General features: G+C 36.9%; 4 protein-coding genes across 7 annotated transcripts; 1 reads left to right on the top strand and 3 right to left on the bottom strand.

Annotated features, from left to right (window-relative positions):
- Positions 1-24,547: 24,547 nt before the first annotated feature.
- Positions 24,548-65,211, bottom strand: GK5 (glycerol kinase 5). Its single transcript, XM_087725436.1, has 16 exons — positions 64,920-65,211; positions 57,071-57,164; positions 56,456-56,531; positions 48,489-48,582; positions 46,518-46,649; positions 44,392-44,467; positions 43,177-43,238; positions 43,019-43,092; positions 42,578-42,638; positions 38,447-38,573; positions 37,579-37,683; positions 35,613-35,707; positions 34,697-34,800; positions 33,407-33,466; positions 30,114-30,247; positions 24,548-28,469 (listed from the first exon to the last, which is right to left on the bottom strand). The coding sequence occupies exons 1-16, from the start codon at positions 65,097-65,099 to the stop codon at positions 28,315-28,317; spliced, it is 1,629 nt and encodes a 542-aa protein (XP_087581562.1). The 5' UTR covers positions 65,100-65,211; the 3' UTR covers positions 24,548-28,314.
- A 9,717-nt stretch (positions 65,212-74,928) lies between these two features.
- XRN1 (5'-3' exoribonuclease 1) lies at positions 74,929-140,203 on the bottom strand. 3 transcript variants are annotated; one of them, XM_087725433.1, is made up of 43 exons: positions 140,015-140,203; positions 134,359-134,591; positions 131,315-131,412; positions 130,562-130,671; positions 130,367-130,477; positions 129,979-130,061; positions 129,737-129,824; positions 129,478-129,646; positions 128,177-128,244; positions 126,613-126,741; positions 124,798-124,867; positions 122,998-123,103; positions 122,760-122,849; positions 122,339-122,495; positions 118,542-118,661; positions 117,960-118,129; positions 117,476-117,596; positions 116,524-116,622; positions 114,763-114,866; positions 112,892-113,023; positions 112,195-112,357; positions 110,529-110,642; positions 106,380-106,478; positions 103,697-103,812; positions 93,415-93,561; positions 92,160-92,249; positions 91,420-91,555; positions 90,514-90,570; positions 89,907-90,039; positions 87,832-87,901; positions 87,252-87,477; positions 84,426-84,527; positions 83,007-83,105; positions 82,118-82,235; positions 81,612-81,673; positions 80,650-80,760; positions 79,092-79,211; positions 78,563-78,704; positions 77,923-78,101; positions 76,647-76,760; positions 76,416-76,551; positions 75,381-75,538; positions 74,929-75,296 (listed from the first exon to the last, which is right to left on the bottom strand). In XM_087725433.1, the coding sequence occupies exons 1-43, from the start codon at positions 140,087-140,089 to the stop codon at positions 74,994-74,996; spliced, it is 5,328 nt and encodes a 1,775-aa protein (XP_087581559.1). In that variant the 5' UTR covers positions 140,090-140,203; the 3' UTR covers positions 74,929-74,993. The 3 variants fall into 3 exon arrangements, with proteins under 3 accessions (XP_087581559.1, XP_087581561.1, XP_087581560.1); XM_087725435.1 differs by having other exon boundaries at positions 78,563-78,608; XM_087725434.1 differs by having other exon boundaries at positions 122,998-123,100.
- Positions 140,204-141,836: 1,633 nt separating this feature from the next.
- ATR (ATR checkpoint kinase) lies at positions 141,837-197,900 on the bottom strand. Its single transcript, XM_087725432.1, has 47 exons — positions 197,813-197,900; positions 196,334-196,425; positions 194,854-195,003; positions 193,662-194,536; positions 193,121-193,314; positions 190,967-191,155; positions 189,823-190,046; positions 189,076-189,228; positions 187,847-188,045; positions 186,388-186,644; positions 179,708-179,898; positions 179,524-179,624; positions 179,098-179,269; positions 178,302-178,472; positions 176,792-176,986; positions 176,179-176,364; positions 174,733-174,825; positions 173,620-173,750; positions 173,312-173,455; positions 172,755-172,848; positions 171,296-171,421; positions 170,367-170,573; positions 169,919-170,032; positions 169,125-169,240; positions 168,322-168,442; positions 168,050-168,187; positions 166,209-166,416; positions 165,443-165,621; positions 164,813-164,977; positions 163,663-163,754; positions 162,788-162,879; positions 161,401-161,578; positions 160,624-160,800; positions 159,414-159,573; positions 156,108-156,287; positions 155,715-155,857; positions 155,015-155,112; positions 154,206-154,438; positions 153,540-153,674; positions 152,025-152,225; positions 150,900-151,043; positions 149,853-150,003; positions 149,117-149,273; positions 148,307-148,460; positions 146,929-147,080; positions 144,873-144,978; positions 141,837-143,566 (listed from the first exon to the last, which is right to left on the bottom strand). The coding sequence occupies exons 1-47, from the start codon at positions 197,869-197,871 to the stop codon at positions 143,393-143,395; spliced, it is 7,971 nt and encodes a 2,656-aa protein (XP_087581558.1). The 5' UTR covers positions 197,872-197,900; the 3' UTR covers positions 141,837-143,392.
- A 472-nt stretch (positions 197,901-198,372) lies between these two features.
- PLS1 (plastin 1) lies at positions 198,373-248,536 on the top strand. 2 transcript variants are annotated; one of them, XM_087725430.1, is made up of 16 exons: positions 198,373-198,469; positions 217,022-217,113; positions 219,335-219,498; positions 221,566-221,695; positions 221,935-222,067; positions 223,001-223,082; positions 224,875-225,040; positions 225,153-225,295; positions 226,138-226,233; positions 227,203-227,398; positions 231,512-231,590; positions 235,045-235,159; positions 240,688-240,821; positions 242,702-242,825; positions 245,365-245,489; positions 247,968-248,536. In XM_087725430.1, exons 2-16 carry the CDS (start codon positions 217,044-217,046, stop codon positions 248,101-248,103), a joined length of 1,893 nt encoding a protein of 630 aa, XP_087581556.1. In that variant the 5' UTR covers positions 198,373-198,469; positions 217,022-217,043; the 3' UTR covers positions 248,104-248,536. The 2 variants fall into 2 exon arrangements, with proteins under 2 accessions (XP_087581556.1, XP_013910314.1); XM_014054839.2 differs by lacking the exon at positions 198,373-198,469 and adding an exon at positions 201,527-201,682.
- The last annotated feature ends 1,952 nt before the right edge of the window (positions 248,537-250,488 follow it).

The following is a 250,488-nucleotide window of genomic DNA, read 5'->3' as shown; positions in this document are numbered from 1 at the left end:
ACTAGCAAAGGTAAGCTGTACCTGATTATTCTCCTCTAAATAAAGAAGTAAAAACAAAATACCCAGACATATAAGACAACATTGATAAGATTTTCAGTTATTGATTTCCGGATCCTTTTTTTAAAAAAATTAAGAGACTTCTGAAGGAAAATTGTGCTTTAGCTGTTTTGGTTACATGTATCAATATTTTAATGTAATTAATGGTTGACTAATTAAGTGCTATGTCATTGTCAACTCCTACTGGTAGTGATTGCATAGATTTTTCTTCATGACCCTCTATCCCTAACCTTGTCTTCTAGAAGATCTATTCCAAGGGTGTATACGTCACTACAGGTCCATTGCTGCTGGTTGTCCCTTCCTTCCTTCCTTCCTTCCTTCCTTCTTTCCTTCCTTCCTTCCTTCCTTCCTTCCTCCCTCCCTCCCTCCCTCCCTCCCTCCCTCCCTCTCTCCCTCTCCTCCCCTGTTCTCTCGTTCTCTCCCTCTTCCCTTCTCTCTTACTTTCCATCTTTCCAGCATTACAGTCTTCATTCCATGATTTCCTAGTAAATTCAAACTGAAAGTTCAAAGTTACAAGATCTGCGATAGGTAATCAATTTTTGATTAGATCCCCCCCCCAAACAAGGTATTAAAATGATCCACATTTTTAAAAAGACTTTCTATTAAATAAGGTGTTTTTATGACAAAATGTACCTGCAATTTCCATTATCACAATAATAAATAAATCCCCATGTCTAAAGACAGTAATTTTGACTTCTTAATTAGAGTATGTGTGGGTAATTGTACAGTATCAAAAGCCAAAACTGTATCTACAGGTTGGGACATACTCTGGCGTGAAACTTTAAAGCAAATCCTAAATTGGTCCTGGTTTCAGAATGTTCCAGGAAGTACACACCCTTATGGTAACTTTTTCTTAGTATATTTAATTAACTTGCCCATGCCAGCGGCTACAATAATTGTCCTAACCTGCTTCTGCCTAGAGTGTTAGGTAGTGCTGAGAGGGGTAGTCAAATTAAAGGCAAATAATTGCCCATAAGCACACATTAATTAGAGCTAAGTCTTCTGACTCATTTCCTGAACATTTCATGCTTAGCAAATGTCTTTCCTTTCACTACAATAAAACAATATGATAGCTTTACAGTATTCGTAATTGCCAAACAAAGAAAAAAGAATTTCCAGAAGGAAATGCAAAGAGATTTTGTATTTATTATTTAGCAATATGTGTTTGACCACCATTTCCATTAAAAGAAAAGTACAACTGCACAAATATAAATATATCAGCAAAGATTACTATTTATAAATATAAACTTTAGGAATTATCAAAGTTCATACAGCTGCCATCTGCAGAAAGGATTTTATAGTAACTTCAGGCATAGTCGTGCATAAAATCCAGAAATGTCTTGCAGTTAAGTACATTTTTCCAAAAATATTTTGTTCAATGTGGCAACTAACATTTTGTTTGACATGACAATTAATAGATCATTAGTTTGTACTGACACAAACTCACAAGATGATTGGAAAAGGAGATTTGGCTAGTACCTTGCACTAGGAAATTCTGAGATGTACGTTCAGAAGTAATACATATCTACAGCATGAGTTCTACTTCATTGTTGGCTTTTTATTTCTTATGTCTTTGCAATTTAGGGGGCACCAATGGAGCTGCTATTCATTTTGACTGAGCTATTATTCCACCTACAAAATTCAGTCTTTCTAAAAAAAATAATATGACAAAAAGAATTTAGCTGCTATAAAGATGAATATAACTCCCATTTTTCCTAGAACTAAACAAATTTATCTCAGTTCTTATTTGAATGAAATAGATGCAAATCAATCATTTTATCCAAAATTATTTCATAAGCTTGGGTAGTTACACAAAACTGGCATGCACTCAGAGGGCTCAGTCTGATGGCACTAATCCCTTTCTATGAGCAAAAAACCTCACTTAGTCAACACATTGCTAACCGGCAGTTAGCCAGCTAAAAATAGCAGTATGTCATTTTTAATATGTTAGACAAGGAGTCTTTTCACTGTATTTGCAGCAGCCTTATCCTGACGGTACCCAGCAACCGAAGAGCTACAACTTTAACACAGATCACTAAGAATGGAAAATTTATATCACAAATAAAGTTTGTAGAAAAGGTAGTGGAGTTAAATGCATATTCAGACTTCATATTTCCATTCAATAATATATTTTATTTCCTTGAGAGAAAAATTATGCTAATTAAATGAAAGAAATATATGCTTAATATTTTATACCTTGGAGCGTATAGTTCATTCCAACTATTCATCTTCAGAATTAAGGATAATGAAAAAGCGAGTTAGAGCTTTATGCCTTTTACACCCAGGTTTCCATGATGGCTTCAAGGATCTCACAAAAAAATGAAGCCTAAATCTGCCCAAAACTGATTCAACAACAACAATGGACTGATCATTAAGTAAACACATCCAAGGCATGGACTGTTCTATTTCTGTTCCTGTACTTTTCCACTGCTTTTTACTAGGGTGGAATTTTACTCTACTTATCTCAAAGTCCCAAAAAAAAATGATGGTTATTTAAGAAATCATTTTTATCATTCTCATTAGCAGATCAAAAACCTCAAAAATGTCTTCTTAGGAATAATCAAATGGGAGCTTCCAACAAAGGAGCTGACTTATGTTTGATCATAGATATGGACTTTCTATAGGTAGTCCTTGTCTTACAACTAGTTACTTTATGACTATTCAAAAGTATGACAGCTTTGGGAAGGATGCTTTATGGACCATGAAGCACATTTGGTTGTCATTTTTTTATTTTTATTTTTTATAGACTTATATACCGCTTCATAGGGCTTTCAGCCCTCTCTAAGCGGTTTACAGAGTCAGCATATTGCCCCCACAGTCTGGGTCCTCATTTCACCCACCTCGGAAGGATGGAAGGCTGAGTCAACCTTGAGCCGGTGAGATTAGAACCGCTGAACTGCAGATAACAGTCAGCTGAAGTGGCCTGCAGTACTGCACCCTAACCACTGCGCCACCTTGGCTCATTATCATAAAATTTTGTGACACACACACACACACATACACACACAGGTCACGTGGTTGCAATCTGCATTTATGACAGTTACCAAGCAATCTGTAATCATGTGATTGCCACTTGTAATCTCTGCTGACTTCCCCAGAAAGTGAGTGGAGAAGAGAAGATGCCACCTGTTGTGGAGCTGAAATTCCCTCCTGGCAGCCTCTCTTTAAGATGGAAAGAGCTGCCTGCCAGGAGGGAATCTCAGCCAGGAGAGGATCTCAGTTCTGCATAAAGCTAATCACCACCACCACCCAGGCATTCCTTCAAGAGTGAAAGGTCTGCCTACTGGCAGAAGGGGAACTCCTCCATTCAGCTGCAAAAATTGAGCTCAGATCCTGAAGATTCCAGCTCTGTTACTGCATCCCTCTTCCAAACATGCAGGGAAGATGAATTCCTCTGGTGGGCTGCACAAATGAAACACATTTTTGGGATCCAAGGTTTCTTTCTGCAGCTTGTAACAGGAGTTTCCTTGCACACATTCAGGGGAGCTGAACTCCCATGGCAGACTGCAGAAATGAAGTTTGGATCCTGAAGTTCCTGGCTTTTTTCTATAACACATTACAAGAGATACCTTCTGCCCTCCTTCACTATGCAGCTCTTTTTCTCCATTGGCTTAAGGACCGCAATTGGGAGAGCTGGGATTGCAGTTGTTGAGCCAAGCAGTCACATGGATGCTCAAAAACAGATTCTGGTCCCAATTGTAGTCATAACTTGAATTCGATGGTCATAAATCAACAAATGAATATGTAGATGGGATTAAATGTACTATATGATTCAAACATTTTTAATTGTGTATTTTACTCATCCTTAGACTAGAGCACCTCACTTTTGCATATTTATTACTCTCACCAGAGTTATCTAGTTTGGCTTCACTCACAAATGCACTTCTGAGCCCTTCTCACTAATCTCAGCAGGAGTTGATTTCAAGTAAAAAAAATAATAGAATTAGATTCTTAGAAAATATCCTATTTTTATTGTATTTGAATTACAAGCAGTATGTAAAATGGAATGAGAAGTGGAATCATGTAATTAAGAAACACAATCAACTGCATGGTGTGCAAGAGCTTATGAAGTGTTGAAAATAATTTAGCTTTCTATTTATTTTGAAAATACCAATTTGGCTTCACCCTCATTTCCCCTGTAGTTTACTCTCTAAGATAATTTTTTGAGATGGAGAACACATGCAACAAACACTAACCTTTGACTGCTTTCTTCTGCCATGGTGTTTTGCATGAAAACAAGAGCAACCCCAGTTGTCTTTAAATTATTTTATTCCGCTCAACGGTTTAGTTTTACTTCTCAAGTCACAAGCAGCTGGATATTATTTTTCCTGAGAATATGCATGCTTTTCACTTCAGTCAAATGCCCTGTTCTGCACGCTTCATTTCACCTTTTAATAATATAGAAATAACTTGAAATATACAGAAATAAGATTTCTGCAAATGTATTTGTAACACCCATAGCTCATCACAATATGCTGGATCTTTTTACATAGCTTCAGTGCTACATTCTTGAAGTGATAACGTGTTTCTTACTGCTTCCTATGCTTAGGAGCTGGCCTTTGGAATCATTGCTATTTTCCATGTTGCCAAAATTTTAAAGAACGAGAAACATGTACACAGTTAAGTAGGAGAAATCTCACTTTCAAAATTGATTTTAAAAAAGCTGAAAGGAAAACAGTAGGACACTTTCTATTGGATTATTATTTATATGGAACATAAAAGTTCTATATAATTTATTACACAGAATAGATTATAATGCTTTGGTAACTAATCAATTCTGTGCAGTTAGCTTCTCAGTTTATGAAACTTATAATATTATATTCTAAGGTTTTCCAAATTGTAACTTTAAAAAAAACATTTAAATCTAAATTGTATTAGTTACAGTGTGCTAAATTTGCATGAAAATTATTGATAGCAAAATTAAATTTGAATTAAGGCATTAGACAAAGCTCACGCCAAGTATTCCATAAACACATACAGATAGAACTTACAGCAGTTCATTTAGTGACTGTTTGAATTTGCAACAGTGTCTTATGACCGTTTTTCCCACTTGTGACTGTCAGCATCCTCATGATCACGTGATCAAAATTCAGATGCTTGGCAACTGACTCATACAGTATATATGACAGTTGCATTGTCCTGGGGTCACGTGATCACATTCTGTGAAAAATCATGAAATGGGGCAAAACTCACTTAACTCACTTAGCAAATGTGTCACTGAACAAAAGAAATGTTGGGCTCAATTATAACTTGAGGACTACCTGTAAGCATTATAAAGAATATTTCAGTATTGTTTATAATGTCTAGGCTCAGAGTAAAATTCTAAAATTGTTGCAAACATAAATAGGAAATATTTTGTAAACACCCATTTCAATTATTCCAAATTTACAGACTTAAAAAAGGTAAACTTTTCCAGCAAGGTGTTCCTCCTACCAATAAAATAATACAAAATAAATGTAACCCAAAATTATAATTAAGGTTCTCAGAAACACAGCTTTCTGAGAATGTGTCAGCCTTTTGAGGTAGATGCTAGAAAACCAAAGTTATGAATGCTGATACTAGTTTTATTGTACGGTTATGGTGACAGAGACCTTCAAATATGAATGTACTTCGCCCCTCCTTCCTTCACTGCCTTTATCTTTCTGAGAAATGGGGAGTGTCAAGTCTGAGATCCTTTTTCAAATTATATTTCTGTCTAAGAGTTGACATTCTTTTCCTGAATTTTGCCTTAGTTGCTGCTCTACCTCCTAATTGTCAAAGTTATTTCTACTACCCACTAGAGAATCATATATGAGAATATAACTGCTTGGGATCTCAGGGAAACATAACAGGATCCTTCCCCCACCTCGCTTTTGCACCTCACGTTATCACAACTAGAATGATGCAAAAGAGTAAATACATGCAAAAAATTAGAGCATGAAAATGTAACCAATTTAGTATTGCATGTATGTAAAATGTACGTTAAATGTAGCATCTATAGGAATTATTTCCTCTTGAATCATAAAAGCAGCCAATAGTTCCATGTAAAGCTTTGTTTCAAATAGCTCATTTCTAAAGCTGTTTGTTAAAATCTAAAGTGGAGTATCAGAACATTGGCCACAGGTCACACTTCCTAATGATTTTGTAATAAATTCATATTTTAGCTGCGGTGCCTTTTGTAGTTTTGCTTTCTGCAGAGAATTGGGCAATTGTAAACAAAATGTTTGATTCATTTCCAAGTAAGAATTAAAAACAAGTTCTGCAATGAAGTTCAGAGATCTACTCTTAGCTACACTCCAGACTTTGTACTGGCTATTTTTTGTACTTCATAATAGCCAAATTCCTGAGTCAAAATCATTTGCAATACAACTTATGATGAAAGGTGATCTCTATTGTTCTTTTTAAAAGAAGAAAAAAGTGACGCATCCTATTGGGCCATATGTAATATTTTAAAGGTTCAGTATTCTTTATCTCATTGGATAACATTCTGACGTAAAACATCAATTAAAGGTGTTCCTATTTAACCTTCTATGCTTGCACCTAAAAGAAATCCTAAAGTTAAGAAACTCTCTTGAGGACCTGTTAACATAGCATTGCTTTTTTATGGGTGGGGGTGGGTGGGTGCAGCAAAGAGAACAAAAATAATAACCATAGTGTTTTTTGGGATTAAAAAAAATTAATAATGTAGCTTATTTCTTTGGAAACTTTTGATAGTCTCTGATCAATGGTAACCACACCCAGCCCTCCTTAGCTTCAGATAGAACTCTTAATATCTGCTGAGATTTAGCAGTTGTTCATGTATAAAACAAAAATCACTATAGAACAAAACTTATGTGATACATCAACACAAAATATTTATTTCATTATCCCTAAAACAAAGCATAATGCTTTTGGCTCAAATGTCAAGAGCAATGATATATTGCCGTCCATTCCATTTCTCTGAAGAAATTGGAGTTTGTTATCTAATTAGCTCTACACAATTTACAAAGACATATGGTTATGGATTTATTGTTACATGTTTTTAAAAGTTGAAAACATATTTTTTAAAAAGCTGTGGAAATGTGGAAATCATTTGATACCTTTCCTTTTTTAAATATTTGAATAGCCCTATAATTTCTTTAAATATTTGCACTATTTATCTTCCTTCAAAAACTTTAACAAAGGGCAGAGTAAAATACATATACTTAACTGTTAAGTCTGCAAACAGTGTGAGGATTAAACCAAACAAAAGGTAAATAAGTGATCCAATTAAAGTGGATAAGACTTTCGCTTTTTCTTTACAATCTGCTGTATAGACATGGGCCTAGACCAGAGTATTAGGAAGGCCATATACCTTCATGCCACAATGATAATGAATCTTTTGGAAAGTTCATTTGTCTATTAAGCTTTGCACCCTTATACGGTTTAATCACTTACCCATATTGCTTGTTTGCCTTATATTGGTATATCTTCCGTGAACAGTTATAAACAATTATAAACAGCTTTCAATTTCTCTGATATGAGATGCCTCTTTTCTTTAAACCTCTTTAAACACAATTAAAGAAGTAAAATGTGGAATAAGACTACATAAGGAACATTATGAAAATAATATATAAGGGCAAAATTTCAATGGGTGGTATATGTTTATTCAGATGAAGATGGGTTATATTCATCCTCATTAAATGCATGAGAAGCACAGTGATTGTGAGTAACACAGTGTTGCTTTGCTGTACTGTTGGCTGCTAGAAGATGACCTTCTGCCTTACTGCTAAAGATGCTCCAGCATCTACACATAGAATTTTCACTAGGAATAGAGTAGAATAGAATGCAATGCAATGCAATACAATAACACTTTATTGTCACTTTAAATGTGCACTAATCAGCATACATTATATGCAATACAAAATATTAAAAAGAAAAGAATCAAACAGTGTTTTCCATGTTATACCTAAAACTTACATTTCACTAAATTTTATCATGACCAGCTTGATTCACAGAAAAATCTTCATAGCCGGTCAACAAAAAAGACCAAATCCATGTGGCATGTTTGATTAAGGCATTACTAGGTTTAAAGACAGAATTTTCAAATGATTTGTCATCATATAAACTCAGACAAATTATAAACTCTGGAAAAACTACCATCGTGCACTGTCCATAGGCAATAAACACAACATACATATTACCTTAACTTAAAAATAGCAGTGCTCCCATTTATTATCAAAGCGGAACCTGATTTTTCAGAATTTAACACTAGTTCAGGCAATACATTCCTTTAGGCATATCTAAAAGAAATCACAGAATACAATCCAGCATAGCATATTTTAGTTATGGAATACAAAGCGAAAAAGATTGTTTTTTCTGTATTCCTCAATTTAGCAATATAGATATATAAAGTCCTGAAAAAAATAACTCTCAACTTTTACTTCATAAGAGCATGCCCTGTCAATCATTGAAGCTGGATTTATTATACTCATCCCTTCTCCAATTGCAGAATATGACATTTTGTGTTTAACTACACTGTACGAAGGAATTATAGAATATTTCCCCCTAGAAAGTTTAAAACATAAAATATGAATTCAATTTTTCTAATTTATATAATTATGATTCCAGAAATGAGACTTTCCTGTAGTATTTCATGAAAGATTAACTAAATAGCTATTGTCAATTTCTATTCCTCAGCAGAGCTACTAGCCTTCTTTCTTTATAAATTAAACAAGCATGAACAGTCTCATCTCAGTAACATAATTTACTGAAGAAACTTTATGCAGTTTCCTTGCTATCTTCCTTAAGCGCTGTGCTGTAGTGAACAAGACATAGGAATGGTGAGTTGTATTCTATTATATCCCGTTAATTACTGAATCCAGTGAAAAGCGTAGTTTTAATTTAAGCCTAGAAATGGTATAGAAAAACAAAACACAAGCATAACTCTTAAAACCTCACAAAGATAAGATTTAATTCCTTGTATTTAGAAAAAAAAAGGATGCTTTGATATCACGTTGCATTAATGCAGTATTTTTTTATGCGGTGTTCTAGGCTTTACAAAAGCAGAGAAAACACTGACATAATGGTGAAATATGGATTGAGAGAAATATTCCTATTACAAAAAGTGTAACTTCAAGAATAGCTCAGCTGAGACCAGATTTTTCCACATCTCTGTTATTTACATATAACACCTCTTTTTTCTATCACTTTCAGGATAGTCAGACATAAACAACTTTTTCATACACCCTCTTCTATTTGTTAAATATGACTATCTACCTTTTATTTGTAGCTATCTTAGATTTCAACACTAGTCATACAGGTTTTTGAGTAATGAATTGAAATAAACTGTCTGACAGATGTATAGATTTTCCACAGAACTGCTAAAATATGCAGATAGATCATTTTTCCTAATTAGCAGGATGACAGGAAGAATGATTGATGAGGCCATTTGAAATAGTAACCAATTTAAATATCACAGATTGTTTATGAGTTCTAAATCTCCAATTTCAGAAATTTCAAAGTACCAATTAGTTGTATAATCTGCCAGCTTTTATAAATCACTCAATACTTTCATCCTCATGCAATCTGACATCATTAGAAATATTTCACTAACATGAGGTTTTGTACTTAATCTACAAATGCAAAAAACGGTCACTTTACCTGCAAAATAATTTTCTAAAGCTTTAGGCACTAGTTGTTTTAAAATCTTCTGATGAGCATTGGCCTGTCTCTGGGCTAAGTGACATTCTTATTTGTTTCAATACTTCATTGTCATCATGGATTTCAAAAGCATCATTAAAACTGAACAGGTATTCAAATCTGCAAAAGAGAAAAAATAGTAGAGGATACTTCCTATAGAACTTGACTGCATTTTCTAAATTGTACATTAATACATGCCCACATACAATTATATTTCCTTGATTACTTCATAACTCAAAGATATTTAAAACATAACTAGGTACGGCTAAAGCTATATATGCATTTGTGCAATTGCCATCTCAGCAGGTTCAAGTGCTATTTTTCTAATTAAAACACATTTTTCATACCAGGCAATAGGAGTTGATAAGCTTTTCTACCTCATTAAACAAGTTTGAAATTGAATAAAAAGGAACTTGGTTAGGCCGGAACCTTTTCTTGAACTAAATCCAAGGGATTTAAATGTCAACAGCAAAATACATTTTCTCCTCCTTTCATCTTGATGATGAAAATAGCACTTAGCATAGCTCTTCAATGCTTTAAGAAAATCTGTTCTTGAAAAATATTTTTCGTAGCCACATTATTGGAAATACTATAACACTATACAACATTACAACATTTTCAGTATAATTTAAGGTCACCATGGTCCAATCTTCTTCTTCCATGCTGGCGTCTCCACCCAGCTGCTTCCGGACAGGTGTGAAAGTGCAGAGACCTTGGCTTCTAGTAAAGAATGAAAAACAATACATTCCACAATCCTACTCCTTCTATTCCCCCCTCTCATCGACTATACTAATGAAACAGCATAAGGAAATAAGAGAAAGTGTGGCAGGCCAAAATTCTAAAAGGAATATAAATGCAGGCCTGACACAGCTTATATGTTATATTAAAGGTGGAAAGAATTCTGAATCTGGTTTATTTTAAAACTCAAAAACCTGACACTTCAACAGGAGACTGTAAATTTTTTATGTTCACTGTATGATGCCAGGTGTTCGTTATTATTACCTTTAAAACTCTAAAGCCCTACCTGGCATAGGACATGCTCCAAGGACCTTCTTTTTAAGCTTGTCATCTTAAGGATGCCTTTTCTGTGATTGCCTCTATTCTCTGGAATGATCGATTCCCCTCCCCATATACCACAGTGTCAACTCTTCTCACCTTTAAAAAAACTATTAAGACCCGGCCCTTGCCCTGGGCCAGTTGAATGAGGCTCCCTTTGTTTCCTATGTGCTTGGTTGAAATTTTGCAGTTGTTTCTTGTACATTGTATTGTTATTTGGGTTTATTTCAGATATTGAATATTTGCCCAACTATATCCGCAGCAAAATTATTGGGGAGGCATTACCTACCAATGTCTTTATTTTAGGGAGTTTTCAACTATATGTTTAGAGCAGTGTTGGCGAACATTTTCGGCAGCAAGTACCAAAACAGGACTGTGCATGAAGGGGAGCGCCAGAAACCAGAAGAGCAGCTCCCTGGCACACACACATCGGAGTGCTGGAAATTGGAAGAGTACTTATCTGGCGCATGTGCATGCTGGTCACCTGGTCTTCCGATTTCTGGAATGCATGCGCGCATGAAGACAGCTGACCAGCGTGCCAGAAACGGGAAGAGCAATGGCTGGTGTGCCCAAAGAGATGTTTCTGCATCCCACTTCTGGCACACGTGCCATACGTTCGCCATCACGGGTTTAGAGAGATCCTTTGCTCACTTTGAAAGCACCCTTCCAAACTGTTTGCTTATTGATATGAATCTTTCTTAAATTAGGCAAACTCTTGCATTACAAAATTGTTTTAAGCAGTATGAACCATAGTGAAAACAAACCATATTGCATACACATTGACTTATCTTGAGTACCTGCATGTACTCTTCGTAGACATGTAAGACATGAAACCTGAAGACACAGTTTTGCCAGTGGGCTTGGGGACGCCAGGTTATATGGAGCCCGTCAAGTAGTTTGTTGAGAGCTGTTACTGGAGGGGGCCTTAGTAAATATTGGGTTTTGTATTTGCAGTTTTATCTCTGTAAACTCTGTAAGAATCACCATGAGTAAATTGGGTGGCCTTATAAAAAAATGAATAAAGAACTAAATAAATAAAATATAAGTTATTATTATAACTATGGCTCCTATGTAAATATATACAAATGAAATGTAAAATTCATATTAATCCTGTCCTTGTAGCGGAAATTACTATATTCAACGATCTACAGTCTCTATGCCTTCCCCCAAGGTTTTTGGCATTTTTTTAGCTGTGTTTATAGGAAGCCTTATCCATTTGATCTCCTTTGAAATAATGTTCATTATCGTCAACACATTGAGAGCAAACTCTCTAATATTCTTTTGATAGTAAGCCTACTGATAGTAAACAGTACTGATAAATAAATCAGCAACTCATTACAACTGTTTAAAATAGTTAAAATCCATGTAATATAATTATATAAACAAGCTTTCATAAAACTACTGTAAACACACTATTACTATAAATCACAAAGCTATTCAAAGGCCTGAAATGAAAGTCACAAGTGCAATTACATGAACTATCCAACTCTTTTTTCATGATGATACATTTAAAAACCACTTTATGATTAATACTTTATGATTAATATGCTTAGCTTTCAAGTGTGCAACGCAAAGGAAAAATGTGAATAAAATGAAAAATGAATTGTTCTTAAGTTTGTTACACAAATAGATATGCAACAAGCTATAATAACATATTTGGCATTTTATGCAATTATCAAGTCCTTCCAAAGAACCTAAGATACTGTTATTATCACTTATATTTTAATCATTTATTATCTTATCCACCATTTTAATATACAACTCAAGGGAATAAGCATACATAATACTCCTGCTTCCTATTTCCTACAATAACCCAATGAGATGTGTGGGCTGAGAGTGAATAGCCTGATGTCATTCAGCTGGCTTTCACACCTAAGGTGGGACTTGAACTAAGTCTCAAACTGTACTTTATACCAAACTGGCTTTAAAATGTTTCTTATTTCACTGGAAATGAGGCAAATGTAAGGAGAGCTGATATTTTGCTGTTGCTATTGTTAAAAATCAGAATCTCTGCTTACAAGGTATGTTTTTCTCGGTCAATGTCTAGGTTTGTGGCCTATATGGACAAGAAAATGTTCTTAGCACTTAAAACAGAATATTAGTTTTGACTCAAAAACAGTCTTGTGTTTAATTTGGCTTAATTTTTTGTCACTAAATTGGATTGTCTGTAACCAGAAAGCAGGTTTCTATCTTGAAGCCAAAAGCCAAATGTTTATGTTTGACCTAGTGTTTCGGAAACTGCATTCATTTTCCAGAACCATAATGCAAATTTTAAAATAAACCCATTTATTCACCAAAGATGGATTTTTTTTATGGGGAATGATACAGGGGAAGTTTTTAAAATTCAAAAAGAACTCAGCATTTTAAACAATACTGGTATTTTCATTTCTGATGTCACATATCACATTGATCTTCTGGAAGGCAAATATGATTCAGAAATGTTGATACTGTTTTAATATTATTTTCTTATATTAAAGGCTGTAGTTATGCAGAACATCTTATTTGAATTTAAATCAACTTTTTTTGTGAATAAGATTTTATTTAGACTGAGAAAGCTGTGTTTCCTCTTGAATCCGGAACAGATGCTATCCATAAGTTTTATGCCTTTGCTTTTGCTCTACTGCCATCTGCTGTAAAGATAAAGGATACTGATTGCAAGATAAATTCTTATAAAGAACTAGTTCAAAATACAGCTCAAAATTATCATGGCCCTTGTCCCAAAGGTGCTTTTTTCAAGAGGCAACTTGACTTTCTGGTTTTTCTTTGAAGACGTTTTGTTTCTCATCCAAGAAGCTTCAGCTCTGAGAAATGAGCTGAAGAAGCTTCTTGGATGAGAAGCGAAATGTCTTCAAATAAAAACTAGAAAGTCCAGTTGCCTCTTGAAAAAAAACATCTTTATGACAACCATGACCTGGATAACTGAGAATATCCATAGATAGCTTGATCTTTGTCCTTCCATTTAATTTCAAGGAAATTAACAAAATTTGCTGCGTGTCAAACCCAGGGCCTGTGGGCCACATCTGGCCTGCAATATGGTTAGTTGCAGGCCACACAGCCATCTTGGAAACTGCAAGGGGCCATCCTGTGTCATCTCAACCTGTCCCACCCATCCCGGCAGGCAGGCACACAGGAGGCAGAAAGTGCAGGGAGACTGGCCGTACTCATTGGCCTCACCCCGTCTGGCCTCTTGCCTTTGCGCCCAGTTTCACCTTGCTTCGGCCTGTGGCAGCAACAGCAGCAGCAGCCTTGAGGAGGAACTATGTGTGGTCGGGAGCCCCCTCAGAGAAGCCGGGCTGGGTAGGGTGCCAGGGGAGGTGGCAGGCAAAGCCTGCTTGCGCGTGACTGTTTCTGATGTCTGGAAGGTGAGCTGGCAGGGCATTAATGCTTACGTGCAGCTGGGAAGGGTGCCCAGGGTATTGAATGGGGCGTGGCGGGAGGGGCAGCTGAACTGCATTAACTGCAATGGGAAGGGGGAGTGAAAATAGGAAACTGCAATAGGCAGGCAGCAGTGGGTGAGCGCCAAAGCCTCATTCATCAGACAAGCCTCACCATTTTGGGGGGCGGTCGTGCAGGCAAGCAGCAAGGCCAGCACAACTTCTATAATTACAGGGGTCTGGGAGTGGCATGGCAGGCAAATGGAGGTGGCACGCGCTTGGGGGTAGCCGAACTGCCTATTAGGTGTGAGGCCAGAATGGTAATGGCAGGACTCCTCCAAGCTGTATACCACCTCCGTTCGCCTACCTGCGTAGTCCCCCCCAGGCACCTCAACCGCAATGCCAGAAGCCACACTGGCCTTGTTGTTCGCCTGCATGACCCCCCCCCCCCCACCGTATAGTGAGGCTCCTCTGATGGGTGAGGCTTTGGCGCTTGCTCTAGTCTCTTCCTCTGCTGGAGATCTCTGGATCCCCCCTTCCAGCCTTGTCTGGCCCAATGGTCAGGTCGAATTGGCCAGGCCAACATGGTCACATGACCACTCAGTCATGCCCACCTGGTCCTGAGGGCACTCATAATACTGATTATGATTAACCCTAACTCTTGCCGTTTGCCTGTGTGACCCCCCCTAACCCCCCTGTATTTTCAGAAGCTGTGCCAGCCCCTGAAGTAGGTGAATAGCAGTGATGCACAGCAAGCCAACTATCTGATCCTGCCTGCCTGTCAACAGGAGCTCAGAGGCGAGAGGCTGGGCAGGGAGAGGTCAATGAGCATGGCCATTTTCTATGCACTTTCTGCCTCCGGTGCGCCTGCCTGCCTGGATGGGGTGGGCCGGGCTAAGGCGATGCGAGCCGGCAATGTGGGCCGGCCCCTTGCAGTTTCAAGGACAGCCCCATGGGCTGGATCAGACCCGCAGGCCTTAAGTTTGAAACCCCTGAAATAAGACATACAGATATACATATTTCAAGGAGCGATTAGACACAAGCAAGCAATGAATATAGGATTCAACAACTTAGAAACATTTGATGAGATACCACATAAATGTTCTAATGTCTGTAATCTCCAAGTTCTTGAAAAGTCAGGAAATAAAAAAATATAATTCTGCATCACCATGATGTCCAGAACTGAACTGACAGGAAACAGACTGTCTATGAAATTCATCATGTACTGTACGTAAGTGAAAAATTGTCAAAAATGACTCATTTGATTTCAACAAAGGAAGTTACAACAGAGAACAGTTAAACAGAAACAGAATTAAAATAAGATTGATAAAAACAGAAATGGTTAAACATTATTCAAATATCTACCATTGTCAAATAAACGTTGAATTAAAGGCTCTGAGTAGGATTGTGCCCATGTGACCTCTCCTAACCCATGGACCTCTTTGTCCAACATGGTACATAGAGAAATTGAGAGGGATGACATGAAGAGATGCCTAGAGCGCTGCTGGCAGAAAACAAACTCAAGAGGACGTGGGCAAGACCTGCTATTAAAGCCTAACTCATGGTGATTCAAGTGGTGAAGCATAAGTACTTCTCCACACTGTGTCTGCAGTGATCAGCCAGCAATCCTTTTTATAGTGAGCTGTCTTCTCCTGGGTAAGGAAGCTAGAGATCCACCAGAAGAGGTGTGCTGAATGTTGATTTTCTAGAAGACAAAATTGCACAGCTTCATTCCCAGTTAGATGCTGTGGTTGATGGTTCAATGGAGGCACTTGTGGAGGTTCTTGCTGTTATCTGGGAATGGTTTGAGCTCTGAAGAAGGGCGAAGTCAGCTGGCCAGCACTTGCATGTGCACTGGAGCTGACAGGGCAATGCCTCACGTGCCCTAACAAATAGCTCCGTGTGCCACCTGTGGCACGCATGCCATAGGTTCGCCATCATGGGCATAGTGTGTAAACAAAGCCTCTATAAGGATCTAATTTGTCTCTTGCTGGAATAATTAAAATGGCAACTGAAAAGGGATGGAAAATTAGAAGATACATATTCACATCCAGATTGCACTTGTAGAAATATTTATGAATCAATATAAAATGTAGAGGAGTTTCCAAAATGTTTACTGTTCTGATAAAAATTGTTTCCATTGAAAGCATGCTAGTAGAGGATCCGAAAACTAATTGATCATTATTTCATTGGTAGATACTGTATATTCTTATCTGAAAAGGAAAGAGGTCAATATAAATCAATTCAAATGTTTGCTGATTTAAAAATATATCAAATTTCTCCCGATTTCAAGGTCTTACACAACTATGACATTTTATCTGTTTTTGTCTTCTTAATAAGATTCTGCAGTTAACAGATGCATAGGGGCCTCACAGAGCATACCTGGTTGGGTGGTAGTACTTGTGAGAAATATCTGGGCATCCTGATAATGACAAATTAAATAGGAGCCCGGAGTGTGTTGCAGCTGCCAAAAGAACTCAGACCGTCTTGAATTTTGCTGCAACAAAGTTGCAACAAAGATCACCAGAAAGTAAGGATTCTGCTCTATGCAGCTATTTTATTTATTTATTTATTTAAAACTTTTATATGCCGCCCAATCCCAAAGGACTCCGGGCGGCTTACAAACAAAATATAAAAAAACATAAAAACAATACAATTTAAAACAACAATCGTCCATCAAATTCATTCTAGTCGGGGCCGGACCTCAATAGTTAGGTCAACAGCCCCAGGCCCGCTGGAACAGCCAAGTTTTTACGGCTTTCCTGAAGGCCATCAGAGTGGGTATGGTCCGGATTTCCGGGGGGAGCTGGTTCCAAAGAGTCGGAGCAGCCACCGAGAAGGCTTTCCTCTGAGGGCCCGCCAGCTGACATTGTATGGCCGACGGCACCCGGAGGCCCAATCTATGGGATCTTACTGGTCGCTGGGAGGTATGCGTCAGCAGGCGGTCTCGAAGGTATCCTGGCCCTAAGCCATGTAGGGCTTTAAAGGTGATAACCAGCACCTTGAATTGAGTCCGGCAGCCAGTGCAGTTCATGGAGGATAGGTGTAACGTGGGTGTACCTCGGCGCACCCACTATCACCTGCGCGGCCGCATTCTGAATTAACTGCAGTCTCCAAACGCTTTTCAAGGGTAGCCCCATGTAGAGCGTGTTACAATAATCCAGTCTCGAGGTGACAAGGGCATGAGTAACCGTTAGAAGCGCATCCCGATCCAAATAGGGCAGCAATTGGTGCACTAGGTGAATTTGGGCAAAAGCCCCCCCTGGTCACAGCCGACAGATGATGTTCCAATTTCAGCTGTGAATGCAGGAGGACTCCCAAATTGCGGACCCTCTCTGAGGGTGTAAATTTTCTCCCCCCAGGGTTAAGGATGGACTGTCCAAACAGTCCTTCGGGGGCAACATCCAAAGCCACGCAGTCTTATCGGGATTGAGCACAAGTTTGTTCACCCCCATCCAGACCCTAACAGCCTCCAGACATCGGCACATCATGTCCACTGCTTCACTGAGCTGGCAAGGGGCATAAAGATATAATTGAGTATCATCAGCATATTGATGATACTTTACCCCGTGGTGTCGCATGATCTCACCCAGCGGCTTCATGTAGATGTTAAATAGGAGGGGGGACAGGACTGAACCCTGCGGCACGCCACACTTGAGGGGCCTAGGGGTCGACCTCTGCCCCCCGACCAACACTGACTGTGACCTGTCAGAGAGGTAAGAGGAGAACCACCATAATACAATGCCTCTCACTCCCACCTCCCCCAGATGTTGCAGAAGGATACCATGGTCGATGGTATCGAAAGCCGCTGAGAGGTCAAGAAGCACCAGGATAGAGGAATGTCCTCTATCCCTAGCCCACCATAGATCATCGGTCAGGGCAACCAAAGCAGTTTCCGTGCTATATCCGGGCCTGAAACCAGACTGACAGGAGTCTAGATAATCCGTTTCTTTCAAGGTCCGTCAGAGTTGAAGCGCCACCACCTTCTCAACAACCTTCCCTAAAAAAGGAAGGTTGGAGACGGGACGATAGTTTTTCAAAACAGCTGGGTCTAGGGAAGGCTTCTTGAGGAGGGGTCTCACCACTGCTTCCTTTAATGGTTGCGGGAAAAACCCCTCCTGCAAAGATGCATTGATAATCGTCTGGAGCCAGCCTCGTGTCACCTCTCTGCTGGTCGAAACCAGCCAGGAAGGGCACGGGTCTAATAAACAGGTGGAGGCATTCATTGCTCCCATGGCCTTGTTCACTTCCTCTGGGGCATCTCGGCTGGCATTGCCCAAATGGAGTCCAGGTCTGTCCGAATCTGAGTGATTTTATGCGACAGAAACTGAACAAACTCCTCAGCTCTACCTTGCAAGGGTTCCCCCACCTCCTCACCTTTCAGGAGGGAGTGGGTCACCCTAAATAGGGCGGCTGGTCAAGATTCCGCGGACGCAATAAGAGCGGAGAAATGCGCACATTTTGCCGCCTGTATCGCCACTAGATAAGTCTAATAAAGGCTCTTAGTGATTGATCAGACTCAGAGTTACTAGCCCTCCAACCTCGCTCTAGGCGTCTCTTTTGGCGCTTCATCTCCCGGAGTTCCTTGGTAAAGCAAGGTGCTTTCCTGGAGCCTCTGCCACGGAGAGGCCTCAAAGGCGCAATCTGATCCAATGCTCCAGCCACTGCACTATTCCAGGCAGCGACCAAAGACTCGGCCAGATTGCGGACAAGGGAGTCAGGTATCTCTCCAAGCTCCTTCTGAAACCCCTCAGGGTCCATCAGGCCCCTGGGGGGTAACCACTTAGTCGGCTCCGCCTCCCTGCAGTGGGGGGGGGGTAGTGTCCTGAAATCAAGCTTCAGCAAGGAGTGATCTGACCGTGACAAGGGCAAGGTCTCTATTCCCCTTAAATCAAGATCACGTCTCCGCTGCCCCAAGAGAAATACAAGGTGAAGCGTGTGTCCCGCCCTATGTGTCAGGTCCATGGTTGTCATGGAAGCCATGAACTCCTGTGCCCCATCAAAGCGTTCACCGAGAGACAGCAGATTAAAGTCCCCCAATACCATAAGTCTGGGGAACTTCACTGCCAACCTGGCTACTGCCTCTCGTAGCACAGGCAGGGATATCGTGACACAGCTGGGAGGCAGGTACGTCAACAGCAAGCCCAATTGAACCCTTAGGTCCAACTTCAAGAGGAGAGACTCAGACCCTGAGATGTGCCCAGAGGGTTTTCAGGTGCTCCATCGGCCGAGAGCTCAGCGAAGGGGTGGGGGTGTGGCCATTGTTATCCGAGAGTCTCTAGTACCTCGTAGGATCCCTGCTCCGGAGCTTGTCGGGTGTGAGTCCCTGCTGGTGAAGTTGGACCTCAAGGGTCAAGTGGGCCTGCTGCTAACGTACCTGCCTCCCAACAGTGTTGCAGCAGCCCTCCCCTCGCTCCTCGAGTTGGTAGCCGAGCTGGCAATTGAGTTCCCCAGGCTCATGGTTCTGGGGGATTTCAACTTGCCTTTGCTCGGTGAACACTCTGATGGAGTGCTGGAGTTCATGGCTTCCATGACAGCCATGGGCTTGACCCAAGTAATTCGGGGCCCAACCCACTCGGCGGGTCACATGCTCGACCTCGTATTTCTCTTGGAGCAGTGGACTTGTGATCTTGGTCTGAGGGGTAGTGAGATCGTACCCCTGTCGTGGTCAGACCACTACCTACTGAGGCTTGACTTTCGGAGACCAAACCCCCACTGTAGGGAGGAGGAACCGACCAGGTGGTTCCGCCCCAGGCGACTTATGGACCCTTTGGGGTTCCAGACAGAACTTGGGGTTATTCCTGATACTCTTGCCCGCAGTCCGGCGGAGACTCTGGTTGCTGCTTGGAACTCGGCAGCGACGGAGTCTATTAACCGGATTGTGCCTCTACGGCCGCTCCGAGGCAGTGGATCCAGGAGGGCCCCTTGGTTTACCGAGGAACTCCGGGAGATGAAGCGCCAGAAGAGACGCCTAGAGCACCAATGGAGATCCAGTAAATCCGAATCGAACCAGGCACTTTTAACATCCTGCATCAGAGAGTACATCCGGGCAATCAGGACGTCAAAAAGAACTTACATTGCCACTCTGATTGCTTCCGCTGAGTCGCGCCCAGCCACCCTGTTCAGGATAACTTTGATCCTTTGCAGGGCAGGGCTGAGGATTACGTCCAGTTCCTCGCGGATAAAGTTGCTCAGTTTCGGGCGGACCTGGACTCCAATTCTGCAGAACCAGCCGAGGCACCAAGGGATAATCTGGTAGATCATCGCTGGATTGATTTTCAAGCTGTTACCCCTGAGGACGTGGACAAGGCTATGAGAGCTGTAGGTGCCTCCACATGCGTACTGGACCCGTGCCCCTCCTGGCTGGTTGTTAACAGCAGGGAGGTGACACGGGGCTGGATCCAGGCGGTTGTTGCCGCCTCCCTCCGGGAGGGGGTCTTTCCCCCCACTTTAAAGGTGGCGGTGGTGAGACCCCTCCTGAAGAAACCATCTCTGGATCCAGCCGTTCTAAACAACTATCGTCCAGTCTCCAACCTCCCCTTTGTGGGGAAGGTTGTTGAGAAGGTGGTGGCCTTTCAGCTCCAGCGGTCCTTGGAGGAAGCCAGTTATCTTGATCCATTCCAGTCTGGCTTCAGGCCTGGCTACAGCACAGAAACCGCTTTGGTTGCATTGACCGATGATCTCTGGAGAGCCAGGGATGGAGGCCATACCTCCATCCTGGTACTCCTTGACCTCTCTGCGGCTTTCGATACCATCGACCATGGTATCCTTCTGCGACGACTGTGGGAGGTAGGGGTGGGAGGCACTGTTTTACGGTGGTTCTCCTCTTACCTCTCGGACAGGTCGCAGTCGGTGTTAGTTGGAGGGCAGAGATCGACCCCTAGGCCCCTAACATATGGGGTGCCGCAGGGTTCAGTCCTGTCCCCCCTACTTTTCAATATCTACATGAAACCGCTGGGCGAGATCATTCGACGGCACGGGATAAAATACCACCAGTATGCGGACGATACACAGTTGTATCTGTCCGCCCCGTGCCAACTCAATGAAGCGATGGACGTGATGAGCCAGGGCCTTCAGGCTGTTAGAGACTGGATGGGGGTTAACAAGCTTGTACTCAATCCAGATAAGACCGAGTGGCTGCTGTGCTTCCCTCCCAATAATTGGCAAGTGTTCCATCTCTCAGGCTGGGGGGTCAAATACTACGCCCCTCAGATAGGGTCCGCAACTTGGGAGTCCTCCTGGACTCACAGCTGACTTTTGAACACCATTTGTCAGCTGTGACCAGGGGGGCATTTGCCCAGGTTCGCCTGGTGCACCAGTTGCGTCCCTACCTGAACCGGGAGGCTCTCACAACAGTCACTCGTGCCCTTGTGACCTCTAGGCTGGAGTACTGCAATGTGCTCTACATGGGGCTGCCCTTGAAGAGCATTCGGCCACTTCAGCTGGTCCAGAATGCAGCCGCGCGAGCGATCGTGGGTGCACCTCGTTTCACCCACGTAACACCTATCCTCCACGAGCTGCACTGGCTACCTGTTGATCTCCGGGTGCGCTTCAAGGTGCTTGTTGTCACCTTCAAAGCCCTTCATGGTATTGGATCTGGGTACTTGAGAGACCGCCTACTGCCAATTACCTCCATTAGGCCAATAAGATCCCATAGATTAGGCCTCCTCCGAATCCCATCAGCCGGTCAATGTCGACTGGCAACTACACGGAGGAGAGCCTTCTCGGTGGCTGCTCCGACCCTATGGAACGAACTCCCCGTGGAGATTCGTACCCTCACCACCCTCCAGACCTTCCGCATAGCCCTGAAAACCTGGCTGTCCCGACAGGCCTGGGGCTAAAGAATTCAACCCCACCCGAATAGTATGACTGTTGCATTTTTTTAATGATGTATTGTCTTTATGTGTGTATCTTGTTTTGTTTTTCCCTCCCCCTGGATTGTGAGCCGCCCTGAGTCCCCTTAGGGAAAAGGGCGGCATATAAATAAAGTTAAATCCTAAATCCTACCCTACAATCTCTGGGGCAGGGATCCTGCGAGGAACTAACGACATTCGGACGATAACTGCTACTCCCCCACCCCTTCTCTGGTGTCGTGGTTGGTGAAACACCTGAAACCCATCTGGCCACATTTCTGAGAGGGGAACAACCCCCTCTTGGCCCAGCCAGGTTTCGGTTATACATGCCAGGTCTGCCTCCTCGTCCAGTATTAAATCTCGGATGAGGGGAGCTTTATTCACAACCGACCTGGCATTTAGCAACAACAACCTGAGACTGGGGCCCTGTACTCCTCTGACACCAGATCCTTGAGTTGAGCCTGAGGGTCCGGAACAAGCAATCATTGTAATGTAGCGAGTCCTTGTTCCCCGATAATGGCTAGCCCAACAGCTCCCACCATATCTGCCCCTCCCAGTCATGACTGGGATGCTCCGACTTCCCCCTATCCCCGTAGACCCCTCCCTCTCTCCCTCGGTCCCCCTTCTTCCCGGCAGGTCATATATTCCATTCACACCAGGCCAGGAGATGAGTCTGGGCCCCCTTCCACTTCTGCATTCAGCGGAGGGGACTCCAGGCCGCATCCCCAGTCCTACCATACTTACCGATCAAACACTCTCTTCAAACACACCCCACACTAATTACTCAAATACAATGCAATAAATTAAAATGGGACATTTTCTCTCAAACATTCATACTATTTTCTTATAGCAAATTTGCTACTCTTAAAAAAGCAACCAAATCTACAGAGGCTATGGCTGCAATCCAATCCATATATACATATACATATATAAGGGCAGAGGCTAGAAGAGCCCAGAAGAAGAAAGGTTAACTTGAAGAAGTCCCCCCGATCCAGCCTGTGCATGGAAATCTCAGTCCAGGAGAAAGCAAGAAAAGAGTTCACCTCTGCATGGGGTCCTGAGGATGCCGGCATTTATGTTTATTTTTTTCTCGTATTTTGCTTTGTTTTGCCATGGAAGAAAGCAGTAGGAAAGTACAGGATATTACAATTGGAAGCACTATAGTGGAACGTGGAACCATTGTAAGATTCAAAATCTTGTGTGGAAACACCCTTGGATACAAGTCATATATTATGGCTTCTTTCTTTTCAGAGATATTTCTTTTTGATGCAGGTACTTATCAATCTGTCAAATAGGTTATGTTTCTTTATATCATATAGAGTTAATCAAAATTTCAGGATTCGTGTTCACGAATGAAAGGACAGAGAGAACTGTGATGTTATGTACTTTGTTTATAATGTGCACATGAAATGAGATTTATTCTTTGCATTGGACTGTGCTAAAATATTGCAATAGCCCACTTATATGGCATTATAGAAACTATCTCAAAAAAGGCAGCTCAGATATGAAAGTCATGAGAGAAATGCATGTTAAAAAGATTGAGTATTTTCAAGATGGGGACTTCAACGTTCTTAATATAACCCAGGCTTGTTTTATAGATACCTCCTTGAAACATGTCATTTTTACTTCTTGGCTTTGCTAACTATATGGGACTTTGACAACAATAAACCTTAACATCAAGGAAAATATGAGAGGTTCAAAATATATTGGTGTGGCATTGGAAGCTAAGGAGAGTTGGGCCTGGTTACTATTTGGATGGGAGATTTCACAGAAATTCTACATCCATGAATGATCTAAGAAATTGAATATATTCCAGAAGAAAGCAATGTTAACCCCTTCTCTATTGCTGGAAATTATATATTGTATTTTTCGGAGTATAAGATGCACCTTTTTCCCTCAAAAGAGGCTGAAAATCTGGGTGTGTTTTATACACTAAATACAGCATTTTTTGCCTCCTGAACCCCCCCCCTTCACCAAAATGGCTGTGCATAGCCTTTAGGAGCCTTGTAGAGTGATCCTGGGGGCTAGGGAGGGCAGAAATGAGCAAAAAATTGGTTGTTTTTTGGTCAATTTCCTCCCCCCCCCTGTCCCCAGGAGCACTCTATAAGCCTCCTAAAGGCTATGCATGCCCATTTTTGCAAAAAAGGGGCCATTTTTGGGAGGTCTTCAAAACTTTGATGCGTCTTATACTCCAGTATGTCTTATACTCCGAAAAATACAGTAAGTGTATTCAATAGTCACCTGAAATTAAGTCTCAGCTTAAAGAAAATATTACTTTTTATTGCAATTACAGTTAAAAGTTTCATGGAGCAATTCTGTAACTCTTTATTTGTCCACCAAATTCAGTGGCATTGAATTCTTGAGCTGCACCCAAGTCAGAAGAAGACATAACAGTACCTTACTGATGAAATTGGAAACCAGGGGAATTCAGCTCAAAGCAATTAAGCAGAACAGATTTTTCTCCATTTACACCCAATTCCTTTCCGAGTTACCATTTTTACAGCACAGAACAAAGCTTGCAAGGATATAAAACTATTAATGCACAATGATTCGTCTTAAAGGTCATACTTAAATACAATAAGAGTCTGTTTTATTTATAGTTTCAAAATATTTTGAGACTGGAACGTATATTTACAAGTGAGTATTCAGTATATACATCTGAAGTAATAGATCACAGTATAAATTAAAGCAGCTTTGATTTAGCACTTTGTAACAGCTAGTTTCAATTTACAAAACATATATTATGAAAATATAAGCACAAAATACAGTTCTTAGGTATATAATATTGTACAGATTGCTTGAACAGAGTAGTGATTCAAATTAATCAGTATATTAATTCAGAACAATACAATGATCTTTATTACAGAATTAAAAATATATTAAATATATATTTTTAGAAACTGTTCTTTCAATTAAATAGCACGTGATGAATATTCTACCAGAGGACTTGCCTATTTGGGGTGGGTGGATGGAGGGATCTTTCCGGCTCTTGTGACCAGACATAGATCAGTCCTATAATTCACATACAGTAATCTAGTTACTATAATCAGTAATGTATAAAATGCAGATGAAATATAATTCACTATCCTAATTATGTTCTGGCTCAAGAAACAGAGGAAGCACTAACATGATTTTCAAAGAAAGCTCCCAGTTGCTCCTATTCCTTCTTCTGGCACTTAGGCCTTTGCTTTTATGATATACAGCACCATAAATCAGAATCTGCAATAAAATTTCTGCTTAGAAAAAATACATGCCAGTGATTTTCATACTTAATTGCTGTTGCATATTACTACTTGCAACAAAACTTTTGTGTAATTTTTTTTGAGACTTGTCTACAAATGTTTAACTCATTTTCTCCTTTGTGTTATTTTTCTGTGAGGTTTTGCTTTATCTCTGATGAATATATTGCGCCATCACAGAATAGGTTGTAGACCTTCCCAATACCGCAACCCTTTAATACAGTTCCTCATGTTGTGGTGACCCCCAACCATAAAATTGGTGTCTCAGTTTCTAAGATCATCGAAAATATGTGTTTTCCGATGGTCTTAGGCGACCCCTGAAAAAAGAGTCATTCGACCTCCAAAGGGGTCCCGACCCACAGGTTGAGAACCACTGTTGTAGATGAAGGACTCCCTTGTTGCAAAGGTTATATCTCTCTCTCTGACCAAAGATATATCACTACATAGCCAGTATACACATGGCTCAGAAAATTCTAAGACACAAAGATTAACTTCATTTCACTACTAAGTATTTTTGAATACCAAGATGAAGTTTACAAATTTTCAGGTAATCCTTGTTTTACAACCTTTTGTCTAATGATGGTTTGATGTTATGACCGCCTTGGCAGAAAAGTGATTTAAAACCCATCTTTGAAGTTACAACTGCTTGTGCCACCTTGTGGTCACATGACTGCAATTCAGGCACTTGGCAACTGGCTCTCATTTATCATGGTTGCGGCATCTGGCGGTCACACAATGGTGATTTATGATCTTCCTAGCCAACTTCCGACAACAGAATGAATTGGGAATCTGGATTCGCTTAATGACTGCATGATTTGCTTAATGACATGATTGGCTTAACAACCACAGTAAATGACCATATTAGGAACTGAAATTCTAGTCCCAATTATGGTCGTAAGTTGAAGACTATGTTTTCCAGTATTTCTAAAACTAGGAATCTCCCGAACTTCTACCAGTGAGTACTGAGCTGAATTGATTATAGATCCGAATTAGCATAAAATGTCTTCTTAAGTAAAAATAGAACGTAGCCCTAGACTTAATCTCAGCATCAGATATTTATAATGCACTGAAAATTACTTTGCATAGCATTTAAAACTGAAATCTACTAGTGACAAAATTTAGATGCTGCATAATTTCTAAGAAATAAAATTTGCAATTACTTTGCACAAATTTAACTGGGTTCCATTCAAATGTAAAAGTAATGTTGTGAAATTCATGCACTTTTCTTAAAATCTGATAAAAATTCAGGCTAGGCATACGACATTTTCAGCTAAGACAATTAACCAATCTAGATTGGGCCAAGAAGTGATAGTGATCTTTTTCACATAGACCAAACATGTATTCTGGTTCATAACAATGTGTGACCTTAACCACAGTAATCTAGAAATTACCACAGAAAGCAGTATGCTGACATGTACTATTTCCCAAATATTCTACCTTCAATATTTTATATGCTACATAATGACTGCTATAAAGTGTTTAAAAGTTCTGAAGTATCAGGTACTGAAGTGTTTAGATAAGCCCAAAGTGAGATCCACTTTGAGCTTATCTAATGAGTAAAAAACCCATCTCTTTATGACAGTTGCACTGGAATCATGTGAGAGATGCTTCTTTGATTTCTGTTTAAATTTAAAGTTAAGATTCTAAAATCTTAACTTTTAAAAGGTAGATATACCAAGATGTTTTCCTATATCTTAGATCAGAATATCAGGACTTCCAAAGGTTACTGGACAATGCTGACTATGCTGGCCCTATCAGCAAATCCTAAATTCTTCATATAGATAGAAGACAGCTGACCAATTTCCAATTAAGCAATTTGGAAACTTCACATTTCACCATTTTTAAAGCCATAAAAAATTAAGGTCATCATTGCAAGGGTGAGTCAATTCACATGCTAATTTACTGTCTGTATTCTATCGTTTGGAACATCATTTGGCAGGAAGCTGCTTTCGACATCATGTTTCACTTTTAGCTTACTAGTTTTCAGCATAAAGAAGAAATCTTAAAATGAACAAAACGCTTTTACTACTTTTCACTCTAGATAGTCAGCCTCCAATCCTAGAACCAATTTACCTATATGGATGCATCTGTGTCTCATTCGGGGATGGAGTGGGAGGAGATCATTCCAATAAATATATTTCTACCAAAAGGAGACAATTTACAGTAGAAAACAGAAGTATATGGTATGTTTGTATCTATGCAGAAATAATTTTTGTGATACAATCATAATCTAGATTTTCCACATGAAATCTGCTAGGGTAGTATCTGAACATTCCCGCATACTGATCTCATGAATAAAATCAAGTCTGTCCATTATAAATAAGCACCACTTAGAACATGACGCTCTGAAATTTAGTCTCTGGACCATGACTTGGGGTTCACTACTATTCCAGGAGACTTTTTGTATTGCTTGAATATTGTCTGAGAACAATAACTGCTTAGTATGATTAAGTCTTAAAGCAGAAATAAAGTTGTGAGTTACACTATATTACCAAAAGTAATCGCTCACTTGCCTTTACTTCCACATGAACTTATATTGGCTCCCAATAGATGTTCAGGTGCAATTCAAGTTTCCTGGTTATTGCCTTTAAAGCTTTAGATACCATAGAACCGAGCTACTTGCAGGACTACCTGCTCCCCTCAACTCTGCCTGCCCCATGTATTCCCATATGGACATGCCTCATGCTGCAGATCTCTGCTGACTGATGTCTAATGGATGTTGTTACAAATTCTCTACCCAATACTCATATTAATACAGAACAGATAAATGAAAATCAGTCTGTTAAAATCCAGACTAACTGTAATTAGCACAAAGAATAATGAAAAAAAGTCATTAATTTGGAGACGTCACGTTATAACTGATATGCATCTGTAGAATAATAAAAATGAATGAAGCATGGAATGGACTAAGGAAATATCTAACCACATTATGGGCACTAATGCAGTGTCAGTGACTCAACAATGAATCCAAAGGGGGGGGGGGATACTAATAGCAATTCAGTCGGGAAGACTTAATCACAGGTTAAATACTGTAAGTTCATGAGCGAATACTTTTGGCAATATAGTGTATATTGTCCAACATATAAATAATATTAATTACTGAGATGCCTGGCTATACCAAGACAGAGAACGACAGACGGCTTTTATCCAGTTACTCATGGCAGGTTCATACTCCTTTGGCTCTCTTTGTGGCTTAAAAACCATGTCAGTTTGCCTCAACGTCTTCAGATGTTCTTTGTCAGTCCAGTATCCTAAAAAGAAAGATACAAAATAGTCATTCTCATGTTGACCATAATTCCTGTATTAAAACATGTGTAGGGATATATATAAATCTAGTAAATCTAGTGCCCTTGTCACCTCAAGGCTGGATTATTGCAATGCGCTCTACATGGGGCTACCCTTGAAAAGCATTCGGAGACTACAGTTAGTCCAGAATGCAGCTGCACGAGCGATATTGGGTGTACCGAGGTACACCTACGTTACACCTGTCCTCCGCGAGTTGCACTGGCTACCAATTGGTCTCCGGATGCAATTCAAGATGTTGGTCATTACCTTTAAAGCCCTACATGGCTTAGGACCAGCGTATCTGCGAGACCGCCTACTGTCACATACCTCCCAACGGCCAATAAGATCCCACAGGGTGGGCCTCCTTTGGATGCCGTCAGCCAGTCAGTGCCGGCTGGCGGGCCCTTGGGGGAGAGCCTTCTCTGTGGCTGCTCTGACCATTTGGAACCAGCTACCCCCAGAGGTCCGGACCTTGCCCACTCTCATGGCCTTCAGGAAGGCTGTTAAAACCGGGCTGTTCCGGCAGGCCTGGGGCTTTTGACCTTATTGAAAGGCCCAGCCCCGACTAGAACGAATGTGTGTTGTGAATTTCAAATCATTTTTTATTTTCCTTTTTTTCTTTTTTTCCTTTTTCTTTTGCTTGTAATCCGCCCAGAGTCCTGCGGGATTGGGCGGCCTATAAATTTAATTAATTAATTAATTAATTAATTATAATAATTATAATTATAATTATAATAATAATAATAGAATTGAATTTATTGCATTTATATGCCGCCCTTTTCCCCGAAGGGGACTCATAATAATAGTAGTATGAAGAATATAAACATGATGTTTATAATAATAATAATAATAATAATAATAATAATAATAATAACAACAACAACAACAATAGCATGAAGAATATAACACGATGTTTAAATATTTGGAATACTTTTCATATTACAGAATTAACTTGCAGAATAAATCTATTAAGTAATAATCTACAGATTTTTCTGCAACATTATATATTCTGTGGTTGTTTCTCTGTAAGTGCCCCTTGTCCTGTGGATTTCCCAGAAATACACTAGGCTCCAACCCTCTTGTCTTCTAGAAGTTTGGAGAGCTACGTAACTCTTCCCACAATTGTAGAGGCAGGATGAGGTTGGAGACGAACATGGCACAGGGATGCATAGGAAAGTGTTGCCATAAGGTGCGATGGCATTTTTAATGGAGTTATAATTGATTTTTATTTTATGGTTTGGTGCTTTCTGTTGATTTAACACTGCCCTCCCCAGTGTTGCTGCTACGATACAGGCAGCTATGTAAATGTTTTTAAACAAACAAAGAAAGAAGCAAACAAATAGTTTAGTCAACAGTAAGAGAGACGTACTATTGTAGTTTTATGTTCTACCTTGGTTCAAATGATTGCAAATGATTTTTGAAAATTAGCAAAGCTGGCTGGAGAATTCTGGGAGTTCAAGTTCTCCAAGCTTAAAGTTGCCAAGGTCGGAGACCCCTGCTATACAACATACTCTTGGAAAAAAATCATTATTTGCCAATTTTGTACAATATGGAATAAATGACCATTTCTCTTGAAACAGATTCCCCCAGATATTCAGACTAAAGCATACCAATAGCAAGGCCTGCTAGAAAAGCTGCTCCAAGACAAGACATGTCTGTGCTGTCAGGCTTGTTTATTGATTTATTGATTAAATCCGAAGTCATCTGCATCACAAAACTATTTTTACTGACACCTCCATCAGCTCTATAAAGATGGGCGAGAGAAGAGAAAAAAACATAATATTCAAATTCAATAAAATATATATGATTTAAATTGTATGCTCAAAAAACAAAACATAAACACTGCAGTATCTGCAATCTCAGAATGGTATGCATAATGGCTATTCTACTATGATATAAGTAGCAAATGGAGTTGCTTGTTAGGTTTTTTAAAAAAATCAGAATAAAACTGAGTGTAATTATCAAGAGACTGAGATTTTCCATGTTTTGAAAATGTTTAGTTTTATATTTTATTTTCATCAGATGTATCTGAGGTACTGGAGAATCTGATTTGGAACCTTTAATAACTGGATAAGATCCAGTTATAATAAAATTCACGTTTGCTGAAAACTAAGTAGTTCAATTGATCAACATGGTTTTGTCAGGATAATATTCTTTCTGAAGGATCCTATTTCCAGCTTGACAGTGATAATAAAGTCAGCATTACTATTGGTTGGATTTATCAGCATATCAAAAGGCATCTGTCAATAGGTACAGCATTCTTGTACAGAACACTGCAAACATATAATGCTTCAATGTGTAACATGGCAACATGGCAATGCTTTGAAGAAGGTCTAGCTCAAACTAGATGAAAAAAGGAAAGCTAAGTGAAATGGAAGCAAAGGTGATGTATGTTGTAATATTTAGAAATGTTTAAACAAGTCATGAATATAATCCAATAGATACTATATTCTGATAAAATGTACCATTCTTAAGGTAACATTAACTACTTTCTATTTCATAGTTGTACCTACAAGAAGATTACCCAGCTAGTATCTTAGATTTTGAAAGAATAAATTGGAAAGCAGTGGTTTGACAAAAATACAAATACCATTAAGAGACTAACAATAGCTTTGTTAATAATTCTACAGGCTGGGGGAGGGGGTGTTGCTGGCGTTGCGATGGTATGTGAGATCTTGAAGCTCCAAGATCGCCGTCAATATCTCTGCCGCTGGACAATCCTTTTGGACCTAAACCGTCCTGTAGACACGGTGATAGAGAAGGGCACATCCTGCTGATCCCAGGGACATCGCAAAGTCCCTGGTGGATCCAGGAGAAGCCCTTTTTTCCAGCGACAGAGAAGCAGCCATTAAAGCTGTTGAAAGTTGGGACAGCTCCAGAATGGAAGGAAAGCTGGAGAGAAAGTGTTTCGAATTGGTGAGATAATTTTTATTATTAGATGAGAGAACACCCTAAAAGATTAAAAGTAAAGTTAAAATTGAAGACAGAAGAGGTCAAGCGGCGAGATGTTATTTTTCTTTAATCCTTTTATTGCTGGAATTTTTACAAAGGCTTCTTATTTTTTAAACTGGACTGTTTTTTTCTTTTCTTTTTCTAATACTTATTGTTTAAGACTTTCTTTCTTTTTCTTTTTTCAACGGCCTATTGTATTTTCTTTTTAAAAAAATCCCCCCTTAAGTTTGGAATATAAAGAGGGAAGCAAAAGTAGAGGAAAAGAAGTAACACTGCCACTTAGAGGCTTGGAAACATTTCTTTTCTTTTCTTTCTTTGTGCATTTGATAATCTTGTGCAAAGTAAGAGCTGGTGTTACATTTCAAGAAGCTTGTTTATTGAAAATGATAGTAGGATGAGCACAGATTGTTTATACAGGTGCTCCTCTGGGATACCATCAGTAGTTGGACTGGAGTGAAAAGAAAGCTTGGAATTGAAAGAAAGAAGATTGCAGTGAACTTGGAAAGAGAACTGTTTTGTTTGGAACTTAATAAAAGAGCCTTGGATTCTATATAGTGGCAGTGTTTACTAACTGGAGGAAAAGATCAATACAGATGATGTTGCAGCAGGAAAAAGAAAAGGAAGTGACATTGCAGATGATTATGCAAGAAATTCAAAAAATACAAGTAAGAACAGAGAACATTGAAAAGAGAACAGAGAATATTGAACAAAGAACAGGAAAAAATTGAAAATATCTACCAAACGATGATGAAATATGAGGACAGATTTCAAAAAATTGAAGAAAAAGATGAACAAAGAGATTAGAAAATTGGAGATATTGACAGCAGATTGAGAGTGGTTGAAAAAGACAAGAATGGAATATAGGAATAGGAGATCGATAGATCAGAATTTTACCTCAGATTCTAGAATATAGAAGAAGAAAAGGGAAAAAATTTGGCAGAAGTAATGATAGAAATTCTGGCAGAAGCATTGGTGATAATCAAAGGGAAGATGATAGAAGGAACAGATGAGGGGTTTCGAGTCTTTACAAGATATGCAGTGAAAAATAAGTTGCCAAGAGAAGATCATATAAGATTTACCAAGAAAGCAATTAGAACACAAACACTACAAATGGCAAGAGATAAAAGATTGTACTACTATTGGATGGATACAGGATGATGTAATGAAATGCTATAATAAAAATTAATTTAAATTTATTCAAATTTAGAATATTTTGCATAAAATGAAGTAATAATAGTTATAGTTAAATAAATGATTAACAATGATAAAAATGTATGTATGTATGTGTGTGTGTGTGTGTGTGTGTGTGTATGATTGATAATATGAGATTTTATATAAATTGTGAGTGAGGACTATGGAGAGGGTGCACAAAAGTTTTGTAACCAAAAATAAACAATTTATACAGAATATAATATAAAGATGTACTACTACTGGATGGATTTAGGATGACATAATGAAATGCCATAATATAAATTTCTTCAAAATTTAGAATAACTCACATAAAATGAAGTAATAAGTTACAGTCAAATAAATGTTTAACAATGATAATAATTGTATACATATATATGATTGATAATATGAGATTCTATATAAATTGTAAGTGAAGACTATGGTGAGGATGCATAAAAGCATTGTAACCAATCGACACACTGTATGTAACTGGAAGATGGTTTTATGTTTTATGTTTATCTGTGCTTGTTTGTTTAAAAATAAAAATAATTTTTTTTCAAAAAACAACAACAATTTTACAGGCTTTACATCTTTACAGGCTTTACAGGCTTTACATCTTTCGATTAGGCGCTTACAACAAGAGATGGTTCCAAAATAGAATTACACTGGCTGTAACTTAATCATTGGGCCCTAAAGTTCATGCACCAAACTTATTTAATATATAAATTCATATTAAATATTCATATTCATGTTGAATATTTTGGATACAATATAAACATACCGAATGGACATCGATGGAATGTTCACCTCTGTTGTAATGATATCGTGCAGCTGTTTGTTTCTTGAAAAAATAGATGGGGAAGTAGAAATTCAACGAAGTAGCAATATATTAAGTAACAATTATATTAGAAGCATAAAGTGTCAAAAGGAACAATAATCAATCAAAATTAGCTAGATATTTAAACACGTGTTTATAATGGAGTTAAAATTAGCTATAGTAAAATAAACTAAGAGCTCTAGATTTTTGAGCTATAGTTTTTTAAATAACATTTAGGGTTTTGTTTTTTCATCAGATTAAAGCAGTATACATCAGATACTCAATAAAACCCCAGAAAATAAATTATAAGCAGGAAAGATACTAAAGATCAAGGTTATACATCAAATTGTTTTGTATCATTTTAAAGGCAGAAAAATTAAATGAGAATTCCAATGATCTTAATATAGAAAGTGCTATTAGTACAAAAGTCTAAAACTAATAGCAATATATTCCTAGTCTATCCACAGTCATTTTATCAGATAACCATTGTTCCCAAATTAGAATATATGAATTCTGTTCTTCATCTTGGGCTTTTATGACAAAGGCAGAGGTGACAATTAAGATCAATATATTTAATTTAATGTAGCTTTCTCAATAATCAAAATATTAAAGCATTTTTGCATCTCCTAAGTGATCACACATTTTGTAATTGCCAACAAAAAGTAATATAAATAATATAAAGCCTATTTATAATATAGATTTTAGTTGCTGAAGTTGAATTTAAAATTAAATCAGCAAGGAACAAAGCAAAATAAATCCCATTATCTAATCTATTGTCTTAAATCTTGTAGAGAACCAAAAATGAAATACAAATGGAGAAGTGGATTTGAACAGGAGAAAATACAGGGTATTGCAAAGAAATGTGCATAGAAAGCAACTGTCAAAAAAGTCATTGGAGTGAACAAGGGTTTAAGCTTACATAGTTTGTATGTCCTGGGATATAATGATAGGGATTCATTTCCTACATGGATGTGCTTGTATTTTAAGGGAGTTGGGTTGCCCTCCCTTGACAGTGAACAGGTTTATTCCAAGAAGCAATCCAAAAGTATAGAGGTATTACAATGGAAATGTATACGCTGAACATTTATCTTGGTAATTTTCTGAAAAACTATGAATTCTGAACCAAACAGAAACTAAATGTGATTGGTTGTAATGACTGCTGATATGTAGCTAGTATAGCCTGTGTGCACAAATAGTACAAGGAGGGCATACTGAGAACAGGCCCGACCATGTTGAGGGGGCATGTCCACGTACCTGAAAGCGATGGATTCCAACACAGCTCGAACAAGATGCTTTTTGGTAGTAGTAGGTGTGATCCCCATAAAAGAAGTACATGCATAAGGATCATTCACAGGTATCTGAAATAAAACAGATTTTGAAATAAAATATATAGGCATATGTTATATAGACAATTGTTCAAGAAAGGACTGAAATATTAGGGAAAAGAATAACTTACAGGTAACAATAAGAGCAGCATAGTAAGAAGAAGAAAATTGAAAGAACAGTAAGCAGTCTATAAGCAATATATATATTGCTTTATTTATTTATCAGCACAAGATAGATAGATAGATAGATAGATAGATAGATAGATAGATAGATAGATAGATAGATAGATAGATAGATAGATAGATAGATAGATTCAGAATGTAATTTTATTTACCTTGAAAACATTGTAGAACATACTGGAAGTTGAATAAAATATATATAGCTAGCCCTTGATGTACAATCACAACTAAACCCAAAATCTCCATTGCTAAACAAGGCAGGTGTTTAGTGAATTCAGCCTTATTTGCTAACCTTTTTTGCCAGTTTTAAAGCAATTCTTAAATTAAACGTGGTTGTTAAGTGAATCTGGCTTTGCCCACTAACTTTGCTTGTTGGAAGCTGGCTGGGAAGTTTACAAATGGTGATCACATGATCACGGGACACTGCAACCGTCATAAATACATGCCAGTTGCCAAATGCCCAAGTTTTGATCACATGACTATGGGGATGCTGTAATAGCCGCAAGGGGACCAAAAGTTTTCATGTCACTTTTTTTAGCGCTATCATAACTTTGAACTAAGTCATTAGTGAATGGTTGTAAATCAAGGACTACCTGTAATTTAGAACAATCATACTTGAAAGAAAAACAGTCACTTAAGTAAATAAATCAAGCAGTATTTTTTACCTGCAAACCACTAAAAGATGGAACAAAACAAACGCCTCCCGAATTTACTAGGCTATGTGCCATTTGTGATGTCTCTTCGACATTGTCAAAAAGTTCTGTGTAAGCACACAAGATATGAATTAATATGTATCAACAACTCCCAAATTTCTACACAACATTATCAATGAATCCAAGAAAATATATATCTTATCTGCTCCTTTCATTATGATTACCTCAGCTACCTTTTCAGTACAGGTAGTCCTAGATTTAAAACCATTTAGTGACCATTCAAAGATAAGGGCACTGAAACATGTGATTTATGACTGTTTTTCACATTGATGAGCATTGCAGCATCCCCCATGGTCATGAGAGCACTTTGCAACTGGCATGTATTTATGACAGTTGCACTGTCCTGGAATCATATGATCATCATTTGTAACCCAGCCAGCTGGCTTCCAACAAGCAAAGTCAGTGGGGAAAGCTAGATTTACTTAATGACCACATGATTCACTTAACAATTGTAGTGATCTATTTAACAACTGTGGCAAAAAAGATAGCAAAAAGGGGCAAAATTCACTTAATAACTGCCTTGCTTAGCAATGGAAATTTTGGGCTCAATTGTGATTGTAAGATTGAGGACTACCTGTATTGGAAAATATTCTAGCTTTTCAAGTGTTGGGCACCTCTTTATGGCAAAGTAATCTAAATGGTCCTTTCTGTTTCTCAAAAAAGTGAGGGAAGTGCTGTTCCTTACTGTTGAGGGAGGAAAATGTTAGGAAGATGGAAGATGCTATTCCATCTTCTCACTATTGGCAGTGTTGGCAGGAGTAGTTGAATGGACAAATGGAAGTAAGGAAGAATAGCAGAAAAGTGTACTTCCTATGTTTGTGCCAGAGGAAATGGAATAATGAGTGTTTATACAGCTATGGCTTAACAAGTTATATTACATTTATATATAAGTATTGTGGGTGCACCAAGGTACACCCACGTTACACCTATCCTCCGCGAGCTGCACTGGCTACCTATTAGTCTCCGAATCCGCTTCAAGGTGCTGGTCGCTACCTATAAAGCCCTACATGGCATCGGACCTGGGTACCTGAGAGACCGCCTCCTGCCGATTACCTCTCTCAGACCAATTAAATCGCACAGGTTGGGTCTCCTCCAGATTCCATCTGCCAGCCAATGTCAGCTGGCGACTCCCTGGGGGAGAGCCTTCTCTGTTGCAGCTCCGGCCCTTTGGAACGAGCTCCCTGTTGAGATCCGTATCCTTACTACCCTCCCAGCCTTCCGCAAAGCCATCAAGTCCTGGCTGTTCCAGCAGGCTGGGGGGAGCTGAGAAGCATCTACCTCCACAGAAATTGTGAATGTTGGTTTTGTTTTTAATATGTTGTCTTTGTCTCGTTCCCCGCTTTCCCTTGTCTTTTGTGAGCCGCCCGGAGTCCTCTGGGAGTGGGCGGCATACAAGACAAATAAATAAATAAATAAATAAATAAGTAAAATACAGCTAGACATGAACTTCTTTCAATGCAGATTGTCTGATACTGTGGACAACATTATTCCTAAGCATGTAATCTGCCACTTGAAATGCAATATAGATGCAAATTCTGTATAAAATCTTGCAAATCTTTTTACTGCATGGTGATAAAGTACACATATTTTGGGGTCAGAGTGTTTCTAAATCTAAAACTATATTTCTTCTATAATACAGGTAATATTAGTAGCATTACTTTATTTTTCATGGTATGTCGTTTTAAAATATAAAATGCAAGCTTTTAAATACTGCATTCACATTTGCTTTACCTGGTGTTTCATTTGGCATTGGATCATAAATAAAGTAAAAAAGAACTGCTATAATTTACATCTTCAGAATTATTAAAAGGAAAAAAGACAATTTCCTCATCAATCCACATTAAAACATGTTGAGATGTGATATTTTTACTTTATCATTCATAGGCTTAAATAATTCAACTTCAATAATTAAACTCACCTAAGCTCTGAATCCACTTGATAGCATTTCCAGTATCAGAAGCATTGCCTTCAGTTAAGTAGGTGATCTCGCTCCCAATTTTCCAACCAACCAATGGATACAAGCCTTGAAATAACAAAACATAAGTTTTCAGGGATATGCCAAAATAGGCCTATTACATTAACAGAGAAGCTTTGGATTCATCAATAGAAGACATGTTAATAATGTTCACCAAATTCCCCTACAATCTCTGAAAATATAGCCAGAGAATTAAGACTCCCTATAAGGGATAGAAGAATAATTAAAGAATCCTTCCTTTCCCCTCTTTTGGATAAGTTGTAACTTTAAACAATTGCTAAGCAACTGGTCAAGAATTATCCGTAGGTTATATTAATAGGGAAATCAGTGATTTATCATAGAGCACAGCATTAAGCTACATTCAAATCTATTTTCATAGTTATATGTTCTTCCATTGTTTGAATAAATGAGGGGATACATTTACATGAAGTTTCCTAAACATAGAAGTCTTTTGAGAGACTTATTCATATCATATTTTTATAAAAATTTGATAATCTTTATACGCCAGGTTGAATTGGATCTTCTATATCCAGTCTTTCCCATAAGGAAGTCTTTCTTACTTTGGTGTTGATGTTGACTAAAATATATTTTTATTACTAATTGATAAATAATTAATATACTTAATTATATTAATTATTTTAATTCTAATAAAATGAACTTTTGTAAAATTAAAACAAATAAATTTAACATTAAATTGAAATTAACATTTAATTTATAAAGCATTGTATTTATACAATAATTATTTTTATTTCATGGTAAAAATTTGCTGTGTCCACAATTGTTCCTGCCAACCAGAAACATATAAACCTACCTTTCTTAGATAGATGAATGTTGTTTCCAGTATTAATATCCCAAAAGGTACCAGTCCCCATGGTGACTTTTATGTCGCCTATGTCAAAACAGCACTGTCCAAACATGGCTGCCTGCTGGTCTGCTACCTACAAATGAAAATCAGAGAGTGAGGTATCACCAGCTATTCTAGAAATTAAACATCTAAACATTGAGAAGTGCATCATAACTTTACTGTGTTGAAAAGCTTATGTGCCAAGCTTTAAAAAAATGAAAAGGAATAGAATGGAAAGAAAACATGTAATTTTCCATTTCATTAGTCAGATAAATAATATTAATAGGTGTTCTGTCTGCCTGCCTGCCTGCGCTTGTTTTAAAAAGTTTTATTTAAGGTAGCCTCAGAATCTGGTATCACTGTTGTGAGGAAAATAAATTCTTAGAGAAATAGGACTGTGACAGCAAAATAGAAACATAAAAGGAAACAAAGAAGGAATGTGCGTTAATCAAATAGACACACAGAAAGGTGGCCTTGGATGTCTAGCTAACAAAAAGCTTTATCAAAAAAAAATATGGCAATCTAGTGACATGTTTCTTTTTCTAAAACAATGATTCTTTCTTGAAGATAGTAACAATAGAAGCACAGGAAATAACTGAGAATTGTGAACACTGCAGCATGTCTTGATTATTTGCATTGGGTCCTGTATTTTGATTTCACACTGTAGAGCAGGGATCCTCAAACTTGACAACATTAAGACTTGTGGACTCAACTCCCAGAATTTTCCAGCCAGCATAGAATTCTGGGCAATTGAAGTCCATAAGTCTTAAAGTTGGCAAGTCTGAAGACCTCTGCTGTACAGTCATAAAGTGATAATGCTGGCAGAACTTCTTACAGTTGCTGGGTCTGGATTACACATATTTGTACTTCTGGTTTCCAATTTTCCTTACATTTTTAGTAAACCAGCTATGTTTTAGCTTCTCACAAAGTCCTTATCCTAGCAGTGCTTCTGGCGCACTGTGGGGCAATTGAAAGAATAATTAAATCCAGCTGGCTGCTGCACATAGGTAAGGCCATTGAGACAGGAGAGGAGAGAGACAAACAGCTTCTTCCAATCCATTGTATTATGGAACAAAGTTTATCACGCTCAGGGAACAAAGAGGCATTTTATTATTTGAGCTGTAATTCTAACAAAGATATTATTATTATTCGCAACAACAGAATTGTATCACAGCGGCCAGTTGTTTCGCCAGATTTGGCATTGATTACTAGTCGGGCCCCACCCAGGGGCCTAGGACATCATAGCGTATTTTCGTAATATGCATACAGATCCAAGCAGTGCGGCGTTTTGCATTTGACTGATGGTGATTTTGTCAATTTTTAACTGTTTTAAATGTAATTCCAGTGCTTTTGGAATAGCACACAGTGTGCCAATTACCACTGGAATTACCACTGCTGGTTTGTGCCATAATAGTTGAATTTCAATTTTTAAGTCCTGGTATTTCGCGATTTTTTCATATTTCTTCTCGTCGACCCTGCTATCACCTGGTATTGCAATGTCTATGATTGTAACCTTATTTTTCTCAACCAGTGTGATGTCTGGTGTATTATGAGCCAGTATTTTGTCCGTTTGTAGGCGAAAATCCCACAAGATCTTGATCATCTGATTTTCAGTGATTTTTTCAGGCTGATGTTCCCACCAGTTTGTTGCTGTTTTAATATTATAATTTTTGCACAAATTCCAATGGATCATTTGTGCTACTGAATTGTGCCGCAATTTATAATCAGTCTGCGCGATTTTTTTACAGCAGCTGAGTATGTGATCAACAGTTTCATCAGCTTCTTTGCAAAGTCTGCATTTGGCATCATCAGAGGATTTTTCGATTTTGGCCTTAATGGCATTTGTGCGGATAGCTTGTTCTTGCGCATCCAGGATTAGTGACTCTGTTTCTTTCTTTAATGTACCTGTTGTTAACCATAACCAAGTTTTTTCACTGTCCACTTTATCTTTTATTTTTTCCAGAAATTGGCCATGCAGTGCTTTGTTCTGCCAACTCTCCATTCTTGATTTTATCACATATTTTCTGTATTCTTGTTTTGTCTGTTGGGCCTTCAGTAGATTTTTGTTCTTTACTTCAATTAATAGATATTCTTGACTTTCTTTTAAATAATCAGCCAGTGCATGTTTTTCTTCTTCAACTGTTTGCTTCACTTGTAATAATCCTCTGCCACCTGATTTTCGGGGCAGGTATAGTCTATCAGTATCACCACGTGGATGTAAACTGTAGTGCATTGTCATTAGATTCCTGGTTTTTCGGTCCAAAATGTCCAAATCAGCTTGTGTCCAGTTAACTATACCAGCTGTGTCTTATAACTGGTATTGCCCAGGTATTTATGGCCTTGATTGTATTTCCACCATTCAATTTAGATTTCAAAATTTTCCTAACTCTGTTGGTGTACTCTCGCCTGACAATAGTTTTTACTTCTCCATGCTTGATGTTATCCAACTGCAGAATGCCGAAGTATTTGTAGGCTTCATTTTCGTAGCATTTAAATAGTTGGCCATTGGGCATTTCAATTCCCTCACATGCAGTGATTTTGCCCCTTTTTATGGATACAGTGGCACATTTTTCCATGCCAAACTGCATTGAAATATCGGTGCTGAATACTCGGACTGTGTTTGTCAATGATTGGATTTCTATTTCTGACTTTCCATAAAGTTTCGAATCATCCATATATAGTAAATGCGAAAATTTTTCAGCTTCTTTGGCATTATTATTACTATTACTATTATTGTTGTTGTTGTTATTGTTATTATTATACATTTCGTAAAATAAGTTATGTGTGGTAGGAAAAGATACCGAATGTATTTAGAAAAACATAATGACAGAGGCTTTAAAACTATACTCTTCTCTATTCATTTTAAAACAATTTAGGGACTAGGTAGTACATCAATAACAATGCTATTTATTTCTCTCTCTGCGCACAACTTAAGGAAGCTTTGATAAGAAAGCAGCAATTGTTCATTTATGTTACATTGTAGATCAAACAGGAAAAGGAAGAAATAATTGACAAAACCCTAATCTAGCATCACATAACTTATACTCATTTTTTTAATTTATAAAAGGTTTCAGTTGGTTCTCTTACCCATTTCCCTGACATACTAATTTGACAGACATGAAAAAAGTCAAAAATGGTTTAAGAAATATTTAGAGGTAGTTCAATTGACTCCACAATTTCAGTCGTAAGTCTTGATGATCCTAAAGCAAGTCATCAGTTGACCATACCTGATGTTACAACTTTTTAAAAGACAGTTGTTAAGCAATTATCATGGTTGTTAAACAAACCTATTGTTCGCTAGGGCAGTTTTTGACCAAAATCTGAAATAAATAAGTTTCTGGAAAAAAACATTGTAAATCACAGTCATGTGACCATACAAATGGACATAAATGTAGGCTTGTTGACAAATGTCCAAAATACAGTCACATGCCTGAAGTATATCTATGTATCTATGTATATTTCTCAGATTTCAGAACTTTGAAACTGTGTCCTAAATAGTTTTTTTGGACGTTCATAAGGTGAATGCTAATATGATGTGATGTCAGGATTAAGTTCTGGCTAGGTTCCAGTCCTAGAGCATAAACAAGGTATGCTAGATGTATTGAATATAATCATTATCAAATACAGGTTCTGAATTGTGGCCCTAAATAAGTCCTGCCCAAATAATATATGTGAATCATATTTACATTTATATTTAGGCTTCTAAGTTCAGGTTAAGAATATGAGTGTTTTATTAGTTTTGAAAGATTTCTAGATAAATGCTGAATCTTAAAACTTGGCTCTCAAAGCATCCAAGAAGTATAAATATTTAGAACATAATATTGTGCAATTTTAAGTTCTTTAAAAAGAACTTCTCATTAACAATTCACTGAAATAGAAGATTTCAAAACTGGAATGCTTAGTTTTTAAGACGGATTAAATAGCATGATCTTCAGAGTAAAATGAGATTTACAAATGTAAATGCAGCTATTGTGCAAATCCATTTGTGCATACTGATTCTTCCTCTACCTTTCTTCCAATCAGCTTATAATGAAATTTAAGAACTGAATTAATTCAATGTAAAAGGTTTTAAATAAGTTAATTTGAATCTATACTTACCAAAGCTGCTATTGCAATAGGCACTCCAAATATTTCAGGATCAACTGATCCAAAAATGTGACTTAAAATAAAGATAAATAAATAAAGTTAATGCTCCCAACTTATTCAATACATTTGCAGTAAATGAACTAACTAGAGAAAAATTATCATTTCTATTCTAAACAGAACTTTGATACCATTTCATATATATATTTCAACTATTTCATATTTATATTTCAACTAGACAACTCATGACCCATGGTTGTTTTTTTTTGCAAAAACAGGGGCATTTTTGCCTTGCCCCAGCCCTGCTGTAGCCTGCAGAGTGCTGCTGGTGGCTGTGGGAAGGCAAAAACGTTTTTTTCTTACTTACTTTTTCAAAAACTTGGTGTGTCTTATAGTCTGAAAAATATAGTAGTCTTCATTTGGAAAATGTAAAAATATATGTTAACTAAAACTTACCTAGTGTCCTCTATTGGAGGGAAAAGCGATATTGGAATGGAAAGCAACTTGCTAAAAAGGTTACTCCACTGCAGCTGAAATCACAAGCATATTAAAAAACAGTTTAAAAACAATTCAAAGACAAATCATAACAACATGGCAGAAGGAACTCATCATACCTTAAAAGGATCAAAAAACGCAGTGGTACTGGCATTTGAATAATCTGTAGCATACGCTGCACCTAGAATGTACAATCAGATATTGAAAATAAAACAAAAAGCAATTATAGTACAACATGGAAATTACAATTTGGTGATTCATCTCCTGAACAATGTATCAGTTACATAATTTATAATTATAAAACCATGATTGCCTCCTTCCAAGAAGTTATTTTAATTATCTTGCAATATCGAACAGAGCAGTTCATTTAAACTAATGTTCTATTAACGCTATTATCACCATTGCCTTTATTGGTGCGCTTGATCCTCTATACCCGGGATGGCGAAGCTATGGCATGCGTGCCACAGGTGGCACACGGAGCCATTTGTCAGGACACGCAAGGCATTCCCCTCAGCTGGCCAGTGCGCATGCGTGTGTTGGCCAGCTGAGTTCAGCCTTTTTAAAAGCCATTTTTCATCCTCCCCAGGCTCCAAAGGCTTTATAGGAGCCTGGGGAGGGCAAAAAGAGCCTCCCCCCCCCCCGAAGCCCTCCGGAGGCTTCAGGAGCTTCAGAAAACCGGCACTATGGGAAAACAGGAAGTTCGGGAACGGACTTCTGGTTTGCTTGGAGGGTCGGTTTAAGCCCTCTGGAGGCTTCAGGGACCTTCAGGAGGCTTCCTTGAAGCCTCTGGAGGACTAAAAAGCACCCTATGAGCAAATGGGATGCGTGCACCCTGACACCGAAGATGGCGACTGCCGACCACGCAGTCTGAGCAGGTGAGCCGACTCCGACTGAGTCGCTCCCTCCTTCCTGGGTCCTGCGATCCCTGTGCTGAACCTAGGTTCGCTTGCAGGTCCGCTATGAGGCACAGGGTCTGGAGCTCCCCCCTGCCTCCGAACCACGGCTCGGGAGCCTCTCAGTAGCGCTATCCGCTTACCGTTCACAGGCTGATTGCAGAGCACACAAGGAAGCTATGCTAGACAATTACTCTTAGCTGAAAGGAAAAAAAGGTAAAGTCTCATACCATGGACAGCCAGCTAAATTAGCTCCTTCTGGGCCGAAGACTGAGGTTAATCTGGGGAGTCAGAGAAGAAGCAGAGGGAGTGGCCTCAAGATCTACCTCAGTCTCCGGGCAGATGGGCCGTGACAACACCCAGATGTGACTGCTCCCACGCCCCACTTCGGAGACATGGGTGTATTACCTTTCCCTCCTCCAATTTAATCACTGTACCTACCTTTAGTGAGTTTATAAAGTAACCAAGTGTCAACTGTTCCAAAACAGCAATTGTCGTCTTTAGCAGCTTGTTCTACCTGCAAATGAACACACAGGTCACAATTCTCTTTGCAGGAAGACAAATGTAATCCATTCACATCAGTGCACTTATAATAGCTCTAGACAGCTAGTCTGATACTCAGTCAAGTCTAAGGGGTTGATAGTAGTATGCAAAACCCTAAACAATCCAGCAGATTGACTTAATTAGGCTAATTAATTAGTACATCAGCCTTCTAGGCGCTTATGATGTTTAAAGGAAATCCTTTTCTTTATGCCATAATGTGGAAAGTGCTGTTCAGAAGATGAATCAGATAGTTTATGAAATGTACAAGTCCATGCATCTTGGCTGATCCCAAAACTAATATTTTAGATGTCTTTCAAAAACACACTGCATGATATTGGGGAGGGAGAAGAGGGGGAGAGGGAGGAAAAAAACAGTCTGGACCCTTTGCTAGCTACTGACTAAAACTGCTAGATGAGAAGAACAGATTACCACTGTAAATTGTAAATTGGCTATTGACAATACAATAATGCAATAGCAGAGTTGGAAGGGATCTTGGAGGTCTTCTAGTCCAACCCCCTGCCAAGGCCAGGAAACCCTATACCATTTCAGACAAATGGCTATCCAACATCTTCTTAAAAACTTCCAGTTGGGGCATTCACAACTTTTGGAGGCAAGCTGTTGCACTGATTAATTGTTCTGTCAGGAAATTTCTCCTCAGTTCTAAGTTGCTTCTCTCCTTGATTAGTTTCCACCCACTGCTTCTTGTTCTACCCTCAGGTGCCTTGGAGAATAGTTTGACTCCCTCTTCTTTGTGGCAACCCCTGAGATATTGGAACACTGATATCATGTCTCCCCTAGTCCTTCTTTCTACTAAACTAGACATACCAGTTCCTGCAACCGTTCTTCATGTTTTAGTCTCCAGTCCCCTAATCATCTTTGCTGCTCTTCTCTGTACTCTTTCTAGAGTCTCCACATCTTTTCTACATCGTGGCGACCAAAACTGAATACAGTATTGCAAATGTGGCCTTACCAAGGCATTATAAAGTGGTATTAACACTTCACGTGATCTTGATTCTATCCCTCTGTTTATGTAGCCTAGAACTGTGTTGGCTTTTTTGGCAGCTGTTGTTCACTGCTGGCTCATATTTAAATGGTTGTCCACTAGGACTTCAAGATCCCTCTCAGAGTTACTACTATTGAGCAAGATACCACCTATATTGTACCTGTGCATTTCATTTTTCTTGCCTAAATGTAGAACCTTACTCTTTTCACCAATGAATTTCATTTTATTAGATAGTGCCCAATGTTCAAGTTTGTCAAGATCCTTCTGTATCTTAAGCCTGTCTTCTAGAGTGTTGGCTATTCCTGCCAGTTGGTATCATCTGCAAATTTGATGAGTTCCCCATTTATTCCCTCATCCAAATAATTGATGAAGATGTTGAAGAGTACTGGGCCTAAAACAGAGCCTTGGGGCACTCCACTGCATACTTCCCTCCATGTAGATGCAGTTCCATTGAAGACTACATGTTGAGTGCAGTTGGTCAGCCAGTTACGAATCCACCTGGTGGTGATACTCTTTAACCCACATTCTCCTACTTTATCTAGTAGTAGGTTATGGTCTATCTTATCAAATGCCTTACTGAAGTCCAAGCAAACTATATCGAGGCATTCCCCTGGTCCACTAATTTTGTCACTTTTGTCAAAAAATGCAATAAGATTAGTCTGGCATGATCTGTTTTTGACAAGCCCATGTTGGCTTTTGGCTATTATTTTGTTTACTTCTAGATGTTTGCTAATTCATTGCTTGATTATCTTTTCCAGACTTTTTCCTGGTATTGAGGTCAGGCTGATAGATCTATAGTTTCCTGGATCTATTTTTTTTCCTTTTCTGAAGATGGGAACTACATCAGTTTTTTTCCAGTCCTCTGGCAGTTCCCCGGTGCGCCAGAACAGGACACTGGAAAAGACTAGAATAGTTACTAAGTTCATCTTCAATTGGAAATTTGCTAAAACAAATAAATGAACACCAGTAACCTCGGAGCCAACAGGAAATCCCACACAAAGAATTTTAACATGAGGCTTACCTCAGATAAATGTTGTAATATCCAAACCAGTCTTAAAGAGACATGTTGTGTCGTAAAACTAAAAGAACGGGCTAGCAGAAGTTTATTAATCCGAGTGAAAAAGTGCAGCAAAGAAGAAAAACCATGGACTGCCTGTTTGAAAACAAGATTTGTAGGATGAACATTTGAGCTTCTGCCCAATTAGATTTAAATCAAGTTATATTTATTTAGGACAACACAGTAAATGAAATGTATATTTTGAATTGAATCCAGAATAAACAGTACATTCTGGAAAGTTTGCAAAATTGGCTGCAGTTTCACAGAAAATACATAGTTTTGGGGTTGTTCTGCATTTCAGCAAAGACAAAATCCAGAGGATCCCTTACCTTTCTTTGCACTGACTCATCCAGTTCCCCATCTTCCCAGTATTTTCCATTCCCTCATTCTATAGGAAATGTGTTGGCCCATATACCTGCCTCCCTACTACAGTGGTCTCAGCAGTTCAAAACACCATCTCTAATTGGCCTACCTGCTCCCAATTTTTGGATCTTTTCTTTGCAACCTTCTCTCAGCTGCCACAAAAATATATTGGATGTATATCTCGCATCAGTTGTTTCAGCAGTAAGAAGCAAGTTTTATTGGCATGTCCTATGAGCATGCCGATTGCTCAAATCAGCTGCACATTTTATACATTCTTAATATTCTTAGTAGCATATGCTTACAGCTTAGTGGACTGTGTTCAGATACAAAGGCAAAAAATGATTTATTTATGCCTTACTTCATTGCTTATATAGTGGTTATCTGGACCTGTATATAACATTTTCTGTCATGCCAGTCCAAAATAAGTTTTGTTGTTCAGAATTCCAGCAAGAAGCAAGTTGGACAGACAATTTTCTGGTGAGTAGGACTAGACCACAGTCTGACTGTTACCAGTCTTTGTGTACAGGGGATCAACAGAGAACACTGAAAAGCAAGAATGTATTTTACTTCTGACTGCTAAGAAGGAACTCCATTTTGAATACTGCTCATATTATAAACTTGCGACATACAGAAATCAGAGCAGAAAAAGGTTATACCCCAAGAATTTGCCAGGTATGCTATTTTTCCACATGAAAGTAATTTTTAACATGCCATTTTTAAATTAAAAAATAACTTTATTTCAGTGTTTCAAAACCAATCTGAGTATATAAGAAACAGTCCCAGAACTTTTTAAAGAGCAGAAGTAAAAATTCATCTGCATCCCCCTCACTAATACAGGCAGCCCTCGAGTTACGACCCCAATTGAGACCAACATTTCCATTATTAACCAAGAGAGTTGTTAAATAAGCTTTGTCCCATTTTATGACCTTTCATGCCACAGTCGTTAAATGAATCATTGCAGTTGTTAAATTGGAAGCAATGTTGTTATGGGAATATGGCTTTTCCATTGACTTTGTCAGATGGTTGCAAAAGGTAATCACATGACCCAGAGACACTGCAATAATCATAAATATATGCAGTTGCCAAGTGTCCTGAATTTTGATCACATGACCATGAGGATGCTGCAACAGTCCTGTCCCCTTTGGTGCCATTTAACTTCAAAAATAAATGGTTAAGTCAAAGACTACCTGTACCAACATTTTCATTCAGGGAATTTGTGGCTAAGCTTATTTTACCAAATCTGCATATTTCCAAATCTAATAATAAAGACCAAGATATATAACATGCTAGGAGATTCATGGCTAATTGCCTCTCCTAATCTTGTAGTTTACAAAATGCAGCTGTGGAAGAGAGGACTTACTTGCCATTTAGAAAAGGAGAAGTGAAAGAAAAAATCAAAGATTCTCACCTATGACATTGCTTCTTTCATAAAAATACAGGTAGGGCAGCTCTAACTTACTTCTCTCATCTGCAAATCATTAGACATCTCCTAACCCATTGGTTTAAATAAGTAACAACCAAATACCAGCCTTCCTTCAACCAACTTACTTTCAGCACAAAGAAGTATCTTACCTTCATTAAAAAAGATCTGTTCCAGGATTTAACAAGGTTAGCAGCTCTCACATCTTGCCAACTTATGAAATTATGAAAAGGTTTCCCTGTCTTTCTGGAAGAGCAAAAAGGGATAATTGACTTTCCAATTGTTTCACTAATGTTATCTTTTAGTTCAGTAACAGAGTTTGGATATTAGCTTTAAATAGATTACAGATAAAAAAAATGTAGCAACAGAATCAAAGAAATGTACAAGTAGATGGGATCACAAAAATCAACTAGTAGTTCAACCCTCTACAATATGCAAAAAAGTCCATAAACAAATAAACCATGTTCAAAAGGCAATTGTCTAGCTCTTCTTAGAAACTGCTGTGAATTGATCATTTGTGGTTATAAAGATCTTACAATCAGGAAATCTTTTTAAGTGAAATGTAGGTATTTGCAACTTGGGACGTTGTTCGTTTTTTGGGCATCAAAAAGTTTTCACTGACCAATGAGTTTCACACACCAGCAGATTACATTTTCTTCTTTAGACTATCTTGTGCTTCCCCTCCCCCTGTCAAATGGAGCAAGATTGTAGCTATTCATTGATGGCTGATAATTACCTCTGCAAATTAATATCATCACACTGTAATCATTGCAACTCATTATGTCCATAATGAAAAAACCAATTGGCCAAGAGACTTTAACACTAACTGGGTGTGGAGCCTTTTGGAACTGTTGAAAGGACTGTGTTGTAGACTGGAGATAGATGATGTTGTATCCCTCCTCCTCTGTTGAGAGAGGGCCATTTAATGTTGACATAGATTGCCTCTCTGACTCCTTTTTTAAACCTGTAGCCCTCTCTGTCCAAAATGTGGGCTTTTCTGTCTTCAGAAAAGTGGCATCTGTCTTTTAAATGCATATGGACTCCTGAACTTTGTCCTGATGAGAAGAAAAACCAGAAAGTCCAGTTATCTCTTGAAAAAGCACCTTTGGAACAACCATTACCTGGATGATTGAGAATCTCCACACACATCTAACTCGTACCAATTATTTCTTGTCCTCATATTTGTGACAATAGAAAACAGTTTCTGACAATCATCTCAATGGACTTCAATACTGATACCATCTCTACTTTCAATCTTCTGTTCTCCAGATACATCATGCCAAGTTTCATTGGCTTGTTGCTAAGACCTTGTTTCATCTCTTTTGCCTTCACCCAATCTGTTCTAGTCAATGTCCTTTTGGAAATGGTGCCCAGAATCTTTCACATAGTTCTAAGCTATGGTTTTCACAGTGCAGCTTTGAGAATGTTTCTTGTAATGCTGCCCAGAACTCTTTTAACATAAGTTTCACTGTTGTCTCATGTTCAGCTCACTGTCAATGACCAAACCCAAGTCCTTCCTCAGTGTAATGCTTCAAAGCCCTTTCTTGTATAATGCCCTGTATCTTCCATCTCTAAATACAGTACTTTACATTGTTCCCTGTTGAAGGATATTTTGTTCGTAGCCCAGTTTTCCAAACTGAGCAGTATAGATTGCAATATTGTTAGATCCTGGTTACCGGCTAGATTTCCTAATTGTGTTTCAACTGCAAACAGGATGAGCAAATTATCCATTTAAAATTGATGACTAATATTGGGCCAACACAGAGACCATTACTTGTCTCTCACTCATTATGGAGCTATAAATGCTGACTGGAGTGTGGTTAGCTAGTTAATTATGGACCCATTTTATTGCAGCACTATCCACTCATACCAGTATAGTTTTTTATCATGTCAAAGAAAAGAGATAAGATTTGTCTCACCTATTTTTGACAAAACTATGCTGACTTTCAGAAAGAAAGCATAGTCTTCATTTTGTCTACAAATGGCCTACTTTATTATCTACCCTTTAGCATATTACAGATATTGATGTTAGGCTCACTGTCAATTATTATGTTAACTTTATTTTTCTTTTCTTAATCCCGGATACTCTATTTACTCTTTCTCTATCCTGTAACACTTCCCACCCCGATCCTCGAAGATGACATAAGTTCAAGTCCTAATAATGCTTCAGTCAGATCCTTCAGTATTTTAAGTGTATTTCCTTAAAACGTGGGGACCTGAAGAGGTTCCAATTAGTTGAAATGCTGGATTTCAGGGAAGTGTTGGGCTTTAGTGACTATGCTCTAGTCTACACAACAGTTTTTCTGTTGTGACATGAAAGCCTAACTAGTAGATTCAAAGTAGCTATTTGGAGCCTTCTGTTGTTTGTTATTAATTTATGCTACTCAAATTATCATTTCCTTTGGAGAGAAAGAGTCAAAAACTGGAGTTCTCACACTTTCTCTTAATCGTGTTAGGATCTCTCAGTTTGAAGTAAGCCATAGCTTTACACCTTCGTTGATTTCCTCTTGCTACTGACATATATGAAGAAATCCTCCTTATTTCATTTTGCCTCACTGAATACCTTTAGCTTTCCACCTTTGCCTTCCTGACCTTACGCCTAATTTCTGAGCAAAACCATGGGAAGAATTCTTTGAATGTTAATCCTTTATTCCACTTTAAAAAAGCACTCTTCTTTAATCTCAAACTCCTTCGTGAGCTGCCTATTCAGTCACATGGGCTCCATTGCCATTATTTGAAATTAAGCCATACTTCTGTTTCCAAGAAAACTCAACTAGTGACAAAATCTTTGTCTTTTGTTTTGTTCCTATGCATTTTCTTTACTATTTCAATTATTAAAAATAGCATTTCTAAAATCCATACTTTGTATTTGACTTGTTTAAACCAAAATTTTTGCTAAGATCAACTCTAGCATATCATGGTCAGTTTTTAAAATCTATTCAATTAATGACTTCCTGTCAATAAGGACAAAATTTAAGGAACAAATTGCCTTGTGTTTGTCTAATCGTTTGAAAGATATAATTATCATCAACACAGAGCAAAATTAATCTGACATCTGGTGTCTGACAGAATTAACTTTCCCACATATGTCTAGGTAGTTTAATTCTTCACCAAAAAAGCTTCATTTATCTGAGGCTTGTTATCTGTTTCAACAAATCATCTATCTCTTCTATGACCTGTATCAAACTTCTAGCAAAAATCAATTCCCGCCCTTTATTCTAGCCTAGATACTTTTATCTTGTCCTGTTATCCTTTGCCTGGATTACTTAATTCCTGAAATGCAGCATTGTATTTCTTTCTGTCCTGCATTTCCTGTTTCTCTGAAGCAAGCTATATTCATATTTATCCCACGTATTCCTGTTAATCCTTACTTGCCCTTACATTTTGTTCAAAAAGAGACCTAGTAGTTAAGTACCAGGCTAGAAACCAGAAGACTCTGAGTTCTAGTCCTACCTTAGCCATGAAAACCAGCTAGGTGACTTTGGCCCGGTCACTCATTCTCAGTTCAACTCAACTCAATTCACAGTTGTAAGAAAATAGGAGAAAGGAGTACAAGGTGTGTTCGCCACCTTGAGTTCTTTATAAAAATAAAGAGATTTCTGAGGACCTCTGAAAAACAGTAGCAGATGCTCACCAGGCCAGAAATGGTAATGAATATAAGCAAGGAGTTGGACACCACCGGTCTACTATCAAGAAAATCAAGAAAGATACAGCAACACAGATGATTAGTGGACTGGAGGCTAAAACATATAAGGAATAGTTGCTGGAATTGGGTATGTCTTGTTTGATGAAACATGATAGCAGTGTTCCAATATCTAAGGGGCTGCCACAGACAAGAGGGAGTCAAGCTGTTCTCCAAAGCACACGAGAGCAGGACAAGAAGTAATGAGTGGAAACTAATCAAGGAGAAGCAACCTAGAACTAAGGAAAAATTTCCTGACACTTAGAACAATTAATCAATGGAAAAACTAGCCTCCAGAAGTTGTAAATGCTCCAACATTGGAAGTTTTTAAGAAGAATTTGAGATATATGATAATCATTTATCTGAAATGGTATATATTTTCTTGCCTAAGCTGGGGGTTGGACTAGAAGACCTCCAAAGTCCCTTCCAACTCTGTCATTCTAAGTACAAGTGGAATTCAACATCAGTGTTACCCTCCCCAGGAATGGTCAATCAACTAAGATCACACCAGGAGCAAGGCATAAATTCTCCAAGAGGTTTCAAAGAATCCCAGGAGGGTAAGATATAAGAAAGTAAAGATTATCTTGCATTGATGAATGCCAGTGTTCATCAAACCACCACCAAAAAAGAAGATTGCTGCCCATCTACTGTTTGTGAAAAAGCATGTGTATAAGCTAGAAAACTACTGGAAGAATGTTCTGTGGAAGAAACAGAACTTTTTGTCTTGAAGGAAAAGTGTTATATTTGGCATTCCAGTATAAGAAAAGTGTCCCATCTGGAAAAATGATGGTGGCAGAATCATGGTTTAGACCTGCTTCATTCCTCTGGATCAGGACGCTATGAAATCTGAATTGTGACAGAAAAAATCTACAGGAAAATGTCAGTGTGTCTGTGAATGAACTGAAAATCAAGAGAAAGAAGTCAAGCTGTAAGGCAACAATCCAAACACACAAGCCATACAACCAAAGAATAGTTAAAGCAGAAGAAATTTAATGTTCTGGAATGGCCAAATCAAAATCCCGAGCTTAGAAAAACATTGTGAAAGGAAAGGAAATGAACAATTTGTGCAAGGAAGCCCACCAATACTCTGAACTGAAGCTATTCTGTTAAGGAATGAACTAAAGTTTCTCCAAGCCAACATACAGGACTGATCAACATCTGTTGGAAAGGTTTACCTGTAGTTATTACTGCCTGAGAAGAAATTACTGAAAGCAAAAGTTCACATATTTTTGCCACAAATACAGACCTTTGATCATTTTCCTCAATGTACTAATGAACAATAGTGCTTTGGACTTATTTGACTTTTTTAAAATCTAGTTTTAGAAGTTGTATGGAGAATAGATCACATTGTAGATATGTATGCAGAAATATTAAATTCAAAAATTAAATTACCAACTTTTAAGGACCATTGTATATTTAAAAAGCAAATTTCAAAGCATAATTTTTCAATGTTATTAAAATAACTACAGGGAATTTTGTTTCAAAAGCAAAACTGCTCTTAAAATCTAGGCCCAGGGCAAGAAGACTGAAAACATAGACCAAATAATTCATGATACGTTGATTATTGGATTGTATCTGTTCACGTAACAAATTGGATATCATGCTTGAAAGTAAAAAGAAACCGTGTGTGTAAAAAAAAGCAATATTGTACAGCCAACAATTTTAACACAAGTTTCTCCCTAACTCAAGGTACAGGTAAGGCCTTTATTGTAGTTAGAGATTTCAGAAGTAGGTCTTTATGTTCTTTTCAGTAAATAAGTTTGAAAATTAATACAACTAGTCCACAGTTAATGACCACTTGTTTAGCAACTGTTTGAAGTTACAATGGTGTCGAACAAGCTTGCTTACAACAGGCACTCAAAGTTCTGGCTGTCCCAACATGCAATTTTTAGATTACATGATTGAAATCTGGGCACTTGGTAACTAGCTTGCATTTATGATGGATGCAGTGTCTCACGTGTTTGCCATTCGTAACTTCACCTGACCACTTCACCCATGCAAAGTAAATGGAGAAACTGCAGGGAAGCTTGCAAGTTGTCTCTGCCACTCAGCAGTAGTCACTGACAGCTCATTAGTTACCTGTGCACCTTTCCTCTACTCGTTGCTGCTACCCCTGGCCTCTCCATGCTCACATGATACCTCACTGATCACCTGCGTACCTTCCCCACCCAGTAGATCACTGTCATAATAGAGGTGAAATCTATTCAAAAACAGCCTTAATGTCATTGTCCTTATCTACAGGACATGAATTAAGCTTAGGCTGTTTATTAATTTTTTCTATTCTTTGTATCTTAACCAGGACAACTTGATACCTTAACTAAAGAATTCAAAACAATGAGAACTATTTCTATATAAGAACATTTTAGTAGAATAACTGGTTTTGCAATGTTGAGATTTATTGAGTGGAAGAGATTAAAAAACCACCTGCTTATATTCCTTTCTCCCTATTCAAAATGTTGAAACCACCAATAGTACTTTGCTGAAATTTTCAAAAAGAGATTGTTTTCTACCCACCCTATTTCTCAACTTACAATTTATTGTTGTAATTCATCCTAGGATATATATTATTTCTTTAATTTATTCACATATGGAAGAATTCTGACTGAATAGTTGAGATAATTACTGAACTAATTTTATTTATCAAATGCATAAAACAGTCCACAGAACAAACTGGACTTATAGCTGAAGAATTAAGGAAAGAAATGTCAATATTTATATTGTTCATAGAAATTTATTTCTGCAACTTGTACCACTACATACCATCTTAATTATACCTCTATCATTTTTTAATTTCATCAGAAAGTATTTTATATAAACACCATAATTATGATAAACAGATTCCCAATTATTTGACAGAATTCACATTAAGGTGTGTTCTTTCTGCTCTCTAAGCAGTTAATATATTAATTAGTTTAATGGAATTAATGGTAAGAATATTTTGGGCAGGCCAGACAGATTGATAACTGCCTTAGTCATGCACTGTTGTTGTAAGATTAATATTGAACATATATTGAAAAAGAACTATTTGAAAGAAACTGAAAAAGCCAGGATGCTGTTAATATTCAACAGTACCAAATTTTATCAATAGACAATACCAAACAATGTAGGAATATGAAAAAAGGTTGAAATAGTAATAGCTTATCATCCTACGTTGAAAACTTACAGGGATGACGGCTATAACTATGAATTAAGAGGTCTCTCATTCAAGGCATACAGACATCCACATTTTTTAATTATCAGGATTAGTGATAATTAGTGATAATAGTGACACCTCTAGCAGAAATTATGTTACATGTTTGGTCACTGCCTGCCCTCATTCCCCAATACGTATGTCTCCTACTTGAGAGAAAGATATCAGAGATCTTAACCAAAAATTAAAATACAGAGATATCACACAGATAGAGATTGTCCCCCAAGACGCTTTTTCAGGAGACAACTGGATGTTCTTGTTTTTTCTTTGAAGACGCTTTGCTTCTCAGCCAAGAAGCTTCTTCAGCTCTGACTCAAAGCCTTTGGGACAACTATGACCTGGATGACTGAGAATCTCTACACAGACAGAGACTACATTTCTCCATTTGTAAAAACATGGTTATGAAAATTGGAATATCAGAAAGGCTGAAGGACAAATTGATGCCTTTGAATACGGGTGCCAGTGAACTGTCATCTACTGAACAAATCATTCAATCATAGAATTGAATGCCCATTGGAAATATTATTATAAAAGGAACTTTTAAGTACTTGGGACACATGATGCAAAGGCAAGAGTCAGTTGAAAAATCCTTGATGATTGAAAAAAAATGAAGGCAACTGAAGAAAAGCCCAATAATATGGTAGCCAAAAATTATCATTGATAATACAAACTTGAGCTTACAAGAACTCAATAAAACACCTGCTGCCTGGCAATCCTACCAAACATTGTTCATTAGATCACAAAGGGTAAAAAGCAACTAAATAATTAAATAACACTTTTGATAGTTGGGTATTTTCAAACTAGAAGACTCCAAGGTTCCTCCCAACCTTGTTATTCCATGTTTTATATTATAGAATTGATAGAATTCAGCTACTATTTTTCTTATTTTCTCATGCAAAAGTTGTGGCCTAACTTTTAAAGTGGCATTTTAAAACTATTAATTAAAGAATTAACAAAGTGTTTCAGCTGTGTAGGAGTGATATCCTACATTTCATGCATAAACAATTTAACTAGCACCTACCCTGCAAAAAATCATTTATTGAACTTTGTTGAAAAATACAATTTATAATGATACATATATGGGTTTAAAACAAAGGCTAAATAAATTTCATTATTATTTTCAATATCATGAGTGTTAGTAAATAATGCCATAAAGTATTGCTCTAACAAGTGAACTTTATTTTTGAAAGCATCCATACATATCAACAAGCACAGAATGCGGTATTAGTTATAACCTTTATACATACTTGTTCCATGTAATGAAAGTTGCACGTTGTGTTGAAAGTCCAAGAGCAGAGATTTGATTCATTTTAATTCCTGCAACTAAAAGATATATTTATTTTAAAAGATTTGCATGGTTATCCATTCAGATGGGTCACAGAAATAAAACTACAAAACCCATAAAAAGCCTGTGCCTCCATCAACCATTTGTCTGAAAGCTCTACCACTCTATCCCAGTGTCTAGGTAAAGAGCCAGGTTTTGATGCTCTTAATTTAAACAAGAATGTGAATGGAAAATAGACTTTCCAAAGAAATGTAGCTCCCATATGTTGTAAGCTCTTTTTGAAGGCCTTATTTTTAATCTAGGTATTGTGATAGAATGTACACCTAGAAAACTAGTGGGTAGGAGTTTTGGCACTACAGAGCTTTCCCAAGGAGGAAGCAGTAATTTCTAATGGCTTAGAAGGTTATAGCTTTAGTTTCACAAGATTCGGTCCATTAGATAAAAGTAAATAAAGGATCAAATTTGATTGGATTATACTGTGTCATTTTTGAGCTTGAACCTGAACCTCATCATAAAATAAATTCAATATGGCAGTATTAAGTTTTGAAAGAAGAAATTAATATGCTTGCATGATTACCTTGAACTGCTTCTTTAATCACATTAATGAACTGGGTCCATAGAGTTTCAGGGTCTAATTCAACCCAACCGGGCTGAGGATGAAGAGCCTCTACCTATTAAGGGAAACACAAGTTTACCAAGATTGTAGATGTTAATGATCTTGATGAAGACTACAAAAAAGCATCTTCACATATTAAAAGAATTAAAGTTGTTTGGCTTATTTCTTACACACCCACATTCTTTTTTTAAAAAAATAGGCAAAGATAATTACAGAACAGCCATTAGAAATCAATGTATAGTTTGTACATATACTATCAAATATACTGTTGGAACCTTCAGCATATAGCATATGTCCACATTTTCTATTAAAGCTGACTGTTGCTTAGGAGAATAGAATGTGGATATTTCTTTGGTATTAAAAGTCACCATAAAACACAAACCGTTAACTGAATTTGGAATTTGAAAGCGTGTCTAATTTCAAAGACAAAAGTAAGTAATGCAAATCAATACTAATTCTTAAGGACTGATCATCAGAAAATAAATGCTACTAATAAACCTTCAAGTTCAAAACAATCCTTTGTCTTCAAAGAAACTGGTAGCAAAGTTCCAAACTCCGTCACAGTAGTATAAGAATTATAAAACAATAAGTATTATACAAAGTTAAATATATTTAAAATGATTGCAAAACTTTTTCTGATTCTTATATTAAATATTGTTTTTGTATACTCACTACTGCAACTCATAGATGAAATCTCATGCTTAATTACTAACCACCATTCAAATGCTGTATAGTATTTAATAAAAGCCATATTCCCTTAACAACAGTGCTACTAATATGCCAGGCACAAGTTGTGCTTACCACAAAAAGCTAATGCAGAGTCCTTCACTATAATTGAGTCAAAAAGCTTTGTTTCTAAGCAAGAGTTAGAGGTGTTAAGTGAATCATGCAGCCATTAAGTAGCTTCCCCCATTTACTTTGCTTGTTGGAAGCTGGCTGGGAAGGTTACATATGGTGATCTTATGACCTGGGAAAGGGCAATTGTCATAAATACATGCCAGCTGCCAAGTGGCTAAATTTTAATCATCTGACCCATGGGGATGTTGCGTGGTGTGAAAACCAGTCATGGATTTCACTTTTTCAGTGTCATTGTAACAGACAAATATTTGTAAATCAAGGACTATTTGTATAAAGACTCCATATTACTGTGAAACTTGGATATTTTATTATAGAGAGATTTCAGTGTAAGTTTCTGATCTAATTAACCCTGCCAATTTAATAATTTAAATTCCCAAGTACAGAAATGGTACATGCATTATGTTGGCATTTGGTATGTTCTGTCTGACCAGCGCATGTTGGAAATCCCCAGTGAAGGACATAGAAGCTGTACTTGCATAAGTCACTAAACCACACTTGCTGACCACATTTGTCTTTTAATATGTTATGGGACCAACCCAGTGGTGGGATTCAGCCAGTTTGCACCACTTCGGGAGAACCAGTTGTTAACTTTCTGAGCAGTTTGGTGAACTAATTGTTGGAAGAAATCATTCGGGCAGAGAACCGGTTGTTAAATTATTTGAATCCCACCACTGGACCAACCCATATATTGTCATGAGAATAAAGAAAACTGGGCAAGTTAACAATAGGTAAACATCCTCAAAAGCCACTGGAGTCTTCTTCTTTATGAAATGAATTAAATATAGCATTGCAGCTTAAGGAGTTACACTATTGGCATTTCTCGTTCACACATATGTTCAGATGTATGTATTTTAGATTTGATTTTCCTGTATGAGTTCAAGATTGCATAGCATTCCTTCCTCCAGTTTTTCCCCAGGACAAACACATTGTGAAGTGGGTTCAGCTCAGAGATTGTGATTGATCTAAAGTGGCTAAGGATGGCTTTGAACCTTGGCCTCCCATTTCTACTGCATGGAATACCTTAAGTACCCTACTAGACTTTAAATACTACAAATCTACTTGGTTCTTAAATTGTCATTTATTTCCTCATTAGTAAATTTCTACTTTATCGCATTTGGTATGAACGAAGAAAAGAATCTTTAGTAACTTTTAATTGCTTTTCTATGCAGTAGATTATTACTACAGCAAGAATGTGCAATCACAGTGTGGAATGTATTTCATTTTCTCTCTCCTTAAATAGGTAAATGAGAGTTGGCTGCAATTGTACACAAAATATATTATTTCAGCATGCTGGATGGCAGTGATGGCTAACCTTTTTCTAAAGGTGTGTCAAATTGTGTGTGTGTGTGTGTGTGTGCTATTGCACACGTGCGACCCCGCCCACCTGCGCATGCACGTGTGACCCACTGCCAAGGTTTTAAACTGACAAAGCTTCTGGTCAACAAGCCCAGGGATTTAACCACTTGACTAGTGTGCCCTATATTCTCAATACGCTTTAGTATCAAAATGAAACAGCAAATTTTCAACCTTTTTGAAGTAAGCAAGGTCAGCAAATAAACTTCAAGGAATTTAAGTGGAGCTATGTTTAGTTGATATAAATTATAATAAAATCTTGAAGCATGGTTGTATTTTCCCTTCCCTCACTCTTTTATCCTGACAAATTAGGGTGGAAGCAGTCTTAGCTTCTTTCACATACTTCCTGTTTCTTGGGCTAGAGGTATGCTTTTGTTGTATTATCTCCAAGGTCATTGTGGTAGTTGTGGTACAAATATTGTTGTTACATTGCTAGTACTTTGTGTCTCGATGTCTTTGTGAAGGCAATACTTAAACTGGCTCCTAGAGTTGTTAATAGATGTATAAATAGTATGAACATTTTGAATATATTTTCTGTGAACAAAACCTACTGAAGCTTGAATCAAAATCAGATTTTAAAGAGACAATATTAATTCATAAATAATTTAATTTCCGTGTCTTCATTCCATGATACAGAACTAAAGAGATGCATGTTGAAGACTGGAAATACAGGGAGGATTCCTTAAGTATTTTTATCATAATGTTGCTACATTAATGGGATTATACAGACTGGTTATTCTCCATTGCCTTTGCTTGTCAGATGGTTGCCAAAGAGGATCACATGACCCCCCCCAGACGCTGCAACCGTCATAGGCATGAGTCAGTTGCCAAGCATCTGAATTCTGATCATTGACAATGCGGATGCTGCAATGGTTGTAAGTGTGAAAAATGGTCATGTCACTTTTTTCAGTGCTGTTGTAATTGTGAATGATGAATTGTTGTAAGTTGAGCACTACCTGTACTTGGTCTGGGTAGCATAGCAGAGGCATAACTGAAAAAAGTAATTTGTGACTTTGATGCTTCTTTGGGAACAACTACAAAAATACAAGCAGCATACCTACTAAACATATTTTGAAAAATATTTCACAGAATCATTGAATTTATAGTGGGAAGAGATAATGAAGATGTATATTAGTTCAATTCACAACCCAAGGCAAGAATCCTCTACTCCAGCGTCCCTACAAAATTTATTTATTAAATTACTATGTGACCCATCTCACTAATACAGCGTCTCTAGGCAGCTTACAATGTTAAAAGGTGCTAAAACAAAAAACAATTAAAATAAAAGGTTAAAAGTTAAGAACCAAGATGATGGGCAGCCTGAGGGTGAGAATCTTCTCTATCCTATCAGTCAAATGTAACAAGTCCCGATTGACCAAGGTTTTGGGCTCTTCCAGAAGGCCAGGAATATGGGGGATGGATCTCATCTGTGATGAGAGTGTATGCCAAAGGGTGGGGGACACAGGAGTATGTATGCCAAAAGGTGGGGTCATTTCACTCAGTTTAAATATGATGGACAATAGGGAAAATATTGAAGGAAATATGCAAGAACTATTACTTGCAAAATAGTTGAATAGTAGAAACCAAGTAAAAACATGTTTAAGTCCAGAGAAACAAGTTAATATTTTGGAGTGGCTCAGGTAGATTCCTACCCAATTCACAGAGTATAAGGAAGGAAAAGAGAAATGGAACAATCAGATTTGCAAGGTTCCTTTATTTTAGCCAATATGGAAAAAAAATAGCTTGTCTTCTTGTGGCATTCATTTCCTGGTCTGGTCTATCCAGGTGGGCTGACAAAGACTTTTAGTATATTTATTTATTGAGGCATATATGTCATTCCAATCCAAACAGGATGCTGTTAAGTGACAGACAAATCTCACCTACACAAAGACAAATTGATTTCACTGAATAACTTTTATGATTAGAAATATATACCTAGTGCCAAAATGTAGTTTCTTGTAATTAAAACATATTTTCTTGAGTTGTTTTCTGGATCAGTTCTGCCTCATTTCCCATATAAGATCCTTTTGGATCCTGGAAGACAACTGTTATTACTACCTGAAGTCTTCACCAGGCTAAACATACTTGCAATTTTTTTTCTTTCTAGGCCTCTTATAACCGTGCTTTGGTTTTACCGGTAGGCCTCAGGTTACTACCACTCATTTAGCAAGTGTGAAGAAATTTGTGACAAAACTAAATGAGAAGAATGTATGACCAGTCAGTTTCAGCCATTTCAGCTTCCCTGCAATCATATGATGTTGATCTGGGTGTTTGGCTTGCAATTACAATGTCACAGCGAGTTGTGCTCACATGATCAGTTTCCGATATTCCCTATTGGTTTCCCGAAAGCAAAGTTAATAAAGGAACAGACAGGAAGCCAGAAGTTGCTATTACATAAAGTCCTCATTTAACAATGACAACCAGGATTACTGTTGCTAAGTGACACAGTTACACGATATTGCTAGTCATAAAGTGCAATATTGTGTGACTGTGTCACTTAGTAGTCCCAAATGCCATCATAACCTAAGATCTATATTTATATCCCACTACAAGCTACAATCTTAAGGGACTCTTGGCAGTTTAGGCTTAACTCTGGTCAGTTTGTCAATGCCATTTTTAAATTGCAGTCTTAATCACTGGAAACAATGAGTGCTAAATCTGATGCTAAATAGAAAGGAAAATGACTTTTTACATTACACATATGTTGAAGTAGCCTAGAATCGCCTTTGTTTTTTTTTACCATTGCATCACATTCCTGACTCATGTTCAGTTTGTGATCTACCACAATATCCAGATCCTTTTTGCATTTAGCATTGCCCAACATGATTTCTCCCCCTCCCATCCTGTATCTCTTCTTACTGAATCTAAGAAAAACCCCTTTTGCTCTGTAATTCTTCCTGTGAAATTTACCTTCCTGGTTTTTGCCTACTGTTTCAGCTTATAAAATCTTCCAGAATCTTCCTACTTTGCACCATTAGCTTTCATCCTTATGCTGTCTGCAAATTTTATTGCCATATTTTTAGCAGGTTAGTCTATTTATTTAAAAATATGTTGAATAACAGAAAAAGAATAACTAGAATTCAGGCCTGTCATATGCCACTCAACACTTCTTCCTTCCACCTTGATATGGGTATCCCCCCCCCCCCCAATTAAGCTTTATAAAAGGTAAAGGTTCCCCACGTACATATGTGCTAGTCGTTCCTAACTCTTTAAAGCTGAAAGCCAGCGCAGTCTGAAAACGTCAACATGGTCATGTGGCTGGGCATGACTAAATGCCGAAGCTGCATGGAACACGGTTACTTTCCCACCAAAGATAGTTCCTACCATGTTTTCCCGAAACTACAACATGTCCTGATAATAAGACCATGCCATATTTTTCGGGTGGGCAAAAATATACGCCCACCCCTGAAAATAAGCCCCCTGGACAACTCCCCCCCTCCAGCAAGGCAGAGCGCCACTTACCAACCTAGCAATATCGCTAAGGCACCAAGACACAGGAGCCGGGGGGGGGGGTGTAGGGGGGCAAGGGCACTCACATTGCTTGCCACCTTCGTGATACTGCTAGGTTGGTGAGTGGCGCTGTGCTCAGCTGGAGCAGGGGGTTGCCGGGTGGCTGCTCTCTATGGATGTAGGCTGGCTGCCGCAAGACTCTCTGTCCCACCAAAGTCTTCCAACAGCCAGGCCACAACCATAGAGCGTAGTATCAGAGCGGCCGCTGCCGGAAGACTCAGCAGTAGATCTCCAGAGTTTGGAAGCCAGATATGCTCAGAGCGCGGCGGCGGAGTCCTTGCCCTGCAGGGAGAGCTGGTCCAGGGCATAATGAGGCTGGGAGGCACGCGAGCTGGGGCAGAACAGGCGCTTGTACAAGCTCCCTTTCCAGTCAGGCAGAGCGCCACGTGACTTAGCGCCTTTGGGATATTACTGGGTCATGAGTGACACTCTGCCCGGCTAGAAAGGGGGGTTGAGCGTGGTCACCTCATGGCTGCTGTGCTGCGCTGCTGCGACAGCTCAACACAGCTGTTTGCCCCTGAGGCTGTGCCCAACTCTTCAGGCGCCCGCTTGGAAGAGTGCAGCCACCCGGCAACCCCAAACCAATAAGCCTCCCCCAATAATAAGGCCCAAGTAACATTTTTTGGGGGGCAAAAGAAAATAAGACCCTGTCTTATTTTCAGGGAAACACGGTATTTTTCTACTTGCATTTTTACATGCTTCCGAACTGCTAGGTTGGCAGAAGCTCGGACAAGTAACAGTTGCTCACTCCATTACATGGCACTATGGATTCGAACCACCGAACTTTCTGATCAACAAGCTCAGTGTCTTAGCCACCGCATTCCACTCAATAAGCTTTATATTTTTTCCAATAAGCTTTACATCCAGACACTGGTAGCATGATCAAGGCTGCATTTAGCATTTCATGGGAGATCTGTGCACTATCATTGCACTTTCAAACAAGCAACTCAAGGCAATGAATGCATTTAATATTCCTTCCTTTTATTTTTCCCAGAACCACCACCCTATGAGGTAAGTTATGCTGAGAGTGAGTGATTTGCCCTAGGTCACCCAGCTGGTTTTCGTGGCTAAAGCAAGACTTGAATTGGAAATGTTATTGCTTTCAAAAGTACTAACACCTACATTTTTATATTATTTATTTTCAACTTTGAAAAATGTTCAAACGTAGCATGGATAATATCTATTTATGAATAAAACAATTCCTATGTTGTGGTTTAGTTCAGGTTAAATACTGAAATTTTAAAATGGTATTTAAGCATTACATAGAGTAGGATATCTGTAAATGCTGCAATAAGAAATCAGCAGGATATCATACAGTCCATGTGTGCATCATGGACTCTGTTATTCAAACTCCTGCTGTATAAGCAGTACCACATAGCAAACCAAAGCAAAATCCAATTTCTATATCACCATTACAGGTCAATGTGCAACTTGTTTTTCTTTACTTATACTACTAAACACGAACAAAAAGACAAGCAAGTCATATATTTCAACGATGACATAAGTTACAATGCACATTGCAGAAAAACTGCAAAGCCCAATGTGATCACTAAGTCGGAGACTAGGGCAAAAAGAAAACAACGAAAACTCCAGTTCTTTCCTCATTCACAAAACAGTGGAAACAAACATACTGCCCAGAAGTAGTAAGACTGGGAAGAAACCAGCTTGGATTTCAAAAGGAAAATGTTTGTAACATATACACCAAGGAAAAACTTTAGTTTTAATTATATATAAAGTCAGCAAGTCCCACTGAATTTAAGCAACATACAATTTAGGAATAGGAGTCTCTGAGTTTGTTTTTAAGTAAACTATGAAGTTGGCACAACCATGATTTACTGAATCAATTCTGTTGAGCTTAATTATTTACTGAACACACGAGCTGAACATTTTGGATTAACATTTCTTTGGATGATTCATGATTCCGAGTGTCGTGCGCCCACAATTTTTGAATAAGGGAAACGCGTTGCACTCTTGCGTTGTAATCTTAGGAAAGAGCATAAAACAATCCGCAAAGAACTCGGTGAGTAAAACGGAGTTAAAGGAACCTCACTATGTCGGGCCTTCTTCCCGAGGCCCGCACAATTCTCACCTGTTTGCTACTGAAACCTTTGAGGACCGCCGCCTTGTCGTACACATGGCATCTTATCACCGTGCTGCCCACGTCTATCCCCAAGATATACTTCACCTCCGGGGCAAGAGCGCAGGCCGTGGCACCGTTGGTGGCGGAGGCATTGTTGGCCGCTGGTGTGCCGCTATCGATCAGTTTCATCGGCGCCTCGCCTCTCCAAGCCTAGGCAGGCAACTTTCCGCAGAATCTAACACAAGTCTTCTCGCAATGGCTCCGGCGGAAAGTGTCAACCGACCCTTTGGGGGCCCGCCAGTAACCGCCCGTACTTCAGGGGCGGGTTTTATGAGGCTAGAAAAAGGGGGCGGAGGCTGTTCGCAGAAAAGACTCGCGCGGGGAAGCCGGAGCCAACCAGGGAAGGGAAATAGGACGAGCGAACTGTGCTGAGTCGCTCCCTTTCGCGGAGCTCCCAGGCGGCTCCCTCGAATGCTTTATTCTAATTGAACTACAGAGGCGATTGCAATCTTTGTGTTTCCGTAGGGGTGTCTGGGGGAAATAACTGAGTGGGGCGAGGGCAAGAGCTGAAGGCGGCGAGCAATTTTCCACGAAGTTGCTTGTGGAGGCAATCATAGGTTCTCCAGAGGCCGCCTACGAGTTTAAAACACAAAAACTTGTTTGGGTTTTCTAGTATACTTTGCATTCTAGGAACTGAAGCCCAAAGCCAGGTGGTTTCTTTTTGTTTCTAGGATGATGCAACCGCACAAATACGTTATTACAATTAAAAGATAGGTGCTGCGATTTTAGCCTTGTTCGGTTTTTCCACTCTTTAAAGGTAAAGGTTCCCCTCGCACATATGGGCTAGTCATTCCCGACTCTAGGTAATTCTTAAGAGTTACTTAAGAGTCATTAAAAACAACGCTGCCTCTACTCGCAGATCTGCAGTGTAAAAGGAGTCAAAAGGAGGCGGAAACGGAAAACGAACCACTTTTCAAGGTTCCCGTCTTTCCCTGGGCGCTATTGGCACTATCGGGGGAGGGGTTGCCAGAAATGAAATGATAGGGGATTGTATCCATTTTTCTTACTGTAGGTGATTCTGGGAGTAGGACCGAGAAGAGAGGAGGGAGGGTGATCTCTTCAGCTGCTTTTTCCTTAGGTATCAGTATATAAAGGGTGGATGGGGAGATGGCACATAGGGCTCCTTTCTCCAATTCATAGTGAGAATGGAGAAATGCCTCCATCCTCATTTCTTCCCCTTCCCCTTTCTTCAAGTGAGGACAAGCCCTGAGGATGAACCGGGGTGGGAAATTCCCTCAGGACTTCCTTAAGGTGGCTGAACTTTTTGCCGGTTCTAACCTTAGATACTTGAGGACTAAGGCTGTTCCACACAACAGCTCTAAAATAACCAAAATTCTGCCCCAAGGAAGAAGCTGAGTTTGCACAAAGTCGTGGAAAAGGTTTTACTAGTTTGTGCATTGGGGATGACCAGGTTGTATACAGTAATCTTTGCATCAAATCTCAGGCAAATAGGGTCGTTCTTTTCAAATACCAGAAACTGAGAAAGCAACAAACTTCTCTCAGAAAATTTATTAGGAAAAATTAAAATGATGATGGACTAAAAGGGAAAAATAAGTTATTTAAGCTGAAAACAATTTAGGGAAGAGGGCAGTGTGTGGTTGAATCAAATGAGTTCTAGGCAGCTTTGGTTTCCTGAAGACTTTGATCCAGAGTGATTGGAATGAGACTGTTGATGTACTCCTTCCCAGGGAGGTTATGAACAGACCGTTCTGTTTATGGCAAGGGATTTGTCTTTGTTACTGATGGCCTTGGGGAGAAATAACCAAGTCTTGCCAGCCTAAGAGACAATGCCAGCCAATGTAATTGTTCAGTCATCTCTAAATTGGGAGAGGAAGATAAGAAAAGGCTTATTGGCACAAGTAGAAATAAATCACTGCTGATTTTTTATGTATTATTGAGGCAGAGATGAGAGGAAGTGGGGAGAAATTATGCTTAGTTAAATGTTTTAATGAAATACTGCATAAATTGCTTTACATGCCTGGAAATAAACATGTTTATCACTATTAGTAAACAGTGAAATCACAAGTTCTGTTGAATGTTGTATTATTTCTGATAATCTATAATAAACCATATTTATAGACCATTCAAAATGTTAAGAAGGAAACAAAAAGACCAGAACACATCCTCTCCAGTAACTAAGATTTAGATAAGCAGAAAAACAAGCAAAAAGTAATACCCTAATCAACTACTAAGGAGAAAACCATACCCCACAGGGCAGGACAATCTATACTATATAGAGGGAACAAACCCCACACTCATTAGTAGTGATACTAATTAGTTGGGTAAGGACTCTAAGAACTCTATAATCCTTTCTAGTTCTTCTTTCAAAATGTTTTCCTTGGAAGCGGTATGAAAATATTTTTTTCTCATGCTACTTTATTACCATAACTTTTATATTATTAGTCTAATTGATTAAATGTGACTGCTCTGACAAACAGGGTGAGAGGCAACAGGAATGTTCCAACACGTTCACAAGATTTAATGAATGACTATGAGGGCAGCTCCATTAATCCCTTTATTAAGAAACATTAAAGCATGTAGAATATCTCGTCTTGACCATACTTGACCAACTAATCGCATTACGTTGTAAATTACTTCCTCCACCCAAGCTTTAGTTGGCAACTTAAAATGCAAAACACTAAATAATTTTAAGGACGCACATCTGCAGGTAACGAAGGTTTAACTTGTGTTTAATCTACTTCTAATGCTACCTATTTCTTAATTTTAGAGTTAACAGAGTTTATAGATTAGTGGCATTTTCTCTCTCTCTCCCTTAGACTGGTAGCAGGCTTTTTTTCCAAGTGATAAAACTTCCTTTTTTATTCCTGGAGATCATACCGTATATACTCAAGTATAAGCCGAGTTTTTCAGCCCACTTTTTGGGCTGAAAAAAGCCGCCTCGGCTTATACTCGAGTCAGTGAAAAATTTGCCCAAAATGGAGGAGAAAAAGGGGCGGGGCCATGCCGCTGGGTGACGCTCGTGAATGGCCCGGCACCCCTGTGAGTTTCCCCTCCCTCTGTCAGTTTGCCACGCAGCGCGCACCGCACCATCCCCCCTCCTCACGTTCTAATGTAATGCAGGGCTGTCTTACGATTCCCCTTCCTCCCCCTCCTGCCGCTCTGCAACGATGTCCCACCTCCTCCTTGTTATGGCAAGCAGCCACATAGCGATGTCCCACCTCCTCTGGTACAGTGATCCAATGATAGGAATCACTGTGCCATGGCGGGACATCGCTCCCACGGCTGCATGTGTTTTAGCTTGGTTGCTGAATGAGCTAAGGTTTTTGTACTTTTAAAGCTATTGTTGATACCACATTGTTTTTATTGACCCTCTTTTCCACTTACAGAGCTAGTTTACTGTTTTTCTTTGAAATAAATATTCAAAAACATTATTGGTATCTATTTTTATTTTTGAAATTTACTGGTAGCTGCTGCATTTCCCACCCTAGGCTTATACTCGAGTCAATAACTTTTCCAGTTTTTTGTGGTAAAATTAGGTGCCTCGGCTTATATTTGGGTCGGCCTATACTCGAGTAGATACGGTATGTGCAGGGTAGATTATATGACACATTCTATTCTTTCAGCCTTCAATATTCTCTGGATTATATTTCTCAAACCAAAAATAGTTCAGCAGTATAGGTGTTATGCTTAATGGCAAAATAGCACAATGACTTATATACTGTTTTACAGCCCTCTATAAGTGGTTAACACTGTAATTCCATTGAATTTATTTTGATTGTATTCATTATTACTGTAAATATAGTCGACATATTGTATTCTTTTAATGCACTTTATATATTGTATATTTTCTGTAAGCCACCATGCTATTGAAACAGCATAGGATTGGTAATAAATATTGTCTAATCCAATTTAGGTTTACTAATCTACTTTTTTAAAATTAAAATTGTATTTTCAAAATCTACAATTGTCTATGCCCGTCTAAATTGCTATTACCTCCAGTCCTTCTTTTCATGTTCCTAGATGACTTAAAAACATTTACGTAAAATCATCTATAGCCCTTTATTCCCTCTCCAATAAGAAGCTTTCCTAATAGAACCAAACAACCTTATTAGTATTTGTATTTCTGCACAGAAGCCTAAATGTGATCAGCAGAAAGACTGTATGGTTACATGCAGGCTTCTTTGTCAGAGAAAGATTTTTCAGGATTTTCTATGGTAGCTTGTTATATGTCCTCCTTAGCCATGGTGGATAGATATATTAAGAATCTGGAAGAGAGGGACTTTCCAGGAGGAGAGATAATAATAAGGATAGGAAGATATTTTTTTCTGAAATGGGGAATAAGCTCTGCAAGTCTCCCTCCTTGACCTTAATTTTCCCTTTTGTGCCGACTGCTGAAGGGCTTGGCGGCATAAGGAAGCTTTACCAATGCCTTCTTGGAACAAGAGTTTTTGAAGTATAAGTCATTTGGAGAACGAGAACATGGACTCTATATTCCTCAGAAATCAACATTTTGCTCTGTAGGCATGATTGTGCTGTGCAAATCAGCAGGAAAATTTGACTAGGTTAACATTTGGAGTTAAAACCGAAATGGAATATTCTCCATATTTTAAACAGTTGCTGTAGGAGCTAGAGCTTTGAGCTATTTGTTAAAGGCTAGTTAATTGGCTGAAAGATTAGTCCTTCTAGCCAAACCAAATGATAAATGTTCTTAGCAGGAAGAAGTAAGCACTTTTAATGCTAGTTTTAAAGTTGATGCATTATTCTATTTGTAGAGGATTCAACAGATTATTAATAGATGAGTACCTACAGATATCTACAACTTGTAACTTGTATGTAACTGGAAAAATATTTTAATGTTTTATGGCACAACTAATTTAACCAAAAAACCCCACAGCTTTTAGACTTCCATAGTTTGGTTTTATATAGCCAGAGACAAAAACAGAATAAGTAAGTACCAGACCATCTTACCTGTCTCCTGAGAAAACTGTATGCAGGTCAAGAGCAATAGTTAGAATCAGATATGGAACAAACTATTGGTTCAAAATAGGTTAAGGAATACAACAAAGGTGTATATTGTTACCTTACATATTTAATTAATATGCAGAGTACATCATGTGAAATGCTGGGCTGGATGAATCACAAACTAGAATTAAGATTGTTGGGAGAAATATCAACCACCATGCAAATGGCAGAAAGTGAAGAGGAACTAAACAACTTTTTGATGAGGTGAAAGAGGAGAGTGCAAAAGTTGGCATGAAACTCAACATTAAAAAATCTAAGATCACAGCATCTGGTCTTACCTCTTCCTAGCAAATAGAAGGGGAAGAAATGGAAGCAGTGACAGATTTTATTTTATTGGGTTCCAAGATCACTGTAGACAGTGACTGCAGCCATGCAATCAAAAGGTGCTTGCTCCTTGGGAAGAAATCTATGGCAAACCTAGGCAGCATATTTAAAAGCAAAGACATTAATCTGCCAACAAAGGTGTATACAGTCAAAGCTATGGTTTTCCCAGTAGTAATGTATGGCTGTGAGAACTGGACCATAAGGAAGGCTGAGCACCGAACAATTGATGCTTTAGAACTGTGGTGCTAGAGAAGATTTTTGAGAGTCCCTTGGACTATAAATAGATCAAATCAGTCAATCCTAAACGAAATCAACCCTGACTGTTCTTTGGAAGATACTGAAGAGAGGACTCACTAGAAAATACCCTATGTCAGGGTTCCAAGTAATAGTAAATGTTGGGAAAGTTTGATGACAAAAGAAGGGGGCAGCAGAGGATGAGATGATTATTTAGTGTCATTGACACAATGAATATTAATTTGTGGAAACTCCAGGAGACCGTGGAGGACAGGGGAGCCCGATAAGCTGTGGTCCGTGACGTCACAAAGAGTCAGCCACAAGTTAGTGATTGAACATAAAAAAACAATTAAAGCATTTTCCAAATTAGTAAATGAATAAAAGTTTTTCTATGCAAAATCATTTAATGCTAAGAATCTTTTATATCTTCTTTGTACCATCAAAAGCAAGGTGATGCACTGAACAATTAGAAATGCAGTTGCAATACACATTTGAATCAACTGGTATATCTATATTTGGGTAACAGATTATTCATAGATAAATGTGAATACAGCTAATCAGATTTGACTCTTTTGGGACTGATTCAAACTTAATTTATTTGAAATTAAGATATAATAATTGTATTTTGACTAAGAATGTCATTTAAATTATACTTTTATTCTTCTTTATTTCATATTTACCCTGAATTCAGAGCTGGATTATAACTGCCTATATTAATTTTTATAGTTCAATTTTGATGATCCTAATGTCAGCATATGTAAAAAAAAAACAATACATGTTATCATTTGGCTACTAAAACCTCTTGCCAAATCATTACATTATTACATTTTAATACAAGTAGACAAAGCCAAGTCTTATATAAAATTATTGTATTAAATTTCTCCATGGTATTTCAACCATACATGTTAATCCTTCATTGTACATTGTAAATTTGCATTTTAAAATACCTTTGCACAGTATTTTATATGATATGATAGAATTCTGACATACACTCACTATACACAAAAATACACTTGATATTCATGCCAGTTTATCACGTCTCACTTGTTATGTAAACAAAGCATTTTCTAAAAAAGAAATTATAAAATCTGCACATTTTCCCTTTGAGATTTTAATAAAATACTGCTTTGTACAAGATTTGTGAAAAAATCCAGCATTTATAAAATACACTCTGAGAGGCCTTAAGCCAATTATTTATGTCTTACAACATAAAAAAAACCCCAGGGTACCTTATATGGAATACTGATCTGGCTGATTCATAAGAAAAATAAAAACGGAACAGATGTTGTGTACAGATATGAATGAAAACATTGAAAGTAAGTGGCAATTTGGATTAAAAAACAAATATAAATCTAATAGGAAAAATGCATATGTTTGCTGGTTCTAAGTCAACTTTTTCTTTAGTGGCTAATACACAATTTACAGTTTGACACAGGAAAAAAAAACATTCCAGGACCTAGAGAATGGATGTTTATATTCCTAAACATGTAAACAAAAAGAAATTTAGCCTTCAGTCACACTGGCAAAAAGTGGTTGTCATCCATGGAAATCTGTAACCAGACCATACCTATTACCAAAACCCAAATTAACAGATAGCATAATTTACTTAAACTGAGAAAAATAATAGGCTGTGGATTTAAAACAAATGCCAGCATTAAATAAGAATTCTCTGTTAACATAATTCAAGGCAAAGTATAAGTAAAGTACTGTTTGTTCAAATTGAAAGTGGCAAGTATGGCCACTTCCCATGCTGTGATGTAACAATGTACTAATTTTGCATGAAATTGTTAAATTTCATGTTAAAAAGATGTTTTTTTGTCTTGAATCAACATGGACTCGGCTTGGATGCTTGTATGTGGAGATAATATATTGACAGCATTATTTGGGTATTTTCCTAGAGTGAAATTACTCCAGCATGAAAAATGTGTTATTTGAAAGTGATCACACTAATTCATATAATGCTACTGCTGCTTCCAGTAAAAAAAAAACAACATTCTGAATGTTTCAAAAGTTAGTAATAAAACAGTATCCTGCCGATTCATGTTTTATTTCTCCCAAAAGACACTGAAGGTGAACAATGAAACAAAAATAAAAAGACTTGTGGTGTATCCAAGAATGAGTTAAGACTCTCAATTATTTCTTTTTAGGAAATCATATGAATTTTTATCCTATAAAAAAACAACTGTTCCAAATTTTAAATAGTTCATATTCATAAATAAGGATAGGTTCAAAGCTCATGTTGTATGCCACATCCAAGTGTGTGGGATTATTGAGCAACGTGCAGAGATAATTTTTGCGTTCAGGATAAAACCAGATCAATAAATGTCTACCTTATTTGCTGGAACATGGTGCCATTTAGTTAAAGACATTTAACTAAACCATTGACAACCATTCATGACTGTTTAAGATATGATGGCGCTGAATCAAGAGACTTACAACCTATGCCTGGGTGAAACGACCTTTCTTAGGTCTGCTTGAAAAGGTGCAAGGAGGAGTGGCAGTGACAGGAAAATGATGCTGAAGGCATGCAGTGATGCCGTGCTGAATGGCCGCTGCAATGATGTCAGCCATATTGTCAGGATTAATGGTGACAGTCCTGGGAGCAGGGGAACCCACATCAATATCGGGGGTGATGCTGCTATCCCCATCAGAATCTGATTCCCCCTGAAATCCAATCCCCTCCTCAGGGTCCAAAGGAGAAGATGGGGGGGGAGGCATCCCCATCAGTATCAGTGGAAAGGTCCTCCATAGGGTTGAAATTAATTGGAGGAGAGGCCCTGGGCAAAGGAATTTAAAGGAAAATTAGCAAGGAGATAGGGAGACACAGCTAATCGAAGGATTGACTGAGTCTATTTCTGGGGAGGAGCTTCGTGGGCATGGCCTTAATACTTGTAGACCCAGTCTATTGGATCCTGACGGTGTCATACCTATGCCTGGATGTCTCCACCTACTGGAGAATTACAGCTGTTGCAGCATCCCCATGGTTGCCTGATCAAATTTTGACTGCTTGGCAGCCTGCCTACATTTATGACCCCAGGGGCACTCCTCCCCACCCATGCCCTCATCTGTGCCTTTTGGAACCCTGACACCCTGTGCTCCACTGCCTCAGCTGACTTTCACTGTCTTCTTCCTCCCAGTGCTGAGGAGGTATGCCCAGCCTGGTTGGTGGACTCAGCTTCAGCCATGGAAAAATAAAACCCAAAGCAGACCTTTTGTAACCAGCTTCTGGGTGGGGATAAGCTTCCCGTTCCTAAAAGGGGAGAAAAACTCCTCAAAGTAACCCCTTGTAAAGAGCTTCCAGAATGGATGAACTTATTGTTCCAACCTTTCCCTCTTTGGGACCGCTTTTAGTTTTTTTATGATGGGAATATAAAGCTCAGCTTTGCTGAGAAGCTTTTTGCAAAGGGATTGCCTTGAACTCCTCTCCCCCCCAGCAGAAGTGCTGCCTAGCCAAGCAGCCAGATTAGGCATACCTTGTTGGCAGTGGGAGCAAGGAAATGGTGAAGGCCGGTGGGGGGGGGGGAGAAGAGGGGTTGCAGAGGACAGTGTGGCAGGGATCTCCTAGTGCAGGGTGGTAAGGTTAATTAGGACTGGGCTGAGCTTCTCATGGCGTGTCACACAGCCTCACAGTCATGCTGTTGTGGGGGTTGCTTGCTGCTCCACAAGGCAGAGTGCAGGGCAGTCAAAGGGCAGGGATTGGGTGTGAGATAGATAGGTGGGGGGAACTGGAGGCAGTCCCTTACCTTAGTGAGACTTTGGCTGGAAGGGACAAAGCCTGGGATGGTTTGGATTAGGGTGGGTACTCGCTTAATGATTCACAATTCTTAATTAATGACAGAACGAGGACTACTGGGATTGCAGTCATTAGGCAATGTAATCAATAACATCTTACTTTATGAGCACATCACTTAGTGACAGAAATTCTGGTCCTAATTGTCGTATGTTCAAGACTACCGGTACAATAATTTTAGGATATGTTTAAGTTCTTAAATTGCTTTGGTATAATTCCTAGATATAATTTTATGTAAAGTTGGCAGTGCCACAATAGTTAAAATCTATTCATGCTGTATCAATTAAAAGAATCTGAAATATAGAAATAAAATAATGGTTACATATAAATAGTTTGTAGAAGTTATGTCATCTTTAAAAATGAGACAAATCATCAGGAATAATTCTTTCAGACTCACTTCCAGTTTTAAAAAAGCAATTCTAGCGGTATCAATATTATTGCTACTCTCTTGTATTAATGTTTAAAAGCCATTTTTAAAAATATTTAGGCAAGACGGCTAGTGTAACCACTTAATTTAAAAGTTTCTGGATTTTATCAACTAAATAAAGTTTTTTAATGAGCATAATTAGTATTAAAATAATGTGACTGGCAGAAAAATACTAATTAAAAGCATAATTTGGATTAGAATTAAAATTTAAAATTGTATTTATTCGTATAATACAATAGAAAGGTAAGCATTCTGTGTACCATACTTATTCTGAAGATTTCGATGCACCAAAATTGACAGCCAATTTTCTGGGTTTTCGTTTGGTGGAAACATTTTGTGTTGACTTTTTATGAGATACCCTTGAATTTGGAGATGCCATTTTTTCTTGAAAAGATGCTGCAGACGGAACAGTTTGAGAGGGTCTTAAAGGATCTGAAGAAGTATCTGGAGAATTCAGTTTTGTGGTGTCAGATATTAACTGATCGTTTTTTAACTGTGCATCCTGAAGAGAAGCTTGGAACTCCTTAGACTCAAAATTTATTTTGTTTGCAGCTGTTTTTTTAGTTACCTAAAAACAAAACAATAACCTGAATTACTTTTTCAAAAACAGAGAATGTATTTATATATGCATTCTATCTGCTGTCAAACTTACCTGCAAAGGTATAAATTGGTTATGTGTACCAACTGGTATAGTTGCAGGATATGCATGTCCAGGATATGGACCAGTGTAATAAGATTTGTTGTGAACTGGCATTGGTGGTCCCCACTGAACTGAACCAAAGGCAGGAAATGATGAAGGAAATATATTAGCTGTGAAAAGAATTGAATACAGATATATTAAATAAAAACTATTTTTATTTAAACTGTTTTTAGTGGGTTGGTTTGCAACAATACCCACTAAATAAATTTGGTAACTTCAAGATCTAAACTGATGTTACTGCAGCAGAGCCCCTATAATCTCTTATATTTTACTTTGTAAATTAGAGAGCAAGAGGCACAATTCAAGGAACGTAATGAGTTTTTTAATATATTAATCAATTGATTACTTTTTATTATACAACTTGTCACCCTACAATTAACTTTTTGCAACTTTTACACCTATTTCATCAATATTTGCACTTGTTCATGTTAAAGAGAGTGCAAAATAACTGTTTTTCTATCTAGGCCTCCATTCAATTAAGTATAATCAGTTAAGGGCATGAGGAGAGCTACTGCTGCTTTTCTTTCAAGAGCCAAGGTGGCGCAGTGGTTATATGCAGCACTGCAGGCTACTGCTAGATCAGCAGGTCAGCGGTTCAAATCTCACCGGCTCAGGGTTGACTCAGCCTTCCATCCTTCCGAGGTGGGTAAAATGAGGACCCAGATTGTTGGGGGCAATATGCTGACTCTCTGTAAACCGCTTAGAGAGGCCTGAAAGGCCTATGAAGCGGTATATAAGTCTACTGCTATTGCTATTGCTATTGCTATTTTTTTCTCATGCCCCAGTCTTAAATAAAAAGAATAAATAAATTCTTGCCAGAGCACTTGCAAAAGACTAGGACTATGTGATACTTGGATCATATGAACCATATGGACAGCAAGTGTCTAGAGAAAAAAATAGATTTTATATTTAACTTTTTTGTATGGAAAAGATTTCACATCCCGAACCTTTCTGAAAAAAATAAAAGATAACATTTAGCAAATTTACCAGTCTGCTGTTGACTGAAAACTGGAGGGATAGCTCTAGGTGCCATAAGATTTCCCAGTGGCTGATAATTTGCAAATATTGGTGGGGGTGGCAATGGTTGCTGTGGTGGCAGGGGAAAATTCATCCCAACAGTGCTCTGTATGAAAAAGACAATGTTTTCAGCGTTAGAAAATAGAAGCATTATATGTTAAAAATTCAATGCAATGCAATAGTTTAAGAACATGGTCTCACCAACTGTTGTAAAGCAAAAATTGCTGCTTTCTCCTTGGCCTCATTTTGAGAATGGCACTGAGGTCCATGCACTAATAAGCCATTGGATAACTTCACCTGACAAACTGTCATTGTCTATAGAATAGAAGCATATAATGTGAATAAATACCTTTTTGCTTCACATCGCAAACAAAAATAGTAAAGCACTTATATTTTAGAACTGTGATAGGGTCCTAAAACTCTCCTAAACAGAAGCAGGATGCAATATACCATTAGATCTAGCAAAGAAGGCAGGTACCATCTGCTAGGGACTTACATTTTAGTGGATCCCAGGAGGCAAACCTTTTCTGTTGTGGTGCCGCCTTAGGGAAAATTCTCCCTTGCCCCATCCCACCCTCCAATCATGTTAGTTCCATCCCTATTAATGTTCTGGGAGTCCTTTAAGACCTGGTTATGTCACCAGGCCTTTTTTTGGTGTGTGGGGGTGTTTGTCCCAGAAATGAGATATGCTCCTATGGCTCCACTATTGTGGTTATTATAGTCATTCTCTCCATGACTTAAGATTTCTATAGTTTTAATATAATAATATTTTAATTTTTAACAATGATTTTTATATTTTTATAATGACTGCTTTTATATATTTGTTGTTTTATAACAGAATAACAGAGTTGGAAGGGATCTTGGAGGTCATCTAGTCCAGCTCCCTTCATGAGCAAAGCTTCATTTGCATTCCCTCCTACATAATCTAAATTTTATCTTGTAAGCCTTCTAAAGTCACTGACAGGGCAGCCATATATGCTTTTTAAAATAAATAAGTAAAATTTAAATTTGCCGTGGGGAAAATACTAGCAAATTATTTAAGTTCCTGCTTGTGCCTCCAAAACTGTTTACCATTATATCCACTGCTATTTGTTCATTAATGAAGTGATTTAGATCTTCCCTGATGGAAAAGAGTGAATGAATGAATGTTTTTATTTATGCTTTTTAATACTATGCCATGTTTTTATTGTAAACGGACCACTTAAGTGAGGTTGGGGGGAAGGTAAAAATGTAATAAGACAGACAGACAGAAAGACAAGTCCACTCCATCTATGACTAAGCACCACTGAAAACAATCTTGATATTAGAAGAAATTTTTTGTTGAGTATATATGACATTTACCAGAAGCCTACACAATCCAAATGCAATGGCAAATCCTTGATTTATGCAGGTAGAAAGAGGTTGCTAAAAGGCAGCATTTCCTTCAATTTTAAATAAGTAACAATTACTCAGCCAATTTATTTAATTCCAAGGTTACCTGTGGGGTTCTAAGGAATGAGAAATCTGGTTGCAACATTCCAACAAGGGAACAGATACGAGAAAGTTCAGACACAGCAGTAGATACTGTATTTGGTGTTCCAAGTGGAGGATGGCTTCCTTTTCCCATGGCTTGAATGTTCTGTGACCCTCCAATATTAGATTTATTCGTGAACTCCACTATCAATGAAACATAATATAAAAATGAATATATAACACCAATGTTTTGAATAAGTCAAAATATTGAGCTTTACTTCAATGTAACATATTCCACAATTGATCTGCTGCAAGCAGACACATCCTCCCTCTATTTTAGATGGCCCCTTCAAAAGGTACATAGGTAGCTAGGAAATATCTTTGAATAGACCAGCTTCTGCAGCAAGAGAATAACAGATCTTAGAGTATCAAATAGTCTGTACATAATAATGGTTCCGTGTTCTTTTGAAGGTGTATTTCTTTACCAATAAACCAGTAAAAACCAATTTCCCCATCCTCCCTACTCTTAATAGTATTTTTAGTATGTTAGAGAGTTTGTTGTAGGTAAAGAAGAAAATTATAATTTGAAGTGCTCATAATTAATTATAATTATTAATTTTATAATGTGCTACAACTATTCAATTTACTAAAATAAACAGACATACCTATCTTTTGGGGGTGTTTACATTGTGATGCAGTTTCAAAAGAGTCCTGTTTACAAGTGGAAGGTGAAATTTCATTAGTCTTTCCTTCTGGAGTAGCAGAAGCATCTATCTTCAAAATTTCTTTGAGCATCTGTGTTCCTTTCTTTAAAAAATGAAGTTAAATAGCAATATATTATAAGCATATATGTGTGTATATGTATGTGTATATGTATGTGTATATGTGTGTGTATATATATATATATATATATATATATATATATATATATATATATATATATATATATATATATATATATATATATATATAGAGAGAGAGAGAGAGAGAGAGAGAGAGAGAGAGAGAGAGAGAGAGAGAGAGAGAGAGACAGAGAGACAGAGAGAGAGAGACAGAGAGAGAGAGACAGAGAGACAGAGAGAGAGACAGAGAGAAATACGTTGAAATTTTAGCATACATTCTGCGTTTTAAATTAAAAAACAGAATTCCAAAGGAAATTCCCATTTGACAAGTAACACAATCCAATATACAAACCATGGCAAAAGATTGGGGAGATAAATGGTCTTCATTTGTTGACTCCTTGGAATCAGGTGATTGTTCCTTTTCTTTGAAAATTTTTAAAGATGCCAAAATATCTCCAAGTTCAGACCCATTCTAAGAAGTAAATAAAGATATAGTTAAAAGCATACAGTATGTAAAAATAATGAAATTTAAATATTACGTAGGTTTTTACTTAGTATATTCAAAACAGTTTGAGTGTGTTTTAAAAATAATTGCCAACTTTTTTTCTGCCATCTTATCTACTTATACAACTTTAGCATAGTTACCACCCCTCTGCTATTAGATTTATAGTGAAAAAGAAGAGAATAATTGGCTTATTCTGGACTCTGAGAAAATTCAGCCAATTTAAAACAGGATTTTTCTTCAAATTCAAAACTAAACACATTTTGATTTTGAGACATCTGTTGTTTGTACTATTCACTACAATTTTTGTCATATCTTTCAATAGAATTGTAAAGAAAGAGGCTGTACTCGAAAGAATGTACTATTATGCATTTGCAACAATGTTAAATGTTTTTATTAAACTGTTGTGGCCCGGCAGGAGCCGTTGGAGCTGCCGCCAGACTCCGACAGCGAGGGGTCTTATGAGTCGGCCTTGAAGGAGGTGGAGGACCCTGGACAGGGTGTCGACTCTGAGCAGGGCGAGGAGAGACTGGTTGGCCACCAGGTGGCGGCAGAGCATTGGATGAAAGGGAATGTTCAGGAAAACATTTGGGAGTTGTTTCAGGATGCATGCAGGCGAAGGGCTACTCAATGGAAAGAACGGAGTAACTACAGGAGGTGATTATGAGCAGCTGATGCTGATTAAGATCCTCTCCTGATTATAAAATGGACTGTTTGTGCCATGCCCTGGTTGCAGGAGTCAATGTTCTCGTTCATGATTCAGAGAAAACAACTTGGATAAGTGGTTTGCTGTGAGAAGCTTGTTTGCATTGTCTAGGTTTGTAGTAATTGCTGCCAGAGAGCTTATCTATTTGTTTATTTTGGGCTTGCAGCCAACAAAACATTCTTTTGTGCGTCTGTTTTGTCTTTCGTTCCTAGACGGAGAAGGGGGGGGTCAGAACAGTAAACCATACTAGGGACAATTTAACAACAATCCATTATAGAACTTCTAATATGCTGATCTTGTTCATTGTTTTAAACATGTAAGTGACCTAGTTTACTGTAGACACTATAAAAATCTCCCCTGAGCACATACTCAGCAAACCAGTTGTTACACTGGTTGAATCCCACCACTGGCTTTACATTATCAGCATAAATGTAATTCTATAAAGAAACACAGCCACAAACAAAATTAAATGCAGTATTTAAGTACTTTGGCAAGAGCAGGAATCTATAGTTCCAGATCTTGATTCACTTACATTCCCATCAGTTCCAGTTAATCATGGCCAATTGTGAAGGTAGTTTAGAATTGTTGTCCAATAACAAATGGAGAGTGGTGGAATTTTCCAGCTTTCCGTTATGGGTTAGTAACTATTTCTTTCCAGAGTACAATCAAATATATATTTCTATTTAGTCAACCATATCTTACCTTTGTAGTTATGCTGGGATCATGAACTACAGGTTTTTGTTCTCTTTGTGTACTTGAGCCTTCATTTCTCTTCAGAAGCTTTACATTACTCTTACTTACACCTGCAAAATTCTGCAATTTAATAGAATTTTTTTCATTAAATTGGTTCTTATATATGAACATATTGCAAAATAATTCCTCTAAAAACAACTACCAATATTTTAAAATGAAGCACAAGCTGTAGAATTCTATAATGACTCATCTACAAGTTATATGTAGGAGGAGGGTAAATGGTTCAAAAATGGTTTTCCAAATTGACTGCTTGAAGTAACTTTTAGGTATTCACATGCATACTGAAATGACATAGGAAGGTCTCAGAGTAGCCTCAGTGAGCTTTCAAGAGGACATTGCACTTCAAAACTTTAGCAGCAGGTTTAGAGGGATATTTCACTTGCTTCCTGCTCTCACATAAAAGGCCCCTTGTTTTGCGGTCTTACTATATAGTGTTTGGGATCCCTCTTCATATTTCTATAGGGTCCAGTAGTCAAATTGAAGACAAATGGTTCTTAACCTGTAACCTGGGGATTGGTCTTGGAGTAAATGACAAAGTAATTTCTAAATTATTTAAGAATAACTATAATTTCAAAAGTTACTGACATTCTCTTGCAAAGGTAATGGGTGTAATATTAAAATCCTGTGAAATTGTAATATTTTCATATTCCAATCATTTCATGAAAAAAAATCATTCAGGAGTCCTCCATGTGCCATTTTGGGGGACAGAAATTATGTTAGAGTGTGAATAAAGGAAAATACTGGAATAACTATTGTAAGCCATTTAAAAGCAATATTCATCAGAAATCTGCTTAATAAAATTCTGAACTGATTTCCATAAAAGACCTGTAAGAAAAGTAAAATAAATAAATAAATAAATAATAAAAGTACAACTATGAGTAGCCATATGCAAGCAGAAAGAGAACAATTACCAGTTTGTTTGATATTTTTTGTGTTTGACCTTCATTTCTTGGCTCTTTAGAATCTTCTTTGGCTGGAATTAAAACATTCAGTTTAATGCAATGAAACCAGTTTAATACAATGAAAAACCAAATTTCTATATGTGTCTACTAAAAAAAAATCCATTAATTGTAGTAGGATTTATTGTTAAGTAAAACAGTGAGCTTTCTTTACACAACTCAGTATATTTTTCCTCGCTTCCTTCATGGTTTATCTATTCAGATACTGTACTATTATAAAATAGATAGAATCAGGATATAAAACTGCAGTGGAAAACTTGTGTTTATGGGAGAATTTTGAAAATTTTTGAAAAATTAAGATCCACAGCCATGGTCTATGGACCTAAAATTCTTTTAGCACATGATTCAGTGATACTCATTGAAGTCAGCTGTTTTCAAAACAGGATTCTTATATTTAAAGTTAAATGTTAACAAAATATTTAAAGTAAATTAAAGAATTTGAACTCTACAGTACTTACATTTCCTAGATGAGTCCTGGGCTTTTTGCTGGCTTTTAAAGCTATTCTCGTTGAAACCTGGTTTGCAGGACCTATTACTGGCACCAAATTTTATATATGGAGGTAAAAAATCTTCAACCTAGAAAATCAAGTTTTGCAGGAGTAACATTTTACGTAGATCATTTACTTTAGAATACATAAAACATGAGAGGGTAATCTATGGTGTGTAGAGGAACACCCCCCCCCCAAATTTCCTAAATTCAGTGCAAAGCACACTGTCAAATTGGAGTCAGTTTCTAGCTGTTTGAAAGAAATAAAGACATTGAATAAATAAAGAAGTTTTCAAAAAGTTGAAAAATAAATATTTAGGAAATACATATTAGATGTATATGACAAGACTGTCAGAAATATTCAGTCTCTGAACTGTATTTTTTAGATGTGTACAAATTATCATGCAGTATATTTAATTTTACAGCCTAGCAAGTTGTTTAGAATTATCAACATAGATTAGAGTTTTCATGGCAAGTGAAATATTCAAGCTGGCCATAGAAAAGGCTGAAGAACATGATGCTATTGCTGCAAACTGAGACAGTCAAAAATACCAAAAAAACCTTAGTATTTGCTTCGTTGGTTATAGAAAGGCCTTTGATTTTGTTGTTCATATCAAGCTTTTAGACTGCTTATAAAAGTGAAAATCCCAGAACATCTCATTGTCCTCAGTGTAAAACCAATACACAGACTTGGAAGCCACTACCCAGATGGAATATGGTGAAACTGATTGGCTTCAATTTGGCAAATGAATGAGACAAAGGTACATGTAGACCTTGACCTTCCCTCAAAACATTTATCTGAATTTGATCATCAATGTGCAGTATGGGTACAAATGCCCCTTTTTTTGACATATACTAACCATTTCATCCTTATTTTGTATGGAAGGCTGAGACTTTCCAGGGTTCTGCAATGATTGCCAAATGTTGCAAAATTCATCATCTTTTTTATTGTGAGCTTGCTAGGAAAGAAAAATAAAACAAATAAAATGGAAACTCTGCCATGTTTCCATTATTACAAGAACTAGCCATGTTTTAAGTTTCACAAATATATCTTGGTTACTTCAGTGAATAAAGCAGCCATTCACATTTAAAATAATAGAAGAAGTGAACACATGTTATCTTTGCATGAACAGTTGCCCCATAATGGAGTATTACTATATTGTATTGCAGAGACAGTATTTCTAAATTCTACACCAAGGTTTTTTTTTTTACATTTTTACATTTCCCCCCCATTTCCAACACATAGTCATGTCCCATGGTTCGATCCACAATATCAATCCTCTCCTCTTTTATACAGAAACTCTCAGAAGCTTTCATGAATTTCTCATTTGTGCTTTTTCAACTCTGTTCAGTACCATATAGTACAATATCCCAATTGTTTTCCATCTCCCATTATTTCTAAAAGTAAACTGGTTCACAGTAGCTATTACTACCACTGTCACTATTTAATCCTAGACTTTTGAGAATGGGATCTTTTTAATTTAAAAAAAAAAATCAAAACTCTGCTCTGATTCTGAGCCGCCATGACATTATCAATTACTCAATGGGTAATAAATTGGAAATTTCCTAGTCTACCCTATTCCATTTTTACGAATATATAGCGACTCAATTGAGGTATATTTGAAGTAGACTCACTGAAATAAATGGAAGAAAAATTAAATTTGATCTATCCTCTTTTATCTTAGATTGTCAAAATGTCACTTACTACAGCAGTGCAGGGTGAACAAGAATCAAGCTATATTGTAGAATTGATTTTATGGGGATACCATAAAAACTGGGTTTAATTCAACTGATTAATAAATAAAATAAGATTACATTTTCATTGGAATATTATCAAAATGTAGGCAATTTTATGTATAACTCAGACCAATTCAGTACTTAAAAGTGTGCCTTGGGGAGATAGGCAACATTATATATTTGTTAAATAAAAATATTTACATAAAAACATTTCTTCACATGTGTTGTAAAGAAATGTGTTTATGTAAAATAGTTTGTGCTTTTCTTGAAATTGCAATTTGATACATTATGGAATATGTGTCCAATTTATTGTCTTTGCTTGGTATTATTTATTGTTTCATTTGCATTACTTTAGCTAAAGATTATATTATTTAAAAATTGATTTTTAATTAATTATGTATCTTAAGAGTATTGAAAAATACAAATGTACAAAATAATATATAATCTTTTTTCAATAAAAGCCAAGTTATAAACAAACCCTAAACCGACTTCCTACAGAATCCAAAACCATTTACTCTAAGGTAGCAGGTAAAACAACTTACTTTATATTTCTGATGGCTACTTGTATAGGTTACTTTCTGCTGAGAACTGGAATTGCCCTGCTTTTCTGCTTTGATACTATTATGCTGTCTTCCATTCAATTGCTGGATAATAAAGAAAAACATTACTTTCCAATTTTTCTATTTATTTAAAATATTATACACTCAGCTATTTTTTTCACACACAGTATTACAAATTATCAGGCCCACAATGTATACTCAACAATTTTAACAATAATTGTTATGGGACATTATCTATTTTCTTTCTTTAGATATTATGGAACAGAATCTCAAACAAATGTAAAAATCGACTTCTATGATATATACACAATAACTGAAGTGCTCAAGGCACATCTAAGAACTATCATTTCCTTCTTTGTGCATATACTAGACTTGCTGCAGTTATTATATCATCATCATCAACATCATCATCATTTTAGCCATTGTCTATCCATTGCTGGAGGAAGGCCTCTTCCATTTGTTTCCAACCAATATAGTCCTGAGCTTCGTTTTCCTAATTGGACCCGCAACACTTGCTGATGTCGTCAATCCATCTTGTTTTAGGTCTCTTTCATGGATGAATTTTATAAAGTGGGATCCATTCTATGAGTGCTTTGGTCCACCTGCCATCAGTTTTTCTTGCTATGTGACCAGCCCATTCTAATGCCAAGCATGTATCTTTCCATGGCACTTTGCGCCACTGGTAGTTTTTGTATCGATTGTGTGGTTAGTGTGTTAGAGCAGGTAGCACACACTAATCAAAAACATTTCAGGAATAGGGGGAGGTTATTCTTGAAAATTATGCTAGTTTGCTAAATGCCTGCCAACCACATTTAACACATTCAATGTATTGTATCATTTATTGTAACATCTTCCATTGAGATCTGTTGGCCAAGGTATATGTAGTGATCTACTACATCTAGTTCTACTCAAGATAGAATGTTTTTTCTTTCTTTGGTGAATTTATTAAACATCACCTGGCTCTTTTCCAGGTTTATTTTTAAGCCAAATGGTTCTCCTACTTTGTGCAGCTCTTGCATGTGTCTGTGTAGCTCTTCTGGGTCTTGTGAGAATAACATCATCTGCAAATCTTAAGTGATTTAAAAAGGCACCATTGATTTTTATTCCATCTTTTCCTCCATTTAGTTTGCGAAATACTTCATAAAAGTATTTTATACATGAAAGTATACATAAAAGTATTTTATAGCAGTATACTGCTATAAAAGAAAAACAGAAATCATTTCTTTGCAATATTTTTTTTGTTCTTTGATTTTTGCACTTTTCTTCTTTCTTCTTTACTTTTTTCATTCTAAATATTTGGCAGTCATAGTTTTTATTTTGTTTTCAAACATCTAATAAAGTTTATTAAAAATAATTATAATTTGCTACTTTTATCAAATATACAGTATTTTTTTGAGTGTGATGCACCCTTTTTCCTCAAAAAAGAGGCTGAAAATCAGGATGTGTCTTATACACCAAATACAGCATTTTTTGCCGCACGAAACCCCGTCCCTTTACCAAAATGGCCGTGAATACCCTTATGGAGATTTTCAGAGAGCTTCTGGGGGCTGGGGAGGGCAGAAATGAGTGAAAAACGGGCCGTTTTTTGCCCCCCCCAGCACCACTCTATAAACCTCCATAAAGCTATGCATGCAATTTTTTGACAAAAAATGGGCCGTTTTTTGCTCATTTTTGGCCCCCCAGGAGCACACTGCACCCCCCCCCCAAGGCTATTCATGCCTTTTTAAAAAAATAAACAGGTTCGTTTTCGTGAAAAACGGGCCGTTTTTGGGAGATTTGCAGAAACTTTTTTTTTCCTTTTGGAAAGCTCTTTAACTGATTGATGAGAATTACATTGATCAAGTGCTGTGCCAGCAGAAACACCTATTTACTGTATTTCTCTCTATCTCTATTTCTCTCCCTCTATCCCTCTACCTATCTACCTACACACACACACACACACATACTCTCCCTACCTACTGTATTTCTCTTATCTCTCTATTTCTTTCTCTATCCCTTTATCTACCTACCTACCTACCTATTCTCTCTCCATACCTTTCTACTGTATTTCTCTATTTCTCTCTCTATCCCTCTCCTTACCTACCTACCTACACTCTCTCTCTCCTTACCTACCTACTCTATTTCTTTTTCTATTTCTCTCTCTATCCCGCTACCTACCTAACTAATCTCTCCCTACCTATCTACTGTATTTCTCTCTCTCTATCCCTCTACCTACCAACCTACTTACCTACTCTCTTTCTCGCTCTCTCTATCTCTTTATCTACCTACCTAACTACTCTCTCTCTCTCTCCCTACCTACTGTATTTCTCTCTCTTTCTCTTCCTCTCTATCCCTCTATCTACCTACCCACTTTTTAAAAAAATTTGCCTCTTCAAAACCTTGGTGTGTCTTATTCTCCGAAAAATATGGTAAGTCTGATAAATCTGCACTAATTGATTATTCTTTTCCGTGTGTGTGCGTGCACACGTGCTCCTTTGGCTCAGGGTTGTTTGTTTTGTTACTGACTCCTGGCAACTGCCTGGCAAAGTCCCTGCAGCTTTCTTGGAAAAATTTCAGAAACACTTTGCCCTTGCCTGCTTCCAAGGTCTGAGACAGAGTAACTGGCACAAGCTGACCATGCCTAAGGTGAGACTAGAATTTATGACCTCTCAATGACTAGCCTGATGCCTTAACCACTACACCAAACAAGCTCTAATTATTATGACAATTATTAAGCTTTGTTTAAATTTGGCTATGCTTTTACTAGCATAAGAGAACAGCAATATCTTTATGTTTATGATAGAACTGGGTAATTGAATTCACACTTACTTGAGTTGGAACAAAGAGGGAACGAGGAGAATGATTGAGGCCTCCTAGATGTGCTTTTTGGGAACATACAGAAAAGGATTCAGATGAATATGAGTTGTAGGAACTCACAGCTGGCTGTGGCTTAACTATGGCTGTTAACTTCTGATTTCCTGTTTCAGTTCGATAGCCATAAGATATGTTAATTAAGGCACAAGCTGGCATGCGGTATCCTCTGGAAGGTGAACTCCTAATGAAAGAGAGGCAATGAAAGCAACTTTGTCATGGTCATTACTCATATAATTTCAAATTATATATTAAAAATATTTATAGAATATAATTTAATATTTTGGATGGAACATAAAATGAACGGCTAACATACTTTAGATCCAGTTTTATGAGGCTGAATGAATGGTTGGATGGAGGTGTTTTTGATCTCTATTTGTCATTAATAAAATGAAAGTTTAGAAATTTTGACAATAAAAGTAGATAAGAACACAATTACCAGAAAAAAACATTTGTGTCCCCTTCTTACACAATTATTTTATGTTTATGAGGTTCTATTGAAACATTTAAGAAAAACAAGCAATTGTTTGCAACAAACCTTATTGTTAAACCTCCATGAAATTCTTCATCAAACAGTACTTCATATAGTACATCAGCTTCTCTGCTGGCTAAAGAAAATATACATTGTAAGCAATAGCATCAAATGTGAAATTACTAAAGAAAAACATAATATTATCACTTATTACTACAATGACAACAATTTCTATATTAAAAAAACCCATTATATTTATCTCCAGAACTATTTATAAAGATCGGAATTATCAATAAAGAGTTTTCAATATTGTCCTCTTTACTGGCTTCCATTCTTGGTCAATATAGCTGACTACTTAGACTATCTTCACCTACATGCAGGGTGAATAAAAATCGATGATTTTAAAAAATATATTTTTTAAATTTAAATTGGATTTTAATTTTTTTTAATCAAATTTATTTTAATAAAATGTTTTTGGAGTAAAAATCTATCTAAAGATAATTTTCTATTTAAGATACATCAATAATTTAGTTTATTCAGCATGAAATGGATCTTAGTTATGTACCATAAGGATGACAGTTGCTCTTTAAAAATTATGATTTAAATTGAGTTGATTTAAATCAAGTCTTTTTACTAGTGATTTAAATCAACTTGATTTAAATCAAATCCACTTTGCCTACATGGTTCCCTAATGGTATGTATTATAAATTCCAGAATTGCCAACTATTATGACTAACAAGATGTTATAATCCAGAGGCAGAACTGATTCATTTTTATAATTTTTGTATTATTGACTTATGTGCGTCAATGAGCTTTAAAGTAGTTTCAGTCTTACTAGACAAACACCACCAGTCATAGTGTTTTTAAACTGAGAATATATACAAGACATGTTATGTGAGTTAACATTCTCATCCTTCCAAAACAAGAAAAAAAATGATCAAAGAAGGCATCTGATAATGTTTTTTCTAATATTTTATGCAAGTAACAAATTAATACAGCTAGAGCTTTCCCACATGTTTGACTCTACTGTGTATTTGGAAACAGGTGTCCAAATGTTCTTTAGTTACAAGTGCTACAAATGTACTATAGATTTGTTTCCTTGTAGACTAAAAATAATTACTCATTCAACTATGGTAGCCACTCCATTTCACAATAACCAAGGGGTGATGTGTGGTGTGGACATTTCTTTTAAAAAAAAAAAAAAAAGATTAATAGCATTGGCCACATAATATCAAAACAAAACCATTATGTCAATTGTTTGGATTCAAAAGTATACCAGTATGTATGAAATGTCATTTGTAAAACAGCTTTCCAATTCTCTCTTGTCCCCAAATTTGTATACTTTAAAAGGTCTAGAAGCCCTTTTAAATAGCTTGAACTATGGTGAAGGCAGAGGTAGGTTCCTACCAGTTCGCACCTATTCGGTAGAACCGGTTCGTCAAATCTACTGAACCGGTTAGAAGAGGTTCCACCAGTGGACCCAGAAAGCAGGCCACACCTACAGAAGAGGTTCCAAAATTTTTTGAAACCCACCACTTCACCCACCACTGGGTGAAGCAATAAAAGAGCAGAAGCCATTTGGTGTGGACAAAATTTTTATGCTCAACTGTAGCAGTGTAATTCAGGTGAATACTTGACTGTCTCCAAGAATACCAAGTGTAGAGAAGCCCCACTTATAAAATTTTGAATTCAGCTCATTAAATCCAACAAAAAGATGCACTTTTTAAACCTCAGTTATTTATTTATTTATTTATTTATTTATTTATTTATTTATTTATTTATTTGACTTATATACCGCTTCATAGGGCTTTCAGCCCTCTCTAAGCGCTTTACAATTTTTTTTAAGCAAATTGAGTCAGCAACTTGCCCCCACAGTCCGGGTCCTCATTTCACCCACCTCGGAAGGATGGAAAGCTGAGTCGACCTTGAGCCGGTGAGATTTGAACCGCTGAACTGCATATCACAGTCAGCTAAAGTGGCCTGCAGTACTGCACCCTAACCACTGCGCCACCTCGGCTCTCCAGTTAAACTGGATCTTTGATAAATATCCAGTTGATAGTAATCAGCATTTTTTAAAACATAGAAATCATTCACAAATCATAGGCAGGATTATCAAAAGCTAAAAAGAAATTCAGTCATACCTCCTTTAATTCCTATTATAGTACCACGAAGTCCAAGGGGAACAGAAAAGTTCTCTCTCACATTCACAACACGGTCAAACAATCGATATTCTGCATCTTGATCTGGTAAAATTCCATTTTGTTGTTCTAAAGGCTAATAAAATCAAAGATTTAAATTATAGCAAAAATATCTAATTATGAATATAATATAGAATAAAAGTAGTTCTATATGCCTCTTGGGGTATTAATTTTATGTGCAATTTTATTAAAATGAAAAGATTAAATAATCATGTAATGTCCTGTTCATTATATTGAGCTTATGATAAAGGGATGCTTTCTCAATAGAAAGCAATCGGACTACAAATCCAGCTAGCAGAAAATATACTGTTTCATCTACACAATCGAACCAGCACTTCCATTTTTTGCGTATCTTGTTCATCAGTTTTATAATATGTAAGATGGGAAAAAAAAGAGGAAGCTGGTATGAAACATAAAACCTTCCTTGAGTCAAGTTTAACTCTTGATGACTACATGATACATTCGTGTTTTTCTTTCTTGGCAACATGAAATTGGTTTTCTACTGCATTTAACAAAAACTCTTATGCAACTATAATTATATTAAACTTACTCTGTATAATAAGTGAGGTTTCACTGTCACACGCACTTTCTTATTACTTTTTCTTTGCTAAAAAAAGTAAAAATAATTGAGTGAAATCATTCATAAATTTTTATTGCTGTACAAAATTAAAAAGTCACATATTATAGTCCATATAAATTATAACACTGATTGTAAATCTATCTACAGTATATTCCTTAGCTTATTGTGTATTACTCAACCTAATTTTAAAACCATTCTGTAAGATAAGTCCAGACGTTATGTAACAGCTCTTGGGCTTATTATTGGTGCCTGCTGCTTGGAGGGTGGTTTGAGAAAAAACAATGTGCTATTCAGAGAAAAAGAGGATGTGAGAAAGACAACTTTAGTCTTTGGACACATCCACTGCTTGCTTATATTCTGACTTATCACACAGATCTTAATTGATAATCCATGAAAATAATATGACCTTGATGGAAAAAGTTTGTTCATTACTACTCCAAATATCGTATTGATAGACAATCACACTGCATAACCAATGTTATGGGTATTCTAAACTATTCTGTTGTTTAGAGTTCCCCAACAGCAAATATTTATCTGAGTATAAAGAAAAAATAAATCTAACAAGAGCAGGACAGAGAGGAACCTTATGAACAAAACCTTCAGTGTAACCCTAGCTGTATGTGACTTCATGAATTGTAAACTCAATAAATTTTATTTAAATCAAGGTGGGTGATACAGATTATATATAAACAAGTAAGTCATCAGATAAGATGGTAAGGTCTCTGCATGTTTTATTTTACTTTTAAAATTGATTTTTAAATTTTTATTGCTTTATAATCCAAAATTACACTCAAGAATTCTTAATGTACAACATGCTAATAGCAATTTAAATATATTGTGATAAGAATCAGATAATTTAGACAATATTTTATGTACCTTGCATTTGTCTATTTCTTCTTCAATCTTTTCAATGATAGCTGCATCCAGAATTTGCAAATCACAAGATGAACGTGAAAGTGCACTGACAGGATGAGACTTCACCCATGACATGATTTCTTGAACCTTCTCAGCCCTATGTTAAAAATTATTCCATATTAATAATTGTCAAGATGTAAAATCTAGCATAGTCAACATGTAAATATTATCAAATGGAAAATTATTATGTATTATTAAGATTTGTTTTTAATTTTAAAAAACCTATGTCCTAATGTAAGAAAAATAAATATAAGCATTGCCCCAAAGCTTCACAGTTACATCAAAGCTGTCAAAGCAAATTGGAAAATTATAATCCAATTAGTTTGGTGTATATAACTTTATTACTGTTATCCATGTGTTCTATGCCATATGCTAAATAAATAGGGAACAAGAAAAAAAACCTCTATAAAAGAAATGGGATTATTTTTATATCTCAACCCCTGGATCCTTGGATCAAGATTATATATTTTCAAAATAACAATTGTGTTTTTAAGAGACAATACCTAGCAAATAATATTTTGACTGCTTGATAGTAATTAGACAGCTGCAACCATGAAAGAATATGGCATGAAATTGTTCCTCCTTCAATCCAAGGACTCGTCTACTAAATTTGAACCAGCAATATTCATGGTGATTGTCTTTGCAAGGTCAGAAAAATTATCTATTTATTTACTAATCTACCAAAAATATGAACTACATACCCATTCTCCTCTTCACCAGGCCAAATGTCATCTTCATAAAATATATATTCTGAACTATTTTTGGCTAAGTAGGTAAAAAGTTCTGGTACCCTGTGAAATATATAAATATATTTGAGTAGATATTTCATATTTACACACATATCATAAAACCTCCACCAACATTTACTAGACTCCTGTTTGCAGGAAAAATAAGTTGCATATAATAATGAAATATATTATGCAGAGCTCCAGAGTTATATTCAAAAAGATGCTTTGCACTGAAACACTAATGTAACACAGATCTGTAATTTTTAAAAAACAGCTGAGGTGTTTTTTCCAGTACAATGCAAAAATAATCATGTAACTTTCATGGTATGAAAGATATGGATACAATTTTACTCAAATAATGGTAGTACGGTAACCAAGGAATAATCCACTATACACACATATGAAAGGATTTAAAATTAATTAAAAGTATTTCTTCACCCAGTTAATATACTACTAAAACTTTGATTCTTCTTATAACAAAATGTTGTATTGTAGGGCAAAACATTTGAACCAAAGTACCTCAAATGGGCTAACTTGCAGAATACATTCAAAATTCAGGGCCAAAAAATGAAAATTTGACCAATTTTATAAAATCTTCTATGATATAAAATAAACATAAACGTTTATGGCATAATATAAATTATCACAAAACATTCCCTGTGCTGATATTTGACTAGGATATACAGTTCTGTAGGGGCTATTTTCAAGGCAGGACATCTCTGAACATATCCCAGGTTTTTCAGTAAAGGCAGTTACATTAAAATGTTATCAGTGTTGAATGAATCTGATAAGGAAATGTCTCTGAAAATATGACCCAAGCGGTCACCATTTGTCTGGTACATTATTAAATACTGAAATGTACTATTATCAAAATTGGTGAAGTCTGGGAATTTTGTGTCAAAATTTACTTTTCTTTTTTCTTTTCTTTGGCTATTTGCTTATTTTTGTTTTAACTAGTCATTAACTGGCTGGAGTCTAAGTGACTAAGCAGTCATACAAACTGAAAAAAGAAATATAAATATAGAATAAACCACAAATAGCTAAACCCCAAAATCAAAGTCAGTATGATTAATAGGCCAGTTTGCTAGGGATAAATAATATTTAGATCACTAAATTGATGAAATAAAGAGAATGCTTCAATAGACAGTTATCTGGATCCAACAAAGCTCTGTACAATAATGCTATAAACAACATTATCAATCACTCAAGTCCACAATTTTAAGCTTACCTTTCTAAATATTCAGCTAAAAGCTGTTCCACTGCAGAAGAGTACATCCATTCACTTCCAACTTTTTTAGTGTAGCCAGGGACTTCTTCATTCCTCTTATTGAATTTCAGATTTAAACCTACATTTGCTTTATGGTCTCCACGTGGACTGCAAAATAGATGTTGAATGTTAACTCTATTGCAATTTATGAAAATTCTAATACTAATTTTGCTATATACTAATATTAATACTTAATATTCAGTATTTAAAAGTATTGGCTGAAAAAGAGCAAAGGATGAATATTAATACAATCTAAACTAAGCTTGAATGATTTCAAGCTTGCACTCAATCCTGACAAGACTGAGTGGCTATTGATGCTCCCTCCCAAGGATGGTCCAGCCATTCCATCTCTCAGCCTGGGGGACGAAATTATTCACCCCTCAGAGAGGGCCCACAATTTGGGAGTCCTCCTGGACCCACAGCTGACCTTAGAACATCATTTGTCGACTGTGACCAGGGGGGCCTTTGCCCAGGTTTGCCTGGTGCACCAATTGCGACCCTATTTGGACCGGGAGGCCCTTCGGATAGTCACTCACGCCCTCATCACCTCAAGACTGGATTACTGTAACGCGCTCTACATGGGGCTGCCTTTGAAGAGTGTTCGAAGACTTCAGTTAGTCCAGAATGCAGCCGCACGAGCGATTGTGGGTGCACCTCGTATACCCATGTTATACCTATCCTCCGCGAGCTGCACTGGCTTCCCATTGGTCTCCGAACACGCTTCAAAGTGCTAGTCGTTACTTTTAAAGCCCTAAATGGCATCGGACCTGGCTACCTGAGAGACTGCCTCCTGCCAATTACCTCCCTAAGACCGATTAGATCGCACAGACTAGGCCTTCTCCGGATCCCATCTGCCAGCCAATGTCGGCTGGCGACACCCCAGGGGAGGTCCTTCTCTGTTGCAGCTCCGGCCCTCTGGAATGAGCTCCCCGTTGAGATCTGGACCCTTACTACCCTTCCGGCCTTCCGCAAAGTGACTAAGACCTGGCTGTTCCGGCAGGCCTGGGGCTGTTGAGTTGTCCAGCCCCACTTCAGGTTTGTGACTGTTGTGCAATTTTAAACTGTTGTTTTATTTTTTTATATCCCCTCCCCCCTTTTACTGTAAGCTGCCCTGAGTCTCTTTTGAGAGTGAGCGGCATACAAAATTTAATAAATAATAATAATAAATAAATAATAATAATTTATTCAGCAAAATACATGCCCATAGTCACTCTTGATTATTTCCATGCAAGACTGCTGTAACGTGATCTACAGTATATTAGTTTATCTTTGGAGATTACCCAGAAATTACAACTAGTCCAGAATGTAATGGCACACACAGTTCTGGGTACTCTGTGGTTTGCCCTTCTCATACTGCTACTACCTGAGGTGCAATGACTCCTAGTTTCTTTCCTGGCATAATTCAAAGTGTTGGTGATCACCATAAAAGTCCTTAATAGTGCAAGGCCAGGTTATTTGTGGACCTCCTTTCCTTGAGGATATCTATCAGTCCTAACAGGTCAAATAAGGTAGGTGTGCTCCAGGTCCTCCTTAAATCCTATAATTTGGTAAAACCTAGGAGGCATACCTGTGAAGTTGCAGCTACCTGGCAGGACTGAAAGTATCAGAAACTCATGCTAAGGCAGTGGTTCTCAACCTTCCCAATGCCACGACCCTTTAATACAGTTCCTCATGTTGTGGTGACCCCCAACCATAAAATTATTTTCGTTGCTACTTCATAACTGTAATTTTGCTATTGTTATGAATCGTAATGTAAATATCTGATATGCTGGATGTATTTTCACTATTACAAATTGAACATAATTAAAGCATAGTGATTAATCACAAAAACAATATGTAATTATATATTGTGAAATCTTTATTTCTAATTACAAATAAATGAAATTTTGTCTTGAAGCATGATGTAGCATGGGTAACAGTCTTAATATAACAGTAAACTACATTGCTACATTTTGCGACAGTATGCACAATGCGAAATAGCAGAGCATTGTTTGGTGTATCCAACTCGTTGCACAGTTACACAAAATGTGGTGAAACTCACTTAATGACGCTCTTGCTTAGCAACCAAAATTTTGGGCTCAATTGTGGTCATAAGTTCTTTCTTTCTTTCTTTTTCTTTCTTTTTTTCTTTCATTTCTCTCTCCCACTTTCTTTCTCTTCTTTCTTTCTTTCTTTCTTTCTTTCTTTCTTTTTTCCTTCCTTCCTTCCTTCCTTCCTTCCTTCCTTCCTTCCTTCCTTCCTTCCTTCCTTCCTCTTTCTCTCTCTTTCTGCCTGTCTCTCTGTGTGTGGCTCTTTGTCTCTCTCTCTCTCTCCCTGTCTCTATCTGTCATTCTCTCTCTGTTTTCTGTCTGTCTGTCTCTCTGTATCACTGTCTCTCTCTCCTCCCTCCCTCCATCTCTGTCACTGTGTGTCCCTCTGTGTCTGTCTGTCTTTCTCCTTCTGTCTCTGTGTGTGTGTGTCTCTCTCTCTGTCACTCTGTGTATGTGTGTGTCTGTCTGTCTCTCACTCACTCACTTAATCACTCACTCTGTATGTCTCTCTCTGTCTGTCTCCCCCTCTCTGTCTCTCTCACTCTCTCTCTCACTCACTCATTCTCTCTCTCACTCACACACAGACACACATACTGTGGTCACCTTGTTGAGTGTTCCATTCACATTTGAAACACTCAACAACTGGCCTGCATTTATGATTTTTTGCAGCATTCTGCAGTCATAGGACCGAAATATATGGTTAAAAGTACCTGGCAGCAGCATTTTCCTCTGGGGGGGCTCTTCAGAACATCCCGAGACTGATGCCACCACATCTTCCCTCTTCAGGGACAGGTCCTCTTCAGAAGAACGAGGCCCCGCTGGTCCCACTTGCATTCTTCATCTTCCGGCCGTGGCCCCACACCACAGAAAACATAGGCGCGCGTATGCCCTGCGTAATTACAGCCTGGAGCAGGACCAAAGCCCCTCTCCCAACTGACCCTTCCTCCCTCGGAGGGCTTCGGAAGGAAGCTTCTGCAGAAGTCCGGACAAGTGAGAACAAGTTCCCATCGTTAACGAAGACTCCGAGGCTGTAATTGTGCGGGGGTGGGGTGGGTTGCGTGCGCCTGTGTTTTCCATGGCATGGAGGCTCGCCGAGGCCCAGCGCAGCCGGCGATGACTCTGGAGCCCATCTGGGAAGACGAGGAACGTGAGGGGGACCCTACCCCCTGCAGATGGGCTCCGGAGTCATCACCTGCCACCCAGAGCCTTGCCGCGGCTCCACACCATGGAAAACATAGGCGCACCCCCCCCCCATACAATTACAGCCTCAGAGACTTTATAATGGTGGAAACTTGTTCTCACTTACCCGGGCTTATTCAGAAGCTTCCCCCTGAAGCCCTCCGAGGGAGGAAGAGCCAATTGGGAGAGGGGCTTTGGTCGTGCTCGGGGCTGTAATTGTGCGGGGCGTGCGTGCACATATGTTTTCCACAGCGTGGGGCCAGGGCTGGAAGGCGAGGAAAGTGAAGGGAACCAGTGGGGCCTCGTCCTTCTGAAGAGGACCTGTCCTGAAGTGGGCAGATGTGATGGCATCAGTCTTGGGATGTTCTGTGGAGCCCCCCAGGGAAAAACACTGTGTGGAATGGCATTTTAACCAGGCGGCTGTCAGAGAGGAGAGGGCAGCGTACACCCATGTCTTAGGCGACCCCTGTGAAAGGGTCATTTGACCCCCAAAGGGGTTGCGACCCAAAGGTTGAGAACCGCTGTGCTAAGGCATTCAGTATCCTCTAGAGGTCTTGCATAGGTTGCTTCTGTAAGTGAGTGCTTTAATTCCTTACAGTTCCAAATGAAGCACTGTCTGTATATTCTCCACGATTGGTGGAGACAGCGGTCACATAGGGTTAACTCCGTCCAGTAACCAATAGGGCTGAGTCTACGGATTATAAAGCCTTCCCCTTTGCTGCTTTCCCCCAGTTTTAGACTCAGCCAGTTCTGGGCTGGACGTGTAGTTGGCTTCTCTGATTTAATTATTCCAAATTGTTAATTGGCTATTCTAAAAAAAAAATTCTTTCACCCTTTGCCATCCTTACATCTTGCAGGCAGAGAGAGACTTCCAATTGGATAGGGCGCGGTTCCGTGCTGCGGAGCCAGCCACGTGGCTTCAAACGCCACTTTTAAAGCGGCAGAGGCTTTTTTTCTCTTCAGCCTTGTCGGAAGTTCCATTCAGGCAGCGGAGAGGCTCTGACACTTCTACTTCGCTACAGACTGCCAGGAGAAGCCAGAAAGAGCCCCGGTGACAAGCCCAAGGGTGGTAACCCTGCAGCTTTGTCGGAAAATGCAGTGCAACAGCTGCTGAGCCTCAGGAGGATTGCTGGCTGTTTTCCCTCGCAGGGATACTTGCGGATGCCATTTTAAGCTAGCAGATAGTATGAGGCAGTTAATTTTGGCACAAAGAGATTGGACGCCATTTTGGGACAACGGTCGGTAACGGGGCTGCTTTATCAGCAATACCTTGAGAGTGGCTGTTTTCCCTGGTTATCATTATGGCTTCTAATTCTGGAGATGGGGCAGTGGACTCTATTCAGGTCTCTCAACCAGGTAGCCCTTTGGCTGGTCCTTCTTTGGTCCAGCTTTCAAGAAAAAGGGCGATAGCATCTGCGGCAGCTGAGGAACCCCCTTCAAAGCCTCCTAAGTCAGCCAAAAAAGGGGAGATGAAGCAATCCAAATCTGCATCACAAAATACCTCTTCCAACAAGTAGGCACACAGTGGCAGAGTCAGTCCTCATCCTTTCCAGGTGATTCCAGTCTCTCCTAACAGTCCTCCTCCTAACAAGCCTCCTCCGGGCTTCTCTTTCTGAGCCTGATTTTCCTTCCCAGATAGGAGATGGTACTGGAGGTAAATCAATAAATGGGGCAGGGCCTTCTCCGGTGGCAGATCAGGCTTCCTCTTCCATGGGTTTTTGGGGATTTGAGCCAACCCCGGCTATAACCCCTGATGTGGCTGCCATCATATCAACAGCAATTGAAAAGGGCATTGCTGCGGGCCTCAACATAAGAGATCTTCTAGTCACAGTTCTAAATCCAAATTTGAGGGCTCCAAATCTAAGAGCAAAGAGAAACATTCCTCTCAGAAGGCCCCTTCTGATCAATCCATGGTGGAGGACGAAGAAGAGCAACCTTACAGAGATTCAGATCTCTTGGAGGACGAAGATCTAGGCCCCAATCAACCAAACTTTGTGGGCTTGTTTAAACCTGCTCTTTTTCGATCTTTGCTGTTTAAAGCAAAGAAGATTGCTGGTTTCAAGCCTACCCCAGCTCCTAAAGCTGCTGCCACTGAAGATCCTCTCTTCCTGGAGCCCACTGTTGAAAAGGAGGTCATTCCTTCTCCTAGAATTTTTATGAATATAAATGGACCTTATAATGGACCTCTCCTAGCACTGGTCCTCTGCCTAATGCCCTTGATAAACGTCTATACAATGTGGGGCCTGCCCTAGTTAAGGTACTAGATCTTCCTTCTATAGATTTGCCAGTGGTAGCCCTGGCTTCCCCTAATGCAGCCACTAGTGCTCCAAAGATTCCCTCAAACTTGAGGATAAGCATTTGTCGAAAGTCACCAGACCTCAGCCTGGGCTATTAGGGCTTCCACTTCTTCCTCATTTTTTAGCAGATCTGCTCTCCTTTGGCTAAAACAACTTCAGAGCAGGATTCCAAATAGGAACACCAGGGCCCACAGGGATTTAAACAAACTAAAAGTAGCTCTTGAGTTTTCTGCTGATGCTGCGCTTAATGCAGCTCGCTTTGCCCCAAAAGCTATTGCTTCCACAGTCACCTCAAGGCAATTACTATCGCTAAAAAATTGGCAAGCCGATGCCAAACATAAGTGGCATCTGGCCTCATCTCCCTTCTCTGGGGGTAGTCTGTTTGGAGTATTAGTGGAGTCGAAGAACAAGTGTAAAGTCCTTCAATTGACCTTCCGCAAGGTGGACAGTAGAAATTCTTCTACTTTCTATAGACACCAGCCCTTTCGAGGGCAGGATGGGGGTTTCTCCAACTGCCGTTCACAGCGTCAGTCTAACTCTAGGCTGGGCTACAACCAACTGCAGGATAGGTCCAATAGGACCTTCCAACGATGTCCTCCTAGAAAATCCTTTAGAGGAGGCTTCAATCGATCCTACACATGTCAGAAGTGACTGTTTGGAGGATCTCCCAATAGGGGGCCAACTGGCTGTGTTTGCAGACTGATGGGAGGACATAATAACAGATGCTTAGGTCTTGCAGACCATTAGATGGGGTCTGATCCTGGAATTTCTCTTCATTCCCCCAAGGCATTTTGTCCCTTGCCCAGTGTCTCGCAACAGTGTCAAGAGACAGCGGGTGGAACAGGCCATCGGTCATCTTCTTCAGATCAGGGCCATTCAAGCTGTTCCCAAGGGTCAAGAACACTAGGGGTTTTATTCCTGGCTGTTCGTGGTTCCGAAGGCCTCGGGGGGATGGAGACTGATTCTAGATCTCAAAGTCTTGAACCGATTAATCATTTATTGACGGTTCAAGATGCACTCTCTGCAGTCCACCCTCTCCTCAGTGGACCTCACAGAAGTGTATCTTCATATTCCCATCTTCTGCTAACACAGACAGTTCCTTCTGTTCAAGTACAGGGGAAATCACCACCAGTACCAAGCCCTCCTCTTCGGGCTGTCATCAGCCCCAAGGGTATTTACAAAAGTGCTAGCAGTGGTGGTGGCCCACCTTCGCTCAAGGTTAGTCAGGATCCAGGTATATCTGAATGACATTCTCCTGCTATCCCCCTCCATCAGGCAGGGCCACAGAGACATTTGAACTACCATTCAAGTCCTTCAGGAGCTAGGATTCTCCATAAACCTAGCAAAAAGCTTTCTGACCGTAGACACTCGTATTCTTCATATGGGAGCTCTAATAGATTTTGTGCAGGGAAAAGTGTTCCTCTCAGCAGATCGATGGAACAGCCTACAGGAGCTGACCAAGACAATCCACCGCCGTTGCAAATCCCAACTTCTCCAGTTGTCTCATCTATTGGGGAAAATGGTGTCCTGCTTCTCCATCATGCCATGGCCTCACCTCCACAGCTGTTGCCTGTAGTGGTACCTGTTACCATACCAGAAGATACATATCAGCTGCTCTCTGCAACAGGTTTGTCCCCCTCCACATGTGATAAAGTCCCTAGGGTGGTGGCTGTCACCAGCATTGACTCAGGGGACTCTCTTTTGAGAGCCGGTTTGCCTAACTCTCACCACAGATGCCAGCCTGATGGGGTGAGGGGCTCACCTCTAGTCAGGGATGATACAGAGACTGTGGTCACAAGCCAATCGAGCCAACACTATCAATTGGCTAGAACTGCGAGCCATCCATCTAGCCTTTTGACGGTTCCAGGTCACAGTGTGCAATACCCATGTCCTCATCCTCACAGACAATACCACCACAAAGGCACACATAAATTGGCAAGGGGGTACCAGGTCCAAACCGCTAATGAGGGAGATGTGGCTGTTGGGGCTTTGGGCGGAAGCCCACTTTCTCTCCCTCAGGGCGGAACACATCTCGGGTGTTGACAATGTTCAGGCCGACTGGCTAAGTCGAACTCAAGTAGACCAAGGTGAATGGAACATCTCACGCAACCTTTTCCAGGAACTGTCCCGCAGATACAGGAGACCAGTACTTGACCTCTTTGCCACAAGGGAAAACGCCCGACTTCTGCAATACTTCACCAGGTATGCATCTCCGGGATCAGAGGGGGTGGACGCTGTGCGGTGCCTGTGGCCCCCGGGCCTTCTGTACACATTCCCTCTTCTGTTCTAATTCAGAGGGTGGTGCGGAAAATGCTAGACGAGGAGGCGGAAATCCTCCTTCTGGCATCACATTGGCCCCATTGGCCTTGGTTCGGGGACTTAATGATGCTCTCAGTATCACCTCCATGGCGCATGTCCCTCTCACAAGGCTCGATTCAGCATCCAGACCTGCATTGGTTACAACTAACCGTGTGGCGGTCAAGCGCGAGGCATTGAGAGCAGATGGACTGTCAGACAGTGTCATACAAACCATAAAAGCCTCACACCATCCTTCTACGACTCGAATATACAATGCAACCTGGACAGTGTTTACCAGGTGGTGTTCCTCTTCTGACATTTTTCCCTTGTCTGCCTCTCTGGCTAATGTGATAGACTTTCTCCAACAGGGCCTTACCAAAGGTCTTTTGCCGAAACACATTAAGGCGTCAAGTGGCGGCCCTTTCTACAGTCTTGACTCTGCCAACAAGTGAGCCCATCTCGCACCTGTCGCATATTTGTCGATTCCTCCGTGGGGCAACCAACATTCGTCCTCCAATGATTCAAAGGTACCCATCCTGGGACTTAACTAAGGTGTTAGATTTTCTGACCAGGGCTCCGTTCAAATTGTTGCAGACCGCATCTCTACACCTCATGCTCAACGTCTGTTTCCTGTTCGCAGTGACTTCAGCAAGACGGATTTCTGAAATTGCAGCTCTGTCGATTAGAAGCGACCTCTGTATATTTCATGGAGATAGGGTCATTCTCTATCTAGATCCAGCATTTACGCCCAAAGTGAACTCATCCTTTCATAAGCTTCAGGAACTAATACTACCTAATTTTTGTCCCCATCCTTCTCTTGGGTAGAAAACAAGTAGCATACCCTAGACATTCGCAGGGCTATACGTATCTACATCAAACTTTCTGCTGCATTCAGGCGTTCTGAAGCCTTAATAGTCTCTTTTCAGCCAGCTTCCCTTGGCTCTAAAGTCTCCTCTTCCACCATAGGTCGCTGTCTTAGAGTCTGTATATTTAAGGCATACAGGGCAAACTATTTCATTCCTCCACAGGGTATAACGGCCCATTCCACTCGTAGTGCGGCCACGTCAGCAGCCTGGGCTACTCAGGTGTCAGTGGAGGAAATTTGTAGGGAGGCCACTTGGACTTCACCTATTCCCTTTATCCGTCATTACAAGATAGACAGCTGAAGCTGCCTTTGGAAGGAGAGTTTTACAACAAGTCCATTCTTTGGACTTTGCTTCCAAGGGGACCGGATCCCTCCCTTAATTAAGGACTGGCTTGGGTATGTCCCAACGTGACTGCTGTCTCCATCAATCATGGAGAATGGGTATTGGTCCCTACCTGATACGCTCATTCTCACTGCAGGTGGAGACAGCAGTCACCCCACCCTGTTCCGGTCAGGGTTCTCCTTTATTAGGATTGGGTCTGTCTTTTCTTTTCTTTTCTTTGTTTTCCTTTATTCTCCTTCTCCATATCAACAACACATCAGTCTACAGCATGTCTTCGTCTAAAACTGGGGAAGAGCAGCAAGGAGGAAGGCTTTATAATCAGTAGACTCAGCCCTATTGGTTACTGGACAGAGTTAACCCTACGTGACTGCTGTCTCCACCTGCAGTGAGAATGAGCGTATCAGGTAAGGACCAACGCCCATTTACTTGGAGACAACCTAGGAAGGCCCTGAAGAAGTTATGCTGAGGGTTCAATAACTTATAGTTGCCTAAACGCTTCAAGGGGGACACATGAATATTATTAGTATCACTGATCAGTTTCAACATGTACAGTATGTTCTACCTTCATATCTCTAACTGCTTCTCTTCTTCCTGTTTTCATTTCTCTTTCCTGATAAATTATGCTCAAAGTCAACCTATCCATGCTTTGGAATACGTTTTAAAAATGTACATACAAGAATAATTCCACACAGGGAAAGGCAGATAGAAAATTGGACAAATCATTTTATAAAAGAAGTACCATTGGAAAAATAACTTTAACAATGCTTTATAGTGCTTTATAAGGAATTTTACAAAACAACAATAAACATTTCTTTTTAATAAAAAACCAGATAATACTCCCAATGAATTCAGTGGCTCACAAAAAGGGGCAAAGAAAGATGTGCCTTTACACTAGTGATGCACAAGTGCAGTGAGTTGTGTTTTTGAAAAATAATATCTGTGCACTTATGGCATTTCCTTATCATACTTCATAAAGGTATTCTTTCCAAATTTTAAACTAAAAACTGGACACAACTAACATAAAATGGTCTTTATTGACACTGTGCAATCTAGCCTTCTGTCTGTACTAAATGCACAAATAAAGGTAAATGTAAAATTCCATTAATTTTTCTCTGTTAAAACCGATTTTCAAAGCAAATAAGAAGAATCAGATTAATAGCATTTTAACCTGGGTTTAATTCAAATGCAATTAGATATTTCACAACAAAATGGTAATATAATCCAAACTTACTTTCTCCTGGTTCCTCTTCCAACAAAAATGCTTCCTGTAAATCTTGACACAAGATAGCTGCTCACTCCAAGACGACTGGCCAACACATATGCAGGATTATATTTCACAGAATATTTCTAAAATATCCAACATTTACTTTTAATATTTGAGAACTATATTAACATTTATAGAAACAAAAATATGGAGCCTTTGAAGACTACAGATTTGTTATGCAGTATATTTCTATGGACAAGTCTTTATATAAGGTATCTAATGAAGTGGATTTGTATCATCCTTCAATTTACAGGCATATAGCAAATGTATATAGGCTTCAAGTAAGTAGGATATGTATTTTCAGAAATGATATGTAATAGGGTAAGAAACTACTGAGGTTCACAGTGTACCATTTCTAATAGAAAAACAGAAAGAATAAAAATAATGAAATCAGCATTTGCTGAATAAAGAAAATAAAGAGGTATTATGAGAGTAATGGGGAGGTTAATATGTAAGGTTGGTTGTTGGAAGGAAAGAAACAGGAAAAGGAAGGAAAAAATCTTTTTTTGATAGATTTACAAGGAAATAAAAAAGAATTGTACTTTGTCCTTGACGAAAAACACGTTCAAAGTTACAACTGAAAAAAGTGACCTATGACTGGTTTTCACACTTATGACCATTGCAGCAGCTCCATGGTCACGTGATCAAAATTCAGGGGCTAAGCAACTGATTCATATTTATGACAATTGCAATGTCCCAAGGTCATGTGATGATCTTTTGCAACTTTCTGATAAGCCAAGTCAATGAGGAAGCCTGATTCATTTAACAACCAGGTTACTAACTTAACAACTGCAGTGATTCACTTAGCAACTATGGCAAGAAAAGTTGTAACATGGAGCAAAATTCATTTAACAACTTAGCAACAGAAATTTTGGAATAAATTGTGGTCGAAAATTGAGGACTACTTGTAACATTATTATTAGGTATTTCAAGGCAAGAAGCATTTATTTCCCAGCAGAAAGATTAGCATAAATTACAGTTATTTTCCCAGTTCTCAGCTAAGATGCAATGCAATTTGGTTGCCACTTCTGAATATTGTAGTTTACAAACAGCAAACAGATGTTATATTTATCTCAAAGTCATTGGATCCACAGCTGACATTGGAATACCATCTGTCGGCTGTGACCAGGGGGGCCTTTGCCCAGGTTCGTCTGGTGCACAAATTGCGGCCCTATTTGGATCGGGAGGCACTCCAAATGGTTACTCATGCCCTTGTCACCTCAAGGCTGGACTACTGCAACGCGCTCTACATGGGGCTGCCCTTGAAAAGTGTTCGGAGACTGCAACTAGTCCAGAATGCAGCCGCGCAAGCGATATTGGGTGTACCTTGGTTACACCTATCCTCCGCGAGCTGCATTGGCTTCCTATTGGTCTCCGGATGCAATTCAAAGTCCTGGTTATTACCTTTAAAGCCCTACATGGCTTAGGACCAGGGTACCTGCGAGACCGCCTACTGCCTCATACCTCCCAGCGGCCGGTGAGATCCCACAGGGTGGGCCTCCTTCAGATGCCGTCAGCCAGACAATGTCGGCTGGTGGCTCCCCGGAGGAGGGCCTTCTCTGTGGCTGCTCCGACCCTTTGGAATGAGCTACCCCCGGAGATTTGGACATTGCCCACTCTCATGGCCTTCAGAAAAGCTGTTAAAACCTGGCTATTCCGGCAGGCCTGGGGCTGTTGACCTCACTCTTGAGGTCCAGCCACAATCAGATAGAGTGCATGTGTGATCTTTTTAAATTTGTCTTTCCTTCATTTTTTATTATTTCCTTTTCTTTTTGCTTTGTAAGCCGCCCGGAGTCCTTCGGGATTGGGCGGCCTATAAATCTTGCAAATAAATAAATAAATAAATAAATAAATAGGGACAGAAAAGAGCTGTAATAATAAAATTGCCTGATAATCTCACAGTCAAGCTAAACCAAAAGCATACAACGGCTTTTAAGGCAAAAAGTCAGAATAAGTAAAGTCTAGAGAGCTAGAAACCAATTAATTTTGTCCCGAGCAATGAAATGAACTATTGGAGTAATTATTGTCTATTGAAATGATCTGATTAACAGAATAATGCAAAGATATACTAATGGAAGCAAATGTAAACCAATATAGTCATAGATTGGTCTTAAGGGCTGGAATGTTTCAGAAGTTCAATACTTTTCTTACCAGAATTCTGATTTGTCAATCATAATTATAATTCTAAATCAATCACTGGCTGGATGTTGAATATAAGTAATTTTCTTTTTTTAAGAAATAAAATATTATTAAACTTATCAGAGCATAAAATACAAATTAAAACGAAAATCATAGGAAAATGGAAAAAGGGAAAAGAGAAGGATGAAGGGGGAAAATAAATAATAAACATAATAAATAATTAAATTCATAGGCAATTTTCTAATCTAGTTCATGGAGGAAGCTTTTAATTCTAAAATGGCAATATGTTTCATTAAAGAATATTTAAATAAAAAAGTTTTAAAACCAGTTCAAAATACTTTAGAATCATTTAGATTCTAGGGTATGTATACCAAAATATAAATGGAAAAGATTAAAGTAAAATGATGTAATTGTTAATTATTTGAATTTTTTTCCATACAGTTCAATTACTTCCTGAAGGATTAAGATGAACTCTGCAAGGGTATTCCACTGCTAGAAAATTAACACTCACATGCTGATTCTGTATTAAGATATCCAGCTGAGGTTCAATTGGAATGTTGAAAACAACACGGATTCTGCCATCTGAGATTACATCAGAGGAATCTTGAACCTAAAAGGAATAATTGATACACATAGGTTCACAATGGAAAAAATGTCTTCTAAATATTTATGTTGATTACAGGTAGCTTAACAACAATTCAAATTAACAGTCTCGGAAAGGGTGCTTTATGGTCTGTAAAGCATTTCGGATCATTGTACTTACCCACCTCAGTCATGTGATTACATCTGATTGTTTGACAACTTGTTTACATTTACAGCATGTAAACTACCAATTGCAATCTTTTCTTACATTTTCCATAGAAAGTCAATGGGGTAAACAAAAGGAAAGATTGAAGAAACTGCTGAAGGAGACCTTATCTTTGAGGACTAAGTGAAAGAGTTTCTTACCAAAGGATTTTAGCTCCATGCCTGCTTGACACAGAGCTGAAATTCTTAGTGCCTACTTGCATGGAGCTGAAATCCTTCGGCATGAAGCTCTTTCAGTCGGTCCTCAGAAATAATAGATAACGGGGGGGCTTCGGGGGGAGGAGCTGCCGCCGTCAGGAGCTTAACGAAGCTCCTCTCAGGGATCTGGTTCGTATATCTTATAAGATCTATAGATATCTCCCCTTTCTGGCAGAAAGGGGCAGGGAGAAGGTCAGTCGTTAGGATCTCTTTGTAATTCATAGCTTTTTTTTGCTGTGAATGGAGAAGAGGTTCAACATTAGCTGAGCTTTTACTCCGGCCAGTTCTCCGCGGCTGTTTTTTTTTTGCAGCCCTAGGCAGATTGCCCTCCCCCCCCCCCCCAGGACAAAGCTAAGCTATTTAGAAATTAATCCGGGCGGGGACCATTCCTGAGGAATTTCTTCTATCACTATCTAAAATACCAGCTTCAACTTTGCAAAAGGCTCCCTTTTCCAGCTGCGTCACAAGATGGCGATCTTATAGCTTTTGTGTTTGATGTGACGTACTTAGTCAGCCCTGCTCTCCTGAAGGCTTCTCCGTATTAACTGTTAAAAGATTAACTGAGGGGAGCAGAGACTTTGATTTTTGGCTTGCTTGATTGCTTGTCTTTTATTCTTATTCTGGAATGGCTCCCAAATCTAAACAGAAGCGCTTCCTTAATAACATATCTCAAAAAACTGCTATGAAGCCGCTACCCTTGCCTCCTACGCCCACCACTGGAGATTTGTTAACACAAGAATTTCTTCTCCAAACGCTTAATAATTTTAGACAGGAAATTAATCAACTGATATCGGATTTATGTGATCAATTTGATGCTAAAATTGCTCAAGCAAAGCAGGATATGATCGGAGTAATGACAGTCATGACAGATTATATTGCTGAAACGGAGGATAAATTGGAACTTTTGGAAGAAACTAACTTTAATTTGACATCCAAAATTCAAACGTTACAACAGGAAATTGAAATTGCTCAAAAACAACTTGTCATGATAAATTATAACAAGACTGCCTTCGCAATAAGAGTTAGAGGACTGCGTGAAAACGAACAGGAGAATTTGAAACAGATCTTCTTTGAGGCTCTTAGCCGCTCGGTGGGAAGTCCGGGACTTAATTTTGATTGGCAGATTCAAAAAATTTACCGCCAGAATTCGTGGGTAGCAAAACAGCGACAGCTTCCGAGGGACATAATTATATACTTTACCACAAGGGAATCCAGAAATGTGATAATACAGAGGCTTTACAACAAGAGGTTGAGAATTGATGGACAAGACTTGATTGTTTTTAAAGAGATACCATCTCAAATATTAAGAACAAGGAGAGATTATAATTTCTTAGCTGAAGAACTCAGAAACTCTCAGATTCCATACAAATGGGAAGCCCCAGCTGGCATTACAGTTACATTTGGCAATCAAAAACACCGCATTAATTCTGTCTGTGAAGCCCGAGAATTTTTTTACAAGACCTTGAAGGCGGGACTTCCTGATTCATCCGGACCTGGAGAGAGACAAGGAGAAGGAGAAGACAAGCAGCGAGACACGTGGCCACAAGGCGGAGGGTGCTGCTTTCCTCTTCCGGAAGGGCAGAAGAGTAAAGAATAAAGACTTAGCGATGTTCTTAAAACTTTATGATTTCTGCCTGGGATAAAATGGAAAAGGTGCATATCGATGATGAGACATGGAGACTGAAAGAAGCGTTGCTGATTGTGGACACATATTGTATATAAGATTTGTTTGAACTCTAATTCAAATTGCGCATGAATTATTTTCCTAGGCGAGGAGAGCGGAGATTGTGATCTTTTTGAGTTGTGGTCTGGGACGAACGGAGTTGGGAGGCGCGTGGGAGAGGGAAGGGTAGTGAAAGCTTAACTAGACTAATTGGGGCTAGAATGCAAGCTGATGTTTGTATGGGTCGCTATTTCAATATAAGGTTAAAAAAAGATTAGTCAGAGAGTCTCCAGGAGTGGAGTAAATATGTGAGGAGCAATAGACGCGGATAAAATATATATGTGGATATGGATAAAGGCAGGGTGGAAGGTAAAAATTTACATGTGGATGTGGGTAAGGATAGAATGGGAAGTGTTGGAAATGAAAAATGAAAGAAGTACTTGAGTTTAATGGTTTTATAGAAAGGTTTGGATATTCGGATAAAAAAGAGATAAATTAAAGGTCTGAATAGATAGATAAAGCAATGTGACTTTTAGTTGGGGAATCCTAATTGATTAACTTACCTGGCTCTAATACAGTTTGAAACCCTGCAAGTAGTAAAATAACCGAAATTTGGAATGAGCTACATTGTTTAAGATTTACAGACGATGGGAAGCTGTGTTAATGTAGTGGGTTTATTGACCTTTCTTGTTTTTCTTTTTGTGTTTGTGTTTTTTTTTTCTTTTCTATTTTTTATTATTCCCTTTTTTTTTCTTTTTTTTTTTTTTTTAAACTTTAAAGTTAGCTGGCTTTATTATACTGAAATGCTTGTTAAAGAACTATGCCGGGTATGGGACCTGGGAAGCCGTAAGGGGGTTAGGGAGGGGGGATTATAGGGGGGAGGGGGGAGGGTGGAATTACAGTTTCAATTCTTAGAACAATAAGAATTCACTTGTATACTGCGGCTCGTTTTCCTTTTTTTTTCTTTTTCTCTGTTATTTTCTAAAAAATAAATTGAGTAGATTAATTGTAGGGATACACCAAAGTGAGGAGAAGAGGGAAAGAAGAGGGAGAAGTAAAGAGGGAGTGAGAGGGGAATGTAAGGAGGGTGAGATGGAGGGAGGGGGAGATGTTTGAGGGGGAAGGGAAGTAGAAGAGGGGAATGCTGGAGGGGAGAAATGAAAGTTGGAGGGTGAGAAGAAAGGGTGTATGGGGGATTGAAGTGTTATGTTGGGGTTTTTTTTTATGGTGGATTCTTTCTTTTTTTTTGGTTGTTTTTTTTTTGTTTTGTTATGCACAGTATATAAGTGATTGTATAAAATGAAAATGAAAATGAAATAAAAATAATTTACTGAAAAAAAAAAGAAATAATAGATAACGGAGAGCCAAAATCAAGCAGGATTTTCAGTCCAAGTGGAAAGGCAGCATGATAAGGTAAGAAGTGTGGATGTTTCATCAGGGTGGGAAAGCCTAGCGCAGGCCACAGTCTCTTGCTGCTCAGAGCTGAAAATCCTGCTTGGATTTCAGCAGGGAGGATTTTCAGTTTCTGAGCAGAAAGACCTGTGCATAGTCTGCACCAGGCCTCCCCCGACCCTTGCACTTCTTACCTAAGACTCTGTTTATCTACCTAATGACCCACAAGATCACTTAACAAGTACAACCAGGATTGCTAATATTATAGACATTAAGTGAAGCAATCGTGTGATGTCTCACTTAACCGCTTCACTTAACATCTGACATTCCAGTCCTAACTGTGGTTATTCAGCAGCTTTTCTGTGATGAAAAGAAGAGGTGGGAATATTATGTACAATGCTTGGAGTTCTACAAAATGAAGACAGGATAGAAATATAATGAATATATACATTTTAAAAAGAGATGAAGACAAATACGAAGTATATATTCAACAGGCAGGCAAATGATAACTCAAAAAAAAACCCTAGATAATCATTTGATCTATTTCTGATAGTTTAAATTTATGAAATGAATCTGATGGAAGATTATTTTGAAACTCACTTCTCCTGTGCAGCCATAGTAAGGTGTTCCTAGCATGAAAACTGTGCATCCAAGAGGGAATAGGTCATCCAAAGTTTTTAGTTTGGAGAAGTGGCAATCAAAAGTTTTTATATCCTGTCAAAAAAACCCAGAAAGATACATCACATTAAGACAATCCACACTAACCACTGTAATAATGCTTGCCAATGATCTATTTTAAAACAGCAAGTTTTATTCTTAAGTGAAGATGAATAAATTTAGGACTTTCTGTTAAATAATGTTCATCTGTTCAGCACAGTCAATATCATCTTAAGTATAATACAGTTATTCATGACAAAAGAAAATGGTAGTGATAAGAATGGGGAAGACGCGGTAATATTTCATGAGTGTAATCCTACTGTTTATGACATATAGTGTGATCAGAGGGTTTTCTAAGTACTACTTACATATAAAGAGGTTCTGGTCAAACAAGGTAGTACTGTGCCTTTGTTTTTTTGAATAGACTGATGTGTTAGGAAATGTTTGATTGGAGACCTTGCTGCTAAAGGAGGTGCCACTAGTTACTAAATCTGAAATGCCACATACTTTTTCCAACAAAGACAGTCAATATTGGCTCAACGTGTCTCAGCCTGTTCCTATTTAAAGCACTGATTTATCTTATGGATATTTTTGGTCTAATTTCATAAATTACTAGCTTCAGATTTTATCACATTTCAGTTGGATTCAGGTAAAAAAAATCTGAATTGTCCATTCCCAAACACAGAATTTATTTTGCTTCAATCATTCCATCAGAGATTTCTATGTGGGTTTAGATCTAGTTATGTTACATAACCCACATTTGGATATATTCTGGCCATGGATAGATACTTTGACATGGAGAATATAGTGGTTCAATCCCAAACATATTGTTTCTTGATAGATTGGGGGTTGTTTGTTCCTGAGATTTCAAAGCAACCCCAAATTATGATATACTGTATTCCGTACAACATGCTTCATGGCTGTAATATGGTTCTTTTTATCAGGATGAAGCGCTTCATATTCTTAAAATGTTCTCATTAATGCCATGATAGTTCAAAAAATTTACTAGCAGGTGGCAATGTGCTTTCCAACCAGAGTTGGCATCTTCCTACCACAAATTTTTTGTTCAGTTTTTCTTTCTGTGACCATGAATATAAATAATTCAAGAGTGGCATGCATATTTTTACAGTCATCTTGGACGTATTTATAACCTGAAGTAGTGTATGTCTTGCTCTTGAGATATTCTTTTATTAGATTGCTATTATTGGGAATAATAACAATGGTGTTGCATTCCTCTATTTGAAAACCATGTTCTTGAACATGGATTGATAAAGCCTTGATCACATAGGTAATTTACAGATGGATTACAAAGAGTTATACAGGGTTCATATACCTCCTCTCCCTACAGTACTGAAGAATGTTGTTATCACAGCATATTTCTCACTGGATGCAGCACTCTTACAGAATTATAGAACAGCATAAATGAAGGCCTCTGCATCTAAATTTATGTGTCTGGGTACATGTCTATGTAAATATAAACATGCATACATTTCTAGCAAATTAAGAAGTTAAACATAAAAATATTTTAAATTTGAACTGTGCTAATAAATATGGATTCCTTGAATTAATAGATATGTAAATAAGTATAACAATAATTTGAAAAGATTACCTTCACAATTGTCTGGTATGCAAAAGGTAGATTTTGCTTGGACCACTGTTTTTCAAAATACACTTCACCGTTTTGATTTAACTGATATCTACTCCCAGTTAGTAATTGGGCATATACAATTATAGATGTCTCATTTATAATTACTCCTTTTCTTCTTTGGTAGCTGATAAAAATTATACAGTAAATTAGAATTTGCATTTTTTAGAAATGATACTAGAAAAATCATTTGGGGGAGGGAGGAGTCAAGCAAATACTAATAAAATCCAAAAGTTTGCAAGGGTATGCTGGATTCCTAAATTAGACAAAAGTTAATAAGATTACTGATAGCCACTTTTCTAATAAACATTAGAAGTGGATTATGGAAACTAGAAGGAAGATTCTGTAGAGATAATATCCATGAAGCCTTAAGGTCTGACAGGGACATGAGGAAACTTCACTTATCTTCTTCGAATCCAACTTCCCATAATATATATCCAGCATATAGTTTGACTAAATAAGGGGAGCGTATATAGCTGTGTCTGTTGCCAATCTGAAGCCAGTCTGCTTCACCCAAACGGTGGCATTCTGACCTGTAAATAAGTTTTTCACGAGGACATTGATATGTTCTGGGATTCTTATTTTTATGAGCATAATCTACTATGCAACTTAATTTTGCTATATAGTCTCCAAACAAACTATAAATCAGTTACAAACTTACTGTTCTGAAATTCCCTGGATTTCTTTTATCCATACATTATTTTCCTTTTCTCCAACAAATGCTACTTTAGTTGGTGGCACAGCATTTCCTCTATAAAGTTTTTGGGTTCCAGGATGCTCATCCAAGTAAAACCTTAAATAAAAGCATTCAGTTAGTTTAAAATAATAATTTTAAATTTTCACCTCAGTTTTAACATCATTAGACAAGTTTAAATGTCTTGAATTCAATCAATATTGATGAAATTCTTGTTTCTTGAATTTCCTTTCCTGAGAGCTTTCATTATCATCAATACATGGGAGAATTATTTATATATAGAAGTTTGCCTTTCCAGTCCTGACTGGGGTGTAATTTTTTTGCCTTGATAATTCCTTAATTAAGGTATCGTTTCTTCCCTAATTGTTTATCTGGTATTGTTTTCTTCTTATCTTATTACCGTATTTTTCGGCGTATAAGACATACCTTCTTTCCTCAAAAAGAGGCTGAAAATCTGGGTGCGTCTCATACAGCATTTTTTTTGCCTCCTGAAACTCTGTCCCCTCACCAAAATGGTCTTGCATAGCTTGTAGGAGGCTTTCAGAGAGCTCCTGGTGGCTGGGGAGGGCAGAAATGAGCAAAATATGGGCCCTTTTTGCTCAATTTTGGCCCCTACAGCCCCCAGGAGCACTGTATAAGCTTCCTAATGCCCCCTTTTTTTGGACAAAAACGGGCTCATTTTTGTGAAAAACAGGCCTTTTTTGCTCACTTTTGCCCCCCCTACCCGTGCGGGAACATTCTACAAGCCTCCTAAGGGCTATTCATACCCTTTTTTTGAAAACAAAATGGGCCTGTTTTCGTGAAAAATGGGCCGTTTTTGGGAGATTTGCAGAGTGCAAAAACTTTTTTTTAAAAATTTGCCTCTTCAAAACCTTTGTGCGTCTTATACTCCGAAAAATACAGTATGTGCTGCCTCCGGAGCCTCCAGAGTCAGATAGCAGTGAGGCAGAGGAACAGGCTCCCTGTTCCCAGTGAGCATGCACAGAGCTGCCAGAAGGCAAAATCAGTTAAGACAGAAGGAACAACTCAAGAGTAAGACTTGGCAGTGATTTGCCCCTCCCATAGGACCAAAAGGAGAAGCAAAGGCACATGAGCTTTTGCAGGAAGCAACTTGGTTCATGCTGGTCAGTTCATCTTCTGAAGCTCCGTTTTGACTCTTTGCTCTGTGTGGCCTTGCCAAGCTAATTGCCAATTAAGTCTTTGGCAGTGTGTCAAGGAAGATAAAGGTGGGTGCTTATCAGCCTTATCCAGAAGGACTTTGGCAGCCTATTGTAGGACTCTTTATAACTATTTACAACATAATTCAGGGTCTTTGAAATAAAAAGAGGGTTTTTGGGACTAAGCGTGTGCTTTTTACTGTATCAGGAAGCCTAGTCAGAACAGGCTGAGAGGGAGTAATTCAGCTGGCCTTCATGCGTAAAGTGGGATTAGAACTCAGTCTCCTGGTTTCTAGGCAAGTATCTTAACAAATATATTATTTGTCAATGTCATTAAGGTTCTAGGTCAGGGGTGTCAAACTCACATTGTCACGGGGGCATCACCTGATGTATTGGGACTTTTTCCCCTTTTGCTAAACTGGGCAGGGCTGGAGCCAGCACGTGACGCATCTGGCCCGTGGACCATGAGTTTGATACTAACTGAAACTGAAATTAATTTGCTAATAACAAAAGTTGAAAGTAAAAAACACATTTTTGGAGCTTCTTATCTTACTATTTTGTTTTAACATGGTTTTTAAAAAAAAATTCTTATAGAATCTTGTTTCAACTATCTTTTGACATTTAGCCTTAAAAGATACATATATAGAAGTAAATAATAACTCTTCCAAATTAGTCTCTTACTTAGTGTCACCATCAGATACAGCAACAGCTCTTGCTTCCTCAAGATGTGGCCAGTTAACAAAGATTGAATTCCCAAGTATCAAACTGGCTACTTTTTCTATATCCTACAGGAGAAAAATAATTGTTTAGTGCAGCAAAAAAAATTCCATCCCTACATTTGTATATCAGGTTACATAAACCTTTTTTAAAAAAATAAATAAAATGGCTACAAGCAGTCTTCATGTAACAACTTCCTTTTTAGATCGTTTGAAGTTATGATGATATTGCAATCAGTCCTCACTTTTATGAACATCAGTGTCATATGATCAAAATTAATGTGTTTTTCAACTGGTAGGAATTTATGACCATGGCAGCAGCCCATAGTCTTATGATTGCCATTTACATGCTTCACAGCTGGCTTTCCACAAGCAGGAGGAGAAGCCAGCAATAAAGTTGCAAGTTGTGGTTATATTATATCTTAACAACTTAACAAATGATGTCATAAGTCCAGTTCAGTCATATAATGTCTCACTTAATGACCATGTTGCTTAACAATGGAGTTTCCAGTCACAGTTGTGGTTGTTAAGTAAGGACTACCTATAATTAAATTTAATAATTAAAACTACCTTTTGTTCTAGTTAGATTATGTTTATAATTACCAGTATTTATGAATAATTTCATAAATGCATGTACTACTTTAAAAACACACTTGATTCATATTCTATTTTTATATGATTTAGATTTGTCAGTGAAACAAATCTAAAATATGCCTATTTTAAACATTCCTAGCAAGACTGTCACAACATTAGGCACTCTTGAAACTATTATGCAATCAACAGGCAAATACATCAGATTTTAGATGAAGAAATGATAGTACTAACAACCTCAGATCTACAGATGTGTTGGCTAACTTTATGACCACTTTCTTTTGTAAAGCTTATTCCCAGATCTGCCAAGATGAACATAACTTCTGCCTTCTTTTCACATCAAATATAGATTTAAGTCAGCAAACTAGTGCTGCAAGTAAAAATGTGGATTTTCTTTTGGGGACAAAATGATATCCAAAACTTAGCATTTCCTACACAATGGAATCATTGTTTAACATTCAGAACAAGCATTAAAATAGCATATTACTATACCCTTTCAAATTATCACCAGTGTGGTGGAAATACAAGACCTGTACTGTTTTTTCCAAAAAGAACAAACTAAGTTGACTAGTTCCTAAGATCAACTCAATTATAAATAAATCAACAGTCAAGGAAATCAACGTTCAAATAAATATCACTCATTATTTGCATTCTTTTTCCCATATAACTTCTAGCCAGATTCTTTTAGTCTCAAACTTCTTCCCAAATTTTGCTCACAATATTATCACCATACTATTTTCAAAATGAAGTTATCAATCCCAAATGGCATATACTATTGACTTAAATTCAATAATATGTCAATTAACCTCAGAACTTACTTTACATATGGTAAAACTGTGGCTAAATCATGTAAGGATGATTTGTGTTATTTAATTGAAGTACATCTCCATCAGTGAGTAATCTCAATAAACTCTCAAACAATTTAGATTATCATATCAGACTCTCAGACAGGTTTTAATTAATGTTTTCAAACCAGTTGTCTAAGTGATGCATTAATAATGTTTATTAAATTAAATTAATTTATTATTAATGTGGTGTAATACAGGTAACATAAAACTCTGAGGCTGAACACTGAAATCCAAGCTACAAAGAGTATTATTTCTACAAAACAAATTTGAAAAAGCTAAATACTTACCAACTCCTCTGAGTCTTCTGCAGCTATAATTTCCAGCAACATATTTTCTCCATGACTGCTTTGCTGAAATACTTGCACTCCACTTTTTTTCAGACCAAACTAAGACAAGGGAAGAAAGATAATATATACCCCAAAAGAAGATAATAGGGATAAGAACAAAATCCTGGGAAATATAATAATGCTAGGGATCCCAACTCCTGAAAATTCCTCTGCTATATGTGACATACTCATATATTCACATATGAATATATGTGCATATTACACAAACACACAAAATATAGGTTATACTCATAAACCCAAAGCATATATAGTTTTGATGTATATATTCATATGTACCAAAACTACACTTCAGTCAATCTGTAAATCTTTACTAATAGTAAAGGCCATGACTAAAATAATTAAAATGAAGTTATATCTAGTCCAAGCTTTGAGTATGTAAACAAGCCAACTAAACCCCATATATACATCTGTTTCAAATCCATTCAAACTAACCTCACACTCAGAAACATAGAAGTACACCTACGTACACTCTTGTTTTTTTTAGCAGAAATAGCAAAAAAAGAAGAATGAAGATGGGCTTGTGAGAAAAGATAGCTATGCTGGAGAGAAAAGAAAAAATGAATTTGTTTGGAGAGGAAGTGAGATGTTATAGAAATGGGCAGGGCTGGAGAGAAAAGAGAACTGCTTTGTTTGACATTAGAAAAAGGATACATACAGTATCACCAAACAAATAGCTTTGCAAAGTAAAACTAAGCTTCAGAAGCATATCTTTTTTGCAACAGCACTATTAGTCCTTCGTAATAATTGATTACAAAGAGCTTCTTCTATTCATAACCCTCTCTCCCATTCACAAATATACTCAAAAAATAATATTCTTGCATATACAATTAATATCAGCCTTTAGGTTTCCTACATTAAAAAACAAACTACTGAATGAAAACTTGCATTTTACCTTGTGTTTAATGTGTTTTAGAGTAGGAAAGCCACAAAAATATAACTTTTCAGTATCTAATTGAGTTATTTTATTATCAGCTATATCCACATGCCAAGCATCCATAGACACAGGTTCACACCTACATAAAGAAAGAAAATAAATTAAACTGCAGATAAACCAGTAATCAGCATTAAAAGCAGACCTTGAAGATATTGATATTTTGGGGGCGGAGGTGGGATAACAACTTTAAACACAAGTATGCAAAATAATAATGCTGAAGCCAAGAGCTTTCCTATACAGCTATGGGTAGTTCTCAACTTATAACCATGATTGAGCCCAAAATTTCAGTTGCTAAGAAAAGGTAGCAATGTAAAAAAAAAGAGCAATAATTCATTTATATAATTTCTTGAATTAATATTTTGTGATTCCTTCAGAAGTTCAAGGTGGTGCATTTATCCTTCCATTTTTAATTTATCCTTATAACAAAATTTTATAGACTTACCTCGTATGACACTTTTCTATGGAAAGGAACTTTTCTGGCCATGGTGATAAATACCGGAATTCTTTATCTCTATCATAGAAGCACATTAGGCATTCACTGTGCCTATTTCTTTGCTTTTCTTCTGCTTTCAATAATTTGTTGCACGGTGCCATGGCTTCTAATAATAGTTTCTAAATTAAAGACATAATTTTGTAGTTATTTAGAAATCATATACTTTTAGAATCTTAAAATACTGGATTGAATCAGAGTCAGATTTGATTTATATCAATGGAACAAATTACTACAAGGTCACATGCCAGATATCTACTAAATATGCTAAGTTAAATTTATGCTAATTTGTCCTGCTGAAATGTATGACTATTAAATTAAAATCATTGTCCCTTGTAATATTAATGACATTCATTATGATACAGATTGCCTATTTCTGTATGAAATAACTTATTCAATTTTACGATCTGTTAAGTTAAATTGGTATTGAACAGGAAAATACCAAATAAGAATCTTACTTAGGAGAGATATAGGAACAAGAGGACACATGTGATAAATACTGTAATAATAAAATAAAAATAATAAAGGTCTCACCTCATCAATAAATGGGATTAAAACTACAGCTTCCCACTCTTGTTGCTTTCCGTTTAAATCAGTTTTAAATTCTGTTGGATAATATTCAATAATGGGAGACTCTTCACCAGTCATTAAATGCTGAGATAGGAAAGGAAAATTCGTATTATTTAAACTTTATATTAAACAGGATGACTAATATAAAAATGAAATGTAAATGGCAGAAATGCAAAACAAATCAAAGTATGGATCAATTATGTAATAATAGTACTAAACTAATATATCTATATACAATAATATGAAAAGGTAAGTATCTCTCATTGATTTTTTTAACTTTTTCAATATGTTTCAATATATAGATATTAGCTTGTTTCCCCAAAAATAAGACCTCCGCAGATAATAAGCCCAATTGGCCTTTTGAGCGCATGCACTAAAATAATAATATTACAACACAGCAGCAACCATGAGGTGACCATGCTTGACGCCCCCTACACCTCAAAAATAATAATACCTCCCTGAAAATAAGGCCAAGTGCTTATTTTGGGGGGTCAAAAGAAAATAAGAACCCTGTCTTATTTTCGGGGAAACACGGTAGATCTTCATTTCATCAATATTAATAAAGGGAATATAATATAATGAACATTATTTATATTTTCTACTGCATTGGGTAATAGAACAGAACAGAATAGAATTCTTTATTGGCCAATTGTGATTGGACACACAAGGAATTTGTCCTTGGTGCATATGCTCTAAATGTACATAAAAAGACAAGATACATTCACCAAGAATCATAAGGTACAACACTTAATGATAGCCATAGGGTACAAATAAGTAATCAGGAAACAATCAATATCAATATAAATCTTAAGGATACAAGCAACAAGCCACAGTTATGCAATCATAAGTGGGAGGAAATGGGTGATAGGAACGATGAGAAGACCAACAGCAACAGCAATGCAGTCTTAGTGAACAGTTTGACAGTGTTGAGGGAATATCCACTCAGCAGAGTTATGGCATCTGGGGAAAAAACTGTTCTTGTGTCTAATTGTCTTGGTGTGCAGTGTTCTACAATCGTTTTGAGGGTAGAAGTTTAAACAATTTATTTCCAAGATGTGAAGGGTCTGTAAATATTTTCATGGCCCTCTTTTTGACTTGTGCAATATACAGGTCCTCAATGGAAGGCAGATTTGTAGCAATTGTTTTTTCTGCAGTTCTAATTATCCACTGAAGTCTCTGTCTGTCTTGTTGGATTGCAGAACCAAACTGTTTTGACCTAAGCTTCTTGAGACAGTAAAAAGCCCACATTTCTCCCCAACCTCCTCACTGTCCGACTCTGCCACCAGGTCTGCAGGCCACCGGGGGACCACAACACAAACCAAACAGTTATAGAGGTGCAGATGACAGACTCAATTATTTCTCTGTAGAACTGTATCAGCAGCTCCTTGGGCAGTTTGAGCTTCCTGAGTTGGTGCAGAAAGAACATTCTTTGTTGTGCTTTTTTGATGACGTTTTTGATGTTAGGTGTCCATTTTAGGTCGAGATATGATAGAATCTAGAAATCCGAAGGTCTTTAACTGTTGATACTGTGTTGTTTAGTATTGTAAGAGGTGGTTATATGGGAGGGTTTCTCCTAAAGTCTATCACCATTTCTACGGTTTTGAGTGTGTTCAGTTCCAAATTGTTAGTTGTTCAACCTCCCGTCTGTATGCGGATTCATTGTTGTCTTGAATGAGACCAATCACTCTTGTGTCATCTGCAAACTTCAGTAGTTTAACAGATGTATCGTTTGAGATGCAGTCATTGGTATATAGAGAGAAGAAACTGGAGAGAGCACACAGCCCTGGGGGGCTCCTGTCCTAATTGTACAGGTGTCTGATGTGATTTTGCCTAGCTTCACATGCTGCTGTCTGTTTTTAGGAAGCTTGTGATCCACTTATAACTGTGTTCAGGTACACGCTAGCTGATTTAGTTTAATTTAAATAAACTTAAATGCAAATTTTGCATGTGGGCAAAGCAAGAATACTTCTACATTTATCACAATGTCAAAAGTAATGTAAATTAATTAGATCAGGTGCAAATGAATAGAATCTCATTAAAGGGGATCTGGGAAGAAAATGTCTTATTTAAACACCAGACATTTAGTTTGATTTGCTCTTTTTCAAAGTATGCAGTATCGCCATGCTTATATCGAAAGAACTCTCTGAGATCTTTAAAAAGGTTACAGATACCTATGAATCTGGAAGGGCATTTTAAAAGATTGCCAAACAAGTGAACATTAACCATTCCACTGTCTAGAATGATTCCATTTGTTTCATCTACAAGTGAAAAGATTTCAAACAAATGCCAACTTGTCCAGACTAGACTGTCCCAGAAAGTTCAGATAAAAAAATATAATGCAAGATGCTGAAACAAGATGCTAAGAACTCCAGAAATTGATTCATGACCTAGAGGTAGCTCTCATCACCACTGATGTCAAACGGTATGAGTCTACCACTAGAAAGAAGCTAAATAAATTAGATCTGCATGGGAGGTGTACCAGTAGGAAACTTTTGCTGACCTGAAAGAAAATCAGGGCAAGACTAAAATCTGCTCATGAAAATTTAGGCAACAATTGGGATTTCTGTAATAATGTGCTCTGGACAAACAAAGCCGAAATAGAGTTATTTGGCCATAGTACCCATCAAATACAACAGGTGTGTCAAACTCAAGGCCCGCAGCTGGATGCGGCCCTAAGGATGCTTAGATCTGGCCCATGGGCCTGCCCTGGAAACAATGAAGGTCCGGCCTGCGTGCCTCTGCCAGTGAAAACAGAGCTTGGGAGGGCCGTGCGCAGCCCCTCCTGGGTTCTCTTTTTGGTTGTGACAACCCCTAGCTCCCTCGTGAGTTCCATTTTTGCTGGCAGAGTGCTGCAGGAGGCCGTTGTGCCAGCAAAACAAACTACTAGCAAAAGTGGCATTCGATCACACAAGTGACGTTGAGCTGCCCCCACCCCCTTCTCCAAGGTCAAACACAACCCTGATGCAGCCCTCAATGAAATCGAATTTAACACCCCTGAAATACAGTATTTCACCAATTGAGTGGTGAAATACTAACAATTGAGGTGGAAATGTTATAGTTTGGGGCCTTTCTGTTGCATCAGATGAGTTTACCATCATAAAATCCACTATGAATTCTTCACTGAAATGGAGCATGCTTAAGGAGAACGTGAAATCATCTGTCAGAAGACTAGGGCTCAAAAGGAACCTTGCAAAATCACACTGATCTTAAACATTCCAATAAATCCACCAAAAGGAAGTTTGGAAAACAAAGAGAAATGGGTTGGAGGGGGGGATTGATAGCGCCAAGTCAATGCTTGGATGTAAATTCCATCAAGATGCTGTGATATGATTTGAAATGGGCTGCAAGAAACCCTTCTAACATAATACATACTTCAGGGAAGAGTGGGGGGAAATTCCTCCCCGTCAATGTTTGAGATTGGTAGACTTCTATAATAAATACCTACTTAAGGTTGTTTCTACCAAAAGGCAAAATAAGCCAAGGATCTACTTGCTTATTCCGGATGCAAAATTTGCATTTATGCTTATTCAAATTATACAATGAAATAAAAAATAGATAAGCTACGTGGTATTTGTTATACAACTTTTATCTATCAATATTGTTAAAATAAAGATCAAATAACTACATGTTGACATATTCCAAAAAAAGTCAAACAATTCAAAAGGGTATTTACTTTTCATACGAGTGTAATGTGAATGAATTAAAATTCTCCTTATACATACCAATACAAATGCATGCTTTATCAAAATATTGCAACCTACCTGGTAACATTTTGGTAATAAATCCTTGCTAGCTGCAGGAAGTACTGCAAGAAGTTGTTCAAATGGCATAAATGGTTTTCCTAAATCTAAATGAATCTTCAGTTCACTGATATTGCAAATATCTGAGAGATAAGGTGCATAATGGAAAGGGTAGTACCTAGAAGGAAGTAATGTGTTATTTCAGTTCTTTAAAGTGCATAGATATATAAAAATTAGTATCTTGAGCTTAGTCAATTAAAGAGCTGAAGGTAGGAAAAAGACATCTGAAATAACATGTAATTCGAGTGACAATTCAAGTAACATAATTCTGAGAGTAAGATACAGGTTGAGAAAGAAGGAGTTGGCTTTCTAAGGTCTTTTAGTGTAAAAAATTAACCTAAAATTATTTGATATATAATTTATTTTGTAATAATTAGCTTACCAGCTCCATGATTGAACCCCATGATAGTAATAATGCAATATCCACTGTATTGCCTGGACGTAACATTTTGCCTGGTCAGCCAGAAAGTCACTAAAAAAAAGCCACAAACACATACATGATGGACAGAAATAAGTTATGCATTTTAAAATAACTAAGCAACTGTGTCCATCAAGCGGCTGGAATATTTTGACAAGTTATTCATAGCAAAAGTTTACAATACTTTAGTTCTAACACTTACTCTGAAACAACTTCTACACCCATCTTTGTCATATAATATGTTCGTTTGTATTGTCTAAATTCTGCTTCAAACAAATCCTCATCTTCCAGTTCATCTTCTACTGCTGCTAAAAGACACACAAAATTGAACAATATGTTATTTAACTATTATTAACACTATCCATACTGTTAGACATTGAAACTTATATGTCAAAAAAATGTGCAGAAAATACTGGTTTTTAAAATTGACATGGTATACATTAAATGTGTTAAGATATAAACAGCTCTGAAAGCTCTTTGAATATTAGTAGCTCAGGTTGGTAGTTATGTTGTTGGTTTGAGCTCCGAGCTCCGAGCTTGGTGATTTGGTCGCAAACGTTTCATCCCTATTTGAGGAGACATCTTCAGTGCGCTTTGGATTGTGCTTGTCTGGGGGAGCACATTGGGGATGAAATGTTTGCAACCAAATTGGGAAGCTCGGAGCTCAAATCAACAACATAAACAACTGTTAATTCAGGCTATATAAAATCCATCTTCAGCAGTATCACATTTACCACAGTGATTAATTAGCTATCTCAGAAAAACACATAAACAATGCATAATGCAGTACTGCTGTTGTACCAAATGCAAAGTTTCTAATTCTGAATAGGAAAATATTTTTCTTCAATCAACTGAGCTGCAAATCTCACTTCCATTTAATTGAGAAGAGTATGACACATTCACTATGCAAAGTATCTGAAAAGTCTTCCAATAGCTAAAGTATTTGATTGGGATTTGATGTCAATAAAGTAAAATGTCTAATATTATATTATAGTTTATGTAATTTTAGTGTTCTTGCTGTGTACTAAATCCTAATGTTGTGTGAGATGACTGCAAGACACCTAATATAAAGAAACTTTTTTTCACTGATAGCAGCTTGTTAATATAAACTATATTTATATTTATATCCACATATAAAATACCGCATTTTTCACACCAGACCATAAGATGCACATTAGCCTTAGAGGAAGAAAACAAGAAAAAAAATGCCTCTGCCTCCCAGCATCCATCTGGTATTCATTTGGCTAACATCCTTGCAATAAACAGCAAATAGACTGCTCAGCTTCAGCACATTATCATAGCCCCAGCACATGGCTTATCAGAGCTCCACTCCGTTGTGCCCACCACCAGTCAACTGAGCTGAGTTGCTACCGTCATTGGGGAACACTGGAGCCTTCACTGCCAAGCAGCTGATCAGTGGTTGGATCGGCCTCCTGGAATACCACTGCTCAACTGTTCTAGGTAGCGGGAATTGCCGGCGCTGATCGCCACCGTTCGCTGCTGCTAGCACTCGATGCTCGGCAATGATAGTGGCAAATGGCAGCTGATCGCCGGTATTTCGGGAGGCCAATCCACCCAACAATCAGCTGCTCGGCAGCAAAGGCTTCAGCATTCCCCAGTGGCAGCAAACGTTAGCAGTGGTAACAGGCCACCGCACCAATCACCCTCCCTCTGTCACAATATTCGCTATATAAGACACACAGACATTTTCACCCACTTTGGGGGGAAGGTACACCTTAAAGTGCGAAAAATATGGTATCTAACTGGCAGCAAAACAGACAAATATAGGGGTTTTATTTAATTTATATATTGGAAGTTAACATAAACTATGTAGCTCTGTTTGCCATGTGAGAATAATCTTTTATATTAAGTTTTGCAGAAACACAAGAAACAAAAGTATAAAAGCTCGTATTATGCAATACATTCAAAATAATTGTACCATGTCGTGGGTAGCATATAGGTCAAAATATGAACAGAACTGAACAGTATTTTCTGAACTTACTTTTTGAAGCTTCTACACTTCCATTGTCAGTTTTCTCTAAAGCATCCAAGCATATAACATTTTCCTGAGCCTGTTGACATAATTCATACTTTTGAATTAACAAAGTAGTATTAATACCACAATACTATAGAAAGGAAAAGTCTAAATACGGCACTTTCATTACATCTTTGGACAGCTCACAAACTGCTTCTGGGTTACCTCCAGAGCCAATTTGGAGTTTTTGAAGAAAAATAGAAGAAAAAATTATCTCTTCCTATAATATTGGATTTAGCCAAAAATTAAGAATGACACTTTAATAATGAACAAAAACAAATCAATGCTCCAAATCTGTTCATTTATAGTATTATTGGAACAAACACTCAGAAATCTCAGAAATGAATAACTTAATTAATTAAATTTATTAGTTTATAAATTTCTGAGCAATTTATTAAAAACTCCTTCAAAAATTCTATAAAAATTATTAAAATAGTTTAAACTCACATAAACAGGAGCGAAAACTAAAATAAACAATATAGAATTAAAAGACCCCACTAATATGTACCAATGAAATCCAAGACTTCTCTAATTGCATTTAAGGGGAGGGGGAAGCAAAATCCACTATCACATGTGTAAACTTCAGCTTTTAATTTTCTCCTCGTAGTTACTAGGTCCCCTAAAAATATACTTAAGTGTCTTTCTCAGGAGCAAATGCTAAAGAATAAGTGAGAATGAAAACAGCTTGCTCTATTGATAGAAACCACTGTCATCTTGCCAAAATTGTTATCTAAATGCACAGTCCATCAGAAAACAATTTGACAAGCCTGATACATAACCTTTAAAGAGTTTAGTAAATACCACTTTCTATTTAATGAAAATAAATTACAGAACCAAAGAGTTGGAAGTGATCTCAGAAGTCATTTAATCCAACCCCTTGCCCAGTGCAGGAATACTCATACCATCCTGAACAAATAGTTCCCCATGTCTTTTGTTGAAAACCTTTAGTGGTGGAGTATTCACAAATTCAGAAGGCAGGCTGTTTCACTGCACAATAGATCTTGCAATTAGTAAATTAATTCTTATTTCAATCTTTCCCTGCTAAGCTTTCAGGCACTCTTTTAGTCTTACCCATGGATGCTATGGAGAATAAATTCATATGTGCAACATCTTTCTTGTATTAAAGCTGCTATCATATTTCCTCAGTCTTCTCTTCTTTAGGCCAAACATAACAAGTTCCTTTAAGCATAGGATTGAATCTCCAAGCTCTTTACCATCCGAGTCACTCTTCTTTGCACCTATTCCAGTATCACAGCATCCTTTCACATGGTTGAGACCAGAACTGGGAACAGTATTCTAATGATGATCTAATTAGGAGTGGTAGTACTTCCTGGGAACTTAACACTGTATCTGCCGATACAGTCCAAAACTGCATTGGCTCTTTTGGCAGCAGCAGCACATTACTGGCTCATGTTTAATCTATGGTCTACCAAGATTCCCAGATGCTGCTCACACTTCTACTATGCCAGATACTTGTTTTTAATATGTACATCTGTTTTTTTCCTAAATTCGGAATCTCACATTTCTCATCACAGAGAACTATTTAACATTGAATGGAAATTTGCTTAATTGGTTAATTCAATCCTTTGGTCATGATGCATAATCTCTTCCTTAATCCCTAAGAATGTATTTCAAGCAAATTTGCTCAAGGCATTGCTGTCGTAAGAGCCAGATATATATTTAGGAATAAATACAGTAAACATCTTTACATGTAGTAAGTATTAAACATTAATTTCTCATTAAAAAAAACACGAGTTCTCTAGATTATCTCAATATACCAACCTTGAGATTTTTTTGTTTTTTTGACTCTTCGGCTGCAATACCAGCTGCTTCATTTAAATATTTATTACCAACTTTGCTTTCAAACCATTTTAGATCTACAAAGATTTCACTGAAGTGTTCACGATCAAACTATTAACATAAAGGAAAGGAAAAACAAGGCATCAGGCATTCCATAACCTGTTTTACAGACAAAGTTTAAAAACAAAAAGGACCACATACAGTTAACCAAATACTATATGCAAAAATAGTATAGTAAAAAATTCATAAGGCAATAGGTGAAGCAAACAAGGTAGTTATACTAATAAGTATTGAAAGGTAATCAAAATAATTATGGTAACCTTTATGGAAATTTCAAATTAACTGTCAGTTCAAAAGAGTATTTTCTTTTAAGTCAGTGGCTCCCAATCTTTTCTAATACCCCACACCCCTAGAATGCTTCTGATATATTCCTGCACCCCCTGCAAAAGTAAATAATTATATGCATATAATTATGCATATACACTATAATTTTGAAACTTCTAAACCCAGTTTTTTCACCCCCTGGAATAGTGTCTTGCACCCCCAGTTGGGAACCCCTGTTCTAAGCTAACAAGGTTATATCTTAAAAGAAGCATTATTAGCACACCAATTCTTAAAAAAAAATGCAGGCATATTCTGTTTATCCAGATGATCAGTTGCTGTTCCACTGGGGAATTATGGAATTTTCTTTCCAGCAATGTGGATGAGAAATATTAAATCATACAAATATATGGGTTGTCCTTTGAGCAGAACATAGTTCATTGGATAAGTAATTTACATAGGAGAAAAATCTTGCAAATAGGTCTGTCTCATACAAGGTGAGGATGATACTTCAAACTTCCTAGATAATGTTATCAAGAAGCTAACATTTCAGTTCACTCTAGTTTCTATAAGGGCAACTGTGATCAAATGTTATTTATTTATTGTGAAATGTATCTATCACCGTAATCTTTATGGGTTTTAGGTAGTGTACAGATAATAAAATAATTAGTACCATAATCTTTGCTTATCAAATAAAAAAAAAAAGTAGTGGGTTATGCTAGAAAACCTAAAAATGTTAACAGCTCATACAAAAAAAAGATTTTATATATTTGGGGTTAATGTTCCAGACTATGCTGGAAGGTCTATATTGATTACGTCACTTCAGAAGCACAAAAAGCACAAAAAGCCATTATGAAATTCACTTTCAAAAAAGATAGAGATTGCATCCCAGGAGCTCTGAAACTGTGTTGCCATGGTTTAAATACTCTATGGCCATGATGGCGAACCTATGGCACGTGTGCCACAGGTGGCACGCAGAGATATTTGTTCTGGATTACCCTCAAACTAAAAAAGAGAGGATTCTAGACGTGAAATATAAGAATGAGTTCAGCCAGATTCTAGCATACATTGGAAATGTATAAAGCATCATAGATAGCAATTAGGCAGATATTTACAAAACTACTGAACAAAAACCTTTTCAAGAGCTAGCCTTGAGAAGTTCCTTTCTTCATTAATTCTAATGCTATTTCTTTAATTTTATGCAGTACAAAGAATACATACTTACATCTGACAATTTTATAAGGTATTTTTCAAAGCGGGGCAAGTTGAGGTGCCCACTTTCATTTATATAACCTAAGAAACAGAAGAATAATTTATATTTACAACCATGAGTTGGGTGTGTTCCCAGTCCAAGATATTGTTTAAAAAAATGATCTATACTTATTTCTTCTGTTCAATAAAAGAATTGTGGAGGCTTCCCGTTGAAGAATGGAGGTAGCATACTAATAAATACAGATGCCTTCCCCCCCCCCCTGCAGCCTTCCACCATTATTTAGATCAGATTGGAAAAGCATGGGAGATTGCTAAATGGGGCACAATATCACTTTCTCCTCCAATGCCAGTGGAACACAAGTGCATGTAAATTAGGATGTACTGAGTAGATCAGGTCAAAAATATCAGGTCCACAAACAAGAGAATCACCAAATTTTGTTTTCTTCTTCCTCTTTAGTTAATTACGGAAATGTTTATTTGAGCTGCTTCCAGTGTTTTGAACTCAGACAATGTTTTATTCTTTTCTTTGTTGCCTTGGCAACATCCTTGCATATGTTCCTTAAGGTCGTCTTCTTTACAGGTAATCCATGCTTGGTACCACTGACTTTCAGGTACTTTTCTACTCTTGTTGAAAGGGCCTATCCAAAACAGTTCTTGGTCACACTAGATCTTCTTTACCAAAGCTGCCACAGAGCCAGTTATTTATTTTAGGGCCATGTCTACAGTCATGTACCACTATGCAGGGAACCTAGTTCAGAGGAAAATAGGTGTAGATAATTAAGTGGCTTTTCTCAGTGGTGGCTCTAGAGCTGATGCCCAGAGAATTGCTTTGGCCTTTATTTTAGGCCCAAGCCAGGAGGACCAGGATCTGTTTTCCATGTGCTTTATGCTGTACATTAAATAAATACATGTAGAACCAGGGTGGGGCAACTGCACCTTTGAGCCACTATCCTACCTCATGTGTGGTCTGTGGCAAACCTACCAGAGCCTCCTTGAACCCTTGAAACACTTGCTTAACAACAACTCAGAGTGCTGGGATTACAGTTGTTGAGTGAAGGGGTCACATTGGGATTTTACTTAATGACCCCTCTGCTCAACAACCAAGATTTCAGAGCCAAATATGATAGCTAAGGGCTACCGGTATTGTCTACAGAACCCAATCCACAAAATGGAAAGAAAAAAAATGAACTTTCCAGCATGATACATATCACAATATCAAGATTAAAGTAATTATTTCCTTTCCCATTCTACATTTTACTCTGCAGCAGGGCCTACTATAAAATCAAGTTGCAGTAACTATGTGAGATAGCTTACCTCCAAGTTCAGGCAATGTAGTCATGTATGTTTTATAAAGCAGCGGTAATGCATCATGGTTAATATGAAAATGAGGTAGATGAGGAATAAAATCATTTCCAACAAGAAAACCCATTAAAATCCAGTCATCTATTATTCTTTCAATTTCATATGGAAATGAAATCTTGTCCTGATAAATAAATGTTGACACAAATAATTAACTAAATATGTAAATCTTTAGCAACTTTCAACAACTTTTAGCAAATTCACTCATACTTACTTTAACTGATGAAAATTCATAGTCAATATATTCTCTCATTAATGATAAGTGCAAAAGATGAAAAGTGGTTTCTTCTGGGGCACTTGCTCTGTAAATTATTAATACAGTTCAGCAATTAAAATGTTATATTTCATAGATTAAAATGTGAATGTTTAATACTGAATAAATACAGTCTTCTCGGTTATTTAGCAGTTTTGCATAACTTCTTTTGCCATCATTTAACAATTTTTGCAGCAGATTACCTTTGTGATTTTTTGCCACCAAACCGGACCTCTTCTCTTAAAAGGGAGAAGTGTGGGTCATGACTTGTCAGCCCAAGCATTATCTATTAAAAGAAGTAATTTAATAGAACCAATCATTTAAAAATTGATCAATAATGAGATTCTAGCAGCTTATTATACCGATATCAAAAGATCTCATTGACATCTATGAGAATAACACTGCCCCTTTCTATAACAGATAGCATATTATAAAACACACTGCTTGGATAATGCATACAACCCTACAAAATATCAGGCAAACCAGTAAGAATCTTGTGTGCAAAATAAATCCTCTCTTTACCACAACTATTGACATTTATAATCAAGAATATTTTTTTCCCAAATAAATCATGTTTACATATAAACATACCAAGTCAGCATCTAAACCATAGAGACAGTGTCTTGTGTTTGGATCATGGTCAAGCTTTGTTTTTTCTGATCTAATAAATTCCATAATTTTATGTTCTCCTTCTCCTGGTGTCTGAATGAAAAGAAAAAAAAACAAATTAATAAAATTGAATTAATAACAATTAATTTAAGAAGTCTTATAAAAGTAAATAGTAACCTCATGGCCTGATAAGTAGACCGTTATGCCTTGCCAAGATTTGTCTGTGGAAATCTTCATATTTACAAAATACTTCAGGTGTTCATGCAACCTGGCCATGAATTCAGTCCCTAATAACAGAAATCTAAAAGTTATATTTTCATTCATTAAAATCTTTAAAATATTTTTTGAAATATTTTTCAAATATTTTATTCTTTAAAAAAGATTTCACAATTTTAACAGTACTAATCTTTGAAATTATGTTAAACATGTACATAATTATAATACAAATATAAATGTTGAAGTTAAACATAAACATCTCTATTACATTACTTCAACTATTTTCTGATTTTAAGAAACACAACCTCTTTGGGACTGCACCTCCTCCGTTAGTAAAGAAGTATAAATCTGGGGCAATATCAAACAAGATTATTCAGACACACACAGAATCCATATATGTGTAAAATTTAGAAATTGCTTATTAATTGGTTTTAGTATAAGATGTAAGTACTTAATTGAAAAGAAAATACAGTAAATAATGAATAACAGTAATTGTAACTTGCAATTCATGCTGTGTCATTATTGCTATGGAAAGGGAATGGGGTAGGAGAGAGGGCATTCTATAACAGAGGTACCATATTGTTTAATTTGATATCTCTGGCCTCTGATATATTTGAAAATTACATTCTTTTATTTTAAGGGAATGATAAAATTCTCATGAAATAAAAAATTAAGAAGTTTGAAATAATGTAGCAAAATAACAGAATTCCCTACCTGGTGTAATGCAATTAGAATCAAATCTGGATTCAGTTGGAAGAATTTCTCCTTTTTCTAATGCCTTCTTAATTTTGTCTTCTGCTTCCTTTGCTGACCTATAACAACACTTTGTAGTTTAGTGCTGTAATAATCTGATGGCTACATATGTATTACAATCTCACAACACTTCTGTAGAGATTATGGTGGAAATATCTTCAGATTACAGACAGACTTTGGAGAATACCCATGCCAGCCCTTGCTCACATATAATGTACAGTTTCCTTAGCAAAATAAATGTAATTAAAGTTTTATATTATTTAACTTTTATTATGTACAGTGGAGCAAAAAGTATTTAGTCAGCCACCAATTGTGCAAGTTCTCCCACTTAAAAAGATGAGAGAGGCCTGTAATTGACATCATAGGTAGACCTCAACTATGAGAGACAAAATGAGAAAACAAATCCAGACAATCACATTATCTGATTTGGAAAGAATTTATTTGCAAGTTATGGTGGAAAATAAGTAGGACAAGCAGGATTTCTGGCTCTCACAGACCTGTAACTTCTTCTTTAAGAGGCTCCTCTGTCCTCCACTAATTACCTGTATTAATGGCACCTGTTTGAGCTTGTTAGCATATAAAAGACACCTGTCCACAACCTCAAACAGTCACACTCCAAACTCCACTATGGTGAAGACCAAAGAGCTGTAGAAGGACACCAGAAACAAAATTGTAGACCTGCACCAGGCTGGGAAGACTGAATCTGCAACAGGCAAGCAGCTTGGTGTGAAGAAATCAACTGTTGGAGCAATAATTAGAAAATGGAAGACATACAAGACCACTGATAATCTTCCTCGATCTGGGGCTCCACGCAAGATCTCACCCCGTGGGGTCAAAATGATCACAAGAACGATGAGCAAAAATCCCAGAACCACAAGGGGGGACCTAGTGAACGACTTGCAGAGAGCAAGTCAGATGGGCAGATGAAACCAAAGTAGAACTGTTTGGTAGAAACACAACTCGTCGTGTTTGGAGGAGAGAGAATGCTGAGTTGCATCCAAAGAACACCATACCTACTGTGAAGCATGGGAGTGGCAACATCATGCTTTGGGGCTGTTTCTCTGCAAAGGGACCAGGACGACTGATCTGTGTACAGGAAAGAATGAATGGGGCCATGTATTGTGAGATTTTGAGTGCAAACCTCCTTCCATCAGCAAGGGCATTGAAGATGCAACTTGGCTGGGTCTTTCAGCATGATAATGATCCCAAATACACCGCCCTGGCAATAAAGGAGTGGCTTCGTAAGAAGCATTTCAAGGTCCTGGAGTGGCCTAGCCAGTCTCCAGATCTCAACCCTATAGAAAACCTTTGGAGGGAGTTGAAAGTCCGTGTTGCCCAGCAACAGCCCCAAAACATCACTGCTCTAGAGGAGATCTGCATGGAGAAATGGGCCAACATACCAGCAACAGTGTGTGCCTTGTGAAGACTTACAGAAAACGTTTGACCTGTGTCATTGCCAACAAAGGATATATAACAAAGTATTGAGATGAACTTTTGATATAGACCAAATACTTATTTTCCACCATAATTTGCAAAACAAATTCTTTCCAGTGGGAGAACTTGCACAACTGGTGGCTGACTAAATACTTTTTTGCCCCACTGTATATCTATAAGTTGCATGGAATAGAAGAGTTGGCAACATTGTTAACATTGAATCTATAGATAGATAAAATCATCCAAGGAGTTGTGAAAGAAGTCCAACATCTCCCCCTGAATTGACAGTAAACTTGGGGATTGCTTAGCAGCTCTGTGATGAAAACACTTAAAGAATTTTACTGACAAAGATCAAATACACCAGTGGTTCTCAACCTTCCCAATGCCACAACCCTTTAATCCAGTTCCTCATGTTGTGGTGACCCCCAACCATAAAATTATGTTCGTTGCTACTTCATAACTGTAATTTTGCAATTTTCCGATGGTCTTAGGCTACCCGTGATAGGGTCTTTCGACCCCCAAAGGAGTCGCGACCCACAGGTTGAGAACCGCTGAAGTAGACAATCTATATTCTTTCCTAAATTAGACTAAGAAAGACATACCGTAGCTTACAAAGGCACCACCATTTTGAGGGACCAGAGCTGAATGCAGCTCCAGAAATCTGAAACTACTATTCTAATATAAAACATAGGAGAAATTAACATACAATTAAGGCTTAATTATACACTAACTATTTAATAAACGAAACTGGTTTTAGTCAGTCATCAACATAAATTAAACTATATCAGGTGTCCATTTTGTTAACCTGCATTTTGGAAAGTAGGCCATGAAATGTGCTAAAAAGGTGCATACTCTTAACACAATAAAGCATGAAAAATGACTAGATGAAAATATTTGATGATTCAAGTGTAGTTTAAAGTGAAATGTCACATGCCCATGGAGACGTATGACATCAGTTCTGGCTGCAGTCATTAAGTGAATCACTGCAGGTAAATAAATATGATGTCCTATGACCACAATTTGCAACTTCCTGCTGGCTTCCCCACTGAGTTTACTTGTCAAAATTTGATGGTGACGTTTGCAAATGGGGATCATGTGACTGTGCAACTGTTGTAAATGCACATCAGATACCAAATGACTGCATTAGGATCACGTGACTATGGGGACACTGCAATGGTAGCAACTTTGAGGACCACTTACGTCTACTTTTTCTGCACCACTGTAACTCTGAACACCCCTGAATGAGTTCAATGGTCAGTAATCAAGGACCACCTTTACTATCTCTCCCTACATGGCTTCCCTTCAGAAAGGAATGATTGGGTTGAAGCCAGCACCACTTATTCCCCCTTAGGTTTGGTCATGGAAGTCAGTTTGTTACCAAGAGCAGGAAACATTTCTAGAGCTCCATAGTTTTTCCAGGAAAAAAAAATATAGCATTGAATGAGCAATCCTACATCCACTCCTATAAATAATCACAAGAGTATGAAGAAACAAGCATATTACATCAAAGTCTGCAGGAGGTACAAAGAGAAGTGAAAACAATAAATGAAAAACCAACTTTACATACATACCTAAAACGTCTGCCACGTTGCTGGTTCATTTTTGCTCTTGGAGCTACTCCATCAACTGCCATAAAAAAAACTTTTCTTGGCTTAATAATGCGAAATAAAACTTCTAAATAGTGAAATATATCAGCAAAGATCTTATCTTCAGAGATTCGAAAATGAACATCATCATCATTAGGATGTGAACATTGATGAATAATGCCATTCATGTCCAAATATAAGTTGTCAAATTCTGGAATCTAGAAAACACATTAAATATAGAAGTTGTTCTATAAAGATAAGTTTTAATTAAGTTTAATGTCTTCTGTGAAAATCATACTTTGCATTATCTAATTTCATTTTATATCTTTACTTGGAAAACATATATGTTAATATTGAATATATTCTGCTTATAAGAGGCCACCTGAGTTTCATAGAGACATATTGTATATCCTGTCTTCCATGAAAGTTTTGATTAAAAATAAAATTCAGAAACTGCTAAAAATAAGCTTTTTACTGTTAATAATTATTCTGTAATGATTACATTAACTTCTACACTCTTTCAATTTTAATAGTGCCAGAACTTTTCAAAAAACGCATTACATAGATCCATATTTCTTTATTTAGAGAATTTATGTGGCCATCCACTCACTTTCAGTAACTCTAGGCATCTTACAAACAATAAAAAACCTAATATAAAAAGAGTAAAAACAATAACCCCCTCCCCCCAGGTGACATCAAGCAATTACACAAGCCACTTAATGGAATATATCCCACTTTGGGTTTCCAAGCTCATTGCAAAACCAGACCTTCAGGGCCTTATGAAAGAGTGTCAAAGTAGGAGCCAGTCTAATCTCCATGGAAATGATGTTCTAAAAGAAGGGAGCCACCACGGAGAAGGATCTTCTGGATCCTTAGGAGAGGGACCCTGCAACAACATCCCCCCCCCGCTATAATGAGTCAGATGGATGTAACTGGAAAGAGATGGTCCTTCAGATAACCTGGTCTCAAGCCATATAGGGCTTTAAAGGTGACAACCAGCACCTTGAATTGCACCCAGAAGCAAATTGGCAGCCAGTGAAACTTGTGCAGGAGAGGTGACATGTGGGTCTGCACAAAACCATATAGGCCACTGCATTTTGAATCAAGTGGAGCTTCCAGGTGCTTTTCAAGGGCAGCCCCATGTAGAGCATGTTGAAATAGTTTAGAGGTGACTAGGGCATGAATGACTGTGAGCAGGGATTGTTGGTCCAGGAAAGGGTGTAACTGGTGCACAACCTGCAGTTACACAAAGGCCCTCCTGGCCATAATTGCCAACTGCTCCTCAAGCAGAAGTCATGAGTCCAGGAGAACTCCCAGATTGTTCACTGGATCTGTCTGAGGCAGCGTAACCCCATCCAAGACCAGAGATGGCAATTCTCCATGGACCAAAGAATTCCAACTCAAATTTTATCTTGCTACGGTTCCGTTTCACCTGTTGCTCCCCATCCAGCCCTTAAGAGTCTCCAAGCAATGCTACTTTTTGAAATACTCCAATTCAAAGCATTTTGCACACTATTAACTTGTAAAACCTTGCAATGTAAAATCTCAACAATTGACACAGAAGTTCCAGTTTTAAATATTTCAGAACTTCAAAAGCGTATCTGACTGAAGCATATCTCTTACCAGAATAGCCAATGTCCTATAAGAGTATTGAGACAGGTTTCAATTGTGTTTTGCTGATTAAGATGCAAAAAACACAATCCAATGATAGTTACACCTATTACTTTTCTCATTACAAAACTTACTGGAGATGGTGAACTTCACAATATTCGCGTATGTAATACAATTAAGGGGCAATGCTACACTAATCCATGATGAAATCTATGCTCTGCTATAAAATGATTGCGTTATCATTCAATATAACCTTGTGCCCCTAGACACACAGGTGGCCACCAAGATTTTGACCTATTCTTGTTAATTCTTTGCTCACCTAATTTGGTCAGCTTTCACTGGGAGACAAAAAGAAGTTTCACAATTATTGTTTCATTTATGGTGAGGGTGACTTTGAATTACTGTGCTACTTCATGTATTGGAAGTGAAGAGAGTAATATTGAAAGTTTATCCCTTTTCTTGTGAAAATGGGCTTAGGAATCATTATTGCACTAAGAAGGGCAATATAGCAGCTCTCTCTATAGCAGTGTTGGCGAACGTTTTTGGCACTGAGTGCTGAAACGGGAGCACGCATGCGGAAGTGCCAGGAACCAGAAGAGGAGCTCCGGTGCACATGTGATGTCCTGGTTTCTGGCGCGCATATGCACACAAAGACCAGCTGGCCAGCACACATTGCCACAGTGGAAACAGGAAGCTCAGTTTCCCGGTGTTCACATGCACGCCAAGCTCTTCCGGTTTCCAGCACTCCCACCCGTGCAAAGACCAGCTGGTGGCGCGCATGCTGGAACCCGGAAGAGCAACGAGCACCGGCTGGCATGCCCGGAGAGATGGCTCTGCATGCCACTTCTGGCACGTGTGCCATGGGTTTGCCATCACGGCTCTATAGGCTTGTATATGGGCAGGAACTATGCATATGAATCTCCTCAGAAATAAATACATGTGAATAGCTAGATTCAGTGGTGGGTTCCTACCGGTTCGGCTGAATCGGTAGTGGTTTGGCTGCCTGGGTTATTGGAATCTTGTTTTTCAATTCTGTGCATGCACAGAACAATTTTAATTGCACTGCGCATGAACGCACACGAGCAAACCAGCAGTAGTGCTGGCCGGAAACCTACCCCTGGCCAGATTTACATATACATTAAATTATAATGAAACTGGTTTCCATCTGACTGAACATGTTCTAGGAACCCTGCTCACGTGTACAAAAAACTGTATGTTCCTAACAAAAGATATAGCATAACATTTTACATGGCTTAAGCCTCTAAAAGGTTATCTACTGCGGTCCACCAAATTATATATGAGTAAAATGCTACTCATCTTTCCAAAACAGCAAGATCCAAATAATTTTTTATTTTATTATATCCGAAATATAATACAGCAAGTGTATATAAACATTTAATAATGAACATACAAGTGTACATAATTCTTATGAACTCACCATGCTTTGCTTTACCATTTTAATATCAAAATCTGTAAATACTTTAACCCATACAAGAAGGATTAAATAAAGCAAAATAACAAAATAAGTAGAAAAATGTATTAAAAACTCTTACATTAAATCATGAGAATCATAGGCACAAAATGCACTTAAAATATATAATAGTGTGAAACAATGATCTGTGTTTATTTAAACATTATTTTGAGGATTTACATTTGAAGTGATTAAAGAAAAAGGCAGTAGGCATACATTTTCAGGCCAAAAATGTTCTATACAGGTAGCCCACAACTTATGACCATAATGGAGCATTTATGTTGCTAAGTGAGAAATTTGTGAGATAAATAAGTGAGAAAGAGCCGTGATAGCGCAGTGGTTAGAATGCAGTACTGGAGGCTAACTCACTGCGCACTCCAGTTCAATTCTGAGAGGCTCTAGGTTGACTCAGCCTTCCAAGGTCAGTAAAATGAGGACCTGAATTGTTGGGGGCAATATGCTGACTCTGTAAACCACTTAGAGAGGGCTATAAAGCACTGTGAAGCATTCCTATTTGTTGAGTTTTGTCCCACTTTATGACTTTTTGTGCCACATTTGTTAAGTGAATCACTGCAGTACAGAGGTGGTATTCTGCCGGCCCAAACCAGTTTGGGCAAATCAAAAGTGGGGGCAGCATGAGCCTTCGCCCACCCACCCAGACGTCATCACAGACCTTCTGCACATGCGCAGAAGGTTCTGCACATGCCCAGATGTGCCCAGCTTCCGCTACCAAACCAGTAGTGAAGAAAAGAGGATAATTACTGCTGCAGTAACATAGTTGTTAAGCGAATTTGGTTTCCCCATTGACTTTTGTCAGAAGGTCACAAAAGGTGATCGCATGACCCCAGGACACTGCAACCATCATAAATGTGAGTCAGTTGTCAAGCATCCAAATGTAAATCTTGTGACCATGGGGAGGCTATAATGGTCGTAACTGTGAAAAATGGTCACAATCACTTTTTTCAGTGCCATTGTAACTTTGAATGGTCACTAAATGACCATTGTAAGTTGAAGATTACCTGTATTTGAATGAGAATCAATAGGAAAAAGAACAAAATAAGTCTGCACAATATTTCCATTTAGAACTGTTCTTTTAAAAAGAATTCTTACCCAGAAATTCAATTCTGGATAAAAATTCTATCTAAATTCTATCCATTATTTTTATTCTGTATTGAAGAAGCTATATATGTAAACTAATTTATTTTGAATTAAACCATACTTGCTAATACTAGAGTTGGATAAATCGTATTACAAACTACAATGACTTATTTTAGAAACAATATTTCTCTGAAACAAAGTGCATTGTCTTTAATCTAGTATTTTATTTTCCATTAGTTTAAAGCAGGACTGTAATTATGCCCTCAGGAAAAGAATGTCAAGCTAGGAAGCAAACAATAACTGATAATATTGCAACTGTGTGACACTGTATTTAGCTAAATTCATACAACACTCATATGACAAAATCAATTAATAGTATTATGCCTTAGCACAATTAATTATACCCTATGCAAACTATTCCTAAACTGTGATTCAATAGAATTTTCATATGATTACTTGTATTAATTCTGCTAGTTAGGACTACACTATTATTTGTTTCCCTCTTTCTCAGCATAACCACTTGTGTTATTGTTCTTCATTCTTTGCTTTGAATTCTTTGTACTCCTTTCAATTGTTGGCCACTACAAAAGAAACTATATTGAATTTTTAATGTTACAGATATGAGGAATGCTACATTTTTCCAACATGTCGCACATTTTCAGCAATCTACTCCTCTTCTTCCCCGAGTTTGTTAAAAAGATAAAGTACACTAGGATGCGATGTGCTTTATAAATCCGATTTAAATTTGAAAACAATACTAATAAGAGGAGTTGTAATCTCCTTAAGCACGCTGTTGGGCTAAAAAGGAAAAGAAAATATTTCTAATGACGTGGAGTGTTTTTCCTACGACACCATGAAGCAGAACTGAAAGTAAACTGGCTGGCTCCAGACCCCTAGAAATAAGAGCCCGCCGCTCTCTTCTGCGCGGCTTCCCTCACGAAATGAAAACTACGAGGTCGCCGGGAGTTTCACAAAACTCTTTCCAGACCCGCGTTCGTTCATAAATGAGAAACCGCCGCTGACATTCGCGGTTAGGGGGTCAAAGACACCCGGACAGAAAGGAAAAGTTGAAATGTGTTTGAATATTAGTAAGCTGTAGCTTTCCCCCCCCCCCTCGGGCTCACTCCTGTTCTCCACCAATTTCCCATCTCCTGAAAAAAAGAGAAAGCGGCCTAAAACTCTTGAGCCCGGGCAACAAATAAATAAATAAATAAAAAGAAGAAGAAAAATGAAAGGATTGCCAGCAAGTCGGGAATCCAAAATGGTATCTCCGCCACGGCGCTTTCCAGGTAGAGATGCACGCAACAATTCCAGAGACAGGCGCGGCTTTATTGCCAGACCTGTCCATCACACTAGAGGCCCCTCACGAGGGAAAGAAGAGAATCTCCCCGGGTGCGACAGCTAGGCAGCCTCTCGGCTTCCCTCTCCGGAGCAGGGAAGTGCAAACCCGCAGCGGCTCACCTGATGCTCCTTCACCACCTGACTGAGGCAAGGATACCTCTCCGAGACCCACCGATAAAACTTCGGCACCCCCATAGCGGCCGGCTTCTGCCCTTCCTCTTTAGCTCCCTCCCGCAGTCCACTCGGACCCAAACAAACGCGTCTGCCACCTTTCCTCTCAGGCAAACCGCTTCCTTCCGCCAAGGCCCCAAATCATAGAGCGGGCCTAGCCAGAGAGGACGAGTCAGCGTCGGAAATTAAAGGCGGGCGCCGGCGGTGGACGCTTCTTATTGGATGTCGTGAGAATTGCAGGTTTGCAATCATCCTGTATCGGCCAAAGTTTCCCCCTTGTCACCGCAGATGGCAGGTGATGGAGGAGGAAAAGTGGCGAAAGTAACTTTTTCGGTCCTCAGATTTCCATCAAACAGTAGGACAGAGGATTAAAAAAAAATCCCCTTGAAAGATAATGGGACCGGAGGGGGAGGGATGGGTGGAATAAGAGGACGACTAGCAAGGGAGCGAATAGTCAAACTAAATAAGAAATGGATGCGATGAAACATTTAAGCTTCTCTTAATGTGCTAGGAAATCGGCACCTAGCTAGCAGCAATCAATATGCAATATATTAGAGATGAAGTTGCCAAACAAAGGAAGGTAGAAATGGGAAGGCTCTTCTGGCCCTAGCTGGGGAGGATTGGTAGAGGTGAAACAGGAGAGGTGAGGCTGGTTGCTATACTATTGAAATAGTGGGAAAATGGGCATTTTTCACAACCACCTAACTCCAATTCGGTGTTGAGTGTCACATATAACCAGTTATTGGGTGCCTGGGAGAGTGGGTTATGAGATAGCTGAAAGGGTATGGAAAAGAATGGTAGGAAAGAGTCTGGCCCATTCTAGGGGAAGCAAATTTGTTAATTTGGTTCCAGTTTATAATTCCAACCCCTCTTACCAAACTTAACCCAAATTAGGCAACCAAATTGCTGGATATGCCAGACTGAAATTGGTGCTTTTTGAATAGTAGGTTGGTAATAAATCCAGCCTTTATTGATGACTCCACTGTGGATGAGAAGGCATTGCTTGTATGTGCTGCTAACAGTTGGCTAGATAAGGAGCCCCTTACTGAGATGGGTCCAGGAGTTTCATGTCTTGCTTTATCCCTGTCCCGAGCATGAAAGGCAGTTGTGTGCTAGGAGATCAGTCCTGGCTATTGTGAACATTGGCATGTGAGATTAAGCTAAAGGAATAAAATGGAGTTGCTGCTTTTGTGCTGTTCTCACAGAGATATGGCAGTATCCCTCCCTGAACTGCTTGATTTTACGGATATGGATTTGCTCAGACTATTGGTACTGGCTAATTTTAACCTTTTCTCACTGAGATTGGGGGTAATTTGGGAGTTTATTTCTGCAGTGGCACTACAGACTTATCAGCCACCCAACCTTTATATTGTTGCCACACATTAGTCATAGTCCTAACTATGGAAATGTGAAATGGGTTCTGGAGAACATCTCCACCATATCTATGCATCCATAATGGTGGTTAACCAAAACTACCACTATTGCAAAGAGAGATGGCCAGTTAAAATAGCTCACTCAGAGTATCTGATGAATCAGAAAGATTTTCTGAGATCGTTTGGATAGGATGAATACAAATTAATCCTTTAGGAATGCTATGGGGAATGAGAAAATTTACTTCCTTTTCCTTTTCACTGATTCTATTGGGCTATTATACAGTGTCTTATTTCAGTGGAAAGTACCAGCTAGAAACGCAGCTGGATTTTAATGTAATTTAAGTGCAGTAAATGATTAAAAATGAAATTATTCTGGAGGAAATTAACTGGAAGTGAAGCCAATTCTTATTTTAATACAGTTGTGCTTCAGAGTTACTCTCTCAAAAGTGCTTTGGGGCACACGGGAACACAAACATGGCACCCACAATACTTGAAAAAGATGCTTGTTGTCCATTTCTTCCTAGCCCTGACTCTATAATTTCTTCTAGTGATGATATTATTAAAAGTTGAATGGATATGACTATTATAATATAGTTAGCATCAGTGTTCACCATATCTCATGTAAAGCATTATTTCTAACTGTTACCACTTTTAAGGATTCAAACAAATGAATTTGGGGCATGGCAGTGAGTATATTAAGGACACAAAAATCTACAAATCTTATGAACATTTTGAAGGATTAGGCATGCTTATCCTTGAGAACTCAAGACTTTAGTAGAGATACAGTAATCTTCAAATACCTGAAAGAATATTTATTTAATTTCTGGAAGTTAGATTCCAAATGAATGCCAAAAAACTTGGCTAACAGCAATAACTATTTGATAGTGGAACGACAGACGTGCTATTCTCATTCAAATAATTTATTCTACTGAAAAATAGAATCTTACCCATAGAATATATTGAAAAGATGCAAGTAAACAAATACACACATTTCATACTGAAAATAATAATGGATGTTTGTCTACATATAGCTATCATAAAATCAATGTTTTGGGTAAAGTACAACTGTTTTTAATAACAATAATAGACATATTCTTTAGGTGAAAATTATTTTAAGAATAATTCTCAGTGAAGTATTCCCTTTCTCATTCATCATTGTTACCCTTGAAAGATTTAATATTTAAATCTCCTGAATTCTCCTTTGTAGACCAGCTACAATTTTTTGACTCTCATTTTTCTCCTCTAATAGGAATCTGAGACCGTTTTATTCCTGATTTCATATTCAAATCATCCTAAATGCATTCACTTTCTGTAACACACAATCACGCATACATGAATTAGGACTGTGAGCAACATAGTTCAAACCCCATTTTACTGTATGATTTGCAATGTAATGTTGAAATGGTTTGGTTAAGTAAGAAAATTAAAAGAGATTGAAGACAAAACAGCTTTGTGATGGAATAGTAAAGGAGATGAAAGGAACTTGAACAATGACAATTTTATGTGAGTAGAGTTAATGAAATCCTCAAAGAGAGGTGAGGTGTTTAAAGAAGAAAAAACTCTAAACAATGTGGTACATGGACACAGTAAGAACAAGAATGCTCTGCAAGGACAAAAAGAAATGGGAATGTACTGTGTAATTCTGTTCCATTTTTAAACTGCATTTATTCTCATCTGGCTTATTCTATTATACATCCAGTATCTTTAACATTCCTAGCTCAAAGACCTACTATTGTATTATTAAGCTTGTGGAAACAGCATTGTGATAAACAGAATAGCATTTTGTGAGCAATTTTTTTAAACTGGAATAAGTTCTATAAACAGAATTTCCACTATCAGTGGAAACAGTATTTATATACAATATATACACTTAAACACTGATCTGCATTAGCAGAATTTACTAAAGTTTTTTTTTAAAAAAAAACTAACAATGTTGGCTGCAAATGACTGCATATCACATATATGGTGCCCAACCAAGATACATCTGACACAGCAAGTTTTCATCAGTTGAATCTTGAATAAGATGGTGAACATGTCCTTCAATTGACAATGGTAGGCCCTTTACCCTGTTCCTATTTTTTATTACACCCTGCAGCCGCTGCTCTATATCTTGCACATGAGTCTTGGCCTGAAAAACAAAAAATAATCTACATAAGAGAAAGATATCATTAGTACACTAGAAGCTAAATTTTAGTGGTAAGTATTGTAGCTTTCTCTCTCCAACATAAAAGATTGTGTTCCCAGTGAAGGTTTATTGAATTATATAAAACTGGGTACTATGTACTATACCAGGGATATCAAACTGGTGGCCCACGGGCTAGATGCATCATGCACAGACCACGCCCACCCCAGCTCCGCAAAGGCAAAAAATCATTGCGATGCCATGTAATGTCACGTGATACGATTGAGTTTGACACTTTGTCTACTATATACTAAGTCTATAATGGCGAGCCTATAGCATGCATGCTACAGATAGCACGTGGAGCCATATTTTCTGGCACGCCAGCTGTCAGCTCCAGCGCGCATGTGCGTGCCAGTAAATTGATTTTTCATCCTTCTGGAGTGCCGGGGGAGGCAGTTTTCCCCCTCCCCAGGCTTCAGGAAAGCCTCCGGAGACTGGGGAGGGTGAAAAACGCCCCTAACGGGCCATCGAAAGTTCAAAAATGAACTTCTGTTTGGTCCATTGGGCCTGTTTTCCAGAGGCTTTCCTGAAGCCTGGGGAGGGCGAAAACAGCCTTCCCTGGGCTCCTGGAGGCCCTCTGGAAGCTAGAAACAGATCATTTCCAAACTTCTGCTTGGTCCATTGGGGCCATTTTTTGCCCTCCCCAGTCTCCGAAGGCTTTCCCCCAACCCCAACGGGCTAACTGGAAATTCAGGAAATGGGCTAGAAACTGGGAGAACATATGCTCTGGGCCACCTTAGACATAAAGCTAGCTGGACCAGGAAGTATGTATCTGCCATAGGAAGCAGGCAATGTAAAACTTCCAAAATCTTACCAGAAATTTAAAAAATGACTTGAAGGCATGGGAAAAAGGGGTAACAATGTATATTTTGGTAATAAAGCATTACAAGCACAATCTATAAAGTTTAAATGAGACCAGAAAGTTTTTAAAGTATCATTTTTATTTGTATCATAAAAATTAATCTGCATTACAAAAATAAATATTTATGAATACTATTTGTATGAATGAATGAAATAATTAAAAAAAATAAACGGCTAGTACTCATCAATATATGAGTGCGACCTGATGAAAAACAAATAGGTCAAAGATTCCAATTCTTGTAGTCATCTGTTCCTACTGTGTTTGTTCTTCTTGAATAAATTCAGTTATCATTCAAAGCAAGGTTATGTTGCTTAATATAGTATCCATTTTGATTTGTTTACTGCCCTGGTGCAAAGTTTGAGTTTTTAACCCTGAGTTTTACCAGCTTACCTTTTCATTGACAATTTCTCCAGTTTCGTTTACCAAGGTTTTTGTATTGCCTCTAACTGGCTTACTCCATTCCACAAGGGGATCATGCAGAAATGTCTTCAAAACACTAGATTTGAGAGGGAACAAAATATTTTTACTTGCATTCGTTGTAATAAGTCTCATTAGATTCAGTTACTATCCAAATTTGCTGTGAGTAGAACAGCAGATTGTAAAATAATCATCATCTTAATTAGATTGCCTACAAACAACAGCATGGCAAAGTAGCAACAATGGTGCACTGAAATATCTACAAGAAATACCACTTGCCTGCAAGCAAGAACTTGTAGGACCACAAAATTACCAAAGTAATAGAAAAATAAGAAGTTAAAAGTGGTGTCTGACTTCAGAATTCAGATAAACAATTGCCTTCCATATAACAACACAGATATTAATTGTTTATGTTAGACAAAAATATCTGGATAATGATGTGGCAGGAGATGAAAACAGCAAGAGAAGAGAAAGAACTGGAAAAAAATCACAAAATGCAAGGACCTGCAAATAGAAGAACAACAACTGTGGCAAAAAAAGCAGAGTAATAGTACAAGTAGTCTCTGACTTACAACAGTTCATTTAGTGACCATCCAAAGTTGCAACAGTATTCAAAAAAGTGACTTGACTGTTTTTCACACTTATGACCACTGCAGCATCCTTGTGGACATGTGATAAAAATTCAGACATTTGGCAACTGACTCATATTTATGATCGTTGCAGAGTCCCGGGGTCTTAGGATCACCTTTTGCAAACTTCTGACAAGCAGTCAATGGGAAAGCCAGTTTCACTTAACAGCTGTTACTAAATTAACAACTGCAGGGATTCACTTAATAACTGTGGCAAGAAAAGTTGTAAAATGGGTCAAAACTCACTTAACAAATGTCTCACTAGTGACATAAATTTTGGGCCCAGTTGTTGTTGTAAGTTGAGGACTACTTGTAATAGGTGCCTTGGGTGCAATCCCAAAACATCTGGACACTTCAACACCATCTTGACAAAATAATGAATTGCAAAAGGCAGTTTTTGTTGGAATAACTTATATTCTGTGGTGATGCTTTAACACAATCAAACAACATCTACTGATATCATTTCCTTGGAACGGACTCACTAGGTTGATAAAAATACCAAATCCAGTATAGATAGCTGGCCGACCATAATCATGAGATGTAGGAGTCAAAGAATTGGCAGAGATCAAGTATCAAGTTCTGAAAACTGTTGATGAGCATAGCATAAACTCGCTGTGGTGGTCTCAGAGGTTATTGGCACATTGACAAACTATCTGTCAATTACAAATGGCCACACTTCTTGGATACAGATATATACTATGCCAATACATAATGACATCCTAGGTCCTTGAGAAGAAGTCGATGCATATGAAGGCCAATACCAGTTAAAAAACTGGCAATTGTGGTTTCACATTGTGGTCTATATAACATTATTTCTAGATTTCTATAAGAGCCTTAAAAAGTTAGTAAGTGCATTGATTCTGAGCTGAAAGCCTGTGACTAGACTTTTATCTACTTTGGTTTTCCCATTGCAAACCATTTTCTAATTCTTATTTGGGAAGTACCATGAGCAAATCCAGAAGAGATAATCACAAAATAATTCTTTGTAGCTCTTTCTTATTAGCACATTTTTTTATAATTGCATGACTATCCTGTTTGGTCTGATCTCTGAGTCCCAGAAGCAGAGAAAAAGGAAAAAAATATGTAAGCAGTACTACCCATTGAATATTACAAGGCTTATTTATGCAATGTATAAAAGGAAACCAGGCTATCAAAGAATATGGTGGCTGGTCACCATCAAGGCTGACGCCAGCCAGAGCATAGAAAAACTCAAAAGTACAAGATCAGAAGATGAGAGACCTGACTCATAAAATCTCCCAAGAGCAGGACACAACTAAATGGATATTATCATCATTTATGCAATGTAGCATGACAATAATGAAAATTTGAAGTTGAAATAATTAGGGGTAATAATTTTATGTGCATTCCCCCATCCTGTTGGAAGACCACTCTTTCTTTACCTCATGAGTGGTTCTCTCTGGTTACGCATAAGTCTTAAGGTAACTTCACAAGCTCTCCTGAAGAGCCCTTCTGTGCCCATTGGACCCATCGCATTGACCATGTTATGAGTAAGGCGAAATGGAACAATTTCCGGAAAATCAAAAGTTTCTCCCTTTAAATGAATATAAGAGGAATAAGTTCAGTAACACATGCTTCTCTTAAAATGGAATGCAATAGATTCTTATATCACTTGTATTATGCAATTATACAAAAAAAATATTTCAGTTATACTATTATAATGTTAGTAGAGTTTATTTCACGCCTTTCAAAATTACTTCGGTGTTTGTACAGACTGGCTGATTATGTTTTTGTGTTAAATGTAATATAAATGTAAAAACAAAAGCCATATTTGTGATTTTTATTACTGGATGTTGAAAATATTCCATGCATGGAACAGCTTTTTTAAATGGTTATGGCTACATAAAAACAAATGTTTTAGGTGTTTGGGTCTGATGGAACTAAGTAGGGTAGATCTGATCCATGCAAAAGCGGTTTGGTGATTATGGGGGGAGGAATCAAAGGACATTGAAAGTTGGAGAGCGATAGGGAAGGAAAAGAATGCTGGGAACATTGAGGGACACAGGAATAAATTGTTTTGAGAAATCGGCAGGTGAATGAAGCAATGAAAATTAGGGGTGAGCAGCCTGATGTGATATGATGTGGTGTTGTAGGATCCTGGGATTTGAGAGAGTTAAGGTAGTCCAACTGAATATAATATTTTGGGACTTCAGCAACAGAGATGAAGAGAAAGATGGGGAAATGCTAGAAAAATAAATGATTAGGCATGGGATAAAGCTCACTTCAAGCATTGGTGTTAGCCTCTCAAGGGAGGGAGGGAGAAGGGAAAATGCTGGAAGGGAGATGGGGTTGGATAAACAGTTCTAGAAGCTGGTGAGAGGGAGATGGGAGAGAGATTTCATTACAGTGTTGGTCTACTCGCCTCATCCAGTTTGTTTTGTTGAGAACCTAAAGAAGCTAAGATTTCTAGCTTTTTCTTCTGCTAAATATGGGTGGTTTAGAATGATTTGGTAATTTTCCAGATTACAAAACATGTTGATTTTGTTCTGGGTTCCAGACAAAACATTGTTCCCATTGAAGTACACCCCTTTGGGCGGCTTTCTACACAATTTAGATAGTTTTAAATAAATAAAATGACTGTGTATTGATATGTTTTGTCCCTGGAAGTTAAAAGAACATTTTTTTATATTGGAAGTATTGTTTGCAAAGACTGAAAGTTAAACTTGCTTGAAAAAATTTGAAGACTATTACATTCAGATGTAATTGTTTTGCCAACATACTTCGGAATAAAAAATATTTTACATTCAATAAGCTGCTCACCTTATTAAACAGACAGTTGAAATCTACATGCACACATTCACCAGTTAGAGAATCAAACAGAATATTTTCTCCATGACGGTCCCCAAGACCCAGCATGTACCCGACCATTGACATAACTGCAGTGGAACGACAATAGGCTGATCTGCTGCTGTACCTACAGAAAAAAATAAAAATCAAGATACCTTATAGGTGCTTGATCATTTTGTAATAATTATTGGTGGCAAGACAATTTGTGCACTCAGCAAAAACATTGAAAATATATAGTTTATGATGATTATTACAGACAACCCTCAACTTATGGTCACAATTGGGAATGGAATTTTCATTGCTAAGCAAGGTGTTTGTTAAGTAAGCTGCAACTAATATTACAACCTTTTTTGTTGTGATCATTAAGTGTATCATTAGTCATTAAATGAATCATGAGGTTAAGTGACTCCAGCTTCCCCTATTGATTTCGCTTGCCGGAAGCCAGCTGTGAAACCATGTGATTTCAGGACACTACAATTGTTGCAAATAAATACGAGCTGCTAAGCTCCTTCTGATTGTGTGACTGGAGAAACCGCAATGATCATAAGTGTGAAGGCTAGTCATAAGTGCGAAGACCAGTGGTAAGTCACTTTTTTCAAACCATCATAACTTCTAATGTTGCTAAACAAATATTTGAAAGCCAAGGAATACTTGTATGTAGGCAATCATATTTTCTTTTAAAATCCTAGATATTATTGTAATGTAATTCAAATTGTATCTAAATGTATATTTATTACATTTATATATCACTCAACTCCCAATAACTATAGAAAAAAGACTGACCATGAGGTAGGATCAGGGAATTTTCTCAGAAACCATTCATGAAAAATTGGAGGATGCCGAGGAAGTAGAGTTTCTTTGAAAACCTTCAGCTTTTCAGATAAAGGTGCTGTCTTTGGAATAATACACTGACGTAGCTCTTTACCAGTCATGTAGATGCCTGTAAAAGAAAAACGAATATACCGTATTTTTCAGACTGTAGGACACACCAGACTATAAAATGCACCTAAATCTAGAGGAGGAAAACAAGAATAAACAGTTTTTGGCCTGTGCATGTCCTATTTTCGCCGTTCCTGTCCCCCAGAAGCACTTTGCAGGCCAAAAACAGCCCTGAACTCTCCACATGTCCCATTTTTGCCCAAAACAGGCCTGTTTTTGGCTTGTGGAGTGCTTCTGGGGGCCGGGGAAGATGAAAAATGGGACACATTGAGGGTTTGGGAAACCAAAAACAGGGCCGTGAAGGGCAAAAATGGGACATGCAGAGGGTTCAGGAGGCCAAAAACAGGCCCGTATTCGGTCTATAACAGAGACATTTCCACCCACTTTTTTGGTGTGAGTGTGTGTGTGCATTTTATAGTTAAAAAATATGGTAATTACACTGCTTATTCTGTGGCAAATATAACCAATAACTGTTGGTGAAGCATTGCAAAGAGTTACTGTATTCACTATTTCTCCTTCCGTATTTTCCATTTTATCTTCTCACTCACACTTTTTAAAGATTACATCGTCATTATTTTACCTTTTTCTTTGTATAATTTGATTAAGATATTTCGCAAACCAGCAGTGTTGTTCACCCATTCAATGATTCCACATTCCTCATTCAGAGGAATAACAGCATAGGTTCGGATGTGGAGTTCTCGTCTTCGTGACTCTGCATCTTTTCTTAAACACTAGGGTAGAAACATACCATGCTCCATGATTAATGTAAAACAGTATCTTTAATTTTCATTTCAATTCATTTCTCTGTTTCTTGTAATCCCAAATTAAAGGTTTGTATTTTAGAAAGGGTGTATATGTACATACACACACACACATACAAACACACATATATAGTTTTACACAAACATCAATTGCTTAATTTTCCCCAAAAAAGATCCCTTACAGAAGATTCAGGGAATTAAAGTTGCACACAATCCAATATTATTAGAAGTTTATATACTGTACAATATTTTTGCTACCATGACCACCTAAGCACTTAAAAATTTTAAACAAAATTACAAAAATAATTTTAACAGAAAATAGTAATTTTGACAAAAGTATTGAATCTCTTTTAAAACAAAAACACGGTTCCTATGTATTCAAAATTTAACAAACAAGAACCAAAATGTCTTTATATAGAAAGACAAATAATCTAGATTCCTTTTAAGCATATAAAAAGCTTTGCATATCTGACTAGATTTTAAACATGTATTTCCATGAGTACCACTATACTATTAGAAAGTTTTGCTGAGATTTATATTCAAAATCAGCTTTTCATAAGACAGATTATATCATATATTTTAGAAAGTAGACCATTACTCAATATACTAAATAATTGTGAATCAAAACCAGAAAGGGGTTATAGGCAATATATTTAACAGTAAATAAGTCATTGATTTATAATCCTGTATTGTTTAGAATGGGACAGATAATAAGAGGAACTACAAGCAAGCATATTTGGGTAAATCAGTTCTGGTTAATCATTATACACAAATATGCTCAGTGATAACTCTGAAACTAAGAAAACAGTTAGTGCATTGTCAGCAGCAAGCTTGCCACACATTCAGAAAAATATTTAGAATTTAACCTTATTTATGAGGGAGTTGAATTCCATGAGTCGGCAGTCTTTTCTAAGATCATCTTTTGGTTTACACATCATGATATAAGATTTCCCATCTGAACCTTTTAAAGTAATCTTCTTGGGCTTCTGAAGAGATGGAAGGATTTCAACCTACAATTTAAAAAAGAGGCACAGTTCTTTCACACAATCTCAGCCACCATACCTCACAGACATGTTGCTACTGTGAGGAAAATATAGTCTTTGATTTAAAACTGTTCATTTAACAATGGTTCAAAGTTACAATGGTGATAAAAAAATTGACCTGTTCTCAAGATTACTACCATGACATCATCCCTGGGATCATGTGATGACGATTTAGGCATTTGGCAATAGGCTCAATTTCAGGATCTTGCGGTCATCATGATTTGCAATTTTCCAAAAAGCTTCTGATAAGCAAAGCCGGGGGGGGGGGGGGAGGAGAGCTGGATTCACTAAATAACTAGTTAAAAAATGATAAAATCAGGTCCATTCATGCAATGACTTGTTTAACTACTTAGCAACTGAAATTTTGGTCCCAATTGTGGTCAAGAGTCAAGGACTACCTGTCTGCTGCCTTGAGGCCCTGAAGAAAAGACGTGGCATAATGCTAAGAAATAATTTCATTTAAAGACTTGATTTCCTTTCCCCATTTTACTTTGGCTACCAAGAGAAAAAGTCTTTAATTCATAAAATAAATTTAGGCTAAGTTATAAACATGTAAATAAGTTTCAGAGCCTTTTCTATTGTGATGTCCTCCCTTTGGAGCATGATCCCAATCGAGCTGAACACCTGAATACTACAGGAATTATGGAAAATGTAGCTTTGTTTCCACATTTGGCGTTCCGGCTGTAGAACTAAATGTGATTGTACTCTGATGTGGATTGTGGCTATGTTTTTGTGTTTCAATATGATTTTAACATGGTTTTGTATCCTTGTCCTTTTTATTTCCATTTGTTTATTTTTCTTGATGTTAATTGTTGTGAGCCACCCAGAGTCATATTTAGCCACATAGATGGCTAAATATTATTAAATTTATATGCTGCCATCTTATTACTGTAACAATTATATAACTTGAACAAGCAAACAAACAAATAAGGATTAATAGATACTAACAGTATCGTCAAAACTTTCAATGTAAGCCCAACATCCAGGAAATGGATCATGATTGGAATGTGTTCCAGGAACTGAAGGAAGAGTTGGTATCATTACAGATTGCAAAGGAATAAGAATCTGACTGAATGTTTGGTCTTCTACCAGCCTCTTGAGGTTTTTGAAATGAATAGCCATACTTAAAGTGGAGGTGTTTCCATCGACCTTAAAAAAAAAGTTTAAAAAGTAATCAAATGCTAACATTCAAGCATATAATTATCTTGTATAACTTTAACGTCCATACTGTTTTTTCAAACTCATCATTATAAAATTTAGGATGTAATTTCAACCCCAGAACAAAATGCAACATTATTATAATACTGGATATAATAATGTAATGCTATATTTGCATAAATCTACTGAAAATATTTTGAGTGTTCCTATCTTTTAAAAATAAATGATATCTAACTAGTGTCCTGCAGCTGAAAGCAGGTATCTATCAATGGGAAGTGGGCACAATTTTCAGCCATCAGCCCTCTTTTCCGACTCTGCCATATTGGTCCTTGAACACTATTATCCCTAATAGTCTTTAGATGAAGCCTATCTGAACCTATCGTACAGGTGTATAATAAACTGAAATTTTACATAATTAAGCCAAATGACTGATGAATAAAAACATCTGGTAATGTTCCTTTATTAGGTCCCTTGGTACTTACAAATTTTTGGGCATATATGGCCATTAATTAATTATTTTAGCATGACAATGATGATTGGCAAGAAGGTAGCCAGAAAAGAAGGGGCAATTATTTAGAAAAAAGATTCAAGTTTTGGTATGCTTCAGAACAATACAATAAATGTTTTATAATTAAAGTTTTGTTTTAAGAAACTAGACATTTGACACATTCCTTTGACTTATAAAACAAAAGAACAAACATTATTGGTTATGGGAAGTAATAGCTAACAAGTATTCTCATATATTAATTACACTTTTAAAAAGCTTAGAAAAATCACAAAGTCTGCTTTTAAAAAGTTTGGAGTTTTCAGGAAGCTAGGCGTACTCTCTGAAATATCTCTCTGCTCACTATTCTTTGCTCTTTCCTTCAAAATAGTTTTTTCTGAGAGGTTCTTGGTGCTCAGAGCTCTGATGATGCTACCTAGTTTGGGTAACAAAATGTTTGCAAGAAAACAACCAAGCTCAGAGAGCACCAAGGACCCCACATTTCGACCTTGAGCTACAAATATTTTCCTTTATTGATTGTTGCTTCTTTTAATTACCTAAAGGATATTTAAGAGCACTTATGTTGATGGTATTAGTTTAGATTTAGTTTATATTTCAGTCAACAATTCCTAGTTTGATGTTTTCAATTCCACCAAAATCCATGGCATGAACAAGTCTAAATTCAATCCTTTATAATAGATCGTAATTTATTTATAGATTATAACAAAGAACACACTGGAATGAATAATCTGCTTTCACAAAATAAACATTTTTAATCTATCAGGAATAATAAATTATATAAAATGTAGTATATGCATTACCGATTTATTACAAAGTTCCAGGAGCTTATCTGTCAGGCGAGCTGCATCTACAATAAACTTGCCCAAAGACGCCTTCATATTAATAGCTTTGTTTAAGATTTCTTTGCACCTGGTGGCCCGCATTGGATAGGATGACTGCAGAAAATACAGTTTATTGAGTTTTAATGTTATCAAAATTTCCAGAACAATTTGACAATTACACACAAAAATTACAACAAAACAATTGCATCAAAATAAATTCAGAAGTTAAAGCCTGACAAAGAAAAACATATTTGCCTGGAATGTAAAAAGCATTAAGTCTCACACTCACCAAAGCAAAATAAAGACACAAAAACTGAGCACTCATAGCTAGATATGAGTCCTTGAGGGAGCATTGTGGAAAACAAGTAGACTGTATATACACCTGTTTGCTCTCAACATACTTTTTACATAAGTAGGTTCAACACCTGAAGAAAGCTACTGAAAATAAAGTATATCTTAATTATATGATTTCCCCGCCTCATTCTGGTTAATAGCCTTGATTACCTGGGATACACATAAAACTGTTGCTCACAAGAAACATTTCAAGGAAGCATCTCTACAAGTGCAAAAGTTGAATCATTTTAATATTTCCTGTAGGGGGAATTTCTAGCTCAATCAAAAATGGAACAACATTAACAAAGTTACCTTAGATACTGCAGTCATCATCCACATAGCTTGTTGAGGATAAGCTAGAAAAACTTTAGCAATGATTGCCATAAGAACAAGGAAGACCTCATCGTGTGAATGGCAGATTCGGGAAATCAGCTGAGAAAATGCCGTCAAAAACTGATAAGGGGCCAAGACTTGTGTATGTTCTGTAATCACTTTGTTAATTTTAGCCAAGTCATTTTTCATTTGTGCACGATCATGGCGAACAGCTAGACAAAGCAATGTAAATCAGTATCTTATTTCATGGAAAAAAGAAACACGTACACAATTCCAAACATATTCCCAAAATGCATTTTTAATATCTATATATATATATAAAAATTATCCTTTATCCTGCAGCTGCATGTTGAAAATCTATTGAACATCCATAAGAACACATTTTTTTAGTTATATCCCTGTATGGAATAATTTAATTTCATACAAATCATTTCACCAAGTTCCAGAAAATGCCAACTTATTCGACACAGTACTTCGATAACCATAACCCTAAATTTTAAATCAACATATCTAAAAGATAGATCAAAGCACATTAAAAATGGACAAAAAAAGACTATATCTTCCTTTTTTAATTTGAATTAGATTAGATTAGCCATACAAGTTATCTGCCTATTGGCTAACATATTATTCTTTCCTCTTTCTTACACAGAAGCACCTCACAGTCTTACTTATTCGTACATATGCACACTTAGCTACCGTACATACAGTTCACATGACTCAATCTGTAGTTCGCTCAAATATGTATCAGCTAAACCTTAATGCAAAAAGAGTACTTTTTTATGTCTTACCTTTCTCGTATTCATATGCTTTTGCTCCAAAGTCTAACCACAAGGACAACATTCTTGGCATTGACTGGTATATGAATTGATTTCCAAAATACAAAGATCTGAAATTAAAATACCACCTTGCAAAATGTGTATTTTATCTATGTCCTTTTTCTTCTGCAGTTTGTTTTCACTTTATCTCACATTAGTGGTTTTAAATTACATTTTATTTGACATGTTGCAAGAACAGGAAAAAGTACAAAGATATAAAATTGCTATTTTATTGGTATAGTTTGTAAGAATTGGCAGCTTTTGTATCTGACTTTGGATATTTAAAATCCTCTATCTAAGATTATAAATGCATTTATATAAAGTGTTTTATATAGAAAATTATCTACAATGTACTCTTTTTGGAAAGGATATCTAGTTTATTGTACTTTTTTTAGCTTTTTGCAATGCCCATTAATTTAAATACAAATGTTGTAACTTCCAAATTGCTCGTCAAATGAGAACTATCTATTGTTGGCCTATGGCCATTTGCCAAGTCATGCATACTGATGTTGGCATTTAAGAAGAATACCAGTTCCCACACTGTTAAACTGGCATTAATCTAGTCATCCATACAATGTTAATAAACATCGGTATCTAGAATTACCTGAAAGAATGGGAAAAAATGAAAAAATATAAATAAACAAAGATCATTATCTGCATTTACTGAACTAACCTTCCAAAATGAATAACAATGTATTTGATCAGATCTCCCTGCTTTTCCATCTTGTTCTCTGTTACCGTAGGCATCACTTTATCATAGTATTTAGCAAGATAAAAGTGCCCATTCTCCCATTCTGGCAAGCAGGTGGTGACATCCTGAGAGAAAAAAAAAAAAGGTAAGTCTTTTATAGTAGTAATTAAAATTTAGTTCCATGAGTCAATCATTACTTCAAGTATTTATAAATTCCCTCTAGGTTTATGCCAGTCCAAATTAATATAAATCCTAAAATAGAAAAATAAAAAACAAGATATACAGATTGCACCTAAAGAAAGCTCATGTGAACAAAAGTGATCTAGCTTAAAGTTTTAAAATTACATTATTTAAATGTTCCACTTTAACATTTACCTTATATTTTTTCATTACTGCATTACTTTCAAAATTGGCTGTTTCTTCCATAAATCTTCCCACCAATAACAAGGCTTGCCCATGAATGAGCTTATTTTTAGCATCACATAATTCTTGACTATCTGGAAAACATAGCTCAACTCCCTTTTGAAGAATGATAAGACCTTGATGAGCCTCACCCTGAAAAGAGCAAAAAATTAGTAGTCACATTACTATTTTTATCACAGAGGTTTTATAAATATATATTGGATAGCTTTTATATTAATCACAGATAAAATGAATCTGTTCAGCATTCAACCAAAAGCATATGTTAAAGAAACAGGGACAAATGACAAAATGTATGAAACAGAAGGTTACTAAATTAATTTATCCTTGTGATGGGGATTGGAACTTACTACTTTATATATTTCTTTACCCTTTATTTATCTTTATACTCTCTTCTACAGCACTGATTATATTATCTAATTACTAATTATCTAAATAAGACAGGGTCTTATTTTCTTTTCACCCCCAAAATAAGCACTTGGCCTTATTTTCGGGGAGGTCTTATTATTTTTGAGGCTCAGGAGGAGGCGAGCGTGATCACCTCATGGCTACTGCTGTGTTGTAATATTTTTGGGGAGGGCTTATTTTAGTGCATGCGCTCAGAAACCTGATTGGGCTTATTATCCGGGAAGGGCTTATTTTAAGAGAAACAGGGTAGTAATGAAATATCTGCAATAAAATGGCCAACCTCAGAGAGCACCAAGGATCCCACACTTTCTTTATTATATAATTATAAGAAAAATATAATTTTTCTTTCCTCTTTTTTTCTTTTTTCCTACACTTTTATGCTATTTCTATTTTTGTTTACATTGTGGCACAGTGGTTAAAATGCGGTATAGCAGGCTAATTCTGCCCACAGCTAGGATTTCAATTCTGACCAGCTCAAGGTTGACTCAGCCTTCCATCCTTACAAGGTTCATAAAATGAAGTTCCAGATTGTTTGGGGCAAAATGCTGATGCCATAAACCGCTTAGAGCCGTGATGACGAACCTATGGCACGTGTGTCACAGGTAGCAGGAGCCATTTCTTAGGGCATGCGAGGCATTGCCCTGTCAGCTCCAGTGCGCATGTATGCACTGGCCAGTTGATTTTGGCCTTCATTGTTGGCCATTTTTCACACTCCAGAGGCTTTCTTGAAGCCTCCGGAGGGCGAAAAACAACGCAACATGCAAACCGGAAATTGGGGAACAGACTTCCGGTTTGCATATTGGGTCGTTTTTCTCCAGAGGCTTCAGGACGGGGTCTAGGACTAGAAAGGACAATTAATATAAATCCAACAAGGAAAGACATGTAAAAGATTTTGCCAAAATGCCTTCCTCCCTCTCTCTCTCTCCCCCCAACCGCCTCCTCTCCCCCCCATCAACAAAACATTCGGTGCTCCTTCTTCACAGTCTGTAGCTGCGGGTGCCTGCAAAGCCAGGCAGGAAAGGAGGAGAAAAGGGGGGGGGGACTCTCCAAGGGTGAGCAAATAAAAAGACATGCCAAAACATCTGCAGCTGCTGTGGCTGCAAAACATGACATCCCCGTGTCTTTGCTCTCTGGCATGCTTGGCCAAGGTTCCACAATCCATCTCTCTCTCTCTCTGTGCCCCGCCCCCTTGGCTCAGCATGAACTGGGAGGAAACTCATAGAGGAAAAAGAGGAGGAAGGGGGGGGGAGAAACGGGGGAGAAAGAGAAACAGAGAGAAAAAGAGAAATGCAACAGAGAAGATACTGAGCACCAACGGGCTTGCTTTTAAGAAAAGGGGTTGGGGGTTTGGCTTGGTGGTTCAATAGATCCAAGGGTTAAATAAAACAGCAGAGAGAGTTGGGGAGGGGGAAGGTGGAGAACGTCAATTCCCGCAGAAAATGAGAAGCAGATTTCAAGAAAATGTTTCAACCCACTGCAGGGTTGTGGGTTGCAGTGTTTGCGTGTGGAAGGCAGGAAAGCATCCGGCTCTCCGCTGGGTGATCTGCTACTTTTCCTCCTCTATGTTTTTCCTGGCATTGGGGAGAGGATCCTTAGGTTGTTGTAAGTCCCCCACTCGTCCACCCAACAAAGAGAAGTTCCAACAAAGAGGGTGAGGAGAGTAAAGGAAGATCCTAAGTTAGAAGATCCCAAATGAAGTTAGAAAGGCTAGGTCCCAAACCGAGCTGGCTTAACAGGGCTGGGGGGAATAGGGGGTAGAGCTTCACCAAGGACCCTCCTCTCCTTTCTCCTCCTGAGATCATCCCCTTTCCCCAAAGAAGCACAGGGAATCAGTATTTAGAGGGAGCGTCTCCCAACTTCCCCCCTTTGTGTGTCACTCTTTCTCTCCCTGTCCCTCTCTCTCTTTCTCCCCCATTTCTCCCCCCCCCTTTCCTCTGCACAGTTCCCCCCAGCTCTTCACGCTGAGCAATTGGGGGAGGGCAGAGGGAGAGAAGGAGATGGATTATGGGGAGCAAAGGGATGGGGGTGTCCAATTTTGAGAAGCCTCGCTTTGCAAAAGATCGCTGAGAGGAGGAAAAGCCTCCCTTTACAAAAGATTGTTGTTTTGAAAAGCGTCTCTTCGCAAAAGATCACTGAGAGAGGAAAAGGGAGGATTCCCCCCCCCCTCAGTGCTGTTTTCAATGGGAGGCTTTTTCCCTCTCTCAGAGCTGTTTTGAGAAGCTTCCTTTCACAAAAGATCGTTGTGAGGAGGAACAGCCTCCCTTCACAAAAGATCGCTGAGGAGGAAAAGGGAGGATCCCCCCCCACTCAGGGCTGTTTTTGATGGGAGGCTTTCCCCTCCTCTTAGAGCTGTTTTGGGATGTGAGGTCCAAAGGGGAGGATGTTGTGTGCATCTACAGGGCAAGCGCATGGTGGGGGTCACATGCGCATGTGGGGGAGTAGCATTGCATTATGGGTGTGGGCACGGGTGTGCATGCGACAGCATGCGTGCGCGATTTCGGCACCCAAGGAAAAAAAGGTTAGCCATCACTGGCTTAATGAGTGCTCTAAAGTATTATGGAACATTATGTAAGTCTAAGTGCTATTACTATTACAATCAACCTTCTTATATGTAAAAGGAATATTGCGCCATTTTGTAAAAAGTCTGTATACATATACTCTTATCTAAATACTATTTTGCCTTAGAGAAAAACCTTAATAAAAATCTTTAAACTGTAATATTAAACACCACACAATATTTTTTCTGACTACATTTCATTTAGATCAGGATAAATAAGCTTAAATATCAAATATTACCCATTAACATGTGATGAAAATTAAAATATACAGGGAGTCACATTATATCATATTTACCTTAGACCAGAGCCACTTTGCTCTTTCCACATAAAGTTCAGATAACTTGGATTCTCCAGCATTGAGGAGAGCATTATAGGCAGTTTGGTGATGACCAGCTTTACGTGCTACTCTGGCACTTTGGAGCCAACATTCTCCCATTTGCTCATTGGCATCCTGTCTATTGGAATATATATTGTGAAAAATATAGTGAGATACTTACAATATTCCATGTGTGCCAGAGAATAAATTCTACATAGTTACAACTCTTACAGCCTTCAAATATTTTCCATTTTTGGTTTAGGGACTAATTGAAACTAATGATTTAAAGTAACAACATTACAAAAATTTGAGCCCTTTGTAGTTTCCTATATGAGCTATTTATAAGGAATTTTACTTAGCTTGCAACATTATTTATTAATTACCATTATTAATAGTTGGTAAATACTGGGTTGTATACTAATAGCTGCTTAGGAATATTCTTCTCTTTAATTCTCATGATTTATAAAACAGGATGGCTGCATTCACTGCCATCAGATGAGTGGAAATCTAATGGAATAGACTTCTATCGGAATAGAAAAAGTTCCCAGCTGCTAGAAAGGAACAAAAAATAAAGTCTTCTGTAACCAGTTCATTTGTTTCAATAGGTATGGTTAGCCATGATGACAAGGCCCTTGCTCCTCCTCTAGTAAGATGTTCTAATGTTGTTATAATAAAGTATCCATAAATTACAAAAACTGTGCAGATTCAGCAATATTTAAACACTGAATAGTGCCTTTACCTCACACATATTTATTATACTTTCCTCCCTTTTATTTATTTTTTGTTGACTTAAAGCAATGTACATATCTTATGTTCTTTGTTTGGCTCACAATACACAGCTCAGGGAGAAATCTGTCCACTGAAGATTATCTAAATACACTTATAAATTTAATGCATTAACCATATCTTGGAAAGCCAATCTGATAGCTCATCTATCTAAACCTCCAGTCAGCTATATGCTAGTTTGCTATCTATTATCTAAACTATCATTCCATAAAACTGTTGCAAAATCAGGATCATGTAACTCTTCTGAGCTCCTTTCAGAAAGTACAATTTTGCTTTTGTTTTGTGAAAGTAATTGGAACTGATGCTTCCCTTTCTTAATTACATTTCAGTCCATTTTAATTTGTAATTCACATAATAAAGAGAAAAAGACAGGATGGGGAAAGAAGTTCTATGCAGAATTCACCTTTTGACGAGGCCAAGCAGAGCCCGTCTAAATGCCAGGATTGGCTCTTTAGTTCTGTATGAATTTTGTGTCATTTCCAAACGAGCATGCCAGTTCAAAGAATCTTTACCATAGTAATCATCAGGTTTTTGAAGCAAGGATCCAACACTGTGCTCCAGCTCACAAAGCATATGTAACCTATGATTTAAGAATATTTGTCTGTTAAAAGAGTATTTGGAGAGCTACAGACTTTAGAGATTGTGTTACAATTTTGCCATATTGTCATTTCAGTGTATACAAGGATAGCTCATTTTAGAAAATTATTTTAATGGAAAAATGACATTAAAATATCACAACTTTAAAAATCTGATTTAATTCAGATTAGGAAGAGCTCATTCTATCTGGCTAGGTGGGTAAATTCTGGGAGCTGAAATCCAAATGCTTTGAAGTTGAGATGAAAAACTCTGGCCTAGAGAGCCTGAAAATCCCTTCTGAATCTAGTGCTGCCAAGTATAAAACAGCCAATTTACATCTCTTAAAACTTTTATACAGTTTTTACCAAGACAAGGAAATCACAAAAATTCAAATTCACCATTTTTATATTTGTTTTACTGCAAATATGACCTCCCAGAACTATTTTAAAAAACTCATTGTTGAACTTAAGAAAAAGTAGAAAGAAAGAATGGTTAAGAAAAAGTACAATATATTAAAAGCGAATTAAAACATCAACATGATATTAAGTTTTGGGGGAAAAGTATATGTTCATTATTAAACAGCTATTAAACATATTAAAAATACCTGATGATATATTCATATCCTCGTTGGTAAGAGCCCCTTTCAAAACTTGCTGCTGACAGAGGAACTATCTGTTCTGCTCGAACAGTTCTCAAAGTTTCAAAGAAAGTGGCAGCTTCTTTCTTTTTGGCTGACAACAGCAACTGTCCAAGCCTAATACTCCATGTATTAGACTTCCCATCTAATTAAACAAAGGTCAGTGGGAAAACCAAAATTTCATGTTAATATAGTCAATACTTCTGATACACTCACACACTTTACCAGAATGTTGTAACAGAACCAGTTGTAAACATTCCAGTTCTTATCTAAAATGTCACAAATTACATTAATATTGGTATTTTAGTTGCCACAGTTATGCCAGAACATTTTTGAGACCTCCTATAAAAACTTATTAACAAAATGAGCATAAGATTTCTGTACTGGAAAGGGGATGAACAAGGGGATGAACTAGAAGATGACGCCCAAATTTCCTTCCAGCCCTTAATTTCCATAGTTCTATGTGTTAATGTGCTAAAACATTCAATGTTAAGATTTTTGAAGTGTGTTTATGTGAAAGAGAAAGGCGGGAGAGGGAGAGAGGAAGAGGGAGAAAGAGAGAGAGACCATTTAGATCATGAGTTGGGATGAATATGGCAACATCTGACACTGCCAAACAACAATATTTTAATTAAATGTAAAATATTTTACTTGTTTTTTGAATTTCGACGTTTCCATTTTGGGAGTAGACAACACTTGGAGCTGTGTGCCATTTTCAATTTCACAGTGAACATACCAGAGGTTTAACTTATCAGAGCAGACACCTTATACATCTCTCTTAGGACTGTCTTCATAACTGATGTGGGACCCACTATATGTTTTGATCTAAATTGAGGACATTTCTCCAGATGCTGTCCTCTATTTGTGTGATTGAAGGGGATAGTTGCAAACTAAACTTCTACCAAGTAAAATAAAAATTCCAAGCCTCAAGATGATTTTTTCTAATGAAGATGGGAATGTTAGCTAACTTAAAATATATAAAATCAGTACAATATCCTTACTATTTTCTCTACTGTATAGTACAGAAATAGTAAGGATGTTATTAAATTGATACTTCCATTGCAATAGACAGTTACTTATTAATAATACAAATCAAATTCAAACAATCTCATGAAGCCTTATAAATGTGATCGGAAGAATCTGATGAATTTGGAACAGTGTAGGAATTGGAAAACTCACTCTGTGAGTGAAATGGGCGATCTTTAAATAAGATAAATAAATAAAAATGAGAGACAAAATTACTGAATTTTGTCCTCATACTGCTTATGGCTGGTATCTTCTATATTCCCAATAATCAAGATCAAATTAAGATAAAATTCGTATTTAACAAATATCACATCTTTATTCCAACAACCTGAAGCTAGATAATTTTCCAGGGAATCCCACTGTGTCAATTTCCAGGCAGCTTCTACTCTGTAACTGTTTAATTCAGGTGTCCATTCAGGTCTGGTAAAAGGAGAAAAGATGGTTAGATAAAGATATATAATAGAAATAGCATGAGAGCCAGTTTGGTTAATGTACTAGTCCAAAAATCTATAGACCATTAGTTCTGCTTTAGGTGCAAAGCTAGTTTGGTGACCTTATGCCAGTCATTCAGCCTTTGTCATACTTATTATATAGCCATTCAAAACTGTGCATCTATATTCAAACTAGAGAGTCAATTTTGCATAGCGGTTAAGACATCAGACTAGAAACAGGAGATTGTGAATTCTAGTTGCACCTAAGGCACAAAGCCTGCCAAGTGATCCTGGATTAGTCACTTTCTCTTAGCCTTTCTAAGGAGACAATGGCAAACCATTTCCAAAATACCTTGCCAAAAACTGAAGGACTAGTCAGTTATCAATATCACTGACTCAAAAGGAACATGCACACAAACACAGAAATAGCATTCACTATTCTATAAGGCTTAGAACATACATTTTATTTGTAATTTGCTCCCACTTTTTTTAAAGGCTGATGTTGGCCATTGCCATTGTAGGGGGGCTGCAAAAGGGATGCTGGCAGGCTGCATGAACTGAGAAGCCAAACAGTTTACATCCCTGATGTGGAGGAGTACTGTTTCCCTTAAATAAAATATAAAAGGTTTATATCTTAATGGACAAATTCATGCCCAGCCACATATTTTCCCAGAAAATCATAGTCAGAAAAATAGTGTGGTTGATCAATTCTATCTGCACTAGAGTTGTATATATTTCTGATACACAATAAGGCACAAGTGAGTCACCTTACCTTTTAGCAAGTACTCCATTCACTTGAGTGATTACAGTGGAGAACTGACCAAGACCTAACATGGATTTCACCACACCCTGATAATGAATTATCTAGAAGGAAGCAAAATAACAGTTATAACTTTTCAGTCCATTATATTCTATAAGGAAGCATACAAATTCTGCAACATCACGTCACAACCACACACTATAAATTAGGTTAATCATGAAACCTAACTTTTCTTTTAAAAAAAACAGCTGTGATCTTCCAGGGACTTTTTTTATTGAATGAAAATTTGATTATGTCTCATTCTGATTCTCAACCTAGTGTGGCCTGCTTTACAAAGAATAAGGTGACTCATACATCAATAGGTTTACAAGCAAGAAAATGGCACAAAGTAAAAAAAAGAATGTGTCATGTCTTTAATGATATGTATTTAGGATTTTTTCTCCCATGCTTCCAAATTCACATAAAAATGCATAGAATAAGAAAAGACAAGGATAGCAAGAGATGGTAGATGAAGCTACTTATATAATGAAAAACAATTATACTTAAGAGTAAGATTTTTTTAACACAGAATATCTTTTACTGTTTACCAGAAGGCAAACTAGACCCACAATCATTTTTCTGACTCTGGATATGTATCTCTCTCCTTCCAATTCTTTATTCTGTTTTTTATGTTCCCAACACCTGTAGCCTAAGGCAACTGCCTTATTTTGCCCAAGTGACTGCTCCTTCCTACTTCTGATATTTTCAAATATTACCTCTGTTAGTGATAGCTGTCCATATTTTATTCTATTTTACAAAGAAATTAAACTTCAAACTATCTCATTTCTAGCTGGTCTGTTCATGCTCATATGAACAAAACACTGATTTACCATTTCCCCCATAATCATTTTATGCCCTTGAACACTTTCCCCTACTACAATTTAAGAACACAGCTGATCCATTTATAATATACTTCAATTTTTAATCAAGCAAAAGCTTCTCCTTGCTGGATTGTTTTATACCTTTTGCAAAAGAGACAGACCTTGATTTTTCTAATTCAGAAACTATTCCTTGTTGCCATGATTCTCTTGTGGTCAAGGAAGTAACAAATTATATTATCTATCATAAATGTTTATGTGAGTTATTTTAAAATAAGCCCCAAGTAGAAAAAGTCTCTGGTTACCTGTTCTGGTTCTAGCTGAATTGCTCTATCAAAGCAAGCAATAGCATCTCTCAACAACCCAATGCTTTCGTGTTCTAGAATTTGTTCTTTGAGAGATGGCTCAGCCTTCCGTAATGCACTCACTCCTTCTACGGCATCTGGTTCATGCATTGCTGCATAGAGTTTCTTTGAGTAAAAAGAAAACATTTGCCATCAGATAGCATTCTGGCAAAACGTCACATGTGAGACTTAATTAACTTTAAGGACATCTTTGTGTTCTATCATATTCAAGAATCCCTCTACAACTTTAATGTACTGCTAACTTTAAGAAACATTTCATTTTTCTTTTATTTTTGCTCTGAATACATTAACTATCAGTACTGAAAATGTAACTTTCCTTTTCCCAATCATATCTGACCTAAGAAATCTGATCTCTACTTTTTTCTTTTAAAACACCTTACATAAAATTATATATACATGACATCTAATGTTAAGTTTTTATTTTATTAAATGGGGGCATTATTAGTGGAGGGGAGGGGAAGAAATAGCAATGTTGGTATCCAATTAAAGCCCTAATATAATAAAATGGGGGAAATGACACAATATAACGTAGAAATTGAATTTTATTTTATTTTAAAACAAGTATTAAACCTGAAGAAATCCAAGATGCTTTTGAATGTCTTGTTTCTTCTCTATGATGAAAGATTCAAAGTGCATTACAGCTCTGGTGTAAGCTTTGGAGTGAAAAGAAGCCACAGCCAATGTATCCTGGGGTATGAGGTCAAGAAAGCGAGCTACATTTTGATATTCTTCATATTCCTCATTTGATGCTATAAATAAAGAGTTTTAAAATGACACATCAAACTTCATCTTCCAAAATGCCAATCTTAAGTGCTCTCAGAATGAAGCACCTAAAATATCACATAAAACAGATCACTCATTATAGTTGGCATCAGAAACCAATACAGGACTTTTTCAACTGGAACAGCTCCCCACTAGCATCCTCCCTCCACTGCAGTATTCAGAAGAAAGTGGGTCTGCATGAGTCTCCTAAAACGTATATCATATAATGGTGCTTAAAGATTTGCGGATGTTTATAAATTTTTTGATATTTATCTCATTCTGTTAAATCAGCATTGAGCAAAGAAATCATTTTCTTCTGCTTTCATTAGGTGGTGAGATAAAATTCTTTATCAAAAGTATGGCTTCATGAGTTTGGAATAACTGAGAATGTTGGGAATTTTTTACATTTACTTATAAAAACAATTATTGTTTAAAATATTTTTCTTGCTTATTAAAGCTTCAATACATCCTGTATTTTTTTATGCTTCTGGCCAAATAATGAAGTTCTTCCAAAGGCAATTAAAAACAGTTACAAATCAGAAGTAATTCAACTGAAGCAAGGGAGAATACCAACCTGATAATTCTGAAGGGTCTTTATTTGACTTGCCAGCAGCTTTTTCAACACTCAATTTTTGAAACTTATACCTAGACCACTGTGTTAGATGATCAAGCATAGAAAACACTGTCTGGGTGCTTAAATGACTTAGATCAGACGCACTGTCTTCACATCGTCGTGTGCAGGTGTCATCATTTTTCAAAACAGCCATGATTTCTGCATAAACCTAGACACATGATATTTTAAAATTTCTTGGCATTTAATTATTCAAGCTTGCTCAAACTAGAAAAAAAGCTAGTTAGCATCATGAGAAACTTAATGTGAAACACTTCCCTGCAGTTCCATAAATATAAAAAAAGATACAATATTTTTAAAAAGACAAAAATCAAAGTTTATTCAGTGTTTCATGACCTCGGGATACTGCAACCATCATAAATATAGTATGAGTCAGTTGCCAAGCACCCAAATTTTACGACCATGGGGATACAATGGTCATAATTGTCAAAAATGGTCATAAGTCACTTTTTCAATACCTTTTCAATGATGAAGATTTTGATCGTCCAAGCCACGCCCACAGAAACGGTAGAAAAAAAATTGAATTCCACCACTGGGTGGGGGGCACTGAGGATCAGTTTGTAGCACCAAGGGGGTGGTGGACTGAAAAAGTTTGGGAACCACTGATCAAACCAAACTCCAAGTTTTTGCAGCACTTGGAAGCCTCTAAGGTCGTATAGCCATGGCCAATATTCAATGGCAAATCCCTGAATTTTGGTGGTTTATTATTTTGCATTTAACAAATAATTGTTAAGTCTCTAGTAACTCTTTACCGCACTAAAACAAAAAATGCAAATTAGCAGATATTTCAGTCCTGTCCACAGTAATTGTGATATAATTCTATCAATAAGCATATACGTAAAAAAGAGTAACAAATGAAACAGAATTTGTTTGTAATACTTTCCTGCTGTTGCAAGACACTTTATTAATACAATGAGTATCACATTAAATAACAGTTTATTGTTATGTATGAATTTGTAAATATGTCTGGTTCAGAAATGAGGAGATTTTGAAGTATTGTTCAGAATACTTCATACTGATTCAAGTATAATGGTATGCTGACAATATACCAGGGCAGTTATCCTACTTTCAGTCTAGCAGTCAAGTCTCGGTAGTCCTTGACTTACGACTATAATTGAGTCCAAAATTCCTGTTGCTAAGTAAGGCAGTTGTTAAGCAAATCACTATAGTTATTAAATGAATCATGCAACCATTAAGCAAATATAGCTTCCCTCATTCACTTTGCTCGTTGGAAGCCGGCTAGGAAAGTTACAAATGGTAATCACATGACACCAGGATTGTGGTAGTGTCATAAATACATGCCCGTTGCTAAGTGCCCAAATTTTAATTATGTGACCATGGAGATGATGCAACAGTCTTAAAGTATGAAAACTGGTCATAAGTCACTTTTTTTCAATGCTATTCAGAGGTGGGTGTCTCCCGGTTCAACCTGGATCGGGTGAACCACTAGTAGCAGTGGCGGGAGGATTTGCCTACCCGCCCAGATGCTTGTGCGCATGCATAGAAGCGTCACAAGCACGGGGGAACGCACCCGAACCGGTAGTAAAATAATTGACAACCCACCACTGGTGCTATTGTATCTTCAAATGGCCACTAAATGAGTGGTTATAAGTCAATGACTATGTGTAATACTCTTTTTCTCTTTGCAATAATAGCTCAAATATATAATGACCTGAACATAGAATTAAGGTGAACAATTTAGAGATATATTGGGTTGATTTAATAGCCAATGACTGCAACTGCAATGTCTCTTTAATAGGGGATACAAGTCAGGGGATTCTTACCTCTTGTTGATCTTCCTGACTGCATCCCAAAAGGACATACACAAGAATGTGAGGAAGAAGATAGACAGTCACTTTAAAGTCATTCTTCATAATAATACTGCAGCAATTAAAAACCTTACGGGCAAGATCATGTCGCACCTGGAACAAAGGTAACAGTTTGAATGTAAAATTTTGAGAGGAAAAATGTGTTAAGGCTGGCATATCTGATGAAAGTTGATAGACAATAATTTTTATATAGAGCATCTAACTTAATTATTAGTTATTGTTCCTACCTTTGTTATTAGATAGCCAGCCCAGCTTGCTGACCATTCTGCAAAGTTTTTGCCTAATTTACTTAAGTAAATTGGCTTCTTCATTTTAGACCAATTTATAGCCTTTTGATAACTCTTGTATCTGTAAGTGGAATTTCCAAAATTTGTTAAATTACATTATTTATGATAAACAAAGACAATCAACCAACATTCTAGCATCATTCCTTGACCTTAAACTACTCTTGTTAGAAAAACTTTTCTAACACTCCACTGAAATCTACATTCCTCTAACCAGTCCACTTGCACTTGAATATGATTCAAGACAGGTCTTGAAGTCTCTCACGGTGTATATTTCATGTAATATTGAATATCAATTTAGTTATCTGTTAACAAAGTTAACCATTCTGATTTTTCTCATGCTTTTATATGTAATGTGGCTTTGAGTTTTGAACATCTTAGTTTATTAGAATTATTCTTAAAATTACAGCAGCTGAAATTGCTCACTGATGTGCTATTAAGCTATTTAAATGACTGTGCACAATGTGTGAACCAATTTATATAAAACAGAAAAATGTATGGGTTATGTAACTTTTCTTAATTATATAATTCTACATAAAATTAGTTCAAAAATATCCATAGCTAACATTTACATAATATATAATTTGCATAAGCTCATATGGGGAATTGTCTGCTAGTTTGTTCAACTGTGTAATTCAGATGTGATGTGCAATTTTGCGTAAGAAGAAAGTAGAAAAAGGCTATATTTAAAACTACTTTGATTTTTTAAAAACTTGAAGTAAAAAAACTAAATTTATTTTTGATACCGGGTTTTTAAATGAGGTTCCAATATTTCCTGAATATGTTCTGGAAACATCTTCCAAAGCACTGCACCTGCTTCATCAGTAGACATCTCACTACGGTTATATATAGATAGTAGTTCCTTAAAAAACAAAATTAAGAATCCACATGTAATTATTTTTAAGAATTATAAAAATGAAAAATTCCATTGCTGACTAATAACCAACTGAAAAGTCTCTTTTGAATCAAACCTGACACATGCTAATTACTATATAAACACATATGCCGTTTTCTTACCAGGAAATGGTAAGAAAATTGTTTCTTTTTCAAAGAATACATTCTTGACCCCTTTGTCCATCCTAATCCTGCAATTCCCTGCTGATCTTTCACCCAAGCCAATCTTGCTTAACATTCTAAATCGCCAGAGATGGTTAGATCTGCTACCTGTTGAGGCTTATTAACCCAATGAAAAAGTTCCAACCAAATTCTGACTCTATTGGCAAGGCAAAGCTCCAAAAATCTAAACAAATTATCATTACCAAGATAAAACAACCATCTCTGACTATGTCTTGCTAAGAAAATTATGCTTCAAAATGGTTTGTTTGCCCATAAGAAAGAACAATAGGCAACGGACTTCGGAGTTATTTGGTTTTCTAATGAGTAACTAAGAAGCAGCAGTAACATTTTTTAGAATCCTGGTTTACTGTGACCATATTCTGACACCATGGTATCGAAAAGAAAACTGATTTTTTTTAAAAAAATTCAATGTTATTTAATAAGTAATAAATTAACAGAATACTGGAAAAGAAAACATCCTCACCTGAATAGCATATGAAGCAGAATCTTGAGCTCGGACATTGTCAGCATAAGCAAGGAATGCTCTTGTCAATTCCATGAGTAATCCATACGCAAAATTTGAATCTTCTACACCCGGCTGAAAGCAAATGTCTTATGTTAGTATTCTCATTCTCATTATCCAAGTCTAAATGCCATTGTACATTAAAATAAAATGTTTCTGGAACTCCCAATCATTATAATGCACACAATGATTTTCAGCAAAACCCTATATTTGTTCATTGATCAGAAAAATGAAACAATGACAATCAGAACAATCTCTCTAGCATTCTTATGTCAAATGATGTTTAAACAGTAAAGGAGCATTGAAACAAGTAAATTGTATACAATTATAGTTTTTATCATTTTTTTTAAATTATATAAAACAGTAGACCTACCAGCATTAAAAATGTCAATGTTATTGTATTACTTACCACAAATAGCAGCCCTTTTCCTTGGTTGTCACTTGTTGAGAAATCCAATCTGCCTGGATCTATAGCTCCCAATTCTCCTAAACACTCTCCAGAGAGTAACCGTACATGAGAATTCACATCCTGACAGCCAATCAGAAGGACTGTCACCAGTCGAGAAACAACTGGCTCAACAGTTTCACTAGCTGTTGAATATTTTATCACAGTTTCCTAGAAAAGACAAAGAAAAAAAGAGTTAATAAATTATGTCCACAAACATCTGTTAGCTTTCATTGAATTACCCTTCTTTTGTCATTCTTTCAAAAGATACAGCATTAAAAAAAATGAAATGTAGGAATGAAATAGAACAGCCTATTTGGGGGCATACTATAAAGTGCCCTGGAAGAAGCAAGGGGGATCTATTTGTAAAATGTTGTTTTGCTGGGGAAAAAACTCCTGCATTCTTTCTTGCAAGCTATTTTCTTATCCAAGCATACCACAGAAAAAGATTTTATCAGTGTGCACTACTCAATGACAAGATTTTTATTTCATGGCAGTTTTATTGATTCAGAATGAGTCCTTTTCCCTACACCCTGAAATAACAGAATTTATTTTAGCTTTGCTTTGCTTCTGTTGAATCGGTTGACTCGTAAGATGCTATAAAAAATGAAAATGCAACTATTTCCATCTTGTTGGAAGCTGGCTGTGAGGATCACAAATGATGATTACTGCAGGGATGTACAACACGCATATTTTTGAGGGCTGGTTGTAAACCTACTTTTTCAACACTATTATAATTTTGAACAGTCTGTCAGGGAGACTGCGCTAGTTTATTTGATCGCATAACTATATATATATATGTTGTCAAAAGCAGTGCTAACTTCAGGAGGCTTACTAGGAGTTAAGTGAATATCATACTTCAGCCTGATTTTGAGTTCCTCAGCTTTACATACCTGGTTTTTATATAATGTTTCCTTTAGACTGGTGAGAGCATGAATACGAACATCGACATTTTCATGTTGGATGGCTTTCATTGAGAGCTGTAACACTGTCTGCAGATCTGTGCTCCTAGAAGTTTCCTGTATGGAATGGTGGTTATAACTTTCATTAAGTTTATTTTGCGGAGTATATATATCAAAATATATTTGCATTTATAGGACAACACACAACTTGCAAATTTAGAGGATGTTTAAAAAGTGTACAGGTTGTATTGTGCTTAATTTGGCTAAACAGTACTTCAGTACATATAACAGTACTTCAGAGCACTTCAAACCAAACCGTATTTCTTCAGGTTCATAAAACAGCTACAGAAGATTGCTGTGTGATTCTGCAAAAGGGCATGGCTGCTTTAAGGAGTTTCAGACATGATGCATTTGCATTCTCACATGCCCAAAGTATTTTTTGCCCCAAATAGAAAGCATTATACAGCCTTAATATTTATACAAGAATATTTAATACAAGAAATTAAGTAATCTACAGAATTAAAACAATTGAACCATTTATTGGTGAGCTTTCTATTTTACATATCTCTTAGGAATTTAAAGCAGCTTAATTAATATGCCATCAATGTCACCTTATAGCGACCACATAGAGATAAGGCAGTTTACCTTTTTCCTTTTCTTGGACAGAGGAACAAAGAACTACATAAAAGATACCTGGACTTTCAATGCATTCAAGACATAAATGATAACTGTAGGTTTCCCATTTAATAATTTTTAATTAAAAGAATTAATTAAATGCAGGTAGAGCAAATACCACAGTTACTGTTGTGGCCCAGCAGGAGTTGTTGGAGCTGCCAACAGACTCCAATAGCGAAGGACCCTATGAGTCAGCTCTGGATGATGTGGGGAACCCTGGGCAGGCTTCAGACTCCGAGCAGGGACCAGAGAGGCTGGTTGGCCACCAGGAGGCGCCTGAGACATGGAGCAGCGGTGAAAGCCAAAGGGAGTTTGTCCCTGACATCAGGCCCTGGAGCAGTGGGGAGGAGCAAAGGGAGTTGATCCCGGACACCAGGCAAAGATGGGCAGACAAGCGCCGGCAGCAATTACGGAGACATAGAAGATAATCGGGCCCAGGTGGTTGTGATTAGGCTCCTCCCAAGAGAGTATATAAGAAGAGACTTTGGGAGGAGACCCTTTACAGGACACAACCATTTTACTAAAGCTGGAGAAGCTGTTGTGTGTATTTCTTATCTGTGGGAGTCTGGGTTGCTGCCAAAGTCTTATCTGTGAGTAATTACTGTGAATAAATTGGCTAACAGTAACCTTGTGTCGGCGTGACTCACCGTACGGAGGGAGGGTCAGAACAGTTACTAAATTACATGCAGGAAAGTTTTTGTTCTGTCAGCATCAAAGGCACAATAATTCATGTTATTTTCAAAGATTTGTATTCAAAATATAGAAAAAGTAATACCTTTCTATATTCCTGAAGAACTATTTGGATTTCTTTCAATTCTGGATGATCAGGTAAAAAATAAATTTCATGTAAGAAGTCTTGGACTGCATCCCTAACCAATAAAGCAAAATAACAAATACTGTTAAATAAAAAATATTTTTAAAGCATGCACAATATGCTTAAATACACATAAATTGGAAATGGTCAAAAATACATTTTTAATTTTGTGGAAGTTACAGCTTGAGCTTTTAGACAGTCTGCCTTTATTCAAATCCATGTGTGATTTATTAAGTAATGCACACATTCTCAGAAAACAGCAATCTTCTTTCTTCCTCTTTCAATTGAGAGTGATATGATTTACAAAAGAAACATTAGAAGAGAAAGAAAAAAACCTGCTTCTACAAGGAAACATACATTGACGATTGTAAATTTTCTGTATTTGGGGGATTTATGATATATTGTTAATGGCATTTGAAACTGAGGAAAGGGTGATTTTGCAATATTACTTATTACATTTATATTTTAAGAAGATTTTGTATAATCCCAGAAAGATACAGTTAAAAATATTTTGTTACCTGTTCTCAACTATAAGAAAATGGAAGATCGCTGCTGTTTCTTTTTGTTGAACATGTATGAGGGGCAAGAGTGCTACTATCACATGACTCAAGAGAGACCCAAGATGACTTTGATCCAAGCATCGTACAAAGCAATCCCAAGCCCTAAAACACAAAAGCAACATAACATATACAGTATTGTTTTATATTTTTCAGCAATTAGACATTTCAAAATCATCCATTTAAGCCAGGTATATCACAATGATTTCTTTTTAATCTTATATATAAGAAGAGACAGTAATAAATCAGGATTTTAGTAGTTTTCTTACTTGCAACACAGTTGTGGAAAATCATCTTTATATCTCAGCCCTGTCCTTAGTGTTGTCATCATCTTCACTCTCACTGCAGTAATATGTTTAGGGCCCATAAGCTTCATTAAAGCCATCAAACTGTTTAAAGCCTACAGTTGAGAAAATTCGGGGTTCAGTTCAGGTGGTAATAATGACTATAAAGCCCTAAATAGATAGGGACTACATTATTTGAGGGATTGTCACTCCCTGGTTACATCTACTCACTTCATCGTCCAGCAGAAGAGGCATGCTATAGGACATGACTACAAAAGAGCATCATCTATATCTGAAGCCAGGAAGAGAAACCTTTCTGCCATGATGCCTGCCCTTTGAAATATCATTCCCTCAGATCATAGATTGGCTCTGATCCTGCTGGCCTGGAGACATGTATTTGCCATCACACTTAAGAATCTATGGTAATTGGGGGGGGGGGGGGGGCTTCTACAATGATCATATTAGACATGAAATAATGATTGATTTAGCTGCTGATTATAGTTTTGTTTTAAAACAGTTTTATAACCCATATCTGTTTGGCTGTTGTGATCAGCTCCGAGTCACTAAGGTGAAATAGGTAACTATAGAAATTGAATTAATTAAAAATTTTAAACTACAAGCTAAGAGTTCTTTAAGCAGAACAACAGAATTGGAATGTCAGGACTAGCTATGGAAAACATAGCACTACTCCTCCCCAATCCATAAAAGAGTTTAAAAAATTCCTCCATCTTCTCTCTCTAAATTAAAACCGGTCCTTTACAGATAGTCAAGCTTTTTAATTATTTTAACCAGACTTTAATTTTTACCAAGATTATATATTCTTTGCGTGCACTAGAGGTTGGATTCAAAGGCAATGTACTCTGTCAGTTATTTAGACTCCCTTTTATAAAAATAATCAGAAATTATGAATATAGTTTTTCTATATTACTAAAAGCAAATGAAAAAAATAACTACAGGGTTTCTCCCAACCTCATTAGTATTAACAAGAGCAGCCAGAAAGAAAATACCACATTCAAGTATTCTTTTACAAGGATTTCATTGCTAACTAAGAAAAAAAATACTCATGTCTATTTTGTTTTCAACCAAGGATTTACTCACCATTTTCTTATCTTCAATTCCAATGCTAGAGCTCAACAACTGCATGTTGAAAAAGGCCAGAATGCCTAGCAATTTTGGTTGTAAATAATCAGCCTAAATAGCAATAAAACATATTCTGATATTTTAAAATATTTAAAATACAGTACTAATATCTGGCAACATACTTAGCCCTTACGTATAAGTTACATTTAGTCTAAACTACAAAATAAGATAAAATATTCCATTTCCTTTCAGTCTCAACCTCACTGATGATGATGGATTAAAAAAATTAATATCAATTCTCATGTTTTATAGCGTATATCTTGAATGGTATTTTTCAGTACACTGACCACCAGAAGATACCATCTAACCGAAAAATACTGCACAGGATATATGCTGTATAAAAATAGAGAAATTCCCTTTCCAAGAAGAAGCATGGAAGTCAGGTAAAAATACCTGGAGGCATGACATAAGCTAAATTAGCTCTCTGCTCTGCTTAAAGGGAGGTGACCTGAATGTACAATTCCAAGAGAGCTTCTAGGATTGCTGGCTCTAGTTTATCAAACAGGTAATGCTTGCAAAAACATAACCAGGCCACATTCAGAACAAATTTCAGGTCGTCCTTGTTTAGCAACTGCCTCATTTAGTGTCCATTTATAGTTACAACAGTCATGAAAAGTAACTTTATGACCAATCCTCACATTTGCAACCTTTACAGGTCTATAAAGCAAAGGAAAGCTGAAGTAAGATGATAAGCACTGTCACGGTTTCACATAGCAACTGCTTCACTTAACAACTGAGTTGCTGGTCCCAATTGTGACTAATAAATAATGACCTTTACTTCCTATCTGAATGGTCATGCATCAACCACCACATCACTCACAACTTTAATTCATGAAAGTCATCTGTTCCTTTTTAAATATAACTGAAAGTTTTAAAAGTGAAGAGTACAAATCAACACAAACTAAATTGTTAAGAGAAGGGGGGAAACAGAAAGGAAGAATAACGGAGAAATATAAAGTTTAAAAAAAGACAAGAAAGATACAAAAGAAAAAAAGAAGTGGCTTCTGATCTTCTTTAAATCAGTTATAAGTATAGATTTACCTCTTTTCTCTAAAGTTATATTATGACTCTTCTTTCTATAGTCTACCTGATCTAATCATAAAAACCACAGATCATAAGCTCACTTTTTTTCTGTTTTATAAAAAAAAATCATGGGGTTTGAAAGTCTCCAAAAATGTTGAACAGAAGCAATACATTATAATAAGATATAAATAGTTAACTGGGTTACAAATGTTTATAAAATATATAAATATATCAATATCTATTAGTCAGAAAGTGCTACCAGACTTCTGATTTGTTGGCCACCATAGATTAACATGGCTCTCCTCCTAACAAAAGTTACAAGAGCTGTTCCTTTCTCTCTTAAGAGGGCAGAAGAAACTACAAATTGGTATTGCTACTTACCATTTGCTCAGGAGATGTGATGTCCTTTGGTCCTTGATATGGGTCATCATTTGAAGCAAATGAAGCTAGAATTGATAATCCATTGAAGACCTGCTGATAGTGCTCCCCTAACCGGAGCAATAATTCATTATGCAATCCCTGAAAATCCTGTCTCAGCAAACTTCCCAGTTCTATCTCTGTTTCATTCTATAAGATACCATGGAAAAATGTTATTGGCTTGAAAATTATACAAGCATGTGCACAACATAAAAATATTACAGCACAACAATTCCCATTACTGCAAATACAGGTGAGCCACTAATTTGCTAAATGAAAACACCACTGTTTCCAAGGGGGAAAATAAATGTTTATAATATCCTTCAATGGAAGAACCTGGTCTGTAAATTAGTTTTTGTTCTGCAACCAAAAGAAACAGAGAGCTATGATTAAGGCTTGGTTCTTCCCTTTGAAGATTAAGTTTATTTCAAAGAGAATCTTTAAAATATCTTAGAAGTACCCAAGAGTTTTACTGCGATTGCAGTGAGGGTCCATGCCATTTAATCAATTTTCAATACATTCCAAAACACGATCAATCTTACTATTCTGAACTTTCTTCTATAAAGTTTAATCTTACCTTAAGATAATGAAGTGCTCGCTCCAGCTCATCCTTACTACAGAAGCAAACTAAATGAGAGAAGATGTACTTGAAATTGTTAATGAGGATCTCCCTGCGGTTTACATTTAGTTGTTTTGCTATCATTCGGATAAGTACAGAGGCTGCAGGACTAGCCTTGGCAGCAAGGTCAGGCAAAAGCACTTGGAGAATCCGCTGGAAAAATAAAAAGATGGATGCTTTTGGAATGTTATACCTTCATGTAAATGTACAAATTTAGTGTCATCCTAATTCAAAATGATAATGCTAAATCATTCTAACCCAACAAGTACACTACACGTTGCACAGTGCAAATCCCATAATCTCTAGACATGACCAATGAAAGTCACAACACTGAGGACTGAATTTTGTGTGTGCGTGCCTTCAAGTCTGTCTTGATTCTTGGCAACTCCCTGGACAAGTCCCTGATATTTTGTTAGCAAGGCTTCCAGATGTATTTTGCCACTACCTTCTTCCTAAAGCTGATATTGTCATGATGGTGAACCTACATGCGGAGCCATTTCTTAGGGTACGCGTGTTGCCCTGTCAGCTCAGGAGGGTGGAGCAGGGCGTTTTCGCCCTCCCCAGGCTCCTAGAAAGCCTCTGAAGCTTGGGGAGGGCAAAAAACCAGGTCTATTGTGTCATTGCGTGCCAAAAGCACGGGGGGGGGGGGTTGTCACATGCGCATGCATGGGGGGCATGTGCGTGAACGATCCCCGTGCTCCCCCCGCTTTTGGCACGTGATGATAAAAAGGTTAGCCATCACTGTGATAGTGTGTGTTACCCAACTGGTTTTATGCCTAAAGTGGGCCTGGAACTCACATCTTCCCAGTTTCTAGTCTGATCCCTTAACCACTACATCAAATTGGTTCTCCAGTTAGAGGAAACCAAGTTGAAAGGTCACTCTAATTTAGACAACTATATATCAGCAGAGAAAAATTCTGAATACTTAATATCTTAAAATCCATGTGCAGAATCATTCCCAATTAGACTGCATAAATCTGCCCTAACCCAACACTTTTCATTTGCTATGCTCCACTGAGATATTTATGATTAGGGATATTGCTAGTTAAGATTCACTTAATGAGAAAGGAGCAGCTTTCCTATATTTGCCATGAAAAACTATAAAAGCATGTGGATGCTCATTACTTGCATAAAAAGAAACTTACTATGAACATGTCCTATTGTTTTCTTTGTATCTATTTGTATATTTATATATTTGATATAGTCAAATTAATCAATAAATTTCTGTTCTATTCTATTCCATTCCATCCCATCCCATCTACAAAGGAAATAGATATGGTGCCATAGTTAACACAGTATACAAGGGCAAGGAGACTGAAATTATAGTTCATCCTAAGCCATGGAAGCTCAGGATGCACTATAGAAAAGAATACAAGAGACACAATTCAGGAATTTCACCTTGTTTAATCCCCCCCCCCCCAAATGAACCAATATATAGAAATCTAATAAATCTTAAATTGCTACGTACACTAAGGAAACGATTAAGATCTGGAAAATCAAAAACATTAGCAATTTCAGATAACATGTCCAGAACCATGTCTCTTTGATGAACAATCTCTTGCTTCTGCATTTCACTGCTTTGCCGTTGAGTGTTTGCAAGCAGGGCCATCTGAGTGGAGTGTAGAGATTCTGCTAAAAACTAAACCAAGAGAAATGCATTTATTCTTATTTCAGTCAGTTGAAAACAAGCAATGTTAATTAGGAATACTATATCAACGGATCATTCCATCAATTTTAGCTTTTCTTAGCTTTTGCAGGGTTATAGTTCAGGCAACAAATTCTCTCCCAACCAAAACAATGTGCATTTAACAGTCCCGCCCCCAAGCCTCACACTGATGGTATAAGCACACAAAGTGTTTAACATACTTGAATTTAATACTGTTTATTCTTTTGGATGAGAGTAAGAATAATTTTATCCATCATAAAAATTTAAGAGCTTCTTCTGAAACAAGCAAATATGTACATAGACATACTGGGCTCGTAGTGTACAAATCAGAAGCTTTCAAGTAAATATGAACAAAAGAGCACCCACCCATTCTTGCTCCATAGAAATTGTATTAGATACTTGAAGCAAGTATATCCCCTCCTCCCCTAATTCTAACTATCATTTAAGCCATCTAAAAGAGTAGCTATCATCATATCCCAGGGCAGCACTGCCTTGCATTCTAAAACTTCCACAATTGAGCTTCAATTAATGACTCCAGGTTCTTTTATGACGGATACAAAATTATTCCACTTAGTCAATATGATCATGTTGTCCTCACCTGACAGATGGGTTTCTTGTACTGACTGAAAAAAGCCTGCAGTTTTACAGACTTGGCAGAAGCTAGCATTCTGATTTCTGTATATGCTGATCCTGCCACAGATGCTGACTTGGATAATAAACAATGCAGTAGGTGCAACAGTGCAAAACGTACCAAATCTCCTGTTGTTGACCTAATAGAGGATAATAATAATAATCAACATCAAGGAAATGTAATATTAACATACAAGATAATACACGGGAAAACAAAACATACAAACTTATCCATAAACAAATATAACAGCTAAACATTTCATTTTCTCAGCAACTAAAGTGAGATTGCTTTTATTCAGTAAATACTATCAATAATTAACCATTTTCCATGTAAGGTCGTCTTCGGGTAAAATATTTATAAATGCAGCAAAAGAAATCTATTAAGAAGCATTACCTTCCAATATCTCCTGTAGTAAGAATCAGTGTATCTTTCAACTCATTATTCCTGGACATTTTTGCATTCGTATAAGCCTCTTTCATTCTGGAAACAAACAGCTGAAGGAGAAAATAAAGTATTATAGTGATTGCTGCAAATACAACTTAATGCTTTGCTGTCTCTAAGTACACAATAAATTCACCTCTTTGATGAATTCTTCCTCAGAGTCTGAAGCATTTAATATATATTTGATGCGATTACTAAAGGCCACTCTTACATCTTTATCTGGATCTTCCAAAAGCTTTAAGAAAGCTTCAACAACAGTTTTTACATTCAATGTATCATTTCTGAAGTCCAAATGTTTGCACAATAGAGGAATATTCTTTATTAAATCTAAAAAAGGACATAAAAGCACATTCCATTTTTTCAATATCACTTTTAAACAAAATATTATTCATAAAAGGATTAAGTAAAATTCATTTCTGTTTATCAGGTTAACCTATAATTTGTTTCTTGAGGTTTAGGTCTCCAAACCCAGATAATAAATTCATAATGTTAAATGTTAAGCTGACCATATTGTACCATCACATTTATTTTTCACCCAGAAATTCCCAGAGTCAACATGCAGCATCAGGTCTCCCTACTTCTCCCTGTATTATATTTCGAGGCAAAGACATACTGCCCTTTCACTTTCTGTGACTAAATCTTTATATGAAGAGCAGAACCACAAATTGTTCTTATGGGAGGGGGTGGGGGAGAAGGTGGCAGTGAAATTTGATTCACTCCAAACAACAACTCAGGTTGTTATTGTTCCTGCAACAGCAGTATTGATTATATGGAAAGGCAGCCACATCTCTTGTACTGCCAAAAACTCATTTTGAAGACCTCAGTATTACTGTGGAAATTGCTGATCTTAATTGGCAATGGCTGATTTTTGAAATCAGAAACCCTCCATACATCACATTTTGCGAATAACCATTTCTATTAACCTTTTGGTACAGAAGAATGAATGGCCTACAAGAAGAGAAAGAAAAGAGAGAACTAGCCAAAGAACAAGAAGAAAGGGCGTTAAGAGAAGGAGCAAGAACAAAAGAGATGAAAGAACAAATGGAGATGAGAGTGACTAGATCAACTAAAATGACAAATAATTAAGACATAGAAGAAATAAAAATAAGTTCATTAAATATAAATGGACTAAAATCAAGCATAAAAAGAGGACGTTTAATAAATTAGAAAAATTGAAATTAGATATAATATGCCTGCAAGAAGTGCATATTAAAAAACAACACAATAAATATTTGGATTACCCAAAATTGGGGGAGCTGTATATGACACTTGCAGATCAAAGCAAAAAAGGTGTGGCATTGTATATGAAAAAATCAATACAATCAAAACAAATATTTGAAGATGAAGAAGGAAGACTATTATTAGTGGGAATAATAATGAATAATGAAAAAAAAATATTGATGGTGGTGATATACACGCCAAATGAGAATCAAGAAGAATTCTATGGAAAAGTCCACAAAAATATAATAGAATATGAATATGAAAAATTATATACATTAGGGAACTTTAATGTGATTGTAAATAAGATCTTGAGGGAGGGGCCAACGTCACAACGATATGGATGTGCGGTCTCGATGCTCCGAGACCACAGCTGATACTTTTGCCACTGGGTAGTCCAATCGGACCTAAACCATCCCGCATAGACGGTGAACAGGAAGAATATGTCTTGCCGATCTCAGGGACATTGCAAAATTAAGAAGAATTTTATGGAAAACTCCACAAAAAGATAATAGAATATGAATATAAAGAAATATATATATATGTATTAGGGGACTTTAATGTGATAGTAAATAATGAGTTGGATTATAAAACTGAAAAGTTGAATATGAAGTTAAGGAGAACACTGCCTAAAACATTCTTTACAATGATGGAAGAATTAAGTCTACAAGGTGTATGGAGTAGAACAGTGTTTTTCAACCTTTTTTGTGCAAAGGCACACTTTTTTCATGAAAAAAATCACAAGGCACACCACCATTAGAAAATGTTAAAAATTTTTAACTCTGTGCCTATATTGACTATATATAAAGTCTTTTCCCCACGGCACACCTTACACTATGTCACGGCACACTAGTGTGCCGCGGCACAGTGGTTGAAAAACACTGGAGTAGAAGATACTTGAGAGAAAAACAATATACATTTTACTCAAATACACACAGGTCATGGTCAAGAATAGACATGATTTGGACAACAATAGATCTAATCGCTAAAATACAAAAGATTGATATAGAAACAAGTATATGGGCAGACCACAATTCAATAATAATGCCATGGAAAGGTCAGAGAAAAAATGAGATGGACATTAAATCAAAATCTATTAAATGAAAAAGAATTTCAGTAATATTTGGAAAAAGAATTATTTTTTTAAAGAGAATAAGAAGGAAGACACATCCTTACAGAATGTGTGGGATACCAGCAAGGAATATACCAAAGGACTAGTAATGACTTATCTAGGAAAAAGAAACAAACAAAACAGACAAATACGAAAGAAGAAAGAGGAGGAACACAGGGGACTGAAATAGAATTACAAAGAAACCCACAAAAGGCTAAAATTAAAAATTTGATGGACCTAGAAAATTACAAATTGAATTTAATGGAAAACGAAGAAGTGGCAAATAAATAAGACAAGACAAAATTTCTTTGAAAATGCAAATAAACCAGGATGATAGTTGACATACAAGATGAAAAAAGAGAAAGAAAAAAATATCAGACCAAGAAGGGAATATTTGTTATCAAAAGGAGAAAAAGGAAAAAATAGTAGAAAATATTATAAGAAATTATACCAGCAAGACATAGCAGCATAAGAAAAGATAAAACAATATTTAGAGAACGCAGAAATACCTAAGATTCCAGAACTTAAAAAGGAACTAGAAGAGAGAATAACATTGATGGAAGTAATAGAAGCAATAAAAAGATTATATTGAATGCATTAAAATATTATGAAGCACATCCTGGGAAACAAATGGCATTGCTATTTTTGGATGCACAGAAAGCTTTTGATAATGTAAATTGGCAAGTTATGATAATGCAACTACAAATGATGGATTTTGGAGAGGGATTCATAAATATGGTTAAAACTATCTATAAAGAACAACAGGCTAAAGTGATAGTAAATGGAGATATGACAGAAAAAGTGCTGATTAGAAAAGGAACTAGGCAAGGGTGTCCACTATCTCCATTATGATTTATATTGACACTAGAAGTTTTGAACAGAAAGATAAGGCAAGATAAAGATATAAAAGGAATGAAAGTTAAAAAAGAAGAATATAAATTGCAAGCATTTGCAGATGACTTAGTATTCATTATTGAAGATCCAATAGAAACAGGTCCAAAACTACTAGAACAAATAGAAGAGTATGGAGGAGTGTCAGGATTGAAAATTAATAAAGATAAAACAAAAATTTTAGTGAAAAACATAACAGAAAAACAGAAAAGAGAAATAATGGAGTAATTAGCTATTCAAATAGTAAAATGAGTGAAATTTGGGAATACAGTTGACTTCGAGATCCGTAACTATTAAGGAAGATAATTACTATAAATTAAGAAATCAAATTCAAATTCATATAGAGAAATGGAAAATTTTACAGCTATCACTAATGGGAAGAAAAGCAGTAATTAAGATGAATATATTACCGAGAATATTATTTTTATTCCAAACAATACCAATAAGACTGGAAAAAAAGTACTTCGAAAAACTAAATAAAATAATAGGAAAATATATTTGGCAAGGAAAGAAAGCGAGAATTAATATAAGAATGTTACAAGATTCAAGGATTAGAGGTGGATTTGGTGTACCGAATTGGGAATTATATTATCAAGCAGCAGCTCTAATGTGGATAAAATAATTGATATTATTAAGAAATGCAAGGTTTTTATCCTTGGAGGAACACAATATGCAACTGGATTGGCATGCATTTTTGTGGTATGGAAAAATAGAATACATGGTTATTTTCAGAGGCACTATATAAGAAGTGGTTAAGTAAAAGAAAAGCACTATATGGAAGTACCCATGTGGCTTTCAACGGTGGAAGCTTTGACACATCCAAATATTAGTACTATGAAAAAGGTTATTAGGAACAAAGATATACTAACAGCACAGGGAGAACTAAAACAGAAGAATTAGAAGAACAAGGGATTGATATAGGATGGTTTAAACAAATGCAAATATAAACAAGATATGAGAAAGATGTTAAAGAGTATGGTTTTAATATGGAAGATTCAGAATTAGATGGGATACTCATGCGAACCAATGAAAAAATGATTAAAATTTGTATAGTTATTTACTTAGAATTTAGAAGAAGAGGTTAAAGAAACAATGATAAGATGGGCAAAAAACTTTGGATATAAAATAGAACTAGAAAAATGGCAACAACTATGGGGAAAGAACTATAAATTGACAATGGCGACCGCATACAAAGAGCATATAAAATGTTTGAGGATAAATCAGCTAAATGTTGAAAATGTCACCAATTGCCAGGGACATATTATCATATGCAGTGGACATGTAGGGATGAAAAAAGCTATTGGGTTAAAATACAAACATGGTTAAAGAAAATGATACATCAGCCCATAGAGTTTAAGCCAGAGGTATTCTTATTGAGTATTCTACCAGAGAAATATAATAAAGAAGATTCATATTTGATTATACAAATAATAACAGCAGCTAGAATTGTATTTGCACAAAATTGGAAAGCAGACAAAATCCCATCGGAAGGAGAGGTAATAAAGAAGGTATTAGATTGTGCAGAAATGGACAAGTTGACATTGAGAATAAAGGATAAAGAGGAATCAGTGTACTACAGGACATGAGGGTGATTTTATGAGTGGATTGAAAAAAGATATAAATAGAAAGAAAAAGGAACAAAACATGAAATAAATATCTCAGATGACACATGATTAAATTAGGGGGAGGGGAAATAAGAAAATATGAAAATGTAAACATACAGGTGGAAAAATGATATGAATTGACAAATGTTAAACAGCAATTATAAGAATGTATATTTAAGAATGAATTTGAAAGGAAAAATAAAAAAAAACTTTTTGCAAGTAACAAACATGATATCTTTTGCCATGTTGTGGAAAGACAGTCTCCTAGGAGTCAGTGTAAGCCAGGGCTGTGAAACTCATGGCCCCTCGGCTGGATTTCTCATGTGCTATTCGGGTGCACGCTTGGTTTAGCAAAGGGAAAAAAAGGCAAAATTTGACACATGATAACACAAGTTTGACACCCGTGGTGTAAGCCCTCCTTCAGTTTTCTTTTCTTCCCTCCACTAAGATATTAATTCAGCTCTTTTTCAACCATAAAAAGAGGTTCTTCTGCATTTGGATGTGGTGGTCTGGGTTGAGAGGGAGGTTTGTGTTTGTGAATTGGAGAGAAGGCTGCATGTGAAAGGAAGAGCAGGATAATTTGCCTTGTGTAGTGTGCAACTGGTGATATGGAAAAAATGGACATAGAATCCAATGTACAGTCAAAGGCTAAGTGGTAAGCAGCAGCCAGTTGGTAACAAGGACTAAGAAACTTAGAAATGCTGAAGTCTTTGCAGCAGCATATGAAGGAAGCAAACAGTTGCTTTTCTTAATATTTGTCCTACATGATTTCATGTTCACTTGTTTTGCACTGCCCTCACTTAGTTCTTACAGTGCAATAATCAATGTATGAGGAAACAAAGGTTTTGTTTATCAGCCAACTGCACTGATTAGAACTGAGAGGGAGGGCCTGGCCCAAGATTACTCCTTTGGCTTATGTACCTAAGGGAAGACTAAAATCTGGGTCTCCCTGCTCTAATTGCTATACCACACTGGCTCTCTAAAAAAAAGGCAACAAGTGCTTGGCTGAAAGATCCAAACAAGCCAGCCAGTCACAAAATTTGTCAAAACTCTTGGGTGGTCAGGCTGAAGATTTTCCTCTAAATTTGAGAAAGCAGTGAAAAACAGGGTTAATTAGACATTTTAATGTAAATGGATGTAAGCAATTCAACCCTTCTGCTAAAAAAAGTGGGGGGAAGAAAAATGAAACTGCATACAAGACTCCTTAGAATTATATATATCAAGGTTCACCAAGCCCTAAGCCGCAGCCCACTACTGAGCTGTGAGTTGTTCAGAACCAACCCACAGAAGTGGCAGGTGAGCATGTCCATAGAACCACCTCCTCCTCTCCGCCCATCCCGCTGGTCCACAAAGCTAGAAAAGTTGGCGAACTTTGATAAAACAAAACAAGTATAGACACATAAGTAAGTATCTAAGATTTAGAAAATTACCAACTTTTGTTTAAGCAATTTTTATTTTTATAAAATAAATCCTCCCCTACAGGAAAAGGAATTTTGGGGGGGGGGGGCTCTTACACTCTCTCCCAGATTTCAGGCTGTTTTACTTTTTGTGTTTGGAGACTCTGGAGATTGAAGTTGGGGCATCTTGAAAACAAAGCATATGCTCTATCATCGAGCAACACCTCGGACATACTAAAGTGCTGATTTAGCCAAAACAAGGATGCTGGAAAAGAGTACAAGTATTAGGATGTCTGGGAAAAATTCAGGGTTTACAGAAGTAAACATAGAAAAAAAGCTGAAAGTGTAAACTCATCCACACCCCAAACATAGCCTATTGAGGAATGTTCTATGCCAACAGAATGATTATTACTGTATAAGAAATGCAAAAAATAGGGTGGGGTGATGGAGTCAGACTCTGTATAGCAAACATGGTTGATTATAATACTAAACAGGACCTCTCCCATTCTATAAATTCTTGCTTATTAAAGAAGTATGCATAAAATGACATTAAGTTAGGAAAAAAAACAATAAAAGTATGTTTTAAGTAACTTACCAAGCTTTACTGGGCTAGGTATATTGTTTTCAAGAAGATATAAAAAAGGTTTAAAGACATCAGCTTTCACTGTATGCTTTTCTCCTTGAGAAGTAACAATAAATCTGCTACAGAGGATATTGTTAATTTTCAACTGGTTACTAAGTTCAGCTGAGGGTGGCCTTAAATTAAAGCTGCCAGAAAGACAACAAGCTAGATCTCCAATGATACCAGCATAAGCCTTCTGAACTAGTAAAGATTCGTCCCGTATGTGATCTCTGGAATAAAATTAAAACAAGTTTCAGTTGTAATTTTCTGTATGACTGTATGTCGAGAGTTTTCAAATCATTAAACCTAACTTGTTCAGTCAGAACATGTAGAAATATTATGCAATGCTTTTGCTCCCTTTTTCCTCAACCATAGTTTCCTGAAACATCTGAACTAGAAAACTAACAGCCTTCAAATATATTAAGCACTGATTAAGGACAATGGTTCTCAACTTGTGTTCCTCGGACCCCTGGGGACCCACAATATCACAGAGGGTCCCTGAAGGCTTGAAGAAATTATTTATGTTATGATTTAAATCTTGAGTTAAATCTTGGTGGTCTATGGCCACAAAAGGTATTTAAAGGGGGATCTGCAGTGAAGAAAAGGTTGAGAACCACTGATTCAGAACACTGTATGTTCTATATGACATCTTAGTCTAATGTTGGTTTCTGTATTTTTACTTGTTTAAAAAGCAATAGTTATAGTTTCCTAGTTAGACTACAAGGTTCTGGCAACAATTACAGGCTACAGATAGGTTTGTCTGCCAATACAAATGCATATATGTAGCAATGTATATTACTCTCTTAAACATATGCCTGTTACACATACATGCTGGATTTTAAATTTTAATAAATCTTTCCTCTTCAATTTCTTAAGCCTGCAGAACCCTTCCCTTAGAAAATTCCTTGGAAGATTCATTTTTTAAAATTATTTCTTTATATTTCCTTTTTGAAATCAAAATAATAGATAAATGAGGTGACAAATAATTTAATAAAAAATTACTGTAGCTTATCTAGCTTTTATCAGAAAAGATGAGAGAAAACCTCGCTTGTCATAGCTATCAAAAGTATTGGAGAATAGAATAGAATAGAGACTTGGTATTTTTACCCATAACTCAAAACAAATTAGCAGCTATGCTATCAGAAGCCAATGCAAATCTGTCCACATGATTTCTCAGACTATTTTCCCAAAATGATATATAGATCCTATAGTAAATCTAAATAGGAATATCATCTTCTCTGAACAATAAATATTGGCAAGAGGCCTAGAGTCCAGTTCCCCTCCCTAGTCCTCATAGTAGTTTAAAACTGCATGTCTTCGAAAGGAACCTGTAATATGGCCATTCTTCAGCTACTATTTTCATCATATCTTATTGTATTTACCAAAACATTCTTCACCACAATTTTATTTGGTATTATCAAATAATACATACAAAAGACATGTGGGCAATGTGGCGCAGACTTCTATGCCTAACTGGTGAAGCAAAATAGGAAAGCCTTTAATACAACTAGTTTTGACAGCTTCATGGGGACTCTGAAGTGTGTGCTCATACACAGTATTCCTCCAATTCAGATGCAATCTCTTTGGAAGCAGAGAAAGAAGGAACACACAATTTGAACGAATTTCTGGTGCTAAAAGGAAAGATAAAGAAAACCAATGAATTTAATGTTGATTCTTGCAAACATACTCTCTCTACTCCCTGAATCAATGAAAATTATAGACCACGACATACCTTATTTCCCTGAAAATAAGATCTCCCCAGAGAATAACCCCTCCCTGAAATTGCAATGCAGCAGCAGCCCTGAGGTGACCACACTCGCCGCCTCCTGCACCTCAAAAATAGTAAGACCTTCCCATAAATAAGGCCAAGTGTTTATTTCAGGGGTTAAAAGAAAATAAGACTCTGTCTTAATTTAAACTATACAGAGAGACAAATAAAACATATTATATCAGTGTACTTTCTGCAATTTTCTGGGCTTTTAATTCTGCATTCATACTAGAAATAAATATTTTCTAAATATTTCTCAATATGTAACTTATTGAATAGCATTAATTTTTGGTTGTTTAGATTACATCTCCATCTTTCACAGGCATATCTGATGTTGATCCAAGATCAGGCCTTATTTGTGGCCTCCTGACTTTGAAATACTATATTTAAAAGAATTGCCTAAAAACGTTCATAACTTCCAAGTGACAGGTAAAGGACCTTTTAGATTAGTTTTCTTAAATATAGTCCAAGTACCCCTACAGATGCCCCGATATCCTCTTAGGGGTCTGAGAAGTCAAAATTATTTGCCAAATGTGGGGGGAAAATTCAAATATTTTAATATTTTTATTTGTTACAGGGTTTTTTCAAGAAAAACATTTGTTAATAGCCAATGGATTTGATATTATTTTTACATGATTCAATAAATAACAGTTCAATGAATGAATTGATTTTAATATTTAATATAGTAAATATCAGTATAATTCATATAGCCAAAAGCTCTTGTGGGGGCCATCATGATTTTTAAAAGTGGAAAGGAGTCTTTAGAGCAAAATATTTAAATAATATTTAGATTAAATAAAAGCAGTTTGTAAAAATCATATCTTAAGACACTAAGGAAACAGACAGAACAATAAAAACGTGAAAAATAAATATGATAAGAATTGTTTACTTACTAAAATGGCTTGCCAGATGTTTACTCAAAGCAAAAAGATCCAAATTAAGACCAGGAAGCATGGATGGGAAATCATCTAAATGGCTGGAAATCCATGGCAAAGATAGTATTCCAAACAAGTTGTCAAACACTTCATCGTTAAACTGGAATTTAACTTTTAGGTGATAGAAATGTACACACTTTTACTGAGATGACTTACAAGAAGTAAATACATTAACAAGAGAACAGCATCAGGTCATTTTAACTTTGTGGAGAGACAAGTTTTATATTGACATTAAAAATGATGATCACGTTTGAAATTCTGAGGATATGTAAATTGGATTTTATCAGATACTGAATTAATGTTATGCTCCAATAAGTCAAGCTATTGGGAGAATTAAGGTAAAGCCTCCCTCAAGCCAAGTTTGACTTTTGATAATTAGCTGAATTCATGAATGTAGGGGTTCTGGCACCAGTATGGCAATATGGAAATGGTTTGCCGTTCTTGTTTTCTATGGCCTAATGGGAAGGCATTATAATGTGCCACAATGCTTCTAGTAACCTGTACCATCCAAGACTTGGTACAGACATGGCTTGAATACTTTGTTACACTTTCCTTTTCCTGTCTTTTTAAATTTGCTGCATGATGTTCTTGGAAATTCAATACCATGCAAATATGTTGCAAAAGCAGCAACTCCGGAAGCTGCCCTATTTCCATCATCAATATGGCTATTTTTGCTTGTTAAGGTATTTAAAAAAGAAGTCTTACCTTGCATATAAAGGAAGGCATCAATTATTTTCACCACTTTTTGAATCACTGGCTCCAGGTCAGTTATCAGTGAAGCACTATCCAGAAGCTTCCAACAAATTCTAATTGCTCTCATGATAAATTCTGAAGAAACCCATATTAACTGGATGTGTTCTCTTGATTCTGAAGCATTACCATTGTCATGACCAAATAAATTACATACTTGAACAACTTGATGATCTACACTGTTAAGTAAGAAAAATATAACTGGTCAGTGAAAGAGTTTAATGAGTAACATTTTTTTCCCATTCCTAAGAAATGGAGTTCAAAAACTGTCTGACTCAGCAAACCACCTGATCATATCTACAGTTTATCAAGATCTTTAAAAACACTATTTCTATCAAGTTATACATTTCTTGACACCATAGAAGGAAGACCACTACCACATCATGCTCATTTTCAAAATGAAATGCTGGCCTAACAGTAAGCAGTGGGCAAGTTTCTAGAGAGCCCCTAGTTCAGTGATGGCAAACCTTTTTCACCTGAGGTGCCAAAAGCATGAGCGTGCACCCTATCGTGCACACTCACATGCCCACTCCCATAACTTAAGGCGCCTCCTGCGCCATGCCCTCTACACATGTGTACGTGTGAACACCCGCCCTGCTGCCCCGCGTATGCACGCACGGCTTTCTAGGAGTCTGGAAAGGGCAAAGCAGCTTCCCCTGCTCTCCCAGGAGGTCCTCCTGAGGCCGGAAACAGCCTGTTTTTCGACTTCTGGGTTGCCCATAGAAACGTTTTTCTCCCTACATTTTCCAAACTTCCGGTTTGTGCATTGGGTTATTTTTCACCCTTTGGAGGCTTCAGGAAAGCCTCCAGAGGGTGAAAAACACCCAAAAATGAAGGCCAAAATTAGGAGCTGACAGGGCAATGCCTAGCGTGCCCTAAGAAATGGCTCCGCATGCCACCTTTGGCATGCGTGCCATAGGTTCACCATCATGGCTCTTGATGGTAAGACAGTTGCTCTTATAACTCCATGCTTTTCCCCCCAAAGCTTAACTGAACCAATAGCATGTGAGTATTTACAAAAATATCAGAAATATCAGAAATATCTTCAGATATTTTTGTAAAGCTCAAATAAAGAAGAAACTGTCTTTAATTCTTTTACCTGTTGAAATCTTCTCTAGAATGGACTGTACATATGGTGGCCAGTTGAGCTATTAAAGCAATTCCTTCTACAGTTTGCAGAGCTTCCACTGGAAGGTTGTCTTGTTCCAAAAGCGACATCAGAGAGTCTGCCTTCTGGCATATCAAATTCCACAACTTGCTCTTCATTTTCATGTTCATGATATGGGGCCTGTGAATCAACATTTTAGATGCCATTTTAGAGCATTTTGTGGTAAGTTTACTATAAAACTAGAAGCGAAATAAAATATTTGGTAATAGTGAAACTAGATGAAGACTGTTTTAAATCTTTCATTTTGAAAGAAACATGTTTAAGGAAACAATATATATATATATTAGAACTGTATGTAGCCCTATAATGTATATAAGAATGGGGGCATTAATTGTCCTGATTTTTAGGCTTACCTTTAAGTATATTTAGATTTTTGTTTCTTTATGGAACATGTGATAGAAAAAAAAACTGTGGACAGAATTAGAAAGTTATTATGTGACTCCTCAGAAATCATGATAGAAGCTTGGCTGCATTTTTTAGCCATTGTTCTAATTGTATTTCTTACAGTAAAAGCTCCAGAATGCATTAAGAAAAAGGTGGGACAGAGATAAAATCTTGACCTGTATTTACATGAAAAAATTATATTATGAGATAATAAATTTGAAAATAGCAGGTAATCTCTTTTTTATGTGTTGGGGCAGTTAAGAATTTTCTTTTTATTGCTTCCTTTAGTCAGTTTTTGACTCCTGGCGTCAACGAGACAAGTCCCTGCAGTTTTCTTGGCAAGGTTTTTCAGAAGGGGTTTACCATTGCATCCTTCCCAGGGCTGAGGGTGATTGACCCAATGTCATTTAGCTGGCTTTGTGCCTCATGTAGAACTAGAATTCATGTTTCATAGTTTTTAATTTGATGCCTTAATCACCACAACAAATAGGATTTCAAAGGACAATTATAGATGCTAATACTTTAAGTCATCTTGAGTTGGAATCTGGATTTTATAAACAAATAAACCTTTCTTAATTAAGCAGTTTTATCCAGATGCATTAATGATGTCCAAAAATCTGAATTATTATCAGTATTATAATTTTATTTATATGATCCAGGTTAACTTTAAAATATTAGTTATTTTTCAAGAACTCTGGAATAAGAAACTGAATTATAATGACAAAGGCACTTTAAAAGTTTGAAATCTATTTCTTTTAAAGTTAATACAAAATAATTTTTACAGAAATGTTAACAATTAAGCGGTTTGTGAATATTTAAAAATAAATGCAATGCTTGGAATGAACCAACATCAGTTTATCAAGGACAGCTCATCAGAAGTGGTATTCAGCCTGTTAGCCCCGGTTTGGGCAAACCAGTAGTGGTGGTGGCAAGAGGCTGTGCCCACCTGCCCAGATGTCATCATGGAGGCTCTGTGCATGCACAGAAGGTTCTGCACATGCAGAGAAGTGCTGCGCATGTGTGAAGCATGTGCGCTCGCAGTTCCAAACCAGTAGCAAAGATGATATAGCATTTCACGCCTGCAGCTCAAAGCAATTTTATCTTCCTTTTGGTAGAATCCATTACAGGAATGGATTGTAAAAATCCAAATAGAAATGAGAAGAAATTATTGGCTAGGTCTTCTGGAAGTACTCCAAGTTCTAGGAGTTCTGTTAAAAATGTCATACTCAAAATTTTAACTTTAGGACTACCATAGTCCAAAAGGGAGCACCCTATTCCAAAAAGGATAATATCTTGTGGTTTGAAAAACATGTAAGAAACTATACAAGTAAGAATCCTTATTTACTTAACCATTGGAATATAGTAGTTATATCTTAACTTCATCACGCATTGAAATCCTAGTAGAGAAGATGGAAAATGTGAACTTACCTATTAGATGAAAATACAGTTGACTGAAAAATTGTATAACAAGGATACACTAAACTGGGAGATACCAAGAAGTGTACAACAGACCTTTGTACAACTATTTATAAAAGACTTGAATGAGAGATTAGAAACTACATTAATCAAATCTACAGATACTCTAATGGGCATGACAAACATCTTAGAGAACAGTATTAAGATTCAGAAGAAACTGGACACAAGAAGCATATTCAAAATAGATCCAAAAATAAGATTGGTTCTTAAAAGCTACCAACTTACTTTGGTGGCGCTGACAACTTTTTTGGATGTTTTAAGGATAGACATAAACGAAGCCTTTTTTGTGGGACATCATCACTACTGCTACTACTTCCCCCATCAGTATCGGAAGTCTCTGAATAACAGCTACACTGCAGCTCCCGGATGATTTCTGCTGTCACAGTCTTCAGCACTACATAGAGTGGACTCAGCAGATACTTTATCAAAAAGAAGAAATTATACTATATACCATCTTCATAAAAATCATAGATATTTAAATAGGATTAACAGGTTTATTTATTTTAAACTTTTAAGATAAATATGTACCACCCAATTATAAACTCTACTAAATCAGTCCTATACTGAAATTACACTGTAAACTCATGAATTTAAACCACTAAAATGTTTAAGTTATTCTTGCTCTTGTCAGTACAGAAAGCAGAAGCTACTGCTACAAAGCCCGATGGCATTAGCATTGGAGAAAATTAGGTCCTACTTAACATTAAATCTAATAATTTTCCCTAATCTTATGGCAATTTTTTGTTAACCTTTTAATAACACTTACCTCTTGTTCTACCTGGCATCCAATTGTTGAGATGAAAAATCTGCAAATGTTGTTAATATAAGTCTTTCTAACCGGAACAGCAGATTCATATCCAGCTGGCACATACATCAAGAAATAATGTAGTATGTGACATAATACTTCTTTTATTTTCATAGACTGGAGAAACCTGAGCACATCAGCTTCAAACAATGCATGAAGTTTTTCCAGTAATATGTTTAGATAAATAGGTTCAAACGTTTCATGGGAATTAATTTGAAAAGGAAATAAAGTTCTCACTAATATTAAGAATGGTTCTTCATATAATTCCAGCTTTGTAGAATCCATTACAGGAATGGATTGTAAAAATCCAAATAGAAATGAGAAGAAATTATTGGCTAGATCTTCTGGAAGTCCTCCAAGTTCTAAGAGTTCTGTTAAAAATGTCATACTCAAAATTTTAACTTTAGGACTACCATAGTCCAAAAGGGAGCACCCTATTCCAAAAAGGATAATATCTTGTGGTTTGAAAAACATGTAAGAAACTATACAAGTAAGAATCCTTATTGAAGTTGTTTCCAAGCATTCTACATTATTCATTCCATTTAACTGTAGTTGGACAGAACTTAAATTGCCCAGATTTACAGTGGAATTGCAAGAAAATCTGCTCACAATCGCAGGCCATGTCAAAATCGTTTCTATATTTTTTTCATGGATTGAAATCAGATCTTGAAGAAGATACAGCAGTTCTTTTGTTGCCAAGTTAAACAAGACACAGTTCTTGACTTTGAAAAGGCAGAGTAAAGAACAAATGACATTACAAATGTTCTCATGTAAAATGTGGCAGCTTGGACTTGCAGCAATTCTCAAAAGTCTTGCTATTATCCAATTGCTGAATTCTAAAGAAAAGAAAAAAGAAAATATTATGATCATAATATTAATTAGGACTAAAAATCCAGGCATATGAGTTTTTTTTAAAATCTTCTTGCTGCCACCTATTGATTTTTTTGGATTTTTGCAGATCATATCTGGTAGTTCAATAAATTGTGCTATTTCCCTTTCCATTCATTTTTAATTCATATTCTTTCTAGAAAATTAAGTGCATTTTTTCAGCTACATTTTTGTTTATTTACTGATATAAAATATATAATTCACATGTCAATATGCTATAATTTGTTGAATTATAGATCCAATAGATATGTTTCAATAAACTCACCAATACAGCTAGACTCTGTGTCATTTTGCTGATCAGGTCCAGTTCCATTTACAAACACAAGTGGAGATGATTTCATGATATGGAGAATAAAGTCAAGCAACATTACAGAACTTGGTTGAGATTCAGTCTTCTTCATAAGTTCCACAGCCACTAAAAAGAGAGAATAATCTAAACAGAAAGTTCAAAACCTATTCCTATTTCAAGAAATATGTAGCATTTCCTGGATCTCTATAACAAGTCTGTACAATTACAAATGGATTCCTTGAAGTTAAATGCTTTGTTTCTCATGCTTCCTTTCCTCTTTCTTCCTCTAATAAGTCATACAGGAAAATAAAATAAAGGTGGTCCTTGACTTACAATCACAATTGAGACCAGAAATTTTGGTCACTGCATGAAGTACTTATTAAGCAAGATATCATGTGAGTCTTTTGGTCAATAACTGGCACCTGGAGTTGCAATTATTAAGCAATCTTCCAGGTTGCTAAGTGGCTAGAGCAGGGGTAGTCAACCTTTTTATACCTACTGCCCACTTTTGTATCTCTGTTAGTAGTAAAATTTTCTAACCGCCCACTGGTTCCACAGTAATGGTGATTTATAAAGTAGGGAAGTCAATTAAATTTAAAAAAGGAAAGTGCTTCAGTATCGGACAAAACCCCTACCCCCTACCATGAAAACTGGAACGCCCACAAGACCAGGTTGACTACCACTGGGCTAGAGCAAAAGAGTTTTCTGCTGAAAGGACTCAGTCCCACACAGAGCTGAATCCCTCTGGGGTTGAATCCCCTTGACAGGCAACCCTTTTGCTCTAAAGGGGGCTCTTTTCTCTAGGGCCCTATGCTGCAAACTCTCCATGCCAAAATCCTGTGTGGATTTCAGGACAGACCTTTTTGAGTCACTCCCCAGACTAGGAGGAGTCCTCTAGGCAGGCAGCAATGGCTTGTGGTCTACTTTGCCAGCCCCCTCAATCAGTTTCTAGGAAAACTGATCAGGAAGATTGCAAATGGAAATCACATGATCACAGGGTGCTTTGTAACCAATCATAAGTGCAAGTAGGTTGTGAAGTGCCCAGATTGCAATCGTGTGACCATGTAATTCTAGGCAAGAGTCATAAATCCCTTTGTGCAATACCATGGTAATTTCAAACAGCCACTGAAAGAATGGTCATTAAGTGATAACTATCTGTAAGGAGTGCTTATTTCAAACTACAATGACCCAACAAAGCATAACTAGACTAACCAAAAATGACTTAATTACATTTTAATCAATTCCTATCTAAGAATTATTTTCATTAAGGTGAAAGTTAATATTTCATTTTACAACAAAGAATATTTTTATCTAGTTCTCTCCCTCTGTGATATGAGTGAGTAATAAGACCGTATAGCGTTAGAGATTTTGTCCATGGTCATGTTTTAGGGTTGGAATACCATGTAGCAGAAATCACATATAGTTTGAATCTAGACCATTTACTAATTTTACTCACCAACATCTACATCCACAAGAATTCGATCAATGAACTGGCAGAGTATTTGTCTTGGCTTCTGTACTACGGTATTATATTCTTCAGGTGTAGCACTGAAATAAAGATGCATTTAAAAGTTATGTTATCAAAAAAGCTACCTCTTATACTGAAATGCGTAAAATCAAATCTAATATTTATTATTGTCACAGACCAGAATAATAGTGATGTATATAATTAACACACACTCACTACTGTATACTGTTGTAAACAAATAAAAGGTACAATATGAACTATTTAAAACATTGCAGTTATAAAAATAATGAATTTCAAGCACTATATAATTTTGCTCAGTCTCTAAGGAAAATAAGTTCTATTTTTAGAAAATGAATTTTCAGTTGACAGCAATTTGTTCAGGGTATCAATGTCTTAAGTAGCTTGTGAAACATATCAAAAGCATATTATCCAATAAGAGATGGAACCAAGCTACCAATGTGAAGTATGCTTCTATTATTAGTGATTTTGTGAATGAGTACTTACATGCAATTAGAATTGTTAGTGTATTCATTAGATTGTGCATTTCACTTTTTTTCTGGCCTCTCCCTGTGTATATGAGCCCCTCAAATGAGAATAGTGCTTTATTCTCATCCAACCCCCTACTGGAGCAGGAAATCCTATATCGTTTCAAACAAATGGTTGTCCGATCTCTTCTTAAAAACATCCAGTGTTGGAGCATCACAACCTCTGGAGGCAAGTTGCTCCACTGATTGTTAACTGTCAGAAAATTTCTCCTTAGTTCTAGGTCATTTCTCTCCTTGTATAGTTTCTATCCACTGCTTTATGCCCTGCCTTCTAATGCTTTGGAAAATAGCTTGATCTCATCTTTTATGTGGCAGCATCTTAGATATTGGAACACTGCTATCATATTCACCCCTAATCCTTCTTTTCATTAAACTAGATATACCCAATTCCCACAACCGTTTTTCCTATGTTTTAGCCTCCAGTCCCCTAATAAGCTTTGTTCCTCTTCTCTGCACTCTTTCTAAAGTTTCATCAGGGTCCTCCAATGTACTAAATTCCCAGAAAGGTGGGTAGTGCAACATTTTAAGGAAAATAAAATAAGGACGTGAGATAAGAGTGTACATATGCTGTAAAGCATAACTATTGTGTAGTAAAAGCAAACAAAAGGTATAGTAATTAATATTCAATTGCAATTAATTAAAAGATTAACACAATAAAATGTGCTAATTTTAAAGTTTTTCTGGGCTAGGAAAAAATAATAGCAACTGTTTTTTGGATTTAGAATTCTGTTGCAGAATTGTTCACCTCCTCACTTTTGCCAGTCTCTGAATTGCAGTTCAACAGACCCAGATAAGACAACTAATGATGAAACAAGCTCTTGGGAAGAAAACTTGGTTACATATAGTAAATACAGAGATTCAGAAAGAGCCTGAAGGCAAGCAGCAAAAGAGTGAAGTACTTTTGACTTTCAGCCTGACAGACCTGCCCAGTTCCCGGAGGGCTGGGATCATGGAAGTCATTTCGAGCCCCTGGTCAGCCATCCTTGACTCTCCCGAGTCTCCCGCCAGCTCCGTTTCGACCCTTTGCTGTCTCCACCCCTTTTCGTAGCCGACAGGAAACTCAAGGACGGTGGCTCGTTTGAGCCAAATTTCCCACAAAGGAGATTCGTGTTTCTTCCACAATTACCGCATAGCCCTTCGTGTAGATTGATTACTTCCCCCGGAGAACTTCATATTAGATAATTTGCATATGCCATATTGTTAACAACAGCGTTTGATTTTTGAAACTTCAATTCTACCTGCGTCCTGCGCTGAACTCGGCGGAGTTTATTTCCTAATTATTATATGTTTTATGTTTTGTAAGTTTGCCCGAGTGATGCAGTAGCTTTTTTTTCCAAAGTTGTCTCTCTATACGATTGTCATATGTGTCCAATGCAGAAATACGTCACTGCAATCGACTTTCGATTACTTCAAACCCGCGCTGTTTCCTAGCAGGCTAATCATATCACAGTACACAGAAGGGTTGCATACAGTTCTACTAACAAAATTCAGTATGCGCACTAAACGTCTGGAGAGACAGGATTGTCTTTAAAAATATCAAAACTGAAAAGACTAGTGTGCTCAAGTGCTGAGAATACTGGTAAGGAGCTATGACTGAATTAGCAATTGACTAGGTTATGCTTCTTGTCTGCTGTTCCCCCACAAAGCATGTTTAGAAAGGAGGGAGCCCAAAATTTATGTTGTTAAGTGAAAAAATTGTTAGGTGAGATTTGACCCACTTAATGACTTTTCTTGCCCCATTTATGTGAATCACTGCAGTTCTTAAATTAGAAACATGGTTGTTAAGTGAATCTGGTTTCCCCTTTGTCTTTGCTTCTCAGAAGGTCACAAAAAGGGAACCCACATGACTGATGGATATCACAACCATTATAAATGTATACATGTTGTCAAGCATCCAAATGTAAATCAGGTGACCATGGGGATGCTGCAACAGACATAAGTGGGAAAAATGATTAAGTCACTTTTTTCAGTGCTATTGTAGTTTTGAATGGTGACTAAATGAACTGTTGTAAGTTGAGAACTACCTCTAAACTACTTCAATATCAGGTTATTCCTTACGAAGAAAGGCTGGAAAGGATTTGTATGCATCAAAATGTCAAAAATTTTGCAATAATAGTGTGTGATTCTAATGCATCCATCTTACACATTTAGTACTTGCAAATCAGCTTCAGTAATTGGCTATATTTGCATGAGAAACGTATGCAGCTTAAGACATGAATTTAATCACACAGTTCACAGAAATTTATCTTTATCTTAGATATGATTTGGCTCTTTGGTGTATCATGACAAGTATACATTTTTTGCTTAGGTTAACGTGTTTTTTCATCCATTGATATCTCAAGCTTTATTTATTAAATAATTGTTTCATTAGGAACTCAAAATACTGCCCCTTCTTCTATTTCCCCCCCCAAAAACCACCCTGTAAGATAGGTTTATCCAGTGAACCTCCATGGCTGAAAATACATTAGAAAGTCTGTCCAACCCTTAACATTATTCTAAATTTGTTCTAAATATTTAACAAAAGGAATAGGCTAAGAATTAGATAATAAGATAAGGTCCCAACACTTTAGCAGTTGCAGGATTGAAGGTGGATTGTGAATAAAATGAATTATGGGCATTGTAGTCAAACATATTTGAAGAGCATTCAGTTGGAGCAAATTGCCTTACCTCGTGTCATGACTGCAAGTGAATGCAGACTTCTTTTGTAGTGGATAATGTTTTATACAGGACCAAGAGCAAGCACTTACCATTATCGATAGGGACCCCTGTGGCTGAACTTCCATCTCACAGTCATTTTTAATTGGGTATGACATAAATTTAATCAATTATTACTGTTATTATCTCCAGAACTCATCAAAATCTGAGATTGCAAAGTTAGCTGAGAGCCTTTAATGGTCAAGTGGGATGAAACCAACCATCTGAATTATTGTTGCCACAACAAATTTAAGCCAGTGTTTTTAATGAGATTGCTTGTACTGCTACTTTATCTTAGTTCAACATAGTACTTTAGTCAAGCACAGAGCGTTATTGGACATTATTCTCATTGTTTGAGCTTTGAGAACTACTTCTTCCTGTGCCATATCAGTGATCAGATGTCGGTGATCCTATTTTTATCAACAGCCACAGGAAAAAGTGCTACTGAGTTTTGTCCAAACCAGTCCCTTAGATTTTAAAGCCATTATGTTCTTCTGCCTGGACCTTGTTTGCCTTCAATCTTTCCCTGGAGGATGGCATATTTTTCCAGGTGTCGGACCACATTTGAGAAATGCATTTGAGAATTACCATTTCTAATTATTGCAAATTGAAATTTGAAACCACCTTCCAGAAATTCCCATCTAAGAACGTAATATTAAGAAAATGATTTAATAGATTCCAATAAAAATTATTTACATATCAGTAAATTTTATGGGCTTAATTCACATCATGCTCATTTGTTTACTCATTGTGTAAATGAATGAATCACAATTTTGCACATAGTTACAATACAAAGTTTACAAATTTATAATGGTTGTGTTGAAATAAATGTCCTTTTGGGTTCAGCTCCAAGTGGGGAAAAAGATACTGGAGACACAGAGGCTGCTTGGAAAGATGGTTTAATAGTGGACAGGACCACATGGCTTGAGTCCTGAACAGAAAAGTTGATCACATGCCTCAATGTTGGTGGAGAAAGGAGAAGGAAGGGCTGAGATGCTGAGTCCCTGGTTTTATGCCCTCTCTGTCCTTTGATCTTCAGCTTGTATTCTGATTGGTTGTCAGACTCCCATGGGGCCATGCAGGGGCAACTCTCTAAGCTGCGTTTTGAATCCAGGTTTGGTTGAGTTCTCAGATGCCATGTGGTGAGTTGGGTAAAGGACCAATATTATCATGCCTTAATCCCATCCCCTGGAGCTGAAGGGGAGAACTCTTTATTATGTAAAGTGGACTCGCTTGGCCTTCTTAATGGCCCATTGACAAAGTGGGGATGGACAGGAAGCTACAGGGAGCTATTCTGTCTTTTAAAACATGTTTCTTCCTTTTCACATCCAGAGAAATATTCTGCCTTTTTAATATTTCCTAGGATATTTCATTTTTCTGGGAGTGGGCTGGGTGATAACTTCCTACAATTGGATTCATGCAACCAAACCAAACCCAAACTATAAGGTGTAATGAAATGTGAACGCAACTTTTTTTTTTAACTGAACCAGAGTGAATTTGTACAAGGAATTATTTTAGTCAACTCAGCTCCCATTCTAACCACATTCCCTTAAGATCTACTCAATTAGACTGAAGGAGCGCAGATTCCAAATCCCCAACCACGACAGCAACTGTCTATAACTGTTGGAGATTGTAGGAATTGTAATGCTCCAGTACCTTGGGGTTATCGAGCTGGGGAAAGGTGTTCTAAAACAGGGAGTCTCGATCTCTGTAAAACTTTTTAAATCGCATTATTTTTTGCGCAATAAATGAACCAGGTAAAAACCACCCGTCGGAAACTCATCCGACCCGTCACCAGCTCAGAACACCCATGCAATTTAATTAGTTTCGTTTTCATGAGGATAATTGCGGCTGAAATTTGATCCCTAGCAGCTCTCCTCCCGAGCCCTTTGTAACGGCGATGTGTTTGTTATAAACCCGCCTCCTACTGCTGGGAAGACGAGGAGACTGATTTCTATAGCTGTCAGTCAACAGCGATACGAGGGAGGGAGCGGCACTGCCCGCAGGTGTTCTCCTGTATACGGTAGTACTTTCCAAGGCTTCGTTCAGAAAGTGGATCTGCGACGAAATCTAGCTACGAAGTGGCTGCGGCAGGCAGGTAAGTCCGGATCGTTGATGTATGACAGGTACCTTTTCAACAGGGGCTGTAGGGCGAGTAGCACCGATGTTTAAATTTCATTTTACTTATAAGAAAGGCTGTTCATCAAATGGACGGTTTGTTTTTAGAGGGCTTTAATCGTTTTGTAGGCTTTGTCCTGCTACTTGCGTGAGTTTTACTTTAGAGTTCTTAACTCTCACACCCACAGGCCCTTTAAAATAAGTGAACCTTGGATTAAATACAAGGTTCAAATACAAATACAACGGCAAGTCTGCCGTTCATAACTATTTCTTCCAGCACAAGGTGTGTTTTCCAAGAATCTCAATCTCACAACAGCAATTTACTGTGTCGTTACTCTTAGTCTTATAGGGTTTCAATTGTATAAGGTTTGGATAGGCTAAATAGGAAAAGCATGAAAGGTGTCTTTTCCTTTTCAAAGGTAGAATGATAAAATGCTATTTTGAGTATGAAAACAAGTTGTATTTCTGTCAGTAAACATATTTCTTATGAAGGAAACTGTTCAGGATTGAAATAAAGGCTATATTTTAGCACTTCCCTTGAAACAAGATGGATGAACAATCAGTTCTAAATAAATAGAACTCAGAAATACATAACTCCTATAAATTGAGAAGTTATTTTTGATAAGTCTTTAGAATTGCTGCTGAAAATGGCAGCCATCTCTTCATTCACAGTAAACCATAAAATATGCATACATAAGTAAATTCCAATTTATTCCTTCTTGCCTTGTTTTAAAGATCAGAGGTGTATCAGTGGTATATGAAAGATTTGGGACAACCCTAAACTATGAAACATCATATTAGTTTTACTTTTTATGTATAACTTTAGGATCTTTCTTGCTAATTATAATAGACGGCAATGGAGGAGAATAAAAAATTCATGTAGTAATATAATCCTAATACAGCCTAGGAACTCAAAATCCCCCTATTGTTTTCTAAAGAGATTAAATATGTATCTATTTCTAGAATTTGCTAAGATATTGTTGCAAATATTTTTGATATGACATTGTGACTCCAAATGCTGTTGAATATCAAAACAATTTGAGTTTTATATTATAGGATTGCATTGAATTTGGTTTATGTATTGAAGTTGGAATGTGAACATGTATCCTACCATGGGAATGTAATAATGTAATAAAGGCTCCTGTTTTATATTAACAACATAGTTAATAATTTTCTGCCTCTCTGAAATTCTTGATTACTTTTCTCTTTCTCACTCTTGAATTCAAAACTGCTTTTAGAGCAAATTTGTTCTTCATTCTGATCAGAGATTTTTAGTATGAATTATTTATTTTTATTTGTATTGTCCTGCAATTTTTATAACACACACACACAGACACATACACACACACAATTTCAATAAAAAACAATATTATATAGATGTGCTTTTATACATATGAAAAAATAAAGCAATAAGTAGTGCCTCCTTTTAAGATGCCTGTAACTTTTAATTTGTATTTTTGAAGGGAAAATATCTCCCACCCATCTTTATATCTTTTTTTTCATCTTCTGTAAAATTTTATATTGTGTGATGATATCACTGTGAGCTTTCGGACAGAATGTCTCAGTAAGCATCAATTACATTAAAGGCAAAATATAATACTTGTTGAAATGTGAGCTTTACAAATTAAAATAAATAGTATTAAAATACAATGACAAAATGAGTAACTTAAAACAACGTAAAACATACTGATTAAAAAGGAGGAAAGAAATGAAATATAAAAACTTTCATGCATAATATTCACCCCAGGAAGTCTTGAATGAAGAATTAGTTCATTAGATATTTAAAAACATAGAGGGGGAAGACTCAATATTCAAGAGTGAGAACATCCTAGAGAATAGGGTGAAGGATGAGGCATCACATTTTATCAAGTTTAGTGGGCATCTAAAAAATTTTTAAAAAATGGATACAAATGCATATCCAGAAATCCAGAAGATTTTAAAGGTTAATGTACAATTAGAATCAGAAAGCTTTCTTTTGGGACTAACAAATAAGCAACTAGAAAAAAGTCATAGAACTTTGTTTTTATACATGATAATCATAGCAAGACAATTATATGGTCTAAAGGAGAAAGGCTTAACACTAACCATAATGGAAGAATAACTGGTAAAGAGATGGAAAGATGCAAAGATGGTTAAACTAACCTCTTTGATTAGGGGAAAAAAACTATTTTCATGTTTGACTAGAAATCTCTTATAGACTTTTTTGCATAGCTTTTTTATTTCTTTTGCTTTTTATTAGTATGTATTATGTTTTTTGAAAAACTTTAAATAAAATCTATATTTATAAGTGGGCATAGGAACCCCTGACTTACATAGCTTCGAAACTACGTGACCATGTGTCAGAACCCACTTGATTTTAGTAATTATACAAGTCTACAAAAGGACAGGAAATCTATTCAGTACCTTGCTCCCAAGTTGTATATAAGAAGCACATCTTAAGTCTTAGCCTTTTTCCTAATAATGTTATGTGTCAATCAAATGTTTCAGGCAAGAAACTTAGGAAGACAAAGGCCAAACATGAGAGAGCTTCTGAGCTTGTGTTCAATAATGCAGTATTAGTTAATTCAATGATATGGGCCAGAAGCAACCTGCAAAAAATGTAAAAGTATAGTAAATGTAAAAGTATAGTAAATGTGTCTTTGTGTGGATATATCTGCCATGTGGGTACTGTAACATTCTAAATAATCAGTGTTATCACTTGCATTAGAATCCATATAGGGTAATGTAAGTGGCCTCCTAAATGATTTTAGGCCACTAACCTTTGATCACACTGCTTTCTCTTATCTACTTAGAATAAACTTTAATCCTGATTCCTTTGGACCCTGCAAAAATGAAATAAAATTAGGTGACTTTAAATTCTGACAATTTCTTTGTTTTAGAATGATTTGGATCTTCAAGGACATATTTGGCACTGGGACTGCTGTTTATAGCAACAAGTTTTAGATGCTAAATATATTTCATAAAGTTCTCAAATGAAAAATATGCAATAATTTACACAGCCAGTTATAAAGATGTATCCATCTACTTCTGCATAAAAACTGCATTTGGAGTTTTCTCATTAAGAATGTAGAATGAGACATGGTAAAGAGAACAAAGATGAACAAAACCTTGCCTGATTTTTTGATTATGTCTCTCTTTTTCCTATTTTGCCACTTTGTTTAGGAGGGTTCAATTAACCTTCTGGAAAGTTTTTGCAAGGGCTGAAAGGAGTGAAATAATCAGGAAATATTTTGTAAGTTAATTATTATAAAACCCAAACTAATATCTTGCCTCTTAACATTTAGTGAAGGAATCTTCTCTGAAATGAGCTTTGAATGTTTTCACATAAATTCCTAAGAATAAGAGAGTTGCAAGGTATCATTTTGGGCATTGCTCAATGCAGAAATTGAAATTCAAGCATTCACGAATAGTGACTGACTAGGCACATTCTGTGAAGAAGAGCCCATCATTTCTCAAATAATTGGCTCCATGTCAAACTGCTCTTGTAATTATAACAGTTTTACAACAGTTATTAAAAAAATCAATTGACATGCCTTGACCTTCTTCTATTTGACATCTTTTAAGATATTTGAAGAATGCGATCATATTCCAGCCCAGTCATCTTTTTTTAAGGCTAAATATAAACAACTCTTCCTATATCTCTTCATAGGCTCTTGATCTGTTCCCCTGATCATCCTCATTACCCTTCTCTGAAACTCTTTCAATTTCTGTAGTCATGACCGGAACCATATACAATAGATAAGGGCTGCATGAATCATGATGAAAGCAGAATAAATTGAAACAATTATTCCTGTGATGTGAAAATTATACTCCTGTTAATGTTTCTAAAACAGTATTGCCTTTTTTTTTTACTCAGAACATTGGCATTGCTGATTTCATGTTCTATTTGTATACAGCTACTGTTTCAATCTTTCTTTTTTTACATAGGTACCATTATTAAGCCAGGAACACACATGCTCCATTTTATACTTTGATTGGTTTTTGTTTCCTAAGTGAAGAACATTCACTTATCTTTCTTAAATTTTATTCTAATACTTTCAACTTATTTCTTTAGTTTATCAAAATAATTTTGAATTTTATTTCTAGTATTAGGTTTTCTATTGTTTTTTTTCAACCATACATTTGATAAGACTTCCTTCTATCCATCTATCCAAGTCATTAATCAAAGTATTATACAATAGAGGACTTAGAGCTGCTCCTCATAGCACCTCAGTTTGTCTCTTATCTCCAGATTGATAAGGAATTATTGATGAGCTTCTATGATTTTAATCATGTATATATCTACTAATTGTTATGCATCCAGCATACATAACTACCTAGCTTTAAAAGATCAAATGTTTTACTAAAGTCAAGATATGCCTGTAGCATTCCCACAAATTATTAAATAACTTAAACGAAAAATGAGAAGAACAAACCTTGCTAGAATAATAAATCCATGCTGACTTCTGATGATTTACCATATTGTTGTTAAGGTTTTTGAAGTCTGAACACTTTATGATCCAGAATCTTTTGATGTTTGTTGATTGGTATGTAGTTTGCTACACCTTCCTTTACCCACATTTTGAAAGTGAAGACAATAGTACACTATCTTTCCTGTGATCACCATTCTGCCAGTTCTCCAAAATTTCTCAAAAATAATACATAAGAGTTCATTTAGCTGGACTATAAGCAAGTATCTTTATTATCCTGGGAGTGGGTTCCTCTGATTTTGGCAATTTAAATTATTCAAAGAAGCAACATGTTCTGCAACTACATTTTTATCCATCTCAAACTTCAGTCCTTCTCAGTTCTGCTGTTCACATTTTCCTGGTAGAAAAATTGATTGTTTAAGACTGGATCAATGTAGGAGTTAAGTGGCTCTGAGTTTTGTTTGTTATATATTAGCATTTTGTCATCTTAACTGAGCAGCTGGTATACACATTCCTTTCCTTTTATTTTGAATTTATCTAAAGGAGTCCCTTTTATGCTCAGCCTTCTTCCTTAACCTTAGTTCATACTCAACTGTCCTTTTCCTTATGACACTATCACCATTTGATGCACCCTTTGCGGGCTTCTCTTTTCATTTCTATATATGATATTTTTTGTTTTCAAATATTTACTAGGTTTCAGACATTTTTGGGCACCTACATTTGCCATTTCTGCTTGCCTCCAACTTCTTTTACCATAAAAATAGTTCATTTTTTAAAAAATTATGAATTACATTATTTGTTAAATTGTTCAAGTATTAACTTGTCTGGATAGTTTTGATCCATAAAAGCCTTCACTCTAGAATTTCATTGGCAGTCTTTTACAACAAAAGGACTACTTACATGAACATTATTTTCTGTGGTCTTTGCTTATTTTATAGCCGTTATGTCATGTTACCCTTACGCATAATCAACTTCATTTAATGTTTAATATGAATTTAAATTGATTTTCCCAGAAAACCCTAAATCTCTGAGAAAAAAGGAGGACTACAGATTCTTAAAAAAAAACTATCAGCACGGTTTCATACGTATTTATTCATAAGTCCTATTTAATTCAAAGGAAGTTACTTCTGGCATGTACAGTATGTATTGAAATGTAGCATCATAAGAACATCTTCCTCTTGAGAACGAATACTCTATTACTGATCTCATATGTTACGCTATTTTGTAATGGCATAGCATGTGATTCCAGTCCATTTAGCATGATATGAACCAGGTCAATACAGATGGTTCGCTTACAGAGATGAAGGAAAAGGTCTCAGGGCCAAATCATGAAGTTTTGGGCTATACATTTCTGTATAAGATATTCAGGAAGCACAAGGTTCTGGATTCCAGTTAGCAAAATTGTTCTGATATATTTTGATCCTTAAGGCAATGGATAGTTTTTGATACCTCTACTTTACCTACAGAAATATTTCAGACTGCTGGTTGAATCATATTTAATACTGTCACTCAATGAAGAGCCTCCTCACCCCCTGAAAGACATAGCTTCAGAGAAGGGATCACTCAGGAGTTGCTATGGTATCTCTCACCTATCTGTTCATGTATCCCAACAGCTACTTGCGGCTCCTAATAGAGCAATCACTCTTAAAGTCATATGCCACTGGAATGCTACCTCAATCTACTATGGCTCAGACTACTTACCGGGTTACGTGTAAATCAGTGTAACCAAGTTTTGTCTAATTAAGTTGAGTTCTGGATATGACAGTGCATAGTTTTCAATTTTAAAATAGCTAGAATAACAATATGCTTTTGTGTTAGCCAGAATGCTACAGCAATTTTTGTTCTGAACAAAGGAGTTTGAGAAATGGAGTTCATCTTTGCTTCTAATATAGCAAAAATGAAAACTGTGTAAGGTGGATGAAGGATGCGGATAGCACATTTGGGAAGTTTCTAGATTGCTAACATTGGTATAATTATAGGAACTTGCTGACTAATTAAATCCTTTAAAATGTTTCAAAATCTGGCTCACTGCCATTCAGTTCATATTCTTAGTTAGCCCCACTGTAGTAATTTATATGCATAAGACAACCTCTTTCTGGATTTCCTTTACACGCTCTTCCCTGTCATTAGTAATTTTTTCTCTTTATCCTCATGACTTTACCAGAGTTCCTAGCATTTTGCTGCCAAATGCATTCTTCATCAGAATCATGTGGTTTAGAAGTGTAAGCCTGTAATTTTCCTAATAGCTTTCATTTACAAGCATGCTGGTAGCTTCAGGCTCTGTTAAGAGTCACAGATGTTCTTTTCTCCTCCCCCTGTGTATCTATCACTTTTTCTTCCCCACCATGATCTCTCTATACATTTTCTGTGACAGATTTTGATCACAGCCAGTCAATGCTTCTACTGTCTTTCTCTCTCAAAGTAGGTCAAGAGAGAAAAAGAAACATGAGGCCCACATTCCCAAGAGTGCTGGGTGTACAGTTTCTGCTGTTCTCTTTCTCTTTTAAGCTAGCAGGGGAATTGCATATCCTTTTCGGAAGAGAACAGCCCCCACTTTACAACAAAATGTGCAACATTTAGTGATAGCAAAACTGTTGAATGTGGCATTCTTTAAAAATGTTTTAGCTGTAAATGGTTAGGAATGGGTGACTGGTTGCTAGAAACTTCAGATATTTTCTTTGGAAATGTAGAATGATTAGCCTTTCTCTTAAAACCATTTATAAAGATTTAAAAAATAATAACAGACGCCCCTGAATTCCTAAATTACTCCATATAATATAATGCTATTTTTTTTGTGTGATTTATAAGTCCCATCCTTAGCACTATCTTTGACCTTTGTATCACAGTGAATGTCTGAAGAATTAGGTGGTGTGCACATTTGTCATCCATCCAGAAGAAGCTGATATGACGTTGCTATGAGTAAAATGTTTATTCTGTAACATTGTAAGAATTATCATAAATTAAGTGTACTTAAAGTGTATTTGTTCATTGCCTTACTTGGCTTTGCTATTCAATTATGTTTGCTAGCCCTAGAGCATGGAAAAGTCCTCTAAGATTAAACCAGTCTAGAAATCTTATGAATAAAAAAATGCAGTTAAATCTATCCTGGATAAAAATTTCCTGTGGTTTGAACCACACATTACTTTTTTCTTTGTGGGAGAAATATAATTCTATGAGTCTCTCCTATTGCTGTTCATCTTTTGGAGTGTTTGAAGAAATACCCCAAAAGATATTCTTTAAACAGAAATTCTTAACACAAGAAAAGAAAAAGAGAGAGAGAGAAGCTTCTTAAAAAAAATAAATTGGTGCCTGCCAGATTGTAACAGTATTGCAACATATTCAGTATTTTGAAATAGCCAAGTTCTCATTGCAGACTTATATTCCATAGGAACACTGTGGCAGGATCTGAAGTATTGTTGGGCTAAAGCCATTGATTATGAAGCAATTAGTGAAAATTCATACATGGTGTGAGAGATTGGTCACCAATTAGAACATATATAGTTACAGTTTTGAAGCTAAAAGTTGTACAATTCAATACTGCATTTAAAAAGGCAATTACTTTTGTACATGTGGTTATTGCATGTTGGTTTATTTCATTTATGATATAAATTTAAAAAGCAGTGAATGTTGCTTTTGCATTTTCAAGTCATGCTCCCTTTATGTAACCCTTTCTTTTATGTACACTGAGATCATATGCACTAAAGACAAATTCCTTGTGTGTCCAATCAAACTTGTCCAATAAAGAATTCTATTCTACTCTATTCTATTCTGTTCTATTATATTATATTTTATTCATCAGAATGGTATAATATAACTTTGTTATGCAAAAATTCTAAAAAGATTTTTTTAGAAAAACCTAAAAGAACTCTAGGTATGTAAGAATTATAAGTTCATGTTTGATTTGTAATTGTCTAACCAAGTTAAAAGTCAGTATCAGTATATGAAAGCTAGTATTTAAAATTTCCATTTTAATTTATTCTTGGCTTTTGACAATGAGCTTCATATGGACTTAATGCCGCTTTAGAGATGCATACCTTGAGTGTACTGTACTGTGAAATTCATTAATCCCTTGTCACACAGGCATGAACAATGTTATGTTGAATTAACTTCAGGAGTAACCAGTTCTTTTGTTTTGGCAGATGTCTGTAGGTGATTGGCTAATTGTTATGTCAGTCTTATGCCTTCTCTCCTTCAAAAGGAAAATTTCTTACACAAATGGCAATCAAAGTTTAAAAAAGGAAAAAAATGTGAAAACCCTGAAGTACGAAAATTACATTATTTTGTTGATGGAAAACCCTGTTTTGATTGCTATACATGATTTTAGTAATCTAATCTAATAATCTTTTCAGCCATATAGAGTTTTGCCAAAATTAACAAATTGACTGAAGGATATATTCATTTATAATTAATATTAGGAAAGGAAGCCTTTGAATTTTTTAAATAATATAAATAAGCCTTCAAATTATCACTAACTTTCATCATTTGAGGATACAAAATTTGCTTGCTAATAGAATTTGCAGATTTGTATTAATTACAATTTTATTAGCTTCTGGAGAGTCATTATAGTAACCAATTAGCTCCACTTATTTTAAGACTAAATGGTGTTTGTTGATGATTAAAAGTTTCTAGTTCACTATGAAATGAAATGTTAATTTTTACTGATGGAGTAAAACTCTGACCAGTTAAATCATTCTTTAAATTTTGTGGTTACGTGAATGTTGGAAAAAACATTATTCTTGGTATATTATTTTTGTATGGCTAGAGTATTATTTTAAATGGAATGAACAGTTTTTACTCCAACTTTTTTTTCCAGCACTCAGGGCAGCCTACAACTACCATAGCAAAAGTACGAGTAATTGATACAACTAAAATCAAGGAAAAATTGTAAATATTTTTTTCTGTGTACATTATTCGTAGAAATTTAAACTGACTTTTCTTCAAAAGAAGTGAAAAAAGCATATTATGCAGTTATGTAATCAATACTGATTAAGGAATATTTTGCTATTGAAATCTATGTATCAAGATTTCTATATCCAACCAAGGAAAGCCTGATAATGCTTAATGCTATGTTCATAATCATAACATGTGCACTTTTCCTTTCATGCAAGAGTATAATATATAATATAACTTGCTTAGTTTTGACCTAAGCTTGCTTTACTAATTGTTATATATATATATATAAATATATATATATAAATATATATATATATATATATATATATATATATATATATATATATATATGTGTGTGTGTGTGTGTGTGTGTGTGTGTGTACATACGCACATATATATATATATATATATATATGTATGTATGTATGTATGTATATGTATATGTATATGTATATGTATATGTATATACACACACACACACACACACACACACATATGTATGTATGTATGTATGTTTCGGCGAGGTCTCACTCGCCATCCTCAGGCTGATGTTTTTGGCTTAAAGCATGGCCAGAGAACTGCCATCTTTCTATAAATCTTGGTGGGGTGGGGTGTGTGTGTGGAGTGCTGGCTTTTTTCAGTAAGTGGATTGATTGGATATGTGGTTGCATCATGATTGGTAGATTGGTGCTGATTGGTACCAATCATGATACAGCCACACATCCAATCAATCCCTTCTCCCAGTGATTTATTAGGACAGTTGATAGGTTCAAAAGATGGATGGTAAGGTAGTAAGGAATTGCCTGTAGTTGAAAAACGAACCATTTCTAAACACTGTTTAGCAGTTGTGAAAATGAATAAGATAATAAAACATGCAATTTGGATGACATGACAGCTAATACTGGACCTGAAATAATTCAACTTCCAAATTCAACCAGTGTTTTTCTTTTAAAGTTTCTCCAAAACATTACTATTCATTAATACTTTTATTTTCATATAATCCACTTTTAATGCCAGTTCTGCTGGTCACACATGCTCCATTTTATACTTTAGCCAAATTAACAACGCAGGTAACTGGTAAATCACAGCAGCATCGTAAGCCAGACCAAATTTTATACATAAGTTTCTGATATTGTAAAAATCAGCACAGAAAGCTGGACAGTAACCATCAGTCCAAATAAGGACTCAGTATTTCAAGTAATAATGTTTATTAGTTATGATATCTAGTGATCTTAACCAAGACTTGATTATATCTGATGCTACTTTTCAAAATCAATCAAGGTCGTTAAGGTGTAGATAAAGGAAACACACACACATACACACACATATTGCTTTATCATTTTAGCAATAGCACTTACATACGATTTCATAATGTTTTACAGCACTCTCTAGCCCGTTTATATAGTCAGCATATTGCTCTGAACAATCTGGCTCCTCATTTTACTGACCTCGAAAGTATGGAAAAATGAGTCAATCTTGAACTAATCAGGATCAAACTCCTGGCAGTGGGTAGAGTTATCCTAGAATTGCATTGTAACCACTGAACCACTGTGGCTCTTAACATTTTCTAAAATGATAGTTTATTGCATCAAAACCAAAAAAGAAATTTAGCATGCCTTAACAATTTGTTTATGGTATATGCTTTTATAGGCCAGTCTATGTCATCAGATACATGCTACGTGGAGTTAGAAGCACAATAATTGGATAGTTTGATTATTTGTGGACTTCTAATTAGTTAGATTAAAGAGCAGTAAAATTCAAACAGTTGGATTGTGAAAGTGACTGAATAATCAGATTTACAAAATATAGGTAAAAACAAAGGAAGCGATTATATCTAAATGGAGTGTTTTTATTTTCTGTATTTTAGTTTCATGAAGCTGTCACCCAGAAATCCAGAAAAATATCTTGCATTTTTAAAATGAAATGAAAGCAAATGAGTTTTATTAACTATAGGTGAAATGAGTGCCTGTATTTTAATCTTGTACTTAAATAAAATTAGTGATATTTACATTTAGGAATAAGTAAATTTTCTACCTATGTTTTATTTGACTTATTTCCTCTGTTTGCATGATATATTTAACTGGGTCATGGGGAGGGAAATGTGATACACAGACTCTAAAACCTAGCCAATTAATCCAGAGGAAGTTAGATATAATCCCAAACACACCCGGTAATCCGTATTATTTGTTGTAACAAGGTACAAGGTAATGAATTGACTGGGGGAAGGGATTGCTCAGTCATTTCTGACATGCAAACAGGACCATTAATACCAATTTAATAGTCATGCCAATTTTTTCCAGTGAAAAATGTTATGTTTACAATGATACAATGTGAGCACTGATAAATTCTGTTCTTTGCCTATGACACAGTGGGTGTGATCAGAATTCCAGTCATCTGGTAGCCTAGGTGGGATTAGTTTTAGCTCAAAACAGCACAGGATTCTTTGAAATTAACCTAACAGCTGACAGTGGGTCATTCTTCTTTTTCTACCCCCACAAAGCATCATCTACAATAAGAGCAAACCTGCAGAATGGCACTGATTTAGGAACTTATCTTTTTTTTAAAAAAATATTGTCCTTTCTCAATAGTTAAGGAAAAATAATGGAATCTCCCTTGGCTCTGCACAGTGGAACTGACCCTGATCTGGGCATATGGATTTTTAATTGGGGAGTGGGAGGGCAACATAAAAAAAAAGAGAAAGAGGTACTCTCAGTAACTTTTTGTGACAGCTGGAATGCTATAAAAATTGTTAGCAGGTATTTGACCAGGACATGGTGATCTGTGTTACTGCTTTGTGGGGTGTTTATTCTGGGAGAATGTTTGACTAGATAAATTGTGCTGTTCCATAGCTGCTGTTGTACTGATAGATGTCTGAGAAAATCCATATTAAAAAAATAAATTTTGAGGTTTCATTTTTATTTGATGGTAATTCATCAGATGTGGAAAGAAAAACAAGATGGGTCTGTGGGCAGGAATCTCTCATATATCATAATAATTGTTAGAATGTTGGCCATTACTGTAGATACCCCCAAAGCTCTGGAGCTCATTGGAATACCATGGGCTAGTCAGAGTCTCTGGCTGTCAAATTCCTATACTGTATATATACAATAATATAACACAAAATGCAAAATGAAAGTATAATATACAGAAGGTAGCAGTAACAGTATTTCAAAACCTAAACCAATATAAATCATTGCATTAATACAAATTGCAAAATAACTAATGCATTAATACAAATTAAAAACTAATTAAAAGCCAACTAAAAAGCCTGGTAAATAGAAAGGTTCTCTCTTGTACAGATCTACTTCACTTCCTTTGTGGAAGTGGATCTCATTACAGTAGAACATCTTGAGGTCTGTTGGGAGGTCCACTAGAAGATTTTAACTAATTAACTATTTGACTTTTAAGAGGATAGTTAAGAGGATTAAGCAGAAAAAAAGGGATGAGAAAAATGTACTCTGACCTTCTAAAAAAAGTGTTACACAAATGCAATTAATATTTTATAGGCTATACTTACATTTAAAATTTTGGAATAATTATTGTTTATGACAGAAATAAGATGTTTTCTGATATTAAGGGTGAAACGACCAGAGTCAAACTGAAGGGAACATTACCATTCTCTACTTCTTTAACCTTCAAGCTATAGTAGAAAGAAGCTCATTTTGACACAGTGGTTTGGGTGTGGAGAAAGAGTTTAAAATCTACATGATTAACTTAAAATATAATAGCTTAAATAAAAATTATACTATATTAAATATTGTAAATTGTAATATATGCTGACAAATTAAAGTAAGCAACAAAGGCAGAAGTGGTATTCAGCAGGTTCTGACCAGTTCTGGAGTAGTTTGGAGAACCGGTAAATACCACCTCTGACTGGCTCCTCCCCCATCTATTCTCTGCCTCCCGAATCCCAGTTGATTATAAGGAAATGTGGATTTTGCAGTAACCTTCTCTGGAGTGGGGAGGGAATGGAGATTTTACAGTATCCTTCCCCTGCCACGCCACCAAGCCATCCCCCAAGCCATGTCACACCCATCAAGCCATGCCACAGAACCGGTAGTAAAAAAAATAAATAAATCCCACCACTGAACAAAGGAATAGTAATTTTATCTTGATTTTTGTATTATAATTTCAGAATGGATGCCTATGGGCCTGATATAGCAAAACTATAGAGATTGTGCCATCTTAAAGTATATTTTATGGTTTGTATACCAGGCTAGCCTATTCAACCATGAGTAAACTAAACTAATATTTGTGAATCTGCCACCATGTTACTAGTATTCAAATCAATTCAAATATATATACAAGTGGGAGATATTACTAGCAGTGGAATGCTAATATTCGCAACTCTCTTATATACATTAAACCTTCTGAAATTACTACATGGACTTACAATGCTATACAATACTTTGAAGTCACTGATAGTTATATCAAAAAATGTGTTCATTTGCAGTAGGTGATATTACTATGAAAATAAGTACGACAGCTAAATAGTTAAGCTGAAAATTCTGTGTTATAATGTATTTAATATTTTATTATTGTTGTTATTTGATGTAATTTTTGTTCTTGGCTCACTGGATATACTAATATTTCCTCCCCTCCAAATGTATTTATAGCACACATAACATGTAGTTTGTAACAAGAGATAATTTTAATCCAAAGAACAGAAACAAATATCCATTTCACATATCCAATTTATTGTTTTATTTATTGAATCTTTATTGGATTGCGACCTTTTGACAATTATAATATATGTTCCACCCTTATGGATAGTAGATGTGTCTCTGCCCAGAGACCCAGTTGCTTGGCCTACTGCATGAGGAACTGGGAGAGAGGTCCCCCCCCCCCCCCCGATGGTTGATATGGCCTTTGTGGCTGTATTGTCTGTGAGGACCAAAATGTGTTTGTTGGACACACTGTCCTGGAAGTGAACAAAGGCCAGATGGACTGCCTGAAGTTCCAGCCAATTTATGTTGTGGCTCAGGTCTGACTGGGACCACTGACCTTGAGCCATCATCTATTGCTTTTTTTTTAATTAAAGTTTTTTATTTTTTTCATTTTCATAACACATAACCACATGTATACTGTTACATAACCAACATAATTTTATATTATTAAATATTAACATCAATTTGTCTTACCATCAACTCCCAAAAAGCAATTATTGGCTCCTCTGCTCTCCATACACCATATTACCCTGTCCATCACTTTCTTATCCTTCTTTCCTCTTCCTCCCTACCTCCTTTCTACCTTCTGTCATTCTTCTCTACTTCCCCTTCCTCTCTTCTTCTCTCTTCCTCTTTGGTGGCAACTATGCATTTCCTCTGGCTTCAGCAGTGGCAAGCAAATGCCAGTCAGAAGCATAGACTAACATCTGCCCCTTCTCGTTGGACCGCTTATTTGTGGACCACCTAGAGCCCCTCTTGGTCAAATCTAGGGACAAGCGCAAGATTTTGCCAACTCTTTATCAGCAGGCTGAACCTTGCCCTCCCCCCTATTGTCAATTCTCACCCTTTCAAGGGTCGGATGGGGGGATTCAACCTCCCTTGTCCGCAGAGACAATTCCTTTCCAGAAAAGGTCAGCAGCAGGATATGGCAGATAGGAGAGTTATTCACTATTGTTGGGATGCAAAAAATACAGTACATAATGTTATTCCCTTTAGCTTCCTGCATTGGGCTTCAGCCCACAAATATTAGGCTGCAATCCCATAATTTCTAGTCATTATGAAGCTGCACTGATGCTACTGAATATTTCCCTTTTGATGCAGGTGAAAGCAGAATCTCTGTCAGCATAATTTAATAAACCCAATTGTTATTGATATAACTGTATTTGGTAAGAAATAAAAAATCAAAAATCTGTAACTTTTGCATAATGTGAAACTTATACTTAGAAAACAGAAATTTATACCTAATGGTCAGAATAGTATAAATTCTGATGAATCACAAAAATATTTCAATTAATTAAATATGTCTTTTCTTATTGTACTTTGTAAATATGTCTTATTGATTATTTATAGTCATAAAAAACTGGCAATCAAGATGGAAAATAATGTAACAACAATTTCTCGAGAGGAACTGGAAGAACTAAAAGAAGCATTCAATAAAATAGGTAAGTTTGCTGAAGTTTTCCAAGATTTAGTTAACCCTTCATACATAATATTATATTATATATAAGAATAGTCATATTGTCATGAAAGAAGCAATCTGTCATTTCTTTGTTAGTTTAATGAAGAAACTGGAACACTTCAGTCATTTGTTTTTCTTTAGAGGTAAGTTTTTCCACTATACTCTGAAATCTATATTTTAGTGAAATAAATAATATTCTTCTCTTTCTGCAAACAACTGCTGTTCAATCTGAGATTTGTGTTTCACTCTATGTTTGTTCATGATACTATGTGGCTTTGGAAACTCAACTACCATATTTTTTGGAGTATAAGGCGCATTGGAGTATAAAACGCACCAAGATTTTGAAGAGGCAAATTAAAAAAAAAAGTTTTTGCACTTTGCAGACCTCCTGAAAATGGCTCATTGTGTGCAAAAATGGGCCTTTTTTGTCAAAAATGGGGGCATGCATAGCTTTTAGGAGACTTTTAGAGTGTTACTGGGGGCTGGCGGGGCACAAATGAGCAAAAAATGGCCAGTTTTTTGTGAAAATGGCCTTTTTTTCAAAAAAAAGAACATGCATGCCCTTTAGGAGGCTTATAGAGTGCTGGGAGGGGGAGGCAAAAACGAGCAAAAAACTGCCTGTTTTTCACTCATTTTTGCCGATCTCAGGCCTCAGGAGCATCTGGAAGCCTCCTAAAGGCGATGTATGGCCATTTTTGCAAAGGAGACGGTGTTTCAGGAGCCCAAAAATGCTGTATTCAGTATATAAGACGCACCCAGATTTTCACCCTTTCTTTTGAGGGAAAAGGGTGCGTCTTATGCTCCAAAAAATAAGGTAATTATCTTCTTATCACTAGTTTCAGAGGATGGTTATAAAGAGAGATAGAAGATTTTACATTGATAGGGACTTGTAATATGACTAGTGAGTAATGAATTGGCATATAATAGACTGAATAAAGGAGCAAGGTAAAATCTTATAAAAATTAGTTTTGCAAAAATAAATATGAGACAGATATAACGGAAAAGAAATTGAACACAAGGAGTCCAACAAATTATACTGTATGGAATGCTTCTACATTAATACACAAAATCTGTGTTAAACAAGATGAGCTAGAAATCATGAGGTATAAAGGCAAGTATAATATAAAAAAGATTATATAACACAGTAAGACGAATCCCACCGGTGGAGCATTGGATTTAATAGGTAAACTTTATTTCAGAGGAACAGATAACACGTTATATACCAGAAAGGAACTTAACTACACAGAGATCCATTGGACTGAAAATAACATAAGTGTTATTTGAAATGGCATGTTGAAATGTGCTATGTTCCTTGGGTCTGATGCAGACTACCAAATCAGTCATTAGAGGTACATGATGATTTTATAAAGCAGGTAATTGAAGCTTTAAAAAATCATGAAGTAATTGTAATGATATATCCAGATATGAATTGAAAGACTAATTTTGTCAAACAAAATGTGTAATAAATTTTTTATCTACATTGATGATAATTTTCTCTTTCCAAGGACAAAATTGCAGTGGTTAGTAGGCCAATTTATTACCTTAAACTTGTCTTTTACTAAAGATATTAAATAAGGGTAAGTTTGGATGCAATAGCTACATTGTTAGCATTTTTTATTTAACAAGCACTTGAAAAAATATCAACTTAAATAATGATTTTTAAATTGGCCAATACAATAAACTAATGGAAATGATAAAAAGATAATATGAAAATAAAATCTTAAACATACTATAATTGCCTGAAATACCTTGAAAAGAAAATTAAGAACAGTACAATATCAAAAAATACGAGAAAGAAAACTAGGAAACATCTGAAGATCCAATGAATGTTAACACAACTTCATCTTCACAACAAGGAATAAATCAGAAAAACAAAGGTACAAGGTGAGCTAAGGTTAGCAAGAAATGCAGTTATCTAGCAACTTTATGTTACATCAAATATGTTGAAAGCATAAGAAAACAGAATGAATGAAGCATAAGATGTGATGAGAAAGACACACACACACAGCCCACAGAAGACCCCTAAAATATGAATATGTTCTCAGTTAATCTGTTTGAAATAATAATATTTCAGCAAAAATACATTATCTATTACTAAAGATAGCCTAAATTCAAGGTGATAACAAAAGAATGAAAATGTATTATTTTAAAACAGCAATTGAAATATCAATAGTAACAAAGCAGTTTTGTTTTGCAATTTATAGACATTGATAATAGTGGATATGTCAGTGATTATGAACTTCAAGATCTTTTCAAAGAAGCAAGTCTTCCATTACCTGGCTATAAAGTTCGTGAAATTGTGGAAAAAATTATAGCAGTGACAGATAGTAACAAGGATGGCAAAATCAATTTTGAAGAATTTGTATCGGTAAGTAAACTAATATCCTAGGCTATATCTTAATCTGAATATAGCTGAGTTAGAATTAATTATGTATGAAACAAAAGGTTATTATTAAAATATATTTTAAAATACATGCCACAAGCTATGGCTTTACTCTATACATCACATGCTCAATAATGTACAATATTCCTAAAATGTACCCCACACAGTCAAAAACTGATGGGTCTGTCATGTTAGTTGAGGAATGGTTATATAGCAGTAATGTGTAAACTTATATATCACTCCAGAATGCTTTGCAGCACTCTCTAAGCTGTTACAACATTAGCATATCGCCCCCAACAATCTGGGACCTCATTTTACCAACCTTGGAAGTATAAAAGGCTTGAGCTGGTCCTGGCAGTGGGCCTAGTTAGTCTGCAATACTGTATTCTAACCATTGCACCACCACATCTCAAACATATGATATCCTGTTTTGTAACTTTCACAGTATTTATTTACATTTATCAGCCAGCCAACTTTAGCAGTATAGTGACAGTTTTTGAACAACAGCTCTCAAAATAATAATTTTAAAAAAATAACTTTGAAAATGGGTGTAAGACCTTTTTAGTAGCTATACCTTACAAAATCTACTCTTGTCCTTGCAGTTGTTGATTTCAGGGCAGCACATGGATCTTCACATCATTTGCTACAGGAACTATAAATTAGTCTGTATATCAATTATAACAGGTTGTGAAATGATGACTGTTAAATTTAGTGCAATTATCAAATCCTCTTTGCCAAGGAAACTGATAGAATAATGATAGGCACATCTGGGTGCAATTTCAAAACATCTATGCCTTTTGGCTGCCCTCCACTCTGTGACTAAGAATAATGTCCAAGAAAGCTGCTTCAGTTCACTCAGAGCTGAAGAAACTTTTTCAATGAGGAGTGAAAGATCTTCAAAGAAAAATAAGAAAGTTCAGTTGCCTTTTGAAAAAGCATCTTTGGGACTCCAGTGATGAAGCACCCACAACTTCTGAAGGCAAACTATTCACTGGTTAATTGTTCTCACTGTTAGGAAGTTTCTCCTTAATTCCAGGTTGCTTCCATCCTTGATTAGTTTCCAACCATTGTTTCTTGTTTTGCCTTTTGGTGCTTTGGAAGATAGTAGACCTCCCTCTTTTTTGGTGCAGCCTCTCAAATATTGGAATTCTGCTATTATGTCACCCCTAGTACCTTTTTCTCTAGACCAGTGATGGCTAACCTTTTTCCCATCACATGCCAAAAGCGGGGGGAGTGCAGGGGAGGGTCGTGTATGGGTGTGCCCCACCCATAATGCTATGTGTGTGACCCCATGGCGTGCATGCGCACATGTCCCCTGCCCTCCCCCACACACTTTTGGCATGTGATGGACCCGGTTTTTTACCCTCCCCAGGCTCCAGAGACTTTCTAGGAGCCTGGGGAAAGCAAAAACAGCTCCCCCCCCTGAGGCCCTCCAGAGACTTCAGGAGGCTTCCCTGAAGGCTCTGGAGGGTGAAAAATGGCCGAAAAAAAAGGCCGAAGTCAACTGACCAGCACACGCATTTGTGCCGGAGCTGACAGAACAACGCCTTGCATGCCCTAACAAATGGCTCTGCATGCCACCTGTGGCACGTATGCCATAGGTTCGCTATCACGGCTCTAGACTATCCATACTCAATTCCTACAACCAATCTTCATGTTTTAATCTCCAGGCCTTTAATTATCTTAGTTGGTCTTCCCTGCACTTTTTCCAAAGTCTCAACATCTTTTTTTGCAGTATGATGACCAAAACTGGATGTGATATTCCAGATGTGGTCTTACTTAAGATTTATAAAGTGATACTAATACTTCACATGATTTTGATTCTATGTCGCCGTTTATGCAACCAAAAACTGTATTGGCTTATTTGTCTGCTGCCACATACTGCTGGCTCATATTTAAATGATCATCCACTAGGAAGGTCCCTCTCACAGTTACTATATTTGTGCCATGCTTTGCCTAATTTGTACTTGTACCTTGGTTTTTCCTGTCTAGATGCAAAACCTTGCTTTTCTCCTCATTACATTTCATTTTGTTCATGTTGTTTTTCCCCAGGTTATTCAGGAACTGAAAAGTAAAGAGATTAGCAAATCATTTCGAAAATCCATAAACAAAAAACTGGGGATTACTGCAATTGGAGGAACATCATCCATTTCCAGTGAGGGAACTCAGCATTCTTACTCAGGTAAAAAAATTGTAATGTTCAAAGGAATGTTTTTTTCAATGTAATGCTAGGATTAACATTTATGAAGGAATATGGATATGGTTCTTATAATTACAGGATGGCCTGCTCAAAATAAAAGATACATAACAGTATTCCCTATTACGGTTTCTTTTAGAGTGTGCTGAGACAGCAAGGTTGAATCTATGGCATATCTATTGCTCGATTGCTCTTAAAATATATTTTCCTCTTTTATTTTCCAGAAGAAGACAAGGTTGCATTTGTTAACTGGATAAATAAAGCTCTTAAAGATGATCCTGACTGCAAACATTGCCTCCCTATGGATCCATCAGATGCTAGCCTTTTTAAGTCACTTGCTGATGGTATCCTCCTTTGGTATGTTCAATTTTTTAAAAAATGTTTACCAAAATACAGGCTGGTGAGTACTTAAGGCATTATCATCACTTAATTTTGATACTATAAGCCCTATTTCTTTTAGTTGGAAAGTTCAGCAAATTTTGAATTCTTTCATTGAAATAATAAAAATTATATATATACAGGTAGTCCTCACTTATGAATATTAATTGGCATTGGGAACCCTGCTGCTAAACAGGACAGTCATAAAGTGCAATATCATGTGACTGTCCTGACTTATGAAGGCAGTTCTTCCAATTGCTGTTATTAGGCAAATCCTCCACTCAAGGTTTGGTACACAGTTGCTGCTTCTGCATTGTTATTAGCAGTCTCACTGAAGAGTTTTACAAAGAAATCACCCATTCTCCTTTACCTCCCCTATCACCATATCCACCTTGAATAAGAATGAACTGCTATTTTTAACAGCAGCCTTGGATATATATGGAATGCTTTAATACTAATCTCTACTGATCCCAGAAATTATCCAAGTGTAAACATTTGAAAATCAGAATTAAGCTAACTGTTTCCAGCATGATGCTGTGGTCTAACAGCTATTGTCTTCATTCTCCATGCTAGGTCAAAGACAGTTCTGATATTTTTCATCTTGGCAGGGAGGAAATGTATGTTACATGAACATGCATGTACATATGCTTATGCCTCCTGTCTGTGGTGACTGCAGATTCTTCAGTTAATAACGGTGGAATATTAGTATATGAAAAAACTAAATGAATTACAGCTACGTATGGTGCTAATGTTATTCCATATTCATAATGTTTTCATATTCTGTATGCCTACTAAATGTTTTGCTATTTAAGGTTCACATTTATGGAGAACTTTAATCTGCCAATCTTTTTAATCACTTTACACTGAATTTCTTTCACATTAAGCTAATAATTATTTTTCTTTATTTTCAAGCAAAATGATTAATTTATCTCAGCCAGATACAATTGATGAAAGAGCAATTAATAAGAAGAAGCTTACAGCCTTTACTAGATCAGTAAGTAAACCATAGCCAAAATCTAATAGCAATTAAGAAGATGAACAAGGCAAATTATAAACTGTAAGACATATATGGATGATGTTTGGGTAGGAGATTAAAATTTGATCGTAGCTCTCATGTAAAATTACATTACAAGATAATGCCAAACTTGAAAATTTCTTACACGAGCCAGAAATGGGATTGATACTAGTGTTTTAAAAGATTAAAAAGAATTTGGTTTGCTTAAAACTTCTGAGTTGCATATATATAATTAAAATGTATTTTAATTTTACAGTTTGGGCCTGAGGTGTGAGCAAAATCTAAAATTACTAAATTATTAAAATTTATAAAAAAATGATTTTGGAAGTTTCTGAATATATAATTAATTTAAATCTACAACTGAAAAGTTGTACCAAGATAAATATAGAAAAACCTGCACTGAGATACAACAAATCAATGTGTTAGAATTTCTATGATCTCAAAATGCAATTAATTCCACAGAGGGTTCTCTTTCATGTTTATTGGGCACCCCGAAAATACTGTAGGTAGTTAGATTCCAATGTCCATCTGTAACATTTTGGAAGTGACATAAATTTTATGTTTTGGAATTGATATACATTGAAGACATTTTGGCATAATATTCTCCAGACTCTAAACCTTATGAAACAGGAGATTTATCATTCATAGGATGTAGCTAAGATTGTTTTTATTTATTTATTTATTTATTTATTATTTGTTTATTTATTTATTTATTAAATTTATATGTCGTCCCATCTCACTGTCTGAAGCAACTGGTTTTACTCTAGTGGGGGGAAAAGATCCTTAATTAAAAAATACTCTCAGCATAGGAAATAGCTTTTTATTGCATAACGTATGATCAATATCACTTCAGTTAGCTACAGTTTAGTTGTTTGAGACCTGGGTTTCAATTATATGTAAGAGTATTGAACATATATTTTTCTTTCAATATTTTTCTGTATTTTCTTTATCTTTGTTTCAGCTTTCTTATATTTCTTATATTTTATTTTTATATTTTGGGTTTTTTTTGCTTCTGGTTATAGATGAAAAATGCATATAAAAACAAGGCAATAAATTGTAACATTTCTAGTTATTTAAACTTTCTCTATATATTGTATTGCTGTAGTAAATATATTAATATGTGTGAGCATTTGAGTAGAACAGTTTCCAGGAAGCTTTCTCATTTCTAGCACAGAATTTTGCATAGTTCTATTACTAAAATATTTGTAACACATGTTTGTAGAACATATCAATTCAAGTTGTTCTACTACCTGTTTTGTTATGCCTATTAACTTCCTCCAATTTTACATTCCCTCCCCCCAAAAAATGTCTTTTTGTTTCATCATAATCCTTTTTTACATTAAAAACTTGTGTGTGTTTGTGTTTGTGTGTATTCATCTCTGATTCGAAAGGTCTTATTTATTTAGCTTTCACATCTCCATTTTTCTTATAGTATTTTATTTAGATGTCATAGTTATATAGCAATTTTTAGAATATCCTAGCACAGGCATATTCTGAGTTATGATGGTAACATTTTATATGGTTGAGTTACTAAAAGAATAAACATAAATTAACAGCTGTATTAAAAAGGGCCTATGCTCTATCAGCTCTTTCAATGGAAAAATACTTAATATTATAGAATAATTTATTAAATACTGACTTTCAGTTTTTCAAATATGCTGAAAACAGTTCAAATGTCAGCTGATTTATGAAATACTTTCTTAGTCTGTTCATTCTACATCTGTTTCTTTCTCTCTAATGTAGTGTTGTTGTTTTTTTGCTTTGATTTTAGGAAAATCTAGATCTAGCACTAAATTCTGCATCGGCTATTGGCTGTACAGTAGTTAACATTGGATCACAAGATCTAATAGATGGAAAGCCACATTTGGTGTTAGGATTACTATGGCAAATTATTAAAGTTGGGCTTTTTTCTGATATAGAGATTTCCAGAAATGAAGGTGAGAATTTTAAACATTCATCAGGAATAATAAATTCTGTAGCTTAAGCATATTCTTTTATTTGTTTTTCTTTTGAAGTTCCAGAATAATATTTATTGAAAACCTTTTCCAGCTCTTATTGGTTTACTAAGTGATGAAGAAGAATTGGAGCAATTAATAAAATTGTCTCCAGAAGAACTTCTGCTACGCTGGGTTAACTACCATTTGAATAATGCTGGGTGGAAGAAAATAAGCAACTTTGGTCAAGACATTAAGGTATATCTTACTTAAACTTGTAGTAAATAAAGCAATTATTACAATCAGAATTTTAAAAATAGAACTAATCAAAGTTTTCATAAATTATTCTGCTGTTGCATTTTAATAAAAAGTATACTATTGAAATACTTTTTGAACCTAACGTATTATTGCCATACATTGCCAACTTATGAAAGACCATTTCTTAAATAAGAAATTCCATGGTCTCAAAAAGCTATTTATAAAACTTATGGAAGAAGAATAAGAAAAATATCATTTCTAGAATCAAAAACTATGGAAGCAAATTAATACTTATAACATTAAAAAATAACAAAAAACAGATTTCCTTACTTTTTTAATTATATTATTAAACGTATGTAGCACAATTCCCAAAAGTTTTGGAATCCAGAGAAGTGGGATAATTGCAACTGGAATTGTTTAGAATTTTGGATCCAGGAGAAAACAACAGAGCCTAGATACCTGTATTTAGAGATTTAATTCATCTAAAAGCTGACCTTTAAGCTGAGGACACCTGGTTCTGCAAAATCTCTATTGTGAGCCAGTAAAACTTGTTGTTGCTCTCCATCAAGATCAGCTCCTGTATTTTTTTTAGCACTGTTTATCCAGGCACCTTTTTATTGCTGTAATTCTGTAGATACATCCCAACATATTACTTTGTGTCTTTTTCAAAGGTGATATCCTCCAAGAAATATGAAAATCCATTAACAAAATATATTCTATGCAGAACCTATATAGAATATGATTACAGGCATATTAGTATAACAATTCCAGTCATTCTCATTTCAGCATCGGATAAGTGTACATTAATCATTTTCGTTTAAAATTTGCATTGTTCAATTCAGGACTCAAAAGCTTATTATCATCTTTTGAATCAAATTGCACCCAAAGGAGGCAACAATGGAGAAAAAGCCATTGCCATAGATCTTTCAGGTTTTAATGTAAGTGTTCTGTTAATTCTTTCAGATTATAGACACTGGCTAGGTTGGCAAACCAAGTTATAGCATTTCTACTAAGCATATCTAACAGATTTCTTGAATAGATAATTAAACAGTATGATTGAATTCCTTTTTTTAAAGGAATGGGTTGCTTTGTATAATCTGACCAACTATGTTAAAAAAATTGATAATCTAGTAATCTGATGTGATGGTTTAATAATGAGTCTTAATGCGGGATACTTTGAGAATCAAGCTGGAATATGCTTCAAATATATATTGAAGATTTATTTCAATATATTTTGTCTCAAGTTTATATGGTAGAGTCAGTTATGACTTTTTTTTACCATTACATAGTCTTAGATTATACTGATTATTCAAATCTGATCTAATCTGGTTTCAAACTCTGAGACGGAAAAATTTGCAAAACATTTAAGTCTGAGAAAGACATGGCTGCTTAAATTATACAAACATTATGCTTTGAATGTGCTTCCATAGGTTTAGAGACATCTGTTTTGAAGCATTTGTAAAAACTTGCTATCAGTTACTTAACAAGTAGAAAATGAAAACAAAAACAAAAGAGATACCTGTTAGTATTCCAGGTAAAACTCTTCTTGGAATATAACAGCGAAGTATGTTACCCTTTCCCCCATTATATAGGCTACTTTTCTTTTTTCATAATAATATATTCTTGACTACTGTATTGTGTTGCCTAGTCAGAGTCTGATCTTAGAGATTAAGAAACCCCTGAGGATGTTTCCTTTAGATCTTCTGAGGGAAGAGTATGGTATTGTAGACTGCTGTAGGTGGGCCAAAGCACAGATTCTAAATGCATTAAATGCAATCAGGAATCCTGCAAAAACAGGGTTTTCTTTCCAAACAATTTATGTTTTTCTTCTGCATCTAGAATTTTATGTCTAATGCAAAAATGGATGCATGTATTTTATTTTAAATTTGCAATTTATTTTTCCCCAGGAACCAAATGATTTGAGGAGAGCTGAATATATGCTTCAACAAGCAGATAAATTGGGTTGCAAACAGTTTGTGACGCCTACAGATGTGGTTGCAGGCAACCCTAAACTTAATATAGCCTTTGTTGCAAACCTCTTTAACACATACCCTGCCCTGCAAAAGCCTAAAAACAATTCTTATGATTTCAGTTTATTAGAAGGTAAGTAACTTCAATACATACTAATTGAGATATTGGAGAAAGACTTATTTGTATTTGGTTGTTTATTATTTCTTAATTTAAATAATTCAATGGGGATATTGTTTGCTTGTTTATTTAATAGTGTACTTGTATGTTGCCTCTCCCTTAATGGCTTAGGGCAGCTTAGAGCAATACAATTAAAACAGCAACAGTTTAGTTAAAACAAATGCTAAACCAGATTAAAAGATTTGACTATGATTTGAGCTCCTTTCTAAATCTAAGAAGAGTGAAGTGCTGCCAAATTCTAGCCAGCTGAGTTTCTAGACCACCTTCAAAAACATCCTATAAAGACTAATGCAGTCTTTAGTTGTTAGTGTACAATATTTTCTTCTTCACTTATGGACATGATTTATCAACCAAAGTTGATAAAAGATCTCTTGATTTTATTAATGGTCCAGGATTTAATGCTGTATTTAAAAGGTACTCCCAGATTGCAAATCTGATCCTTAATGGAAAATGTACACTTTTCAAATCCTGAAGTCCACCTTCTGAATCAGAAGCAACTCCATTTTGTCTGTGCGAAGTTTCTCTAACGTCAAGTCCCTTGTTGTTCTTTAACTTAATTATATTATTTCATTGAAAGTTTAGTTCACTATGTTTTTCCCAATTATGCTCAAGCCATATAATTTAACATGATTTTTGGGGTGGGTGGGTTGGAGGAGGGGAAATATGCTAGTTTCCATTCAAAACTATGGAGTAAAATTGGAACACACATACCTATAAACCTAATTGCGCAAGACAGTTAAGAATGGAAAAGATTTCCCCAATATAGGTAGTCCACAATTTACAACCATTCTTTTAGTGACCATTTGAAGTTACAATAGCACTAAAAAAGTGACTTGGGACTGTTTTTTATACTTATGACAATTGCAGCATCCCCATGATCATGTGATAAAAATTTGAACACTTGGCAACTGACATGTATTTATGATAGTTACAGTATTTGGGGCTCATGTGACCTTCTGACAAGCAAAGTTAATGGAGAGGAGTTCAAATCACATCAAGATCTTGGATCTTAAACTGTTTTTTTAGATGTTAAGGATACCCAAATACTGAAATTAGGCTAGTGCTCATAATATTACATTTAATAACTTTACAATCTTTCTTCATAAAATGCAGATTTGACTCCTCCTACTTTAGGTACTGTATTTAGTTGGAGGCTTTTGGCTTGTAAAATTATATTTTGAAATCTGTTTTTCCTTTCATTCTGTTACTGTGATGACTGTTCTCTTTGTAACTGTCTTGTTTTTGTGACATATTAGTGTTTTTCTTTTAATATGCCATTACAGCTGTGGTAATAGACATTTATTTTAAAGTCATATGAATTAACATTAGTAATTAGTAATAGACATTTATTTTAAAGTCATATGAATTAACTTTACTTGAATAGATAATTGAGTTCTTGGGAGCTGTGATATAAAACCTCACAAATGTGAATGAAACGATAAAGTTGTCAAAAGTGAAAATTCCCTTACCTAAATTCAACTATTTGTTCAAGGCATGTATCAGCTAGAAGGCTTCCAACAGAATAAAAACAAGACAGTTTCTTGCCTCAGGCTTTTAAAAGAAAATTATGGAGAAAAAACAAGGCAAACATAAAAAAATAAACTTAGTTCTTAAGATATATAGTAATTATCAGTTGTAATAAAGTTAGAAGTTGCTAGTAGTGTTATCACTATGAACTGGAATGGAAACATTTCAAAAACAGGACAGAAAAATGGCATTCTATATTCCTCTTAGGGTAGCCTATTGAAATGATTGCTGGATAATTCTGGAAGAAAACAAGGGCTTTCCCTCACTGCTATGCTGATACACATATCTGCAGTCCTTACCTTGGCAGAATTTTAAGCTTTTAAATTAAGAAATTTGTGCCATTCCCACAGATAAATCCTATTTTGTGTGATAAAGCTGGAGATTAGGTGCTATTCTTATAGTTTTACAGGTAGTCCTCAGTAAACAGCCAGAAGTTGTATTAGAATTTCCATCACTAAGCAATTTAATCATAAAGTATGATATCACGTGATTGTATTGCTTAGCAGTAATTATCTTAGTACCATTGCCATCATTAAACAAATCCCACCCGGTCCTTAGGCAAGGACCCATCCCAATCCAAACAATTGCTGGGTTGGTACCTCCCAGCATGGGTAAGGCTCCCTCCACATGAACTCCTCCCAGCTCCATATCTCCTCCCGCAAGCTCCATGTCTCGTTCCCCCCCCCCATCTCTATATATTTTGGCCAGCAACACTCTGCTAACTCTGCTGCCCTGCATTCTACTGGCCTTTCATCCTCAGCTGATCTTCACCATCTTCTTCCTGCTGCTGCCAAGAAGAATGGCCGGGCTGGACATAACTTCTCAGCATCAGGAGGAAAAAAATAGCAAATATGAACTCGGAGTGACAGGGCCAGCAGAGTACAGGTTGCCAGGACTGATGGAGCGAGGTTGTGAGAGGATGCATGAGAGGCACCATGCGCAAGACGCCTGGCAAAGATCTGAAAGGGTGTAAGAGGGGAGTGCATGAGAAGTGTTGTTCAGGTCTGCAAGGGTGCCCAAGTGGTGCCACACAAGTTGGGAGGGTGCCAGCCCAGTACATGCACAGTGGGCTGGGAGAGGAAGTGCGGGTGGGCGATATACCCAGTGACTTGACTTTCTGGGGAATCCAGCCGGAAAGATTGTAAATGGTGATGACATGATTGCAGGATACTTGGCAAGCAGTTGTAACTGTGAACCTATACTGGTTGCAAATTACCCAACTTGACATCATGTGATAGTGGAATGACTGGAACTCCAAGGACTGGTTGGAACGATAATTGGTTCAGTGCTGTCTTAACTTGGAAACATGACTGGCCATACAAGTCATAGTTTGAGGACTACCTATAATTCCATTTTAGTTTTATTATGGGAATATTCAAATCATGTTAGAAATAATATAGTAAGAATAAAAGATAGACAGAATGAATTGTGTTTCGATCAGCAATACTGAGGGCTGCATGGCTATAAAACCCAATGGAGAAATTCATCTTATCCTGAACAGCAGCCACGCTTAAGGATAACTGGATTTATTTTCCTGACAAAATGAATGTTGAAGTTACTCCTATTTTGATAACTGAAATTAAACATTCAGCATTTTTCTATTTTGAGAAAGTGAAAAATAATCAGCATGATTATTTGATCATATCCGTTTCTGATCTCTATGTATGCCTATTGCTGCCCAACAATGCGATTACAGAAGAAAAGTGCCACAAGGCATGTTATTACCATGTTCCAGTTTGTGTTGGTTATCTATTATTTATATCTATTCCACGGAAAGCAAATGTGTATATTCTCAAGAAGGTATCTATTAAACACTGAACAAGAATGAAAGGAGTTCTAGTGATGGTAGGTGGTCATAAAGAAGTTTAAGAAATTGATTTCAGAGTGGCATATTAAATATAACCTTTATTTTTTTACTTTCACCGTTCTTTCAGTCAGAATTGATTTTTTTCAGCTTGCATGTTATGTTCTGCATTATTTAGCATGAAGTTTTAATTTTTATTGTGAACTTGCCAAATATACCCTTTAGCACTCCTTCTTTCTATAACCAATTATCTTGGAAGCATGTTAATTTATTCTGAAGTATTCAAAATATATTTCAATTAGAGATTGAAATACCTTTTGAAACAAATAATTTTAACTGAAAGCTGCAAAAGAAAATATAGATTTTTCTGAACTGGGCCATATTTGCTAGTATTATGGGCAGCTGAAATGGTCTTTGATTCAAAAGATCTAGAGTCATGTAGACCCCAAACATATAATTTGATGGATGGTCAACCACCAAACTGAACTAACTGTTGTGGACACAAAGATTTTTTTTGCTATTGCTGTGCTCTAAATATTTAGCACAATAAGTATCCTTTTTATGGTTTTGATTTAATTCAGATTTCTTTATTTTTCACCCATTTATATATATTTCCACTTTATGATAACATTCTCTCTCTCCTGCTTTGTGATACCATTCCTTCTCTTTGGGATTCAATAGATTTAAAAACAGACCAAAAATCAGAGTATAATTAAATTACTATCTTTCTATTATAGGTGAAAGTAAGGAAGAGAGAACATTTAGAAACTGGATGAATTCATTGGGGGTTACTCCTTATATTAATCACTTATACAGGTAAAGAAAAAAATGTAGTTTTTACCCTGAGCAAAGTATGCTGAAATATACCAAGGCTGTTAAGTGTTTAAGATTGTTCCTTTGTTTCAAGGTTTGACATAAAATTATACATGGTAATGCAGTAGTACCAATTTCAATCACATTTTTCCTAGTATATCTGTGCTGAATCGTTTAAGCTTATTTGGATTAATGCTTATTTTCTACCTGCATCCAAGGGCAAGATTTTTCTATTTAGCTCAAAACTGTTGCCAGTTTGGGCAGTGTTATTTTTAGGTATATTGATGATTCAAATATGTCCCGAAAATCTATTGGAGAATTAAACTGGTGGCTGCAGTTGATTTTTTAATAGACAGCTGTCCATTCTTGGAGCAATTTGAGAGCCTACATTGCCTGTTCTTTCTGATCCACCTCTTGAATAAGTATTGTCTCAATACAGTACACTTTTCTGAATGAAATATTAATACAGTAATAGTTTATTATATTGCATTCCATTGGATTTCCCCTAAATGTATCAATGATAACTCAGTATGGAACAATTCAAACCTGTTCAGTTCAGACTTGAGGAAGTAGAAAGAATCCTTATGACTGTGAGCTCAGCCACTTGCTCATGAGACTCATACACCCTCATAATTGGCTAAGGTTGCTGTGGGGGGGAGGAGTGATATGTGAATGAGTTTTAGTTGAATTTGTCCTTGAGGCAAGGGTTCCCCCCCCCCACCTCTTAAGGATGTGTTGATTTGTCCTTTCCTAAAAAAGCCAATCACTGGATACCACTATATAGGACAACCTCCAACCAGTGTCAGATCTCCCTATTTTAGGGAAGTTCATGGTGAAAGTGATCCACAGCAGGTTCAGTCAGGATCCAGGCCTGGGCATGTTTCTGGACACAGAAATGGCATTGATTGTGCTTTTGGATGATCTCTGGTAGAAGCAGCTGTCAGTAGTACATCCTTCCTGGCTCTTCACATCAAGTGAGCACGCAGCACAGCCACGAGCAAACCAGCAGTAGCGACTGCCGGATTCCACCCCTGCATCACACATCTTCTCCATGAACTGCATTGGTTATTAATTCAATTCCAGATGCAATTCAAGATGTTGATTTTCACCTTTAAAGCCCTATGTGACATTGGGAAGGATTATTTGAGGTACTGCCTCTCCCCAATTACATTTGTTTATCCCATTATGAACTGTCTCGCTCACTCACACTAACAGTGGTTTAATGATTTTTTTTTAATATTCCCCAACAATTCCCTTCACAAAAAACCCAGAACTGTCCCAATTAAATCCAGCCAAAAGCAGACCATTGCTAGTCCACAGAGCAATGGCCAATGAGTCCACAAGGCACTTGAAAGTTTCCCAAACAAGATAAACCCACTAGGAAAAATTAACTCACAATACAAGAAGATTCACAAGGCACGATCCAAATCAAATCAGGTGTCAATCCAAAGCAAGGCAAGAATTACAACCAGGATACACACAGGTAGTAAATGAACACATTGTTCCCAGCATCACCTCCATCTATCTGCTGTGCTAAATAGTCAGCTTCTGGTGCAGCCCATCAAGAAGGGCAAGGCTGCCTCCTCAAGAGTAATTGGGCTGACTTTTGTTGCTCCTGGCTTTTCTCTGCCCTATGTTTTCGGATCAGATGCAGAAGGCAGTCCTTTCTTCCTCATCAGACTGGCTGCAGCCTCAGGGCTGTTCTGCTGCAGTTGTGGTTCAGCCAATTCCTAATGGCTGCTTGACCAACTCCCTTCTAATGTGCCTGTAACTGGTTCATCCTCCTCCAAACTAACATTTGGAGAAGTATCTAGGGAAGTATCCAGGGGAGTCATCACACTGTAGATCTGACAGGAGATCCCATTTCCATGTGATGCGATCTAGGAAGGTGCCAAACATGTTTTTTTAAATCAGGGCTGGGCATGTAATTGTATGAGGCAATGGCCTTGGAAATGAGGGGAACAGATGCAGCCTAGGGAACAATCAAACAAAAGGGAGTGGAAGTGAAATTTAGTAAGAAAATTTTGGGTGAAAAGATACCATGGGAAGATTTGTACTTTAGTCTGGCAAGAATCTGTTAATACATCCCTACAAGAAAGTAGAATGGATTCATCTTGTGTTTCCTGTCTGGGCCACTCTCTCAGACAGTACAATCTGGGAGGCTGATAAGTGACCTCCTGGCAGCAAGAAGCTTACAAATGTATAACATTCTGAATTTAACTTTTTTGAAATCTTGGTTTTCTTTATGCTTAATTATTTAAGTTTTTAAGTGGTTTTAAAATGAGGTTTATTTATTTGTTTCATAGTATATCATCCAAAGTCTCTCTGTGTGAGATGGGCTGCTGTATAAATGTGATAAATAACAATATATTACAATATGTATTATCATTACAGTATATGGTGGGATTGTTGAATACAAACTCATAAATTAGCATACCAGATTATACAAAGTATCAAGATCTGAAAATCAAAGTTGAAAGATTATAGCATAAATCATCCATGGTGGACTCACTGGTTATCGGCATGTTGCATGCCATACCAAAAAATCTTGGATGGCATTTAGAAAATCTGTGCATTGACAAAGTTTCCATCTATTAATTACAAAGTATACGCTGCTTAGATCTAAACCTATACTATGCTCAATATATTATGACATCTTAGGTTCTTGGGAAGAACTTATTGCGTATGAAGGCCAACACCAGCTAAAGAACTGGTAACTCTGTGTTCACATTGTTGTGTACATAATAATAATAATTGGAAGACTGGCAAGTAATATCATTTGCCTGCAAGCAAGAATTGGTGGGACCATAAAATAGAGAAATAGAAAATGAAGAATGTAAAGTGCTCTGAGACTTTAGAATAAAAACCGACAGACACCTGCCACATAATATCCCAGACTTAGTTGTCACTAAGAAAGATGACATCTCGATAGTGGACATGGCAATATCTGGAGACAACAGAATAGAAGAAAAAGAACCGGAGAAAGTAACAAAATATAAAGACCTGCAAATAGAAATAGAACAACTGTTGTAAAAAAAAAAGCAAAGGTAGTACCATAGTAATAGGCACCTTAAATGCAATCTCAAAACAATCAGAGCACCACTTGTACCATTATCATTGACAAATTCAATTGCAAAAGGCAGCTTTACTTGATACAGCTTAAATTATGCAATGATATCCGTAACATCTTCAAGCAACCACATCTACCTATCTCATGTCCCTGGGAAGGACTTGATAGGTGGATAAAAATGCCAAATCCAGTATAACCATCTGGCTGACCTCAACCAATCATAATACTTTAAAATAGTAATTTGTGAGTTGTGGATGATTTTAATAAACAATTTAAATGGGAAATTTAGAAAATGTAGAAGCAGTGAAAATATGTTTTCTGATTAATTAAAGGATAATTATCTTGCTTTTAATTAGAAGAACCTCTTTTTCTCCCTCACTTTGCCAGTGACCTTGCTGATGGTTTAGTAATCTTTCAACTGTATGAAATGATCCGTGTACCTGTAGAATGGAGTCATGTCAACAAACCCCCATATCCTGCACTGGGTGGTAACATGAAAAAGGTTTGTAAATATTTCTGTATTAGTACCTTCATTATCACCACTAATTTCTATTCATCTATCTCAGTTACATGCAAACAGAGTAGATAGTAACATATATGTAAATTAATATCTCCATTGATAATTTTTATGGATCTATTTGTGATTCACAAAGCCAAGTAGAAATTTGTAACAGAATTTTGAAACTGAGCACTGAAGTAACTTCCATGTTACTATTTGGCTAATATCAAAGCATTGACATACAAACAATAGACTACCACCACCGCTAATAACGTGGATATCAGGAAAAGCAGTGTACAGTAGAGACATAGTTAATTGGCAATTGGAAATTTAATAAATTTATATGCCGCCCAATCCCGTAGAACTCTGGGCGGCTTACAGAAACAAACATAAAAGTTAAAGTTAAAATAAAGAAGAGATACAATTTAAAAAACACACCAAACATTCCATTTAAGTGGGGCCAGACTTTGATCAACAGCCCCAGGCCTGCCGGAACAGCCAGGTTTTCATGGCTTTTCGGAAGGCTGAGAGAGTGGGAAGGGTCCGGATCTCTGCAGGTAGATCGTTCCACAGGACCAGAGCAGCTACAGAGAAGGCTCTCCCCCGGGGGTCCGCCAGCTGGCATTGTCCGGTCGATGGCACCCGGAGAAGGCCCAACCTGTGAGATCTTATTGGTCTTTGAGAGGTATGGGGCAGGAGGCGGTCTCTCAGATATCCAGGTCCTAAGCCATGTAGGGCTTTAAAAGTAATGACTAGTACCTTGAAGTGCATTCGGAGACCAATAGGAAGCCAGTGCAGCTCGCGGAGGATGGGTGTAACATGGGTGTATCTAGGTACACCTGCTATCACTCGCGCGGCTGCATTCTGGACCAACTGTAGTCTCCGAACACTTTTCAGGGGCAGCCCCATGTAGAGCGGATTACAGTAATCGAGACTTGAGGTGACGAGGGCATGAGTGACCGTTCGAAGTGCCTCCCGGTCCAGATAGGGCCACAACTGGTGCACCAGGCGAACCTGGGCAAAAGCCCCCCTGGTCACAGCCGACAGGTGGTGTTCTAATGTCAGCTGTGAATCCAGGAGGACACCCAAGTTGCGGACCCTCTCTGAGGGGTGTAAGATTTCACCCCCCAGGTTAAGGGATGGAATGTCTGGACTGTCCTTGGGAGGCAACATCAATAGCCACTCGGTCTTGTCTGGATTGAGTGCAAGCTTGTTCGCTCCCATCCTGACCCCGACAGCCTCCAGGCACTGGCACATCACTTCCACCGCTTCGCTGAATTGGCACGGGGCAAACAGATACAGTTGGGTATCGTCCGCATATTGATGATATTTAATCCCGTGCCAGCGTATGATCTCACCCAGTGGTTTCATGTAGATATTAAATAGGGGGGACAGGAGCAAGCCCTGCCACACCCCATATTTGAGGGGCCTAGGGGTCGACCTCTGTCCTCCGACCAACACCAACTGCGACCTGTCCGAGAGGTAGGAGGAGAACCACCGTAAAACAGTGCTCCCACTCCCACCTCCCGTAACCGTCGCAGAAGGATACCATGGTTGATGGTATCGAAGGCCGCTGAGAGGTCAAGAAGCACCAGGATAGAGGAATGTCCTCTATCCCTGGCTCACCAGAGATCATCGGTCAGCGCGACCAAAGCAGTTTCGATGCAGTAGCCAGGCCTGAAACCTGACTGAAAGGGATCCAGATAATCTGCTTCATTCAAGGTCCGTCGGAGTTGAAAGGCCACCACCTTCTCAACAACCTTCCCTACGAAAGGGAGGTTGGAGACTGGACGATAGTTATTAAGGATAGCTGGGTCCAGGGAAGGCTTCTTAAGGAGGGGTCTTACCACCGCATCCTTCAGAGGGTGCGGGAAAGATCCCACCTGAAGAGAGGTGTTAACAATTCTCTGGAGCCAGCCTCGTGTCACCTCCCTGCTGGTCGAGACCAGCCAGGAGGGACACGGGTCCAGTAAGCAGGTGGAGGCACTCACCGCTCCCATGGCCTTGTCTACTTCCTCAGGAGCGACAAGCTTGAACTCTCTCCAAGAAATCCGATCAAGGCCCTCCCCTGGCATCTCGGCTGGCACTGTCCAAGTGGAGTCTAGGTCTGTCCGAATCCAAGCGACTTTGTCCGACAGAAACTGAACAAATTCCTCAGCTCTTCCCTGTAAGGGGTTTCCCACATCCCTCCCTTTCAGGAGGGAGCGGGTTATCCTAAACAGGGCGGCTGGGCGAGATTCTGCGGATGCAATATGAGTGGGAAAATGAGCACATTTTGCCGCCCGTATCGCTAAATAAGTCCTAATGAAGGCTCTTAGTTGTGTTCGGTCAGATTCAGAGTTGCTAGCCCTCCAACATCGCTTTAGGCGTCTCTTTTGGCGCTTCATCTCCCGGAGTTCCTTGGTAAACCAAGGGGCCCTCTTGGATCCACTGCCGTGGAGAGGCCACAAAGGCACGATCCGGTCCCGAGCCTCGGCCGCCGCTGTATTCCAGGCAGCGACCAAGGACTCTGCTGGATTGTGGGCAAGGGAGTCAGATATCTCTCCAAGCACCGTTTGAAATCCCAAAGGGTCCATCAGGCGCCTGGGGTGGAACCACCTAATCAGTTCCTCCTCCCTGCAGTGACGGAGTAGTTTCCAAAAATCAAGCCTCAGTAGGAAGTGATCTGACCATGACAAGGGCGAGATCTCAATGCCCTTCAGTTCCAGATCACATCTCCACTGTCCCGAGAGAAACACAAGGTCGAGTGTGTGACCCACTGTATGAGTCGGACCCTGAATTACCTGGGTCAAGTCCATGGTTGTCATGGAAGGACTCCTAGTTAGTGATACACCATCAGGTAGCTGACTGAAGAGACATCTCAGGATATAATCTACATAGCCATAATTAAGATTTTAAAAAACAGAAACTTAAATTACTCTTTGATCAATAACAAGGCTGGCTCCAAGCGATTACCAACGCTTCATTGAGAGAGGGGTTCTTTCCCACCGCCTTGAAGGAGGCGGTGGTGAGGCCTCTCCTTAAGAAGCCTTCCCTGGACCCAGCCTCTTTAGCCAACTGTCTTCCGGTCTCCAACCTTTGTTTTGTAGCGAAGGTTGTAGAGAGTGTGGTAGTAGTTCAGCTTCCCCAGTACCTGGATGAAGCTGCCTACCTGGATCCGTTTCAGTCGTGTTTCAGGCCTGGGTACAGCACGGAGACGGCATTGGTCGCATTGGTTGATGATCTCTGGCGGGCCCGGGACTGGGGATGCTCCTCTGTCCTGGTTCTATTAGATGTCTCGGCAGCTTTCGATACCATTGACCATGGTATCCTACTGCGACGACTCGGGAGATTGGGAGTGGGGAGGCACCATTTTGCAGTGGTTCTCCTCCTACCTGTCGGATCGGTCGCAGTTCATGTTGACGGGAGGACAGGGATCGACCCCGAGGCACATCACTTGTGGGGTGCCCCAGGGGTCGTTTCTCTCACCCCTCCTGTTCAACATATATATGAAACTGCTCAGCGAGATCATCCGTGGTTTTGGGATATGGTATCATCAGTATGCTGTTGATACCCAACTTTTCATCTCTACCCCAAACCACTCAAACGATGCCCTCGATGTGATGTCCCGATGCCTGGAGGCTGTGTGGATCTGGATGGGGAGGAACAGGCTCAAGCTCAATCCCTCCAAGACTGAGTGGCTATGGTTTCTGTCATCCCGATTTGTGCATCTTGTTCCATTTTTGATGATAGGGGGAGAAACTTTACCCCCCTCAGAGAGGGCCCGCAATCTGGGAGTCCTCCTGGATACATGGCTTAGTTTAGAAGAACACCTGACGGCCGTGACCAGGGGGGCCTTTTACCAGGTTCGCCTGCATTCCTTTCTGGATGCTCTGTGCACAGTCACTCATGCCCTTGTCCTTTCTCGCTTGGACTACTGTAACGCTCTCTACATGGGGCTGCCCTTGAAGAACACCCGGAGGCTTCAACTGGTCCAGAATGCAGCCGCACGGGTTATCATGGGAGTACCTAGATGCTCCCATGTTACATCCCTTTTAGGCGGCCTGCACTGGTTGTCGGTTGTCTTCTGGGTGTGATTCAAGGTACTAATTATGACCTTAAAAGTGCTCCATGGCTTAGGCCCAGGGTACCTGCCAGACCACCTACTGCCACCAGTAGCCTCCCACTGTCCAGTGCGATCTCACAGAGTTGGCCTTTTCAGGGTGCCGTCGGCAAGACAGTGTCGGCTAGCGATCCCCAGGGGGAGAGCCTTCTCTGCGGGAGCGCCTTCTCTCTGGAATGAGCTGCCCCCGGAGCTTTGCATAATCCCCAACCTCCGGTCCTTCCGATGCGCCCTAAAAAGTTGGCTTTTCCCGCAAGCTGGCCTGGCCTGAATAGAATAAAATATAAGATTAATTTGGTTGTTAATTTTAATTTAATGTTTAAATTTTTATTGTAAATATCAATTGGGTTTTTTTTGGATACTTTATTTAATGTCCCTTTTAATTTTTGTAATATGTGTTTTCTTTTATGTTGTACGACACCCTGAGTCCTTGGAAGAAGGGCAGCATATAAATCCAATAAACATAAACATAAACCTAAACCTAAACCAAGTATTTTATATATTGTTCACATACAGTGCTAGGATTTTCTTCACTGTATTAGCATATTATAGTGCAAAGATACATTGTTAAAAAAATCTACAGGCAAACCAAAGTTTGGCAACTTTTCCACTATTTCATACTCTTTCAAAAATTGTATAGGAAAGCTAAAGAGCAGTTACCAATCATACATATTCATAGCCAGTTTTGAATAACATCACATGTCAAATGTATTATTTTTAATAGAATACACTCAACAAACTAACATGCTAGTATAACCCATCCTGGACTCTCCCATTGATACCATGGACAATACCTCTGGGAAGGAAATATTTTTATGTATTTCACAGCAGAAACATGCCTCTACTTTAATGTAAATTTAAATCATTCGGATTTTTGAGACATAGCAAATGTGAGAACAGAATTACATAACAAATGATACCTTGCTCAAAACGTTTTCTAACTGGATATATTAAAGAAAATAAAAGTGTGCCCCGGCTATGTGGTATTTTTTGCCTTCCAAAAGTTTCAGGTGAAAACATCTGCTTTTTAAAACACTGGATAATAACTATGATTTGTATTGTTAAGATAATGATGCTTTAATAGCTAACCAGCTGCTGTAAGGCTGTAAACCAAGATGATGCAATGAGAATGAGCCAGCCGGATTATCACTTTAAGAGGCTGCCTACATAAGAGAGGCCCTGTGAGGGCAGTTTCTCTCTGTTTGTGTGCTTCCGTGTTATAGTTGAAGATTGATTGATTGCCTGGTTTTGCTGTGTGTGTGTGTGTGTGTTTGTGTGTGTGTGTGTGTGTGTGTGTGTGTATGCCTTGTAGATAAACAATTATTCAAAAGACAAAACCCCTGGGTACTGTATTTTGCTCCAGTGTTGTCTCAAAATAGTAATCACATTGTGCACACTCTGACATGTATCTATAATCAAATCATTTTAGATTGAAAATTGTAACTATGCTGTAGAACTGGGAAAGACAAATGCCAGATTTTCATTGGTTGGAATTGGTGGAAAAGATCTCAATGAAGGCAAACCAACCTTGACCTTGGCACTAGTCTGGCAATTAATGAGAAGGTAAGGCTTTCTTATATTTCTCTAAATCCAATGGCTTTAAAAATTAAGTAGGTTGTATTTATATCTGGTCTTTATTATAAGTAACTCAAAAGTACTCATACCTAATACTCCTTCCTCCTCTTATTTTTCCCCAAACACCGCCCCCCCCCAACATCTATGAGGTAGATTGGGCTGAGAAAGCATGACTGGCCTGAAGTCCCCCAGAAGGCTTTCATGCCTAAGGTAGGACTGGAGCTTGCAATCTCCTGGTTTCTATCCTAAGCCCTTAACCATTAGACAAAAATGGTTCAAACTTTTTCCATGAGTTCTAAACTTATTCAACCAGCAGTTTAAAATCCAGATAACAATTCTATGTTTTTTTTTCCACTTTTTTATCCTTTATGATATGCCTTTTTCAAAATGTACAGTAAATCTGTGGTGCGGTACTATGCATGTCTGTCATGTTATAAAGGACTTATAATTCTGTAAAAACTGTTGCAACCTAGAATGCCATACATACATTTCTAAAACTTTCATGTTGGTTCCAATGTTTGTAACCTTCAAGTGGGCAAAATGGTGCATCATAGGGCAACAGTGAATTTACAGTCTCACTACAAGACTTTGATTTCCATCTTTCTCCCTACTTCCTTCCCGCCCATCAGTACGGGAATCCTCCATCATTCCAAGCAACTATGAGTTTGCATCTGCATGCTAGCATCTCCCACAAGACCATGGGGATGCTGCAACAGTTGTAAGTGAAAGGACCAGTTATAAGTCATTTTTAGCACCGTTGTAATTTTGAAAGGATGTTAAACAAATGGTCATAAATTGAGGAACACCTTTCATCATTTGACATGCTAGTTAGATGACATTTTCCCTATTTTCTCACTCTAAGGTTCCTCATAATTTTGATCCCTGCCTGCTACTAAGTATACATTCAATATTTTTTTACCTTTTCAATTCTCAACACCATTGCTCCTGCAATCCTTCCACTCAAGTTTCCAACACAATATTTTATTTCAGTCTTTTCAAACTTCTCACTATAATTCTGACTCTGGCTGGCTGTGTCAAACCCATTACAGCTCTTCCTTGAACCTGCTTCTCTCCAAGTAGCAAGCCAAAGTCTGGTTGTGGCATATCCTTCCTGTCATTTCATTCAGCCTCCAAAGATCTTAACTAGCAGGTGGTTGAAGGTTACAACTAAGTACTTTTAACTTTGCTAGCACAGTCTTTTGACAGCACAATTCTGCTGCTCACCAGTTTAACTAGCACTCATCCTGTCTGCCTTCAGCTCCGCTATCAGTTAGGTTTCTTCATTGTTTCCCCATTGTTTTTTTCTTGCAATGTACATGCATATATCCAGACTAGACTTTGTTATTTCTCTGTGTCATATATGTGGGCACATGCATAATTTTGCATTCATTCATTCGCTCATTCATTCTGTCATGGTTATGTAGTGTATATTGGAAGTGGTGACCCTTTGAGAGCGGAATGCAACAAGATTTCATTTTAATGTATGCCAATTAATATACATTCAAAGTAACAATAAAGTTCTATTCTATTCTATTCTATTCTCACCACTAATTTTGGAGAACCATGTTTTAGTTAGGAAATGTGTTTAAAGAATGGTAGTAATTGGGTGATATAGTTAATAATACTGACTGTAATTATCAAAATAGGCCCACTCTCTGGGTTAAAAATAATTAAATTCCTGTACTATCTTTTGTGATAAATTTCTGTACAATACAGTGTCATCTGCTTTTATATATGTCATTTCTCTTTATTTTCTTAACGCAATGCAGTCACATCTCATGTAGATTTTGTTGAATATGTAAAACAATACTGGAAAATTCAGGAGAACTTTCGTGTTGCTAAACAGTTACATATACTGTCTATTGCAGATATACTTTGAATGTACTATCAGACCTTGGAGAAGGGGAGAAAGTAAATGATGAAACTATCATTAAATGGGTGAATCAAACTCTTGCAAATGCAAATAAGACAACTTCAATATCTAGCTTCAAGGTAATAAAAAGACTATCAAATAAATGGAATATTATATTAATTGCATGGAGAAAATCTGGGTGTGAATGAATTTATAGCAGAAATTCAACACATTATAAAAATGCTTAAAATATTAGATTTTAAAAATGTAAAAACAGATTAGATTTTGGATAACAATATAGGCATATACCATATTTTTCAGAGCATAAGACGCACCGAGTATAAGACGCACTGGGGTTTTGAAGAGGCAAATTTTAAAAAAAGTAGGTAGGTAGATAGAGGGATAGAGAGGGAGAGAAAGAGAGAGAAATACAGTAGGTAGGTAGGAAGAGAGAGAGTGGTAGGTAGGTAGATGGATAGAGAGAGAGAAATACAGTAGGTAGGTAGGGAGAGAAAGGTAGGTAGGTAGATAGAGGGGGAGAGAGAGAGAGAAATAGGTAAGGAGAGAGAGAAAGTAGGTAGGTAGGTAGGTAGGGGGAGATATATATATAAGGCACGAATAGCTGGGGGGGGGGCTTGCAGACTGCTCCTGGGGAGGTGGGGGCCCCAAAAACCAGCAAAAGGCCCATTATTCACAAAAACAGTTCCATTTTTTGTCAAAGAAATTGCATGCATAGCCTTATGGAGGCTTATACAGTGCTGCTGGGGGCTGGGGGCAAAAAACAGCCCATTTTTTGCTCATTTCTGCCCTCCCCATCCCTCAGGAGCTCTTTAAAAGCCTCCATAAGGTTATGCACGGCCATTTTTGTGAAGGGGTGGGGCTTCGGGAGGCAAAGAAATGCTGTATTCGATGTATAAGATACACCCAGATTTTCAGTCTCTTTTTTGAGGAAAAAAGATGTGTCTTATACTCTGAAAAATACGGTATATTACTATGTTTGTCATGAAACATAATTATATCTATTTTTCTATAGAACTTAATGAAAAATAATTTGTGGAAAGAATGAGAATTGTTTATGATGATTAAAAACAGGAAGAAGCTTCTATCAAAGAGTGGACATTTGTACCTATGTTGCAATTGTTGCATCATACTCAAATACTGTACAGAGATGGTTTATGCAGTTTATGCATCATAAAACTATTAAAAATATACAAAAGTGTTCAGAGAAAACCATTTTCATCATCACAATTTTTTCAGAACAACTAATCTATATCAACAACTTTGTAAAAATATCCCCAAATCTTTACTTATGAACTAAATATTTTACAAATCCTTGAGTTTTCTATATTTGCAACAATATTCTTTTCTCATGTAACTGAAGTAATGTTACTTCAGTTCGATTTTTATTTCCATCCACACATTAAATTTTGCCACACCTTCAATGAGCCTTAAACAAGTACAATATTCTAAAGTCCATACTGATCATGGCAGCACCAGAAATACTGTAAAAATAGTTTGACCAGTTAGCCAAAATGTATTGCAGAAATCCAGTTTCTGAAACTTTGCCAGTTTTTATCTTAACACTGGAGTACAAGAGTTACACTTAAGAAAAATAGGGACAGCAGAGTTATAACAGGCCAAAATGATCTACAATTAGAACTAAAATTATATATTCAATCAGGATATTAAGAAACATCACTTAGTAGCTCAAAGGGAATAGTAAAATGCTGCTTTCAGTGTTCATGGTGGAACTTAAAAAGGATGAGCCAATCTTGAAACCATAGCTTTAATCTCCTGGGTAAGAAAAGCTTGGTGAAACTCTTAAAGTATAGAGCTAATTACATCATTCTAGGGCACCTCCTGCTGATAACTTGATGTCATGGATAAAAATGCTCATCCGCTTGAGCTGTTAAAAGGATGTTGAGTATAGCAGTACCACCTGCTATTTTAAGACAGACGTACATCTTAGAATCCTAGGAACAAGATGTATTACCCAGAGACCATCTCAAAATCATAAAGAGATTAAAAAAGAAGCAGAGTACTATATAGATTTATAAGCATGTAGAAGGAAATCGTAATGGAGTAGCCATTTCTTTTTAATGTAATGCTAATCTCTTGCACGGTTGTCCTATTTGCACACGTAGCACAGTACTTAGAACATAGAACATATATTATTCTGAGGTTGGAAGGGATCTTGGAGGTCTTCTAATCCAATCCCCTGTTCCAGCATGAGATCCTATACCATGAATATACTTGGTTTAACCAAATTGCATTCCGAGCAGCAAAACCACTATCTTTAGATCTCCACAGATGTTGTGGAATACTGCCTTCAACCACACTGTCATGTTTTTATATGTTTCATGTATGCCGCATAGCCAACAAAAACTGAAGGTTGTACATTACCATTGTGTAAAAAAATATTTCTATAAAATGGTACATGGTAGGTTAATTATAAGTTATTTTTGTGATTAGGAGCCAAAAATCTAAGATACACTCAAAAGTGTTCAGGAAACAAAAACTTTGAAGTCCAATGAAACATGTTGAGGACCTTTTGTTTGATGTATCATGGACAATAACTGGATAAAAGGGGAAAGGATATGACAAACTAAATTAAAGATGACAAGCTATGATGACTGAAAATCATTGTAACTAACAATACTTTAATGTATTTTGTTTCAGGACCAATCCATAAGCACTAGTTTGCCAATATTAGATTTAATAGATGCTATTGCACCAAAAGCAGTCCGCTCAGAAATGGTCAAGAGAGAAGATCTAACACCAGCAGACAAGCTAAATAATGCTAAGTAAGTCCTTGCAGCATATTTTAGAAGACTATCCTGTGGAATGAAAACAACTAATAAGCCTTTAAAGTGCCCTAGTTTATAGAAGTATGGCATTTTAAACAATAATGTTTTGGTATGGGCTAAAGCTGCCTTTGTTAAGTTTAAAATGGGAGAAATATACAAATCATTCTAAATCTTTCAACTATTATGATTATTGATGTTATAGTGGTGATAGTAATTAAATTTATTATGCTTACCCACTCTAAAAGGATCTAGGCTGCTTACAACATATTGATATATGTTAAAATATATTAACAAAGTATAATAATAATAAAACAGTTAAAAACATGACAATAATACAGTATGTCCCCTGGGACATATTTTTTGACTGGAATCAAAAAATAGCCATGTCAAACTAAAGTACAACAGAGAACTGCTTAAAGTCCACAAACAAATTAAACCCAAGGTTGGGAATATTTCATGCATCTAACCAAGTGTATTAAAGCTGGGAAACATATAACATCCTACTTCTTCAATGAATAGTCCTGGCTGGAAAAATATTTGCATTAGGCACAATGATGCAACATTCTTTACTTCTGCAAAGAATAGAATCCCACTCAATGGAATACCAGTACATGCAGCATAACGTTAGACTTTGACATAAATCAAATAATATTTAATGGGTAGAGTCAGATTTAATCATAGCCATGTTAGGATCATTGTAATTGTAATGAGTCGCATTAAGAATGATCTCAGTCCACTAAAGCAATAACATATTTTTGCAGATTTATGTGGAAGCCTGAAAAATAAATATGCATGCTTTAGCAGTCGTCACAAAAGGACTGAAACACTTTTAAAAAATCATTTTGAAGCGTGTACAGCCTTAATCTACAATATGTGCTAATCAAGTTTGTTTGTTTATACGTGTCAGAAGCATCATAATTAATCTAAGGCATATTATATGATGTAAAAGTTAAAATATAAAACACAAAAGTTAAAATATATAAATAGAGGTAACCTACGTTTATTATAGTTATAATTATAGTTAATATGTTAATTACATTATGGTAGGGTTATTACTTATGGTTAGTATGTTAATTACACCAAGCTCTAATTTCCCTTTTTCACAAATTCAATTAAAAAACAGAATTGCTTTCCTGAATCAATGTCTGGGATCTGAAATAATTTATATCATGATGGTTAAATGTACAGTCAATCCAAATAAAACTGAATTCATAAAGTTGTTACTAGGAAGATAGTTTTGGAAATATGTTATGGATGTGGCTGTATTCTTTCTAAAATACTATGTCCATAATTGGGAACACTTCTGAATCATTATGGCCTAATAGGAAGTTTTTCTAATCCACTTAACTAATGTGTGAGCTGTAGCTATTACTGGAATATACAAACCTTACTATTGTCACTAAGTTTTTGCAATTTACTAATTAGATTATAATAGTGTCTCCATGATGCTATTCTTGAAAGCTTATCTGAAAATGACAACCAAATATCTACACAACCTTCTTTCTCAAATGTATTTTCAGCATTTATATAAGCTGAAGAGTGGATTGTAGAGTCTGGTACTTTTTACTGTCGTTTTGTATAACAAACTTCCAGACTATTTTCAAAGGCAATTTCAGTGAGAATTCCTTGATATTCCCGGTCATGAGAAATCAATATGGTCTTACTATCCTTTTTAAAATAACAAAGTATTCATTTTGTTAAGATTTTTTTAAATGTTAGGAATTAGTGTATATTCCCCCCCCCCTTATTTTTTCTACTTCATTCTTAATTAGTTTGGGTTCTACTACATTATTTAACTATGTGGTTTATATCCCATATTTCTGCCAATACTTCATTCTTAATTAGCTTGGGTTTTACTACATTATTTAACTATATGGTTTATATCCCATATTTCTGCCAATAGCACCCAGAGCAACTAAATAATTTTAAAAAAATTTAAAATCTCTGTTACAAGCAAGTCAGACAAAAAGCTGGAATTTAATGCAAAATATTGATACCCCTTCTAGACTTTCTATTAAATTTCTACAAGAATACATATTTTTACAGCATATCATTTTTAATGTCTCTATTGCATTTTAAATTGTGCAACGTTTTGGAAAATTTATATCTAATAATATTTTACATAATGTTTTAGATATTACATAACTGTTGAAAAGAAAACAGACAAAAAGAGTTTAAACATTAATGCATACTTATGACTGTAAATTATTTGTAGATTGGTGGAAAGAATGCACTTTTGTTACAAATACTTTTTTAAAAATACAGCTATATTGTTCATAGCTCTTTTGAAAAGTTAGTCCTGAGATTGGGCAACTATCTGGAATGGGATATATCTTATAGATTGCAAGAGATTATGACTGGAGAAAATTATTGTCCCATTAGCAAAGACAAAAGTTACTAAGTAATCATCATTCGATATACTTCCATTAGCAAATAATGCTAAACAAATATTTTTTTCCCTTTTTTCTTTCCAAGGTATGCTATTTCTATTGCTCGGAAAATTGGTGCTTGTATATATGCCTTACCAGACGACTTGGTAGAAGTGAAGCCAAAAATGGTCATGACAGTGTTCGCATGTTTAATGGGAAGAGGATTAAACAAAATAAAATAAAGAACAGTTTCTTTTCCTTTTCTGCCATGATAAACGCATTGAATGCCTCATTGTTTACAGACTAATATAAAGCAGATAGTTTATATATATATATAAAAATGTGGAAAAGTAAAGATAGATTATTTAAATGATTTCTTTTTTAGTTATCACTTGAAATGTGTATTACATCAGTATACTAGCTAACTGTGCTAACATGATGCAATAATTGTAATTAACATTACTATGTTCAGCAGCTTTTTTAACCTGTATATGATTTTTCTCAGTGCAAAGATTCCCAAGATTATAAAGTGCTATTTTAGGAAATACTGTGAAGTCAACATTTTTGATAAGATACATTTCAATTGTTGCTAGCAAACTTATCTTGCTATGGTTATAAAATAAGGAGACAATGTTTTCAATAAAAGAGAATATATGTAGCTCAAGGTTGAACTGTGGAATCCTTGGTCCTCTATTTTTGGTTCTTTGTAGATGTTTCATTATCTGAGTAGGTAACATCATTAGCACTATTAAGTATAGACTTTACTCACTGTTTATATACAGTGTCAATATATATCCTGCCAGTGTTGGGGAAGTGTGGTTTTCTCCTTGGTAGTTCCTAGTTATCCTTATCAGCAGAGGAAATAACAACAAACTAGAAACACAAGTCTACCAAAAACCGTCCATCAAGAAACTGAACGACTTCATACCAGTTGCTCTAACATCTGTAGTTATGAAAACCTTTGAAAGGCTAGCAATGTCCCACCTGAAAACAATCACAGACCCGCTGTTAGACTCCTTGCAATTTGCCTACGAAGCAAATAAATTGACAGATAATACTGTTAATATGTCTCTGCACTACATCCTACAACATCTTGAATCTCCAAAGACCTATGCAAGGGTCCTCTTTGTAGACTTAGCATTCAATAACATCATTCCAGATATTCTTTTAACTAAACTAAATCAGCTAACTGTACCTGACCACACTTATAAATTGATCATAAACTTCCTTAAAGACAGGAAGTAGCAGGTGAAGCTAGGCAAAATCATATCAGATACCTGTACAATTAGCACAGGAACTCTCGAGGGCTGTTTGTTCTCTCCACTTCTCTCTATACACCAATGACTACATCTCAAAAAGATCCCTCAAAGTACTGAAGTTTGCAGATGATACAACAGTGATTGGCCTCATTCGAGGCAATGACAAATTTGCATACAGATGGGAGGTTGAACAACTAGCCTTGTGATGCAACAGGAACAATCTTGAACTAAACACACTCAAAACTGTAGAAATGGTGGTAGATTTTAGGGCAAACCCTTCTATACTACCACCTCTTACAATACTAGACAACACAGTATCAACAGTAGAGACCTTCAAGTTTCTAGGTTCTACCATAACCCAAAACTTAAAATAGACACCTAACATCAAAAACATCATCAAAAAAGCATGACAAAGAATGTTCTTTCTGTGCCAACTCAGAAAGCTCAAACTGCCCAAGGAGCTGTTGATTCTATGGAGGAATTATCAAGGCTTTCATCTGCACCGCCATAACTGTCTGCTTTTGCTCTGCAACGAAACAAGACAGACACTGACTTCAACGGATAATTAGAACTGCAGAAAAAACAATTGCTACCAATCTGCCTTCCATTGAGGACCTGTATACTGCACAAGTCAAAAAGAGGGCTGTGAAAATACCTACAGATCCCTCACATCCTGGACATAAATTGTTTCAACTTCCACCCTCAAAACAAAGCGATAGGCACTGCACATCAGAACAACTAGACACAAGGACAGTTTTTTCCCAATTGCTAAACAACTAATTCCCACAACACTGTCAAACTATTTACTAAGATTGTATTACTATTATTCTTCTCATCCTTCCTATCTCCTCCCACTTATGACTAGAACCATGTTGCTTGTATCTTTATGATTTATACTGTTTTGTTTCCTAGTATGATTTTATTGCTTATTACTAACTACTAAATGACTATCACTAAATGTTGTATCTTATGATTCTTGGTGAATATATATATTTTCTTTTAAGTACACTGAGAACATATGCACCAAAGACAAATTCCTTGTGTGTCCAATCACAATTGGCCAATAAAGAATTCTATTCTATTCTTTAAACAAAACAGTCCACACTAACCAAGTGCTCCATTATCAAAATTATAACCTAACCTCCCATATTAGCTGCTGGGTAAGAACATTATTCAGAAGAGTACAAACACTGCAGCAACCAAAACATCAGAAAAAGAAACGTACAAGCTATGAAAATAACACTACCACACATCAAAAACACCTCAGAAAAAACTAATACTTTATAACAGTGTTTCTCAACCTTGGTAACTTGAAGATGTGTGGACTTCAATTCCCAGATTTCTCCAGATAGCCATGCTGGCTAGGAA

This window comes from Thamnophis sirtalis, unplaced genomic scaffold (assembly GCF_051295495.1).
Source record: "Thamnophis sirtalis isolate CommonGarterSnake01/CBP01778 unplaced genomic scaffold, rThaSir2_p1.2 scaffold_11, whole genome shotgun sequence".
Taxonomy (NCBI): domain Eukaryota; kingdom Metazoa; phylum Chordata; class Lepidosauria; order Squamata; family Natricidae; genus Thamnophis; species Thamnophis sirtalis.
This window is presented reverse-complemented; position numbering and strand designations above follow the sequence as displayed.

What these genes read in the sequence shown, in the direction of transcription:
- XRN1 (XM_087725433.1), bottom strand. Translation starts at nt 140,089, where the DNA reads ATGGGGGTGCCGAAGTTTTATCGGTGGGTCTCGGAGAGGTATCCTTGC. An exon ending in ATCCAGGGAATTTCAGAACA is followed by an intron (nt 112,358 to 112,891) that starts GTAAGTTTGTAA and finishes AATTTTTATCAG; the next exon opens with CTACCAAAGAAGAAAAGGAG. An exon ending in AAAAAATATCAAACAAACTG is followed by an intron (nt 80,761 to 81,611) that starts GTAATTGTTCTC and finishes ATTAAATTGCAG; the next exon opens with AATTTTGCAGGTGTAAGTAA.
- PLS1 (XM_087725430.1), top strand. Translation starts at nt 217,044, where the DNA reads ATGGAAAATAATGTAACAACAATTTCTCGAGAGGAACTGGAAGAACTA. An exon ending in AGAGATTTCCAGAAATGAAG is followed by an intron (nt 225,041 to 225,152) that starts GTGAGAATTTTA and finishes AACCTTTTCCAG; the next exon opens with CTCTTATTGGTTTACTAAGT. An exon ending in TGGGTGGTAACATGAAAAAG is followed by an intron (nt 235,160 to 240,687) that starts GTTTGTAAATAT and finishes AAATCATTTTAG; the next exon opens with ATTGAAAATTGTAACTATGC.
- ATR (XM_087725432.1), bottom strand. Translation starts at nt 197,871, where the DNA reads ATGGCTGACCAGGGGCTCGAAATGACTTCCATGATCCCAGCCCTCCGG. An exon ending in TTCTTCAGGAATATAGAAAG is followed by an intron (nt 171,422 to 172,754) that starts GTATTACTTTTT and finishes CATTCCATACAG; the next exon opens with GAAACTTCTAGGAGCACAGA. An exon ending in TCAACTGTCTGTTTAATAAG is followed by an intron (nt 147,081 to 148,306) that starts GTGAGCAGCTTA and finishes ATTCATTTAAAG; the next exon opens with GGAGAAACTTTTGATTTTCC.
- GK5 (XM_087725436.1), bottom strand. Translation starts at nt 65,099, where the DNA reads ATGAAACTGATCGATAGCGGCACACCAGCGGCCAACAATGCCTCCGCC. An exon ending in CTATTGCAATAGCAGCTTTG is followed by an intron (nt 38,574 to 42,577) that starts GTAAGTATAGAT and finishes TTTCATTTGTAG; the next exon opens with GTAGCAGACCAGCAGGCAGC. An exon ending in TCTAGCAGGCCTTGCTATTG is followed by an intron (nt 28,470 to 30,113) that starts GTATGCTTTAGT and finishes CTTTCTTTTTAG; the next exon opens with GATACTGGACTGACAAAGAA.